The sequence below is a fragment of the Nicotiana tomentosiformis genome, chromosome 12 (assembly GCF_000390325.3).
Source record: "Nicotiana tomentosiformis chromosome 12, ASM39032v3, whole genome shotgun sequence".
Taxonomy (NCBI): domain Eukaryota; kingdom Viridiplantae; phylum Streptophyta; class Magnoliopsida; order Solanales; family Solanaceae; genus Nicotiana; species Nicotiana tomentosiformis.
In genome coordinates, this window is record NC_090823.1 from 135,038,497 (window position 1) to 135,326,854 (window position 288,358).

A 288,358-nucleotide genomic window follows, 5' to 3' on the forward strand; every position below is an offset into this window, starting at 1 on the left:
AGTGAAAATATCCTTCCTTCAAACTTAATTTACTAAAATCATTATCATGATCCTATCGTTCATTCATTCATATCTTATCATAATATACTAAAAGTGGAAACATCCTTAGTTCCAACTTAATTTACTAAAATATCCTTTTAAACTTTAAAGAATATTTTAAAATTTAAAGCTACCTTGAACAAAAAAAATGATTACTTTATTACTTTTACTCTATCAGTTTTTTAAGTTTGATTATATTAATTATTCAGCCATGGTTGTGTGTTTCTTTATCTTTCACGGATCATTACTTCCATAAGTTTTTTAAGTTTAATTATCTAAATTATTCAGCCTTAATTGCTTGTTTCTTTATCTTCCATCAGTTTTGTGAGTCTCTCTTGTTCCATGTAAATGAGTAGGTATATCAATATATTTGATTTGTTAGGATGAATATTTTCACAAATTCATCAGATGGTGGAGACAGTCACATCCACAAGAACAAAGTCATGCATTTCTTTTTTATTGGACAATGTTTTCGATGGATTTATACTGTATTAGTTTTTTTTTTTTGGTAATTAGAAACTTTATTAATTACCAAGTAAATATTCACAAAACCATAGCTAAATCAAACAAATCTAGCAATCTGAACTATCTACTAGCAACGACGAAACTCTGTGATTTAACTCCTGGCTTGAATATATTGGCTTTCTTTAGTTCACACGTATTTTGAAATTTTAAGTTTAAATAATATTTTATCTTTTATATGTAATATTAGAAATAAAAAAATATATTTTTAGATAATTTTTATCTATAGCAGTAAAATAATATTTAATCATCAAGTTCTGTTATAAACGTATAACAGTCATTCACAATAAAAGTCAAAAAATATTAAAAACAAACGATATTATTATATAAATGTTTGATTGTACGTATCCATAAACTAGTACTCCTAGATATTGGCTTAAGAAAAATTTCTTTTCGCAAATATGCTTTCTCTAATTTGACATTGTTGAATAGACAGATTAAAAAGTATTGCATTAAAACCATCAGCGACTAATTATAAGAAGTTTTAAGAACGTGCATATTTATATGGTCAGAGATGTCCCAATATTATTGGTCATTCTGGTTATTATATTGTAGTCTATCAGCAATTGAGAACTATCAAATTTCTCTTTTAGAGTCCATATGCTTGAGATTTGACATTTGGAAATTGGAACTAAATAAACTATGTTAGTCCTATGTATTTTAGTTCTGTGGCGATGACAAAATATTTGCTAAGGAGATCAAAAAAAAAAATATATGAAGAAGTCAAGGGATTCAACATATATATAACAAAATATTTGACCTTATTTTCACAATGTAATTTTCTAAACCCCTCGCTTCACCCCTAAATCAATCTAAAAGTTTTTTTTTTTTTTTTTTTTGTCTACACTACATCTTTTAAAAATATACAAAAGTCCAAAGAGACTGTAAGAGTCTATAATTAGTGGGTTCACCTCTTGTTTACATAGCATATCTCACTAGTCCTTTCTCCTATCCACTTATAGACTCTCGTAGATAGGAGAGTTCACTGAATTGAAAACTCGAACCAAATCAAAAATTAAATCAAAACGGAAATTGATGAATTTTGTTTGATATGATTTTTAATTTTAATTTTAAAAACAAATAAAATTTGATTTGATTTTGATTTTAAACAAAAATATTGAAAAAAGTAACCGACTATATAAATATCTAATTTTAAAAATTACGGTTACACACACGTGTGTATATATATAAAATCTTATGATACATATATATTAATCTTTTTAACTCTTGGTAATTTGTAGGTCTTTACCTTTACAATATTTTAGTTCGTCGTCTTTACATTTTAGTTTGATTTGTTCTTTATTTTAGAAATTTAAAAATCTATTTCATGTTAAAAATATCTTGTTTGGCAGTGTATGTCCCATATCTTAAAAAACGATGGAAAATACGAAAAACTGACAAAAATCGAAGCGATAAGAAACCAACTTTAGTTTAATTGGATTTAATTCCAATATTTATAAACCAACTCATTTGATTTGTTTTTTTTATAGGAAAAATCGACTCAAACCAAACTATGAACACCCACTTATAGATGCAATATGTCATCTCTCCACCTCTTTAGTTTATTATAAGGTCTACTAAGTGTAATTTCTAAACCCCTCGCTTCACCCCTTAAATCAGTCTAAAAGTTTTTTTTAGTCTACATGTCACGACCCAGTTTCTCCTATAGGTCGTGATGGCGACTAACGTCGCCGCTAGGCAAGCCTACGATGAATTTACTACGTGATTACTTCTTTAAACATGCTTACTTCTTTTAACATGCTTAGAGGTAATTAAGTTCCATTTATTTAGGAATTTGAGAACTAGATAGTCAAAAGAATAAAATGAAAGAATCCGAATGCAAGCATAAATATGCAAATACTCAAAAACCATAAAGTCTACTAAAGTGTGTGCCAAGATCTGGTGTCACAAGTGTATGAGCATTAGTAGAATATACAAAACTCTAACTACTGTCTGAAATAACATAGATAGAAAAATAAGTACAAAAGAAAGGCTCCATGTGCTGCAGAACGACTCAGGATGCAGCTCACCACTAGGCCTCCGGGTAACGGAGGTGCGCGCCGGTATATTTACCAGATGCACCTGCCTCAGATCCTGCACGGTTAGTGATGAAGTGTAAAGTGAGTACATAAACAACATATACCCAATAAGTATCAAGTCTAACCTCGAAGAAGTAGTGACGAGGGGTCGACATCGACACTTACTATGGGCTATCAATAAAAGTACAGAAGTTAAAAATAAGCATGGGTTATGTAATCAAAATAATAACTAAATAACAAGCAGAACCTAAAGAATTCTTTCACACATGATAGGTCCCAAATTTATTCTATCATGTATACTTTTAACCTCTCAAGCCATGAAATAATACCAAATATATAATTAAACCCTGAGTATTAACACGCACGATTATGCTGAGGTCGTACGGCCCAATTTAGAATAATGTTTCCACTGTCAAGGGTCGAGCGACGCGAACCATAGATGCATCTATCTACTACCGAGGCGTTCGTCCCGCTCCACAAGAAGAGAGGATACTTTATAAGCATTTGACTTAAACGTTATTAACCGTTAGCACACAATATAGTACAATTTTCATTAACGGTCTTTCACAATTTCTCTAACAAGTTCTAATATAATTTAGGCACTTTAATTAATAAATAGGATGCGACATTTTAAATAATTCATGATTTGGGTCCTAAACTACCCGGACATAGCATAAATAGTAGCTACGCACAGACTTTAGTCACCTCGTACGTACGTAGCCCCCACAATTAGAGGCAAACATTAATAAATATCACCTATGGGTAAAATTCCCTCTTGCAAGGTTAGACAAGAGACTTACCTCGTCTCAAAGCTCACTTTTCAGCCTCAAATTCACTCCAAAGCCTCAACTCGGTGCCGAACAATCCGAAACTAGTCAAATATTGTATAAATCGATTAATATATGTTCAAAAGTTCATATTCTAACTATTAGAGTGATTACCCAACCCCAATTGATGAATCCCTAAAATTCATCACCGGTCCCACGTGCCCGGATTCCGAATATTTTCAAAGAAAGTTGTTACCCATAATCTCAAGAACTCAAATATATAGTTTTAACTCAATCCCATAACCATTTTTGTGGTTAAATTTTATTTTTATCAAAATCTAGGGTTATTCATCTAAACCCATAATTTTCGTAAATTTTCATGTTAAAATATACCCATAATCTATGTATTAAACTCACATTACATAGAAATTACTTACCCCAATTAGTTAGGTGGAAATCCCCTTCTTTAAAGCTCCAAAATCACCCGAGTGTGTAATAAATGAACTCAAAATAGCCTAAGTCCTGTTTTAAAAGGACCACTCTGCCTCCAGCGATTTCACTCCTGCGGTCACTGAGCCGCATCTGCGGCACCGCTTCTGCATAAGTGCCTTAGGCTGGCTGGCTTCGCTTCTGCAGACGGGATCCCGCTTTTGCGTTCCCGCTTCTGCGCTTGCTTCCTCGCTTCTGCGGGACACTGGCCAAATGCTCAAAGCCACTTTTGCGGCCACAAGCTCGCATCTGTGGCCGCCTTGTCCGCATATGCGGTTTAAGGCTTCCCATGCGGGACCGCTTCTACGGCTATTGGCTCACTTCTGTGAGCTCGCACCTGTTGTTGACCCTCCGCATGTGCAGTTACACCAGAAGCTGGGTGCTTCAGTTGATCACCTATGGCTAGGCGACCTCCGCGCATCGTCCGAATAGCATCCGAGGCCCCGCCCAAACATGCCAACAAGTTTGAAATCATAAAACGGACTCACGCGTACCCTCGAAATGCGGAAAACAACATCAAAACTAAGATTCACACCCCAAACCAAATTGAATCAACTTATGAACTTCAAGTTCTTTCAATTTACTCTGAACACGCCGAAACATACTTAAACTACTTGGAAGGACACCAAATTTTGCGTGCAAGTCTTAAATTACCATACAGAACTATTCCTCGACTCGGAATCCCAAATGGACCTCGATAATACCAAAATCTACTCCAAACCAAAGTTAAGGAATTTTTAACCCTTCAATAAGCAAACTTTCAACCTTAAGCGCCGATACGCTCCCGGGTCATCCAAAACCTGATCCGAACATATGCCCAAGTCCAAAATTATCATACAAACCTATTGGAACTATCAAATACTTGTCCCAAGGTCTCTTACTCAAAATGTTAACCAAAGTCAAACTTAGCCATTTAAAAGCCAACTAAGGAACTCAGCGTTACGATTTCAACCCAAACACCTCCAAATCCCGAACTAACCATCCCCGCAAGTCATAAAACAGTAAAAGCACATAAGGGGAGTCTTATTTAGGGGAACGGGGACCTAGAAAGCAAAATGACCGATCAGGTCATTACATTCTCCACCTCTTAAACAAACGTTCATCCTAGAAAGGGTCTAGAATCACACCTGAAGTGCCGAATAAGTGTGGATATCTTCTTCGCATGTCCTCCTCGGCCTCCCAAGTCGCCTCCTTGACTAGTTGGCCCCTCTACTGAACATTTATCACAAAAATCTTCTTGGACCTCAACTAGCGAACCTGCCTATCAACAATGGCAACTGCTCCTCCTCAAAACCCAGGCTCTCATCTAACTGTACCGTGTTGTAGTCCAACACATACATCCTATCGACATGATACCTCTAGAGCATAGACACGTGGAAAATCGGATGAACTCCCGATAGACTGGGAGGCAAAGAAAGCTCATAAGAAACCTTTCCAACTCGTCTCAACACCTTGGGCTCAACTTGCCCTTCTTTTCGAACCTCATGATCCCCTTCATCGGCGAGACTTTAAAGAGAACCTTCTCGCCCACCATAAACGATAAATCACGTGGCTTTTAATCCGCGTTACTCTTCTGCCTAGACTGTGCTGTGCGAAGCCGCTCCTAAATCAACTTTACCTTTTTCAAGGCATCCCTCACCAAATCAGTACCATATAACTTAGCCTCGCCGGGATCAAACCATCCGATGGGAGAACGACATCGTCGGCCATATAAAGCCTCAAATGGAGTCATCTCGATGTTGGACTAATAACTATTGTTGTAAGCAAACTCGACCAAAGACAAGAATCGATCCCACTGCCCTCCGAAGTCAATCACACATGCTCGGAGCATATCCTCCAAGATCTGAATTGTCTGCTCTGACTGACGTCGGTTTGCAGATGAAAGGTTATGCTGAGCTCTACCTGGGTCCCTAACTCACTCTGTACTGATCTCCGGAAATGCGAAGTAAACTGATGGCCTCTATCTGATATAATGGAGACAGGCACACCATGCAACCGAACAATCTCCTGAATATAAATTTGGGCTAACCTCTCTAAAGAATACGTGGTCACAACCGGAATGAAATGTGCCGACTTGGTCAACCTGTCGACAATTACCCAAACTGCATCAAACTTCTACAAGGTCCGCGGCAACCCAACTACGAAGTCCATAGTAATGCGCTCCCATTAACAATAAGATATTGTCATCTGCTGAAGTAGGGCACCTGGCCTCTGATGCTCGTACTTGACCTGCTGGCAATTTAGGCACCTAGCCACATACTCGACTATGTCATTCTTCATCCGCCGCCACTAATAATGCTGCCTCAGGTCGCGATACATCTTCGTGGTACCTAGATGAATAGAATACCGAGAACTGTGTGCCTCCTCTAGGATCTTTTCCCTTAAGCCATCAATATTGGGAACACATAGGTGACCCTGGAGTCGCAGAACACCATCCTCACCGATAGTAACTTCCTTGGCACCACCCTATAGTACTGTCTCTATGAGAACTGACAAGTGCGTATCATCAAACTGGTGAGCCCTGATCTACTCGGATAGTAAAAAATGCGCAACGACGCATGCAAGAACTCGGCTGGGCTCTGAAATATCCAACATCACAAGTCTGTTAGCCAAGGACTGAATGTCCAAAGCTAGTGGCCTCTCCTCTGCTGAAATGAAGTTCAAACTACCTATACTCTCCGCCTTTCTACTCAAGGCATCCGCAACTGCATTCGCCTTACCCGAATGATAAAGGATGGTGATATCATAGTCTTTTAGAAACTCAAGCCACCTGCACTGCCTCAAATTGAGATCCCTCTATTTGAACAAATGCTACAAGCTGCGGTGATCGGTGTAGACCTCACAAGACACCCCATAAAGATAATGCCACCAGATCTTAAGAGCATGAACAATCACAACTAACTCCAAATCATGTACAGGGTAATTCTTCTCATGGGGCTTCTACTGACATGAAACATATGCAATAACTCGCCCCTCCTGCATAAATACACAACCCAAGCCAACGCGTGAAGCGTCATAATACAGAGTATACATCCTTGAACCGGAAGGCAACACTAACACTGGTGTTGAAGTCAATGCGGTCTTGAGCTTCTCAAAGCTCGCCTCGCAATCTTCAGACCATCGGAACGGAGCACCCTTCTCGGTCAATCTAGTCAAAGGTGCTGCAATAGATGAGAAGCCCTCCACAAACCGACGATAATAACCTGCTAACCCTAGGAACCTCCTGTTCTCAATCGCTGTGGTAGGACGAGGCCAACTATGAACTACCTCGATCTTCTTGGGGTCTACTTTAATACCCTTGCCTAATACAACATGACCCAAGAATTCCAAAGACTCCAACCAGAACTCACACTTGGAGAACTTAGTATATAGCTTCTGTTCCCGCAAGGTCTGAAGCACCACTCTCAAATGTTGCTCGTGCTCCTCCCTGCTACGTGAGTAGATCAAAATGTCATCAATGAAGACAATGACAAACGAATTAATATATGGCCTGAACACCCGATTAATCAAATCCATAAATGCCGCCGAGGCATTAATCAGACCGAAGGACATCACTAGAAACTCATAATGCCCATATCTAGTCTGGAAAGCAGTATTCTGGACATCTGAATCCCGAACCTTCAACTGATGGTACCCTGATCTCATGTCGATCTTAGAGAACACCTTGGCACCTTGCAATTGGTCAAATAAATCATCAATACGCGGCAACGGGTACTTATTCTTGATAGTAACCTTGTTCAACTGGCAATAATTAATGCACAACCGCATAGTCCCATATTTATTCTTCACAAATAACACCGATGCACCCCAAGGCGATACACTCGGCCTAATGAACCCTTTTACTAGCAACTCCTCAAGCTGATCCTTCAACTCTTTCGGAGCAATATGGTACGGTGGGATAGATATAGGCTGGGTACCTGGAGCCAAATCAATACAAAAATCGATATCACGATATGGTGGCATGCCTGGAAGATCAGAAGGAAACACATCGGAGAACTCCTGGACTACGGGCGCTGAATCAATCACTGGAGTCTCTGTGGTAGTATCCCAAACATAGGCTAGATAATCCAAGCAACCCTTCTCGACCATGTGTCGAGCCTTCAGAAAAGAAATAACCCAACTAGGTTTACTGACAGACGAACCTTCCACTCCAATCTAGGCAACTCTGGCATCGCCAAGGTAACAGTCTTGGCATGGCAATCAAGGATGGCGTGATATGGAGATAACAAGTCCATGCCCAGGATGACCTCAAAGTCGGTCATATCAAGCAATAAAAGACCCGCTCTAGTCTCATAACCATAGAATATAACAATGCAGGACTGGTAGATCCGATCCACAATGACAGAATCGCTCACTGGAGTAGACACACAAACAGGAATACCCAAGGACTCACGAGAAACACCCAAGAAATGAACAAACAGAGATGAAACATATGAATACGTAGACCCTGGGTCAAATAGTACTGAAGCATCCCTACCACAAATAGAAATAATACCTGTGAATACGGTATCCGAGGCCACTGCATTTGGTCTGGTCGGAAAAGCATAGAACCTAGCTGGAGTGCCACCTGACTAGACCCTACCCGACTGGTCTCCACCTCTAGGGCGACCCCTACCCACCTTCCCTTTGCCTCTGGGCAGTCGGACGACTAGCGGGATAGTTGGTGCTAGAATAATAGGATGCTGACCCTACTGTACTACCTTATCCCGAAGTCTGAAGAAGAATCTCCGCACATGACTGAGATCCCCACACTCAAAACAACCTCTCGGTATGGTGGACTACTGACCTAAAGTCTGAACCTGATGGCATGAATACCCACTGGAGGAACTCTGGATAGCTGGTGGGCGATAAGAACTCTATGGCATGGCACTCAAATAAGGTTGCACTAGAGCACCCTGAGGAGGTGGCGGTACTAGATATGTGGGCCTGCTAGATTGAACCCTCACGAACTGACCCCTGCCTCCAGCCGGGGTACCACTAAACTCTCCAGAATATCGAAACCACTTATCCCTCGTTTCTTGCTCTCGGCTCCGCTGACGAACACCCTCGATCCTTCGATCTATCTCCACAACCAACCCGTAAGAAGTCCCCATCTCCACGTCTCGAGCCATGGTGGCCTGGATACTAGAGTGCAACCAGGCAACAAACCTCCACACTCTCTCTGCATCGGTAGGAAGTATCATAAGTGCATGGCGAGACAACTTAGAGAATCTCGCCTCATAGTCGGACACCGACATTTGACCCTGAGCATGGTCCATCTGTCTAATAGCTTATGCGGATGGCCGGCTGCAGCTGGTCTGAGCTCAGGTATAGCTACTACAACTGGCTGAGCTCAACCCATAGATAGCATGCCCGGGGTCCGATACACGATAGGTCCATACCCTAGAGCTTGAGCGGTAGGGGTCTATGCTGCCCCTCCCTCCTGCGATATGCCTAGGTCTGCCGGAAATAGGCCAACCTGAGTCATATAATCCATGAACTACATCATACGGTGCATGACCTCCTGGAATACCGGAGCGGACATGAAATCTACCGGGGTTGGTTCTACTGCAGGCACCTTGCCCTTCTCCTCAATAATAGTATCCTCCACTGGATCCACTGGTGGCATAGCTGGAGCAAATCTAGGATGTCCTCGTCCCCTACCACAGGCTGGAGCCCTCCCTTGACCTCTGCCTCTAGCAACAGGGGGTGCTCCCCATGGTTTGGAATATCCATTGTGCGTGTTCTCACCATCTGTGAGAGAATAAGAGAGAGATACTTAGTACCACATCAACTGCACGATAGGAGATGAAGAAATAGTAGTTTCCTAACACCCTATAGCCTCTCGAAGATAAGTACGGACGCCTCCGCACCGATCCGTAAGACTCTATTAGGTCTGCTCATAACTTGTGAGATCTACGTGAACCTAGTACTCTGATACCATATTTTCACAACCCAATTTCTCTTATAGGCTATGATGGCGCCTAACATCGCCGCTAGGCAAGCCTACGATAAATTTACTGCGTGATTACTTCTTTTAACAGGATTACAAGTAATTAAGTTGCATTTTATTTAGGAATTTGAGAAATAGAGAGTCAAATGAATAAAATAAAAGCATCTGAATGCAAGCATAAATATGCAAATACTCCAAAATCATAAAATCTACTAAAGTGTGTACCAAGATCTGGTGTCACAAGTGTATGAGCACTATTAGAATATATAGAACTCTAACTACTATCTGAAATAACATAGAAAGATTAATAAGTACAAAATAATGGCTCTAGGTGCTGCAGAACGACTCAGGATGAAGCTCGCAACTAGGCCTCCGGGTAACCGGGGGGTGCATCGGTATACCCACCAGATGAACCTGCCTCAGATCCTGCACGGTTCGTGAAGAAGTGTAGCGTGAGTGCATAAACACATTTACCCAGTAAGTATCAAGTCTAACATTAAATAAGTAGTGATGAGGGGTCGACATCGACACTTACTATTGGCTACCAATAAAAGTACAGAAGTTCTAAATAAGCATGGGTTATGTAATCAAAATAATAACTAAATAACAAGGAGGAATTAAGGAATTCTTTCACACATGGTAAGTCCCAAATTAATTCGATCGTGTATACTTTTAACCTCTCAAGCCATGAAATGATACCAAATATATAATTAAACTCTGAGTATTAACATGCACGATTATGCTGAGGTCGTACGGCCCGATTTAGAATAATGTGTACGCTGCCGAGAGTCGAGCGGCACGAACAATAGATGCATTTATCTACTGCCGAGGTATTCGTCTCGCTCCACAAGAAGAGAGGATACTTTATTAGTATTTTACATAAACGTTATTAATGGCTAACACACAATGTAGTACAATTTCCATTAACGGTCTTTCACAATTCCTCTAACAAGTTCTAATATAATTTAGGTATTTTAATTAACAAATAGGGTGCGACATTTCAAATAATTCATGATTTGGTTCCTAAACTACCCGGACATAGCATAAATAGTCACTACGCACGGACCCTCGTCACCTCGTACGTACGTAGCCCTCACAATTAGAGGCAAACATTAATCTAAATCACCTATGGGGTAAAATTCCCTCTTATAAGGGTAGACAAGTGACTTACCTCGTCTCAAAGATCACTTTCTGGCCTCAAATTTACTCCAAAGCCTGAACTCGGTACCGAACAATCCGAAACTAGTCAAATATTGTATAAATCGATCAATATATATTCCAAAGTTCATATTCTAACTATTATAGTGATTACCCAACCCCAATTGAAGGATCCCTTAAATTCATCCTCGGGCGCACGTGCCCGATTCCGAAAAATTCGAAATAAGTTGTTACCCATAACCTCGCGAACTCAAATATATAGTTTTCACTCAATTCCATAATCATTTTTGTGGTTAAATCCCGTTTTTATAAAAACCTAGGGTTATTCATCTAAACCCATAATTTTCATAAATTTTCTTGTTAAAATCTACCCATGATCTATGTATTAAGCTCACATTGCATGGAAATTACTTAAATCGCCCAAGTGTGTAATAAAAGGACCACTTTGCCTCCAGCGATTTCGCACCTGCAGTCATTGGGCCGCATCTGCAGACTAATCTGCGGAAGTGCCTTAGGCTGGCTAGCTTCGCTTCTGTGGAGGAGATCCCACTTTTGCGCTTGCTTCCTCGCTTCTGCGGGCCACTGGCCAAATGCCCAAAGCCGCTTCTGCGGCTACAAGCTCTCATCTGCATCTTCGCATCTGCAGTCGCCTTATCTACATTTGCGGTTTATGGCTGCCCATGCTGGGCCGCTTCTGCTGCTGTTGGCTCGCTTCTGCGAGCTCACACCTGTTGTTGGGACTCCGCAGGTACGGTTACACCAGAAGCTGGGTGCTTCAGCTGTTCACCCGTGGCTAAGCGACCTCTGTGCATCGTCCGAATAGCATCCGGGGCTACCGAGGCCCCGTCCAAATACGCCAATAAGTTTGAAATAATAAAACGGACTTGCTCGCACCCTCGGAATGCGGAAAACAACATCAAAACTAAGATTCACACCCAAACCAAATTGAATTAACTTATGAAGTTCAAGTTCTTCCAATTTACTCCGAACGTGCCGAAACATACTTAAACTACTTGGAATGACACCAAATTTTGCGTGCAAGTCTTAAATCACCATACGGAACTATTCCCCATCCGAAATTCCAAACGGACCTCGATAACACCCAAATCTACTCCAAACCAATTTAAGGAACTTTTAACCCTTCAATAACCTTAAGCGCCGAAACGCTTCCAGATCATCCAAAACCCGATCCGAACATATGCCCAAGTCCAAGATCATCATACGAACCTATTGGAACCATCAAATCTCGGTTCCGAGGTCGTTTACTCAAAATGTTGACCAAAGTCTAACTTATCCTTTTAAAAGCCAACTAAGGAACTGAGCGTCCCGATTTCAACCCGAACCCCTCCAAATCCCGAACTAACCATCTCCGCATGCATAAAATTGTAAAAACACATACGGGGAGTCTTATTTAGGGTAACGGGGACCTAAAAAATAAAACAGACGGTCAGGTCGTTACACTACACTACATCTTTTAAAAATATACAAATTCCAAAGAGACTGTAAGAGTCTATAATTAGTGGGTTCACCTCTTGTTTACATAGCATATCTCCCTAGTCTTTTCTCCTATCCACTTATAGATTCTCGTAGATAGGAGAGTTCACTGAATCGAAAACTCGAACCAAATCAAAAATTAAATCAAAACGGAAATTGATGATATTTTTTGTTTGATTTGATTTTGATTTTTAATTTTGAAAACAAACAGAATTTGATTTGATTTTAAACAAAATAATAGAAAAAAAATTAACCGACTATATAAATATCTAAAATTTTGATAGGTGTTTGTGTAAGTAACTATATAAATTTTTTAAAATCTTATGGTACATATATATTAATCTTTTTTCACTCTTGGTATGTAGCTATTTTACCTTTACAATATTTTAATTCGTTGTCTTTACATTTTAGTTTGATTTTTTCTTCATTTTATAAATTTAGGAATTTATTTCATGTTAAAAATATCTTATTTGGTAGTGTATGTCGCATATCTTAAAAAACGATAAAAAATACGAAAAACTGACAAAAATCGAACCGATAAAAAATCGACTTAATTAGTTTAATTGGATTTGGTTCTAATATTTAAAAACCAATTCACTTGATTTGATTTGTTTTTTGGCAAAAACCGGCTACTTTAAACACCCACTTGTAGATATGCAATATGTCATCTATCCTCCTCTTTAATTTATTATAATATCTACTAATTAACTCTATGACTAATTAGGCCAACTCTTACCTCGTATTAATAGTAACCTAGATTTGTTCATATCACCAAAGATAGTGACATCATTAACAAAATTAAGACTATAAATAATATAGCCTATTTTGGTTCATCAAGTAAATTCTAAATTCATTTTCGTTAACAAAATTACTTCTTTGGCTTCTTAATATTATTGACTAAACCATTTATATGAATCAATAAGATTGTTATCTTTATTTTGAAAATAAGACACCTTTTTCACAATTCCCCTTTGATTAGTACTTATGAATTTTGGCAAGATATAGGATAATCTAGTAGAGTGTATCTTAGCCTGGACCATTTAATTTGATGTAAACATCAAAATGTTAGTCCAATTTTCTTAAATACCTCAGACAATTAAACATGTGACGAAATAATAACTGAACTGTCTTTCACCTCCTTTTTTCAATCTCTAGATGCTACTGATTAAGGTTTAATTTTCTTAAGGGTCCACCGTACCTATTCCTTAATCAAAATTTAATTTGCTTCACTTAATAGGCTGCTTAATTTGACTTATTTAAAAAAATGCTTACTTTTTCCTTGATATTTCCTTTTCAATGAATAGTGAGACATTGACTTCGAAGTTCATCTAAAACCAAAATACAACAACAACCCAATAAAATCACATAAGTAGAGTCCGGGGAGGGTAGTGTATACGCATACCTCACCCCTACCCGAGGGGGTAAAGAGAATGTTTCCGATAGACTTTCGGCTCAAGACGACGAAAAGGAACACTATATCAGTACCGTCAACAGAAAATCAAGAAATAATGATAGCATCATAAGAACCAGAAAAGAGATGAAAAGCAATAACAATAACCAGTAAATAACGCCCGGCATAATGAAAACGGAGAATAGTATAAAAACAACATTAACCACTAGCAGTCAGAGACAAAACCTTATCAAACAAGCCTCACATCAGTACAAAGTAGAAATAAAATAAATGTTCAACTACCTCCTAACCTACAACCCTAATGCACGACCTCCACACCTTGCTATCAAAGGCCATGTCTCGGAAATCTAAAGTCACGCCATCTCATGTCTGATCACCTCTCCCCAATACTTCTTAGGCCGCCCTCTACCTCTTCTCGTACCCGCCAAAACCAAGCGCTCACACCTCCTTAACGATGCATCCGGACTTCTCCTCCGTACGTGTCCGAACCATCTAAGCCTCGCTTCCCGCATCTTGGCATCCATAGGAGCCAAACCCACCTTCTCCCGATTATCTTCATTCTGAATCTTATTCATCCTAGCTAGTGTGCTCGCACATCCACCTCAATATCCTCATTTCTTCTACTTTTATCTTCTGGGTATGTGAGTTCTTAACTGGCCAACACTCAGCCCCACACAACATGGCTGGTCTAACCACTACTCTATAAAACTTAGCTTTGAGTATCGGTTGCACTTTCCTGTCACATAGGACTCCAGATGCAAATCTTCATTTCATCCACCACACTCCTATACGGTGTGTGATATACTCGTCGATCTACCCGTCCCCTGGATAACCGATCCAAGGTACTTGAAACTGTCTCTTTTGGGGATGTCCTGTGATTCAAGCCTCACTTCTATACATGCTTCGCTCGGAATCATTTAGCGATGATGATGGTTTCCAAAATAATATTTGCTTTGCTTGAGTTTTTCACTCTCTAATACCTCTTTACAGTTACTTTTGTAAACCAGAATAATATCTTATTGGCTTCATGGACACTGAGTTCTAGGGTTGTTCATAGTCCTATTTGAGTAAATTTTTGGTTAAATCAAAACCAAATTAATTTAATTATTTTTTTCATTATTAAAATCAAAGTGAACCAAATATAATGCACATTTGTTGATTTGGTTACGTTGTTATTCGTTTTTGTCTGTTTGTTTTGCTTTTTCAATTTTTGACAAATCTAAAGATATTTCTCTTCTTTTTTTCCTGCAATCAGAAAATAATTCTTCTCTTTTACCAACTTATAATCCTTTATTACCCTTGTGTTGTGGTGGTTATAATTTTCTTGTATTATGGAATGTTTTGAGATCTATAAGCTTTAATCAGGTGAATAAAGTTTATAAAATATACAAAATAAGTTAAGGTAAAAATCAAAAGAAATGCCTGGCGTAGCCACATTTTGAGATGAGTATTAGAGTTTAGCCGGTATTTAAAATATAATATTTAAGATGGATCAAATATAGATAAGATTCATATTATCCGCTTAAAAAATAGATAACTTATGAGTTTAACTTTGACATTTGCAAAGACTCAAATTGTAGGTTTTCTCAAGTTTAGGAGACTAGGAATTCTCCCAAAACTGATCATATTAAAAAAACTATGGATAATATGTATATCCATATTATCCGCCTGTTAACCCATTTTCTATCTATATTAAATATGGGTCGGGTCGGATATTTTATTCGTTTTTGCATTATCCGTTTTCAATCAACCCATTCAAGAAACTACCTAATGAATAATAGTCATTACTTCACCATGAGTGTTCCTCATTTTTTATCGTTTTAGGGTCATAAACAAAGAATTCAGGATGATTTTTAATTTTTTGTGTTTTCGTGTCCATGCCATCTTCATGAATTCAGACGATGGGCTCCAAATCTCCTAAACTTTTGTGGTCCCATCAGTAATGACCTAATGAACAATAGTTGGGTTTTAGGGCCATAAAACATGAATTCAGGATGATTACCAATTTTTCGTGTGTTAATGTCCACGATATCTACATGAACTCGGGCGCTAGTCTCCGAATTGCCTAAAATTTTATTGGCCCATCAGACGCGACCTAATGAATAATAGTCATTGCTTTGCCTTGGATGTTCCTCGTTTTTAGCATTATAGGGCCATAGGAATTTAAGACGATTTTTAATTTTCTGTGTGCTAATGTCCACACCGTCTTCATGAATTTCGACGACACAAATCACCTAAAATTTTGTGGGCCTATTAGAAACGACCTAATGAACAATAGTCATCACTTTGCCATAGTTGTTCCTCATATTTTGGCATTTTAGGGTCATAAAACAGGAATTTAGGATGGTTTTAGATTTTTTCGTGTGCAGTCCACACCATCTTTATGAATTCAGACAATGGGCTTCGATTCACCTAAAATTTTGTGGGTCCATCAGAAACGACTTGATAAATAGTAGTCATTATTTCGCCATGACTGTTCCTCGTCTTTTGGCGCCTTAGGGCCATGTTCCTCGTCTTTTGGCGCCTTAGGGCCATACAATAAGAATTCAGAATGATTTCTAATTTTTCGTGTGCTAATGTTTACGCCATTTTCATGAACTCGGGGCGAAGGGCTCTTAATCGCCTAAAATTTTGTTGGCCCATCAGAAACGACCTAATGAATAATAAAAATCGCCTCGCCATAACAGGTCTGATCGAACGAGAAGTACGAAGATGGAGACAAGGTTCAACACGAAATCATAAAAGTTTGAGGACCGTTACTCTTTTTTTGAAATTTTAGGGCCATAAAACTGGAATTCTGCCCGATTTCCAAATTTTGTATGCTATAGCCGACGCCTTCTGCATGGGCTCGGGGCACCGGACCCGGATCGTTTAAAATTTTTTCGGCCCATCAAATACTACCTAAGGAACAATAGTTATTGCCTCGCCATAACCGTTGCTCTTTTTTATCATTTTAGGGCCCTAAAATAGGAATTCCGCCCAATTCTCAGATTTTCGTGTGCTACAACCCACGCCTTCAACATGGGCCCGGGCCATCGGACTCGGATCTCTTAAAATTTGGCTGGCCCATTAAAAACAACCTGAGGAACAATTGTCATTGCCTCGCCATACCCGTTACTCATTTTTGGCATTTTAGGGCCATAAAACTTGAATTTCGCTCGATTCTCAGATTTTCGTGTGCTATAGCCCACGCCTTCTGCATGGGCCCGAGCTACCGGACACGATTCACCTAAAAATTTGTCGGCCCATCAAAAATAACCTAAGGAATAATAGTCACCACCTCACCATGACCGTTACTCAATTTTTGGTGTTTTAGGGCCATAAAACTGGAAATTCGCCGGATTCCCATATGTTCGTGTACTTTAGCCCACGCTTTCTGCATAGCCAGGGCAACTGGACCCGGATCACCTAAAATTTTGCTGGCCCATCAAAAGCAACCTAAAAACAATATTCACCACATCCCCATAACCGTTACTCGCTTTTGGCATTTTAGGGCCATAAAACTGGAATTCCGCCCAATTCCTAGATTTTCTTGTGCTATAGCCCACGCTTTCTATATGGGCTCAAAATACCAGAACCGAATCGCCTAAAAAATTTTTGGCCCATCAAAAACAAACTAAGGAACAATAGTTACTGCCTAGCCATGACCGTTTCTCGGTTTTTGGTATTTTAGGGCCATAAAACTGGAATTTCACCTGATTCCCAGATTTTCGTGTGCTATAGCCCACACATTCTGTGTAGGTTCGGGCCATTGGACTCGAATAGCCTAAAATTTTGTCGGCCCATCAAAAATGTCCTAACAAATAATAGTCACCACCTCGCAATGACCGTTACTCATTTGTTAGCGTTTTAGGGTTATAAATCTGGAATTTCGCCCAATTCTCAGATTTTCGTGTGCTATAGCCCATGTCGGTGGAATGGGCCCGGGCGACCGGAACCGAATCACCTAAAATTTTACCGGCCCATCCATAACAACCTAAGGAACATTAGTCATCGCCTCGCCATGATTGTTACTCCTTTTTTTGGCATTTTAGGGCCATAAAATAGGAATTTCGCCAGATCCCAGATTTTCGTGTGCTATAGCCCACGCCTTCTGCATGGGCTCGAGCCACTGGACCCGGATCACCTGAAATTTTGCTGGCCCATCCAAAATGACCCAAGGAAAAGTATTCCCCGCCTTGCCATGACCGTTACTCATTTTGTTGCGTTTTAGGGTCATAAAAGTGAAATTCCCCCCGATTCTCAGATTTTCATGTGTTATAGCCCACACTGATGGAATGGGCTTGGGCCACCGGACCTGGATTGCCTAAACGTTTTTCGGCCCATCCAAAACAACTTAAGAAAAAATAGTCATCGCCTCGCTATGACTGTTACTCATGTTTTGGCATTTTAGGGCTATAAAACTGGAATTCCGCCAATTTTTAAATTTTTGTGTGCATAGCCCACACCTTCTACATATGCCCGAGCCACCGGATCTGAATCGCCTAAAATTTTATTGGCTCATAAAAAATGACCTAAGGAACAATAGTCACCGCCTCACCATTATCATCACTCATGTTTTGGTGTTTTAGGGCCATAAAACTGGAATTGCGCCGGATTCCCAGATGTTCGTGTGTTATAGCCCACGCCTTCTGCATGGGCCAGGGCAACTAGACACGGATCACCTAAAATATTGCTGGCCCATAAAAAATGATATAAGAAACAATAGTCACCGCCTCTCCATGACCGCTACTCATTTATGGCATTTTAGGGTCATAAAATTAGAATTTCGCCCGATTCCGAAATTTTCGTGTACTATAGCCCACGCCTTCTGTATAGGCTCGAGCCACTGGACCCCGACAACCTAAAATTTTCTCGGCCCATAAAAAATGACCTAAGGAACAATAGTCACCACCTTGCCATGATCGTGACTCATTTTTTGACGTTTTAGAGCCGTAAAACTAGAATTTCACCCGATTCCAGGGGCATATCTAAGTCTTAGGGTATGGGTTCACGTGAACCCATACTCCTCACCCTAAAACATGTATAATAATGTTATATTTCTTGAAAAGTACTTAATTATATGTGCGTGAACCCATGCTCAAAGACTCCTATGGTTCAATAATCTTTGGGTGCACCTCTGTGAGTGAAATTGGTGGTTCAAATCCACTCCGGACAGTCTTATTTTCGGCACAGAGTATAGATATATATGTGAAAATCACTAAAATTTTAAAAATAATATAATTTTGAACCTATAATTTCAAAAGTATAGTGGGTACATTGTAGATACTAAAGTTAAACTCGTCAGATGTAAATTCTAAATCTGCATCTTCATAATAGTGCACCCATCCTCCTGAAATCCTGGATCCGCCTCCGTATGTCGGCCATAAAAATGACCTAAGGAACAATTGTCACCACCTCTCCATGATCGTTACTCATTTTTTGGCATTTTAGGTCCATAAAATTTGAACTCCACTCGACTCTTACATTTTTGTGTGCTATAGCCCATGCCTTCTGCATGAGCACAGGTCACTAGACCCGGAATGCCAAAATTTTTCTGACCTATAAACAATGACCAAAGGAACAATAGTCACTACCTCGGCATGACCGTTACTAATTGTTTGGTGCTTTAGGGCCATAAAACTAGAATTTCTCCTGATTCTCAGATTTTCGTGTTCTACAGCCCTCACCGGTGGCATGGGCCCGGGCCACCAGACCCGGATCGCCCAAAATTTTGCCATCCCATATAAAATGACCTAAGGAACAATAGTTACCACCTCGCCATGAACGTTACACGTTTTTGGTGTTTTAGGGCCATAAAATTAGAATTTCTCCGATTTCTTGATTTACGTGTGCTATAGCCCATGGTGGCATGGGCCCAGGCCACCGAACTCCGATCGCTTAAAATTTTGCCGGCCCACAAAAATAACCTAATGAACAATAGTCGCAGCCTCGCCATGACCATTACTAATATTTTGGTGTTTTAGGGCCATGAAACAGGAACTCCGCCCAATTCCCAGATTTTCATGTGCTATACCCCACGCCTTTTGTATGGGCCCAGGCTACCGGAGCCGGATCGCCTAAAATTTTGTTGGCCCATAAACAAACGTCCTAAGGAATAATAGTTACCATCTCGCCATGACAGTTACTCAATTTTTGGTATTTTATGGCCATAAGACTGAAATTCCGTGCGATATTTTCAGATTTTCATTTGCTATAGCCCACACCTTCTGCGTAGGCCCGGGCCACCGGACCCGGATCGCCTAATATTTTGTCAGTTCATCAAATACGATCTAAGGAACAATACCCACCGCCTCGCCATGATTGTTACTCCTTTTTTGGGGTTTTAGGGCCATAAAATTTTAATTCCACACGATTTTTAAATTTTTGGTGCTACAGCCCACGCCTTCCGTATGGGTTTGGGCCACAAGACCCGGATCATCTACATTATGCTTGCCCATAAACAATGATCGAAGAAACAATACTCACCTCCTCGCCATGACCGTTACTCATTATTTGGCATTTTAGGGCCATAAAATTGGAAGTCCACTTGATTCCTAAATTTTCGTGTACTATAGCTCATGTCGGTGGCATAGGCCAGAGCCACTGGGACCGGATCGCTTAAAATTTTGCTGGCCCATCAAAAATGACATATGTAACAATAGTCACCGTCTCCACATTTTTGGCAATTTAGGGCTATAAAGCAGGAATTCTGTCCGATTTCCAGATTTTTGTTTGTTATACCCCACGACTTCTGCATAGGCCCCGGATAGCCTAAAATTTGGTCGGGCCATCAAAAACAACCCAAGGAACAGTAGTTGATGAGTGATGATTTTACCATTTACTCTAGTCTCTTTTCTTTAGTTTTTGCACCTGTTAATTATAATATGAGGTTGTTTATGATGTGTATTGCTAGATTTTCAGGTAAATTATGTCTTGGAGAGAGTTGAGATCAAATGAAGTGAAATTGTGCAAAAAGAGTAAAAGAAGTGAAAATATTTTCAGTGGAATCACATATGCGCAGAATGGTCTGTATCTGCGAAAAAAGGACCGCATCTGCGGAAGAAGGCATGCGAGGTAGAAAACGCATTTGCGATTGATTAACCACATCTGCGGCCGCGCTTCTGTGCTAGAAGACCGCTTATGCGGATGTCACGGCCCAATTTAACCTAAAGGTCGTGATGGCGCCCAACACTACAACTAGCCAAGCCAATTAATAAATTAAACGTATATCAATCATCCTTTAAAACTTTTCCAAATAATTTTATTATTTTTCCTAGCAATATTAATGGAAATAGAAAAGATACTGATAATTTACATCCAAGATAATAATACAAATTCAAATTCTACCAGTATGTGTGTCAAGACCTGGTGTCACAAGTGTATGAGCATCTAGTAGATTATACAAAAATTTCAAACACTGTCTGAAATAAAATAGACAAAATGCAAATGAAAGAAGAGGCACTGGTAGCTGCAGAACGGCTCAGAAAGTCAGCTCACCACTACGCCTCTGGATAACGTGGATGTGCGCTGATAGATCCTCCACTAGTTCATGTCTCAGATCCTGCACAAAAAGTACAGTAAGTGTAGTATGAGTACGTAAACAACATGTACCCAGTAAGTATCAAGACTAATCTCGAAGTGGTAGAGACGAGATGGCTAACTTTGACACTCACTAAGGGTCAATAATAATAATTGAAGAAAAAAAAAAGAATATCCAAATCAACATGATTCAAAGAGTTAACAATAATTTTATTTAACCAACAAAAATAATTAAATTCCTTAAAATGCAATAATTTTCCTATTAATTAAATCCATAAGCTGCAATTAAAAATCAAAGTCTCGTGTAATTATTATTATTATTAGGCACGATTACTGCCGAGGTCGTACGGCCTGTTCTAGAGTGTCATGTATACTACCGAGGGACGTGCGACGCGATCCATAGATGCATCTATCCTGCCGAGGCGTTCGGCCCGCTCCATAAGAAAGGATGACATTTTCTTATGTACCTCCGGAAGGAGAGTATATTTATTATAAGATCAATTCGAGAGGATGCACAATTTCTTTTAAAAATTAATTAATTTAAACGGGAAATTAAGCATATGAGATTTTCATCTTTTAGTATTTTTCCTTAACAATTCACAATATATATATATATATATATATATATATATATATATATATCAAATAATTTTTAATTAAACAAAGAATATAATTTACATAAGTAATTCATGATTTGAGTCCTAAACTACCCGGACTTTTAGCATAAATAGTAGCTACGCACGGACTCTCGTCACCTCGTGCGTACGTAGCCCCCGCAATTAGCACAATTATTTAATTTAATCACCTATGGGGTAAATTCCCCCTCACAAGATTAGACAAGAGACTTACCTTGTCTCAAAGTCCACTTTCCGATTACCACGTCGCGTTAAATTCTCAATTCGATGCCGAAAAATCCGAAACTATCCAAATGTTATACAAAATAATTAATACATGTTCAATAAATTCGAATTTAGGCTATTAAATAAATTACCCAACCCAAAATGGTAAAATTCTTTAAATTCACCCCGGGCCCACGTGCCCGGATTTCAAAATTTTTCAGATTAAATGTTACCCATAATCTCAAGAACTCAAATCTATAATTTCTATCCAATTCCATAACCATTTTCGTGGTTAAAATCTCATTTTTATACAGATATAGGTTTTTCCTCTAACCCTTGATTTCCAAGATTTACAAGTTATAATCTACCCATAATCTATGTATTTAACTCAAAGTGTGTAGAATTAACTTACCTTCAAGTTGCTAGTTGAAATCCCCTCTCAAAAAGCTCCAAAATCGCCCAAGGATGGAAGAAATGAGGTTAAAAATGGTGGAAATCCCGTTTTTAAGACATTCTGTCCGGAACAGTAGGCTCCTTCTTCGCGAACGCAGTCAGGGCTTCGCATTCGCGAAGGCCAATTTCCTCAACATCAAAATTACCCTTCGCGAACGCGAAGGCTCCTGGCTTACCCTTTCGCGAATGCGTGACCTCCTTCGCGAACGCGTAATGAAATCTCATCCGGTCCCAGTCCCTTTTCGCGAACACGTCGCCTGCCTCGCGAACGCGAAGGGAAAAAATCCAAGGCTTCGCGAATGCGTCGCCTTTCACGCGAACGCGAAGGGCAATTGCCCAGTCCCATTTTCCTTCATCATGAACGCGAGGGAACTCACGCGTTCGTGAAGAAGGAAACCAGAGCTGGAATTTTCTGTTTTTTCCGACTTAGCTCCGGATGGTTCAAAACTCACCCGAGGCTCTCGGGACCCCGTCCAAAGGCACCAACAGTCTGAAATCATAATACGGACCTAATCGAAACATCGAAAAGCATAAAACAACAACAAATCCAAGAATCACACCCCAAAACCAAATTGGATCAAACTTTGAACTTCAAGTTTTCCAAATTCTCCGAATGCGCCGGATCATACTTAGACTACTCGGAATGACACTAATTTTTGCGTGCAAGTCTTAAATCACTGTACGGAGCTATTCCCAGATTCAGAATTCCAAACGGATCTCAATTACTCCAAAACCTACTCCAAACCAAATTTAAAGAACATTAAACCTTCAAATAGTTGATTTTTACTATTAAGCGCCGAAACGCTCCCGGGTTGTCCAAAATTCGATCCGAACATACGCCCAAGTCCAAAATCATCGTACAAACCTATTGGAACCATCAAATCCCGATTCCGGGGCCGTTTTTGAAAAATGTTGACCGAAGTCAAACTTGGCCCTTTAAAGCCAACTCAAGGAACCAAGTGTTCCAATTTCAACCCGAACACTTCCAAATCCCGAACCAACCATCCCCGCAAGTCATAAATCAATAAAAGCATATACGGGGAGTTTTATTTAAGGGAACAAGTTTCTAAAAGTTAAAATGACCGGTTGGGTCATTATAGCGGACATGCTTCTGCGTCTTTTTGTCCGCTTTTGCGGATTAGCCATTTTCCATAAAAAATCGCTTCTGCGAGCAGGTATCCGCATCTGTGGAACCGCACCTGCGAGGACTTTTCCGCACGTGCAGCCAACAGGCTTCAGACCTGGGCAACTTAGGCATTTCACATTTTTTCTATTCCAAACCCACAAATACACGACCTAACTTATTGGAAACACATCATTGGCCGATCTTTGGACATCTTTGGCATATCTTGACGGGAGAACACAAGTTGTGGAGCTAGGATTTTTGTACACACACTTGGGTCTTGAAGATTTGAAGCTTTTTGTTGAGAATTTCTTACCCATTGATGTTCATTTCTTCATTTCCTTGCTTTGTATTGAATATCTAAGTGTGTAGTAGTTTTTCCAACACCTGAATCTTGTTTATGGGAATATTCATATTCAATGTGTGGATTAAATATCTTGTTATGCTTATGTATTGAATGATTTTTATTTATTATGAAGTGATTTATTGTTTCTTTAATTATTCTTGTTCTTTAATGTTTCCAAAGGGATTAGCTAACCCTAAGACTCGCCCATTAACTTCGAATTAAATTTGGAAAAGATACTTTGGGGTTGGGAAAGATTAATTTACAAGAACTTGAGGAGTTAACCCTCACTTTATAGATTCTACCTAGGGATAGGATTGAACTACTTGTAGCCATATTTGGGTGTGCTTAATCACTTAATTATTTTAGGGATAATTCAATTAGGAAGTCTTGTTAGTCTTCGGAATAAGCTAATAAATAATTATTACCCGAGGCTAATTAACATAAACTCGCTCATATTTGTAAAATCATGAAATACATTAGATCGTTACTTGACTGTATATTAGCCATTGATCATTGTACTTGCTTTCTAAGTTAGTTTACATTTTCGCAATTATTTATAAATATTCTCTCAAAACTTTTCTAAGTGTTTGGCTTAACATAATAAGTGATAATTCTCTTACACGCCTAATTGCCTATATATTATTCTCTATGGGATTCGTCCCCGACTCATAGTTGGGTATATTATATTGCATGCGACCGTGTCCATTTACTTTTTAGTAGTGGATTTGGTCATTATCAAAATTGGCGCCGTTGTTGGGGAATAATTTGGCGTATTTACGTTGTTTGATAAATAAACATACGTGCTTTGGTCGAAAATTGTGATTATTTGTATAATTATTTTCTTATCTTTGTTTATTTTCTTGTTTATTTCTTGTTTATTTTTTTAGCTTTGAAAAATGGCATCACATAATGAAAATTGGTCGGATGGTAGTTATTCATACTTTGATGACCCTTGTGCTTATTGTGGAGGACCACATTCTTGGAAAAATTATTTAAATTCTCCTGGGGGCGGATTGTGCGCACAATCTCAAACCCATGAGTGGAGTATTTGTGATAAGTGTGGTGGTCAAAATGGCTATTGGGATAATTGCGCTTATTTGTCCTTCCCTTCCCCGAACCCCCACTATGATGATTCTACTTTTTGTGATGACAAGTATAGGAATGTGGAAGTGGAAGAAATTGAGCATGGTCAAAAATGGAGAGTTCAAACACATGATGGAATGCCTACTTGAAGGAGGAAGCAAAGAGCAAAATGCCTTGGAGGAGCTTTTGAAAAATAGTCTCCAAAATTATTTGGCGCTTGCAAGGTTGAACTCACAAATGGGAGAAATTCTTGAAGCTTTAGAGGTCCAAAAAGCCTCGGAAGTGAATGATAGCCAAGAATCTTCCTTAGAGGTTGAAGCCAAAAATCCTTCTTTGGCACTTGATCAAAACCAAGAAGAACTCTCAAATGCTCAAAATGAGAGAATGATGCTCATGTTGGAGACCATTCTTCAAAATGAGGATAAGCAAAACTTGGGACTCGAGGACTTAAAACTTAAGCCCAAAACCTTTGAAATATGGCTGCCTTTCAACTCTTTCACAACAAGACTTGGGAAAAAGTGAGAGTTATGAGAGAAATCCACACACCTTGAGAATGAATAGTGAATATTGCAATGGGATTAAAGAATGAAGAGTTAGGGATGATTTTTAGGGGTTAGAGGAGTGGGAAGAGTCGTTTCTTTGTTTGGGAAAAACTGGGTGTCTTTTTTGATTTCTAGTGATTAAATGTTCAGAACACTTACTTGTTAATCGCTATCATGTTTCAAAACCCGCGTTTGGGGAGAACAAACTTACCAAATAGATGCGACCACTTTTGCATTTATGTAACCACATAGAGATAGGAAAGTTTTTGTTCTACGCAGACGCAGGGAATTTTATACGATCGCGAAGTTCAACAGTTTTCTTCAGCTACTGGTTTTTGGCTGTCCGGGCACTCCGGTTGCTCAAATCAACTCCAAATGATGAGAGAACACAAGTACTAACTCAAAATGATGAGAACATCCGTACCTTAGAAGATCAAATGAATAAATTGGTTGAAGCTCATTATGCCCACCAACTTGAGAGTGTGGAAAGAGTTCAAAAAAGTCCAACTTCAAGGAAAAAAGTGAGCTTTATTTTGAGGAATCAAGAATTGAACATCTGCCAACCGACTCCATGCTTGTTGGTGATTCCAAGAAAAAAATGGAATTAGAGTCAACCTGTGTAGTTCAAAAGATGGTTGAATTTTACTCTAGTTTGGGGGACCAAGAGGATGTCAAAACCCGGAAAGAATTACAATTTGGAGGCTTGATGTAACATTCCAAGAATTTCTCAACATTGGAATCATGTGGTGATATGGGAATTGAACTACACGAGTCAATGAGGGATTGCAAAGATGAGAGTCAAGGGCCATACATCTTACAATTTGAAGGTACAAGAATGTCGTGACGACACCTAGTCTTTACGACTAGGTAAGCCTAATATTACGAAAAATGTAAAGAAAACACAATATTTTAAAGATAAACAGCATATTGTGAATAACCAAAAGTAGTACCACTCGGCGTATACAAAATAATTTTCCAAGACCAGGAATATCACTAAGTCATAAGTTGTTATAATCTATGCAGCTCTATACAAAAGTCTGAAGATAATAAAGAAAGTCTCTAGGCGAGGGAGTAGAAGGGGACTCCGAGGATCTGCGGATGCAAGTAGAAGTACCTTGAAGTCTCCTAGAATCAGCAGCATACACTAACCCCGAGGCTGATAGCTCGTACCTGGATCTGCACACGAAAACATGTGCAGGAAAGGGCATAAGTACACCACAATGGTACCCAGTAAGTGCCAAGCCTAACCTCGGTCGAGTAGTGACGAGGTCAGGTCAAGGCCCTATCGGAGTAAATATAATAAATTAAAAAGTAAAAAATATAAGTAAAGTTTACGGTAAAAACACAGTTAAAGAAATTCTCAAAAATTTAACAGTTAAGGGAGCCCTCGGCTCAGAACAAGGTAAACACAATTGGGAATCTCCCGGGATACCGTCCCGAAGTTTCGAATAATTATGCAGTATAGTGGAATATCCCGGAATACGTCCGTAGTCCCAAAAGTAAATATGCAGTGCTGGAGGATCTCCCGGAATACGTCCGTAATCCCAAAATAAATATGCAAGGCAGGGGGATCTCCCGGAATACGTCCGTAGTCCCAATTTAAATATGCAACGTAAGATAATATGATGGGTATGGCATCGAGTTATACAATTTAGACTAACACAGATAAGGAAAATAGGGGTCTAACTAAGCATGACGCACAGAATGGCAAATAGGCAGTTAAAACACGTAAGCATGCTTCCCTAATCTAAACTAAATAATTTAAACGTATTAGTGCAATTTAAAAGGGAAAGCAATTTTATGACTTAGAAATAAAAACAGGATTTTTCTTTTGCAATAAATGCCTGTGTACGTAATCGTCACCTCACGTACACAGCGCCCACACATCAATTAATATCAAACATTCTAAGGGAAAGTTCCACAACACAAGTTTAGGCAAGCCACTTACCGCGACCGCTCAAATCAACTTGATATCACGTTCTTGCCATGAGTATCCAACTCCAAATGGCTCGAATCTATTCAAATTAATTTCATAATATAAATATAACTACAAGTAACTAATTTAACTAATTAATTCGAAGCTAAAGCATGAAATTAGGAAAAATGCCCAAAAAGTCTCCCTGGGCCCACGTCTCAAAATCTGGTAAAATCACAAATTATGAACACCCATTCACTCACGAGTTCACTCGTCCAAAAATTATCCAATTCCGACACCTAGAACTCGATCAAAACCCAAACTCGATCAAAACCCAAAATCCAATTCCCCCCAAATTCCCACTCTTTCACTTAAATCCCTTGATTAAATGAGGAAAATTGCTATAGATTAATGAAATATACACGAATTAGAGTTAAGAATTGTTACCCACTGATTTCCTCTTCAAAACCCTTGCAAAAATCGCCTTCTCCCGAGCTAAAATTTGAATTGGTGAAAAATGAGGAATGTACCCTCGAATCTGCCTCTTCAACCCAGCGATTTCCGCGCTTGTGGACCTAGGACCGCACTTGCGGTCACGCACCTGCGGACAAACCAATCGCAAGTGTGAAGTCCACTTACTTGGGCTGGGTCCGCACCTGCGACCCCTGGGCCACATCTGCGGACAACCATCCGCACCTGTGAACCCAACTTGACAAGCCCATTTCCGCATATGCAAGCTTCCCATGTGCACCTGCGGACCTCCCCTCCGCAGGTGCGAAACACCAGAACCAGCAATGCACCAGATTTTTCCTAAGTCTCATTTCCTTCCGTTAAGCATCTGAAACACTCCCGAGGCGCCCAGGGCCTCAACCAAACCTACCGACCCTTCCTAAAACATCATTCAAACTTATTCGAGCCATCAAACCACATCGAACAGCACCAAATACATGAATTAAGCACGGATTCAAGCCTAAGAACTTAGAATTTTTCGAATTCTACAAACGAGGCCGAACCACGTCAAATCTAGTTCGAATGACCTAAAATTTTACACATAGGTCACAAATGACTACGAACCTACAGCCACTTTCGGAAATCCATTTCTAGTTGGATATAAAAAATTCCACTATCGCCCGAAATCACCGAAAATCTAACTTTCGCCAATTCAAGCCTAAATCTACTACAGACCTCCAAAACACATTCCGGACGCGCTCCTAAGCTCAAAATCTCTCAACGGAGCTAACAGAGTCGACAGAATTCCATTTCAGATCCGTCTTCACACAAGTTCGACTACAGTCTAATTTCTAAGGCTAAAACTCACAACTAGGGACTAAGTGTCCCAAAACTCCCCGAATTCCATAACCAATCACTCCAAAAAATCCCAAAGGTAGAAACAAATGTGGGGAAAGAAGATATTAGGGGATCAGGGCTCTAATTCTCAAAATGACCGGCCGGGTCATTACATCCTCATAAGGTGTCGTGATGGCACCTTGTCTTTACGACTAGGTAAGCCTAATATTACGAAAAATATAAAGAAAATACAACATTTTAAAGATAAAAAGTATATTGTGAATTACCAAAAGTAGTACCACTCGGCATTTTCCAAGATCCAGAATATCACTAAGTCACAAGCTACTATAATCTATGTAGCTCTATACAAAAGTCTGAAGATAATAAATAAAGTCTCTAGGCGAGGGAGTAGAAGGGGACTCCGAGGATCTGCGGACGCAAGCAGAAGTATGTTGAAGTATCCCAGAATCAGCAGCACACACAAACCCCGAGGCTGATAGCTCGTACCTGGATCTGCACATGAAAACATGTGCAGGAAAGGGCATGAGTACACCACAATGGTACCCAGTAAGTGCCAAGCCTAACCCCGGTCGAGGAGGCGACTTGGGAGATCGAGCAGGATATGCGCAGCCAGTACCCTCATCTTTTCACTGTTTTAGGTATGTCTTTATACCCGTTCGAGGACGAACGATTGTTTTAAGAGAGAGATGATGTAACGACCCGGCCAATTATTTTGAAAATTAGAGTCCTGATACCCTAATATCTGCTTTACCCACATTTGTTTCTACTTTTGGGATTTGCCGGAGTGATTTGTTATGGAATTCGGGGAGTTTTGGGACACTTAGTCCCTAGTTGTGAGTTTAAGCCTTAGAAATTGGACCGTAGTCAGAACTGTGTGAAGACGGATCCGAAATGGAATTCCGCCGACTCTGTTAGCTCCGTTGAGTGATTTTGAGCTTAGAGTGCATCCGGAATATGTTTTGGAGGTCTATAGTAGATTTAGGCTTGAATTGGCAAAAGTTAGATTTTCGGCGATTTCGACCGATAGTGGAATTTTTGATATCAAGCTCGGAATGGATATCTGAAAGTGGCTGTAGGTTTGTTGTAATGACCCAACCGGTCGTTTTGACTTTTAAAATCCCGTTCTCCTAAATAAAACTCCCCAAATGTATTTTTAATAATTTATGACTTGCGGGGATGGTTGGTTCGGGATTTTGATGTGTTTGGGTTGAAATCGGAACGCTTGGTTCCTTAAGTTAACCATAAAAGACCAAGTTTGACTTCGGTCAACATTTTGAGAAAAGGACCCTGGAATCGAGATTTGACGGTTCCAATAGGTTCGTATGATGATTTTGGACTTAGGCGTATGTCCGAATCAGGTTTTGGATAACCCGGGAGCGTTTTGACGCTTAATAGTAAAAACAAAAATCAACTATTTGAAGGTTTAAAATTCTTTAAATTTGGTTTGGAGTAGATTTTGAGTAATTAAAGTCCGTTTGGAATTCCGAGTTTGGGAATAGTTCCGTATAGTGATTTAAGACTTGCACGCAAATTTTCGTGTCATTCTGAGTAGTTTAAGTATATTTCGGCACATTGGAAGTAAATTGAAGAACTTGAAAATCTTAAGTTTGAATCAATTTGGTTTAGGGTATGATTCTTAGATTTGATGTTGTTTTAACCGTTCTGAGAGTTCGAGCGAGTCCGTTTCATGATATTAAACCTGTTGGTATGTTCGGGCGGGGCTATGGGGGTCCCGAGTGTTAACCAGACGAGACTCAGACAAGTTTTGGGAAATTGAGCAAGGACTGAACCTCCCAGCTACTGTCATAATCGCACCTGCGCTTGGACAGCCATAGGTGCGAGCTCGCAGGTGGGAGCCACCAATTGCATGTGCGAACGAGAGAAGCCTGCCCAGCCATCGCAGATGCGAAGCATTTGGCGCACCTGCGAATGCGCAGGTGCGATGGCCTTGTGCGCAGAAGCGGAAAAATGTGCAGGTGCGAAGGGATGGGCGCACCTGCGCTTGCGCAGAAGCGAGCATTTCTTCCGCTGGTGCAGAACCAGGAAAAGAAGGAAAATGCGCACCTGCGAGGAATTTTCGCAGGTGCGAAAGCCGCATGTGCGGTACCTCTTCCGCAGGTGCGAAAAACCTGGCTGGGCAGAACCTTAAAACGGACGAAGACTCAGTCCATTTCTTTCTATTTTTCATCCATTGTTGGGCGATTTCAGCGCTCTTTGTGAGGAGTTTTTAACTATCAACTTGGAGGTAAGTTAATTCTACACCCTTTGAGTTAAATACATAGATTATGGGTAGATTATAACTAGTAAATCTTAGAAATCAAGGGTTTAGGTGAAAAACCTAGATTTTTATAAAAATGAGATTTTGACCACGAAAATAGTTATGGAATTGGGTAGAAATTATATATTTAAGTTCTTGAGATTATGGGTAACGTTTTCATCCTAAAATTTCCAAAATCCGAGCACGTGGGCCCGGGGTGAATTTTAGGAATTTTACCATTTTGTATAAGGTAATTTATTTAATAGATAAATTTCGAATCATTTAGCATATATTAATTATTTTGTATAATATTTGGATAGTTTCAGATTTTTCGGCGTCGAATCGAGAATTCAACGCGACGTGCTAATCGGAAAGTGGACCTTGAGACGAGGTAAGTCTCTTATCTAATCTTATGAGGGGAAAATTACCCCATAGGGATTAAATTAAATAATTGTTGCTAATTGCGGGGGCTACGTACGCACGAGGTGACGAGAGTCCGTGCGTAGCTACTATTAATGCTAATGTCCGGGTAGTTTAGGACTCAAAGCATGAATTACTTGTGTAAATTGTATTCTTTATTTAATTAATATTAATCGATATGTATATATGAATATATTGTGAATTGTTAGATAAAGATATTAAAGGATGGAAATCTCATATGCTTGATTTTTTGTTTAAATTAATTAATTGTCAAAAGAAATTGTTCTTCCTCCCGAATTTATCCTATAATAAATATACTCTCCTTACGGAGGTACATAAGAAAATGTCCTCCTTTCTTGTGGAGCGGTCTGAATGCCTCGGCATGATAGATGCATCTATGGATCATGCCGCACGTCCCTCGGCAGTGTACACGATACTCTGGATCGGGCCGTACGTCCTCGGCAAAAATCGTGCTTAATAATAATAATTACACGATACCTTAATAGTTTATTTTAGCTTGCGAAGCTAATTGATAAATTGGAAATCTTTGAAATTTAATGAATTATTATTCCTGCTTGTTAAGGAATTAATGTTATTCCTGTAAATGAGACTAATTGATAAATTAAAAATTTATTGAAATTGAATTGCAGCTTGTAAAGCTATTTGATAAATTGAAAGTTTATTGAAATTGCATGATTTAATTAATAAATTGGAAAATTGTTGCATTTGTTGGATTCTTATTATTTCTGCTAATTGAATAAAATTATTGTTAACTATGTGAACCATGCTGGTTTGAATAATTATAATTTATTCCAATTATTATTATTGACCCATAGTGAGTGTTAAAGTCGGCTATCTTGTCTCTACCACTTCGAGATTAGGCTTGATACTTACTGGGTGCACGTTGTTTTCGTACTCATACTGCATTTGCTGCACATTTTATTGTGCAGATACATATATGTATAGCGGCCTTGTGGGCGCAGAGGTGTGGTTAATAATTGTGGGGACATGGGTGAGCTGCATTCTATATTACGATCCGCAGCTAACAGAGTCTCTTTCAGAGTTATTATATTTTCCTGTCTAATTTGTATCCTGGACAGATGCTGTATTTTATTTTTAATTCCCTAGTAAATGCTCATGCACTTATGACACCGGTTTTGGGAATGGTTGTGAATTGTTTAGAAATTTAGCTGCAAAAATATTTATCATTTACTCTATGAGTTTTATCTCTATAATATTATTAAAGAAATTTTTATTTCAAAAATACTAAAATGGGTAATTAAGTTAATTGATTATGGTTGGCTTGCCTGACAGTGGTGTCCGGCGCCATCACGGCCTTTTTGGATTTTGGGTCGTGACAACATGGTATCAGAGCACTAGGTTCACTTAGGTCTCACGATTCATGAGCGAGTCTAGTAGAGTCTTGCGGATCGGTACGGAGACGTCTGCGCTTATCTTCGAAAGGCTACAGGGCTGTTAGGAATACTTCCCTTCTTGATTCCTCATCGTGCGATTCGATTCCTTTGAGGCTTATGCCTACATTTCCTTCCTATTCAATCTTATGCGACGTGAAGCGCTTGTTATACATTGACGATCGAGGAAATTTTTAATGGTACTACAGATGTAGTGCAGGATGCTTCTCCCTGTGTAATTAATTGGGCTATTGCCATCGCCTTGCGGAAGGACGCTCTGTCGTTTCAAGTTAAGCATCAGTACTACCTAAGGTTTTGAAATTTGGCATAGATTGTTACGACGATTCGTGCGTTGTTATCGCACAGTGTTTATGAAATGGTAAAATACCCGTCTATGTGTCAGGGCAGTAAATGACTTGAAAGAAGGTTTTCTCAGTACATGATTCATAGGTTCCATGTTTTAATTTCAGCAGAGAAAAGGCAATCAGACTATGAATGTTCAGGTTTGGGGTTGATGGAGTAACGAAGTTTGATATTTTTGAGTGTGGTAGAGTTCTCAATTTTGATGTGGTGTCGTCGCCTTGTAAAATGCGTTAAGGTTCGCTGGTGTTATGGTTTTCTTCAACTCGCCTTCACGACGGGGTGTTAGGAATTGGTATAGGGGAAGCAGTCGTTAGAGATCGCGGTGCACAGTGATTCAGGATCGAAGCAGCATTTCTAGTATTGATGTCTCGAGAAGGATGATCGTCAGAAAGGTTTAAAGTTGGTAACGAGCTATTGGTTCAAGTGCTACAAAGACAGATTTTGAGTTAAGGCAACAACTGGGCAGCGAAGGATGAGGAAGGGCATGTGGAAGGTGCCTTGCGGTGGTTAGGTTCCGAGAAGGCCAAGTGTAAGAAAACAGAAGCGAGTAGTTGCTTAAAGGAGAAGGGTATGATCAAAGTGGGAGAGTGGCAAAGTAGCATATGGGTTACATGGTAGGATGATTACAAATCTTGAAGAAACGTTTGGAGTGATTTGGGATATAGAATGGATAGTGACTAGGTCTATGGACTTAAGTTGTAATATTAGCCGCTATATTGAGGAAGATTAGATACAACAGGAGGGAGTTGCTTGATATGAAGAAGGATACAACATGACTTTGGATTGGAATGTATTGTCACACCTTTAGCTGATGTCCATGAGGAGTGAACAGACTGATGCAGCTAGTGAATGAGCTTTGACTCAGGATGATCTACTGATTTCGTAGTAATTGCACCCAGTGTAGCGACATTGGATTATGTCAGCTTGTAATTTCCACAGGTGGGTTATCTCTTGTGAGCAGGTTAGCGGTTGCGTGGTATTGACAAAGCTTCTGCGAAGAATTCTACTGGCTACCCGGTAAGAGATTTAATATGTAAATGTGGTTAGTGGTTCGGAGTGTTTATTAAAGGTTAATAGAAGGATTCTGAGAAAATTTGGCGAGTTGCGTGTGCAGGATCATGTCAACGATGAAGAAAGAATCTCGGTGGATTCCAAAATTTTGTAATTGTAGCTTCAAGCTAAGTGGGAGAGCCCCACCGTCTATGATTGGATTGCGTAGTGTCAACTTGTGCGGTTTCTGGTTATCGGTGTATTGGTGGGTCATTGCAACTAAGGAAAGAAAATATCAGTGGTAATTTGAGCAATGTATTTGAGGAATGTGCGCCATATTTGGCCTTATTAATTCATATTCAGGTTTTTGGAAGACTCAGAGTTTATGCTTCATGTAGATGTAATGCACAGGAAAGTGAAATAGTCGGATGTTTCCTTGATAAAGTGTCCATGTGCTAGCAGGGCCTTGGTATTGATCATGTTTGGGAACAAGTCAGAGAAAGTGACTCTCAATAACGGTCCTAGTGGATTCAAAAATTTTGTTTTACGGCCAAAAAACTAAAATTCCAACCGATTACCATATTTTCGTGTGCCGCCTTCCGAGTGGGTCGGACCCCTCCGGACTTGGATTGCCTTAAATGTTTTCGGAATATTAAATACGACCTAAGGAACTATAGTCACCGTCCCGCCATGACCAAGTGTGGTGTCAAAGGATCTCGAGTCTATAGTATGGTTGAGTATCAAACTTTTGCAGCAGATTATGAAACGGGGCTTGGAGTACTCTACGTTATCTTCGGGTTGTGGTGTAGCATTGGAAAAATGGAAGAAAATAACTTCGGATTCACAAAAGATGTATCAGAATGTGTGTACCAGTTGAAGATGTAAAAAGTGCACACAAGAAAGGATATGAGATAATTAGTAGGTTTTGAAATAGCGTGGTCTCGTGAAATAAGGTCACTTGGGATGAGTGCGGATTTGAGTTCATGATGTAATGAATGGAGCTATTATTATTTCTAAGGCAAGTTGAGAGTAAATTGAGAAAAGACTGATCGGCTAACAATGGTTGAATCGGCACGATGGTGGCAATGATCAGTTTCTTCAGCGCATTGAATTATGCATGTGATTTGTGGCGGTACGTGCGAGGCTTGACGGCTGCCTTAATTGATTTTATTTAGAGGAATTCAAGTATTATGACATGTTATGTGTAGAGGGATCCCAGAAGAGTTATGGTGGTTTAAACCCCTACCTGAGGCCGGTATTTTCTATGGATATGGGAATTCAGTCACGTGTTGCAATGGTTCTCTTGAAATGAGTTAAGAAGAAGGTTTCTATATGATGAAGTGTTTACCCTATTAGTGGTTTGGGAGTTATGATGAAATTCTTGTACTCCTACGCATTGGCATGGTTAAGTGCACTAATTAGCATGGGATTCGAAAGTTGAGGATTTAAGATTTCGGTTCGGTGTTGACAAGGATGTCATGAGCTCGGATGAGCAGGAAAGGGATTTAGATGTTTAAAGTAATATGGTATTGTTTTTGGCATCATCTAAGGTCGATGTCAGGTGTAAGAGACCTTGTGTATTGGTTTGTGGATTCTTGATATGCTTTACAACATTAGTGTAAACGGTAACATGGATGTGCAGACTTGTTACCTGGTGCGGAAGATCGTGCAAGCATGTCTCACGGAAAGATTGTGTAAGAGTGACATGTAGTCACTTGATTGAGTGAAGATTGAAACCAAGTATGAAGATTGTGGTAATATCGCTGATTCGAGAATTTATGCCTGGAGGGCGCTCGGTTCATTTGGTTGTCGACTGTGGAAGTATTGTTCCGGTTATGATGGCTATTCTTGTATGTTATGGGAAAAAAGGGTTATTATGGATACTTGAAAGGTTATTAGCCTAGTACGATGCGATCAGAATCGACTTGAGGTTTGTGGATGGATTTGAATATGAATATGGGCTCTATATCAGGCCGAATGTGTTCATTTCAGCATAGCATCTCCCTATGGAGGAATATTCAGACGTTGGATGTCGTCTCGTCGTCGGTTATTTCATGTAATACTATATTGTGCCGCGTGAGTTGTGAAACGGCTTGATAATTTTCTTATGTGTTGAGGTTCCGCATAGCGATGATGTTATGTGAGCAGGATGGCTCTCGAGATTCAGATCATATATCGGACCTTAGTTGTGCTTGAGTTTGGTAGCGTATGGCATTGTCGGTCCTTCCGAGGATGGTATTATGCACTTAGCGTGCTTGTGTCCGATGTTCGGATATTTTGTAAGTAATGAGCATTCTAGCTCGGTAAGTATTTTCTTATAGATTCTTTTTGTGCGGATCGGGTTGCACGCTGCAACAGTGTGATGTTGAGTACAGTTCCCTATATTCTATTTTGTGTGTTTTGTGTCCCATTTTCTGAGGAAGGTTCATGATACCTTTTCAGTTGTTTAATTAGTCACGCGAGTTGAGTAATCCTTTCCATAGTCTGTTTTGGGTCGTGACACTGTAGTGTTTTTAGTTCAGGGTGGCTTTAGGAAGTATATTTTATTTATACATTGATGCTTGACTTGTGCCCTTGCCGGGCTTATACTTTTGTACGGATATTTGTGCCCTTGCCGGGCTTGTTTTACCATTATTTATCATGTGCTCTTGCCGGGCGTAGTTTGTGATTGGTGATATATTTGCGAATTAGTCACTTTTGTTATTGTATTTTATTTATATTTATTTATTTATTTATTTTCTTTAGTAGTTTTTAGTTTATATTATTTTAATCTCTTTAGTAGTAATATACTTTTCAATAAAAATTTTTGGGTTTTCTTTTATGCTACGGTTCTTTTCCGAGGAATATTTTTATGTTGAACTGGGTGACTTTCCCCTATGATGGATTGCATGACAACTTTCATAAGGGAATTAGTCTTGTTTTGTTATGTGGAGATTGTTGGACTGTTTGGTACTAATAAAATAAGTCTCTTGTATGTGAAGTGTGAATTACGAATACCCCTCCGAATTTTGGTTGTAAATTGAAAGAAGTAAGTTGCATGGGGAAGAATAATTTGTGTGATAATGTTTTGGCTCATTTTGTGACTCTTTGCTCACTAGTTGGCATGATATTGCTCTAATTATTCTTATTAAGAAGTGAAATTGATCCGTCTTGATTAGTTCATGTGCCATGTGTGTTAGATTTTGTTAAAAATAATTTTTGTTTTTACTATTATCATCTAGAACTTGCCAGGTTGGTCTTTCAATGCTAATGTTAATTACGTTTGGTTGGAGGGATGACTTTAGGCATTATTTGTGATCTTTGAAAAAGCTTGTTTAGCCTTTTGAGCCTACCATTGCATAAATACTAGTATTAGCACCCGCGCGGATGCGCGGACACTAATCATGTCAAATATTTAAGTTATTTGAATTATATGTAAATAATATTAAAATTTAAACTTTCTCTGTAAATATATATAATCATTGGATATTAATAATAAATACTACATGAAAACAATTAACCATTTCTTCTATTTTTCTTTTTTGATACCATTCTCGTCGGTGTCATTGGATCCTAAAAATAGCCAGGAAGCAAAATAATAACTCATATTTATGGCAAAATAATCAAATATTGAGATTATGAATGACTCTTTGGATACGACTTGACTCTTTTACTACTATTTGAACTCTTATTTTGTGTGTTGATATCTCTTAAAAAATATTTATTTTTTAAAATTTCAGTTTCTAAAATATTATTTTTCAATAATAATTATTTTTATAATAATATAAGTTAAAATATTATCCTTAATTCAAAACTCATTTTAGTTGGCTATCTACAAATTTAAAAAATTCTGTAGCCAGTGAATTGTTTTTCCAGTATGACTCTATTTTGATATTTAACATTAACCATGTTAAATATCTGAGTTATTTGAATTATATGTAAATAACCTTAAAATTTAAGCCTTCTAAATAATTATAGATAATAGTTAGATATTAATTAAGAAACACTACATAAAAAAAAAAACTAACATTTTCTCAAATTTAGTAGTGATAATTTTATTTTTACACTATTCTCATTTGTGTCATTGGAACCTAAAAATAGCTACAAAGCGAAATAATAACTCATATTTATGGCAAAGCACAAAAGTTGACACAATATAAACTATTCTTTGGCTACGACATGACTCTTTTACTACGACTTGAACTCTTATTTGGTGTGATATTATCTTTCAAAAAATATTTCTATTTTGAAATTCCAATTTCTAAAACTTTATATATATATATTTTAATAATGATTATCTTTATAATGATGCAAGTGAAGATATTATCCTTAATTTAAAATTAACTTTAATCGGCTATCTAAAAATTTATATGATTCTTTAGCCGGAAAAACTTTATTTCAGTATGACTCCATTTTAAGTTTATCATTATCTCTAGCCACAGACTTTGAATTTTTAATACCCTATATATACAAAAAATTTGTTCTTTGAATCATTAAATGTTAAATTAATTAATTGTTATTATATAACATTGCATATATTGTCTTAACATTGCCAAGTAGTTTATTTTTCGATACCATACTTAGCTTAACCTCAATGCAAACTACTCAAATTGCATTTAAATTCAAATTTGACTATCATATCAGTTTATTAGTAATAGTGATTTTTTAAAAACGACACACAATGTAAATAAAAAATAATATTCTAACATATCCTTATCTTATAATCTATGTATTTGAGTTGAAAAGAATATTTGAAATCGATGAGATTAGCTTCCAAAATTTTTATATTCAACAAAGATGAAATATAAGAAGAAATTCGTTGTCATCTCTTATTTATGGTTTTTGGATCTTTCATACATTTGTTTTCAATATTTATTTTCTTTTATCTTATTTTTTATGTCATTCTTTCTTTTGTTACAAAAAATTAATTTATTTCACTATAAAAGGATGAGTTTTAATAGAAATTGTCTACGTAAGAACTTTCTTTATATTTTTAATCTTTGGTTGAAATTCTTTCATATTTTTCTTTTGGCTTTATCTAATCAGCCTAAATAGGTGCATACCCGACCACTTAAATTAAAAAATTGAAGAATATGTAATTTATATATAATCCATATATAATATGTGTATAATCGTGTGTTGTCGGTATATCATCTATTTATATTAGCTATAAAAAGTAAACAATAAATCTGGTCGGATATTTATGTAAATATTTCATAAGATTTTGGTTTTTTGAGTTTATCCATGATATGACTTCTATTATAATAATTTTAAAAACTCTCTACTAATATTCAAAAATATCTTATCTTTTTATTATCTTTGAAGTAGAAAAAAGTAAAGAGTTCTTTCGAAATAATTTGTTTACATTTAAAAAAAATTCACGCCATACCAATTTGTTTTTAAAAATATACTCTCTGTTACACTTGAAAATTGCTATAGAAACTATCAATTAGAAACCAATATCTTTCTTGTTGAGTTCGAGAAAAAAAAACCTTTCACATAATCTAATGATTCAAAACTAATATTCTTCAACGAAAAAAAATATTATACCCTTGCAATATTGGCTTGACTGTAGCTAAATGAAGGGGTTTCAACTTATACCCTTCAATTCCTAGAATGTGCTAAATTGAAATTAATGATAGCAATTGTATAGCCAAAGTTTCGTTATTTGTTTATACAAATTGACTCTTCAAACAAATATTCTTCAAAAAAAAAAAAGAAAAAAACAATTTTTTTTTAATATTGACTGATTTTTGTGATGTTTCTTTCTCTAGCATGTATGTTTGCTTCATTATATATGTAAGTAAACTTTTATTCTATTTTTAAACTCTTTTTTGTTATTTGGATAAACATAGACGTGTACCCTATATATTATATTTATTTTAAAAGAAATTCGCTTTATTCAAATCTAGCTACAGTTTTTTAAAGAACTATAATTATAGGGTTTTAAATGTGAAAGAGTTTTATAGTTATAAGGAGTATTTTTGTTTTTGCCAGAGGCGAAGTAGTATTTAAATAATTAGAAAAGATAATAAAAGTTCCTAACATGATTGCATATGATCACTAACCGAATTAAGTATGATAACATGATAAAAAAAGATAAATTTTTATTTTTAATTAAAATTCGAATTTTAAAACTTAATCTATAAATTCAAAATTATCTTTTAATTCAAATTCTGTTTATATATATATATATATATATATATATATATATATATATATATATATATATATATATATATATATTATCACTTGTTAACCCCATTTGAGCTTTTAATCTTTTCTTTGTCTAAGACGTTACCAACCTTTACCCTTTTGTAAAATAATTCCCTCTTTTGAACCCGTCCCTCCTTGAATATTAAGAATGAGGCTAAAAGCCTAAGTTGGGGGTGTTGGTATTAATTGGGAAATGGTGAAGATGTACATTGTGTGTAGAAGCATATACCTCAAAGTTGTTTATATGAATATACTCAAGCTCCACTAGAAAAGCAAAAGAAAATATTGTCACGACCCGAAATTTCCACTTTCGGACCGTGATGGCACCTAACATTTCACTTTCTAGGCAAGCCAATGTTAGAATAACATTATCCATTTTTAAAATATTTTTTAAATTTATTAATAACAAGGAAGCAAATGTGAAAGCAATTTTGAAATAATCCATAATAATAACGGTGTCTAAATACCATCCCAGAATTAGTGTCACAAGTGCATGAGCTTCTAGAATAAATACAATTAAAGGTCTGAATAAAATAAAGCTGTCTAAAAATAAACACACAGCTGGAGTACAATAGACGGGGACTTCAGAACTGCGGACACCATGCAGTTATACCTCAAGTCTCCTCTGATAGCTGAAATCCGAGCAAGTCTATGGTACGCCGTTGGGACCAACTCCAAAATCTGCACAAGAAGTGCAGAGTGTAGTATCAGTACAACCGACCCCATGTACTGGTAAGTGCTGAGCCTAACCTCGACGAAGTAGTGACGAGGCTAAGGCGGTTCACTTACATTATCATGTACGCAATATTAGTAACAACAACAATAATAAAAATAAATCAGGTAATTCATTTATAATAATTGAAGGCAACTCAGCAGTCATAACCAATTATCATTTCCATTAATTCTATTGCAGCGTGCAACCCGCTATCACAATATATTCATATTTAATTCTGTTGCAGCGTGCACCCCGCTCTCATAATATATTCACATTCAGTTCTGTTGCGGTGTGCAACCCGCTCCTCCAATATATTTATTTTTAATCAAGTCTGTTATATATTTATTTCAATCAAGTATATATATAGACTTTTAAATAAGTCTCTTGCGGCGTGCAACCCGATCCTCCAATATTAACTTTTTTAACAAGTCTGTTGCGGCGTGCAACCCGATCCTCCAATATTGACTTTTTAATACGTTTGTTGCGGCGTGCAACCCGATCCTCTAATATAGACTTTTTAATAAGTCTGTTGAAGCGTGTAACCCGATCCTCCAATATGGACTTTTTAATAAATCTGTTACGACGTGCAACCCGATCCTCCAATATAGACTTTTTAATAAGTTTGTTGTGGCGTGCAACCCGATCCTCCAATATTTACTTTTTAATAAGTCTGTTGCGGCGTGCAACCCGATCCTCCAATATATATCCATTTCAATCAATTCTTATAGAAGAAATTCCCCAATAAACGCAACAATTAGTATAAAATCATAAGACAACAAGCATACAACAATTATAATTTAATTATGAAACAAACAATGACAATTAACAATTTATTATAGAAATCAGGGAGAAAATAGGCAGTTTAATATTTGATATGCTAAATGTCAACTAACAATTAAAACACATAATTCAAATAGCATGTAACAATTAATGCAGGAATTCAAGAATTAATATTTTGACAAAGAATAAGAGAGAAATAATTATTATAGTAATTAATTTATGATTAAAAATAATTTATAATTTTTTAAGTAAGCAGGCAAACAATTAATTTGACGACGTATAGACACTCTTCACCTCGCCTATACGTCGTTTACATGCAATTCACATAACAAACAATTTAAGGGTTCTATTCCCTCAAGTCAAGATTAACCCCGACACTTATCTCGCTTTGCAAATTCCAATCAATTATTCAACCACAGCTTTTCCTTTTACATTTTCCTTCGAAAGCATCAAATCTATTCACAAACAATTCAATATATTCAATACTAATCATAGAAATTAATTCCATATGAATTAATAAATTTTTCGGATAAAAATCAAAAATTTATTAAAATATTCGACAGTGGGACCCACATTTCAAATTCCGGAAAAACTCACGAAAACCGAACACCCGTTCCGATACGAGTTCAACCATACCACATTTGTCCAATTCCGATATCAAATGGACCTTCAAATCTTAATTTTTCGTTTTCGAAAAGTTTTACAAAAATTCCAATTTCTTCCATCTAAATCCGAAATAAATGATGAATATAGATAAGGATTTGTGAAATACAATCACTATATGATAAAGAACACTTACCCAGTCCGAAATACGGACCCGAGGTCAATAAATCCAACATCAGTAATTTCTTAAAAATCATTAAGCTTTCAAGCTTTTAATATTTCATCAAAATTCCATAACTCGGGCTAGGGACCTCGGAATTCTATTCCGGGCATACGCCCAAGTCCCAAATCATGATACGGACTTACCAAAATTTTCAAAACACTGATCCGGGTCTGTTTGCTCAAAATATTGACCAAAGTCAACTTAGTTGAGTTTTAAAGCTATATTTCCCATTTTAATCCATTTTTCACATAAAAACTTTCCGAAAAATTATACCGACTGCACACGCAAGTCGAGGAATGATAAATGGTGCTTTTCGAGGTCTTAGAACACAGAATTACTTATTAAATTTAAAGATGACATTTTGGGTCATCACAAATATATGTATAAAGAAAAATAGAGTCTTGAGAAGATTAGAGAGGTACTTTAAGGTGGTTCTATGTTTGTAACTAGATGTCAATAAGGTCTATGTGGTTTAAAAAGAAGCAAAGTGCAAAACGATAGATAAATATGAGTAGAGTTCAAGGAGGGTATAGTCACTTGTATCCCAAATGCTTATCCTACACTTCCCTAAGCCTACGTTACAAGATTAAGAAGTCTTTATGGGATCTCCAACCAATCGTTCTTAAATAGGCAGCGAATAAAAATAAGGGCAAGCTTATGGCATGATATTTTGTAACTTTTGAAATTTTTTGTTGAGAGTGAGTGTCTTTGTGCATTTGTCCCTTGTGTTGTTATTGTAAATATGGTGATTTAGGGACTTTCTTTCCTGTGAGGGCACATGGATTATGATGTATTGGTGACATTGATATATTTTGAATTGAGTAAATTGAGCATATGTAGTAGACTAGTGCTTTTGAGTCACTTCTTGAGGCTTGGTTGTTGTCACTTGATAAATTTGAAACTCCACTCTTGAGTTTGAGTTTTAAATGAGGGAGTTATTTGGTTGAGTCACATGCTTGAGCCTAATTATTAGTACCAACCAAAGCCATAAGTTTTATACTTAATTAAAAATGTAATTTGGAAATGATAGCGATGCTAATTGTGCTTTGAATGGTAGAGCCTCGTTGAATTTTTGGTTTTGATTTGCTTGAGGACAAGCATGTCACGGCCCAAAATTCAAAAGGGTCGTATAGCGCCGGGCACCACTGTCAGGCAAGCCAACCATAATCAATAACTTAATTACCCATTTTAGTATTTTTGAAATACAAATTTCTTCAATAAATAGTAAAGATAAAACTCATAGAGTAGATGATAAATAATTTTAGCAACTAAATTTCTAAACAATTCACAACCATTCCCAAAATCCGGTGTCACAAGTGCATGAGCATTTACTAGGGAATTAAAAATAAAATACAGCATCTGTCCAGAATACAAATTAGATAGGAAAATATAATAACACTGAAAGAGACTCTGTTAGCTGCGGATCGTAATATAGAATACAGCTCACCTATGTCCCCCATAATTATTAACCACACCTCTGTGCCCACAAGGCTGCTATACATATATGTACCTGCACAAGAAAATATGCAGCAAGTGCAGTATGAGTACAAAAATAACGTGTGCCCAGTAAGTATCAAGCCTAATCTCAAAGTGGTAGAGACGAGATGACCGACTTTGACACTCATTATGGGTCAATAAAATTAAATAATCATGAAATAGAATTATTTATATCAACGTGATTCACAGAGTTAACAGTAATTTTATTGACCAGTAGAAATAATTAAGAATCCTTCAAATGCAACAATTACCAATCTATTAATTAAATCATTCAATTTCAATAAAACTTTCAATTTATCAAATAGTTTTACAAGCTGCAATTCAATTTCAATAAATTTTCAATTTATCAATTAGTCTTATTTACAGGAATAACAATAATTCCTTAACAAGCAGGAATAATAATTCATTAAAATCCAACGATTTTTAATTTATGAATTAGCTTCGCAAGCTGAAATAAACTATTAAGGTATCGTGTGATTATTATTATTAAGCACGATTTCTGCCGAGGACGTATGGCCCGATCCAAAGTGTCGTGTATACTGCCGAGGGACGTGCGGCACGATCCACAGATGCATCTATCCTGCCGAGGCGTTCGGCCCGCTCCACAAGAAAGGATGACATTTTTCTTATGTACCTCCGGGAATGAGAATATGTTTATTATAAATAAATTCGAGAGGATGAACAATTTCTTTTAACAATTAATTAATTTAAACAGAAAATCAAGCATATGAGATTTTCATCCTTTAATATCTTTATCTAACAATTCATAATATAATCATATATATATCCATTAATATTAATTAAACAAAGAATACAATGTACATAAGTAATTCATGCTTTGAGTCCTAAACTACCCGGACTTTAGCATTAATAGTAGCTACGCACGGACTCTCGTCACCTCGTGCGTACGTAGCCCCCGCAATTAGCAACAATTATTTAATTTAATCCCTATGGGGTAATTTTTCCCTCACAAGATTAGACAAGAGACTTACCTCGTCTCACAGTCCACTTTTCGATTATCGCGTCGCGTAAAATTCTCGATTCGATACCAAAAAATCCGAAACTATCCAAAAGTTATATAAAATATTTAATATATGTTCAATAATTTAAAATTCATCTATTAAATAAATTACCCTATCCAAAATGGTAAATATTCCTAAAATTCACCCCGGGCACACGTGCTCGAATTCTGGAAATTTTCGGATGAAAACGTTACCCGTAATCTCAAGAACTTGAATATATCATTTCTATCCAATTCCATAACCATTTTCGTGGTGAAAAATCAAAAATACCAATTTCTAGGTTTTTCTTTTAAAACTCCAAATTTTTTACAAATTTTCATGTCTAAATCCATGTATAAACCTTGTATATAACTCACAACTAGTAGGAATCACTTACCTCATGGTTGATGGTGGAAATGGTGCTCAAATATCGTCCCCAAAATCGGCTCCCTTGAAGAAATGGAGTGGAAATGAGTCCAACCCCCGTCTTTAATAGAACACTGCCCAGAACCGTTCTTCTTCGCGTTCGCGACAAATGCCTCGCGTTCGCGAAGGCCAAATGTTCCTGCCCCAGTATTTCCACTTCGCGTTCGCGTAACCAGTATCGCGTTTGCGAAGGCCTGTCCATGCAAGGAGTCGCGTTCGTGTTCAAGCCATCGCGTTCGCGTAGGCCAAATAGCCTTAGGCTCGTCTCCTCCTTTCTTCTACGCGTTCGCGATTGACCCTTCCCATTCGCGTAGTTTCCTCAGTCAATCCCTCCGCGTTCGCGAACTACACCTCGCGTTCGTGAAGGCAAAAACCCAGCGGCCTCAAAAATCCTCTTCGCGTTCGCGACCCACTGATCGCTTTCGCAAAGCACAAGATAGCAACCACCATTTTCCTTCTTCGCGGACACGGGAGTCCCTTCGCGTTCGCGAAGAACAAAACCAGAACCAGCAAACCAACAGCAACTTCTCATCCAAATTCGATTCGAAACCACCCCGAAACTCACCCGAGCCCCTCGGGACCTCAACCAATTATACCAACAAGTCCTAAAATATCATACGAACTTAGTCTGAACCTCAAATCACATCAAACAATGCTAAAACCACGAATCATCCTTCAATTCAAGCTTAATGAAACTTAAATTTTCCAATATCTACATTCGGTACCGTAACCTATCAAATCAAGTCCGATTGACCTCAAATTTTGCATACAAGTCTTAAATGACATAATAGAGCTATGAAAATTTTCGGAACTGGATTCCGACCCTGATATCAAAAATTCAACTTCCGGTCAAACTTCTCAAAAAAACCTTCAAATTTCTAGCTTTAGCCAAATGACTCCAAAATAACCTACGGACCTCTGAATCCACTTCCGGACGCGCTCCCAATTCCAGAATCACCATACGGAGCTATACCCATACTCGGAATCACAAACGGACATCGATAACCTTGAAATACACTTCAACCCAAATTTATGGAATTCTTCCAAAATGTTAACGTCCACAATAGGTACCGAAACACTCACGGGTTATCCAAAACCCCATACGAACATACGCCCAAGTCCGAAATCATCATACGAACTTGTTAGAACCTTCAAATCCCGATTCTGATATCGTTTACTCAAAAATCCAACTTTAGTCAATTCTTCCAACTTAAAGCTTCTGAAATGAGAATTGTCTTTCTAGATCAACTCTGAACTTCCCGAAATTTAGTTCCGACCACACGTACAAGTCATAACACCTGAAATGAAGCTACCCAATGCCTCGAACCGCTGAATGATGTGCTAGGGATCAAAATGACCGGTCGGGTCGTTACATTCTTTCCCACTTAAATATACGTTCGTCCTCAAACGTGCTAAGGAGTGTTCCGGAGTTATCCAAAATTACTGTTTAACACCTCGTGCACCTACCCGTGCTACCACACCTAGTTGAGCACATTAACTAGAGCCAATCTGAAAATTCTCCCCTTTATTTAGGCAAATAAGCCTTAGAGCCCAATTCTAACATCCAGAATTCTCCACCATGCCTGTTTCCAACCTTTGAATGTCGTATCAATCAATACACGATGTACCAATATAGGATTGCATACCTTTGTTGAATTTAAACCATGCACCGCATCATTCACATGACTATAATAACATCCTCCGATAACACTAGCCAAAATTCCACGAATGTGATGTTCACAACACACCTCATGATATCTATAATTCCTGTTCCAACTCTTGAATTGCTTCCACGATGGAAGAAATGTGTAGAAATTCATAACCAACTACTGAGTCAACAAATTATTGAGTTTCTCCTTCTGACAAGAACCATTGCCTCATTATGGACCAAATAATGGTATTTGCTCTTTATTATGCTTCATATAATACGATCGTACTAATCCCGAATCCAATAACCCCGTCTCACTTAGTATAAGCTGCTCAGGCAATAAGCCACCTCAGACATGACTAAAAGTCTCATATGACGCCACAATGAGCTAATAAGCTACGGACTCGATTGCGATACATAAGGAAAACAGACTATGGGAAGGATTACCCAACCCACGTGATAAATTAGGCAACCGAAAAGGTGTCATGAACCTTCCTCAGAAAATGGGACACAAAACACACAAAATAGAATATAGGTGACTGTACTCGGCATCCCACTATTGTGGCGTGCAACCCGATCCACACATGATACCCGTGGCGGCGTGCCACCAGATCTGCACAAAAAGAATCTATAAGAAAATACTTACCGAGCTAGAATGCTCATTACTACAAAATATCCGAATATCGGACACAAGCACGCTAAGTGCATAATACCATCCCTGGAAGGACCGACAACGCCATACGCTACAAAACTCAAGCACAACTAAGGTGTGATATATGATCTAAATCTCGAGAGCCATCCTGCTCACATAACACCATAGCTACGCGGAACCTCAACACATAAGAAATTTATCAAGCCGTTTCACAACTCATACGGAACAATATAGTATTATATGAAATAACCGACGACGAAATGACATCTAACGTCCGAATACTCCTCCATAGGGAGCTTTTATGCTGAAATGAACACATCCAGCCTGATATAGAGCCCGTATTCATGTCTAAATCCATCCACAGACCTCAATCCGATTCTGATCGCATCGTACTAGGCTAATAACCTTTCAAGGATCCATAATAACCCTTTTCCCATAACACACAAGAATAGCCATCATAATCGGAACAAACTTTCACAGTCCACAACCAAATGAACCGAGCGCCCTCCAGGCATAAATTCTCGAATCAGTGATATTACCACAATATTCATACTTGGTTTCAATCTTCACTCAATCAAGTGACTATATGTCACTCTTACACAATCTTTCCGTGAGACGCGCTCCCACGACCTTCCGCACCAGGTAACAAGTCTGCACATCCATGCTACCGGTTACACTAATGCTGTAAAGCATATCAAGAATCCATAAATCAATACACAAGGTCTCTTACACCTGACATCGACCTTAGATGATGCCAAAAACAATACCATCTTACTTTAAACATCTAAATCCCTTTCCTGCTCATCCGAGCTCATGACATCCTTGTCAAACCAAAATCTTAAATCCTCAACTTTCGAATCCCATGCTACTTAGTGCACTTAACCACGCTAATGCGCAGGAGTATACGAATTCCGTCATAACTCCTGAACCACTATTAGGGTAAACACTTCATCATATAGAAACCTTCTTCTTAACTCATTTCAAGAGAACCATTGCAACCCGTGACTGAATTCCCATATCTGTAGAAAATACCGTCCTCAGGTAGTGGTCTAAACCACCATAACTCTTCTGGGATCCCTCTACACATAACATGTCATAATACTTGAATTCCTCCAAATAAAATCAATTACGGTGGCCGTCAAGCCTCACACATACCGCCACAAATCACATGCATAATTCAATGCGCTGAAGGAACTGATCATTGCCACCATCGTGCCAATTTCACCATTGTTCGCCGACCCGTCTTTTCTTAATTTACTCTCAACTTGCCTTAGAAATAATAATAGCTCCATTCATTACATCACGAACTCAAATCCTCACTCATCCCAAGTGACCTTATTTCACGAGACCACGTTGATTCAAAATCCACGAATCTCATAGTCTTCCTTGTACGCATTTTTACATCTTAAACTGGTACACCCATTCTGATACTTCTTTTATGAATCCGAAGTTATTTTCTTCTGTTTCTCTAATGCTACACCACAACCTGAAGATACGCAAAGTACTCCAAGCCCCGTTTCATAATTTGCTGCAAAAGATCGATACTCAACCATACTACAGACTCGAGATCCTTAGACACCACACTTTAATTTTTTTTTTGAATTCACTAGGATCGTTATTGAGAGTCACTTGCTCTGACTTGTTCCAAACATGATAAATTCCAAGGCCCTGCTAGCACATGGACACTTTATTAAGGAAACATTCGACTGTTTCACTAACCTGTGCATTACATCTACACGAAGCATAAACTCTGAGTCTTCCAAAAACCTGAATATGAATTGATAAGGCCAAATATGGCACACATTCCCCAAATACTTTGCTCAAATTACCACTGATGTTTTCTTTCCTTAGTTGCAATGACCCACCGATAACCAGAAACCGCATAAGTTGACACTACGCAATCCAATCATAGACGGTGGGGCTCTCCCACTTAGCTTGAAGCTACAATTACAAAATTCTGGAATCCACCGAGATTCTTTCTTCATCGTTGACATGATCCTGCACACGCAACTCGCCAAATTTCTCGAAATTCTTCTATTAACCTTTAATAAACACTACGAACCACTAGCCACATTTACATATTAAATCTCTTACCTGGTAGCCAGTAAAATTCTTCGCAGAAGCTTCATCAACACCACGCGACCGCTAACCTTCTCACATGAGATAACGCTCCTGTGGAAATTACATGCCGACATATTCCAACGCCGCTGCACTGGGTGCAAATACTACAAAATCGGTAGATCATCCTGAGTCCGAGCTTATTCACCAGCTGCACCAGTTCATTCACTCCTCATGGACATCAACTAAAGGTGCGACAATACATTCCAATCCAAAGTCATGTTGTATCCTTCTTCATATCAAGCAACTCCATCCTATTGTATCCAATCTTCCTCAATATAGCAGCTAATATTACAACAAGTCCGTAGACCTAGTCACTATCTATTTTACATCCCAAATCACTCCAAACGTTCCTCAAGACGTGTAATCATCCTACCACGTAACCCATGTGCTACCTTGCCACTCTCCCACTTTGGTCAACCATCTCCTTTAAGTAACTACTCTGCTTTTGTTTTCTTACACTTGGCCTTTTCGGAACCTAACCACCGCAAGGCACCTTCCACATGTCCTTCCTCATCCTTCGCTGCCCAGTTGTTGCCTTAACTCAAAATCCGTCTCTGTAGCACTTGAACCAATAGCTCGTTACCAACTTTAAACCTTTCTGACGATCATCCTTCTCGAGACATCAATACTAGAAACACTGCTTCGATCCTGAATCATTGCACACCGCGATCTCTAACGACTGCTTCCCCTATACCAATTCCTAACACGCCGTCGTAAAGGTGAGTTGAGGAAAACCATAACACCGGCGAACCTTAATGCATTTTACAAGGTGATGATACCATATCAAAATTGAGAATTCTACCACACCCTAAAATATCAAGCTTCATTACTCCATCAACCCCAAACCTGAACATTCATAGTCCGATTGCCGTTTCTCTACTGGAATTAAAACATGGAATCTCTGAATCATGTACTGAGAAAACCTTCTTTCAAGTCGTTTACTGCCCTGACACATAGACAGGCATTCTACCATTACATAAACACTATGTGAAAACAACGCATGAATCGTCATAACAATCAATGCCAAATCTCAAAACCTTAGGTAGTACTAATACTTAATTTGAAATGACAGAGCGGGCTTTCACAAGGCAACCAAAATAGCCCAATTAATTACACAGGGAGAAGCATCCCGCACTACATCTGTAGTACCATTAAAATTTCCTTGATCTCCAATTTATAACAAGCGCTTCACGTCGCATAAGATTGAATAGGAAGGAAATATAGGCATAAGTCTAAAAGGAATCGAATCGCACGATGAGGAATCAAAAAGGGAAGTATTCCTATCAGCCCTGTAGCCTCTCGAAGATAAGCACATACGTCTCTGTACCGATCCGTAAGACTCTACTAGACTCGCTCATGACTCGTGAGACCTAAGTGAACCTAGTGCTCTGATACCATGTTGTCAAGACCCAAAATCCAAAGAGGCCGTGATGGCACCGGACACCACTGTCAGGTAAGCCAACCATAATCAATAACTTAATTACCCATTTTAGTATTATTGAAATAAAAATTTCTTCAATGAAATAGTAAAGATAAAACTCATAGAGTAAATGATAAATAATTTTAGCAACTAAATTTCTAAACAATTCACAACCATTCCCAAAATCCGGTGTCACAAGTGCATGAGCATTTACTAGGGAATTAAAAATAAAATACATCATCTGTCCAGAATACAAATTAGACAGAAAAATATAATAACACTGAAGGAAACTCTGTTGGCTGCGGATTGTAATATAGAATGCAGCTCACCTATGTCCCCACAATTATTAACCACACCTCTGCGCCCACAAGGCTGCTATACATATATGTTCCTGCACAATAAAATGTGCAGCAAGTGCAGTATGAGTACGAAAACAACGTGTACCCAAAAAGTATCAAGCCTAATCTCGAAGTGGCAGAGACGAGATGACCGACTTTGACACTCACTATGGGTCAATAATATTAAATAATCATGAAATAGAATTATTTATATCAACGTGATTCACAGAGTTAACAATAATCTTATTGACCAATAGAAATAATTAAGAATCCTTCAAATGCAACAATTTCCAATCTAATAATTAAATCATTCAATTTCAATAAAACATCCAATTTATCAAATAGCTTTACAAGCTGCAATTCAATTTCAATAAATTTTCAATTTATCAATTAGTCTCATTTACAAGAATAATAATAATTCCTTAACAAGCAAGAATAATAATTCATTAAATTCCAACGATTTTCAATTTATCAATTAGCTTTGCAAGTTGAAATAAACTATTAAGGTATCGTGTGATTATTATTATTAAGCACGATTTCTGCCGAGGATGTACGACCCGATCCAGAGTGTCGTGTACACTGCCGAGGGACGTGCGGCACGATCCATAGATGCATCTATCCTGCCGAGGCGTTCGGCCCGCTCCACAAGAAAGGAGGACATTTTTCTTATGTACCTCCGGGAATGAGAGTATGTTTATTATAAGATAAATTCGAGAGGATGAACAATTTCTTTTAACAATTAATTAATTTAAACAGAAAATCAAGCATATGAGATTTTCATCCTTTAATATCTTTATCTAACAATTCACAATATAATCATATTTATATCCATTAATATTAATTAAACAAAGAATATAATGTACACAAGTAATTCATGCTTTGAGTCCTAAACTACCCGTACTTTAGCATTAATAGTAGCTATGCACGGACTCTCATCAATTTGTACGTACGTAGCCCCCACAATTAGCAACAATTATTCAATTTAATCCCTATGGGGTAATTTTCCCCTCACAAGATTAGACAAGAGACTTACCTCGTCTCAAAGTACACTTTCCGATTATCGTATCGCGTAAAATTCTCGATTTGATGCCGAAAAATCCGAAACTATCCAAAAGTTATATAAAATAATTAATATATGTTCAATAATTCGAAATTCATCTATTAAATAAATTACCCTATCCAAAAAGGTAAAAATTCCTAAAATTCACCCCGGGCCCACGTGCTCGGATTCTGGAAATTTTCGGATGAAAACGTTACCCATAATCTCAAGAATTGAATATATCATTTCTATCCAATTCCATAACCATTTTCGTTGTGAAAAATCAAAAATACCAATTTCTAGGTTTTTCTTCAAAACTCCAAATTGTTTACAAATTTTCATGTCTAAATCCATGTATAAACCTTGTATTTAGCTCATAACTAGTAGGAATCACTTACCTCATGGTTGATGGTGGAAATGGTGCTCAAACATCGTCCCCAAAATTGGCTCCCTTGAAGAAATGGAGTGGAAATGAGTCCAACCCCCGTCTTTAACAGAACAGTGCCCAGAACCGTTCTTCTTCACGTTCACGACAAATGCCTCGCATTCGCGAAGGCCAAATGTTCCTGACCCAGTATTTTCCCTTCGCGTTTGCGTGACCAGTGTCGCATTCGCGAAGGCCTGTCCATGCAAGGCATCACATTCGCGTTCAAGCCATCGCGTTCGTGTAGGCCATATAGCCTTAGGCCCGTCTCCTCCTTTCTTCTATGCGTTCGCGATTAACCCTTCGCGTTCGCGTAGTTTCCTCAGTCAATCCCTCCACGTTCATGAACTACACCTCGTGTTCGCGAAGGCCAAAACCCAGTGGCCTCAAAACTCCTCTTCGCATTCGTGAGCCACTGATCGCGTTCGTGAAGCACAAGATAGCAACCACCATTTTCCTTCTTCGCGGACACGGGAGTCCCTTCGCGTTCGCGAAGAACAAAACCAGAACCAGCAAACCAGCAGCAACTTTTCATCCAAATTCGATCCGAAACCACCCCGAAACTCACCCGAGCCCCTCGGGACCTCAACCAATTATACCAACAAGTCCTAAAACATCATACGAACTTAGTCTGAACCTCAAATAACATCAAACAACGCTAAAACCATGAATCATCCTCCAATTCAAGCTTAATGAAACTTAAATTTTTCAACTTCTACATTCGGTACCGAAACCTATAAAATCAAGTCCGATTGACCTCAAATTTTGCACACAAGTCTTAAATAACATAACAGAGCTATGAAAATTTTCGGAACTGGATTCCGACCCCGATATCAAAAAATTAACTTCTGGTCAAACTTCTCAAAAAAACCTTCAAATTTCTAGCTTTAGCCAAATGACTCCAAAATGACTTACAGACCTTCGAATCCACTTTCGGACGCGCTCCCAATTCCAGAATCACCATACGAAGCTATACCCATACTCGGAATCCCAAACGGACATCGATAACCTTGAAATGCACTTCAACCCAAATTTATGGAATTTTTCCAAAATGCTAACTTCCACAACAGGTGCCAAAACACTCACGGGTTATCCAAAACCCCATACGGACATATGCCCAAGTCCGAAATCATCATACGAATCTGTTAGAACCTTCAAATCCCGATTCTGATATCGTTTACTCAAAAATCCAACTTTAGTCAATTCTTCCAACTTAAAGCTTCTGAAATGAGAACTTTCTTTCTAGATCAACTTTGAACTTCCCGAAATTTAATTCCGACCATATGTACAAGTCATAACATCTTAAATGAAGCTACTCAATGCCTCGAACCGCTGAATGACACGCTAGGGCTCAAAACGACCGATCGGATCGTTACAAAGCAAATGCTTTAAGTTGTGGGTGTTGATGAGTGGTGATTTTACCATTTACTCTAGTCTCTTTGCTTTAGTTTTTGCATATTGAAATTTGTATTTAAAAGTTAAAAATTGTTGAAATATACTGTGAATTCGAAAATCATTAATCCTTTCTATAATTTTCTGGTTTTTGCTTTAGTAAAGGTTCAGAACCCATTAATTATTGATGTATTTTAATTTTTGTATTAATAAAGGTTCAAAATTGCTGAAGTATAATATGAATTTGAAAACCAAGAATCGTTCATGAATTCTACACTAGTAAAAATTCAAAAACCAAGAATTATTCATAAATTTTGATAATCCAGCAATTCTTTGAATTACAACATAATTTATTGGGGTTCTACTTGCCAAAGATTCGAACTCCGATACCGATTGCTGGAATTGTGTGTTCGTATTTTTTGTTGGGGGTCGGGTGGGGGGAGTAAAAATACTAATTTCAGTGCATTATAGCCTGTTTGATTTGATTAAGCTTTTTTGGGGCCATTTTTTTTTTTTATGCCAAAAAATTGAAGTGTTTGGTCAAGCTTTTAGATGAAAAAGAAATGCTTTTGAGGAGAAGTAGAAGTAGTTTTTGAGAAGCAAAAAAAAAATAGGCTCTATCCAAAAGCACTTTTCTGAGAAGCACTTTTGAAAAAAATATACGTAGAAGCAGTTTTCACAAGAGACAACCTCTTGGTTGGAAGTGCATGGTATTCACCACTAGAGCAACTTACTCGTGTCAAAAGTGTTTCTCGTAGTAAGGTGAAGTTCTTGGAGGAAGGGAACCGAAGGTCTATCGGAAACAACATCTCAATCTCAAGGTAGGGATAAGGTTTGCGTACACACTACCCTTTCTAGACCCACTAGTGGGATTATACTGAGTTGTTATTATTATATATTATAAGTAATTTTTAAAAATTTGGTCAAACACTAATTACTACTCAAGAGTGCTTTTCTGAAAAATGGATGCGCCGACTAGTTAACACGAATTTTCAAGTTATATATAAAATGGACCAAACCGGATAAAATGTAAAAATATAGGCCAAATTTGATAGGAATATTGTTGAAAAAATGAAACAATATAACTACTCTTAAAATAATAGCCTATAAAATATAGTACATTTTTTTTATACATTCTATATGTTATATACAAAAATTATACAAATTTTATACATATTTTTCGGCTACCGAACATAAACAGTTAATGACACGGCTAAAAATGAAAAAGCCCAATATTGTCCCAACTGATAGATTCCTAATTAAATAATATATACAATCAAGTACCTCTATAATAATCTCGTTTATTTTAAATACATAGAAAAAACTGGATATAATTAAAAATAACAGAGGTAAAATCGACTACCTGTGAGTTTATAACCAATATTATCCATTATCTTCGAGAGTAGGTTTATTTTTGTCTCTCGAATATAACCTTTAGCATATTTAGTCCCTTAAGTATACTAAAGTGGAGCACATTTAGTCTCACTGACACAATATGTTAAAAAACTAACGGTGTTACTAGGGGTGGACGTTCAGTCAATTTAGTTCGATTTGAAAATAATCGATTTGGTTTTCGGTTTTGTAAAAGTAGTAACTAAAACCGAATTGAAATAAGTTCGGTTCAGTTCGGTTTTTTAATTTCGGTTCGATTTATTTCTAAACGGTTTTCGGTTTGAACATTATCATATTGGGCTCTCTCTATGTAATAATTGGACTGACGAATTTGTTGGTTTTCTTTCAAAATTTCGGTAAGTTATAATAAAATGGTAAGTTTGGATTAGGTCTTTGATGGACTTCAATATTGGCTTATATTATTACCTATAAGCTTAGCCTATATATAACTTAAAGAATCTATATGCTAATAATTCGTTTTTTCGGTTAACCGAACCAAATAAATTAATAATCGAAAACCGAACCGAAAAGCTAAAATTTTAAAATTTTAAACTGAAACCGAACGAAAAAACTGAATAGTCGATATCGAAATAAAAATATGTTCGGTTCGGTCGATTTTTTCGGTTCGAACCGAAATATGCCCACCCCTAAGTGTTACCCAACTCTGATTCATGAAGCAAATCTTCTGCTTTAAAGCAAAATATTTTCTCTCGTTTTATTAGATAATGCAAATTATCACTTTAATTTCTCATTCTTAGATAATGTCTTCTAAAATTTTGACCTTGAAAATATCCCTTTCTGCGCCAGTTTTCAATGAGAAAATGACACTGTATAGTTGCTGTAAAAATAATAGCGAAAAAAATATATAAAATTTGTATATTTTTTTTTATATATATACATGTAAAAATTTAGGTTGATTTTTTTTAAAAAAAGTTAAAATTTTTAAAAAAATAGAGATGTCAAGATCACTTCTAAGCATATTATTGAAGGAAACGAATAACGAGGTTGTATTATCACTTTTAGCCCATGCGAGAAACTATTTACATATGGTAGCGGGAAAAGTATATAAATTTTGTATAATTTTTATATATTAACATACAAAATGTATATGTATATATATATTATTTTTACAACGGTTATACAATGTCATTTTTTCATTGAAAATTGACAGAGAAGGGGATATTTTCAAGGTCAAAATTTTAGAAGATATTACCTAAAAATAAGGAATTAAAATGATAATTTGCGTTATCCACTAAAGGAGAGGAAACGTTTTGATTCACTTAAGTATATTTAATCATACTTAAGTGATTAAATATGCTCAATATTATATTTGAAGGATCAAAATAGACCTACGTTCAAAGATAAGGGACAATATTGGCCAAAAACTTATTAACGGTTGCAAATCATACCAAAGAATTGCCCGACCCGAAAGTCCTTCTAGCGGACTGGTCCATATAGAACAACTCAAATTGCGATTATCTCCAGCCTCAAACTATGCTCCAGCTTCTTTTATTCCATAGCTGCCAGCTCTCCTCAAGCTTTCTATCTGCAGCTTAACCAATTTGTATGTTCTCTTTTTCTTTCTCATCAAGATAGTTCCTTTCTCTTTATCTCTAATTTAGACACATATTCCCTTTTATCCCTTCTTCACCTTTTATTGTTAAAACACGAAGTTCAGTAAATTGGAATGCATATTTTTTTTTGGTATACATATAAATTGTTGAATCTGTTTGATAGCTAAGTGTTCTCAGTCACAGTGCAAGTTTACATTATTTAAAATCCCCTTGTTACATTTTATATACATAGTTAATTATCTCCCAATTATGTATTTATACATTAAGTTTGAACTTACTATCAGAAGGAATGCACTACTGACTTAAAATCTTAGATATATCCTTGTTTTTTGTGACTTTTACATGTTAATACAAGTTAATATTTGCTTCCTATATGATGTTAGCTCAAATTTGTGATGGTGTACCTAGGGGCGGAGCCAGGATTTCAAGCTTATGGGTTCGGAATTCTAATCGTTTTAAGTTACTGGGTTCTAAATTAATAATTTATACATATTCAATGGATTTTTTAAGCCAAATACAGGGTTCGAACCAAAGCTACTGGGTTCGGCCGAACCCGCTGGCTACACTCTAGCTCCGCCCGTGTACCACGAGTATTGAGATTTATTAGTTTCCCTGAGATCTAAGTATTAATTGCAAAAAATGGGTTTTCCACTGGATGTATATATGAAGTTGTGTGTTGAATCTGTTTCTGTTTCCCATATTAGAAGAATTGAAGTGTAATTTTCTTCGCATATTAGTATTGAGAAATCTACTTACTTTGGGTCCAGTGTTTGCTAAGAGTGTCTAGCTGTCTTTAGTCTGGCAAAAGAATTCTATGTCAATAAATGGAACTTCTAGTGTTAGATAACCCCTAGTTTCCTCGAAGGACGAATTATTTACTAATATTGGGATGAAATAGGTCTTAGTGAAGTGGAATAGCCAGTAGATATAAGGATTTGCATGGTCTACCCCTGACTAGTTTGGGATTGAGGATTGTTTGATTGATTATTGTTGAGAAATGCATGAATAGAAAAGTATGCTTGAATTATTTCTCCTGTAAGTATCATCAAATTATTTAGCTTTCTTTTATGGAGTTGATCACTAAGTTATCACATTGGATATATAACTTCTGCTGTTAAGTAATGCGGATACATAACTATTGAAGTTGACTATCAACCGCCATGGTGGATAGATAACTTTATGTTCTTTGATTTAAAGCACTCTGTGATGGCTGCGGGATGAAGCAGGGTGGCTTCTTGGACATGCCTCAGCTTTTACAAGTGCAAGTGATGACAAGTCTAAAGAAGTCAACGGTGGAAATGAGATTTAAAATTTCTTGTTCCATAGTACGAATTGCTGTTAAAGTTCATGGCAGATTAGAATATACGTCGCCACCAACGTGTAAATGGCGTTTTGCATCTAACGAGATAGTTTCCAATGGAGTAATATGAGGGGACTTTTGAATAGAGTAATGAATTATATTACAAATTTACAGTACATATTATGGACAGCTAAATTTGCTAAACTACCCATGGCCTTGTCAGTTTCCTCGTAGCAATTCTGTAATACGATCCTTGATAGCTGGTGAATCTTTTCAGCCCCGATTGTTAAGCCCAAGGAGTAGAGTATGTACCATACAACAGGGTACTTTGAAACTTTGGGCAGCTTCAGTTTAAATGTTGTTATATCCTACTAATTTGATGGAACATTGTTCCAAGATCTGAGTGAGAGAAGATCAAGGTTTTAGTTTGGTTCCTAATTTGGTGCCATGATGTAACAACTCATTTTGGTTTCCAGCACAACCTTTGTGCTGATGTCTTTATATATATATATGGAAAATGTTACATTATCAAAAAAGATCTGAATGAGAGAAATATAAACCGCAACTTCGGAATTTCTGGCCTCACTGTTGCCTCCAGACCAGCTTTATAAGTATCTCTATATGCTTTATCTATACATTATTAATTCCTCGAATTGACAGTATCAAGTAGATATTGCTTCATAACTCAAGTACCGACGGTTGGAAGGAAACAATACTTGACATTTGCATGGGGTGGACAGAATCAGATATGTTAAAAGAGAGAGCAACTGAAAGAATATGAGAGACAAGGTAGGCTGGCCGAACTTGATTAGCATTTAATAGCTGGCATACAATACACGGTCATGATGAACAGTGCTCCCAGTAAACCAACAACCTAATTCTATCAGCTTTCCATGTCAAAACATTTTCATCATAGCACAAGCCATTAAACTTGCAGCTTTTGCATACAATTATCAGTTTATTCAATTCCCTGCAGTTTGTGTCATCTTGCATGACACTATCCAAATGTCCATGTTGCAGATGTATTTATTGGTTTTTGTTTCTTTTCTTCAGGACCCAACATTGAGGACGTACAAAACATCCTCAATGACAACACCAGAACGACTGCCCTCAGAGGTGCCATCAACCAACCTCGAAGAATACTCAGCATTAAAGACTCTGATTCCGTTTGACCAACCTGTGCCTCTACTGCGAGGTCCCATCAGGGCTGGTTCACAAGAAGAAACAGTTGGCAGATTCATCCTCGCATTTAAAGACCCTTTCTCCTGGGCCTCTGCATACAAGGCTTGTGAATCTCAAGTCACTCAACAATGTGAATCCGGAGCTAGGATTGGTTGCTCAATTGCAGCCTCAGACAAATGTAAAACCCCTTGGTGGAAATCGATCACTGGTACTGCTTCCACTCAGGACTTTGCAGAGAGAGCAAGATGCGAAGAACGCGAAATGGAGGCTTGCCTAGAAGCAGCAAAGGGGAAATGCCATGAATTTGCAAAACAGAAGTGCTTCCCAGCATTTCGTGATGCAAGGATTGCTGTGAAAGGTTTGAGTCCCAAAGTGAACAAAAAAGAGGTATCCAGGCTAATTTCTTGGGTGAACTTAGGGGAGAAGTGTCAGATAGCTGATCTTTGGAGATTAGAGAGACGTTGGCTTGAGTTTAAGGCTCAACTTGAAGTGACTCATTGCAAAGGGAGTGATATATTAGGTTCAGATGACACAGAAATTAATGAATATTTGAGAACTAATTTTCAAAAATAGTACATTGAGTAGTTTGATTAGTAACTCAAGTTTTATCAGATGGAGCATGTTCTTGATCCATGCTTAAGAAATCTTTCTTTTGCTTCTTGTTTTCTAATTTGCCGAAGTACAATTATATACTGCCACGAATGTAGAGAAATTTGTGTCTTTGACCAAGTAACATGCGTGGCTTATTAGCTCCATGGCTTAGATTTACAACACATTAAGAGTTTGATTCGATCCTGTTGGATCATGATGTATATTCTCTAACCAACTAATTAAATACATGAACTATGTCAATATGATTACTGTGTAGTGAAGTGACAATAGATCAACAAGTTTAAATCAAGGAAAAGGTTTTGGATCTGCTTTCAGCATCAAATGGAATGAACTCTGAGAATATAAGTGAAGGAGTTCGCTTCCAGACCAAGAATGGGCTAGAACATAGAGACCATAAGTCATATTAAATCCTTAAGGACTGCACCACGCATTTGGGAGTACCAGATGAGGAAAGCATTTAGCATTTAGGTTGTCACACCTATCCTTTTCCAAGTTCAAGAATTTCCTCTTTTTCAACTCCACCACAATAGTAATCTGTACCTACTTTATGAGCATTTTCATGTTCCATTTGCATATTGCTCATATTTTGTCGTTCTAACCACCCAGAATCGTTTGTGGGTTCCTTGTAGCTATAATAGCTGAATCTTACAAACAAACAAGAAATAACAGATGCTTTGGTCATGGACTTGACAACATCCATGTATTGTCTTGCTTCTCGTGGGATTTCGCAACACTGCCGTGCAAAAATGGGATATGCACAGTTCATATACAGGAATTGGCCTTTCACTTCCCCTGAGCAGCCTAACAGAGCACCTGCGAAATTTTAATATGGCTTTTTCACCATGTTGCAACGGGAAACTTTATGTTTTAGAAGCAATATTCTCGCACCTACAGTTTGTTCGTCATTCTGTCCTCTCTGGAGATATTGACATCAACCTTTCCATTAGAACTACTGTACAATACATATAAGCAAATCTACCGATAATTTAGTACATGTAAACTGGAAATAAAATGGTTTCAAACTTATGGATAAGTTTGGTGTACAACTAACAGGGCAGTCTAATTCAGAATGGCTTCTTCAAATGCTGCAGCAGTTTATGTTTTGGATACTCCAGCTCAACGGCAGCTGCTTCCTTAACCACAAGGAGTGAGTTTCTTGTTGCCAGCACCACGGGGATTATCATCTTTCCAGTAATCCCATGCTCTTGCCTTGTCTTGAGCAGCGTCATCATCTTCTTCGTCATCTTCACCTGGCCTTGACTTTGGGCCATCCTTGTGCCATGAAGAATTTGCTTCTTCCATGAGTTTCATGTTCCTCTCTTGCCATTCGTTCATCATGTTCATCTCCGTTAGCCCAGCTTCCTCTATGCTCATCGTTGGTAATCTAGTGTTTGAAAAGAAGATGTTATGATTAAGTTCCTCGAAGCTTATTTCTTTATCTTGCTACTTAAGATCATTGGGCGTCTTAGTTATTGGTTAAAAGAAAGTACCTATAATGAGGCTGAAAAACCTGTGCTGCTATTTTTTCTCGTTCGGTTGTTGGATTCCTACCAACAAGACTTGCTGGTCCAAAAATTAACGGTTGGTGTTTATGTTCGTGTGCCTGTGAAACCGTGGCCCTTCCCTCTATGACATCTTGAGCGAAAGTAGCACAGGTGATCGGTGCTGCAGGTTTTGTGTAGTGAGCTCGAGCAGCAGCATCACGATGCCAAGTTTCTGCTTTTTTGGTGCGTTCATCAAGTACAATCTGAGAAAATTCTTTCTCCCCATCCTGCATAAGTAGTATACCATGATGCAAAAATATAAGAGACAAGAATACTAGAGTTCTGTCCTAAAATGGCACTATATAAGCCAGAAAGTTCAGAGTTGGAAAAGAACAGTGTTGCAGTAAATGTTATTTCGAGCTGAAAACGCGGATTGAACACATAAAGAACAGAGACTAACACAACATAAATACAAACAGACCCTAAGAAGAATGCCAATCAACTTAAGTTCAATAATACCTGAAGCTGCCTTTCCTTAATAGCAGATAGCATTTCTTCCTCTTTGTTCAGCATTTCAAGCAGATCAAAAGCCTGTAGGGCAGTAATTAAAGGATGGTAAAGATAAGGTAACAGGCATACAAGGAAATAAAAAGTAAATGCACTGCCAGAAACTCAGAATATGTGGGCTAACCTTACCGAGGGCCAAGGAGATGGTTGTAAGCCATGCCTGCGAATGGAAGTAGTTCCCATTAATCAGACACTTTATGGAAGTGGTGACCAAAATTTGAGTATAAAAACAATCAAAAGAAGGCAACAGCAAAATTTGCATCACAAACTGGAAATATGTATTTTAGGGGTGAATTTAACATATTAAATGATATCTAAAGGGTAAATCATGATTCCTTAGAGATATCAAATACAAAATGTGGAAGGTTACATCATGGATTTTTCAGCACATCCTATTGAGGATATTCGAATCAAAGGTTGATCTTAGATTGTTCTCACAGACAAACCCAAAAAGCAGCGACAAATGCCTATGCAAATGCAGATCCATGAATGCTGAATCAGCAAACACCAGTATATGTCATGTGCATGAGCATGAACAATATGGATGACTTGGCATAAAAGTGCAGTCGACGTGATAGAAGTTGCAACATAGAATAAAACAAAAAATATAAGGAAGAAGAAGCTCGCAACAGTGATCATGCTCATACACAGAACATAAATAGGGATGTTTACTAACCTCTCGTTCTTCTTCGCCATCATCATCCGACACATCATCTTCTCCAGTCTCAACAGGAGTAGACAACGCAGCTGCTTTAGTTGATCGCCCACGACGCTCCTTCTGCTCCTTCAAATCAAGCAGCTTTGACTCAGCAGCTCTTTGGCGTTTGAACCGAGCAATCTTTCATAAACATGATGCGCTTAGTAACTCAAATAACCCATCTAAACATGAGAATAAAAAGAAAGAAACCCTTTTTTTTAAAACAAAGAAACCTAATAGTAATCTTCACAGAACGTTAACTCCCATCTACCTTCTTAGCTCTACGATCTGCAAAAGAATTAGCTCCACCTTGTGTAGATGTCTCTATCTCCTCTTCTGGAACAAGCTCCAACAAAATGAAATGAATTCCTAGAGATATTGCCAAAATATAGTGCTGAGATGTCAATTCAACATCAATGCTAACCTTTTGGCATAAACATAAATGTATGGCATGTTACAGCTTACAACAATTTACCTTTAGCTTGGCTTGTGAAACCTTGAGTACTTTTATCCTATTATCTTCTGCAATTTTTTCTGTTAGCTCTGCAAGATAGTATGGCACCTGAAACGATGGAACATTAGCTTCTATATATATATATATCAAGTTTCTCTTCAATTGATAGATATCCATGCGTCATGAGTTTTCAAGGTTCACTCCTCCTTATTGACAAAGTCAATTTTTCTAGTTATTCCCCAAAATCATAGATGTGCTTGACACTACTTGATGCTAGTTACTACACATATCTAGCGTGCTCGTTACATTTTCTTTCCATGTTTGAACACCATAAAACTACCTGAAATGAGATTCAATTTCGTATAAACATCTCTAGCATGCTCAAATATCAAATTCCTTCTTTGTTTGCAATGACAAAAATCTGATAAGATGAGATGAGGGGAAAGATCTGCAGTAGCACAAATATAGCAGAACAAAATAAAGAAACCACAAATATGATGCTTGACACTAAGACATTCAAATGGTTGCTCACGATCAAAACCAATTATCGTTAGGCCTTTTATAAGGTTGCATTTAGATTGGAGAATAATTTTGTTCCAGGTTTGGTCTTGAAAAAACGATAAAATGTAGACCCTCTAGTGCAAAAAAAAACTGTAGTTTGTCTTAATAAGAATATTTGGATGAAACAAGTCCAAATAGAGTGGATTGGAGATTGAGGGTTCACATAGCCGAACCTAACACATGAAGTATGTGACCATCTCATCTAAAAGCTTAAGCTATTAGAGAGAACAACAACAATAACTATGCCTCGATCAGTGACATGTGCCATGATATCGTCAGGGGACCCATTTCATTCCAATACTCAATTATTTGACTTCTAGGATTTACTTACCAAGAAAATGATTAAAAATTAGGAGCTTTTTGAAGCTTAAGGTTTTCTAAAACTCACACTTATACCTACAATACCTATACTACCAAAGAATGAAACAAAATAGAATAAAACGAATTCATGCACTAAATGACGACAATAACAATAATTGGATAACAATTTAGCTTTCATAACTCCACCCAAAAGTGAACACATGCACACCAGTTCATCAAGTTTTATAATAAATAGAAACAATTGCCAGAAAGGAGAATTAGTAGCTCCTTCTTTGAATTAGAATAAAAGAAATTAGGGAAGGTGAATCCCAACTTTCCCATCCAACCTCTTAGGAACCAAACAAAACTAATAAGATAAATTATCATTACAAGAGAAAATTTTACTTATGAAAACTACTTACCAGGATATATTTCAGATTAGCAGTGCTAATATCATCTTTTGTCTCATTGAGCGAGAACAATCCTAATTTAGTGACCATCTCCTCGCATTGTATTAAGAGCTCGCAACCTTTCTCGACAACATCCTAACAATCCACAACCGGCAAATACAAATTACAGGTGGACTCATAATTCGAATCAAGTATGTGCACAACCTACTAGATAGTATATACACATATATCTCTAAAATTTTTATTAATTTATATAGTCCAAGCTCGAGAGAGGAAATGCGTTCGCCTCTATGCTGATACAAATACATTAAATCCTACACATACATTATTTTGAGTCACAAAACTTGAGAGCAACTACACAGTCTAATACATATGCATATATCTCAAAAGAATCTGCCAGTTTTTATATCAATGCATATATAGCCCGCACTCGCACTAGTAAGCTGGATCCACCTCTGATACAAATACAATAAATCATGCACAAAAAACAAATTTTTTGATTCACAAAATTTGAAAGCATGTGCACAGTCTAATACATCCACATATATCTCAAAAAAATCTGATAGCTTTTATATCGATGCATATACAGCTCGAGCTCGCACCTGTGAGCTGGATTCGCCTCTGATACAAATACATTAAATCAGACACAAAATTCATTCTTTAGACACACACAGACAGTATTTGTATAGAAATATATAATTCAAGCTCGAGACAGCGTGTGCAAGTGCCATTACTGTTTGTATGCTGAATCCGCCTATAATATTACAAATACTATAAAATCATATGGAAAAAATTAACATTCTTTAAGTACTATTCCGCTATGAAAAAACAAAAATACAAACTTTTACCTGATCAACAGTGGATTCAGATGCAATTGAATGAATTTTTCGAGCCTGCTCGAATAAAGCTGGCAGCGACATCTCTTGCATCTTCAGTTCCCCCATTTCTGGGTTTATTAGCTTCCAAACCGCAATAAGATGTGTGCGATAGGATTCTGGAACATGAAAGTGCTGCTTCGTATGTTGTTTTGATGTGAATTCCGATTTAGGATATCGAGAGATGGATGCAACAAAATCGCGTATATTATATGCGATTTATAAGTCGCTTCTGAAATTAAGTCACATTCTGAAATCAGGATTTATAAGTCGCTTCTGAAATTAAGTCACATTCTGAAATCAGGATTTATAAGTCTCGTCTGAAATTGCGATTTACAAGTTTTTTATTCGTGTTCCGTGATTTATAAGTCACATTCCACTATTGCTATTGCAATTTAAATCTAATTAATTGTGATTTATAAGTCTGCATTTTGAAGTTGCATTGTTAGTCGCATTTTTTTGGATTTACTGAATTTATAAGGATCGCATTTAGTGTCACGAGTTATAGCATGCACAAATAGCGTCACGTTTAATGATTGCGATTATAAATTGCATTTAGTTATTGCGATTTATAAGTCGTATTTGACAATCGTAATTTATAAGACACATTCAATTAGGCGATTTATAAGTCGCGATTTGTAACTCACATTCCGTAACTTATATAGCTATGTAGTTTATCATAATACTAAGTTCTAACTTTTGGTAGAAGCTTAATATAAATATTTTGATAGTTAAATGTGATAGTCTTAAGGTGTGTTTGGTATGAAAGAAAATATTTTTCAAATTTTCAATGTTTGGTTAGCTTAAGTGTTGTTGAAAAATATTTTACTCATTAACTCATTTTTCCTATCAAGATAATGGAAAATATTTTTCAAAACTCTTTTTCAACCTTCCCTACCCAATTCTTATCGCCACCAACCCGCCCCTATACCCCTACCTACCTACCCCACCACACCCCCTCACACCCGCTCTAAATAAAAATATTATTAATAGTACATTCTTTTCATGTTATAGATAGAATTTCTTTTTCATTTCAACAAATAAGTATTTTCTTTTCATGATATAAAAAGTAATTCTTTTATTTTAACAAAAAAATACTTTCTTTTCATGATATAGAAAAAATAATTTCTTTCATTTTAACAAAATGACGCAGCAAAAAGTATTTTCTTTCATTTCAAAAAAAAAAAATCATGATGCAGAAAAAGTATTTTCTTTCATTTCAACAAAATGAGTATTTTCTTTTCATGATGTAGAAAAAGTATTTTCTTTCATTTCAACAAAATGAGTATTTTCTTTTCATGATATAGAAAAAAGTATTTTTTTTATTTTAATAAAATGAGTACTTTGTTTTCATGTTGTATAAAGAGTACTTTTCTTTCCAACCCAAAAAATAGTATTTTCTTTTTAATTACGGAGCACAAATTTTAACGTTGTTTTTGTGTAAAAAAAGTAAAGCAACACATTAGTTCATTTGGGTTTATGTGAATTTTTAGAAGAATAATTAAATTATTGAAGAAGATAAAGTCCTTAAAATGTTGTGTATTTGTTGGGGGTGGGGGGGGAGGAAGCATAAGGACTTCGGGGAGGAGAGTGTCACGATCCAAAACTCACTATAGGTCGTGATGGCGTCCAATGCCGCCTTTAGGTAAACTAATGGTGAACTATCAAGTTAATTATTTATTTTATTACTTTCGAAATCATGGATCTTATTAAGTAAGGAAATTTACGCCTTTAAAATCACAGATACATACATAATTAGTAATGCATAAAAGTAAAAGGTGATAATAATATGCAAACGCGTAATCATCAACTAGAATATCCCAACCCCCGGTGTCACAAATGCATGAGCATTTATTAAGGAGTACAATAATAATACAGTATCTGTCTCGAATGTAAACAAGATAGGATAAAGTAAATAGTACGATGGAGACTTGGTGGGATGCGATACGTAGCTTGGAATGCAGCTCACTATAAAGTCTCCTCAGTAGCTGCGCCAACGTGCCAATATGACCATCAAATGAAACTGTGAGATCCTGAACATTTAGTGCAAAAGTGTAGCATGAGTACATAAATCAACGCGTATCCAGTAAGTATCTAGTATAACCCCCGAGAATTAGTGACGAGTGGTCGGCATCGTCACTTACTAGAGGTCCAATAAAGCAGTACGATAAATCCTAAACAAATATGAAACACAACAACAGTAGTGATGTAAAAACTATAACTAACATAATCTTTCAAATTTTATTTTAACGATATAAATTTCTCAATCTCGTATCCTATCTCAACAACTCGAAAAATATCAAGTGCCAATATCAAATGGATAAGGAATACCATATAAAATGCCAGGCATCAGTAAAAGGATCTGATAATCTTGTGAATATTCGGACTGCTAACGATATAATGCACGATTATGTCGAGATCGTACGACCCGGTCCATAGTGGTGTGTACACTGCCGAGGGTCGACCGGCACGAATCGGAGATGTATCTCAATATACCGCCGAGGCGTTCGGCCTATTCCACAAGAAAAAAGGAACTTATAGAATTATGAGACACGTGCTTACAATACATGTATAGGGGCATAAAGTGAATATAACCTTTACCGCTTCTCAAATAATTTGCCAACAACTCAAGATGATAAGGCTCGCTTAATATATATTCGTAAATCGATTCCAATTATATTTTCAATTATTTAAGCTAGCAAATGGAGTTCAAATTATTCAAATATTACATGATGCAATTCTGAGTCTACCCGGATATAAACATGCTTTAGCTACGTACGAACTCTCGTCGCCTCGGGCGTACGTAGCACACACAACTAGTAGCACATAACAATTACATTACCTAGGGGTAATTTCCCCTTCACAAGATTAGACATGAGACTTGCCTTGCTCTAAAGTTCCATACCCGGCTCCAATGCATCTCTAACACCTCAAACCGATGCCTATCGATCCGAAATTGGTCAAGCAATTAGGAAAACCACTAAATACATAGTTCAACATCATAATTAATTAATTCATAACAATTCTCAACTCTGCTTGAAAAGTCAATAAAGTCAACCCTCGAGCCCACATATCCGGATTCCGAAAATTTCCGAAGATGAACATTACCCATTACACCAAGAACTCAAACATATAATTTATTCTTAATTCTATTTCCAAAATGGTGGTCCAAAACCAAAATTACCAATTTATAGTTTTTTTCCAAATCTCACATTTTCTATAATTTTCATGTTTAAATCCATACGTAACTCATGCATTTTATCTTATAACAAGTGGGAATAGCTTACCTCATAATATATGTTGAAAATCCTCATTCCAAGGACTCCAAAAATCGCTCAACCAAGAGAAAATGAGAGAAAGTGAGCCAAAACTCGTACTTAACAAATCATTATGCCCATCGATATTCGCACATGCGGCCAAACAGTCGCACCTGCGGAACAATTCATCGCAGGTGCAGTACCCTCTAAGGCCAGCCAGACCCGCTCATGCGGAAAAAGTGTTCGCTTATGCGAGCCTTCGCTAGCTTGCCAAGCTCTGCTTATGCGGAAGATTTGGTCGCACATGCGTTTAAGCCTCTGCATATGCGGAAGGCCATGCCTCTTCACCTTTCGCTTCTACGCTCCATTTCCCGCATCTGCGAGCTCGCATGTGCGGTGAATTCCTCACACTTCCGCACTAAACCAGCCTTAATCTCATCTGCTTCAGCTACTCTTAGCCGCTCCTGCGGTCTCACACCTGCGGCCAAAACCTCGTAGGTGCGATCACACTAGAAGCCTTATGCTTCAACAATTCTTTAAGTCCAAACTCGATCCGATTCCAATCCGATTCGCACCTGAGGCCCCTGGGACCCCGTCCAACCATACTGACGCATCTTAAAATATGATACGAACTTAGTCGAAACCTCAAATCATGTCAAACAACATCAAAGCTATGAATCGACGATCGAAACCTTTTTTTAAACTTTCAAATTTTTAAATTTCGCCGAGCGCGTCCAAATTATACTTAAACATCACGGAAATGACGCCAAACTTTACGTGCAAGTCATAAATTACAATACGAACTTATTCCGAGGCTCGAAATCTCAAACGGATATCGATAACGCCAAAGTCCACTTCAAATTGCCAGCTTTCCATATTAAGCGCCGAAATGCTCCCGGACCACCCGACACTCAACCCGAACACACGCCCGAGTCCGAAATTATCATACGAACCTATTGGAACCTTCAAATCCCGATTTCGATGTCGTTTACTCAAAAGTCGAACCTTAATTAACTCTTCTAACTTAAAGCTTCCAAATTGAGAATTTTACATCCGAATCAACTTAGAATTTCCCGAAATTCAATTCCGACCACACATACAAGTCATGACACATGAAGTGAAGCTAGTGAAGGCCACAAACCACCGAATGACGAGTTAGAGCTCAAAACGACCGATCGGATCGTTACAGAGAGTAGCATACAAAAATATTTTTTACTCTCTGACCAAACACTAAAAAATATTTTATGAAAAAAGGTTTTCCACTCACCAATAAAACAAGGAAAAATAAGTGATAAAACTATTTATTTTTCATGAAAATATTTTATAGAAAAATATTTTCCTTCTTACCAAACACACCCTTAATATAAATCTTTTCTCCTTTCATATATATATATATATATATATATATATATATATATATATATATATATATATATAAGGGGATAAAAAGTTTGTAGTTTCGTGATCCTCGATTAAAATTCAATTGAATATAGAAATCGAATTAAAATAGTTCATACAAAAATATGCATTATACTCCACTGACAAAGTCATTTTCCTTGGGCCCACTTCTTTCCCCAACCCCGGATGAAGAAATACTCATTTAAGAAACTAATTACTCTTATTTCCTCCCATTTCAGAATTGAAAAAGAGAAAACAAATAAGCCAAAAAAAAGAATGAATACGCGCCTCTCTCTATGCATCAAAGTACGTTTCATATCAATTTTCACCCAAAACTCCCTTACACTTTTGGTATTTCTTTGGGTATAATTTCTTCATCAAACCCTAGCATAAAATTCCCCTGCACTTCACTCAAACTCAATTTTGTTCCTTTTTTCATTTTTGCTGAGTTGTTTCGAACTCAGTTTATTTACTATCTCTATTTGCATGGATAGTAAAGAATTGCCAGTAGTAGCTGCTCAAAAACCAGCAGCGAAAAACAGAGTTTGAAGAGGGAAGAATAGAGGGAGAAGAGGAAATGGGGGATGAGAGTGGTGGGTTGAGTGCTAATAATAACAAAGGAACTGGACATGAAGATGAGGGTAACTCCTCCCCTTTCCCTGACAAGGTGGATTTTTTTACGTATTTTCAATTTCATTGCTCTTTTTTTCCGGAGTCATAATTTTTATCAAGGGTGTCAAAATATATAAAAGTAAACATACCATAAATTTTAGAAGAGTCAACACATAGTATATATACATACTACAATATAATTTTTTTTTACCTCTACACAGTGTATTTTTGTTGCGAAAACACCCCTTCATGTAAGGTGGCTCCGCCACTCCCCCCCCCCCCCCCCCCAATTGTATACATGCTTGCATTAACTATAGTGTTTGAGCCAACTTGCCTACTAACAGAGGCGGACCCAAAAGTTTTACGGGACGGGCACATTATTCTGCTCAACCAGTGCCCCCTAAATGATTTTAGTGTTCAGGGTGCCAACTGCTTTAAATTAACCATTTTCAAAGTATATACGTATATATATACATACAGGATTTCGGCCGAAGTTTACGGGGTCCGGTGACCCCTCACCCATACATATGGGTCCGCCTCTGCCTACTAAACTAACAACCATAGGTACACTGTAAAATTCTTTTGCTTTTTTCATACGCATCAAAACGTACACATGCTCGTATTTAGGTATTATTATTATTAAACTATTTCATTTGTACCTGCTAACTTCCACCAACTAAGGTATGTATAACTCTGCCCGCTAAGGCTTAGTCATGATAAGAAATCACCTAGCATTTTTTGTATATGCTAGGATTTGAACCTTCCATATATATGATATCTACTAGTAGTTGAGAATATGTTTTAGTCTTAGAGAAATCCTAATATTATTTTTATTTTTACTATTATTTATATGTATTTAACTTATTTTTACTTTTGTTTTATTTGATATTGATGATAACATGAGTTGAGCTTAAATGGAGATGTGATGATTCATATAGCTGACCCGACTTGTTTGGGACGAAGACATTGTTGTTGTTGTTGTTGTTGCTGGGATTAGACCTTGATCTCCAAAGTTTTCACTCACTTCGTTGACCGCTTTGCTACACACTTTGGTGCAAATTATTCTTAACGTTGTGGTCTGTGATATAGCCTGTCAAAAATTTAATAATCTTATCAATACAAATTAATTAATTATTCCTCATTCCATAATTAGCCGGGGTCAACTAATGAATCATTTATATCCGCTCTGCTTATTAGGGACATTCTATTGGATTCAATGTTTAGAGGGTTCATTTAAGCTTGACTTTTTTATGATAGCGGTCAACCTATTGTAACCCTCCTATATGTGAATCTCAAATAGCCCGATTAATTATTTTATTGAGTATGCTCTTTTATATGATTAAATGTTTTATGTCATTCTCGTATGGCCTGTTCTGATTATAATAGTCACTTTAGATTAGTTACAAGCCTGTGATTCCAGGCCTGGATTAAGTGGATACCTGTATTGGTAGCTCATTATTTGGGGCGGCGATTCCAGTTAGTTTTGTGATTATGATAAACTAAAGGGGTCGAAGATACTAGCATCATATTTTTATGAAAGGCACTTATGAATTGAATTGCTTGCACTTACTTTGTGTTTCTGGTTGGATTTGACTTTCAGGTGCAAGTAGGAGGGTCGCCAGTTTATAAGGTTGAAGGGAATTTAGGTAAAGGTGGTTTTGGTCATGTATTTTTGGGTCGTCGTCTTACTAGTGGAAATGAACGTTCAATTGGTCAAGGGGCTGTGGAGGTATGCACTTGTTTTCTCCTTTTCCCTCTCAGTTTTCATGCTAGATAATTTGTTCTCCTCAAGTAATAGAAGGGTTTAACACTCACTGATTTATCCTTTTTTTCAGGTTGCACTGAAATTTGAGCATACAAATAGCAAAGGCTGTAACCATGGTCCTCCATACGAGTGGCAAGTTTACAAGTACGGATATGGATCTCTTTTGAAGTGAATGGGTGCTCATGTTGGAATATGATTTTGACTGGACTAAACTTGTTTTGTGAGCAGTACTCTTGGAGGCAGCCATGGGGTGCCTAGGGTGCATTATAAAGGGATAAAAGGAGACTATTATGTAATGGTACGTGTAGTAAAGTTATGCATTTTCCCACTATATGTGTAGTAGAGTATGCTTTTTCCATTTATATTAATTGACATAACCATTAAGATTGGCAAACTACAACTTTAAAAGGTTTAGTTGGCTTGAGTCAGAAAGTCAAACTAACTGTTGACGGTTACAAGTCATGGAAGGTTTCTGCGGTGAAATGTTGAACAAGAGGGGAGTTCTTTTGAATTATGACCTTCTGCATGGGAGGTTGATGTAATTGGCCCATATTATTTTTATTTCATTGGAGGCCTTCAGGTGCTCGTTTTTACTGAGGGTTCTTTTCACTAGTGACTAGTAAAGACTGATTTCTTAAACTGTGATTGGGTGGTTTCTTTGCTATGTGAGGGCATAGTCTCTTGGAGTCGACTGGTTCCTTTCTTCTTTCTCTTTTAATAAATATTTTTGACTAAGATATTCGATGTGGATTGAGCCTTCGGTTTGCCTGCAGTGAGTGCTGCTACTGCGATTATTTTGAATAAAATGGATACTGGTTTATGTATTATTTGTTTTGGGTTCATGTAAGGATGCCCCTATTGACCTCATTAGTTATATGCAGGTTATGGACATTCTAGGGCCTAGCTTATGGGATGTGTGGGATTCCTCTGGGCAGGCGTAAGTAGCTAATGCTTATTTGCTCAGTAGCCTTTATTTTTCCTCCAATATCATGCATGTCATTCATCCTGCTGTTATTCGTACTTGTTGCAATTACCTTTTCTTTTTCTGTCGTTCTCTAGCCGAGGGTCTATCGGAAACAACCTCTCTGCCCTTCCAGGGGTAGGGGTAAGGCTGCGTACATCTTACCCTCCCCAGACCCCACTTGTGGGAAACTACTGGGTTTGTTGTTGTTGTTGGTGTTGTTATCATGCATGTCATTAGCTTTTCTTTGTATAGCGAATATTCAGATGTAAAGTTGGACTTCAAGCAGTAGAATATAAGAGCCTCGCTTAGCTTTTCTACAATTGCACGATGTCTTCAGAAATGGTGGCATGTATTGCAGTTGAGTCTTTGTCAATTTTGGAAAAACTGCATGCTAAAGGGTATAAGATGCTCCCTCCTTTATTTATGTCCATCTAGTTGTCCAGCTGTTGGTTTCATATTTTATGTTACTGACTTTTGAACTTTACTGCTGGATCCAAGTATTTTTTCTTGAATTCTTTCTAGTGATTGTTGTTCTTGACCTCAGTTACATTCATGGAGATGTAAAGCCAGAGAACTTTTTGCTTGGTCAGCCATCAACACCGCAGGAGAAGAAGTTGTTCCTTGTTGACTTGGGACTAGGTAAAAGAATTTAATTTACTGTAATATCTTAACAACTGTAGATTCAGTATTCCATGTAATACTTTTCGAACAACCAAATTACAGCAACAAAGTGGAGAGACAATGCGAAAGGTCTGCATGTGGTATATGATCAGAGACCTGACATGTTTAGGTAAGTTATATGTGGTGTTATCCTTGGGCATAATTGTGATCCCTGCCGCTCATTCTGTTTATCAACTTTCTGTGAATGAATTTCTAGGGGGACTGTTCGGTATGCAAGTGCGCATGCGTACTTGGGAAGGACTGCCAGTAGAAGAGATGATCTGGAATCACTTGCATATTCACTCATTTTTCTTCACCGAGGCAGGTTGCCATGGCAAGGATTTCAGGTATCTGCACCAGCTTTTCTCGAGTCGTATGAACTGCATGCAAGTTGTTCCACTCAACTTCCAGCTCATCCTATTTTCCCAAGTTTATCTTCTGACTATCTTAGGGCGATAACAAATCGTTTTTGGACTGCAAAAAGAAGATGGAAACATCTCCGGAAACGCTTTGCTGCTTCTGTCCAGCGCCTCTGAGAGAGTTTCTCGATATAGTAATAAATATGAAATTTGATGAAGAGCCTAATTATTCGAAGTTAATCTCTTTATTTGGGAGCTTACTTGGACCTGATCCTGCTATAAGACCAATTAACACTGAGTTGGCCCAAAAGGTGGTATTTTACATGTGACCAACTTTGCTTATTTATTTTTGCTTACATTATTGTAACTATATATGACCTTATCATGTTATCATTATAGATTATTCAAGTTGGCCAAAAGCGAGGGAGATTAAATCTAGAGGAGGAAGAAGAGCAGCCTAGAAAGAAGGTTCACATGGGAGTTCCTGCAACACAGTGAATTTCGATTTACAATGCCAGAAAGCCCATGAAACAGAGGTGGAAATTTCATTTCATATATTAAATGAGTATCATGGTCAACTAGGATTCATCTAGCCGACCCGAACTTGTTTGGGATTGAGGCCTAGTTGTTGTATTATGTATTTTTTCCATGCAAAGCAATTGAATTGTGGTTTATGTGCTGCACTCACACGATTATTCGGTGGATACTATATTTTTGTTCTGTTAGTGGTTATTACCTTTTACTATTTAAAATAAATTGTATGTTCCATTGGTGGTAAAATGTTCAATTGCGCTTCTTTGAGAAATTTTCTTGATTTCCTTTTTCCCGCAAATTATGGGTAGGGTGGGTTGTCATTTGTCAAGCCTCATGGGTGATGTAGAATAAAAACGTTTTGGGATTTTGCTATTGCTAGTTTTATTTAGGCTGATGATGCTGTGATGAAGGAGACACTTCGTGTTCTGAATTAAGACTTCAATTAGGGCATTGCTTTTGGATTTGCAGATTAGATGATAATGCATTTTTTTGGTAACTAAATTATTTTATTAATCACCAAGAGAGAATTACAAAACTTTAGCTGAACACATCTCAGTCTACTGCTACCTGTAAACAATCACATAACCTTACACTAATTCTACTACTATCTGCCTTTATGAGATTAATTTAAGAAGCCTACCTCCTAGGGAGAGTTTCTTCCTAATCCCATATCTATATACAATTGGAAACCCTATGTCAACAGAAACTCTATCATCAGTTAATCTAAAAGTGTAACCTCTGCAACAATCCTCTAATTACAGCATTAGCTCTAACATTACTTATACAAGCTATCTCCCCTGCTAGGCTTTCAACAGTCCTCTCCTCATTCTCAAAAACTCTAGCATTTCTTTCACACCAAATGGAAGGCACGCTTTCAGCATATATCATCCTAAGCAGGTGTGCTTGTTTGGTCCTCCCTTTGGCTTTGATCAGTATCCAGTGCAACTGTTGTGACCAGGTATAGGATGGGTTATGATCCCGCTGAAGCCAATGCATTAGTCTTCCCCATAATCTTCTTGCATACATACATTTAGTAAATAAATGTGGATGATATTGCATATTGTTTCAACAAGTCGTTTGATTCTGTTTTGTTATTTGGAAAAATCATTGAGACTTTGATACATGAGTTTTTCTGTACTTGGAACTGAAATTTTACATTCTTCAGGTTCTCTGGTTTAAATGTAGTTATTCAGCGGAGATGCGACTAGGAATACAATTTGTCTTTACTTTTTTTTACATCCTGCTCTTGTCTCTGGCCATATATGTTAAGTAATTGAGGCAGATTTCTATTAGTTCAGAGTTTATATTTTCTATGTCACTGGATTCTTGGGTGGTTTGTGCTGTGTAAAGTCGTAGGATGGTTTTCTATTTCAGAAATTAAGTTAGTTTTATTAGGAAATTTGGTAGATTCTCCACAATCATGGAACCACTATTGCTTTTGGTGTCAATTATCCAGGAGTTCTGTTATTGACTTGCAAGAACTTGTATAAACCTAGATAATTTAGTTGGTGTTTCGGGGCTCAATCTTTTTCCACCCGTGATTGAGTGTAATATTTTGAGAATGTCTTCTTCCTCTATCTGTTCTTGCCTTGTTGTGATGACTTTCATTCAGCTTTTATGTGGAGTACCACGCCTTCTCATCTTAAGATCTACTTTGCAGAAAGTATCTCCGTGATATTTTTTGTTTACATAGCTTTTGGAAAAAGATAGGGGAGTTTGTCTTTTTGATTCGTTTAGGAATGTCTTTCTATGGTCGTTGCGGAGAAGCTTGATGATTTTCTGCTGCATTTGTTGGTACATAAACTGGAGTAATATAGCTAATTTTGCTACTTTTATCTACGATTTGCCCAAGAAGCGTGAAGCGACATGATTAGGAAGAAATATATAACTTCTTGGGCTTTCTAGACCACATGAAACTTTAAATTATATGATAAGAGAGTAAGGAGTGAATTAGCTGCCACTATACAGTTCTAAGAGCCTAGATATGGTTACTAGAAAATATTGTAGCTTCCTTAAAGGCTTTATATCTTGGTGAGTTCACATAACATGTTTGTTCGGTAATAATGCATGGCTTTGTCCTTTATCTTGTGACTGGCAGGAGCTGTCAAATTAGACTTTTTTCAAGGATGATATCTTGTGGTTATGCTCCTTGCTTTCTGGAGAGAGCCCTTTTTGGTTCAGTATGTGGTGGTAATTATGGATAAGATATTTTCTGTACACAAGTCCCCTACTTAATGCGATGTAGCTTGTTTTTAGGTACCATTATAATGTTGAAGATACAAGGCTGACACAGCATGTGGAGAAAGGGAATGAAGAAGGTTTATTTATAAGTTGTGTGGCATCTTGTTCCGGCTTGTGGGCTGTTATCCTGGATGCTGGAAATAATTTCACGAGCCAAGTTTATGAGCTATCACCATTATTCTTGCTCAAGGTAAATTGTGAATTCTATTTATTCCACTATGTTACATGAGTCCTCATTTGCCATGATGTACACGTGTCGAATGGTGTGACATTAGTATATCGTACTTGTGTATATTCTTACGCTAAAACTTAGCCAAAAACGGCACGTATCCCTACCAAATACTTCCACACACCCATGTAATGTGTGTATTGGAGCTGAGTCCATGTAACGTAGCTCTTAATACAATTCACAGCTCTTCAACCTGATATTTAATCTATGTTAGGTCTTGTTGTACATTGTTACAGGAGTGGATAATGGAACAGTGGGAGAAGAACTATTATATTAGTTCTCTTGCTGGTGCCACCAATGGAAGCTCTCTTGTTGTAATGTCAAAAGGTGGGCTCTCTAATTGCTAAATTTTGATTGGTTTTACACTTTACCTGTCTTTAGTGATATTAACGGATATCTTTTCCTGCTTTTCCCTTTAAGATATTAGTAGTTCTTGTAATTTAACGTAGAGATTTAAGAGTTTCCTAATATGTCGACAAGGTGGTTTGGACAAGGCAATTATGACAGGAAGCATCAGCATTGTGCTCCTTTGTCTCAAGATTTGATGTCCCTGGGGCAAGTTTATGCTATGTTTGATTCCATTAAGGGGAGGGAATGGGGTATGTTAGGCGCACGTCACGGGTTTGAATCCTGGTTGAGATTCTCAGTTATTTTTGCCATTCCGGTTTGTAGTTTATTACCAGTTTGGTACCACCAGTTTGGCTTTGAGAGATAATTGATTGTTATTGATACACACACACATGCAACATCTGAGATGCACCCGAGCACACACAGTGCATGTATATTTATATATGTGTATATGTTCAATGTTCACACAATGAGTGACATAGTAACCTGAATGGTTTGAAGGTTAAGCTTTCTAGCTTTCAGTTCTAAGCTCCTCAACTTTCGTAATCTTGATGTTGCAATCATTATTATATATCTGCAGGCACACAGTTCACTCAGCAGTCCTACAAAGTAAGTGAGTCATTTCCGTTCAAGTGGAAAAGCAAGAAGTGGAAAGAAGGGTTCCATGTAACCTCCATGGCAACTGCTGGCAGTAGGTGGGCAGTCGTTATGTCTCGCAATTCAGGATTCAGTAACCAGGTTGTTCCTCTCTTTCTGCCTGCATGTTTGTGTGCTCATTACCTCTTTTCGCCCACTTCATCTTATTTTAATTAGCAATGATAGAAGCCTAGGCTCGAGAGGAGGAGACTCTCCATATCTTAATTTGCTTTTTTTTCTTTCCCTGACAGCTATTGAATGATCGTCAGAATTATAACAGATCTTTTAGCCGATTTTCCTAGAGGAAAAAATTAGTAACATCAAGAAACTTGTATTTAGTACAAGGAAATGAAGGAGTAATTGCATTTACTCAATGTTTAAGAACAAAAGCACAAAGGAGTAGTGGCCTATGGGGCTTTAAGCATAAAGCAAGAAGCGAAGCGCCTAATTTTTCCATACACAAAAGTTATCATACATATTAGCACTTAATTACTTATAAGTTATAACATCAAATAGGAATTAAAATTACCTTTTGATAAGTGAATTAAAATTACTTATTAGCTCCGATTCGGCCTCTCTATCTTCATAAGGCAGGGGTAAGGTCTGCGTACACACTATCCTCAGACCCCACTATGTGGGATTATACTGGGTATGTTGTTGTTGTATAAGTGAATTAATATTACTATTCTTAATACGGAAAAAGGCCAAATATACCCCTGTACTATGAGAAAAAGTTTAAATATACCCCTCGTTATACTTTGGGTCCAAATATACCCTTCCCGTAATACTATTGGTTCAAATGTACCCCTTGTCCGTTAAGTTTGTCCAAGATGGACATCCAATCCTACGTGGTACTGATATTTGATGAGGTATATGCCATGTGGCATGCCACCTCAGCGCCCCAAACCCATTTTACCTTTTTTTGTTTTTTTTGTTTTCCACCCCTAAAAATTCCTTCCGCTCCACCATCATTGCCACCATTACCGCTACCACCATCACTAATATGATTTCCTTAAGTTCAAAGGAAGCCGATCGGATACATATAGGTTCCTCTAGTCACTTCACAGACGAAATCAATCATCACAAGTTCTGGCGAAAAGAAATTTCTTTTTGTGATGGCTGACTGTATTGAAGCTAAAGAAGAATGAATATAAGGAAAGCGATTGTTGAAATCAATCAATAAATGCTTGAATATTACAAAGAGAGAGCAGATTAAGTTTAAATTGATAATGGGGAAAAACAAGAACTAAACTTAATAACTAATGTTTCTAACGATGAGTAATGTGTATTCTTTGTACAGTTCGTTGCTTATTCATACCTATTTAGTTGGATGTTCCGTGGTCATTCGTACCTAGCTAGGCTCATCATCGACAAGGCAAAGAACTTTCGCTCGATCGGTTAATTAGGCAATGTTGACCTTGACGATTCAGATTTCTTTCTCTACTGGACTAGCTATTCGACTGATCTATGTGAAATTTCAGTGAAAGTGTGCGTCTTCTCCAAGTGGCTTTTCATGTGATAGTGGCAATGAAATACAATATCTTTCATGGTGTCGGTAATTGTGGCAATGGTGGTGGAGGGGAAAGAAATTTTAGTGGTGGAAAACAAAAAAATAGAAGAAAGGGTAAAATGGGTTAGGGGCACTGAGGAGGCATGCCACGTGGCATCTACCTCATCAAATATCAGTGCCACGTTGGATTTATTGAATGTACACCTTGGACAAATTTAACGGACGAGGGGTACATTTGAACTAATAATATTACGACAAGAGTATATTTGGACCCAAAGTATAACGAGGGGTATATTTAAACCTTTTCTCATAGTACTGGGGTATATATGGCCTTTTTCCGTTCTTAATATCCAATATACAATAAAGACAATTTCCAGTAACTCAAGTTAAACATCATTAAATATAATTTGAGCAAAGGCAGGAGAAAGATAATTTCAATCGCATAATTTATAATCGAATTTCACTTATTAAACAATAAGAAAAGAATTAGTTGAAAAAAGGATATTTGAAAGTTCTAATGCAGCTATCCAAGTTTATTTTAACTAACCTACTTTTTATTTTACTATATAAGAAGTGCCAGTAAAACAGGTGAAGTAGGCACTTCTTCGTTGACATGCCTGCTTGACCCAAACAAATATATTCACCCCTGATTTAGCATATTATTACGTTAATGCAATCCAACGATTTAGTGAATTAAAGAAAATTTTTGAGGCATTTTCAAGGCCCAAATTGTTAGCCCCATTTCCACTGCATATCAGATGGGCTCCACTTAAATTTGTCATTTCACACCATCACAATTTACAATACATGTTTACTGCACATATTTCAGCTATCAATGACCATGTAGGCCCCACTAAATTTTATCCTCACGCATCTCTCCCTTGTTAACATAGCTATACCAATTTATTTTAAACTCAAGCGTGCAAATAAGTGTCGGTTAAAAGTTAAATAAGAGAAAGGCAATAAACTTTCATTTCATCGTGTGCATTTTTCCAAAGCCATTTCAGTGTTAACTTTATCTGTAGCCTAGGTCCGTTAAAATAACTGCTTGATGAATAAAGAAGGTTTAAGCAATATTTGAGCTGCGTCAAAAAAGGTTGTTAAATCAATTGCTAATATAATAAACTTAGTTTGAATTTCAGGACTCTTTTTGAATAATTAATATAGATAACAAAAGCTCCAGCTAAATAAGAGGGATACATATTATTTGAACATAACTTAAAGTTTTAAAATTTGATCTTCTCCAACTTCTGAATAATTTTGTGTGATTAGTACTAAGGAAGTCTTTATGCTCTATGAATAATGTACGTTACAGAAACTCCAGTTAAAGAAGAGAGATAAATGTTCTCTTCATACATTCGTTTGAATAGAAAATAAAGTTACAAAAATTGATTTTCTTCACTTTGGGAATATTTTAGTATAATTAGTTACTAAGAGGATTTACATAATGATATTTGAATGAACGTAGAGTACTAAGAAAGACTTTTTGTATATACTAACAATACCTTTAGAACTTGGGTCATAAACATGCCGCAATATATTTCTATGGTCAATTAACGTCATTAGAGAAAATTAAAAAAAATTAAATTAAAGAGTTCCTACATATAAAAAATAATATTCTTTTCTTAGAAGAGTAAAAGTGAAAGAGTGTCAAATATAATAACACAAAAAGATATTAGAAAGATTCAACCATCTTTTCCATTATAAACACGGTCAAAGAGTAGTAAAAACGTATCATTCTTTTTGGGAAAGACTAAAGAGTGTCATATAAAATAAAACAAATAAGATAGAAAATATTGAACCGAGTTTTCCAATTTGATCAACCATATACTTAGTTTCGGGAAAAAACACCTGGTTAAAATATTCAGTAACAATTAACGGACTATATTATCGGACTATATTGCCAAAAAATTCCCTTTGACCATTTGTTTTTGCTACATCCCGGCCCTAGCTGTTCCTTTGAATTATTACTTAGCTCTTCCATAAGGGAACTGAAAATTCATGACATCTTACGTCAATGTAGTGCTAATTTTTGTCTAATGTGGATTCATTTATCCTTGTAAATTATCCTGAAGAGCTTTTGTTGCTAACAGTTGTTTCACGATCCGTTTAATGACTTTACATTTTTTGCTTTGTTAAACTTTGACATAGATCGTTCATTTTTCAATCCCACATAATATTCTGATATAAAAATTTATGTCCGAACTGGTATTATAGTATGACAATTAGCTTGTCAATGATTATTAACCGCATAGTTCCAAAAATTAAAATAAAGTTGCCACACTTGAGTTTAGAATAAATATTTTAAATTTAACCGTTTTTCACTGTAAAAGAACATGTCGAGATGATATTAATTTGAGCTTCCTGATGATCATAAAATAAAATTGAGATCAAATTTATTGGTTATCAACGGAAAATAAAATTAGTCGTTAATGATATTGGTTTATGTTAATTTTTTCAATTGAGTTTGGGCCCGTGCGTAGCACGGGTTAACCTTTACCTAGTTTTGTAAGTTTGTACATCTTCTTGATGCCAGAAATGAAATCTATTATTACTTCATCAAAAAAAGAAAAAAAAAAGATTTAGTTGGTCTTTGGACAATATTGGGTTGAAGTTGAAAAAGAATGTTTGGAAGTTTTTCAACATTTAATTTGATAATAATCCCTTTAGTAACTAAGAGTTGGGAGCAATAAGGGGTATCTGGAGTGATCAATGGGTTATAGGAGGGGACTTCAATGTGTGCAGATTTGAGGCCAAGAGATACAATTGCAACAGAAGAACCAAAGCTATGAGAAACTTCTCTGAAATAATTTCGGATCTTCAGCTAATCAATTTATCTTTACTCGTGGCACAATACACATGGTCAAGGGGAGAGAACAATTTACAGGCCTCAAGAATTGACAGGTTCCTTATCTCTACAGAATGGAATGAGAGCTTTAAGTCTATCAAACAGTTGGCAATGCCAAGACCTATTTCAGATCACAAGCCTCTAATGCTAGAAAGTGGTGACTGGTCTTCAACTTTATCTTACTTCAAGTTTGAAAATATGTTGCTCCAGCAAGAGGGATTTATGGACATGGTGAAGGAGTGGTGGCAAGGTTATGTGATTAGTGGCAACCCTGATTTTATACTTGTTCAGAAGCTGGGAAACCTGAAGAAAGACATCTCCAAATGGAACAAGGAAGTCTATGGAAAGCTAGAGACAAGAAGAAGCAGAATTCTAGAGGAGCTTTCAGCTTTAGAACAGAACTCCTACTCAGCCTGAAAAACAAAGTTTTCTTAATATGAAATTGGAGCTAATGGAAATTGCTAAAGCTGAAGAAACTTCATGGAGACAAAAATCAAGATGCTTATGGCTAAAAGAAGGGTACAGGAATACAAGATACTTCCAAACAATGGCCAACTCTCACAGAAGATACAACTCAATTGACAAGCTCAAAATTGATAATGAGATCACATAAGACAAGGAAGTGATCAATGAGGAGATCTTGAATTACTACCAGAATCTCTACAAAGAAAGTGAAGAGTGGAGGCCTACTTCCAGCTTTGAGGAAGTAGCTAGACTCACAGAGGCAGACATGGAGTTGCTAGAAAAAGTGTTTGAAGAAGATGAAGTGCTTAGTGTCATTCAATCATGTGCCCTTGATAAGGCCCCAGGGCCAGATGGTTTCACCATGACATTCTTCCAAAAATCTTGGGTTTCATTAAGGCGGAGGTCATGGGGGCCCTCAACTACTTCCACCAGCATTGCTACATGGTGAGGTCTTGCAATGCATCTTTCATTTCTTTAGTACCTAAAAAGAAGGGTGCTTTTGAACTCAGGGATTACATGCCAATTAGCCTTATTGGAAGTGTTTACAAGATAGTAGCCAAGGTTCTAGCAGGGAGATTGAAGTTGGTCGTTGGCAAACTAGTCTCTAGCTATCAAAATGCCTTTATCAAACAAAGGCAGATAACTGATGCAACCAGTGTTGTTAAAAGCGCTCGCTTCAGCGCTTAAAGCGCGAAGCGAGACCTCGGGCGCTTCTGTGATGTGAAGCGTAGTAGGTTGAATAAAGCGAATGCTTCTGCGCGCTTCTGCAAAAAAAAGCGAAAAGCGTAAAAGCGACATAAGCGAGCGCTTCTACATATTAAGGGCTGCCAACGTTAAAAATTTAAAAAGCTGTATCAAGTTCAAGCCCAGGTATGTGATTTCTTCCTCCATTTTCTTTTTCTTTCACTGTTTCAGTCCCAAAATAGCAGCGAAATGCTGGCAAATGTTTTTTTCCCTTCAGTTCTTCTTCTTCTTCAGTGATAGATTGCAGCAAAATGCTGCCCAATTTTTTTCATTTCAGTTACTGCCAATTTTTTCGTACTTACTGCCATATTTTTCATTTCATTTAATCTCGTAGAAGAATAAGATGCTCATTTTGTGCTTTAATTGATGCTACTCTTTAGTTTTTACATTGAAGTATTGAACATTTGCTTACAGTTACATGTGTTGTCTATGCAATATTTATTTTATTTTATTTTATAAAATTCCGCTTCACTTCAAAAAAGCGAGCGCTTCGCTTCTTGCTTTAAGCGAAAAGGGCCTTGTCGCTTTTCCTCGCTTCACGCTCTTCACAACACTGGATGCAACTCTCATAGCTAATGCGGTTTTGGACTGGAGGATTAAAACTGGAGAACCTGGAGTTATGTGCAAGCTGGATATAGAAAAGGCCTTTGATAAATTGAATTGGTCATATCTAATATCTATCTTGAGGAAGATGAGCTTTGGTGAAAAGTGGATAAGGTATTGCATCTCTACTGTTAAATATTCAATTTTAGTTAACAGATCCCCTATGCGTTTCTTCTCTCCTCAAAAAGGGATCAGACAAGGTGATTCACTCTCCTCCTTGATTTCATATTCGCCATGGAAGGTCTAAGTAAGATGTTGGAAAAGGCCAGACAAATGCGGTGGATTCAGGGTTTCAGAGTTGGCACCAATGCTGGGAATACAATTACTATATCTCATTTACTATATGTTGATGATACTCTGATTTTTTGTGAGGCAGAAAAAGCAAAGCTCCTATACCTGAATGTCACCCTCCTACTCTTTGGCCTTGTCAGGATTACATATCAACAAGCTGAAAAGCACTATTTATCCAGTCAACAATGTGAACAACATAGAAGAGCTGGCAGGAACTATGGGTTGCAGCATTGGGGCACTTCCTATCACCTACCCGGGTCTCCAATTGGAAGCCAAATTCAAGAATTGTGAAATTTGGAATGGTGTTGTAGAAAAATTTATAAAGAGATTGGCCACTTGGCAAATGCAATATTTATCTATGGGAGGTAGATTAACTCTTATCAGCAGTGTACTTGACATCATACCTACCTATTATATGTCTTTGTTCCCTATCCCTAAAAAGGTGTTAAAGCAACTGGATAAAATCAGAAGAGATTTCGTTTGGGAAGGGAATAACAATTCTCACAAATTCCATTTGATAAAATGGGATAGTCATACAGCCGAAAAGCAATGGAGGATTGGGGGTCAACGATTTAGCAATCCACAACAAAAGTATGCTGATGAAGTGGCTATGGAGGTATGGTACAGGTGAGACAAGTCTCTGGAAGAAGGTGATTGATGCAAAACATGGGAAAAGAGACAACTGGAGCACTAAAATTGCAAATGCCCCTTATGGTGTTGGTCCCTGGAAGTTTATTAGCAAATTGAACAATGATTTTTTCCAGAAGATCCACTTCAAACCTGGTAATGGAGAGCACATCAGATTTTGGAAGGACATTTGGCTGAATAACACAGCCCTCATGGATGATTACCCTTACATTTTCCAAATTGCCATGGACAAAAACTCCTCAATTGCTCAGAACAGGAGCAACAACAACTGGGATGTGCATCTGAGAAGGTCTGTCCAAGATTGGGAAATGGAAAGTTTGATGGAAATGCTAGCAAGAGTGGAAAGCTACAACAGTGACGAAGATTTTTCAGACACTATGTGTTGGGGTAGCAAGGGTATCTTCACAGTCAAAGAGTGTTACAAGCAAAACTGCACTCAAAATCAGGTGCTTGATGCCTGGCCATGGAAATTGATATGGAGGACCAAATTACCTATTAAGGTTATATGCTTCAATTGAATTGCATTATATGAAACTTGTCTAATACAAGACAACCTTAACAGGAGAGGATTCCAGCTGGTCAATTGATGCTACCTTTGTAGGAGGAATCAGGAAACTGTCAGTCATTTGTTCCTGCACTGCCCAGTTGCCACTAATATATGGAATATGTTCTGCAGTATTTTTGGTCTGAGCTGGGTTATGCCACAAAATGAGACATGCACACATTAATTGGAGTTGTGGAAAGTTGATAAGACCATCAAGAAAATCTGGTTGATGATTCCTGCAGCTAGTTTTTGGTGTTTATGGATAGAGAGAAATATAAGATGTTTTGATGGCATCTCAACTTCAAATCACTCTCTCAAGGCAAAATGCCTACTTGAACTTTTTTGCTGGACAAAACTGTCCCCTGTAATTAGTACTGGTCATTTTTTGGACTTTGTTAGTACTCTTGTCCTAGATTGACACTTTGTATAGGGCCTAGCTTCTCCTTTTTGTTTTTGCCTTTGTAACTAGGCCTCCTGTAACTATGCATCTTCTTGATGCTTTTTTAATGGAACACCTTACTTCATCAAAAAAGTAGAAAACAAAGAAAGACCCCAAACTGTAATATGCTTAAGGTTAGGCTTACGTCCTTTCCATATCTCATATGGTGTTGTAGAGACTGACTTAGTGGGAACTTTATTTAGTAAGTATGTTGCTGCTTCCAAAGCACAAAGGATATAATTAATATTGTGGACAAGTTAAAGTTTTCTATTTTAAATAAGAAAATTAAATTACATCTCTTGGTTGATATATATATATATAGTTGGTAATTATAATTAATATTTGTGTATATGAATATAAATGTTGATGGTAGGATTGCATATAGATGTTCTTAATGCGCAGCGGAAGACAATAACAATCATAGGCAGAACTTTTCGTGTTTAAAATTTATTTACTTGTCAAAGATCGGATCTAAAACGTACCCGGTGAAGAGAGTCTCGTTTCAAATTTCTTCGATAGTGCGAAGACTCTAATTAAGAATTGGTGATATAGATCTTATACATATTGTAAAGTCACGTAGAAACCAAGTGAGTTATTCTTGGGAAGAAAATTGCTTTGAGAAAGTAATAGTGCAATACAAAGCCAAGATAGAAAATACTAGTATAAGAAAATTATTTCTTGTTCTTCCACCTTCGAGTTGAGATTTTTGAGAAAAATTTCAATACAATATTTTCATTCAATTTGTTCGCGGGGTTTCATTGATCAAAAAGTTGATAGCAAGGATCATTCTCGGTGTGGATACGCATTGATCAAATGAGACTCTCTTCACCAGGTACTTATTAGATCCGATCTTTGACATGTAAATAAATTTTAAACACGAAAAGTTCTGCCTAGAATTGTTATTGTCTTACGCTGCGCGTTAAGAACATGTATATGCAATCCTACATAGAAGTCTATCAGAACTAACATAATTATGTCCAGCTTAAATGTGTTCTTCTAAACAAACGTACCTTCGTGATATTTTTTTTTTTTGAGAAGGTAAAAATTTATCATAACAGTATCAAGATGGTACTTGAGATACAGAGAACATTCCAAAACAACAAACACTCCCTACATCCCACCTAGCAAAAAAATGGATGTGCCTATATGGTGTTATTTGTTTCTGAATTTTGTATCATCTACTTCCACCCAGTACATTCCCCTTTGGTTTTATCATATGCTAATACTAGCTTATGGTAAAATTGCTCTTTTTCCCCCTCTGGATAGGTAGTGGAACTCGATTTTCTTTATCCAAGTGAAGGCATTCATGAACGGTGGAATAGTGGTTATCGTATTACAGCAACAGCTGCTACGTTAGATCAAGCTGCTCTTATCTTGAGCGTGCCTTGACGAAGACCTGGCAATGAGACTCAGGAAACATTGAGAACATCTCAGTTTCCAAGTACACATGTTAAGGTATGGTAACTTGTGATGTGGAATGTGTTAGCATCTGATTTTGCCGAGTACGTCTAGAAGAGCTTTGATGCATATACAGAAAGAAAATTCATGCTTGTGTTTGGTATCTTCAAAAAGCTAAATCTTTTCATGGTTCCATTGTCACTAATATTTGTAGTCCCTATGTCGGAAAACCTTTAGTTTAAACGTTTATAGATGTGACCTACGTAAAACAAAGTTGGTTATTAGATGAAAATGAGTAATTTGCTTTTTAATGCTTCTCTTATTTTCTTCTTCTTTTTGCAGGAAAAGTGGGCAAAAAATCTCTATCTTTCTTGTCTATGCTTTGGCCGAACTGTATCTTGAGAAGTTGCAACATCTTACCCCTCCTTATTGTTCTATTCTCTTTTTCTCTCATTGGCAATTATAAAAAGTGGATGGTAGGTTAAATGGTTCGATTGTTATGCATAGGAAATTTTAGTTATAGTGGCACTTGCTTCATTTAGCTCGTCTGAACAGCGCAGTTTTTGGTGAACTTTCTTATGCGATGTATATACAATTAACTGCACAAATTTCCAAATTTATGGATCCTTTGTATCCTTTGTGCTTAGTGCAAGTCATTTCCCAATATGTAAATCCAGAATGAGCTTAATTTTTCTTCATTATCAGAAAAAGTAAGGAGCTTTCTATAACAAATTTATTTAAATTGCAGTTCAAGAATGACATCACACAAATTACACAGGAGTACCTAGAGTTGATATTCTCCTCACCCTTGACAGGAAATTATCCTGAAAATGATAAAAGCTCCAATAGCTAGGAAAGATGCTTGGGATCTTTCAATAAATCCAGTATGTTGGATAATATGAAGTTAGGAGAAATGTTTTAGACAATATACAAAAATTATCATGCAAATTCCTCAAACATGACCAAGAGTATTTATAGAGGTTCAGGAGCAGCTGAGCTCCCAATCAAAGACCTATTCTTTATATTGAAATTTCTCCTAGTTTGTGTGTTCTACACTTAAGATTCATTGTTGGGCAGCTTGCTGGGGACGGAGTGTTCTGGTTTGTGTTCACATTCAAAATCAAGATGAACAAATGCGCGTTCCACTTCAGGGAGTTTCTCGAGCTTTATTTGTAGAGTCTCTCCGATAATATGTGCTTCTTTCAATGGCAAATCTTCCGGGAGTTCAATATCAACCTATGTTAAAAGAAAGGAAGCAACATTTTGAAATCAGCAGAGATCTGGAAAAGGCTATGCCTTAATAATTCAGTTAGTTCAGACCAAAGATGTTTAGGAAAATGATTTCATGCTATTGGAGACTGACCTCAACAAAGTACAAGACACCAAAGGTGTATGCTCGAACTGTATCAATACGTTTCACTTGAGGATGTCTTATAACAACATATGTTAACTTCTGCATAACTTCAGGAGGAGCTGATTGTCCTACCAGTGACACTGCATCAAGAACCTCATTCAAGTTTTATTTGATGTATTGATATAAATAACACCAAGAAAATATCGGAGTTTTGCATCCCAGGGTGTGGTCTAGTGGTCAATGAAGTGAGAGGAGAACCATGAGGTCTCCAGTTCAAACCCCAGCGGTGGCAAAAAGACACTAGTTAATTTCTTTCCATCTGCCTAAACCTTGATGAGCAGAGTTACTCGATACGTTTACTGGTGAGAGGTAGCAGGTAACCGGTGGAATAGTCGAGCTGCGTGCAAGTTGGCTTGGACAACATATATTATGTGCTCAGACTTGAGGTGTCCAACAAGCATAATTCTTGCAGACATCCTAAAGGGATAATTTTTCTTACAAGGTTAGATTCTAGTCTGCGTTACTAGTTCTGTGTTTGTTGAACGTCGCTGTTAACTTCCATGAATTATTGACGAACTATAAATTCAACAGGAACATGTAAGTATATACCTGCATTCTCTATCACAGTGGCTGACCAATTTGAGATTGTATAAATAGCAAGGATAAGAGCACCAACGGGATCAATCCACCAGTAGAACTTATCACCAAGTACAGCTGCTATTAACCCGACTACGTTAGTAACCACATCAAAATAGTGATCCTGACAAATACATCAACAAATTAGGAAAAGAGATTATCAGGAGAAGATGTGGAAACCAGAAGGTAAGGACACTACACACACCTTTGCATACGCACGAACAATGTTGTTTCCTGAGCTTCTGCAGTAAAGCCAAAGGGCAAGTTTTACTACTGTGGCAGTTAACATGATGGAATATAACCATGCGAGCTGATTCAAAGTCATCTTTTCAGGAGCTTTATTTTCAACTAGTTGTTCTACAGCCTGGATCAGCACCTGAAAGCCTACAAAGAAATGCACATGATTATGCAAATTGAAGAATTTCATATACAAAGAGGTTAGCTCTCATATGAATGGTGCTAATTCCCCTGTTCTCTCTAATCTCATTTGGTTTCGAGAGCCTCCATCTCCCCGTCTCTTACTCGTCTTTTGAAAGCCGTCATCCTGTTTTTTTTTTTTTTTATTTCCAATGCCTCACTCTCACCTGTCCAAACTGACATGTATTCACTAACCCAACAACAACAACAACAACAACCCAATGGAATCCCACAAGTGGGGTATGAGGAGAGTAATGTATACGCAGACCTTACCCCTACCCTGAGGGATAGAGAGGCTATTTCCGAAAGACTCCCGGCTCGAGAGGAAGAATAGGAATAAGGTAATAACAACAAGGCCAGGAAAATGATACTATCAATGTATGAACCGAGAAAACAAACAAATGGAAGAAAGCAATAGCAACAAGCAGTATTACGACAAAGTACTAGAAAACCGAAGCGGAAGATAGTACTGAAAACAACCCTAATACTAGCACTCTAAGAATCGAAGACAATGTACTAGTCAGCTCGCGCTAATAAACCTGGAACATATTAGAAAAACACACTACGACCTATTACCCTTCTACCCTAATCTTCGACCTCCATATCCTCCTGTCAAGGGCCATGTCTTCTGTAAGCTAAAGTCGCTATGTATTCACTAACCCGATAATGGAATTTCAAATGCAAAGTCAAAGCAGATAACATACCAAGTGTAGCCATAATAGCAGCAAAGACGATGATTCCAACAGGCTGCACTCTCAATTTTCCAATAGGATATTTATAGACATTAATATTTTTCATTGAAAGATGAGTAAACCATAGTATGCCACCAGCCATGAGGTCAAGCAATGAATCCAGTGTAGATGCAGCAATAGCTAAAGAACCACTCTTTACTGTGGCATAGATCTGCAAGGCGCGATATGTGTCAATACTGCTATTGTGACAAAAAGGCATAAACCACCATCTTTATCATTTTTCCAGGTCATTCAAACATAAACCAGAATTTCACTTTTACTGCATATATAAAAATGTTGCAGGACAAAGAAATGCATACACATTAATAGATGATTTCTCATTCTCATGTTAATGACGAGTTCAATTAAGTAATTTCTGGTCACCTTGAGAGCAAGCAGTATAATGTTTGCATAATTGGAGATTCTCATTGCTCTCTCATGTTGAGCTTGTTCTTCGAGATCCTCTTCATCAATGCAATCAGAAGCAACTGCAGAATCAACTTCCTCAAATGACTTCAAAGTCTCAAACTGTTTTTCATAGTATTCCTTTTCTCCTATCATCATAAAACTTAGTCAACGGAGCACCGAGGGCAGTGGCGAACCTAAATTTTTTTCCAAAGGTGTTCAAATTTGAATGAAGTAAAAAAAATTCCCGACAAAGGGTGTTCAATATGTGTTGTATACCGCTAAAACGTAATATTTTACCTATATACACAGTGTAATTTTTCGACGAAGGGTGGTCAATTGACCATCCTTATAACCATGTGGCTTCGCCACTGACTGAGGGTGTTAAAGATATCCTTTTCTAGCGGTAGATATTTGAATTTCCCTAGTGTAGTTTCCAGCAAAATTTTGCTTTATTTGCAAATAAAAAAAAAAAAAAAGGAAAGAAAAAATTGATATCCTTTTCTTTTTTTTTTTTTTTTGGTTAAGAGGGAAACCCGCAGCCGCTACACTTGGTGCGCACTGGGTAAACCTCCCCTGTGTAATAGCCTGCAAGCCACACAGGAGAGGTAATCCGCACTAGGCAAGCCATGTGCGACAGACTCAACCCAAAAGGCATTGAGGGGGATTCGATCCCAGGTCATCCTTTTCTAATCTTTAAAAGATGTTAAGGAGTTTAATATGCAGTGTGATTGGATTAACATGATCAAACGATTGTATAACAGCTTCTGTTTGAGTCCTTTAATAGGAGTAATTAATATCAAACAGAACCTAGTCTATACACCAAATTTAGCATAGAAAAGAAAAAGTTTCACTTTTTCTCAAGCCAAGAACATGTTCATGGGAATATATAAGAACATGCATATTAACAATAGCAAGATAAAACTAATTCTTAACTTTACATAATCCATTAATTACAAGCACTATAGTTTTATACAACATATAATAATCTTTATATATATCATAATCAGTTAACCACATATTTAGTCCGGAACCAAACAACCTGAGAGAGAGAGAAGAACCTTTGGTTAAGTCAGAGGATATGGAGAGGTTATTAATGATGTATGAAGCTTCAGAATCAATAACAAAAGAGTTGATCACCTTATCTGGAAGCCTAGACAAGAAATCACGGCGGAGCGACGTAAAAGAGTTATGCCGGCTGAAACGCCGGCTGCTCCGCCGTCCACTTCCGCTAAGCTTCCACCCCTCCAACAATGGCGTTTTAGTTCCATTAATATTGTTAGCCTCTAATTCTCCCTCCATTATCAAGAGTTGTAGGAGTATATATTTTCAGTAATGCAAACTCCAAATCATGTAATTAAGCTTCACACTATTTGCATTGATTAGATATATATAACTTCGAGTATGATCTAACTTTTATTTTAATTAGAAAAAAGACAAAGTCAGATGTTGTACTAATTAAAAATATAAAGAAGATTAAAACGTAGTACGTACTACCAAACCATTAGATAATTTTGTTTCTTTAAAAAAAACTGTCTTTGCGTTGGGTCTCAAACTTTCTGTTTTAAGTTGCTAACTTTGTCTTTTTGCTAATTTATTAATAAATTCTTTCTAACATTCCAAAAATTATTTTGTTTTCGAAAGAGTCAATACAAGATTTTAAATTAGTTAAAACAGAATATTCTTGCCAATTAAACACGCTCTTACGAGAGCATAGGTACATACATAGACAATATATAAAAGCTGAGGCATGGAATAAGCCAACAATTATACTCATTAAGATATTCTCTTTGTTGTAGACTTCTACATATCATAAAAAACTTAATTTTTGTGATTGGCAAGTTTGACTTAGCGGGCATTTGGACATAAGAATGGTAATAATCTGAGTAAAAATTTTGAAAAATAACTTTTTAAAAATTTTTAAATTTTCGAAAAATTCCAAAATTTATCTTCAAGTGAAAACTTGAAAATTTATGGCCAAACACTGATTTCGGAAAAAGTAAAAAAAATTCGAAAAAAGTGAAATTTTTCTTATGTCCAAACGGGCTCTTAGACTTCCTTTTTCCTTTTTGAAATTGTTCATTTTTGAATTATCTATTAGAGCTTAGTTAAGCCGAGGGTCCACCGGAACAACCTCTACTTTCTCCCCAGTCAATTTCTAAGTAAAGGACTGAAGTGATTGATTCAACCAGCCAGAATCATGCCTTAAAGAACTAAAATTGTTGACAAAGAAATAAAAGATTATATATATAGATAAACAATGTTCTATATGTCACTTGATTCTGATTACATAGATTGTCAAAAAGTTAAATGCCTCATAATATTAGATATACAAATAGCATTGGCAGAATGCATGGCCAACAGTTGAAGCTGAATACATTCAACATAAATTGATTGATCCAAAAACCTGAACCTATGTAGAACCATCTACAACCTTTATATTTTTACAAGAAATACAAAAAATAAGCCACCAGCTAATCAGGGATAACTAACTATACTCGTGGCCTCTAGGACGAAATTTACTGTGCTATTTGATGGACATGGCGTGAAATTGATGCTAACTCTGAGGAAGAAGACCGTATTTATACTTTACAATGGTTCTCTCCAAATGCGCCCGGCTACCTTCAGCTTTAGTTCCTTCCTGTCACCACCAGAGAAGAAGAGTGCCATGCTCCTTTGAATGAGCAGCCCGTCTAAACTGTCTCGGACAGTTTTATGACTATCACGGATGCTCCTAGGAACTCCTTGCCATATTAACTTTCTGCCAAATCCACCTACTTCAAGACTATAACTAAACTTTTTCGCATCATCATCATCACCCATAAAACGAAGGAATGCCATGTATACTGGTGCCACACCGACATTGAAGGCCTCAAAGTGCAAGCAGAACTGGTGACCAAAACAGTTGAATACCTAATCCACATAATATAGCAAAAGAAATATTACTTAAACGATCCATGTATCAGATAGTGGTTTTCTCCTAGTAAATAACAAGTTAAAGAACTTCCTGTCTTAGAGCAAAGTGCTAAATATTAACAAATAAGCAACAAAGAACAGAGTTCATTTTTATTTCTCTGCCTTCCTTTTCAAACAAAAAAGAAGACAGGCTGGTTGTAAAAGTAGAAGCAATTTAAGCCACTTAGAGTAACTCGAATGAGAATATGATGAGGAATGATGATACCAAAATGCAATATTACTTCTTCATTTAAGGGAGAGACATAAATTTCAGAAAATTAGTTAATGGCACAATTTCTCCTCCTGTATTTAATAGGAGTTCCACGAAATAACTACTATTTCATCAAAATCCCTTTTTCAAAAACACCTGTAAAGTTCTTATGGAAAAATACCGAGCTTTACCAACGCTACACATGTAATTTAAATCTATGATGTTATTCTTGACTTTCTATTTTTTATGATCCCCAGTCACACTATATCAAGTTACAGTAGGACCTTCTTTGTTCTTTCTTTTCGTTTAAATGCAATATAATATCAAAAGAGTTAGCCGAAAAACAGTGCCAAGATTTTAAGGAAAACCCAGTATTGACAGAGATGAGCCACAATTCTGTGTCTTTTCATGGAAAATGCTTCAGTATTTCAACCTACTACTGCCTTCAACTACAAGGAGATTTGAGTTGGTCGTTTCTTTCAGTCTAGATTTTCCTGGATGGTTCATACGATTACTAACATTGTATTTCAATGTTGGCTTCAAAGGGTCTGTGAATCTTACCAGTATTTTCAGTTCAAGATTCCTCTTTCTTGAAACTCTATTAACTTTGGGTTGTCGGAACTCGAAACAGGTGGAGGAATAAACTGCATGTTTGTACTTCCTTTCTTTCCGGGGCAGGTCTCTTTTTTTATCCGGGGCAGGTCTCTTTACCTTGCTTGTGTCTGTTTTTGGCTTTTTGACTACTACTTAAAGTTGAACTTATCAAAACCATACGTAAAAACTCACAATTCTGGTTAATTCCTGATGATACCACAATTAGAATTGGTAGGGTACAAACTGCGGTGATTTGATCAAAATACTGGTCTCTTGGTTTGAAATTGGTAGGACAATCCTCTCTGTGATAGGAGCTTCCAATCAAGGAGATAAGAATGCCAAGAAGAGTTTGGGTGAGTGCTCACGCTTAAAACATTCTGATTAATATATTCCACCGACATTATCATTAGACTGCAAAGATGCACCGACTATGGTTCTTATTGTCTACTTAAGACATGGCAGAGTTGCACATCTGCACTAGGAAAAGAGCTTTAACAACTTTACTCTCTCAACCCTCATGTAATGCATTTTATCCAAGTCCATTTCATTTCCTGGAGTTAGAACAAAAATCCTTATTACTTAGTTTGATGTCTGCTTTGAGCCTTGAATTGTTAATATGGCATGTGATTCATGAAGTTCTGCAGTTCTATCTTGAAAAAGGCGTGAAAAAACTAGCAAACAGTTGGCCTCTCTAAGCTAAGGAAAAAAGGAAAGGAAGAGAGAGAGAGAGAGAGAGAGAGAGAGAGAGAGAGAGAGAGAGAGAGAGAGAGAGAGAGAGAGAGAGAGAGAACTCACAGTCAACATCCACGTAGCATTCTCAACATCTTGAGGATTAGCTTTGACATAACGATGGTTGAAGGTACAGCCGTCATGCATATCAACCTTGTGATCATTTTTGAGGTGTGCAACAAGGGACTGAATATCACCAGTAACAGTGCATTCAGATCCCGCATAAGGGCAGTTGTATGGACGAAACCTGCAGTTCTGCTCATGCCGAAGCCTACTATGATAAGCGAATATATCTTGACAGCCAAAGATTTGGTATCGGCATGGCAATTCCAGTGACTCTGCAATTTTCTCCAATGCTAGACATCTTATGTTTCCAAGCTCATGGCGGCAAATTGGGCATACATGGACTTTTGTCTTGCACTTCAGGCATAACGTATGACCGTTTGGACACTTCGCACATGGAAGATGTAACAAATTCAGTAGAAAGTGAAATTAATCAAAGGCCAAAAAGATAATGACAACTCAAATAAAGTGAAATAAATACTATAAAATTACTGGATAGAGCTCTTTTTACTTTAACAACAAATGCTCTGTATCTCCAAAACGTGCATGTCCTACATTCCAGTTTTGGTTATATCCGAAATGTTACCCAATTTACAGAAAGCGAACCCCTTTCTTTTGATTAATGATGGAAATTCTCCCCTATACAAGCAGTGTATTAAAAAATAGAGAATCTGCAACAAAATATAAATTTCTACAAACGACACCGATCTTCTATACAAATTGTAACTTCATGGGTGCACCGAAAATAACTAGGAATGAGAGACTATTTCTCAAATACATGGAGTCGTTTGAATAAACGTAATGTAAAAACTAAGTTAGCTCACACTTTGGTATTGTCTCAAGTACAACTTTCCACTTTCAACTATATTAGCTCCCTTATACGCTTATATTTTTACTTTTATCTAATAAACGTAATGTAAAAACTATATTAGCTCACACTTCTACATTTCTCAAGGCCAACTTTTCTACTTTCCTTTCCTGAATAAACACAAAAATATTTTATTTTGGCATTTTCTATACGATATAAAATGAAGCACAATATCAGCTCTTATCACATAATTTCTATTTTAGGGCAATATAGCACTAAGGAATGGGTCAGTCGAGGTCGACTAGGAAGCACCGAGGTTTGTGGTCGAGATGTCAACAACGGGCGAGATCGAACACTATTAGCAGAGTCGTAACGGCTATAGAGTGTGTTAGGGTTAACCGCATTAGGGTTATGTCTCATATATATAGAAAAAGAGACAGTGATATAGGACAGGTGACATTCATTTGATAAGAACCGACTTTTGAGAAAAGATTCTCTCTTTTATAAAGATACAAACACTACCTTTCCATCAAGATTCTTGTTCATATTATTCCACACATTTCCGTCAGATCCGAGAATAATTCGAACGTTGTAGGATTTGTTTGTCACTCATCATTGTCAGGAGAGACAATCATTTAGTTCATCCTTTATTGGGTGAACCACTTCTCCTATTTACTTAAATGCCATTTATTGTTAGTTCTTCCTCCGTTATTGCTCACACTTTTTAGAACAATTAATGTATGTTGTAGTCAACCCACTACCAGATCTGTCTAACGTTATTCACGTTTTCGGAACTCACATCTAGAGATATTATTTTTAACTAGGTTTAACCCATTATTATATAAACTTGACTGTTTTAGCCAAAGTTATATTTTTTGGTCAAACAATTTCTTTGACACATATCGAGCAAGTCTAAACTCTTAAGTGTGCATCAGGTATGTATTGTTTATAGTCTATAACTTGCTATGTTTATGCTGATGCAAGCTAGAATCCCTCTTGGATTTTGACAGTTAGAAGATAGAACATGCATTGAGAAGCAGAAAACTTTCACCAATAAATCCTATTCAAAGAAAAGCTCAAACACCAAGGAAGAGCACTGCAGAACTTGAATTTTATGTCCCAATGACTTGAAAGCTATTCAAAAACAGCCAATGCTCATTGGGAAGAAACATAACACTTCACATGTTCAGTTTGTCAAACTAGAGGAGGCAGAGACATTTCTGGAAAAATTGCATTATCACCTAAATGCCCCACCAGCAGTTTTCTATGTATTTTTTTGGACATCAATCAAAATGAGTGTTACTGTCCTAACATATTAAGCTAGTGTAGTAGAGTGTTTTCATTAGGGCCACCTAGCCAATAGCATCATTACATGAACAAGAAGCCGACTTCTTTTAGCTTACACCTCAGAAATCTCAGTGCCAAAGTAAGCAGAAAATAAAATCTTTTCAGGCTTAAATTTCTATCAGGTCACGGGGTTTCTAAATCCATCACATTTGAATTCGGATTCTTGTCCAATTTCAACCTCAATTTTACTAATCAATGCCCCCTCCTGAATATTTTGGGAGTAAAATAACTTTCAAGAATCTCGCATCACTTTAATTGCAAATCTGACATTCCAAAATAAGCTACATGAGAACCAACCTGATGAATTGGAGGGTACATTAGATTCATACAAACAGGGCATTCGAGTAGCTCATGGACAGCTGTATTAGATCTTGTTCCATGATTCCCACCAATAATATTAACAGCTGTGGATTTTCTAAAAGGGGAGCTTTTGGGTTCAGCATTTTCGGGTGCAATACCATAATCAGCATATGCGCTACGAGAATCACCAATATCCTGGTAACTACTGCCTCCGGGAGCCATGTATTAAACTGCAAAGCCACGAACAAATGTATATCCTAGTCCTGCCAAAGCAAGTGGGGAACATAACTTAGTATTGTATAAAAGGAGAGAAATAGGAAATCTCTTTCCTTTTCAGCATCACACTGAATGTACAACAATTTCCTACACAAGAAGCAAATTCTCCTTGACAACACATTGTTCACAAACTTTTGATGGGACAGAAATGAAAAAGCATAGAATTTAAGCCAAATCTGGAAATGCTCACCTACTAAGCACACAACAATTCCCACAAACATGAGAAACAGAAGAAAAAAAATCAACTTTTTCTTTTCTGAAATCAACCTTTGTAGACACAGACCAAGACAAACATTCCAAGATCCAAACTTTTTTACTTTATTAGTTGTCTGAAGGAGAAAAGATTGAGTCTTTGCCCAAAATATTTCCTTTTCCTCACTTTTTCTTCAAATTCTCATATTTTCAAACAATTCCATAACAGTAAAAACTTCCCAGAAAAGCAAAATGAAATTGATAGTTCATCAAAAAGATCAAAATTCAAAATCAAATGCTACATAAAATCAATACCATCAACAACCCACAAAATTTGAGCTTCTATAGAGAAATCAAAGCCAAAATGTCAACAACAAAAAGATAAAGAAAGTCAGCAAAACTAACCAAGAAAAGCAAGACCCAGGTGAGAAAAAAAGCTTGAATAATCAACCCATTTTGATAGCACCATTAGCTACCTTAAAAATTTGAGCTTTCTAATGAAGAACGCAAAAAAGGTCAAAAGCTAAAGAAAAGAGAGCAAAAATGACCAAGAAAAGGAAGACCCAGATGAGATTTTGTAGCAAAAAAGACCTTGGATTAATCAACCCATTTCAAAGCAGTCAATAATTGGGTCGTTATTAGATTCATCAAGAATCAAGACAAAGCACAAAAAAGAAAATTTAGGATAGAGGAAAAACACATCCCTAGACATCAAAATTAGTTAATTCTATTATAATTTTCATAAGTTATGTTTAATGCAATAAAACAATAACAATCTCAAATAAATTAAGACGCGATATATGAATCTTCACTAGTCTCATTATTATACTTTATTTTATTTAAATTTATCTTGTTCCAATATTATACACATACAAACAAAAGTATTAAACCTATATATATATTAATATTTTAATAAATTCATTAATATATGAATTACTATCATTTAATCTTTTTAATTCAATTTTTCAAGTGTTTTAAAGGATTATTGTCAATTTAATCACAATTTATGTAATAAGGAATTAAAGGTAATATGTATTTATTGTTTTTATTATAAATAGACATGAATGTATACAAAAATTTCGACCAAATAAATCTTTACTGGCAGTCTCCTTAATTTACGTGATAGATGTTTCTAAGCAGGCCATAACAATAAAGAATAATTAAATTATATTATCCAAATCTAGTGAAACAGGAGTCAAAGATGTGGGAAGGGTCACAATCAACCATATCTATAATGGAACATAATTGACATAATTACTTTAGCTTTTTGTTTTGTTTCAAATTATATCAGGTGTGCACATGTGTGCAAGAAAGGAGCTTTTTTTTTTCAAGCACACATGTAACACAGTGATCAATGAAGTAGTCGAAAATTTTGAAAATCAAGATTTCAAGATTTCAAGATTTATTATCATTTATTTATGTTTTAAAAGGGACAATTTATCGGTACTTATATTAGTGTAAGATAACAAATACTTAATAAAATAACTAAAGTACCGACAAGCTGACTAGTACATCATCATTTTAATACTATTTGTTTAGGACACATATCGAGCAAGTCTAAACTCTAAATAGAAGAAGCTTTTTAGGTGTTTGAACGAGTCAAGTGGGATTGATACACTATGTCAGTATTGATATAGTATTTGTTTATGACACAATAAATGGTGATTTTTGTGTGTTTTTCATTGGGGGTAAAACGGTGACAGTTCCAATACGTAACGGTTGAATTATTCAATTCATGTTTGAGGCTCTTATTTATGATTTCCTATAGTTGGTTATTTGAATTATTGAAGTATCAGTGGTCAATTTGTAAGCAAAGGATGTTATATGGTTTTTGAATCATTCCACTTTGTGATACAATTATGATTCAATCAATCAACTAAATCTATGTACTATATAAATCTTTTGTATTACGTAATACGTATAAGTCAATCACATCGCAACCTTTCTACTTTAACAAAATTGTATAGATTATAATTTGCGAAACTCAACATGTATTAATACACATGAATAAATGGATACAATCGTAAATTCGTATTGCATGATCCAAAATACAAAGAAATGAACTCGAAAATTATGCCAAGCGAAAACTATTGGTCACTAGGTCGTTTCCTATGGACCTACAAAATTTCAGGCCAATTGGAGTCCGTTAAAAAGATTCTATAGAATCAACGTTGTTAATACATACGAAAAAATGGATATAATTATAAATTTGTGTTACATGACTCCAAAACACCAAAAAATAAGCACAAAAGTCATGGCAAAGCGATAATCGCTAAGTCGTTTCCTATGAACCTACAAAATTTCAACTCAATCGGAGTCCTTCAAAAAAGTTCTACAAATCAACATACTAATACATACAAAAAAATGAATATAATCATAAATTGGTGTTGCATTACCCTGAAACGCCATAAAATAAACTTGAAAGTTATGTCGAAGTAATAAGTTATTGGCCACTAGGCCATTTCATATGGACTTACGAAATTTTAGGCCAATCAGAGTCCGTCAAAATATTTTTTTTATAAAATTAGCATGTACACACACAAAAAAGTGGATACAATTATAAATTCGTATTGCATGACTTAAACGCTAGAAAATAAACTCGAAAATAATGGCGAAGCAATACGTATCATTTCCAGTGGACCTACAAAATTTATGCCCAATCAAAATACGTCAAAAAACTTCACCATGTACTATTACACATGAAAAAGTGGATATACTCATAAATTCGTATTGCGTGACCTCGAAACACCAGAAAACAAACTCAAAAATCATGGGGAAGCAATGAGTATTGGTCACTAGGTCGTTTCTAATATACCTACAAAACTTCAGGAAAATCAGAGTCCGTCAAAAAATCTGCAAAGTTAACATGTACTAATATATACAAAAAAGTAAATATCATAAATTTGTATTGTATGATCCCAAAATGCCAGAGTAAATCCAAAAGTCATGGCGAAGCTGTGAGTATTGGTTATTAGACATTTTCTTATGGACTTACGAAATTTAAGGCCAATCGGAGTTCGTCAATTGTTTTTTAACAAAATCAACATATGCTAATATACATGAAAAAGTAGCTATAATCATAAATTCGTAATGCAAGATCCCGGAATGCGATAAAATAAATCCGAAAGTCATGATGAACATATGAATATTGGTCACTAGACCTTTTCTCAGGGACCTACAAAATTTAAGGCATATCGGAGTCCATAAAAAAACTTCTATAGAATCAGCATGTACTAATACACCCAAAAAAGTAGATATAATCACAAATTTATATTGCATGACCGTGAAACGTCATAAAATGAATCCGAAATGCCAAAAAACGATGTCAGTCATGACAAAGCAATGTGTATTAGTTACTAGGTTGTTTCCTATAGACTAACGAAATTTCAGGCTGGCCGTAGTTCGCCAAATTGTATTTTACAAAATCAGTATGTACTAATACATAGGAAAAATCAGATATGATCACAACTTCGTATTGCATGACCCCAAAACATCAAAAATAAATTTAAAAGTCATGGTAAAGCGATAAGTATTGTTACTAGGCTGTTTCCTATGGACCTACGAAATTTCAGGCCAATCATAGTCCGTCAAAACAATTAATGAATCAGCATGTACTAATACACATGAAAAAGTAAATATAATCACCAATTCGTATTGCATCTGTCACGACCCAAACCGATGGGCCGCGACGGACACCCGGTACCTTACTCAACCGAGTACCAACGTAACGTATCTTTCTTATTATTTAATCATATACACGTGGCATACGGGCCTAATAGGCCAACATGATCATTTACAAACTCAAAACATAGGCCGACAATGCCGTACAATCTTTCACGTACACCACATATGTCTACAAGCTTCTAAGAGTACATAATTGTCATAAAGGTCGGGACAGAGGCCCGCCATACCAAACCATACACATCTAAATCATACTGACCAAACAAGCAACTCCAGAGCAAATGGAGTGCACCAATATCTTCTGCTGAGCTGATCGCCTACTTGGAGGACTCTCGACCTGTCTATCGAGACATGCGGGCATGAAACGCAGCGTCCCCAGGCAAAAGGGACGTCAGTACAAATAATGTACCGAGTATGTAAGGAATGAAAATCAGTAAATAATAGACATGAGAGAAACATAGAGTAAAAGACTCGACATATACGTCTGCATAGCTCTGTGAATCATTTCATTTTTATAATGTCATACCATGCATTGGTATATGTGTTCATAACATCGTCAAGCCTCTGAGGGCACCCCATCATATCATCTTGGCCACTGTGGGCAAATCATCAACGTATACCAGCTGATCAGGTGGTGATGCGTATATAACGCCATAACCTTTTCCCATATCCCATATACATATAATATACATATATATGCGTATATAACGCTATCTGGTCATGAGTTAATGTATATGTATAAATGCATGAAATGCATAAGAAATACGTTAATAATATTTTCTCGGAATGTCATAAAAATAATATGCCTTAAGAAATACGTTAATAAGATTTTCTCGGAATGTCATAAAAATAATATGCCTGTCGGATAAATTTTATCAAATACGTATTTTTCTGAGACCCATGAACAGAAGATATAATAATAATTCACATGGGGAATCAAGAATATAGTCATCCCTAATATTTCTATGAATAGAGTCGTTTATGGAAACTGTGCGTTTGCTCGTTTCTTTCAGTATCATTTGGGTCATGCCAAAAAGAAAGAAGGGATAGCCTTAGCATACCTGGAGTAGGAAAAAATCCGTATGATATTCTTGGAAAAGGTTGCATCGTACTCTCTTAGAATCACAAAATCTCGCGTTGCTAATGTGCTAAGAAATTTCGTCGAAATTGTTTTGTTGCAAGAATTTTGTTGAAAGGTTGTCGGATGGAGTTCTAGCGTCTGGTTTGGAAATGTCTTGAGTTTGAATTAGAAGGAAATCAAAGTTGGAATGTTTTATGAGACCAACTTGTAAGAATTTCTAACGTTTTTGATTATAGTACTTTTGTATACAAATTCTAAGGAATTAAGTGTCTTTTAACTATCAATTAGGTTGCCACCTAATCAAAAGTGACTAAGAGTCACTTATTTGGAAAGTGGCTTGCTGCCACGTTCCTTTTCCTTGCTTATCTTTAAAGACTTAGTTAATTAGTATTATCTTATTTAACTAATTAATCCCTCATTAATCAATAATTAATCAATTATTCACATAATTAAGAATTATCTCAAATCACTTAAATACTACTCACTTTTAACATACCTTATACACCTCACTATCATGGTCATGTGGTAGCTTGTAGGGTACTAGTCCATAAATACCGGGCATTATAGCTCGGACCGTATTTTATTCCAAAATGCCAAACTTCGACGAAATTCATTTTCTTCGATTTGCTTACCCTCTCACCTTCACTAATTTACTCATCACTTGTTTGAAATAGTATAATATTTGTAACCTAAAAATAATCTTATTCCCGAGCTTGCGTCGATTAACTTACGACGAAACTTTAATGTCCGAAAATGCGGGATGTAACATCCCATTCCCGTGCATTCATTAATTCACTTATGGCATACTTTCATGTACGAAAATATGGGGGGTAACAGCATCCCCCCAAAACACCAAACACTGAACTCGAAAATTGTGGCAAAGCGATAAGTATTGGTCATTAAGCTGTTTTCTAAGGACCTACGAAATTTCAGGTCAATCAAAGTTCGTCATAAAAATTATGCATAATCAACATGTACTAATATCTACGAAAAAGTGGATATAATCATAAATTCGTATAGAATAACCCGGGAACACAATAAAATGAACCCAAAAGTCATGGCAAAGCTATGAGTAATTGTCACTAGGTCGTTTTCTATGGACCTTTCCTCGTTTTTGGCGTTTTAGGGGCATAAAATAGGAATTCATGACGATTCTCGAATTTTTGTGTGTTATAGTCCATGTCATCTGCATGAATTCGGGCAACCGGCCCGAATCTCCTAAAATTTTACGGGCCCTTCATAAGGACCTAATGAGCAATAATCATTGCTTCACAATGACTGTTTCTCATTTTTGACGTTTTAAGGCCATAAAATAGGAATTCATGACGGTTCCCAGATTTTCGTGTACTGCCATCTATATGAATTCGGGAAACCAGCCCCGAATCTCCTAAAATTTTGCGGACCCATAAAAAACGACCTAATGAACAATAGGCATCGTTTACCCATGATCGTCCTTGTTTTTTTTTTTTTGTGGCATTTTTGGCGTTTTAAGGCCATAAAACAAGAATTTAGGATGATTCTCGAATTTTCGTGTGGTATAGTCCACGCTATCTGTATGAATTTGGGTGACCGACCCCGAATCTCCTAAAGTTTCGCGGGCCCATAAAAGGGCCTAATGAACAATAGTCATTGCTTCATCATGACCATTCTTCATTTTTTAGTATTTTAGGGCCATAAAACAGGAACTCGGGACGATTGACGAATTTTTTGTGTGTTAGTCCACGCCATCTGGATGAATTCGGGAAACCGGCTCCGAATCTCCTATTATTTTGCAGGCTCATAAAAAATGACCCGATAAACAATAGTCATCGCTTCGCCATGACCGTTCCTAATATTTTGACATTTTAGGGCCATAAAACAAGAATTCATGACGATTCCCGAATTTTCGCGTGCAATAGTCCACGCCCTCTGCATGAATTTGAGCGACCGGTCCCGAATCTTCTAAAATTTTGCGAACCCATAAAAAATGACCTAATGACTAGTAGTCATCGATTTGCCATGACCGTTCCTCATTTTTTGGTATTTTAGGGCCATAAAACAAGAATTGAGGAAAAAGAATACACGATGATTCATAGATTTTCGTGTACTATAGTCCATGCCATCAGTATAAATCAGGCGACCGGCTAGGAATCTCCTAAAATTTTGCAGGCACATATAATTTAGTGAATAATAGTCGTCCCTTCGCCATGATCGTTCTTTGTTTTTTGGCGTTTTAGGGATGCCATAAAATAGGAATTAAGGACGATTCCCAAATTTTCGTGTGCTATAGTCCACGCTATCTGCAAGAATTCGGGCGATCGGCACCGAATCTCCTAAAATATTGCGAGCCCGCCAAAAACAACCTAATAAACAATAGTCATTGCTTCACCATGCCATTCCTCATTTTTGGCATTTTAGGGTCATAAAACAAGAATTCAGGGCGATTCCAAAATGTTCGTGTGCTATCGTCCACGCCATCTACATGAATTTGGGCGACCGGCCTCGAATATCCTAAAATTTTAAGTGCTCATAAAAAATGACCTAATGAACAATATTTATCGCTTCGCCATGATCGTTTCTCGTTTTTTGGCATATTAGGCCCATAAAACATGAATTTAGGACGATTTCCAAATTTTTGCGTGCTATAGTCCAGGCCATTTGCATGAATTTCGGCGTCTGACCTCGAATTTTCTAATATTTTATGGGTCCATAAAAAACGACCTAATGAACAATAGTCATCGATTCGCCATTGACCGTTCCTCATTTTTAGCGTTTTAGGGCCATAAAATAGAATTCAGGATGATCCCCAAATTTTCGTGTGCTATAGTCCACGTCACTAGGCTGTTTCCTATGAACCTGAGAAATTTTAGGCTAATCGGAATCCATAAAAAAAATTCTACAGTATCAACATGTACATTAACACATGAAAAAGTAAAAATAATCATAAATTCGTATTGCATGACCTCAAAATACCAAATAATGAACCTGAAACTCACGGTGAAATGATAAGTATTAGTCACTAGATTGTTTCTTATGGACCAACAAAATTTTACGGCAATCAGAATCTATCAAAAAAATTCTACAAAATCAGCATGTAGTAATACACACGAAAAAATCAATATAATCACAAATTCATATTGCATGACTCCAAAATACTCAAAAATAAACCTGAAAGTTATGGCGAAAGGATAAATATTGGTCATGAAGCCGTATCATATGTACCTATGAAATTTCAGGCCAATCGAAACCCGTCAAAAAAATTCTACAAAATTAGTATGTACTAATATATACGAAAAAGTGAATATTATCATAAATTCGTGTTGCATGACTCTGAAACACCATAAAATGAACGTGAAAGTCATGGCGAAGCAATGAGTATTGGTTACCAGGTCGTTTCCTATGAACCTACGAAATTTCAGGCCAATTTGAATTCGTCAGATTTTACTTACAGAATTACCGTGTACTAATACACACGAAAAAAGTAAATATAATCATATCTTCGTATAGCATGACCCCAATATACTAAAAAATAAACCTGAAAATCATGGCGAAATGATAATAATTGGTCACTACGCTATTGTTTCTATGAACCTACAAAATTTTAGGCCAATCGGAGTCCGTCAATTTTTTTTATAGAATCAGTATATAATAATACACATAAATAAGTTGATATAATCACAAATTCGTATTGCATGACTCAAAATACCAAAAAATGAACCCGAAAGTCCTGGCAAAGCGATAAGTATTGGTCACTAGGCAGTTTCCTATGGACCTACGAAATATTAGGCCAATCGGAGTCCATCAAAAAAATTCTACAGAATCAACATATATTACTATACATGAAAAAAAATGAATATAATCACAAATTCGTGTTGCATGACCCCAAAACACCAAAAAATGAATCTGGACATCATGGTAAAGCGATAAGTATGGTTACTAGGTCATTTCCTATGGACCTACAAAATTTCAGACCAATCAGAGTCCGTCTAAAAATACTATAGAATCATCATGTACTAATACACACAAAAAAGTGGATATAATCACAAATTCGTATAGCATCACCCAAAAATACCAAAAAATGAATCTGAAAGTCATGGCAAAACGATAAGTATTGGTCAATAGGCTGTCCTACGGACCTATTAAATTTCAGGCCAATCGGAGTCCGTCAAAAAAATTCTACAGAATCAGCATGTACTAATACACACAAAAAAGTGAATATAATCACAAATTCGTGTGCATGACCCCAAAACAAAAAATGAACCCGAAAAGCCAAGAATTTCAGGCCAATCGGAATCCGTCAAAAATATTCTACAAAATCACATAAACATATTTATAGTCAGTTATGAGTATTATATTCAAATGTCGCTTCTCACACAAAATGAAACACAGGAGTAAAAACAACTTGAAAACCAAGCTGTCGCCATCGAATCCAATTCAACGAAAAAATCGTAGCAGTTACTTTCATGCAAGAATAAATGATCTCCTACGATTAATTACAGCAAAAGAAATGATCCTACAAAAATCTTAAGCGTTTTACCTACCAATCTCATGCATTATTTTTTACTGATCTTATGTGAAAGAACACTAGTAATATGTCATAAAACGGATCTCTCCAGCTCAGGGGATTGCTGCATAAAGGTTAACGTCTCTAAATTCTGACCAATGTAGGTTAGTGCTGAACTTAGTAGTGATCTTAATAAAGTCCATAAAGAGGCTACAAATAGTGAACTAAACTAACGACATAATCCTCTTTTGAAAGTCAAAATAGAAATGACATTCAATTAACAAAACATTAGTTTAGCCACAAGATGTAACTTATATACACTAGCAATGTAAGTTTCATTTAACTATCAATGTAATTTAACCTGTTGTAACATGTTACCTGCCTTATTTTTTAGGGTACTACTTCTATTTATTTCAGAGTTACTTGTAGTTATCTTCTATATTACCTAATAGCGTAAAAATTCTTTTATACAACTACTGTATAGAAGTCAAAACTCTTGAAACAATACATGCTTGAAGGTCAATATGTTCATGATGCATAGCAACTCTAGCTTGGAAGTACATAAGTGGGTAGAAAATTCCCCAAAGTGGTGAAACCAATTATAGAAACTTTTAAGGTTGAAAAGAAGCACGATTAATGAGACAGCTAAAAGAATTGTTTATGATACAAGGTTAACTATAGGTGCATTTGAAGAGCTACATGTAAAGAATGTTTCCTATTTTTGGTTTCATGCTTACATTAGAAAAAATCATCAGAAATTGCAGCTTTATTGATGAAAAAATGTAAAATGGAACTTACACATTAGGTACAACATAAATGCCAAAGGCTATTTCAAAGTCTTGGATCTGGACATAACCACATATCCTTTATCCTTACAGAGGTTGGATCATGTGTATCTCCTATCCGGAGTGCTACCTGCACAACAATAGTTAAGCCTATAATCCTGTAAAGCTCTCTTTGGGATAATAAATTAAGGACGAACATAATCTGGCAAAGAAACTAAAGGTTATCCCAATTGAACAAAGTTTAGTACTTCTGTAGACAAATTATATACATTCCAATTATTCACTCCTTATTAGCCTTCAATCTATTAGCTTTCCCTTGTTTCGACACCACCGTTGGATAATGCTAACTTCTGTACAAAGTACAAACATTGGTTCTGGAAAGCCACTGAAGGGATGTGATAAGATTACTGATAATCAGAATGTCACTAGGCTTTTGCAAAGATCATTCCACAGACTAGATAGTTGGTTTTTATCTATGAGGAGATTCATTGTGGATTCACCAGGAAACAAGTTTAGAGGTCAAGAAGCCAGAATGGCTGTGTTTGACTGTTTTCTGATTCCACACTTGTCAAGAGGCAGCTCGAAATAGTCCAGAAGAGGAAAGCACACATTAACTGATCGCTCTCTGTCTAAAGTTCTGAAAAAGTGATTTAAAAATGTCCCGAGCGGGTGATGCCTTTTCTCAAAGTATATCTTCCTGCATTGACTGGTTTACATAGGCAGAGCTGCAGAGTACAGGTAAGTGAAAGAAATTTGATATTACATATATTTGGAGTTTGATCCCTATTAGCATGTCTTCAAGTTTGTGATTGGACTTGGACACGAGATTACAAACAAATTTTGATGAGAAGGTAAAGACCAAGGAGATATAAAATGCCACTTCACATCCTGGCCCCACCTTTTTCTCTTCTGGTTCTCTTGGGAGAAGAGGTTGGGGAAGCCATGTGACTACCTTTTTTTTTTTTTGATAACCGTAGTGTCCGGGCCAGCTTGCGCGCACCACGGGATACCTGCCACCTCCCACCAGCAACAGGTACCAGGTAACTCTATCCACCAAGGCTTGGATAGATGGGGAGAAATCACCTAGTATTTGCCTCCGCTGGGATTTGAACCTGAGACCTCATGGTTCTCACCCACTTCATTGACCACTAGGCCACACCCTTGGGTGCTCACCATGTGACTACTTTAGAACTTAACTTTATATGATTAGTTATTCTTTAAACGGATTCCGTTCTTTAAATAGAGACGAATCAAAGTAAAATCAAAGACTTTCTTCCAGCTTCAATTGTACTCCTGTAAATGCTTCAAGACTGACTCTCAGTGACTTAATTAGTATATTCCTCTTACTAACATCACATGAACACCACTTTTAGAGAGGAGCAATCAAAATATCGTCAATTTTTTGGAAAATTTCCACTGCAATAATCAAACAGTAAATGAAGCAGAACTTGAAACAAAGAGTTCGGACATATAATAATTACAAGAGTTGGCTTACCTGATTACACCAGAAAGTTACAGAACTCCCAATCTTCTTTTGACAGGTCAAAGTACTCAACACTGCCATCTTCAAACATGATCTGTTAGGGGATTGGGAGGACAAAAAAATATCTTCAGCCAAATCTAACCAAGTCCATTACACAACAAAAATTCACAGCTCCCTTACCAAATGTTTCTTGGCGATGGCATCAAACTGTTTTACAATTCCAAAGGACCTGAGAAGCATAGCATATTCAGGAGTCCCTTAAGCAATGGGTCTGGAAAAAGTAAAAATTGAACAAGCAAAAGAAAGAAAACCAAATAATAATGGGCCACTGTAGAAAGAGTTTCCTGTGAGAGTTCCTAGGATTGTAAATTCAACAATAGGGATGGATCTGACTTTGATACCATGTTAAGAAAATGAAATTTGGGCCTAACTTAACATCAAAAGCTAGCTCAACAAGTGAGAATTGTCCAAAATAAGAAGAAAACAACCCACTCCCGAAATCAATATGGAACATTCTAACACCCCTTATACTCTCGTGTAAATTGCAAAATAGTAAAACTCCATGATAAAACAAATATGCAAGAGTAATCACATACCTCCTGTCAAGAGAACGAATTATTCGTATAACTTGACCAATGCAATTATGAGGTCGCCTGATTTTTATGTCAGAATCATAACCCATACATCCTAAATAGGGAGATCCAAGTTAAATAGAAGAAAAGCTAAAATGACTAATTCAGAGATCATATAAGTTGCAAAACACAGAGCAGCCTACCTATTAAAGGAGCTCCAGTTTGATAAACCTGGTACAAAAGTTAAATAATGTTATCAAGTCCTTTATTGGAAAAGCAAATGTTCAATATTCAAGCACATACCATAAAATAATATGTTTTGTATTACATAGATTTGAAGGATTTATTACTTTCCTTTAAAGTTTCCCATTTAGGGAACATAACACATGCAACTCCTTTGATCCTTTTGACATAATGCAAATAACGGGGATACTAGGTAATTTCTTCCAATCTACCTAAGCCTTGGTGGGTAGAGTTATCCGATACCTGCGCTGTTTAGAGGTAGCAGATACCCGGTGGAATAGTCGAGGTGTGCGCAAGTTGGACCAGACACCACCGTCATAGAAAAAAAAAGGGGAGCAAAGTGGAGAGACAAATACAAAGGTAAGAAATAATTAGCTATAACATTTGAAAATACATATATGTATCAAGTATCAAAACAATCTTGTTTCTTTTCATCAATTTCATATATGAGATGACTAGATAACTAAGAGTTAGGGACTGAAAATGCCAAAATCACATCCTGACGGGTGAAGCTGTAGATCGTGGTTCCCAAGAATCTGTCTCCCTACATCATCTAATCTTGTACCGCTGAGCCACATATCTACAATCTTAACTCAGTAATGGCTCATAAATCCGAGTCTACCGAGAATACTGACCTCTACAAGCAAAACGAGACCATGCAGATCATCCAACTCAGAACACACTTCCTGAAACATCCCCCCCCCCCCCCAAATCACAGACAAATACATTCAGCCCTCATGATCCTAGCTTTCCTCCTAGAATAAGTATTTTTGACATTTCAATATATCATAATAAATCTTGTCATATGGATGGGAAGTTTGATATCCATGGCTTCATTATTAGGCATCAAGAGTAGGGTTCTTCCACGGGTCTGTTCAACTGGCCAAAGAGATTGAAGGGCGATACTTCTTTTAGATAGTAATTTAGGATAACTTGTCCTCTACTTTCGATCAAAACACAGAAATTAAAGGATGGTAAATGGATATATAAAACTACATTAGCCATCTCTGTTTTGAACCAAAGGAAACCAGCAAAGATAAGTTATCATACATGGAATTAAGTATCTAGTCATGAAATTCCCGAAGTAATTTTTTTAAAAAAAAATTAGCAGAACTTTCCAAGCCAAATTACTGAAACTCATCAAGAACAACACAAATGTTTCCATATCTTTCAAGCTATAGATATAGTAAGAGGTACATACATGATTCGTGCATAGAAGCGCTTTCAGTTTTGGAGAGGTGGCAGCCACCTGACGTGCCACTATCTTTAATGCAGCATCTGAAGCAGGGTGTTTTGGCTTGTTAGGTTTAATACCCAGCTTTCGCCTACATCCTGCAGCACCACAGTGGCAATCTTGATCTGCACCAAATTGAACGAACCTGCTACAATTGTTAGATTCAAATAGGCAATTCACATTCTGAGAAGGTTTTCTTTTTGTAAGTATTTAAACTGTCAGAAGAATAACACACTGCAGTCCTCACAGGTGGAAGAAAAATAAGTAAAATCAAAGTGCAGCCTCATACTGGTAATCGTAGGTCAGATGCTCGCCCCTTTTAATGTCCCGTGCTGCAAATATGCCAATTCTTGTTTCACCATCATTCATCCTAAAAGCGCCGGGCATGGAAATGAAATGCAATATAGAGTTGAATCTCTAGGAATGGGGGTTGAGAATACACAAGTATGATTAATTACTAAGCTATTTCTGTACCATTTCTGCATCTCAGTATTTGGACTACAACTATGATTAATGTATCGGGATTTGTTGCCCTTGTAAGTGGCATCAATCACCATATCCCGGTTGATTTCACACAAGTAAAAGTTTGTTTCCCCACTGTGCTTCATTTTCCAAAGTCTCTCTTCACATGTTTTGTCATCAATAACTGCAGTAGCAAGCATATTTCCTTGCTAAATGAAGTTCAGAATGCACAAAACATAAATTGTTCTTCAGTAAAATACAGGCAAAAAGTGAAAGAACTTCACCTTCTCCAACATACTCTATGACAAACTCTCCTCGCTTGATATCTTCATCTGCCACAATCCCAGAGCCACATTTCTCAGTCTGCAAGTTACATGTCAACAAACTTGACCCACCATTTATATAATGACCACAAATTGAGTAAGACTAAGATCGTTCTGCGGTTTTCAAAAGAATGTAAAGTAAAAAAAGTGAAATGTCTCTAATCTCTTTCAAATAAGCGATAATATAAGCAACACTTGATATGCCTCCTCTGGACGTCCTTTCTTTTCTCTCTTTCTTTTTAAATGTAAGAACTCTAAGACTGCTCAACAGAAATTCTCTAGAAATCATCACACAATACTAGTGCATCTATGCAGGGCTTAACATTGATTTATTCACTCTATGATTAGGGTCCCAGTTCGGGAGACCAGGTTGAAATGGTATTTACTGCTTAAGTCAAAGAAAGTTGTGGAATGATTGGCAGAATACTAATGACAGGAAAGCTGTAACTCTCTTGGCAACTAATTTTAGGTAGTATTTCTCTGGTCATAAAAATGACAGTAGACAAACTTAAGAAAAGAAAAAACTAGACGAAGGAATAACGGAAACGAGGATAATTCAGCAATCCTTAACCAAATAAACCACAACCAAGAATATTGGTGAAACTTCTAGTCATTCTTCCTTCACTACTAGCCAGAAAACACTTGATGAAAACCGAAATGGGGAACTGAAGAGCTTCTTTACTTGGTGAAGCAGCTAACAAGAAAGGAATAGAAAGAGACTAGGCATGATGAAGGATTTACAAGACTTAATAGACTATAAGTACTCCGAACACATGATTGAGCAACTATGCAGCATGACTCACCAGGATGATTATTTATAGTCCATAATATTTTTAATACTCCGGTAATATATCATACAGTTTTGATAATAGAAAAACTTTACGTATGCTAATACCAGTCATTAGATGTTAAAAGAAACATCATTCTCAAAATAGATGTGAAAGAAACATATTTCAATGAGTACGGATTTTCCTCCCAACGCTATAATCTTTTTACCTTATTCCATTCTATTTTTGCCAACAAAAGTAGAATTTATCTGCCAGTGTCAAATTGACAAATACATATTGAGTTTGACACACTACAATCAACATATAACCACATCAGCCAAGTATCATTTAGGAATAATCACATATGACAAAGATTGAATGAAAAAATACAAGGAGTAAGAAGTCTAGGTCAAAACCACAGCTCAAGGTCAACAAATGTATAGACTCTTGAAAAATGGCAAAATATCAAGGCTCTATTGAAAGTTTTTCAGTCTCAGTTTTCTAAAGATGATATATGACTCTTCCACAGAAGTTAAAAACAACTAAGCAGTCAACATGCATCCTTTAAGTGATATTTGTTCAAATATCTGAAGCTACTCGAAGTTCTTCAGTGTCTACCTTCACTAATTTCATCTTCTTCACAGGACGTTGATGGAATAACTTATTCAGACAAGAACTCCCACATTTACAACCCGAGGAGCAGCTAGACATCAGCATGCTGTAAGATTAAAGAAAAGTCTGAAAACCACACTTCTCTAAAGCTGTTTCAAATGTCACAAAAATGCTGAAATAAAATCTTTAAGCCACTCATCCTTCCAATTAATCAAACATATCAATCATCTAGAATAAAAACTGCCAAAGAGATATAGAACGATACAAAAGTTAAACCAAAAATAAATTAAAAAACATAAGAATCTAAACGTAAGAATATTTATGGTAGACTAGCCACATGAGCTAAACTAAACAACCTAACCGGGATCGGAGTTACAGAGCAGTGGTTGCAACACTTAGGTGCATGGTTCCAATCCCATCAAAAGTCCTCCCCTTTTCCACTTTCCCCTTAGCCACTATTTAATGGTCCACTCCCCTTCAAAAAATGTAAGAAGATAAACCAAAAAAAAAAAAAAGAACAACCTAACCTTTTTCCGTTGCTTCCTTTAAGTATGCTGAATAGAAATTACACCACAGAAATCATGGACAAACAAAAGAGTACCACAAGAATATCAGCAGAAAATTTCACTAGTTTACATGCCAAAAATGCTAAGAGTCTAAAACATTGCTATATACACTATATTCACAAAGATTTAAACGGAAAAAAAAAATGCATGTAACAGCAGGAGGCTGTCAGCTAAAGAACCATTGAGAACTCTAATTAAAGAATTTATGAACCAAGTCATCGAGCCGATTATTTCCACAAATATAGATAACACTGTTCCAATTTCCTGACTGCAAGCGGAGCTTAATCTAAATCATCCTCACCCACAGAGACAATCCTTGCCACACACAGCAGAAGATTCTGCCGTTGAGCTGCAGGAACAAAATATACCATCATCTTCCACACGTCGCTTTACCTTCTTAGTAAGGTATATATCTTCAAGTAGTTAATACCAACAGAAGGAGAAAAGGAGGAGGATTCAAGCAAGATCACAAAGATAACGGACTATGCAGGTCAAATAGAAAACATAAGTTAAAAAACAAATGAGATGAAGCACAAAGATCTTATCCAAGATATGTAGAAGTGAACAGCGTACGTTTAGGAAGTAAACTATCACAATATGAAAGATAATTTAATACATCGGTGAAGAATATCTAGGCAACAAATATTAAGACCATCAAATGGAAGGATACTGCGCTTTATAAAGGTATAGGGCATTGATTGCCATTTATTTAACCAATCTGGAAGTTCAAAGTCAACAGGATCTCCAATCTCCTTTGTTAGTTTGCTGAATACGTGCCCAATGCCACCATGAACAGCAGTCTGGCCAGAACAAGGGGAAAAATGGGAATATTAACAAGAAAATATATTTGCATTCAAAAGTAATCTCTTCCCATCAATTGATTGAGATGATTGGAATTAGCAACAGCGTTCTCCATTTTCTAATGTATGTCAATAAATAAGGAGCTGAAGAACTATATCATAGAAAACCACTTTTTTCTAAAAGATAACCCAACATGCAAAAAAAAAAAAAAAAAAAAAAAAAAAAGGGGTTGAGGGGCATCTAACTACAACAAGAGAATCTTTCTGGCTGCAATATGTTATTAAAGAATAACAAAAATAACAATCAAATAAAACTAAAATAAAATTTTAACCCAAAAAACGGTTCCATCAACCACTGTCGACATTACGGGGCAAATATCTCTCACTATCACTGAAAATGTAACACCCCGGAAAATTTTGAAGAACTTAAGTGTAAAATTTGCAAAGAAAATAATGTTTCATGGTGCCGGACTAGGCTCATGTGTTTGAGGATTGTAGAAAGGCTCGGACTTTTTGGGTCGAACGATGCACAGAAAAGTAAAAGAAAATTTTTGGCGGAAAAGTGCATTTCTGCAGTCCATTATGCGACCGCAGAATCACTCTGCGGACTGCATAATGGCCGCAGAGTGAGACAGTTAATTGGGTCAGTTGGAAGCAATTATGCGGTCGACTATGCGACCGCATAAATGTTATGAGGTGCATTATGCGATCGCATAATAGTGTTGCGGACCGCATAGTGACCGCATACACAAACAATTTTTTTTGATCATTTTATCAGCAATTATGCGACCGATATGCGATCCGCACGCATACCTTGTTCCGGAGCTCCATTTTTGGGTTTTTAAAACCCGACCCTATTTCGTTAAATATACTCTTTGGGCCATTTTTGAGACATAATCTGATATTTTAGAGTGAGAGAGAGTGCCCTAGAGTGAGAAGGTGTTCTTCAATAATTTTTCTTCAATTCTTGCTCAAGTTTTGGAAGATTAAGAAAGGAAGCTCACTAGGTCTTCATCCTAGGGGTAAGATTCTACACCCTAAACCCTAATTTCGAAATTTTCTGAAAATGGGTAACTAGCAAGATAATTTTTGGGCATGAGAGTTGTTTATTTTACATGCATGTGTTATCAAAGGGTGTAAGAAGATTGTTGAGCTAAAAATGGTAAAGATTGGGTTGTGGGATGATGGAATCCTTCATAAAAAGGACATTGAAACCTTATGCACACCTAGTGTTTGATAAAATGCCCAAGTGAGCTAGAACCATGATCACCTTCCAAATTTTGATTCAATTTGTTATATTTCTACAATAGATTGAAGTTGCTAAGAGTTCCGGAACGTTTTAGAGTTTAAGGAAGCTCAAGTGAGGTATGTTGGCTAAACTCTTCTCTTAGAATTGAATCCCACGATATTCATGTAAATTATGTAAGTCCCGAGTGATTCATTATGAGACTGGCAATTCCGAGTAAGATTGGGTTGAAAGATATATATTCAACAAGCATCCTAATGCTTTATTCATGTTATGTTACCAATTGAGGATGTGTTAAAATACGAGTTGTGCATTAATAATGTTTCGACTTTAAGTCAAGTTCAAATGAAGGCTATTATGCCAAATTTTGTGGAATATCTCTATGTGCCTTAGACTCTAAATAGCTCAAATGTGTACTACACACCTTGATTTGAACTGTATTTGTTGTTGATGATGATAATGATATTTGAAATTGATAAGGTGAGCATGAAATACTGAATATGGCCAACGTGCCAAGAATGATCTTATAATGATGGCCATTAGTGCCAATGAAATGAAAAGATGTGAAAGTAATACGAAATGCGACGATTGCTATAAAAAGGTTGATGTCTCAAATAAGACGGCCTAGCCGGTCGGGTCGTGATCGGACACCATGCTGCACACATAGTGGTGATTGTGCTGGAAATTTGTAATTGAAATGGTAATTGTGGTTGATGTCCCTAATGAGATGGCCTAGCCGATCGGGTCGTGATCGGACTCCGTGCTAAAGACGGTGGTATTGATATTGAGAGAAATTGTGGTTGATGTCTCTAATGAGATGGCCTAGCCGATCGGGTCATGATCGGACTCCGTGCTAAGAGTACGGTGGTACCGGTTTTGTGAATAATGGTATTGTGGACAATGATATATCGATACTAAAAATCTCTCAATGTGAGATATGGAAATTAATTTGAACACTGTCTTGATCCTAAATTGAGGTTTGATGTTAATTAAGGCTTTCATTGATATTATGATAATCTTGTTTATATTATTTGTCATTCTATTGAGAGGCTGTTTAGTTATACATACTAGTGCTATTCGACGGTACTAACGTCCCTTTTGCCGGGGGCGCTGCATCTTTAAATGGATGCAGGTGGTTCCACAGCAGGAGATATTGATCAGTGATAGCAGTACACCTTCTTCCCAGCTATCTTGGTGAGCCCCACTTCATCCCGGGGTCATGTATCTTTTGTACTTTGTGTATTCGGTTTGAGGTATAGCCGGGGCCTTGTTACCGGCATTATCATTGTACTCTTCTTTATCTATAGAGACTCCGTAGACATAGTGTGGGTTGTGTATTGGTGCTGGGGAAAAACAAACTATGTCATGTTGTGGTTGTATTACTTGTCCATTTGAGACTTTAAAAATGATGAAACTATTGGAAATGAATTGGTATTGTAGACGTGAACATATTTTCGTCTAATTAATGAAAATATGTATATCTCTATTCGTGGATGAGTTTGGGTAGAATAAAATCTAACAGGCTTGCTCGGTCGGGTTCACTCGGTTGAGCGCCGGTCGCGCTCCTAGGTTTTGGGGCGTGACAGAAAAGACTTGAGCCAGGGCACATGCCATATAACAAATGGGAAGAGGTCATCCAGTTTTGCCTCCACTCGGATTTGAACCTGAGACTTCATGGTTCTCCTACCACACCTTTGATTGCATCTTAGGTCAATATTATATGCACGGAGCTTGCACTAAATAAATGGGACAAAACAGATAGAACCATTACACAGGACCGGAAGGATGTGGTGCATGGATTGAAGTCAAGGAAAACAAGTCCACTATGTTTGCCTAGATTAGCTAGTGATGCAAATAACATAAAAGCCTAGAGGTCACAATTCCCTTTATATTCAAATTGAAAAGAATTAATAACATCAAACTCACTTCTTCACATTTTGCAAACATGGAATAAGGAATGTGGAGACAAAAGTAAATGCCTAAATCGGAAGACCAGCTTGCAGAATAAAAACATAAAGTTCCAAAAGCTACTGAATCACCAACTCACATGTAATTCAATTAATTTGAAAATGCTTCAGACCAGTGGCGGAGGCAGGATTTCCGCTAAGGGGGTTCAAAAAAGAAAAAAATTAAAAAATTAAAAGAGAATGTAGCTAGTGGGAATTGAAACAATAACCTCTCAAAGGTTTTGAACCCCCTTGACCACTAAGCTAAGCTTTTGGGCTGTGTCAAGGGGATTCAAAACATAATATATAGAGGTAAAAAATAGATTTTGCCTTATATATACAGTGTAATTTTTCGGCGAAGGAGGTTCGGGTGAGCCCCCTTCTGCCCCCCTAAATCCACCCCTGCTTCAGACTTCTTGACTTGGAGTAAAACCGCAACGAAAATATATTGCACTGGAAACACTAATTAGCTTTAGAATAAAGTTATGTTTCCTAGATTATCCACTAGGAATACTTCTACAACAATGCTTCCAAAATAAAAGATTTCCTGTTTTCTTTATGAAGTAAAAGATGTTATTCTCAATAGGAACTGAACTCAGACTTAAATGCAAGCCACTAGCTAGACTTTTGGCTTTACTGGAGTTGCTAAAGCAGCTGTCAATTTACTATTTTTTGAGAATGGCAGCTGTAGATTTACTATTGATTTCGTAAGATATCAGATCGGGCCGACTTCCCCGAATGCCTCCCACCAACCCTTCTCCTTTAGAGATCTGGATATTTCGCTTCATTGATAAAAAGAAAGATGAAGAGAGCAGAAATGGTTAAGATTCAAACATGTACAACCAAAACCGTAACTTGTATAGCACACAATATAATTCGTTTTCTTTGATAAGTATATAGCATGGGATATTAATATCACACAATATGATATCTTTGCAGATTAAAATGACATTGACAACATGTAGAAAGAAGAGTATGAAATGGAAGAAATTAGTATCTGAACCTTCATAGCAGGCATCGCTTCAATTGTTGACCATTTATAACACTGATTGACTATAACCTAATAATGGTAAAACAATGAATCAATTAATGTGCGAAGAAGCTGATATACAAAGTGGAAAATTGGAGATTAAGATTTATTAAATACCACACCATATATTAGAGAATCCCGTAGTTGCTTTAACCTGATTGTATTGTTTGAGACTTTGAGTGGTTCACAGGTTTCAACTATTACCTTTTATTGCCTGAAATATGATTCTTCAGATTCATATATAGCTACAAAATGAAAATTTGGATAACCACTAAGCGTAAGGCTATAATCTTTCGATCCTAGTCTATATAGCTTTAAACTTTAACAAGCAACATGTAGCAGCTTAGCTACCATAGATAACAAAAGCCCACATAACAGAAGTGTTTCCAGCTGTGAAGGACATTTATTTTGTAATGGATGCAACAAGAGAATGTTCACAGGAACGGCGATTTTATCATGATGAATGCTGATTAAATGGAAGTTCATGAAAATAAACACACAAACTAAGGAATTCAACAATTTTATTTATGTCATTGCTGGGTCAATGAAATGTCTGATAATGCCTCCACAGAATTCCCACTTCCTTTTACATCTTACTCTCATTTAATTGATAATCCTAAGACCAGTTTTAGATTTAGACCATCCCGTTTTCTCTACCACATGTTATCCGCCACTTTATCCGCATTCATAATATTTCTTCAGTGTACCTGAAAAGCTGATCTGAGCTAATGACCATTAACCTTGACCTAGACAGCATCAAGAAAATAGGACAAAGTCACTTATCAAACTACAGAAAGTACAGAAAGGAAAAATAAGAGAAGTACCAGATGCAAAATAATCAACAAAAGATGGGCAAAAAATTGGAGAATAGGCAAAAAAGGAATCAAATATTAGAGTGAGAGAACCGCATCACAATTTCAAGGTCGATGTACACTCGAAAGCTAAGCTAATAAGTTAGTGATTTGAACCCATTTTGAAGAATTGTTACTTTAAGCAGAATTGGGAATTGGAAATATATCAGAAACTTATAGAGTGTGTTCTTAGAACACATTTACATCAAAGTAGGTGATGGTAAAAAACATTATTTTGGAAAGGGGGATGGTTAGGCCAGACACCCCTCAAAGATTTAGTTCCCCACCATTTTCAGCATACTAAATAATCACATGCATGGTATATGGCTGTAAGGGGAGAGTCTCCCTTATTTACTTTTGCTAGGTTCTATTGTTCAATGGGGGGAGTCCTCCCATATTAGATACTTGCTATCGGTATTTTAAAAGGCATTTCTGAGACTCGCCCCTGGGCGGAGCACTTGCAAAACGCCCTGGGGCTCATGTATGGGGCTTAGTTCTGTGAGGCTTACGCCCCAAGCGCCCGACCGTGCGCCCTAAACACGCGTAACGCCCAACGTTCGGGGATCGCCTAACAGTTCCAACGCAAATCACGTGTCGAATTTCCTAATTAATATAATTGACCTTCAAAATTGTTTAACAAATTAATGATAAAAGTTCTATTCATCGATAGAAATATGAAGATTGAGCATAACTCTAATAATGAGACATAGTATTGCGAATTTATATATTCACTTGTTATTGGTCGTGTCTTAGTTCATTTGTCCCTCCTTGTTATACACTTTTATTAATTTGATATCTTAAACTAATTTGTATTTACTCATGAAAGAGTAATATTTTAATTATCGTACTAATAAGATTTTATTCATTATTTACTTTTAGGAAGGTAGAATGTGGAGTTTGATCATTCTTTTTAAAGAAATTGTAAGTTTTTAATTATTTGAAAGTTAAAAACGTTATACGTGATTTGTATGCATTAGTTATACTTAAGAATCATGCTAGATATTTTTTTTTCTATGAGTTCCTTAAATTTTCTTTTAATTTTTAACTTTTAATTTATATTTTATATTTTTTTTGTATTAATTTATAAATTAAAATTTTTAAAGATCCATGGGACTTACACCCCCCCTCATCCAGGCTTACGCCTCGCCTCATATCAAGTAAAACGTCCCGCCTCACACCCCCGCCTTTTAAAACATTGCTTGTAAGTAGCGTATAATAGATTGTTTGACTAGTTTTTTGTGGGGATGGATATATATATATATATATATATATATATATATATATATATATATATATATGAGAGAGAGAGAGAGAGAGAGAGTTTTCTTCAATTTTTATGCAATTTTACCTGTTTATAAATATTTACTGTCATTATATTATTTTATAAAATATTAAAAATTAAATACCTATGGGGCTTATGCCCCGTGCCTCGGGGCTTACGCCTCGCTGAAGCATATGTAAAACGCCTCGCCTTACGCTCACGCCTTTTAAAACACTGCTTGCTATCTAGGTAGTCTACTGTCTATCTTAGATTATGGTTTCTGGATTACAACTTTTAGTAAGGATGTGAACTAGAGAGCCAGCTTAGGACTTGGAGGTTAGATTTATGTCCTCCTCCACTGTAACTTCCTTTTGTGTTAATATACAAGGTAGGGGTCATGGCCAAACCCCCCACCACCACATGAGGTGAAGCCTGGGTGAATGCATTTAGATTTAAAAATATATATATATATATATATATGCTAAAGTGGAAGATTACTGGCCTAGTCATGGATGGAATATTTCTCTTAGAAGAAGGTGCACTGATGGGGAAGAAGATGAATTAATTGGGAAATGGAGGAAATGAACAGCTTTGTGTAGATGATAGATAGCTTTTAAGCTCAACAATTATTACCAAATAGGATAATAGGAAGGAATGTAAGAATGGCCTTTTCTCAGCGAAGTCAACGTATTAAGTTTTGTCCAAAATAGATGACAAGTATGGCCATGGTAATTGATACGGAGAAACAGAGCACCTTTAAAAGCAGAGTGTTTTTCATGGCTAGTGGCTGCAGAGACGGATCCATGATTTGAAACATTATCGGTTTGAATTTAGGATTCTAAGAGAACGTATTTGATATACTGGGCTCGGACAAAATTTGTACTTATTTAGTGGATTTTATAACACGTATACAGTCGCCGGAAGATCTTTACTTGACCAAACACAGTCTACAAAGAAAGAGGCATGACTGTTTGCATAATTACATATAATGTGGAGGAGATTATGAAGACGCGAATCACTTGTTCATCTACTGCAAATTCACAAACCAGATCTGGTATATTATTTTGAATTTGCTTGAAGTTTAAATGGTGCGTGCCAGAATATGCAATTGAAACCCATTTTCAATACTAAATAACTTTTTTTTAAAAATGTAATTCTTGTAATCTAAACAAACAATTCAACCATAATTAACAGCAGAATTCACCAGTTAAATTCTTTAACAAAGAGAAGTCAGAAAAACAATGAAAGAACTAAGTAATTTTAAAAAACAAATCCAAAACTAAAATTGATTTTCGTTTAAACCCTAGTTAAAACCACGAACTTGGGGAAAAGCAATTAAAGTGTTTAGTTAATTCACGAAAAAGAATGAAGGAGAAAATAAGAAATGAAAGAAAAGGAAAAAGACTAAAGCCGAAATAGGAAAGATTAAGAGAAGAAGCAAACCAATTTCAGACGGAATATCGTCGGCGGCGAGCTTTGACAAGTGAAAATGTTCGTCGGAGCACAGTTGAATGTACGAGTACGCGGGACGGGAGGTTACATTAGATCGTTGGATATGTAACTTATTGGCCAAAATGACAAAAATGGTCCCCTATGTTTTTTATTTTCTGGAATGGTCCCTTATGTTTAATTCTCTAACCATTAGATTTGAGAGGAACCATAAAAAGAAAAAATTGAAAAATCTCGCATTTGAAGGTGAAGTTTATGCATTTTTTTGTTATTTTTGGTTTATTTGTTGGGGTAGAATTTTACCTATTTTTGATCTGCTATTATAGTTGGCGCAATTTTTAATGTTGTAGTTTTTGGATTTAATGTGACTTTAATGATTCTCTATATAAATCTTTGTTCACGGTTCCTATTAAATCTAATAGTTAAATCTTGTTATATGTTTTAAATAGATAAAAAGTACTTTACTTTTGACGAATTTAAAGGATTCAAACTACTCTATAGTTTTATAGAATTTTAAGCACTTCTCAACATAAGGGTCATTTTTGTTATTTTTCTAATATATTACTTGTATTTCTTTTATTAATAAGAAGAGCCCTTAACTTTTAAAAATATGTGTGAGTTTAATATGATCTTAATTTTGCTTTTAATGTGGAGAATATTTGCTCAATTATGAGTGCGGGGCATGATTTCCTTTCCTTTCTATATAAAGTTTGTATAGGGTCGAAACCGATTTCGGCCTTCGTACGACTGGTCGAGATGGGAACATAATGGACCGAAAAGCGTCTTCATAATTTCGGGATAAAATTCGAAGTCGGGTTACCTAGCTTTGAGTTTCAGGAACCGACCAATACCGAGCCCGAATCAATATCGGGCCCCGAGTCAAAATCGAGCTCGATTCAGTATCGAGCTCAAGTCAATATCGAACCTATAGACAAGAGCCGTTACAGCCGCACTAAAGAAGAGAATCTCGACAGAAAAACAGGGAAAGTTAATTTATTATGGTTCTCCACTATATATTTTTAATTATACCTAAAGTAGGATCCCCCACTATAAAAGGGATGGCTATTATCTCTGTAAGGGGGCATTGAGACATGAAGAAGCCATAACTCAGATACTGTGCATATGCTCCATATTAAGAAATTATCATTTTGAGCTTTATACATTATTTTCATCTTGCTCATTCATAAATCATCATCCCTTCAACCTTGTTTGTATTTTCATTCTTGATAGTCAATATTCGATGTTTCCGCTTATATAATTTGCGTCAAGTTATACCGCGTACCCTTAGAACTACGTATAAATTCAACTCTATCCGTGTTTCGGGTAAACAGTTTAGCGCCCACCGTGGGGCTAAGGATAACAGTGGTTATTTGACACAAATCTGCAAAACATACCATTTTAAGCTTGTTGTTGAAAGTGTCTTGATTTCGGATTAGCAACAACAAACTCTCAATTAATGGCCTTACCCATGGACAATGAAGCTGGCCTTACCCATGGACAATGAAGCTGGCCTTCAAGGTGAGAACAACAACTTGACGTCCAGGGCCGAAAGGTCGCTTGTCGATGCCGTTGGGGCCCGAATCGAAGTACCATTAGATGTTAATTCGCATGTGGCTATTGAGGCAAACCAACGTTCTGAACCTAAAAATTGCATTCATGGTAGTACTCGATCTGCAGCTCGAGACACCCATAATGTTGAAGAAAACGGAATCAGCTTGCGTATGGTTTTCAAAATGTTGCAAGCTCAACAAGTAGCGATAGCTCTATTGCAGAGTCAAACCCATATACCGAGCAGACCAGAGCCCAGTCCACCCCGATAAATCACCCACAGAACGGAGCCAGCTATAGTAAGGTCAAATGAGCAAGAATCGGGGACTAATCCCGAAATTGTTAACATACTCGAGGAACTCACAAAACAGATCGAAACAAACGATAAAAAAATGAAAACATATAACTCAAGAGTCGATCAGATCCCAGGGGCACCACCAGTGTTGAAAGAGTTGGATTCCAAAATATTCATGCAAAATCCTTTTCCCCCGAGTGCAGCTCCAAAACCGATCCCCAAAAAATTCCGCATGCCCGAGATTCCTAAATATAATGGGACAATCGACCCTAACGAACACATCACCTCTTACACGTGTTCCATAAAGGGTAACGATGTAGAAGATGACGAAATCGAATCTGTGCTGTTGAAAAAATTCGGAGAGACCCTTTCGAAGGGAGCAATGATTTGGTATCACAACCTGCCACCAAATTCCATCGACTCATTCACCATGTGAGCATATTCTTTCGTAAAAGCACACGCATGGTCCATAAAGGTCGCAACGAGAAAATTAGACCTTTTCAAGGTAAGACAAAGGGATAATGAAATACTGAGGGAGTTCGTGTCCCGATTTCAAATAGAACGCATGGAATTGCCACCGGTCACAGATGATTGAGTCGTTCAAGCTTTCACCCAAGGGTTGAATGAGCAGAGTTCAATAGCATCACGTCAGTTGAAACAAAGTTTGATCGAGTATCCGGCCGTGACCTGGGTAGATGTGCATAATCGATATCAATCGAAGATCATGGTCGAAGACGACCAACTAAGAGCCCTTTCCGATTCAGTACATCCAAAGAGGTCGGTAGTTAAGAACCAGAGGGACATCGACAGGGATCCAATGTCGAACAGAGACTGATATCAACCATATACCACAGATTGAAGGAATAATGGTTCAGGATGCAATTCCACCGGGAACAATCGAAGAAGTGATCGAGGACAGAGTTCTCGGGGACTTATGAGCAGGAGTGATTTTGACAAGTATGCCGATCCCACAGAGGCACCTCGGTTATCGAAATATAATTTTAGCATCAACGCATCGGGCAATGTATCAGCAATCGAAAGGATCAAAGATACTAGGTGGCCCAGACCCATACAGACCGATCCTTCCCAAAGAAATCCGAATTTGATGTACAAGTACCATGGCACGCATGGTTACAAGACCGAGGATTGTAGACAATTAAGAGAAGAGGTGGCCCGTCTATTCAACGAGGGCCACCTTTGAGAGTTCCTCAGCAATCGAGCCAAGAATCATTTTAGAGAAAGGGGCACCGACATAAAAAATGAACAGGAGGAACCCCCACATGTCATTCATATGATCGTCGGCGGGGTCGACATTCCACAGGGACCCATGTTCAAACACACTAAGGTATCGACCACTAGGGTAAAATGAACCCGAGATTATGCGCCCGAAGGCACGTTGTCATTCAACAACGAAGAAGCAGAAGGCATTTCTCAGCCCCACAACGACGCTCTCGTAATTTCTATCCTATTAAATAAAGTTCAAGTTAAGCGTGTTTTAGTGGATCCAAGTAGTTCGGCGAATATCATCCGATCGAGGGTCGTGGAACAACTCAGCCTACAGAATCAAATCGTGCCCGTAGCTCGGGTTTTAAACGGCTTCAATATGGCCAGTGAAACAACTAAAGAGGAGATTATTCTACCGGTGAACGTGGCAGGAACAATTCAAGACACCAAGTTCCACGTAATCGAGGGTGACATGAGGTACAATGCCCTGCTCGGAAGGCCTTGGATCCATAATATGAGGGCAGTCCCTTCGACCCTCCACCAAGTGATGAAATTCCCGACGTCGGACGGTGTAAAAATAGTATACGGGGAGTAGCATGCTGCGAAGGAAATGTTTGCAGTCGATGAGGTAACACCAATATCGACACTGTCAACCTCAGAGAGGTCTAACATCAAAGGTGAAGAGGAAGTCAAATATCAATCACAGCCATCAGCCTCGACCGAATCAGGGAAGCAGGAGATAGAAGAAGAAGAGGATTTTCTGACCCCTCGAACTTTTATTGTTCCCGAAGGTTCCGACGCCACCAAATCAACGGTCGAAGTGCTGGAACAGGTTATATTGATCGAGTACCTGCCCGAGCGAACAGTATACCTGGGAACGAGATTAACCCCCGAACTCAGGAAAAGGCTTATCCAATTTCTTATTGATAACATAAATTATTTTGCTTGGTCTCATTTAGACATGACAAGGATCCCACCGGAGATAACGACGCATCGCCTAATCCTGGACCCCGGGTTCAAAATGGTGAAGCAAAAGAGGAGACCCCAGTCCAAGATAAAGTATGCATTCATAAAGGATGGGGTAACTAAACTTCTCAAAATAGGGTCCATTCGGGAGGTGAAATATCACGAATGGTTAGCCAATGTAGTTGTAGTGCCTAAAAAAGGGAACAGACTTAGAATATGTGTAGATTATAAGGATTTAAACAAGGCATTCCCCAAAGATTCTTTCCTACTGCCTAATATCGATCGTATGATCGATGCCACATCTGGCCACGAGATCCTTATTTTTCTCGATGCCTATTCCAGATACAATCAAATCCAAATGAACCCGGAGGACCGAGAAAATACTTCATTTATCACCAAGTATGGAACCTATTGTTATAATGTAATGTCCTTCAGGGTAAAAAATGAAGGAGCTACTTACCAACGCCTAGTAAATAAAATGTTTGAAGAATAAATAGGTAAATCAATGGAAGTTTATATTGATGACATGCTAGTTAAGCCCCTGTGCGCAGAGGACCATTTGGTTCATTTGCAGGAAACGTTCGAGATTTTAAGGAAATACAACATAAAGCTCAACCCCGAGAAATGTGCTTTCGGTGTCGGTTCGGGCAAGTTCCTTGCCTTCAGGTATCGAATCGGGGACTTGAGATCAACCCCGATAAAATCAAGGCCATTGAAGACATCACCATCGTGGACAGTGTAAAAGCCATACAAAAGCTAACCGGACGGATAGCTGCCTTAGGACGATTCATTTCGAGGTCGTCCAATCAAATCCACTAATTTTTCTCTCTACTCAAAAAGAAGAACGATTTCGCCTGAACCCTAGAATGCCAACATGAATTAGGGGATTTGAAGCGATACCTATCGAGCCCACCGTTGCTTCACACTCCGAAGGCAGATAAGAAACTTTGCTTATACTTGGCAGTATCAAAAATAGTGGTAAGCGGTGTCCTAGTTCGAGAGGAGCAAGGTAAATTTTCCGTTTATTATATAAGCCGAACCTTAGGGGAAGCAGAAACTAGATATCCGCACTTAGAGAAATTGGCACTTGCACTGATAAGCGCCTCTAGAAAGTTAAGACCATACTTTCAATGTCACCCCATATGCGTATTAATCACTTACCCACTTAGTAATATTTTGCACAAGCCCGAACTATCGGTCCGATTGGCCAAATGGGTCGTCGAACTCAGTGGGTACGATATCGAATATCATCCCCGGACGACCATCAAGTCTCAAATTTTAGCGGATTTCGTGGCCGATTTTATGCCAACCCTCGTACCCGAAGTTGAAAAGGAACTCTTGTTAAGATTGGGTACATCATCATGGGTATGGACCCTCTTCCCAGACAGTGCTTCAAATGTGAAGGGCTCCGAGCTAGGCATCATTTTGAAGCCGCCCACGGGTAAAACTATTAGGCAATCTATCAAAACTTCTAGGTTGACTAGCAATGAGGCCGAGTACGAGGCCATGATTACAAGTCTCTAACTAGCCAAAAGCTTGGGATAGGAAGTCATTGAAGCCAAGTGTGACTCTTTACTAGTGGTAAACCAAGTAAACAAAACCTTTGAAGTTTGAGAGGATAGAATGCAAAGGTATTTGGACGAACTACAGGTAACTTTGCACCGTTTCAAAGAATGGACTTTACAGCATGTACCTCAAGAACAAAACAATGAGGCCGATGCACTTGAAAATTTGGGGTAGACGGTCGAGGAAGACGAGATCAGCTTGGGGACTGTCATTCAACTCTCGAAATCCGTGATAGAGGAAGGTCATGCCGAGATAAACTCTACAAGCTTAACCTGGGATTGGAGGAATAAATATATTGAATACTTGAAGAATGAAAAGCTCCCATCGGACCCTAAAGAGTCGAGGACCCTGCAAACCAAAGCTGCTCGATTGACATTGGCTGAAGATGGAACGTTATGCAAAAGGACATTCGATGGACCGTTGGCAGTATGCTTAGGACCAAAAGATACCGATTACGTTTTACGAGAGGTCCATGAAGGCACTTGTGGGAACCACTCTAGCGCCGAATCACTGGTTCACAAAATCATTAGAGCAGGGTACTACTGGGATAGAATGGAAAAAGACACTAAAGAGTTTGTTCGAAAATGTGATAAATACCAAAGGTTTGCACCGATGATCCATCGGCCCGAAGAACAACTTCATTCAGTCCTATCCCCATGGCCATTCATGAAATGGGGGATGGACATCATCGGCGCTCTACCGTCGGCCCCAGGTAAAGCTAAGTTCATTTTATTTATGACTGACTATTTCTCTAAATGGGTTGAAACACAGGCGTTCGAGAAAGTAAGAGAGAAAGAGGTTATAGACTTCATCTGGGATCACATCGTGTGTCGATTTGGGATACCCGCTGAAATAGTGTGTGATAATGGAAAATAATTTATCGGCAGTAAGGTGATGAAATTCCTCGAATACCATAAAATAAAAAGGATATTAATAACCCCGTACTACCCTAGTAGGAACGGACAGGCAGAATTGACGAACAAGACTATCATTCAAAACATAAAGAAAAGGTTGAACGGCGCTAAGGGGAAATGGAGAGAAATTTTACCCGAAGTCCTTTGGGCATATCGAACAATATCAAAGTCCAGTACGGGGGCAACCCCGTTCTCCTTAGTATATGGTTCCGAGGCCTTGATTACAGTTGAAGTCGGGGAACCCAGTGTGAGGTTTCGACATACAACGGAAGAGTCAAATCACGAGGCTATGAATACTAGCCTCGAATTATTGGATGAAAAGCGAGAAGCCGCTCTCGTCCGATTAGCCGCCCAAAAACAGCGGATCGAAAGATACTATAATCGAAGAACCAATCTTCGCCATTTTAAAACCGGGGACTTAATGCTAAGGAAAGTCACCTTCAGCACCCGAAATCCAAATGAAGGAAAACTGGGTCCAAACTGGGAAGGGCCGTATCGGGTGCTCGAAATCGTCGGTAAAGGATCCTACAAGCTCGATATTATAAACGGCAAACAACTACCAAGCAATTGGAACGTGTCGCACCTAAAACGATACTACTGCTAAGGTATGACCCTCCCATGTTAGTTTATATTTCGAAATTAACCTTTGCAGGAGTTCGACCAAGAACATGAATGGGCTATTCAACACAAAGCCTTAGGCCTGAAAGCATGTGTTGCACTCTTTTTCCCTTAGAACGGTTTTATCCAAAATGGTTTTTTCGGCAAGGTTTTTAATGAGGCAACCATCGATCGTGCTAACTTAGAATAATTCAACATTATCCGAGGCCTCTGTTGCGACCAAACACACTCACGCAAGTATACGCGGTCGTCAAGTAATAAAGTGACTCAAAGTCGGATGTCGAACCCACGAGGACTTATGATTAACTATTAACTGAATTAGCCTATCTTAATTATCTAAACAAGAATTAAATCTAAAAATATTTTATTCCAACTAATTAAATAAGAAAAATATAAATAATAGACTTTGAACAGAGAAAGAGCAGATTTTAATGATATCAATGTAATGAAAACGATCTAGGGTTATGGGCTATCTAACAATCCTATTGTTTTCTTCAATTGAATTGACCGACTAATTTATCTAGCTTATTGGTTGATAGGGTTAATATTGCTCATAAGAATCTGTCGAGTTCTTACTCGCCTATTCAAGCTAACCTAACGCCTATATGTCTATGGAGTTAGAATCAACAAGAACGCATTTATAATTCCTGTAAATCAACCAAGCAAGGTAATTAGGTATATGTCTATCCTAACCACGAATCCGTTCCCCGATGCCCGAGTTCAAGAACTTGCCCTACTCAATCCTATATGCAATATAGAATTCCCACTTTCAAGTTCAATTCTAGATTCGTAGATAATATTCAATTGGTGATCAAGCAATTAAATAATTAAGCGCAAGATTGAATAAATAAACTAATATGATAAATCAAGAAGTCAAAATCAATATCCGAATAACAATAGTCATGAAAGAACCACAACCCTAGAACGTGAAGTTTAGCTCCACATAGACATGGTAGCCAAACAACAAATCATATAAAGAAACATAAAAATTACTAAGTTTGGTGGGAGAAAGATGAAACTTGATGAATTCCGGCCTCCACAGCTTTGTCGTGGCTTTTTCCTCTTCCCAATCTGTTAGATAACCTAAAAGAGGCGTTTTTAGCTTATATATTGCGTACAAAAGTCGTGGGCCAAAGCTCTCCCATTCCTAGTCCAATTCGGCTTCAGGGATTGATGCTAAGGTGGATGCGTCGCATCCACCTCGTCCTCCATTTCAATTTTTTGCCTGCGAAGGTGGATGCGACGCATCCACCTTGTCCTCTATTTCTCAGCTTGCATGCGATGGTGGACGCGACGCATCCAGCTTCACTCCTACTTCCCAGTTTCGCATGCGATGGCAGACGCGATGGCCCAACTTCACTGCTAAGGTTGCATGCATGATGATGTTTTCCTAGGTTGGATGCGACGCATCCAACCCTTCTTCCTCTAGCTAAACCACCTTTTCTTCATATTTTGCACTCCGAACACCTTAAATCGTCACACATAACTTAATTAGTCATCAAACCAATAATTACACCATGTTGGGTGTTTTAAAGATTAAATAACATCAAAAAGTGGTTAAAGCATGGGCAAAGTAACATCAACACATATCGAAATATGCCAAACATCACTACCCCACACTTAAACCTTTGTTCGTCCTCGAACAAACCATCATATAGTAGACGAAACAAAATTAAACTCTTATCATTCAAAGCACACTGCACCTATGACCGTGGTTATTTGCTACAATTAGGCTCTAGACTATGCATCAACACACTTCCCTTTTCTTATGCCCTTCTTTAAACATATTCGAACAAAGACAACATGCTCACAACAATCCTAACCTCAAAAACCGACTCAATGTCACAATGCACTCATGGCTTGAACAACCAACATCATAGAGAAGTCTAATAACGTTACCTATCCCTCGTGAAACCATGTGCCCTCACAACAAAAGCAAAGAGAGTAGAATTAATCCACACATTCATGCTCACAAAGAAAATCGCTCACTCTCACAAAAGAAGTCGCATGCATGCAGTTAGTACCATAGGCTTGCCCTTAATGTAAATCTCTACTAATGTAAGCTCGCTCGATCTAAAATCAATTAGGACTTTTTCATGGTTGTAATGTGGGCTAAGGGACGGGTAGGATATATTTAAGGAATAGTGATTCACCCTCCTAAGCACTTTAACACATCATCAAATAACTTAAGCGCAAATTCTTCAACACCACTTCAATTTCACAAATAATATCACCCCAACAATATTTCCTCTTTCTTTAAGCACTACTTTAATTCATACCCACTAGCAAGAACAAGACAACAATTTATTCATTTATATTTTTCTTTCTTTCAATTTTCGCTAGTAGTATATTATTTTACAAAACAAGTGCACCTTTCTTCCTTTTATTGGTTCCACTCAAAAGCCACCCCACACTTAGTCCCTTCTTACTTCTTTTAGCGCTCAACTAACACTTAAAGTGCTTTAAGAGGTAAAAGGATCAAAACAATGTCAATTAAGAATAAAAAGGGTATAGGCTTGTAATGTGGGTACCAAATAAAAGGTCTACAGGCTCAAAAGGGTTAACTAGGGATAGATTCTATTTGTGATAAGCAATAAGCTCAAAAAGATCAAAGAAAGCCTAAAATCATTTTTCAAACCGAGCATCACCTAAAATTTCGCTTCAACTCACATACCGGGCAAGTTCTAGACACAAGTACATTACATGGACTACACAAAAACCTCACCACACATGGCACATGACTCGCTAAGGACGGTCACATTCCGACTCTCAAACAATGCAAGTATTCACGGAGCAACGAGATATTAAGCATTAAGCGCAAAGTGAACACAAGTCAAGAAAATGAGAAATAGGTGCCACAAAACATGCTATCCGTTTTAACAAGGCATCATCAATAATTTCAGAGTGAGAAGGGAAGATATTACATATGTAAAAGCTTAAATATGCCAGTATCAACCAAGTCAAGGTCACCTAGGTTCATCATTCTTCCTCCTTTTATTCCCTACATTCCTACTCTACTCTCGGAAAGAAAAAAAACTACCCGGTTCAAACTACATCCCATGGAAAAGAACCGAGGCACAAAGAAAAACCACAGGGGATTATTACTACCTAAAGAAAGCTAAAAGATATATTTTGGATTTTTGTTTAGACTTTAATCCCTCAAGAAAACTGTCTAGGAGATCAATCGTCGGGAAAAGTCCAATTTTTCTAATTTTTCATTTTTTTTTCCTTCACAAAAGCTACTACACTTAAGAATGAGTACTACAACTAAGCTAAAATAGCACAGAAACTTATCCAAACGATCTCCTCACCCCACACTTAAAATTTTGCAATGTCCTCAATGCACATTATAAATAATAAGAGGGTAAACGAGACTCCCTGGTAGGCCAAAGGCCGAAGCAATAGCGGCTCACGAGGTACTCAGACTTCCCCCAGGCATCGTCCTTTGTGTGGGCACCCCACACTTAGTCCTCACCATCAAGCTCGCTTTTGCACTCTTCTAATGGCTTTGCTTCCTATGCTCATAATCCTACAAAACAAAAATAAATACTACAAAATAATAAAAATAAAATAAAATAAAAAGCAAAAATAAAAGAAAGCAGTAACGCTGGGTTGCCTCCCAACAAGCGCCTGATTTAACGTAGCGGCACGACGTGAACCACTTTTTGCCTCCACCTCGAACTTATGAATTGAGCCCCTAACATGGCATCCAGTTTGTGGCTATGCTCCAGTGGTGGGGCTACAAAGATAACCAGGCCAAGTAATAAATTTTTCACTCTACACTTCTCGGCCTTTAGATGAGGAATGTATTTTTTGCTTTTTGGCATGACAAATTCAAAAATATAGGCATCATCTTCCTCTTCCATTGACTCCTCCAAAGGCTTAGATGACTCGATTTCCATGTCATCATCCAAATACAATGTCGAAAAATGTTTAGAATGAGGACCAACACGCCCCAACTTTAGAATTGTATTACTATTTATATCCTCATATGTGCACACATTAGAGTCTTCAAATATAACATTATCTGCTACCTCGCATGGCTCTAGTGTACTTTTCTCAACATGGGCATCATCAACAGAAATATGCTCGAATGATTGGCTCTCCACTTTTAGCTCCTCAATTTGGCGTATAAGCTCCTTTTCAGCTTCTGACAACTCATTACTATTTTGTTGGGCGATAGACGCAACAACCTTTGCATTTAATTTATCTTGCAAGTCGTGAATAGTAGTGACAAATTTATAGATCCCTTGTCCCAGTTTAGATCTTCCCTCTATAAAGTGTCTCATCCCATCAGTAAGTTCCTCATGTTGAGCTTCATATATTTCTAACTTTTCAGCCTGTTCTGCCAGCCAAGTTTGGCTCAAAATCTCCTCTTTTTCAAAAATTTTCTCTTGCTGGCACTCGCTCTCTTCATTCAATTCTTCCATATTGGCCTTCATTCTTGTGATTGCTGCCCTCATTCTTTTCATATCTTTTTTGAGTTCATCCTGTTGCTCTGCTACTTGCCTCAGAATATCCCTAATATATGCATCAGGCTCCATATCCTGCACTTCATTGCCCCTATCAAACTCAGAAATATCATTAGAAAGATCATAATAAGGGCTCAGAGAAGGATGAACAAAATTAGGACAACCATCCCAATGGCCATCTTGACCACCACACATATTACAAATATTCCACTCAAAGGATTGAGATTGTGCGCACAACTCGCTCCTGGGAACATTCTGACAATTTTTCCACCAGTGGGGTCCTCCACAATATGGACAAGGATCATCAAAATAAGAATAACCATCATTCGAACAATTTTTATTCCAAGATGCCATGCTAAAATAAATAAAAAATACTAACTAAAATAAAATAAAATAAAAAAACATGAATAGATAAAAAAAATGTCTAATCTAGAAAAATAGCAAATTTCTAAGTCCCCGGCAACGGCGCCAAAAACTTGTTGCGACCAAACACACTCACGCAAGTATACGCGGTCGTCAAGTAATAAAGTGACTCAAAGTCGGATGTCGAACCCACGAGGACTTATGATTAACTATTAACTAAATTAGCCTATCTTAATTATCTAAACAAGAATTAAATCTAAAAATATTTTATTCCAACTAATTAAATAAGAAAAATATAAATAATAGACTTTGAACAGAGAAAGAGCAGATTTTAATGATATCAATGTAATGAAAACGATCTAGGGTTATGGGCTATCTAACAATCCTATTGTTTTCTTCAATTGAATTGACCGACTAATTTATCTAGCTTATTGGTTGATAGGGTTAATATTGCTCATAAGAATCTGTCGAGTTCTTACTCGCCTATTCAAGCTAACCTAACGCCTATATGTCTATGGAGTTAGAATCAACAAGAACGCATTTATAATTCCTGTAAATCAACCAAGCAAGGTAATTAGGTATATGTCTATCCTAACCACGAATCCGTTCCCCGATGCCCGAGTTCAAGAACTTGCCCTACTCAATCCTATATGCAATATAGAATTCCCACTTTCGAGTTCAATTCTAGATTCGTAGATAATATTCAATTGGTGATCAAGCAATTAAATAATTAAGCGCAAGATTGAATAAATAAACTAATATGATAAATCAAGAAGTCAAAATCAATATCCGAATAACAATAGTCATGAAAGAACCACAACCCTAGAACGTGAAGTTTAGCTCCACATAGACATGGTAGCCAAACAACAAATCATATAAAGAAACATAAAAATTACTAAGTTTGGTGGGAGAAAGATGAAACTTGATGAATTCCGGCCTCCACAGCTTTGTCGTGGCTTTTTCCCTCTTCCCAATCTGTTAGATAACCTAAAAGAGGCGTTTTTAGCTTATATATTGCGTACAAAAGTCGTGGGCCAAAGCTCTCCCATTCCTAGTCCAATTCGGCTTCAGGGATTGATGCTAAGGTGGATGCGTCGCATCCACCTCGTCCTCCATTTCAATTTTTTGCCTGCGAAGGTGGATGCGACGCATCCACCTTGTCCTCTATTTCTCAGCTTGCATGCGATGGTGGACGCGACGCATCCAGCTTCACTCCTACTTCCCAGTTTCGCATGCGATGGCAGACGCGATGGCCCAACTTCACTGCTAAGGTTGCATGCATGATGATGTTTTCCTAGGTTGGATGCGACGCATCCAACCCTTCTTCCTCTAGCTAAACCACCTTTTCTTCATATTTTGCACTCCGAACACCTTAAATCGTCACACATAACTTAATTAGTCATCAAACCAATAATTACACCATGTTGGGTGTTTTAAAGATTAAATAACATCAAAAAGTGGTTAAAGCATGGGCAAAGTAACATCAACACATATCGAAATATGCCAAACATCAGCCTCTTTACAATCAACCTCGAATACTGGGGGGCATTACCCTCAAATATATCAAGTAAGTTCGATTATCAAGTTTGATGCCAGAAAGTTACTTCATAACAATAGGGTTTCGATAGGAAAAATTGTAAGAGCCAAATGGTCAATACGAACCATGCTCGTGTAGTTTGATCGATCCCTGGTACAAAACATGAACACATGTATAATGGCATAAAGAGAAACTTCTTCTTTGCCGATATCTCATGTCTCAAAAACCATCCTCTATTCCATGAACTATTATGCAAACAGGTTCTAGGATCGACCATTACCCTATTAATCGGGGACTGGCAACCGAAAAATCAACGAGGCCAGGCTCGACCATTAAGCCTACGGGCTACATTACTTCGAGTTCGAGCAATCAACTCACTCGACTATTAAACTTGTGGGCTACATTACTTCGAGTTCAAGCAATCAACTCACTTGACCATTAAGCCTATGGGTTACATTACTTCGAGTTCGAGCAATCAACTCACTCGACCATTAAGCCTACAGGTTACATTATGTCACGACCCAAAATCCCAACCTGTCGTGATGGCGCCTATCATGTTACTAGGCCAACCGACTCTTTACCAAAAATAACGCAATATTTCATTACAAAAATAACCTTCAAGCTATTTAACGATAAATCTTTCGTCGGTAATTTAAATCAAAGAAAAGTGCAGAAATAAAAGCCCGACATCGGGTGTCACTAGTCATGAGCATCTACAGTATCTGTCTGATAATACCAAGACCAATACAATCTGGAAAACAACTAAAAACATCTATAGGAAGACAGGAAGGAGAAGAGCAGGGCTGCGATCGCCATGCAGCTACCTTGCTAACTCCAATAGATCCGCGATGGGATGAAATCAACACTTGCTAGCACGTCCAGTAACACCTGAATCTGCACACAAGGTGCAGGGAGTAACGTGATTACACCAACTCAGTAAGTAACAACAATAAATAAAGACTGAGCAGTAGTGACGAGCAATAAAGCATATAAAGTTCATATCACAAAAATTCAGTAAAGTACAACATGCTTTAAAAATCAGTGTTTGAATCAAATCATCTCGTTTAAACACGGTACCAGTAAAAATCATTTAAAGATATTTTTTAACAGTTTTTTAAACAAAGGCTCAATGCAAAGGTGAGCAAAAATGATGAAATCATATACAGCCCCTCGGGCAAACCTCAAGTCACTCGTGCCACTCGGGCATACCTCACAATCACTCATGCCTCAAAATCACTCAGCACTCGGCACTCGAACTCAGTAGGTACCTACGCTCACTAGGGGCGTGTACAAACTTCAGAGGGGCTTCTTCAGCCTAAGCGCTATATCAAGCCAAATCATGGCATAAATCACTCAGGCCCTCGGCCTATATCAAACATACTGCGGCGTGCAGCCTGATCCCATAAATATCCTCACAAATCAGTCCCTCTGCCTCACTCAGTCATAAACCTCTCAAGCCACTCGGGCATTTCAGTATAAACATGGAATTCAGCCCAAAACAATATTTATATGCATCAAAACAGAGTAATAAAACTGAGTTATGCAGTAACTAGGTATGACCATGATTAAGTATAGATTTTCAATCTAAAACAGTGAGAGGATAGTAAGAAAAGGCCCCTGAGGGTCCAAGCAGTATTGGCACAAGGCCCAAACATGGCATTCAGCCCAATTTACAGAAACTCTTTCTAAAACACATAAGTATTATACAGTTTCAACAAAGTATGTAACTCTACAGTTGCTACGGGATGGACCAAGTCACAATCCTCAATGGTTCACGCCTACACGCCCGTCACCTAGCATGTGCGTCACCTCAAAATAGTAAAAACGATACAAAAATCCGGGATTTCATATCCTCAGGACAAGATTTACAGTCATTACTTACCTCAAACCGTGTAATTCTTTATTCCGCTATGCCCTTGCCACGAGAATTTGTCTCCGAAAGCCTCGTATCTAGCCACAATTAATTCGATTCAGTCAATACCAATTATTATAATTAATTCCATAAGGAAATACTAATTTTCCAATAAAATTCGAAATTAAATCAAAAATCTCTTGCGGGGCCCATGCCTCGGAACCCGACAAAAGTTACAAAGTATGAGCGCTCATCCAACCATGAGTCTAACCGTACAAATTTCACTAAATTCCGATATCAACTCGACCCTCAAATCTTTAATTAAAGTCAATGAAGATTTCTACCATTTTCAACCCAATTTTTATCCATTTGAACTTAACAATCTTTCCACAACCTAATTGGTATGTATACATAATACTCTTACACCAAAGAATCATACTATTATTCACCCATCTTTACTCCAAACCCGAAATTGAAGAATTAGGGAAAGAAATTCTTACCTCTTTGAAGCCCTAACAAGATCTTTGTGAAATCTTCAAACCTTGAACAAGAATTGATGGATAAATGAATAAGTTTTTACTTTCTCTCTCTAAAATGCTCTCACCTCCCTCTAAAATGTCAAATTTTGGCTAAAAATAAGCTCCAAGGGCTATAAATCGAAGTTGGGTCGGGTCAAAATTTAGAAAGAATGGAAGCTCCGACGCAGTTATGCGATCGCATGACAGGTATGCGGTCCGTATACCGGCCGCATAATTTGGCCTCCAAAGCTGGGTGTCACTGACCCGGTCTACGGTCATTATGCGGCCTACATACTTGTTATGCGGTCGCATAATGCACCACAAAATAGGTCTGCAGTCGCATAGTGCACCACAGAGTTTCCTCAAATCTTGCCCCTCTCCAAATCCAATTTGCGACCATTATGCGGTCCGCAGAGTGAAATGACCCTTTTTTTTCCGACAAAATTTTCCTTTACACATCGGTGCATTGTTCAACCCAAAAAGTCCGAGCCGCGGCGAGCTCATTTCTATAATCTTTGTACTAATTGATCTACCTCAGCACCACCAAATCTTAATTTCCTTAGCAAAAATTTCTTCGGGGTCGTTACACATAAGTTAACATCCAGTTAACCTTTTCAACTTAAATTCTAAACATTGGAACTAAGTGCTCCAAATCATTTCAAAACCTCACCGGACCCTAACCAATTAAGCCGGCAAGCCAAATAACAACTTTAATTCACAATTTGAGCAGTAAATGGGGGAACGAGATTGCAATAGTCAAAACGACCGGCGGGTCGTTACATTCTCCCCCTCTTAAACAAACGTTCGTCCTCGAATGGCTTAGAATCATTCATGGAGTCTCAAATAGATGTGGATATTTGCTTCGCATCTCCTGCTCAATCTCCCAAGTAGCTTCTCCGACTGGCTGGCCTCTCCACTGCACCTTCACCGAAGCTATGTTCTTTGATCTCAACTTTCGAACCTGCCGGTCTAAAATGGCCACCGGCTCCACCTCAAAAGTCAAATTACCGTCCAGCTGCACTGTACTAAAATCCAAAATATGAGACAGATCCCCGACATACTTTCGGAGCATGGATACATGAAACACTGTATGAACACCTGATAGACTGGGTGGCAAAGCAAGTTCATAAGCCACTTCTCCAATTTTCTTAAGTATCTCAAAAGGCCCAATATACCGAGGGCTCAACTTGACCTTCTTCCCGAACCTCAACACACCCTTCATTAGTGAAATTTTGAGCAGAACCTTCTCCCCAACCATATAAGCAATATCACGGACCTTCCTGTCGGCATAACTCTTCTGTCTAGACTGCGCCGTGCGAAGCCGCTCCTGAATCACTTTAACCTTCTCCAAAGCATCCTGAACCAAGTCAGTACCCAAGAGCCTAGCCTCACCTGGCTCAAACCAACCAACCGGAGATCGGCACCATCTCCCATATAATGCCTCATACGAAGCCATTTGTATACTTGACTGGTAGCTGTTATTGTAAGCAAACTCCGCAAGTGGCAGAAATTTATCCCAAGAACCTCCAAAATAAATGACACAAGTGCGTAGCATATCCTCCAATATCTGAATAGTGCGCTAGGACTGTCCATCTGTCTGAGTGTGAAACGATGTGCTCAATTGAACCTGTGTGCCCAATTCTCGCTGCACTGCTCTCCAAAACTGTGATGTAAACTGCGTGCCCCGATCTGAAATGATGGACATTGGTACACCATGTTGGCGAACAATCTCGCGAATATAAATCTCAGCCAACCACTCCGAAGAATAATTAGTACCAACCGGAATAAAATGCACGGATTTGGTCAACCGATCCACAATCACCCAAACCGCATCAAACTTCCTCAATGTCCGTGGAAGCCCAACTACGAAGTCTATGGTAATGCGTTCCCATTTCCACTCCGGCATTTCAAGTCTCTGAAGTAATCCTCCCGGTCTCTGATGCTCATACTTTACTTGTTGACAATTTAAACACCGAGCTACAAACCCAACTATATCTTTCTTCATTCGCCTCCACCAATAATGCTGCCTCAAATCCTGGTACATCTTCGCGACACCTGGATGAATGGAGTACCGCGAACTGTGAGCTTCCTGGAGAATCAACTCACGCAAACCATCTACATTAGGCACACATAGCCTACCCTGCATCCGTAATACACCGTCATCTGCAATAGTGACTTCCTTGGCATCGCCGTGCTGAACAATGTCCTTAAGGACAAGCAAATGGGGATCATCATACTGGCGCTCTCTGATGCGATCATATAAAGAAGACCGAGAAACCACACAAGCCAAAACTCGATTCGGCTCGGAAACATCCAATCTAACAAACTGGTTGGCCAAGGCCTGAACATCCAAGGCTAAAGGCCTCTCTGTTACTGGTAAATATGCTAAGCTGCCCAAACTCTCCCCCTTATGACTCAAGGCATCCGCTACCACATTACCCTTTTCGGGATGATAAAGAATGGTGACATCATAATCCTTAAGTAACTCCAACCACCTTCGCTGCCGCAAATTAAGATCTTTCTGTTTAAACAGATATTATAGACTCTGGTGATCGGTATAAACCTCACAATGGACACCGTACAAGTAATGCCGCCAAAATTTCAAAGCATGAACAATAACTGCTAAGTCAAGGTCATGGACTGGATAATTCTTCTCATGTACCTTTAATTGTCTGGACGCATAGGCAATCACCCTACTGTCTTGCATCAGTACTACGCCGAGACCAATATGCGACGCGTCATAATACACAGCATAAGACCCTGAATCTGTAGGCAACACCAATACTGGAGCTGTAGTCAAAGCTGTCTTGAGCTTCTGAAAGCTCTCTTCACATTCATCTGACCACCTGAACGGAGCACCTTTGGCGATGCAATAGATGAGAAACCCTCTACGAAGCGACGATAATAACCGGCCAAGCCTAGAAAACTCTAAATCTCAATAACCGAAGATGGCCTGGGCCAACTCTTAACTGCCTCTATTTTCTTTGGATCCACCTTAATCCCTTCACTGGACACTGTGTGTCCCACGAATGCTACCGAACTAAGCCAGAACTCACACTTAGAGAATTTGGCATAAAGTTTCTCTTCTCTCAGCCTCTGTAGTACAATACTCAAGTGTCATGCATGCTCCTCCTGGCTACGTGAGTACACCGGGATATCATCAATACGCGGCAAATGATACTTATTCTTGATTGTAACTTTGTTCAACTGCCTGTACACATCCGCATAATTCCATCTTTATTTTTCACAAACAGAACCGGTGCCCCCAAGGCGACACACTAGGCCTAATAAACCCCTTATCAAGAAGTTCCTGAAGTTGCTCTTTCAATTTTTTAACTCAGCTGGTGCCATAAAATACGGAGGAATAGAAATGGCCTGAGTGACCTGGACCAAGTCAATACCGAAATTAATATCCCTGTCGGGTTGCATAACCGACAGGTCTGCAGGAAATACATCAAGAAAGTCTCTCACTACCGGCACTGAATCAATAGTAGGAGTATCTGCATCAATATCTCTCACAAAAGCCAAGTATGACAGCCACCCCTTCCCAACCATACGTTGGGCTTTCAAATAAGAAATTACCTTGCTAGGAACATAATCTAGAGAACCTCTCCACTTAACCTTTGGCAACCCCGGTATGGTCAACATCACGGCTTTTTTGCGTGACAGTCCAGAATAGCATGACATAGAGACAACCAATCCATACCCAGAATTACATCAAAATCAACCATATTGAGCAATAGAAGATCAACTCTAGTCTCCAATCCCCCAATAGTTACCACACATGACCGATACACATGGTCCACAATAATAGCTTCGCCCACCGGCGTAGATACACGAACAAGTGAAACTAAGGGCTCACGGGGCATATCCAGATAATGAGTAAAGTACAATGACACATATGAATAAGTAGAACCAGGGTCAAATAATATAGAAGCCTCACTATGGCACACTGAGACAATACTTGTGATCACTGCATCTGAAGCAATAGCATCTGGTCTGGTAGGAAAAGCATAGAATCGGGCCTGACCGCCCCCTGATCGGCCTCCCCCTCTTGGGAGACCCCTAGCTACCTGAACCCTACCCCGAGCTGGCTGGGCGGGTGGTGAAGTAACTGGTGCTGAAGTCGTAGTCTGACTTCTCTGCTGCACTGGACCTTTCGAGCGACGAGGACATTGTCTCCACATATGTCCAAATTCACCGCACTCAAAGCAGCTCCCCGGTACTGGTGGTGGTGCTGACTGAATCGAGCCCCGAGAATCAGAATAACTGCTAGAAGCACCCGGTGCAAATGACCCTGAACTGAAGGGGCACAGGAGGAACTCTAGGCTGGAAGGGCGCCGAGGGATGGATGACCCTGATGAGAACTGTATGAACCATGGCTGGATGATGCACCATGGTGAACTGGACGACCCATTTGAGCGTGTCTGTAAGGCCGACCCCTACCACGGTAAAACTGTCCCCCTGAAGGAACACCACTGAAATCACTTGGACCACGAGGCCTCTTGGCCTCACTCTCTCCACATTCCTGAATATGGACCACTTCTATCTGCCGAGCAATGTCAACTACCTCATCAAAAGTAGCACCCGATACTCTCTCCCGAGTCATGAGTAACCGCAACTGATAAGTGAGACCATAAATGAACCTTCTTATCCTCTCCTTATCAGTGGGAACCAACCAAACTGCGTGATGAGCCAATTCATAAAACCTCATCTCGTACTGGGTCACAGACATGCCATCATGCCGAAGCTGCTCAAACTGTCTGCGCAGCTCCTCCCTACGAGACTGTGGCACGAACTTCTCCAAAAAGATAACCGAGAACTCCTGCCATGTAAGTGGTACTGCACCGACCGGCCTGACCGGCCTGCACCTCTCATAAGTCTCCCACCATATGAAGGCAGCTCCAGAAAACTAAAAAGTAGTGAATGAGACCCCACTAGTCTCCAAAATACCCGTTGTCCGAAGCATCCACTGACACTTATCCAGAAAACCCTGAGCATCCTCTGACTCAGCACCGCTAAATGATGGAGGTCGAAGCCTTCCAAACCTCTCAAGTCTCCTATGCTCATCATCTGCCATAACTGGGACTACCGGGGCTCGAGCAGCTGCAGCCGACTAGGCTGGTAGTGCCCCTGGTATCTGATGTCCCTGCACTACCTGCTCTGGATCGCGGGAAACAGGGGTATAAGAACCTCCCCCGGCCTGAGAAGTGGCTGGTGCGGCCTGAACCAAAACCACCTGAGCAAGGCCAGTGCAAACTATCAATATCTGAGTCAAAGCCTCATGTAGGCCTGGAATCTCAATGGGCACAGCTGGTGCCTGAGCGAGTCCCGCCGGCTCAACTACATTTGGAATCTGCTCCTGAGCTGGAGCAACTAGTGGTGCTACATGTGCCTCTCCAACTGCTGTACAAGCGACACCTCGACCTCTACCTCGGCCCGGACCTCTACCACAGCCCCGACCTCTCATGGCCCTAACTGGTGGCTCACCGTCCGATCTGGTAGTACGTGTTCTCACCATCTGTGAAAGAATAGAATAACAAAATTTTAGTTTTTCGGAATCAACAAGTTCGCACGATAGATTACAAGAAAGTGAAATTTTCCTAAAGGTTCGGCAGCCTCTCGAAGATAAGTACAGACGTCTCCGTACCGATCCGTAAGACTCTACTAAACCTGCTCATGACTCGTGAGACCTATGTAACCTAGGCTCTGATACCAACTTGTCACGGCCCAAAATCTCAACCTGTCGTGATGGCGCCTATCATGGTACTAGGACAGACGACTCTTTACCAAAAATAACGCAATATTTCATTTCAAAAATAACCTTCAAGCTATTTAACAATAAATCTTTCATCAATAATTTAAATCAAAGAAAAGTGCGGAAATAAAGGCCCGACATCGGGTGTCACTAGTCATGAGCATCTACAATATCTGTCTGATAATACCAAGACCAATATAGTCTGAAAAAAAACTAAAAAACATCTATAAGAAGACAGGAGGGAGAAGAGCACGACTGTGATCGTCATGCAGCTACCTTGCTAACTCCAATAGATCCGCGAAGGGATGAAATCAACACTCGCTAGCACGTCCAGTAACACCTAGATCTGCACACAAGGTGCAGGGAGTAACGCGAGTACACCAACTCAGTAAGTAACAACAATAAATAAAGACTGAGCAGTAGAGATGAGCAATAAAGCATATCAAGTTCATATCACAAAAATTCAGTAAAGTACAACATGTTTTAAAAATCAGTGTTTGAATCAAATCATCTCGTTTAAACACGATTCCAGTAAAAATCATTTAAAGATATTTTTCAACAGTTTTTTAAACAAAGGCTCAATGCAAAGGTGAGCAAAAATGATGAAATCATAAACAACCCCTGATTTGAGCAGTAAATGGGGGAACGACTTTAATTCACAATTTGAGCAGTAAATGGGAGAACGAGATTGCAATAGTCAAAACGACCGGCTGGGTCTTTACACATTACTTCGAGTTCGAGCAATCAACTCACTCGACCATTAAGCCTACGGGCTACATTACTTCCAGTTCGAGCAATCAACTCACTCGACTATTAAGCCTACGGGCTACCTTACTTCGAGTTCGAGCAATCACTCACTCGACTATTAAGCCTACGGGCTATATTACTTCGAGTTCGAGCAATAAACTCACTCGACCATTAAGCCTACGGCCTACATTACTTCGAGTTCGAGCAATCAACTCACTCGACCATTAAGCCTACAAGCTACATTACTTCGAGTTCGAGCAATCAACTCACTCAACCATTAAGCCTACGAGCTACATTACTTCGAGTTCGAGCAATCAACTCACTCGACCATTAAGCCTACGTGCTACATTACTTCGAGTTCGAGAAATCAACTCACTCGATTATTAAGCCTACGGGCTACCTTATTTCGAGTTCGAGCAATCACTCACTCGTCTATTAAGCCTACGGGCTACATTACTTCGAGTTCGAGCAATCAATTCACTCGACCATTAAATGTAAGGGCTACCCTTACTTTGAGTTCGAGCAAGCACTCACTCGGTTATAAAGACTACAAAGTCTGAATTCGATCAAATTACCTAAAGCCTCGAACTTATGAAAACTTTCATAAGGCATGAATGAAACAAGACCTTCACAAGACAGAAAATAAGACAGAGACAAATCAGGAAAGGAAAAGATCTTTATTTATATACAAAAGTGTTTACAACGTCCAAACATGACCCTACACAAAAAATAGAAAGAACTCTAAGTCTCCTGGTTATCTCCGGGGGCGGTCTCTTCTCTATCGGGATCCTCCCCGCTCTCAGACCCACTCTTTCTCCCGTCATCATCATCGTCATCATCGGAAGCCAATGCTTCAGCATCGACTTCGAGCTCTTTGGCCCTTTTTATCTCTTCGGTGAGATCGAAGCCTCGAGAATGGATCTCCTCGAGGGTCTCCCTCTGAGATCGGCATTTGGAAAGTTCAACAACCCAATGTGCTCGAGCTTTAGCGATCTCAGCTGCCTCTCTTGCTTGTACCTGAGCGGCTTCAGCATCGACCCGATAGATGGCCACGAATGCATCCGCATTGGCCTTTGTTTTTCAACGTCAGATTTGGCCTTAGCAAGTTCGGAGGCCAACCGAGCCTCGAGCTCCTCTATTTTTCTTGCTTGGACCGAGCTCTTCTCCTTCATGCCTTGAAGTTGGTTTTCGGCTTAAGATAATTAGGCTCGAGCAACTTCTTTTTCTGTGGCGAAATAGTCCATACCATCTTTCCATCCTTAAGGTCTTCGCCCTTATCATATCGACCTCCTCACGAAGCTTCCCAATCACCTCAAGCTTTTGCTGCAGCTGTGAGATCGAAATATTTGCCACAGTTCCAGAAGCGAGCCCATGGGTTTTTAAGATTATCATTACCTGCTCGGTCAGTTCGGTCTGGTCTTGATAAGCCTTTGCCAACTCAGCTTGGAGGTCCTTGATTTCTTCTTCCCTTTTCCTGAAGAGGAGTCTAAGGGCGTTCCTCTCTTCCGTGACCCGTCAGAGGTCTGCTTCGTACAGGCGTAGCTCAACTCGAGATCGAGAACACGCTTCTCAATGAACCGCTGTGGCCTACAAATAAAGAAGAAAAAAAGTTAGAAAAGAAAAACAAACACGAAAGTGGTACCAACAAAGTGAGTTAAGGCTTACCCGGGTTAGAGCCTGCTACACTTCGTGGAAAAGACCCAATGCATCACTAGGGCCGACATCATCCTCGATACCGATAAACAGATCACGAAAGGGGTCCTCTCCCTCGTGAGGACTGTCTACCTCGAGGGCCCCCAAAGCTTAGGCCTCTCAAATCGACCATTCGAAAAAGGTGGGGAGAGTAGGTGAGTCTCCGATTACTATTGTCCCAAGCGAGTTGCTTGGGGCGTTCTCCTCGGTTCAGAGAGCTTCAGGATCGGCCCTTTTGGATATACCCACCGATTGTCGCTTCGGTGGGAGGCATCCTCGACCTCCATTAACTCGGGGACTTTGCCCGAATCCTTCTCCGATACCACCTCAGTTCAAGGCGGAGATACATAAACCACCATCGATCCAGCTGCCTTTGAGGCATCAATGGTTTTCTTCACTCGGACCACCAGTATGGACCCGTCGTCTTCTTCTTCTTCCTCGTCTTCATCCCTTAGACGCCGAACTGATTCTTCGGTCAAAGGGATGGTATTCTTCCTCGGCTTACGAGCAGTCCTCATCTTCAGTTTTGGATATTCGAAAGTAGAGGCCCTTTTTCTCTTATTATCCTTCACCGATTTTGGAACAAAGGCCGAAGCCTCTTTCTCACCAGACATGGGCCTCAAAACCGCATCTTTGCCCAGTCCTACACATAAAAGAATTTAAGTGTATGGAAAACACTTAGTTCGAACTATCAAAGATACGAGAAAGAGGCTTACCACAATTTTTGGACTCCTATCGGCCCTTTGACAAATCACGCCATGAGCGCTCGGCGTATGTAGAGGTCGAAGCCAGGTCCCGTACCCAATTATTGAGGTTAGGAACTGCACCGGGCATCCAAGGAACCGCTGCATCACAAAAAGAGGATATCAGTGAGAAATAAACGAAGGGTCAAAACAATAGGAGATAACAACGGAGTTACACTTACGCTTCATGTTCAACTCCTCGGGAAATGGCATCTTCTCGGCCGGTATTAGGTCCGAAGTCTTCACTCGAACGAACCTACTGATAATCAGCTTAATGTATGCATATTTTGATATATACCGCCTCACATTTTGCTCATGTCTCGACGATTTGAGGTGTTTAATATGATTGTTTGTGCTAAATTTTGGTATTTCTATGTGTAGGAATTATTCGGATGCAATTTGGGACGAAAGGGCGCGAATTGGAGCGAAATCGGAACAAAATTGCAGAAATGGAAGTTGAGCGCCACAGCCAGCGTGGGGCGCTCGCTGTGGCACACTTTACAGAAGCAAAGAAGTTTGAGCGCTAGGTCCAGCGCCCCACGCTGGCCTGGACGCTCACAACGGGAATTCTCCTTTTTTGACTAGGACTCGATTATTTTGACCCCTAGACGCCCCCAACTCATATAAAAGCCAACCTAAACCTATTTTTGAAGGGGAAAACGGATCTAAAGGAGGAGGAGAGGCACAAAACACTAAAAAGCGAGGATTTGATCAATTCTTCCATCCCTTTCCTAGTATTCATTGATTTTATGTTTGAAAATACAATTTTTGGATGATTGTATGAACATGAGTGGCTAAGAACCCTATTGTTCTAGGGTCATGGGTATACATGAATGTTGATGTTTGAAGTTTAAATTGACGAAGTTGATTTTATCATATTGGGTTATTTATTTAATTCTGTTTTAAATTATTTTGCTGAGTAGCTAACAGTGAAATACTATCTACGAATCTAGAGTTGAACTCGAAAGTGGGAGCTATAGATTGTATATAGAATTAAATAGAGTAAGTTCTTAAACCCGGGCATCGGGGAATGCATTCGCAATTAGGATAGACATATACCTAATTGCCTTACTCGGTTGCAATACAGGAATTGTAAATGCGTTCTTGTTAAACTTAATTCCATAGACATATAGGTATTAAGTTAGCTTGAATAGGCGAGTAAGGACTCGACAGATGCTTACGAGCAATATCAACCCTGTGAATCAACAATCCAGATAAATCAATTAGTTACTTTAACTTAAGAATGCAACATGATTGTTAGATAACCCGTGACCCTGGAATATTATATCCTATTGATTTTTATTCAAAACTATTTAAGTGTTGTGTTTGATTCTTAGCAATTCATTACTTGATAGCCTTTAGGTAGTAATTTAGAAAATTATATATTTTGTCAGAAATATTTTGAATCGATAAGCTATTCGAGTTTGAATTAGTCAAAAGTTAATCATAAGTCTTTGTGGGAACGATACTTTATTCACTACTTTATTACTTGACGACCACGTATACTTGCGTGAGTGTGTTTGGACCCGACAAGTTTTTGGCGCCGTTGCCGGGGACTTAGAAATTAGCTACTTGACTAAGTTAAGCTTTTATTAGCTATTTGTTCAAGTTTTAATTTTCAGTTTGCCTTGTTTGTGTTAACGCAGGATCTTCTCTTGAATGCGGAGGAGTAGAAGTGCAAACAACCTCATTCCTCTTGATCCAGAAATCGAACGAACACTACATAGAGTGAGAAAGGAACTCGAAGCTAGAACGAGAGTAGAAAGAGAGTTGGACATCATAGTTCAACCACAGCCAATAGAGATGGAAGGTAATGAAGAGCGTCCGGTGATTGAAGCCGCAAGGCCCAATCTTGCGAATATGACTCAGGCTATTGTGAAGCCTGATATCACTGGGCATTTTGAACTCAAACAGTACATGTACAGCTGATTCAGTCCACAAGACAATATGTGGGTCTATCTCATGAGGACCCGCAGAGGCACATTCAGAACTTCTTGGAAATTACGGACACTTACAATTATCCGAACGTTTCCAAGGACTATGTCAGGCTGACACTATTTCCCTTTTCACTGTTGGGGGAAGCTAAGGAATGGTTGCAAAAGGAGCCCGCAAACTCAATCCACACTTCGGATGATCTAGCAAGGAAATTCTTAATCAAGTTTTTCCCAACTAAGAAGACAAAGTCCCTGAGGAGCCAAATTCTTGGGTTCCAACAACGGGATGGTGAGACACTTCGTCAAGCTTGGGAAAGATACAAGAAGCTACTCAGAGACTGCCCGCATCATTGTCAGACTGATGAGGTATTGGGTCACACTTTTGTTGATGGGTTAGATGAAACATCAAAAATGAATCTTGACTCAGCTTGTGGGGGTAGTTGCATGGCGAGGCCGTCTAGTGAAATACAACTCTTGCTAAATAACTTCACTGCCAATGACCATAATTGGCAAGGAGAGGGGGATTCAAGAAGGGCAATTAAACAGAAGGCAGCCGGGTTAATTGAGCTTGATGATTTCTCCGCCATGAGAGCCGATATAGCAAAATTGGCAAATCAGATGAATAGAATGACAACGCAACAAACACAACAAATGCAACATGTACATCATATGTCTATTTGTTGCGAGACATGTGCCCCACGAATCCCGAGTCTATATACTATGTGGGACAACAGAGCAGGGGTCCAATGAATCAGCATGTGCAATATGGGAATACCTACAATCCAAATTGGAAGAATCATCCTAACTTCTCATGGGAGGAAATCAATAGAATCAGAACCAGTATAGGCCCCAAGGAAATTTCAATCAACCTCAGAGACCACCCCTACAAACAGAAGAGAGTACGAATGACTTGCTGAAGAAGTTGTTGCTTGATAATCAACAACTTAGGACCGATTTCAGAAATTTTGAGAGGAAAATGAGACAATTAGCAGCAACTCAAAATACTAGACCTACAGGCGCGCTTCCCAGTGATACAGAGAAGAACCCTCAAGTTAATGCAGTTACACTCAGAAACGGGAAGGAACTAGAAGAAGTGCCAAAGAAGAGAAAGAACAGTCCTATACCTGAGAGGGAACTAATCCCTAAGGCAATACACGAGTCAAAGAAAAATGATGCAAGTTCAGAGCCAGTGGAGGCTGCAAGGCCACCACCACCTTTCCCTCAGAGATTGCAGAAAAAGAATGATGATCGCATGTTCAATAAATTTCTCTCCATGTTAAGCCAAGTGCAATTGAATATTCCGTTGGTGGATGTACTTCGTGAAATCCCAAAATATGCTAAGTACATAAAAGATATAGTGGCTCACAAGAGGAAATTGACTGAGTTCGAAACAGTTGCACTTACTGAGGAGTGCACTTCAAGGGTCCAAAACAAGCTTCCTCAAAAGCTTAAGGATCCTGGCAGCTTCACCATCCCTGTACAAATAGGTAATATTAACGTGGGTCGTGCCCTTTGTGATTTGGGGGCAAGCATAAATTTAATGCCCTTGTCATTATTTAAGCAATTGGGTCTGGGAGCTCCAAGACCAACCACTGTGATGTTGCAATTAGCTGATAGGTCCATAGCCTACCCTGAAGGAGTAATTGAAGATGTATTGCTGCAAATTGGGAAATTTATCTTCCCAGCTGACTTCATTATTCTTGATTTTGAGGCTGATGAACAAGTTCCAATCATATTGGGACGACCTCTCTTGGCTACTGGTGATGCAATAATTAAAGTGCGAGAGGGAAAAATGATTATGAGGGTGGACAACGAGGAAGCAGTTTTTAATGTATACAAAGCGATCCAACTTCCCCGCCACTATGAGGAGCTCTCTATGATATCTGTTGTAGAGGTGGATGAGAAACTTCTTGACATGATTATATATCTAGACGATTCTCTAGAAAAAGCAATCATGATGTTTGATAGCTTGGAGATTGATGATGAGGTTGAGGAGATGATGCATATTCTAGATGCACCATGTGCTTACATGCAAGGAATAAACCCGTTCGAGCCCCTGAATAGGCCAAGTGGCCCCCCTCCAAAGTCGTCAATTGAAGAAGCTCCAAAATTGGAGCTTAAACCCCTACCCCCTCACCTTCAATATGCTTATTTGGGAAGTTCTGACACTTTACCTGATATTGTTTCTTCTGACTTGTCTAAATTGCAGGAAGAAAAGTTGTTGAGAGTGCTACGTGAGCACAAGCGAGCAATTGGGTGGACGATGTCTGACATCAAAGGTATTAGTCCAGCTTTCTGCATGCATAAAATCCTCATGGAGGATGGACACAAGCAAAGTGTAGAGCAACAACGCCGCCTAAATCCAATCATGAAAGAGGTGGTAAGAAAAGAAGTGATTAAGTGGGTTGATGCAGGTATTGTATTCTCAATCTCTAATAGCAAATGGGTAAGCCCCGTTCAATGTGTGCCAAAGAAAGGGGGGATGACTGTAGTGGTTAATGAAAATAATAACTTAATTCCTACAAGAACTGTCACTGGGTGGAGAATTTGCATAGATTATAGAAAATTGAACAAAGCCACCCGAAAGGACCACTTCCCCCTCCCCTTTATTGACCAAATGCTTGATAGGTTAGCAGGACAGGAATACTAATGTTTCCTAGATGGTTATTTGGGGTATAATCAGATTGCTATAGCCCCAGAGGACCAAGAGAAAACCACATTTACATGTCCCTATGGCACGTATGTGTTCAAGAGAATGCCCTTTGGTCTCTGTAATGCACCTGTGACTTTTCAAAGGTGTATGATGGCTATTTTTACTGACATGGTTGAAAGATTTGTAGAAGTATTCATGGATGATTTTTCTGTGTTTGGATGTTCTTTTGATAATTGTTTAACGAACCTTGATAAAGTGCTAGCTAGGTGTGAAGAGACAAACCTGGTACTCAACTGGGAAAAGTGCCATTTCATGGTACGTGAAGGTATAGTTTTGGGGCACAAGGTGTCAAAAGATGGTTTATAGGTGGACAAAGCAAAGGTGGAGGCAATTGAAAAATTGCCCCCACCGACATCCATCAAAGGCATTCGCAGTTTCTTGGGCCATGCAGGTTTTTATCGTCGATTCATTAAAGATTTTTCAAAAATTTCTTCTCCATTATGCAGGCTTCTAGAGAAAGATGTCACCTTCAAGTTTGATGATGCATGTCTGAAAGCATTTGAGGAGCTGAAGGAGAGGTTGGTGACTGTACCAATTATCATCGCCCCAGATTGAGGACTGCCATATGAGTTGATGTGCGATGCAAGTGACATAGCAATCGGAGCTGTTTTGGGGCAAAGAAGGGATAAAATATTTCACTCCATTTATTATGCAAGCAAAACTATGAATCCAGCTCAGATGAATTATACAGTTACTGAAAAAGAGTTGCTTGCAGTGGTATGGGCGTTTGACAAGTTCAGATCTTATCTAGTGTGAACCAAAGTTGTCGTCTACACAGATCATTCAGCTATCAGGTACTTGTTTGAAAAGAAAGATGCCAAGCCAAGGCTGATTCGTTGGGTCCTCCTCTTGCAAGAATTTGACTTAGAGATCCGAGATCGAAAAGGGACAGAAAATCAAGTGGCTGATCACTTGTCCAGATTAGAAAGTCGGAACCATATAGCTGAAGGAGAGTCAATCAAAGAAACATTTCCTGATGAGCAGCTATTAGCAGTCACCTCAGGTGAAGCCCCATGGTATGCAGATTATGTAAATTTTATTGCAAGTGGGGTGACACCACTAGAATTAACACCTGATAATAGAAGAAGATTCTTACATGATGTGAGGCTCTACATATGGGATGAGCCATTCTTATATAGGCAATGCGTAGATCAGTTGGTGCGAAGGTGTATTCCTGAAGAAGAGATGAATGCAATATTGCATGGCTGTCATGCTTCGCCATATGGAGGTCATCACGGTGGGGATAGAACCACCCAAAAAGTACTACAATCAGGTTTCTATTGGCCAAAATTATTTAAGGATGCACATGCCTTTGTTAAAAATTATGACAGATGCCAAAGAACCAGAACTATCACAAGGAAGCACGAGATGCCCTTGCAAAATATTCTGACAGTAGAGCTTTTTGATGTTTGGGGGATTGATTTCATGGGACCGTTCCCATACTCTAATGGTCACAGGTACATTTTGGTGGCGGTCGACTATGTTTCTAAGTGGGTGGAGGCCATTGCTCTGCCTACTAATGACGCAAAGGTAGTGGTAAGTTTTGTAAAGAAGCACATCTTCACGCGCTTTGGGACTCCAAGAGTGTTGATAAGCAACGGAGGAACTCACTTTTGCAACAAATTGCTGAATAATGTTCTTGCAAAATATGGAGTTAAGCACAAAGTTTCCACTGCCTATCACCCCCAAACGAGTGGTCAAGTAGAAGTTTCAAATAGAGAGGTAAAGCAGATTCTGGAGAAAACAGTAAGTGGAAATAGAAAAGACTGGGCAGGAAAGCTGGACGATGCATTATGGGCATATCGAACTGCATACAAGACTCCCATAGGTACTTCTACGTACAAGTTAGTTTATGGGAAAGCATGTCACTTGCCAGTCGAGCTTGAACATAAAGCTTATTGGGCGATCAAAAAGCTAAATATGGATATGGACTCAGCTGGTGAGAATAGGCTGCTGCAACTCAACGAGCTTGATGAGTTTCGATTGCATGCATATGAAAATGCCAAATTATATAAAGAAAAGACGAAGAGGTGGCATGACAAACACATTCAACATCGAGAGTTTGAGCCGGGTCAAGAAGTTCTTTTGTTCAATTCAAGGTTGAAGCTATTCCCTGGAAAGCTTAAGTCCCGTTGGGCAGGTCCTTTTGTTGTGGTAAGTGTGAGGCCTCACGGAGCGGTGGAATTACGTGATAAGAGCTCAAGTGGTACCTTCTTGGTAAATGGCCAGAGAATAAAACATTATTGGGGTGGTGACATTGCACGTCACAAGACCTCAGTGAACTTAGCTGATGCTTAAACATGTGTTGAGTCGTGCCGCGACGTTAAATTAGGCGCTCGTTGGGAGGCAACCCAATTTTTTACCGCTTTCGCAGCATAGTTTTTTTTTTTTTAAAAATAAAATTAAAAAAAATAAAATAAAAAATAATTCGCCGAAGTGAGCGCCCAGGCCAGCGCCCCACGCTGCCTGGGGCGCACTTTACAGTGTCCTCAATGCTCCAGCGCCAGCCCCAGCGTAGGGCGCTGGGCTGGCGGTCCAGGTAAATTTTATTTTATTTTATTTTTCGTTTTCTTTATTTAATTAAAAATACCCTACCCAATTACCCAATTACCCATATACACTAACATCCCAACCCATACCCAATAACCCAAACCCACTCCCCCACCTAAATACACACTCACAACCGAAAAACAAACCCCATTCTTCAACACTCACGCTTTCACCTTCTTCTTCCCCTTTTCTCTCAAAATTTCAATATTCTTCAATAAATCTTGCTCAATTCCATCTCAAGAATCTAAGGTATGTTCTTCTTCTTATCTCTTTTCTTGTATTTTGGAAGTTCTTAGAGTAGTGTAGTCTTATCTCTTTCCCCCCTTTCTTCCAACACCCTATGTTCTTAAACATATTTGGATGGTATGGTGGGTGGAATGATTATACACGAAAAATTGGTGCAAAACTTTGGTTGAGCATTTGTGATTGAAGTAGTAAACTATAATTCCCTCTACTTCATGTAAATTTGGGAGGCCCACCTTCTCCCACCATTGTTGAAATAGAAGAGCAAAAATTGATGCCCACAAGGTGTTTGTTAAAATGCTTAAGAGAGTAAATTTGAACACCGGTGAAGTCTAAGTAGCCGAGTGTAGTTATATATGAGTTTGGGTGAAGTGTGGGGTGTTGTGGGGGTATTGTCTCTTGTTGTAAACTTTTGTAAGTGTAGTTAGTGTAGTAATGTAGATTTTAACTTTGTTATGTTTGCACTATAGTTAAGTTACGGCCATGATAGGCTAATTGAATTTTATGGCATAGGGAAGTCTAAGTACCTATAGCCTTGTGATGACACATTGGTGCACATTGGATCAATATTATGATTCGCTTATACATAACCTTCGGTTTTAAGTGTGGGGTCATCTTGCCTCTCACGATGACCTTAGGCAACGTCTCTTGATTCATTCTCATCTTTGTGTTTATCATGTGTAGGTTGCTATGGCTCGTGATGATGCCGCTAAAGGAAAAGGGGTGGGGAAATCCTCCACTACTGCTCCCCCTCAAAAGAAACGCAGGCAAGGTGAGAGCTCCTCCCGACAAGCTAAAGGAAAGCAACAGGCTAGTGGGTCTGAAAGGCCACCACGGCCTCGAGTGGAACTTGTTCGGGAGGACGCCATCAAATGGCATGATACTTTTGTTCCATATGGGCGATATGTATCTGAAATGGGGATAAATGTGAAAGCTTTAGAACGGAACTTCCCAGATATACTTGCTACATTGATTGCAAAGAAGATGGATAAGCTCCTCGAATGTCCGGGCCCGGCAAATCTCAGCATGGTAAGAGAGTTGTATGCTAACTGGAACGAGAAAAATGACATATCGTGGGTCAGAGGTCAGGAAATTCCAATGGATAGGGAAGCCTTATGTCAATTTTTGGGAGTGGATAGTCCTAATCCACGAAGGCTTCGAAAGTTCGTCAAAAGTCCAAACTACCAAGCAATACGTCACACTCTTTGTGGCGTTGATTCTAATGCAAGATGGACGCGAACTAAGGGCAATATTCACCTTGAAATGCTCCGTTTCGACTTCAACAAAACGGCCAAGGTTTGGCAAAATTTTGTGCAAGCTAGATTAATGCCCGTTGAACATAATACTGAGTGCACTCGAGCTCGAGTGTGTGTGATTTACTTTTTGATGACCGGGCGCCCCATAAATGTGGGTGAGCTCATGCTTAGGGAAATGGCCCGCACCCGTTTTGGAGGAAGGATAAAAAGGTTTTTCTTCGGCAACACCTTAACACAATACATGCTCTCTCGTGGGGTGCCAGAGTACCCTGGCTATGATGAGGTAGTGGAGGCACCCACAACATTGTTATAGACATCACATCCATGCTATAACCCACATCCAAGCTCACCCAAGCTGCTAGGAATGAGAGGGACGAAAATTTCAACAGGTATCTTTACAAATCCCTCAATGTTATTATGAGCAAGCTTGGGGTGTCAGATGGGGAGCGCGCGCAGATGCGAAGTGATCTCTCCAGTTCTTCCAAGGAGATGTTGGGCATAGCACCAGGCAGTCCCGTTCATCCATCTGAGGATGAAAACACTGACGAAGAATCTGATAATGCGGATGATGATGACGATATGGGACCAATGGCTTTGGTACCCTTTGGGGATGATGATGCGCACATTGCCGCCACTGGTTGGCATCCTGATGAGGCAGACTCCGACTAGCAGGGAGTTCTTTCTTTCCACCTTACTTTATTTTTGAATTTATTTAGCATTGGGGACTATGCTTTTTTTTAAGTGTGGGGTGGAAGATTCTCTATTCTTTCTATAGTATTATATTAGTATATTGTTAGTTTCTTATCTTTTTATAGTTAGCTAGCTTCTTATTTTTAATAGCATAGTTAGTAGAATTAATGGTGTAGATAGTAGTAGTAGTAATTAAAAATAAAAAATAAAAAAACAGAAAAAAATTGAGAAAAAAAATTGAAATTTTGTTTTGGACTTTTCCCGACGATGGATCTGTTGGACAATTTTCTTGAGGGATTAAAGTCCGACTAAAAATACAAAAAAAAGATTTTCTTTTGTTTTATTTTTTGATAGTTAGGTAGTATCCCTTGGTTTTTCTTTGGACGCCGGTTCTTTTCCAAGGGTGTAGATCGAACCGGGTGTTTTGTTTTATTTCTTTTTAGAAGTAGGATAAGGGAGAAAACTGAGATTGATCTGAGGTACCTGTTGACATCTTTGGTGTTGGTAAATTAAGTTAGGGCATGCGCTCTATCTTCCTGCGTATATGATTTGAATTGTAATGCCCAAGTAAATTAAAGTAGCTTACTCTTTGACGCCGTTTTCTCAGTTGATTGACTTGTATACCACCTAGCGCAGTGTTGCTTAAAGATCCTCAACTTGATATGCTTGCTTGACTTGAGAGTCGCACAAAACCGTCTTGAGTGAGTCAAGTGCCATGTGTGTGTAAGGATTGTTAATATTCTGTGCTACCCTGTGTAGTCTAGAACTTGCCCCGTGTGTTAATCAACACGAAATCATTAAGTTGTGCTAATCTAGGAAATGACATAGGCATTTCTTGCTTGACCATAAAAGTTCTTGTCACTGACAGATAAAATTTTCCCATTGCTAGCCCCTTTGAGCCTATAGACCATTTTCTTGGCAACCACATTACAAGCCGTAATCCTAATTGTTCTTAAGGTGATATTGTTGAACCTTAACCTCCTAAGGCACTTAGTCGCTAAAAGTAGTAAGGTGAGAGATTAGGAAGTGGCTTCCGAATGGAACCATGAAAGGGTCCCTAAGGTGCACTAAAATTGTGAATAAAGGTCACTAGTTTATGAACTTCAATGTATGGAGTGTGTCATTTAAATCAAAAAAAAAAAAGGATTCAAATAATGAAGAAAGATACACACCTCCTAATCTCTCTCACTAGTGCTAGTGAATCTATAGAGATGCCTGATGGAAAAGAGGCTATGTTATTTATGGTGTATGACAAGTGAATGGGTTGAGAAGATATGGCGCTTGAATTATGAGTATAGTGTATTAAAGTGCTTAGGAGGGTTAGTCACTACTCCCAAATGTATCCTACCCGTCCCTTAGCCTACATTACAACCTTAAAGTCCTAATTGATCCTAGAGTTAGCTAACTTAGATTAGTAGAGATGTACACTACGGGCAAGCTTATGGTACGACCACGGGATGCACATGAATTCTTTGGGAGAGTGAGTGAATGTTGTTCAATTGTGTGATGTCCTTAATTTATGTTCAATGACATATTTAAATTTGTGGACTACTTTGATATTCACTATTTTGCTTGTGGTGAGGGCACTTGATCTCATGACGGATTGGTGATATTGTACACTTTCTTGTGTTGGGTGAGTGCGTGAGTTGAGGATGCTTAGTGGTAACGATTCGTCTCTTGAGGTAAGGTGGTTGTGGAGAGGTTGCTTGAGTTGATTGAGTTGGTTGAAAAATATTGAGTATATTTGGGCTATTTAAAAACGGGAAGAATGTAAAATTTGTGTGTTCATGCTTAATTGCCGACATCGATCATAGTCAAAAGGTAGAGTGTTTGATTGAGTTAATTGTGAGGTCCTCTTTCATAGTGCTAAGTACGTTTTAGGGGTGCTAATATAGTTCCATTGCTCGAGGACGAGCAAGAGTCTAAGTGTGGGGTGTTGATAATCGGCTTAATGTATGCATATTTTGATATATACCGCCTCACATTTTGATCATGTCTCGACGATTTGAGGTGTTTAATATGATTGTTTGTGCTAAATTTTGGTATTTCTATGTGTAGGAATCATTCGGATGCAATTTGGGAGGAAAGGGCGCGAATTGGAGCGAAATCGGAACAAAATTGCAGAAATGGAAGTTGAGCGCCACAGCTAGCGTGGGGCGCTCGCTGTGGCGCACTTTACAGAAGCAAAGAAGTTTGAGCGCCAGGTCCAGCGCCCCACGCTGGCCTGGACGCTCACAACGGGAATTCTCCTTTTTGACTAGGACTCGGTTATTTCGACCCCTAGACGCCCCCAACTCATATAAAAGCCAACCTAAACCTATTTTTGAAGAGAGGAACGGATTTAAAAGAAGAGGAGAGGCACAAAACACTAAAAAGCAAGGATTTGATCAATTCTTCCATCCCTTTCCTAGTATTCATTGATTTTATGTTTGAAAATACAATTTTTGGATGATTGTATGAACATGAGTGGCTAAGAACCCTATTGTTCTAGGGTCATGGGTATACATGAATGTTGATGTTTGAAGTTTAAATTGACGAAGTTGATTTTATCATATTGGGTTGTTTATTTAATTCTGTTTTAAATTATTTTGCTGAGTAGCTAACAGTGAAATACTATCTACGAATCTAGAGTTGAACTCGAAAGTGGGAACTCTAGATTGCATACAGAATTAAATAGAGTAAGTTCTTAAATCCGGGCATCGGGGAATGGATTCGCAATTAGGATAGACATATACCTAATTGCCTTACTCGGTTGCAATACAGGAATTGTAAATGCGTTCTTGTTAAACTTAATTCCATAGACATATAGGTATTAAGTTAGCTTGAATAGGCGAGTAAGGACTCGACAGATGCTTACGAGCAATATCAACCCTGTGAATCAACAATCCAGATAAATCAATTAGTTACTTTAACTTAATAATGCAACATGATTGTTAGATAACCCGTGACCCTAGAATATTATACCCTATTGATTTTTATTCAAAACTATTTAAGTGTTGTGTTTGATTCTTAGCAATTCATTACTTGATAGCCTTTAGGTAGTAATTTAGAAAATTATATATTTTGTCAGAAATAATTTGAATCGATAAGCTATTCGAGTTTGAATTAGTCAAAAAGTTAATCATAAGTTTTCGTGAGAATGATACTTTATTCACTACTTTATTACTTGACGACCACATATACTTGCGTGAGTGTGTTTGGACCCGTCACCTACCCATCAACCTCGATCCTTGTCCTCGTCTATGCTCGAGAACAAAACCTTGGTAGCCCGGCGCTGAAGTTTTATTAACCCGCCTCGAAAGAGGCGGGGGCTGTACAATCGAATGAGGTGGTCGAGGGTGAAAGATCAAAATAAACAGATCAAAATAACGATCTGCCTAGAAGAAGGATTAATTTGGCCTAGGGTTATTTGGTATTGACGGCAAAAATCAATACTAATAGGGTCGAGAGGACCTAACGTGAAAGGGTAAGTATACACACTTAAAAACCCTTTCACCTGAGTCGTAATATCTTCTTCGGGAGACGGGATTACCACTTCTTTGTTCTCATAGTTGCTATCTTTCCTTATTTGTTCGAGATGCCCCTCGGTTATCGAACACAGATACCTCGATACTGGCTCGCATCGGCCGAGAACCGACGAGCCTTTGTCGACCTTAAAATCGGAGGTAAGAACACACGCCTCGAGAACACACTCCTTAGGCTATGGCTCCATCGGTGTTTTGTCGGCGACAGACTGTAAAGAAGAATCTTTTTCTTTTTGAGGAACGGTTTTTGATGTTTTCACCATTTTGGTTTTGAAGATCGAGAATAGAAATAGATGACAAAGATGTGGTATTTTGAAGAAAGGTTTTGCAGTGAAAACCACAGAAGGAAGATTTTGCAATAAAAATCATAGGCTTGCAGATAAACTCAGAAGATGCGAGAAAGAACTTAGAAAATTTGGAAAGTGGAGATGTAAAAGTGATAAATAGTAAAAAGAGAAGCTATTTATAGATTGGGGAATGACGAATCAATATCAGCAGTGGCCGACCACCATCTGACACGCATTTAATGCCTTAGTAAATGGAACCGACGGGACAACTATCACGTACGTCATGGTCGGATTCGATGCAAACATCAGTATATATATGATCGAGCCATTGGGAAATCATATCGTTTCTCGCCACATCCTTCCCGAGAAACGAGGGGACTATCTGTATACGGTCGAAACCGATTTTAGCCTTCGTACGACTGGTCGAGATGGGAACATAATGGACCGAAGAGCGTCTTCATAATTTTGGGATAAGATCCGAAGCCAGGTTACCTAGCTTCGAGTTTCAGGGACCGATCAATACTGAGCCCGAAGTCATTATCAAGCTCGAATCCAAATCGAACTATGATGCGAAGCAACGTTATCGAACTCGAGAGCCAAAGACCGACCAATGCTGAGACCGACCAATGCTGAGCCCGAGTCAATATCGGGCCCCGAGTCAAAATCGAGCTCGATTCAGTATCGAGCTCAAGTCAATATCGAGGCTATAGACAAGAGCCGTTACAGCCGCACCAAAGGAGAGAATCTCGGCAGGAAAAAGGGGAAAGTTGATTTATTATGGTTCTCCACTATGTATTTTTAATTATATCTAAAGTAGGATCCCCCACTATAAGAGGGATGGCTATTATCTGTGTAAGGGGGCATTGAGACATGAAGAAACCATAACTCAGATACTGTGCATAGGCTCCATATTAAGAAATTATCATTTTGAGCTTTATACATTATTTTCATCTTGCTCATTCATAAATCATCCTCCCTTCAACCTTGTTTGTATTTTCATTCTTGATAGTCAATATTCGATATTTTCGCTTATACGATTTGCGTCAAGTTATACCGCGTACCCTTAGAATTACGTATAAATTCAACTCTATCCTTTTTTCGAGTAAACAAAGTTCTAGAGAGTAACTATTTGATTTTGATTGAAAGTATAAATTTGTTTTACATCTAGGTTCGCATTTCAAACATGTTAAAAAAAGATTTAATTTCGATACTCTATGACCTGAATTAAACGAATGTGTACCTTCCCCCACATTCTTTTTCTTTTTCGATCTCTCACTATATTCTATTTTTTTCACCTTTTTTAGCATATTGCTTCATATTCCTTCTTTTTTATTTATTACTTGAAAAGATATATATTATTGATCTAATTTGATTATTTATATTTCGTTTTCAATCTCTTTCTCTTCTATCCTCTCCTAAGCAAAGGCAATTTTCTAATGTCACTATCTCTAGTTTCTTCAAATAGAAATTTTTTCTTATCAATGAAAAATATATTAAATAAACATCGAGAGATATCTTGCGTAATTCTTTCGCCTATTAGACAATTATTCAGCATTTTCAAGATTGACAGATTCCAACTACTGGGTGTGCTTCATTAAATCAATGTTTCTATAACAAAATCCCGATCGATCAAGTTGATGTAATATGAATTTAATGAAAACGATCAAAAAGTACCATTCGAGAGAGACAGATTATTGTTCGTTAACATTCCAGCAACAAACATAGTGTCAAACATTAATTACTATGGTTATTAATGGCCCACTCCAATATCCTTATGCTTTTCCCAAATGACGAAATAGACTGGCTGGCACCAAGGAATATGGAAAACAATATAAGTTAAAACAAAGGCACATATACAAAGAAAGTTGCAAACAATTGCTGATAATTCATCACTCTATGCTAATAAACTCACTTCAAAATTCTTATGTAGTAACCATAACAAGAAAGCAACAAATTAAATGATCTAATATGAAAAATTCATGAGCATCAACTATCAAACATAGGAAAAGGTAAGCATAAAGTGAAATAGTAAGAACTCTAGTTCATAATGAGAATTCAACAAGACTAACAGAAGTATATATATATTGAATATTCGGCAAAAAGGGCTAAGATATTAAAAGGGAGGGGTAAAACGGGTTAGGAGCGCTGGGGTAGCAAACCATGTGGCATCTACCTGATCAAATATTAGTGCCACATAAGATTAGATGTCCACTTTGGACAAACTTAAACGGAAAAGGGTATATTTGAACCAATAGTATAATGAAAGAGGTATATTTGGACTCAAAATATAACGAAGAGTATATTTAAACCTTTTCTGATAGTACAAGGGTATATTTGACGTTTTCCGTTGAATATTAATTTATCTTCTTTTTCCTTTTTGAACTTGTCATGACTCCAGAATTTGTGGATGTGATGTGATGGTATTCACATAGACACCAATACTCCCAATGAAAGTATCATGTTTGGTGCCGTGGAATCCACCAAAAGAACGATCATCTCCTATTTCAAACTTGAACTCTTTGTAAGGGATTGATGGATGGATCCTAGTGCTGCCATATGGTCCATAGGAACCTTTGTTGGTGCCAAATATTATTGATCTTAAACCAGTTGAATAATTGGTACCACTAATCCAAGTAAGATATTCTGATGGATAATCCAATACAACCTTCAATGAAATATGGGTGATCATTAAATTTATTAGAATAATATTTAGTACTATTCTTCTTACCACCGATGGATGTTGTGGGGTAGTAAGTACCACTGCATCCGATAACTTATCTCATATTTGAGTCCTAAGAACGAATTCATCTTTAATAGGGATACTTTACCGTCCAAGTGGGACAATGCCGAACATAGGATGGAAAAACCAAAAATACTGAAAAATAAGTGTGCATAAACAGAATTCGTATCCATCATTATAAACAAATTGTGAGTGCAAAACTTATAAAAGTCGACCCGATATTCCGCTACACGCGAGGTCCGAAAAAGGACCGGACCATAGAAAAAGTAAAAGAGAGAGGATAGAAACTTACTGTAGTGAAGTTTGTAGTATAGCTGTAGTTGTAATCAGGACCATGTCTGTCCGACAAAACAGAGTGGCCATTCTCAACGAACAGGAATTGAAGTGAATGAATATAATCTGTGTCAGTAGGATTGCTGGAAAGAAAAATCTTGGCTATTTCACCTCTTCCCTTTTCATCCCAAACAGTTCCCTTCTTTCCTCCCACTGGCCCAAACTTGATCATATCAATTTTCTTATTAATTCTTGTTTGTGAAACGTAGTACTCTAGTTAGTTTACAGATGAAGTGTGTGTGTGTGTGTGCTAATTGTTATTTATTGCCGTTTTCTGTTGGATACAAAAACTGCCGTGGGCTATAAAGGAAAAGTTAGGTTTAGGATTCAATAGAATTATAATCACCTAATTAGGTTTAGGATTTTCTTACCTAGGATTCAATAGAATTTTAATCACTTTAGGTTTAGGATTCCTTTACCAATTAATGTTACTTATGTTGATTTTCTAGATTTTAAAACCAAAACTATTTAGAATAAAAAGAGGAGTTGAACACTTATATAAAACAAAGTAACAATGAGGCCGAGTACGAGGCCATGATTACAAGTCTCGAACTAGCCAAAAGCTTGGGATCGGAAGTCATTGAAGCCAAGTATGACTCTTTACTGGTGGTAAACCAAGTAAACAAAACCTTCGAAATTCGAGAGGATAGAATGCAAAGGTATTTGGACGAACTGCAGGTAACTTTGCACCGTTTCAAAGAATGGACTTTACAGCATGTACCTCGAGAACAAAACAATGAGGCCGATGCACTTGCAAATATGGGGTCGATGGTCGAGGAAGACGAGATCATCTTGGGGACTGTCGCTCAACTCTTGAAATCCGTGATCGAGAAAGGTCATGCCGAGATAAACTCTACAAGCTTAACCTAGGATTGGAGGAATAAATATATTGAATACTTGAAGAACGGAAAGCTCCCATCGGACCCTAAAGAGTCGAGGACCCTGCAAACCAAAGCTGCTCGATTGACATTGGCTGAAGATGGAACGTTATGCAAAAGGACATTCGATGGACCGTAGGCAGTATGCTTAGGACCAAGAGATACCGATTATGTTTTACGAGAGGTCCATGAAGGCACTTGTGGGAACCACTCTAGCGCCGAATCGCTGGTTCACAAAATCATTAGAGCAGGGTACTACTGGGATAGCATGAAAAAAGACACTAAAGAGTTTGTTCGAAAATGTGATAAATGCCAAAGGTTTGCACCGATGATCCATTGGCCCGAAGAACAACTTCATTCAGTCCTATCCCCATGGCCATTCATGAAATGGGGGATGGACATCATCGGCCCTCTACCGTCGGCCCCAGGTAAAGCTAAGTTCATTTTATTTATGACTGACTATTTCTCTAAATGGGTTGAAACACAGACGTTCGAGAAAGTGAGAGAGAAAGAGGTTATAGACTTCATCTGGGATCACATCGTGTGTCGATTTGGGATACCCGCTGAAATAGTGTGTGACAATGGAAAATAATTTATCGGCAACAAGGTGACGAAATTCCTCGAAGACCATAAAATAAAAAGGATATTAATAACGTTGTACTACCCTAGTGGAAACGGACAAGCAGAATCGACGAACAAGACTATCATTCAAAACATAAAGAAAAGGTTGAACGACGCTAAGGGGAAATGGAGAGAAATTTTACCCGAAGTCCTTTGGGCATATCGAACAACATCAAAGTCCAGTACGGAGGCAACCCCGTTCTCCTTAGTAAATGGTTCCGAGGCCTTGATTCCAGTCGAAGTCGGGAAACCCAGTGTGAGTTTTGACATACAACGGAAGAGTCAAATCACGAGGCTATTAATACTAGCCTCGAATAATTGGATGAAAAGCGAGAAGTCGCTCTCGTCCGATTGGCCGCCCAAAAACAGCGGATTGAAAGATACTATAATCGAAGAACCAATCTTCGCCATTTTAAAATTGGGGACTTAATGCTAAGGAAAGTCACCTTCAACACCCGAAATCCAAATGAAGGAAAGCTGGGTCCAAACTGGGAAGGGCCGTATCGGGTGCTCGAAATCATCTGTAAAGGATCCTACAAGCTCGATATTACAAACGGCAAACAACTACCAAGCAATTGGAACGTGTCGCACCTAAAACGATACTACTGATAAGGTATGACCCTCCCATGTTCGTTTATATTTTGAAATTAACCCTTGCAGGAGTTCGACCAAGTACATGAATGGGCTATTCAACACAAAGCCTTAGGCCTGAAAGCATGCGTTGCACTCTTTTTTTCTTAAAACGGTTTTATCCCAAATGGTTTTTTCGGCAAGGTTTTTAATGAGACAACCATCGATCGTGCTAACTTAGAATAATTCAACAGTATCCGAGGCCTCTTTATAATCAACCTCAAATACTGGGGGGCATTACCCTCAAATATATCAAGTAAGTTTGATTATCAAGTTTGATGCCAGAAAGTTACTTCATAACAACATGGTTTCGATAGGAAAAATTGTAAGAGCCAAATGGTCAATACGAACCATGCTCGTGTAGTTTGATCGATCCCTGGTACAAAACATGAACACATGTATAGTAGCATAAAGAGAAACTTCTTCTTTGCCGATATCTCAAGTCTCAAAAACCATTCTCTATTCCATGAACTATTATGCAAACAGGTTCTAGGATCGACCATTACCCTAATAATCGGGGACTAGCAACCCAAAAATCAACGAGGCCAGGCTCGACCATTAAGCCTACGGGCTACATTATTTTGAGTTCGAGCAATCAACTCACTCGACTATTAAACTTATGGGCTACATTACTTCGAGTTCAAGCAATCAACTCACTCGACCATTAAGCCTATGGGTTACATTACATCGAGTTCAAGTAATCAACTCACTCGACCATTAAGCCTACGGGTTACATTATGTCACGACCCAAAATCCCAACCAGTCATGATGGCGCCTATCATGGTACTAGGCCAACCGACTCTTTACAAAAAATAACGCAATATTTCATTTCAAAAATAACCTTCAAGCTATTTAACGATAAATCTTTCATCAGTAATTTAAATCAAAGAAAAGTGCGGAAATAAAGGCCCGACATCGGGTGTCACTAGTCATGAGCATCTACAATATCTGTCTGATAATACCAAGACCAATACAGTTTGGAAAACAACTAAAAAACATCTATAGGAAGACAGGAGGGAGAAGAGCAGGGCTGCGATCGCCATGCAGCTACCTTGCTAACTCCAATAGATCCGCGATGGGATGAAATCAACACTCGCTAGCACGTCCAGTAACACCTGGACTGCACACAAGGTGCAGGGAGTAACGTGAGTACACCAACTCAGTAAGTAACAACAATAAATAAAGACTAAGCAGTAGTGACAAGCAATAAAGCATATCAAGTTCATATCACAAAAATTCAGTAAAGTACAACATGCTTTAAAAATCATTGTTTGAATCAAATCATCTCGTTTAAATACGGTTCCAATAAAAATCATTTAAAGATATTTTTCAACAGTTTTTTAAACAAAGGCTCAATGCAAAGGTGAGCAAAAAATGATGAAATCATAAATAGCCCCTCGGGTAAAGCATCACTCATATACAGCCTCTCGGGTAAACCTCACAGTCACTCGTGCCACTCGGGCATACCTCACAATCACTCTTGCCACTCGGGCATACCTCACAATCACTCTTGCCACTCGGACATACCTCACCATCACTCTTGCCACTCGGGCATACCTCACAATCACTCATGCCTCACAATCACTCAGCACTCGGCACTCGAACTCAGTAGGTACCTGCGCTCACTGGGGGTGTGTACAAACTTCGGAGGGGCTCCTTCAGCCTAAGCGCTATATCAAGCCAAATCATGGCATAAATCACTCAGGCCCTCGGCCTATATCAAACATGCTATGACGTGCAGCCCGATCCCATAAATATCCTCACAAATCAGTCCCTCGGCCTTACTCAGTCATAAACCTCTCAAGCTACTCGGGCATTTAAGTAAAAACAGGGAACTCAGCCCAAAACAACATTTATATGCATCAAAACAGAGTAATAAAACTGAGTTATGCAGTAAACATGTATGACTATGACTGAGTATAGATTTTCAATCTAAAACAGTGAGAGGATAGTAAGAAAAGGCCCCTGAGGGTCCAAGCAGTACTGGCACAAGGCCCAGACATGGCATTCAACCCAATTTATAGAAACTCTTTCTAAAATACATAAGTATTATACAGTTTCAACAAAGTATGCAACTCTACATTTGTACGGGACGGACCAAGTCACAATCCCCAACGGTGCACGCCCACACGCTCGTCACCTAGCATGTGCGTCACCTCAAAATAGTAAAAACGATACGAAAATTCGGGGTTTCATACCCTCAGGACAAGATTTACAGTCTTTACTTACCTCAAACCGTGTAATTCTTTATTCCGCTATGCCCTTGCCATGAGAATTTGTCTCAAAAAGCCTCGTATCTAGCCATAATTAATTCGATTCAGTCAATACCAATTATTGTAATTAATTCCATAAGGAAATACTAATTTTCCAATAAAATTCAAAATTAAATGAAATATTGCTTGCGGGGCCCACGCCTCTGAACCTGACAAAAGTTACAAAGTATGAACGCTCATCCAACCACGAGTCTAACCGTACAAATTTCACTAAATTCCGATATCAACTCGACCCTCAAATTTTTAATTAAAATCTATGAAGATTTCTACCATTTTCAACCTAATCTTTACCCATTTGAACTTAACAATCTTTCCACAATCTTATTGGTATGTATACATAATACTCTTATACCCAAGAATTATACTATTATTCACCCATCTTTACTCCAAACCCGAAATTGAAGAATTAGGGAAAGAAATTCTTACCTCTTTGAAGCCCTAACAAGATCCTTGTGAAATCTTCAAACCTTGAACAAGAATTGATGGATAAATGACTAAGTCTTCACTTTCTCTCTCTAAAATGCTCTCACCTCCCTCTAAAATGATAGATTTTGGCTAAAAAATAAGCTTCAAGGGCTATAAATAGAAGTTGGGTCGGGTCAAAATTTAGAAAGAATGGAAGCTCCGACGTAGTTATGCGATCGCATGACAGGTATGTGGTCCGCATACCGGCCGCATAATTTGGCCTCCAAAGCTGGGCGTCACTGACCCGGTCTGCGGTCATTATGCGGCCCACATACTTGTTCTGCGGTCGCATAATGCACCGTAAAATAGGTCTACGGTTGCATAGTGCACCGCAGAGTTTCCTCAAATCTTGCCCCTCTCCAGATCCACTTTGCGACCATTATGCGGTCCGCAGAGTGAAATGACAAAAATTTTTCCGACAAAATTTTCCTTTGTCGGATTGGGGAATGATGGTTCAATATTAGCAGTGGCCGACCACCATCTGACATGCATTTAATGCCTTAGTAAATGGAACCGACGGTACAACTATCACGTACGTCATGGTCAGATTCGATGCAAACGTCAGTATATATATGATCGAGCCATTGGGAAATTATATCGTTTCTCGCCATATCCTTCCCGAGAAACGAGGAGACTATCTGTATACGGTCGAAACCGATTTTAGACTTCGTACGACTGGTCGAGATGGGAACATAATGGACCGAAGAGCGTCTTCATAATTTTGGGATAAGATCCGAAGCCGGGTTACCTAGCTTCGAGTTTCAGGGACCGATCAATACAGAGCCCGAAGTCATTATCGAGCTCGAATCCAAATCGAACCATGATGCGAAGCAACATTATCGAGCTCGAGAGCCAAAGACCGACCAATGCTGAGCGCGAATCAATATCGGGCCCCGAGTCAAAATCGAGCTCGAATCAATATCGAGCTCGCTTCAGTATCGAGCTCAAGTCAATATCAAGCTTATAGACAAGAGTCGTTACCGCCGCACTAAAGGAGAGAATCTCTACAGGAAAAAGGGGAAAGTTGATTTATCATGGTTCCCCACTATGTATTTTTAATTATATCTAAAGTAGGATCCCCACTATAAGAGGGATGGCTATTATCTTTTTAAGGGGGCATTGAGACATGAAGAAACCATAACTCAGATACTGTTCATATGCTCCGTATTAAGAGATTATCATTTTGAGCTATATACATTATTTTTCATCTTGCTTATTCATAAATCATCATCTCTTCAACCTTGTTTGTATTTTCATTCTTGATAATCAATATTTGATATTTCCTCTTATATGATTTGCGTCAAGTTATACCGCGTACCCTTAGAACTACGTATAAATTCAACTCTATCCATTTTTCGGGTAAACAAAGTTCTAGAGAGTAACTATTCGATTATGATTGAAAGTATAAATTTGTTTTACATCTAGGTTCGCATTTCAAACATGTTAAAAAAAGATTTAATTTCGATACTCTATGACCTGAATTAAACGAATGTTTACCTTCCCCCACATTCTTCTTCTTTTTCGATCTCTCACTATATTCTATTTTTTTCACCTTCTTTAGCATATTGCTTCATATTCCTTCTTTTTTATTTATTACTTGAAAAGATATATATTATTGTTCTAATTTGATTATTTATATTTCGTTTTCAATCTCTTTCCCTTCTATCCTCTCCTAAGCAAAGGCAATTTTCTAATGTCACTATCTCTAGTTTCTTCAAATAGAAAATTTGTTTTATCAATAAAAAATATATTAAAAAAATATCGAGAGATATCTTGCGTAATTCTTTCGCCTATTAGACAATTATTCAGCATTTTCAAGATTGACAGATTCCAACTACTGGGTGTGCTTCATTAAATCAATGTTTCTATAACAAAATCCCGATCGATCAAGTTGATGTAATATGAATTTAATGAAAACGATCAAAAAGTACCATTCGAGAGAGACAGATTATTGTTCGTTAACATTCCAGCAACAAACATAGTGTCAAACATTAATTACTATGGTTATTAATGGCCCACTCCAATATCCTTATGCTTTTCCCAAATGACGAAATAGACTGGCTGGCACCAAGGAATATGGAAAACAATATAAGTTAAAACAAAGGCACATATACAAAGAAAGTTGCAAACAATTGCTGATAATTCATCACTCTATGCTAATAAACTCACTTCAAAATTCTTATGTAGTAACCATAACAAGAAAGCAACAAATTAAATGATATAATATGAAAAATTCATGAGCATCAACTATCAAACATAGGAAAAGGTAAGCATAAAGTGAAATAGTAAGAACTCTAGTTCATATGAGAATTCAACAAGACTAACAGAAGTATATATATATTGAATATTCGGCAAAAAGGGCTAAGATATTAAAAGGGAAGGGTAAAACGGGTTAGGAGCGCTGGGGTAGCAAACCATGTGGCATCTACCTGATCAAATATTAGTGCCACATAAGATTAGATGTCCACTTTGGACAAACTTAAACGGAAAAGGGTATATTTGAACCAATAGTATAATGAAAGAGGTATATTTGGACTCAAAATATAACAAAGAGTATATTTAAATCTTTTCTGATAGTACAAGGGTATATTTGACGTTTTTCGTTGAATATTAATTTATCTTCTTTTTCCTTTTTGAACTTGTCATGACTCCAGAATTTGTGGATGTGATGTGATGGTATTCACATAGACACCAATACTCCCAATGAAAGTATCATGTTTGGTGCCGTGGAATCCACCAAAAGAACGATCATCTCCTATTTCAAACTTGAACTCTTTGTAAGGGATTGATGGATGGATCCTAGTGCTGCCATATGGTCCATAGGAACCTTTGTTGGTGCCAAATATTATTGATCTTAAACCAGTTGAATAATTGGTACCACTAATCCAAGTAAGATATTCTGATGGATAATCCAATACAACCTTCAATGAAATATGGGTGATCATTAAATTTATTAGAATAATATTTAGTACTATTCTTCTTACCACCGATGGATGTTGTGGGGTAGTAAGTACCACTGCATCCGATAACTTATCTCATATTTGAGTCCTAAGAACGAATTCATCTTTAATAGGGATACTTTACCGTCCAAGTGGGACAATGCCGAACATAGGATGGAAAAACCAAAAATACTGAAAAATAAGTGTGCATAAACAGAATTCGTATCCATCATTATAAACAAATTGTGAGTGCAAAACTTATAAAAGTCGACCCGATATTCCGCTACACGCGAGGTCCGAAAAAGGACCGGACCATAGAAAAAGTAAAAGAGAGAGGATAGAAACTTACTGTAGTGAAGTTCGAAATTCGAGAGGATAGAATGCAAAGGTATTTGGAGGAACTGCAGGTAACTTTGCACCGTTTCAAAGAATGGACTTTACAGTATGTACCTCGAGAACAAAACAATGAGGCCGATGCACTTGCAAATATGGGGTCGATGGTCGAGGAAGACGAGATCAGCTTGAGGACTGTCGCTTAATTGTGCTTGTATGTAACGTATAATAGATTGTTTTGATTAGTTTTTTGTGGGGATGGAGCACACATATACATAGTTTTCTTCAATTTTTATGCAATTTTACCTGTTTATAAATATTAACTGTCATTATATTATTTTATAAAATATTAAAAATTAAATACCTATGTGGCTTACGCCCCACTGAGGCATATGTAAAACGCGCCGCCTTACGCCCACGCCTTTTAAAACACTGGCGCTAAGTGATATTTTTGTTACCAAAAATAGTTTAGTGCCTTTGGTGTAATAAAATAAAAATTCAGTGACCATCCATAAAATTAACAATAAAAGTACAATATTCCACATTTTTTATCAAACTAAAGTAACAAAAGTGTAAATTTGTTCTGGATTTCAACCGGGAGAAAGGGCCAATAAACTTGACGCCGAATTGGTAGGGATCAGTTCCTCTCATAATTCAACTCAATGAAAGCAAAAAAGTTAATTTTGAAATATATTACCTAACGCCTATATTATATACATATTTTTGTACTAATTAAGTGAGACATTAACAAGAGATAAAATGTAATTTAAAGAGAGATAAATAGTAATTTATTATACAAACAATATAATTTAAGCTATTAAATGTTTTCCAGCATACAAAAACATTAAAAGCATGAGCTGTGACTTTGTTGAAGCTAGAATTAACATTTGTAGCTATAATATTTAAATATATTTATTGTAGTCCAATGTTAGGAGTTTATTTTATTTAGGAGATTGTAATACAATTAGGAGAGTTGTACTGGGTATACAGTCTTTTACCTTTACACTACAAGAAAATACTTATTTTGTGGGGGTTATTTTGATAATTTGTGGCGGTTTCCGACCCCAACAAAATGAATTGTGACAGTTTTTAAAAATGCCACAATTATGATTGCCACGAGCAATATTGCGACGGTTGTTTAAAACCTTCACGACAACCCCCACAAATTGAATTTGAATTTGTGACAGTTTTCAAAGACAATTAGTAGCAGTTTATAATTTGCACAATATGATCCCAATGTTCTAAACAAATCATTTGTGGGGGTCTATAACCCCCGTAATATGATATTATTATTTAAAAAAAATAGTGGACTATAGCATTAAAAAAACTATTTTATTGAATAACTTATAACACAAAAATAAAATTCCATTACAAATAACCATAATACTAAGCATAAGAAGCTCACATCTTTATCAAACTAAACTAATAATAACTCATGTAAGGTAACTCAAAAATTTTACTAAACGGAATGGTAACTTAAACATTATCAAATCTAAAGTGCTTTTACAATTTATAAATAGATAAAAAGTACTATCTATTTGCTTTGTGATTTGTATTGATGCCACCCGATGATCCTCTTATTCCGTAAGTGAAGTAAACTCACCATCAAGCTGAAATAATGAAATAAAAATATTTGATGAGAAACTTATAAACCACAAGCATTTCAATAACAAAATAGGACTAGTAAACTAATACTAATTAGTTAAAGGCACCATATTAGTAATGAGAAAGTTCTCAATTCACACGAGCCATTCAAGGGTGGTTCTACTATATTAATGTAACGACCCGACCGATCGTTTTGAGTATTACAACCTCGTTTCCCCATTTACTACTCAAATTGAGCTTTACAGTTGTTGTGTGACTTGCCGGGGTAATTGGTTCGGGTCCGGTGAGGTTTTGAAATGAATTGGAATACTTAGTTCCAAGGTTTAAAGCTTAAGTTAAAATAGTGACCGGATATCGACTTATGTGTAAACGACCTCAGAATTTAATTCTGATGATTCCAATACCTCTGTATGGTAAATTTGGACTTAGTAGCGTGTCCGAAAAATTATTTGGAAGTCCGTAGTGGAATTAGGCTTGAAATGCCGAAAGTTGAATTTCTGGGAAGTTTGACCGGGGGGTTGACTTTTTGATATTGGGGTCGGAATCCGATTCTGAAAATTTGAATACCTCCGTTATGTCATTTATGACTTGTGTGAAAAATTTGAGGTCAATCGGATGTGAATTGATAAGTTCCGGAGTCATTTGTAGAAACTAGAAATTTCAAAGTTCATTAGGCTTGAATTGGGGTGTAATTCATGGTTTTAGCATTGTTTGAGATGATTTGAGGGTTCGACTAAGTTCGTATGATGATTTAGGACTTGTCGGTATATTTGGTTGAGGTCCCGAGGTGCTCGGGTGAATTTCGGGGGGTTAACGGATCATTTTTGGCCTTGGTGAGATTGCTGATATCTGTTGCTGCACTTTTCTGATTTTCTCTTTCGCGTTCGCGAGTGGGCCCTCACGTTCGCGAAGAGTGTTTTCTGAGTGTGAGGTTTTGTTCTTCGCGTTCGTGAAGGGGAGGACGCGAATGCGAAGGTATGGTCTGTGTGTGCATCGCGAACGCGTGAGAGGTGTCGTGTTCGCGAAGAGGAGTGAGGCGATTGGGGACCCCGGGTTCTTGTTCTACGCGTTCGCAAAGTGGCGTTCGCGTTCGCGAAGAGGAGTGAGGCGATTGGGGACCCCAGATTCTTGTTCTACGCGTTCGCGAAGGTCTGAGCTGGTAAAGCTTTGCGTTCGCGAAGCCGTGGTCGCGTTTGTGAAGGGTAGGATTTGTGAAGCTTCGCGTGCGCGAAGCCACGGTCGCGTTCGCGAAGAGTTAAATTTGTGGGCAGTCGAGTTGTGCTTCGCGAACGCGAGGGACCTGTCGCGTTCGCGAAGAAGAGAGGCCTGTACAGAAAGTTTAAGTTCAGAAAATGAGATTTTTAACGATTTGGAGTTCGGATTGAGGCGAAGTTTGGGCGATTTTCAGAGGAAACAACGGGGTAAGTGTTCTTAACTCAATATTGGTTAAATTACCCGAATCCATGGTTTTTTTTTAATTTAATTGGTGAATTAAGTTGGAAAAGTTTGAAAACCCTCTTAGTTTAAATTGAGGATTTGAAGGCCGAGTTTTGGCCGGATTTGAGTAATTTTGATATGGTTGGACTCGTGGTTGAATGGGGGTTCAAATTTTGTGATTTTTACCGGATTCCGAGACGTGGGCCCCACATGAATTTTTGGGGCACAATTTCAGTTTTTTAAAAAATATTAGTATTTTGATATGGAATTAATTCCTATAATTTCTATGGGCTGAATCAAATTATTTTGACTAGATTCGAGCCGTTTGGAAGTTGATACGCGCATAATGGGATTTCTAGAGCATTGTTTAGCTTTCACGACATTGAATTTGGCTTGTTCGATGTAAGTAACTTTTCTAATCTTGGAGTTGAGGGTATGAACCCTGAATATATGTATTTCGTGAATTGTTGGGTGGTGACGCACATGTTAGGTGATGGGCGTGTGGGCGTGCACTATATAAATTGTGACATAATTGTTTCTGTGAAAGTTTGAAGTTAAATGATCTTTGGACTTTTCCATGCGATTTTATGAGTTAAAGAAATTGAGTTGAAAAGCATATTAAAAATCATGTTGAGGCTATGTGCCAGTATTATTGGGACCCACATAGGTCATATTATTGTGAAATATTTATTTTTAAAATGAAAATTTATACTCAGCCATATTCATTTCATTGCATATCATATCTCAGTCTCTGTTGTTATTTATTGATACATCATATCATCATTTTTGGGCTATTCTCATGACATTGTGAGCCCATGAAAGAGAGACTAGTGAGATTGATGACTGAGGGAGGCCGAGGGCCTGATTGTGAGGATATTTTTGGGATCGATCTACACGCCGCAGCAGGCCATGTTGGCTTTATATATATTATACTATTGCACGTGAGTTGGCTGTGCGGATCTATATATTATACTATTGCACGTGAGTTGGCCGTGCAACACGTGAGTTGGCCGTGCAACACGTGAGTTGGTCATGCGAATCCAGATATTATTATAGCATGTGAATTGGCCGTGCGGATCCAGATATTATTATAGCATGTGAGTTGTCCGTGCGGATCCAGATATGATATTATATCATGTGAATTGTCTGTGTAGCACGTGAGTTGTCCGTGCTTATAGAGCTTGGGCTGTAGGAGCCCCTCATGAGTCTGTACACCCCAGTGAGCGCAGTCGACTATAAACAGGGATCGGGCTGCACGCCGCAGTAGGTATTGTATAGCGTTGAGTGATTGAGTGTGGTGAGCACAGTGAAAGAGAATGCGAGACAATGAGATTGAGTACTCTGAGACTGTGAGTACATGAGTGCAATCTCTGAGATACATTGCATTGACATGCACATGGCATATATGCATAGAGGTGTGTTTTTCTCATGCTGTACGGTATCATATTATTCACGATTTTTCACACATGTTGACAGATGTGCATAGTGATGCATTTGTTTTACATTGGTTATCTGAGAAATAAAATGAGATATTTTATTTACTATTGAAATCATTTTTGGAAGAATTACTGTTCTCAAATTATTCATATTTTTGGCAACTTCGGCAAACGATTTGGGTTTTCACTGATGTATTTGAAAGGAAGAACTATTATTTTTGAAATCATGTTTCGGCTGAGCATTTTTATCTCTGTGTTTCTTCTGGTACTATTTGCTTTATGTTGTTATAGACTGTTGTGGACAAGTGGTTTTGGACCCGACTTTGGTAGAAGCTCGTCACTACTTTCAACCTACAGCTAGGTTTGTTACTTACTCAGTACATGGGTCCGGTTGTACTGATACTACACTTTTGCACATTGCGTGCAGATATTGGCTCCCGTTGTTGTTGTGCTCGATGGTTGTGGGATCTGAAGATGTACCTGTGTTCCTGTTGTAGCTGCCTCTTATTCAGGGTAGCCTTAGATTTATAAAAGTCCTGTTTATGTATTATTCAAACAGACTATGCATTTATTTCATTTCCACTTTGTACACTCTATTCTTAGAAGGTCATGATTTGTACTACCAGTTCTTGGGGAGATGTATTGGTTTTAGATATTTTCTTTTAATTAATTTCATTGGAATTGGATAGATGAAAATTGACTTACCTAACGGGTTGGGTTAGGTGCCATCACGACTAGTGGGATTTTGGGTCGTGACAAGGTGGTATCAGAGATCTAGGTTCATAGGTTCTACAAATCATGAGCAAGTGTCTATTAGAGTCTTGCAGATCGGTATGATGACGTCCATATTTATCTTCGAGAGGCTGCAGGGCATTTAGGATATATACTTCCCATCTTTCTTTCCTTATCGTGCGGGATTGATTCAGCTTGGGACATAACTCTTTGAATTCCTTCCACGTATTCTTATGCACACATGAATGCTCGGTATCAGTTGTGTATCGCCGACTTGTGATTTCAGGGATGATGTGCGAGATGTGAATTCTATGTTTTGGTGATGGGCCAGTCTAGAGGACTTGAGGCCATGGTTAGACCGTAGTTTAAGCTCGACAACTTCAGTTATAACTTGTACAATTGGACTCATATGTCCGATAATGACCCTACAGTGGAATTTATGGCTCGATGAGCGGTGGAATGGCGGTATGATGGGTATGATGTGACCGCGGGATATGTTAAGACGATTTGAATGTGACGAGAAGTGTTTCCTTGAAATGTAAAGAAATGGCCATTGGGTACTTGATTTTCGTTTTAATGTGACGTAAAGTCTCGAGTATGAATGTTTTGAAGGATCCTTCATATTGTTAAATTTTGGGGTAAATTAAATTCTCATGTTTGGGCAATGATTTGGACTCAGATTGACTAAGTGATTGCATAGTAATTGTGACTGCGAAAAGATATAACAAGATGCCAATTTGAGGCTAGGGAGGTGGGTTATCTCCTAGAGAGTAATCTACATAGGTGTGTTCCTTATATGTGAGTGGAGAGTTACTTTTCTGCTAGTAGGGCGTATGTGTGGAGATTTGAATTTGAATCTGGCTGAGAAAGTTGACTTGAGTGTCAAGAGAATGATTGCGAGCTTAGCAGATGATTTGGGGTATTTTTATGGTTCGCATTGTATGAGCTTGAGAAGAATTTTTTGTTGAAATGACGGAAGTATTAGGGCAGTAGTAAAGTATAGATATTGTGAGTTATGACGTGTTTAAATTTATGGCTTTGAGCCAAGTGGGCGAGCCTGCTGCAGACGACTTAATTTCATGGTTATATATTAAATTTTAGTTTTGGTCTGAAGCATACTTATGGATTAGTTATGACTTGCAGAGATGGAGTTCGAGAATGACTTGAGTAAATGAATTCTTGGATACGGGTTATATTGTACTTTATGAGTATATGAAAATCGTGGGACGAGTGAGTTGTTATGGGTGAATGATGTAGTGCGCACGGAGTATGAATTTGATAGGTGGTGTTAACGTAGAGTTACTTCTTTGAGTGTTGTTGTGCTAATGGGGCACGTGTCTTTTGGCCCATTTGGGCGGTGCAATTAAATTTGAGCAAAGTGGGTGACTCCCGAGAAAATTCTAGTGGGTATGAGAATTATATATAGCAATTGAGAAAGTTTCTGGACTTGCGTATGGTTAAAATCTGAGATTTTCATTTGATGGTGCCTGGACTTGCGGGAATTTTGTATGACTATGGATTCTACACTTTTATATAAGGAAGGTAAGAAGAACAATTTCAAATTCACATAAGGTATTCTCAGAGTAAGGGTTACAGTTGTAGTAGTTTTGAAGGTGCTTAAGAAGAGTACAGTTGCTTATGGGCCATAGGGCATTGTGGTTCTATGCTAAGGTTGTAGGGTAAGTTGTGGTTAAAGATCATGGTATTTTAGCAAGAAGAAGTATCAATCTGAAGACAAATTCGGAAGGTACTCGGAGAAAATAGGACAACTGGGTAGTAGGTTGGACCAGTATGGTAATGGATATGATCGGTTCTTTGGGTGCTTATAATGTGGGGGTTTTCTACAGGTGCTTTGTGGAAATACACCTGGACTTGGCGACCTGCGTGGCTTGGTCGAGTTAGAGGAATTTAGTTTTAAGGGCTTGATTATGTGCAAATGGATTCCAAAGTATTCTTGATGGTTTCTACCGGTGTGGAGAACGTGTTGTGTATTGTGATTTCCTCCTGGAAAGAAGAAAGAGAAAGGTTTCTAACTAAAATGGTATGTAAATTATTGGTGTTGTATGAGAAACGAGCGGACTTCAGAAGGCGCATTGTATTTTGACTTACAGATGTATAAATTAGTATTGCGGTACTCACATGGTTGATAGACTGTGATATTCAAATTTTGTCAAGTGACACGGAAGAACTTTTAAATTATTTCTCGTGGGATGATCGTGTATGAGAGAGGTGTTAGGCATTCAGGCGATGGAGATGGAATCAAATATGGTGATTTACGTGTTCTATGAATTTGGAATTTGGGAGTTTCAGGAGCAGATTGTACATGGTTGCGGACTGTGAAGTCGTGGCCGAAGCTAGTTAGATGATAGGATGTATTATGAATTAGTCGCGGTGAAATTTTAGAGGGTTATTTATCTACTCTAGGTGACCAGAGTTGATTTGGGGGTCCATTGATAGGCCCAATTAAGATGTGTATTCTACACCGAACTGGAATGGTTGGTTCCATACTGCTATTTTTGAGGGATGTGTCATTCGGTTGATGTTGAACTTATTCGTGTTCTCAAATGATCTGTGAGTTATTCCTTTATTCTACGAGGAGTTGTGATTCATTGGTTATGTGCACAGATGGTGCGGTTCTATTTGAGCTTTTTAGCGGAATTTGAGTGTGATGAGTATTTGGGTATTACGTGATCAATAACGTAATGGTTATGTCCTTTCAGGTTTTGTGTGGTATTTTTGTCAGTTGCCTCTCCATCGTTATTAATTTGGAGCAGGGTGTCTCGGGGTATATAATATGAGCCTCGTGTTAGAATCGAGTGATGGTTCTACGGTGTATGATGAAGTTTTAGCGTTTCGTTGCAGAGGTACTTGTTAATCTGGCGGGGCAGTTCTCTCATTTGAGTCATTTTCCATGACTGGGTACATTTGAATTGTTGCGTATTAGTGCACGGATGGCACGAGTTGTGGCTTCTAGTTATATTGGTGCGGTATGTCTGTGGAACAATTATGTTTAGTAATATAAGGTCATTAGACCTGGAATGGGTACTATCAGGTTTAATTTCGTATATTCGGGAGTATAATATTGAAAGTCGGCTCAGAATGTGATTATGGTTCCGGTTGAGGCGAGAGATCTCCATGACTTGTTGGTCTGATAAGGGGTTACGAGATTCTGCATGTTTCTTTTATTATCAACAGTGTACGAAGGTTTTGGGATAAAGTTTGGTTCGATATGGGTTTAATACTAGTATGTGGGTGGTTTTGGAGTAGTCACTGCGATCCGGAATGGTGCTACGAGCATGCGAGTTGTGTAATATGTTGGTTGATTATATCCGGGGTTATAGTTATAGCTCGATGCAACTTGTTCGGACTTATACGGTGTGTAAATGTAAGATTTGTATCTTAAAAGAAATTCTAAAGGTTGGAAATTAAACTCCAAGGTTTATGGGTTAAGGTTAAATTAATGATTTTCAGTTGTATTGTGTAGTCAAGCCTCTGTGGAATAGGGTGACGTGGGTTCACCCCCGAGTACGTGTGTGGTAAGATGGAACAATGATTTGATGGCTTGGAAATAACTCTTGGCACGTTCGAGGACGAACTATGTTTAAGTGGGGGAGAATGTAACGACCCGACCGGTCGTTTTGAGTACTACAACCTCGTTCCTCCATTTACTACTCAAATTGGGCTTTACAATTGTTGTGTGACTTGCCGGGGCAATTGGTTCGGGTCCGGTGAGGTTTTGGAATGAATTGGAACACTTAGTTCCAAGGTTTAAAGCTTAAGTTAAAATAGTGACCGGATGGCGACTTATGTGTAAACGGCCTCGGAATTTAATTCTGATAATTCGAATACCTCCGTATGGTGATTTTGGACTTAGGAGCATGTTCGGAAAATTATTTGGAGATCCGTAGTGGAATTAGGCTTGAAATATCGAAAGTTAAATTTTTGGAAAGTTTGACAGGGGGTTAACTTTTCGATATCAGGGTCGGTATCCGATTCTGAAAATTTGAATACCTACGCTATGTCATTTATGACTTGTATGCAAAATTTGAGGTCAATCGGACGTGAATTGGTAGGTTCCGGAGTCGTTTGTAGAAACTAGAAATTTTAAAGTTCATTAGGCTTCAATTGAGGTATAATTCATGATTTTAGCATTTTTTGAGGTGATTTGAGAGTTCCGACTAAGTCCGTATGATATTTTAGGACTTGTCGGTATATTTGGTTGAGGTCCAGAGGGGCTCGGGTGAGTTCCGGGAGGTTAACAGATCATTTTTGGCCTTGGTGAGATTGCTCATATCTGTTGCTGCATTTTTCTGATTTTCTCTTTCGCGTTCGTGAGTGGGCCCTCGCGTTCACGATGAGTGTTTTCTGAGTGTGAGATTTTGTTCTTCGCATTCGCGAAGGGGAGCACGCGAACGCGAAGGTATGGTCTGTGTGTGCATCGCGAATGCGTGAGAGGTGTCACGTTCGCGAAGAGGAGTGAGGCGATTGGGGACCCCAGGTTCTTGTTCTACGCGTTCGCGAAATGGCGTTCGCGTTCGCGAAGGTCTGAGCTGGTAAAGCTTCGCGTTTGCGAAGCCGTGGTCGCGTTCGCGAAGGGTAAGATTTGTAAAGCTTCACGTTCGCGAAGCCACGGTCGCGTTCGCGAAGAGTTAAATTTGTGGGCAGTCGAGTTGTGCTTCGCAAACGCGAGGGACCTGTCGCGTTCGCGAAGAAGAGAGGCTTGGACAGAAAGTTTAAGTTTAGAAAATGGGATTTTTAACGATTCGGAGCTCGGTTTGAGGCGATTTTCAGAGGAAACAATGGATAAGTGTTCTTAACTCAATATTGGTTAAATTACCCGAATCCATGGTTGTTTTTATCATTTAATTGGTGAATTAAGTTGGAAAAATTTGAAAACCCTCTTAGTTTAAATTGAGGATTTGAAGGCCGAGTTGTGGTCAGATTTGAGTAATTTTGGTATGGTTGGACTCGTGGTTGAATGAGGATTTGGATTTTATAATTTTTACCGGATTCCGAGACGTGGGCCCCACAGGTTATTTTTGGGGCGCAATTTCGAATTTTTGGAAAATATTAGTATTTTGATATGGAATTAATTCCTATAATTTTTATGGGTTGAATCAAATTATTTTGACTAGATTCGAGCCATTTAGAAGTTGATACGCGCATAATGGAATTTCTGGAGCATTGTTTAGCTTGCTCAACATTGGATTTGGCTTGTTCGAGGTAAGTAACTCTTCTAATCTTGGAGTTGAGGGTATGAACCTTGAATATATGTATTTCGTGAATTGTTGGGAGGTGACACACATGCTAGGTGATGGGCGTGCATTGTAGAAATTATGAAATAATTGTTTATGTGGAAGTTTGTAGTTAAATGATCTTGGCATTTTCCATGCGATTTTATGAGTTAAAGAAATTGAGCTGAAAAGTATATTAAAAATCATGTTGAGGCTATCTGCCAGTATTATTGGGACCCACAGAGGTCATATTGTTGTGAAATATTTATTTTTAAAATGAAAATTTATACTTAGTCATATTCATTTCATTGCATATCATATCTCAGTCTCTGTTGTTATTTATTGATACATCATATCATCAATTTTGGGCTATTCTCATGACAGTGTGAGCCGATAAAAGAGAGACTGGAGAGATTGATGACTGAGGGAGGCCGAGGGCCTGATTGTGAGGATATTTTTGGGATCGGGCTGCACCCCGCAGCAGGCCATGTTGGCTTTAAATATATTATACTATTGCACGTGAGTTGGCGTGCGAATCTATATATTATACTATTGCACGTGAGTTGGCCGTGCAGATCTATATATTATACTATTGCACGTGAGTTGGCCGTGCAGCATCTGAGTTGGCTGTGCAGATCCAGATATTATTATAGCACGTGAGTTGGCCTTGTGGATCCAGATATTATTATATTACGTGAGTTGTCCGTGAACAACTAATGTTTTACCACACCCAAATTCAATACTATTTTAGTGTAAATATATCTTTTAGGTCTAGTCTTAATATTTAAATTTTTGTGTTTACTTTTAATAGATTTTATTTGAGAAAAATTAATAATTACAAAAAGAAAAGTATATATTCACATACTTATAGTACAAACTTTGTTTCAATTTATAAAGAGAAAAAGAATTTTTTCAAAAAACAAATATATTTGCTTTCTTTTAATTAGTATTTTTATTAAGCAAGCTATAGAATCTTTCTTAGTATCATTTAAAGTACATGTAAATATTTAATTTTCTTATATTGTAAGAATTGTTGGTTATTCTTCTTATCTTCATAATTTAATTAGTTTTTAAAATAAAATACAAAAATAAAATCAAAAATGAAGTAAAATCACGTTAAAGTGATAAAGTTTGTTATCAAACTTTATTTAAAATATTTTTACTTTAAAAATAAAATACCATAATCCCCATTTTCCCACATATCCCTCACGTAACCCCACATATCCACCAAAAATAGTTTAGTGACTTTGGTGTAATAAAATAAAAATTCAGTGACCATCCATAAAATTAACAATAAAAGTACAATATTCCACATTTTTTATCAAACTAAAGTAACAAAAGTGTAAATTTGTTCTGGATTTCAACCGGGAGAAAGGGCCAATAAACTTGACGCCGAATTGGTAGGGATCAGTTCCTCTCATAATTCAACTCAATGAAAGCAAAAAAGTTAATTTTGAAATATATTACCTAACGCCTATATTATATACATATTTTTGTACTAATTAAGTGAGACATTAACGAGAGATAAAATGTAATTTAAAGAGAGATAAATAGTAATTTATTATACAAACAATATAATTTAAGCTATTAAATGTTTTCCAGCATACAAAAACATTAAAAGCATGAGCTGTGACTTTGTTGAAGCTAGAATTAACATTTGTAGCTATAATATTTAAATATATTTATTGTAGTCCAATGTTAGGAGTTTATTTTATTTAGGAGATTGTAATACAATTAGGAGAGTTGTACTGGGTATACAGTCTTTTACCTTTACACTATAAGAAAATACTTATTTTGTGGGGGTTATTTTGATAATTTGTGGCGGTTTCCGACCCCAACAAAATGAATTGTGACAATTTTTAAAAATGCCACAATTATGATTGCCACGAGCAATATTGCAACGGTTGTTTAAAACCTCCACGACAACCCCCACAAATTGAATTTGAATTTGTGACAGTTTTCAAAGACAATTAGTAGCAGTTTATAATTTGCACAATATGATCCCAATGTTCTAAACAAATCATTTGTGGGGGTCTATAACCCCCGTAATATGATATTATTATTTTAAAAAAATAGTGGATTATAGCATTAAAAAAACTATTTTATTGAATAACTTATAACACAAAAATAAAATTCCATTACAAATAACCATAAATACTAAGCATAAGAAGCTCAAATCTTTATCAAACTAAACTAATAATAACTCATGTAAGGTAACTCAAAAATTTTACTAAACGGAATGGTAACTTAAACATTATCAAATCTAAAGTACTTCTACAATTTATAAATAGATAAAAAGTACTATCTATTTGCTTTGTGATTTGTATTGATGCCACCCGATGATCCTCTTATTCCGTAAGTGAAGTAAACTCACCATCAAGCTGAAATAATGAAATAAAAATATTTGATGAGAAACTTATAAACCACAAGCATTTCAATAACAAAATAGGACTAGTAAACTAATACTAATTAGTTAAAGGCAGCATATTAGTAATGAGAAAGTTCTCAATTCACACGAGCCATTCAAGGGTGGTTCTACTACATCAATGTAACGACCTGACCGGTCGTTTTGAGTACTACAACCACATTTTCCCATTTACTACTCAAATTGGGCTTTACAGTTATTGTGTGACTTGCCAGGGAAATTGGTTCGGGTACGGTGAGGTTTTGGAATGAATTGGAACATTTAGTTCCAAGGTTTAAAGCTTAAGTTAAAATAGTGACCGGATGTCGACTTATGTGTAAACGACCTCAGAATTTAATTCTGATGATTCCAATACCTCTGTATGGTAAGTTTGGACTTAGGAGCGTGTTCGAAAAATTATTTGGAGGTCCGTAGTGGAATCCGATTCTGAAAATTTGAATACCTCCGTTATGTTATTTATAACTTGTGTGCAAAATTCGAGGTCAATCGGACGTGAATTGATAGGTTCCGAAGTTGTTTGTAGAAACTAAAAATTTTAAAGTTCATTATGCTTGAATTGGGGTGTAATTCATGGTTTTAGCATTGTTTGAGGTGATTTGAGGTTCGACTAAGTCCGTATGATATTTTAGGACTTGTCGGTATATTTGGTTGAGGTCCCAAGGGGCTCGGGTGAGTTTCGGGGGGTTAACAGATCATTTTTGACCTTGGTGAGATTGCTGATATCTGTTGCTGCATTTTTATGATTTTCTCTTTCGCGTTCGCGAGTGGGCCCTCGCGTTCGCGAAGAGTGTTTTCTGAGTGTGAGGTTTTGTTCTTCGCGTTCGCGAAGGGGAGGACGCGAACGCGAAGGTATGGTCTGTGTGTGCATCGCGAACGCGTGAGAGGTGTCGCGTTCGCGAAGAAGAGTGAGGCGATTGGGGACCCCGAGTTCTTGTTCTACGTGTTCGCATTCCCGAAGAGGAGTGAGGCGATTGGGGACCCCGAGTTCTTGCTCTACGCGTTCGCGAAGGTCTGCGATGGTAAAGCTTTGCGTTCGCGAAGCCGTTGTCGCGTTTGTGAAGGGTAAGATTTGCAAAGCTTCGCGTGCGCGAAGCCACGGTCGCGTTCGCGAAGAGTTAAATTTGTGGGTAGTCGAGTTGTGCTTCGCGAACGCGAGGGACCTGTCACGTTTGCGAAGAAGAGAGGCCTCGACAGAAAGTTAAAGTTCAGAAAATGGGATTTTTAATGATTTGGGGTTCGGATTGAGGCGAAGTTTGGGCGATTTTCAGAGGAAACAACGGTGTAAGTGTTCTTAACTCCATATTGGTTAAATTACCCGAATCCATGGTTATTCTTTTCATTTAATTGGTGAATTAAGTTAGAAAAGTTTGAAAACCCTATTAGTTTAAATTGAGGATTTGAAGGCCGAGTTGTGGTTGGATTTGAGTAATTTTGGTATGGTTGGACTCGTGGTTGAATAGGAGTTCGGATTTTGTGATTTTTACCGGATTTTGAGACGTGGGCCCCATAGGTGATTTTTGGGGCACAATTTTTAATTTTTGGAAAATATTAGTATTTTGATATGGAATTAATTCCTATAATTTCTATGGGCTGAATCAAATTATTTTGACTAGATTCGAGCCGTTTGGTAGTTGATACACGCATAGTGGGATTTCTGGAGCATTGTTTAGCTTGCTCGGCATTGGATTTAGCTTGTTCGAGGTAAGTAACTCTTCTAATCTTGGAGTTGAGGGTATGAACCTTGAATATATGTATTTCGTGAATTGTTGGGAGGTGTTGCACATGCTAGGTGACGGGCGTGTGGGCGTGCACTATAGAAATTGTGACATAATTGTTTATGTGAAAGTTTGTAGTTAAATGATCTTGGCATTTTCCATGCGATTTTATGAGTTAAAGAAATTGAGCTGAAAAGCATATTAAAAATCATGTTGAGGCTATGTGCCAGTATTATTGGGACCCACAGAGGTCATATTGTTGTGGAATATTTAATTTTAAAATGAAAATTTATACTCAGTCATATTCATTTCATTGCATATCATATCTCAGTCTCTGTTGTTATTTATTGATACATCATATCATCATTTTTGGGCTATTCTCATGATATTGTGAGCCCATGAAAGAGAGACTGGAGAGATTAATGAGTGAGGGATGCCGAGGGCCTGATTGTGAGGATATTTTTAGGATCGGGCTGAACGCCGCAACAAGCTATGTTGGCTTTATATATATTATACTATTGCACGTGAGTTGGCCGTGCGGATCTATATATTATACTATTGCACGTGTGCTGGCCGTGCAGATCTATATATTATACTATTGAACGTGAGTTGACCGTGCAGCACGTGAGTTGGCCATGCGAATCCAGATATTATTATAGCACGTGAGTTGGCAGTGCGGATCCAGATATTATTATAGCACGTGAGTTGTCCGTGCGGATCCAGATATGATATTATAGCATGTGAGTTGTCCGTGTAGCACTTGAGTTGGCCGTGCTTATAGCGCTTGGGCTGTAGGAGCCCCTCATGAGTCTGTACACCCTAGTGAGCACAGTCGACTATAAACAAGGATCGGGCTGCATGCCGCAGCAAGTATTGTATGCTGTGTGATTGAGTGTGGCGAGCATTGTGAGAGAGAATGCGAGACAATGAGATTGAGTACTCTGAGACTGTGAGTACATGAGTGCAATCTCTGAGATACATTGCATTGACATGCACACATGACATATATGCATAGAGGTGTGTTTTCCTCATGCTGTACGGTATCATATTATTCATGATTTTTCACACATGTTGACATATGTGCATAGTGATGCATTTGTTTTACACTAGTTATCTAGGAAAGAAAATGAGATATTTTATTTACTATTGAAATCATTTTTGGAAGAATTATTGTTCTCAAATTATTCATATTTTTGGCAACTTCGGCAAACGATTTGGGTTTTCACTGATGTATTTGAAATGAAGAACTATTATTTTTGAAATCATGTTTCGGCTGAGTATTTTTATCTCTGTGTTTCTTCTAGTACTATTTGCTTTATGTTGTTATAGACTGTTGTGGACTAGTGGTTTTGGACACGACCTTGGTAGAAGCTCGTCACTACTTTCAACCTACGACTAGGTTTGTTACTTACTCAGTACATGGGGCAGGTTATACTGATACTACACTTCTGCACATTGCGTGCAGATATTGGCTGTCGTTGTTGCTGTGCTCGATGGTTGCAGGATCTGAAGATGTACCTGCGTTCCTGTTGTAGCTGCCTCTTGTTCAGGGTAGCCTTAGATTTATAAAATCCCTGTTTATGCATTATTCAAACAGACTATGTATTTATTTCATTTCCACTTTGTACACTCTATTCTTAGAAGGTCATGATTTGTACGACCAGTTCTTGGGGAGATGTATTGGTTTTAGATATTTTCTTTTAATTAAATTAATTGGAATTGGATAGATGGAAATTGGCTTACCTAATGGGTTGGGTTAGGTGCCAGCACGACTAGTGGGATTTTGGGTCGTGACAAGGTGGTATCAGAGCTCTAGGTTCATAGGTTCTACATATCATGATCAAGTGTCTAGTAGAGTCTTGCGGATCGGTATGATGACGTCCATACTTATCTTCGAGAGGCTACCGGGCATTTAGGATATATACTTCCCATCTTTCTTTCCTTATCGTGCGGGATTGATTCAGCTTGGGACATAACTCTTTGAATTCCTTCCACGTATTCGTATGCGCACATGAGCGCTCGGTATCAGTTGTGTATCAACGGCTTGTGATTTCAGGGATGATGTGCGAGATGTGAATTCTATGTTTTGGTGATGGGCCAGTCTAGAGGACTTGAGGCCATGGTTAGACCGCAGTTTAAGCTCGGCAACTTCAGTTATAACTTGTACAATTGGACTCATATGTCTGATACTGACCCTACAGTGGAATTTATGGCTCGATGAGTGGTGGAATGGCAGTATGATGGGTATGATGTGACCGCGGGATGTGTTAAGACGATTTGAATGTGACGAGAAGTGTTTCCTTGAAATGTAAAGAAATGGCCATTGGGTGCTTGATTTTCGTTTTAATGTGACGTACAGTCTCGAGTATGAATGTTTTGAAGGATCTTTCATATTGTTAAATTTTGGGGTAAATTAAATTCTCATTTCTGGGTAATGAGTTGGAGTCAGATTGACTAAGTGATTGCATAGTAATTGTGACTGCGAAAAGATATAACAAGATGCCAATTTGAGGCTAGGGAGGTGGGTTATCTCCTCGAGAGTAATCTATGTAGGGGTGTTCCTTATATGTTAGTGGAGAGTTACTTTTCTGCCAGTAGGGCGTATGTGTGGAGATTTGAATTTAAATCTGGCTGAGAAAGTTGACTTGAGTGTCAAGAGAATGATTGCGAGCTTAGCAGATGATTTGGGGTATTTTTATGGTTGGCATTGTATTAGTGCAATAGTAGTGTATGATTATTGTGAGTTATGGAGTGTTTAAATTTATGGCTTTGAGCCAAGTGGGGGAGCCTGCTGCAGACGGCTTAATTTCATGGTTATATATTAAATTTTAGTTTTGGTCTGAGACATACTTGTGGATTAGTTATGACTTGCAGAGATGGAGTTCGAGAATGACTTGAGTAAACGAATTCTTGGATACGGGTTATATTGTACTTTATGAGTATATGAAAATCGTGGGATGAGTGAGTTGTTATGGGTGAATGATGTAGTGTGCACGAAGTATGAATTTGATAGGTGGTGTTAAAGTAGAGTTACTTCTTTGAGTGTTGTTATGCTAATGGGGCACGTGTCTTTTGGCACATTTGGGCGGTGCAATTAAATTTGAGCAAAGTGGGTGACTCCCGAGAAAAATCTAGTGGATATGAGAATTATATATAGCAATTGAGAAAGTTTCCAGACTTGCGTATGGTTAAAATCTGAGATTTTCGTTTGATGGTGCCTGGACTTGCGGGAATTCTGTATGACTATGGATTCTACACTTTTATATAAGGAAGGTAAGAAGAAAAATTTCAAATTCACATAATGTATTTCTCAGAGTAAGGGTTACAGTTGTAGTAGTTTTGAAGGTGCTTAAGAAGAGTACAGTTGCTTATGGGCCGTAGGGCGTTGTGGTTATATGCTAAGGTTTGTAGGGTAAGTTGTGGTAAGATCATGGTATTTTAGCAAGAAGAAGTATCAATCTGAAGACAAATTCGGAAGGGACTCGGAGAAAATAGGACAACTGGGTAGTAGGTTGGATCAGTATGGTAATGGATATGATCGGTTCTTTAGGTACTTATAATGTGGGAGTTTTCTACAGGTGTTTGTGGCAATACACCTGGACTTGGCGACCTGCGTGGCTAGGTCGAGTTAGAGGAATTTAGTTTTAAGGGCTTGATTATGTGCAAATGGATTCCAAAGTATTCTTGATGGTTTCTACCGGTGTGGAGAACGTGTTGTGTATTGTGATTTCCTCCTGGAAAGAAGCAAGAGAAAGGTTTCTAACTAAAATGGTATGTAAATTATTGGTGTTGTATGAGAAAGGAGCGGACTTCAGAAGGCGCATTGTATTTTGACTTACAGATGTATAAATTAGTATTGCGGTACTCACATGGTTGATAGATTGTGATATTCAAATTTTGTCAAGTGGCACGGAAGAACTTTTAAAGTATTTCCCGTGGGATGATCGTGTATGAGAGAGGTGTTAGGCATTCAGGCGATGGAGATGGAATCAAATATGGTGATTTACGTATTCTATGAATTTGGAATTTGGGAGTTGCAGGAGAAGATTGTACATGGTTGCGGGCTGTGAAGTCGTGGCCGAAGCTAGTCAGATGATAAGATGTATTATGAATTAGTCGCGGTAAAATTTCGGAGGGTTATTTATCAACTGTAGGTGACCAGAGTTGATTTGGGGGTCCATTGATAGGCCCAATTAAGATGTGTATTTTACACCGAGCCGGAATAGTTTGGTTTCATATTGCTATTATTGAGGGATGTGTCATTCGGTTGATGTTGAACTTATTCGTGTTCTCAAATGATCTGTGAGTTACTCCTTTATTCTACGAGGAGTTGTGATTCATTGGTTATGTGCACAGATGGTGCGGTTCTATTTGAGATTTATAGCGGAATTTGAGTGTGATGAGTATTTGGGTATTACGTGATCGATAACGTAATGGTTATGTCCTTTCAGGTTTTGTGTGGTATTTTTGTCAATTGCCTCTCCGTCGTTATTAATTTGGAGCAGGGTGTCTCGGGGTATATAATATGAGCCTCGTGTTATAATCGGGTGATGGTTCTACGGTGTATGATGAATTTTCAGTGTTTTGTTGGAGAGGTACTTGTTAATCTGGCGGGGCAGTTCTCTCATTTGAGTCATTTTCCATGACTGGGTACATTTGAATTGTTGCGTATTAGTGCACGGATGGCACGAGTTGTGGTTCCGAGTTATATTGGTGCGGTATGTCTGTGGAACAATTATGTTTAGTAATATAAGGTCATTGGACTTGGAATGGGTACTATCAGGTTTAATTTCGGTATATTCGGTAGTATAATATTGAAAGTTGGCTCAGAAAGTGATTATGGTTCCGGTTGGGGCGAGAGATCTCCATGACTTGTTGGTCTAATAAGGGGTTACGAGATTCTACGTGTTTCTTTTATTATCAACAGTGTACGAAGGTTTTGGGATAAGGTTTGGTTCGATATGGGTTTAATACTAGTATGTTGGTGGTTTTGGAGTAGTCACTGCGATCAGGAATGGTGCTATGAGCATGCTAGTTGTGTAATATGTTGGTTGATTATATCTGGGGTTATAGTTATAGCTCGATGCAACTTGTTCAGACTTATACGGTATGTAAATGTAAGATTTGTATCTTAAAAGAAATTCTAAAGGTTAGAAATTAAACTCCAAGGTTTATGGGTTAAGGTTAAATTAATGATTTTCAGTTGTATTATGTAGTCAAGCCTCTGTGGAATAGGGTGACGTGGGTTCACCCCCGAGTACGTGTGTGGTAAGATGGAACAATGATTTGATGGCTTGGAAACAACTCTTGGCACGTTCGAGGACGAACGTATGTTTAAGTGGGGGAGAATATAATGACTCGACCGGTCATTTTGAGTACTACAACCCCGTTCCTCCATTTACGACTCAAATTGGGCTTTACAGTTGTTGTGTGACTTGCCAGGGCAATTGGTTCGGTTCCGGTGAGGTTTTGGAATGAATTGAAACACTTACATCCAAGGTTTAAAGCTTAAGTTAAAATAGTGACCGAATGTCGACTTATGTGTAAACGACCTCGGAATTTAATTCTGATGATTCCAATACCTCTGTATGGTGATTTGGACTTAGGAGCGTGTCCGGAAAATTATTTGGAGGTCCGTAGTGGAATTAGGCTTGAAATGCCGAAAGTTGAATTTTTGGGAAGCTTGACAGGGGGGTTGACTTTTTGATATTAGGGTCGGTATCCGATTCTGCAAATTTGAATACCTCCGTTATGTCATTTATGACTTGTGTGCAAAATTTGAGGTCAATCGGATGTGAATTGGTAGGTTCCGGAGTCATTTGTAGAAACTAAAAATTTCAAAGTTTATTAGGCTTGAATTGGGGTGTAATTCATGGTTTTAGCATTTTTTGAGGTGATTTAAGGGTTCGACTAAGTTCGTATCATGTTTTAGGACTTGTCGGTATATTTGGTTGAGGTCCGGGGGGGTTAATGGATCATTTTTGGCCTTGGTGAGATTGCTCATATCTCTTGTTGCATTTTTCTGATTTTCTCTTTCGCGTTCGCGAGTGGGCCCTCGCGTTCGCGAAGAGTGTTTTCTGAGTGTGAGGTTTTGTTCTTCGCATTCGTGAAGGGGAGGACGCGAACACGAAGGTATGGTCTGTGTGTGCATCGCGAACGCGTGAGAGGTGTCGCATTCGCGAAGAGGAGTGAGGTGATTGCGGACCCCAGGTTCTTGTTCTATGCGTTCGCGAAGTGGCGGTCGCGTTCCCGAAGCCGTGGTCGCGTTCGCGAAGAGTTAAATTTGTGGGCAGTCGAGTTGTGCTTCGCGAATGTGAGGGACCTGTCACGTTCGCGAAGAAGAGAGGCCTGGACAGAAAGTTGAAGTTCAGAAAATTGGAGTTTTAACGATTTGGAGCTCGGATTTAGGCGATGTTTGGGCGATTTTCCCGAATCCATGGTATGTTTTTCATTTAATTGGTGAATTAAGTTGAAAAAGTTTGAAAACCCTCTTAGTTTAAATTGAGGATTTGAAGGCCGAGTTGTGGTCGAATTTGAGTAATTTTGATATGGTTGGACTCGTGGTTGAATGGGGGTTTGGATTTTGTGATTATTACCGGATTCCGAGACATGGGCCCCACATGTGATTTTTGGGGCGCAATTTAGGATTTTTGGAAAATATTAGTATTTTGATATGGAATTAATTCCTATAATTTTTATGGGTTGAATCAAATTATTTTGACTAGATTCGAGCCGTTTGGTAGTTAATACGCGCATAATGGGATTTCTGGAGCATTGTTTAGCTTGCTCGGCATTGGATTTGGCTTGTTCGAGGTAAGTAACTCTTCTAATCTTTGAGTTGAGGGTATGAACCTTGAATATATGTATTTCGTGAATTGTTGGGAGGTGACACACATACTAGGTGACGGGCGTGTGGGCGGGCACTATAGAAATTATGACATAATTGTTTCTGTGGAAGTTTGTAGTTAAATGATCTTGGCATTTTCCATGCGATTTTATGAGTTAAAGAAATTGAGCTGAAAAGCATATTAAAAATCATGTTGAGGCTATGTGCCAGTATGATTGGGACCCACAGAGGTCATATTGTTGTAGAATATTTATTTTTAAAATGAAAATTTATACTCAGTCATATTCATTTCATTGCATATCATATCTCAGTCTCTATTGTTATTTATTGATACATCATATCATCATTTTTGGGCTATTCTCATGACTTTGTGAGCCCATGAAAGAGAGACTAGAGAGATTGATGAGTGAGGGAGGCCGAGGGCTTGATTGTGAGGATATTTTTGGGATCGGGCTGAACGCCGCAGCATGCCATGTTGGCTTTATATATATTATACTATTGCACGTGAGTTGGCCGTGCGGATCTATATATTATACTATTGCACGTGAGTTGGCCATGCGGATCTATATAATATACTATTGCACGTGAGTTGGCCGTACGGATTTATATATTATACTATTGCACGTGAGTTGGCCGTGCGAATTTATATATTATACTATTGCACGTGAGTTGGCCGTGCAACATGTGAGTTGGCCGTGCGAATCCAGATATTATTATAGCATGTGAGTTGGCCGTGCGGATCCAGATATTATTATATCACGTGAGTTGTCCGTGAATAACTAATGTTTTACCACACCCAAATTCAATACTATTTTAGTGTAAATATATCTTTTAGGTCTAGTCTTAATATTTAAATTTTTGTTTTACTTTTAATAGATTTTATTTGAGAAACTTTGTTTCTATTTATAAAGAGAAAAAGGAATGTTTTTCAAAAAACAAATATATTTGCTTTCTTTTAATTAATATTTTTATTAAGCAAGCTATAGAATCTTTCTTAGTATCATTTAAAGTACATGTAAATATTTAATTTTCTTATATTGTAAGAATTGTTGGTTATTCTTCTTATCTTCATAATTTAATTAGTTTTTAAAATAAAAGACAAAAATAAAATCAAAAATGAAGTAAAATCACGTTAAAGTGATAAAGTTTGTTATCAAACTTTATTTAAAATCTGATTTTTACTTTAAAAATAAAATATCATAATCCCCATTTTCCCACATATCCCTCACGTATCCCCACATATCCACCCTCACTTCCCATTTCTCCCATTCTTCTCACCATTCCTCACATCAGTTATACAACATACACATCTGTATAACACACTTCAGAAGAAAAAAGAAAAGGACGAAAATTGAGAGAAAACATAAAGAAAAAAGTATGACTTTCTTCTTCGGATGAAGCTCTAGTTCAAAAAGAAAGACACCACCTCTGTTTTCCTTTTATCAAAACAAACAAAAATTCTATCTTTGTGGTCCGAGTTCGAAAGATTGCGGGTTTGCTCAAGTTTATCGCCGTTGAGGTTCGTGTTTTGGTCGTGGTTTGCCTTTATTGATCTAATTTAGTCGCCGAAAGTTGTTGTATTCCAGATTCTTTCTATATATACTAAAATCTCCTTAAGGTCCGTTCTTCCCCACTTTCCTTTTGCTAATAATATCTGACGATGATGAATGAGATAATTATTTTGAACATCTCTTGTTCCTCCTTGAATGATTTGTTGTGAAGTTTCCTTTTGATTTGATATGTTTCACTAAATTAGTTCAAAGAATATCTAAGCTATTTAGATGTGTGTATTTCTATGCATAATATACGAGGGAATAGGATGATTCAATAGAATAGACTAACGGAGATAATAATAATATGTAAAACTTTCCTAAGTTACTTTCTGAGTTTTCTCATATGAATCAATATACTAGGAGTGGTAGTCTCCCTTTAGTCATACTTTGTGAATTATTTAAAGATCTTAATTTGTCAATTCTTACCCCATTTGTTAGGTTCGTTAGTTTTGTTTTTAGCAGTTTAAGTCTTAGACATTACTAAATTCGTGATCAAGTGCAGTACATCATATCTATCAACTTTGTGTTTGGTTGAGGTAATTATACTTTGTTAGGTTGTTCTTTACTATATATTTCAACTCATCTTAGTCTTAAATGAATAATCTCATTGTATAGATATGTTCTCATTAAGTAAGTTTGGCTTCGTTAATTTTGTTCAAGATGAAAATGATAATATTTTTAAGCTTGTTTATGAGGTGCTAAATCCCTACGACCTAAGTCGAGATTTGAGTAAACAATTTTAGGAGGAATGGCCATTTGGTAAACCTATATAAAAGTTGGGTGAATTGAGTTCGGCACACTGTCCAGTTTAGTGTAGCGCAAAGTCAAGACGAATTTTTTAAAATTTTGTTATTTATGTGTATTTAGATCCACTTGTTTCATTAGATTGTAGCCTTTGAAGACAATTTAAGGAAATAAAAGTCACAAAAAAAAGTCCACTTCTATCTCACTTTATTATATCTCATTTTGTGTTGTGATGGAACCTTGCTCGTTATTAAGAGAGCTATTAGCTTTATTGATAAATAGATGTGAAAAATTGTTTGGATATGACTGAGATGAGAGTTGGGAATAAGAATATTTTTATTGCTTTTGGTATATTGTCTCCGTTCTCTTTTAATCTGCCAAATTCGCTAGGAACAAGTTAGTCACAATTTTATTTTTATTTTATAACTTAGTAGTATAATCGACCTTGTAAATAATTTATCAAAAAGTTTTCATATTCCTTCCATAACCATATATCCAAAAAATCATGGGCTCAAAATAATCTCAAACTTAGGAAAGAAACAAATCATGAATACGCTAGAAACATTTTAGACGCACTTTAAATATTAGATTGATATGCTTAAATAATAAAAGGATCATGTGCGCATTCCGCGTCTCGATACCTTTAAATTTAAAATAATTATGTTATAACCACGTGTACATTCCGTACCTTGGTTTAACATTTAATTTCAAAGAAGTACCTTGTGTGCGTACCACATCTTGGTGAACACAATTAATAAAATATAATAATTAATTAAGTAATAATAGGCAAACCATAATCAATAAAAATACAAGAATATCCAAGAATTGATTTTAGCCGGACATAAGTCAATAAAAATGACCGTGCTAGAATCATGGGACTCGAGGGGTGCCTCACACCTTCTCCTCGGTCAATAGAATTCCTTACTCAGTCTTCTGTTTTCGTAGACCATAAATAAGGAGTCAAATCTTCCGTTTGATGAGGGATTCAAATAAAAGGTGACTTGAAACACCAAAACTCAATTCCAAGTGGCGACTCCAAATAATAAATAAACACTTTTCAAATCGTCACTTTAATTGGAAAAACTCCTCTAACTCAACCTCGTAATAAGGTTTGTATGGCAAAAAAGAGGTGTGACAGCTCTGGCGACTCCACTGGGGAACAATTAATAAGAATTCGAGCTTTGTATATTGATTCTTATTTGGCTTTTATCATGTTTTGGATATTATTGTGTTTGGGAGCCTAATGTTCTATTTGTCGTTTATTTACCGCTTTAATAATTATGTGAACTGTGATATAAATTGTATCCTCTCTCGCACCCCTCTGAGTCTTCTGATAGGTAGTTATGTTGTGTTTGCCTACCAGCTTCCGGTGAAGAATTTAGTCACACATGTTTAGGCGGGAGAGCAGTTAGCTAGCCAGTGCTGTTCTACTACTGGTGACGCTTGACGCTCCTCGGCTCGGGTCGTCCACCCGGGTAAGCCAGATCTAGATACCATCTTCTTTAGGATTTGAAAACTTAGAAGAACAAGCCACCAGTAATGAATATCCCTAGTAGGCTACGCTTTATTTGCATCATGTGTATTGGACTTAGCGGGACTCGGCACAGGGGCCGGGCCCGTCTAGGACGAGTACCAATTTTTTAGGCCAACACGTTCATTTTTCTGTGCTACATGTAATATTATTTGGTAGGCTTTACTGAAATGTTGACCGACTTTAGGACAGATTAATTGAATAGGGAAGAGAGAAAGAGAAAATTTCCTCAAAACTTTCATAAAAACCTCATTTTTGTTTTTTAAAAAATAAAATTTTGAAGGGTTCTAACGTGTAAAATCACAATTTTCAAAATGGTTATTTATTTATTTATTTAAACCAAACTACACGGGTTTGATTCTCACCGGATGTGAGATACGTAGGCAACCTTCATTAGGTTCAACCCCATTAAAAATGAATTAATTAAAATAAAAACAAATATAATTTGTCTATGGACTATTATTTTTTTTCAAATAATAATAATAATAATATAGTCACTTTGTTAGTTTTATCTCTTTTGACTAGTTTTGTCCATGTGTCCGGTCCTTTTGTCAAAATAGCTTTGAAACCTTCCTTAGAAATGCGAAATGGTCGTTTTAACAAAAGAGGCCAGTTTTTTTCTGTTCACTTGTTTTTACGAAAAAATAGTCAGTTTGAGCCCAAGAAATCAGATGTTTTGTGTCAGTAATATATTTGATTAAAGCCTAACCTCGTGTCTGGGTAAACAGGTACACCATGAGTGGAGAAAGAGGTAAATCTGAAAAGAGGCCCAAATCAGAAGGGATACCGGATTTTCTAATTGTCGATCAGATACCACAGTTGTTGTGGGATTGGTGGAGAGTCTTTAAGGAAGATGAGCGAAACCAAATAAAGAATTACTTGGGAAATTTGGTTCACATGATGACAATCAAGCCCATGAGGGATGTGATCGAAGCTTTGATTCCGTACTAGGATCCTGAAAACAATGTGTTCCGTTTTACCGACTGTGAAATGACTCCGACCTTGGAGAAAATCGCCCATTTTCAAGGGTGGGGCCGCAATCTTCGCCGCCAAAGGCCCATAGTACCAAAAAATGTGAATGTGGGTAAGTTTCTGAAGCTCCTGAACATAAATTACGGACAATATGAAGGTTTAGGAGGCAAGTGGGTTAAGTTGGGATTTCTGTTTTACTTGTATGGCCTAGAATGCAATTTCGAAAGGAATGTGGGAAAATTGAAATAAAAGGAAAATAAGGAAACATGGAAGGTTCACGACTTGAAAAGGCAATTGGTTTAGTCAGAAGAGTTGAGGCGAACAAAAATGCTGAAATACATAAGCTGCAAGAAGACTTGAGTATTATTGAAGAGGACGCGAACCAAAAACAATTGGAGTTTGATCAGTAGAAAGAGCAGTTTGAAAGAGAAAGGGCCCACTGGATACGCTCAAAGGGTCAGCTTCATGCACAATTAGAATAAATAAAAAGGCAGAAGAGGGGTCATCAACATGCAGATTTCGAGGCAGAGCGGCGTCAGTGAATGATTGAGAGAGGTGTGCTAAACCGTCGCATTGAAGAATATGAGGGGCGGGAGGCTCAAATGGGGCACCCCCTCAACACTACCCAGATGTGGTTGCAGAATTATCACGTTAATATGGGGCAAGCAAGAGAGCAAGTACTTCGATTCGCAGAAAAAATAACATATATTCATGATGATCATCGCAATCTAAACAATGAGAAAGTTGGTCAACAGGCACGTGCCCTCGTCCCACAGTTGCCAGTGGTGTTTCAAAATTTGTACGAGACTTTGGGGGGAGAATGGAGGCCAAGAGATGCAGATAATTGATGATATCAATTTAAGCAAGAAGACCATTGAAGACTAAAGTTTTAGTGCAATCAATTAGCTCTTAGTTTCATTTTCGTTTGTCGCATTTTAATTTTATATCTGGAGTCTTTTATTCTTATCAATGTTTATTTTATTCTAGTCATGTTCATGTCTTTAGAGTCAGTAGAGTCAGTTTCTATATATTTCCTTTTCTCTCATTGTATATAAAAACTTGGTTGAAAATGAATGAAAAATATTTTAGTCTGTTCTATTTTACCTTTTTAAAAAAAAAATCAAAAAATCAAAATTGTTATTATTTCTCCCCTGAACTACATAATGGTCTGATACATGCAGCGTCATGATACGTAGGCAATTCTCACCGGATGCGATCATAGCCATAATTAATCTAAAAAAGAAATGAAAAAAAAAGAGGAAAGAAAAGAAAAGAGCGTTAAATTCATGAGAAAATAAACCAATAAGCCGGGATGAAGCATGAAGCCATCCAAGATCATTTTAAAAATGAAAATGGCACTAGGTGCATGATATACTATGTGTGATTAATATCTGCAAAATGCCTAACTCTAACACGTTTGTTGTTTGTCATTTTAAAAGATAGAGTTAAACAGAGGTGGTTGGTTTATGGTTTAAACTGGCGACTCACCCTTACAACACGAGATCAAAAGGAAAAAGTAGAATGGCAAACAATAGTGAGAATGAGTCAGATAATGATGATGTCCATGGACAATTGGTCGAACAAGGTACAAGACTGGTTGAAGAAGTAAGAGTATTGAAACAACAATTGGCAGAGATGTACCAAGCTTGGGTGAATGGATAGGCACCGCCCTCACTACCTATAGGGCCTTCAGATAATATTCATAATGTGTCAGTTGCAAATCAAGTGCCCATCTCCATAACAAGTAACCCATTGTACCAACCTGGATTTAGTCTGAGCATTAACCTTCCCACTATCTCCAGTACCTCCATTCCACGTCCTCCAACCGCACCCCTCAGAAATGACCCACCTACTGTACCCATTGTCCCTACTTTCACTGTTTCTCAACCGAATCTTGCTCAAAAGTCCAACAATGAGCAACAACTAAATGCTCATGATTCCCAACATTACTCTCCAAAACTGGCTTTCAAGATTCCAGATTCATACAAGCATACTCCTCAGAACGTGTTCCCAATCGTGATCGAAAAGCCCGACAAAAATATGTAACAAAAGGAAATGACCAGAAAAATGAAGAGCCTGGAACATACCATGATATACATATAGGGTTTGGGAGGCCACAAGAGTATTTTGTTTAACGATCTATGCATGTTCCCCATGTTCATTTGCCACCCGGCTTCAAGACCCCCAAGTTTGACAAGTATGATGGGCATGGTGATCCCGTTGCCCATTTGAAGAGGTATTGTAACCAATTAAGGGGAGAAGGAGGCAAAGAAGAATTACTCATGGCTTATTTTGGGGAAAGTTTGACAAGAATTGCTTCAGAGCGGTTCATAGATCAAGACATATCTCACTGGCATGTTTGGAACGATATGGCTCAAGATTTTGTCCAATAGTTTCAGTACAATATTGATATAGTTCCAGACCACTCCTCTCTCGTTAACATAAAGAAGAAACCAATAGAAAGCTTCAGAGATTATGCAATCAAATGGAAAGAGCAGGTTGCTAAGGTCAAACCACCAATGAAAGAGGCAGAAATGATTGACTATTTTCTCCAATTTCAGGATCCTGATTACCTCCATTACATGTTGGCTGCCATTGGTAAACCTTTCGCTGAGGCGATTAAGATTGGTGAAAGAGTTGAGAATGGCATGAAGTCAGGCAAAATTGTGAGTCAGGCAGCCCTTAAGGAGACCATGCAAGCAATTCAAAGAGGGTCAGGCTGTTTCGGAAATCAAAAAAAGAAAGAGGAAGGATCCATGATGGCATCTAGGTTTGGGGGCGTTCAAAGAGGAATAGCTCCTTCTTATGTGCAATTCCAACAAGGACAATCCAATTCTCCTAAACATTACTATCCACCTCAGGGTCCCCGGTACTCAGTTCCCCCGCAATAATACACAGTGTTTAATGCTCAGGCTTATGCTAGGCCTCCCAATCACCAGCAATGGCGGGCACCGATTCCACAAGGCTCCCGTCAACTCCGGCCAAATTTTTAGGCGCCAGATAATCCTCGTCCCCGATAGGAATATGTAAGAGAACAAGAGCCAAAGAAATAGTTCACCCCAATTGGGGAATCGTATACAAGCCTATATCGAAAGTTGATGCAGTTGAAGTTGATTGAACCTATCATGCCACATTATGTGAAGTTGATTGACTCCAATGCAAGATGTGAGTATCACTCTAACACCCAAGGTCATAGTACCAAAATTTGTTGGACATTAAAGAAAACCATTGAAAATTTGATTGAAGCAAAGGCAATTGTGGTAACAAACAATGAGGATACTCCTAATATCATAAACAATCCGCTCCCAGCTTATGATAATACACATTTTATTGGGAAAATTTTTGATGATCGGGTTTATAAGCAGTCTAGCAAGACATAGATGGATGTTGGAAGCATAGGGCAAGAACAAAAAGTGATAGTGAGCCCATCGCAATTGTCACCATTGATTGTGAAAGGTGCGAATTCTAGTTTGAACTTGGCAGGTTCTGAAACAACGATTCTCTATGTCCCTGGAAGCACGAAATATCTTGAGGTTCAATTGGGTGGGCCAAAACTTTACATCCCTTGGGTCATTCAAAAGATCGTTCCGAATAATAGTTTAAAAAATATAACAGAGCCAGTTGTGATCCGACTTGTTGCACAAGTACCAGTGATAAACACAAAAGCTATTCCCTGGAATTATAACAAGACTGTCATGACATACAGAGGAAAAATGATAGTTGAAGAAACAGATTAAATGTGGGGGTTTGACCCGCTCTGGAAGGTACTACTCACCAGAGGAATTGAGAAAAGCTAAGCAAGTCAGGGAAAGTCACTTGCCAGTGAAAGAACCCGTTGCAGAAAAAGAAGCGGAGGAATTCCTTAAGAAGATGAAAATGCAAGACTACTCAATCATTGACCAACTAAGGAAAACCCCTGGTCAGATATCTTTGTTATCTCTGCTTTTGCACTCGGAAGAGCATCGCCGTGTGTTGATCAAAACTCTGAACGAGGCATATGTCTCAGAAAAGACAACAGTGAATCAGCTAGAAAAAATGGCTAAAAGATTCTTTGAAGTAAATAGAATTACTTTCAACGATGATGATTTGCCTGAGGAAGGGCTGGGCACAATAGAGCTTTGCATCTTATGGTGAAATGTGAAGGGCACTACGTAAAACGAGTTATGATTGACGGAGGTTCAAGTGTAGATGTATGCCCTTTTTCTACTCTACAACAACTGAACATTGACACTAACAAAATTCAGACTAGTAATGTCAGCATCAGAGCTTTTGATGGTTCAAGAAAAGACACTATTGGGGAAATCGAACTCACCATAACAATCGGCCCGGTCAATTTTTACATTGTCTTTCAAGTGTTGGATATGGAAACTTCCTATAATTTTCTTATAGGAAGGCCGTGGATCCATATGGCCAGAGTTGTACCATCCACCCTACATCAAATGGTCAAATTCGAGTATGACAGGCAAGAAGTTGTTGTTCATGAGGAGGATGGATCATCTGTCTATAAAGACCCGTCCCTTCCATGTATCGAGGCCAAGGAAGGGTGTGAATCTATCATATATCAAGCTTTTCAGGTGATTGAGTTTGACCAAGTGGAAGAAGGAAAACCAATTCTGCATCCCCGTCTTTCAGCCACATCCATGATGGTAGCTGCGCTGATGTTGAGGAACGACTATGAACCAGGAAAAGGATTAGGATCCTCTCTGCAGAGAATTGTGACCCTATTGCTCCTTTTTTGAAGAAAGATACCTTTGGATTAGGTTTTAAACCAACATCAGCTGACATAGATAGAGCCAAGGCCCGTAAAAAGAATAGTTGGAATTTGTCCAAACCAATCCCTCACATTGCCTACTTTTTTGTCAAGCAATAATTTGAAGAAGTCCAAAATTCTGTTATTCAGGAAAACATTGATGAAGCTTGACAGGGTCTCAAGGATATGTTCTATGAGATCAATATGGTTCAAGTTGGTGAGGGCCCTAGCCGTGCAAGTATTCAATTGGTTGGTCCAGATACCTCGCTCAACAACTGGGTCCAAATAAAAAGAGAATTGGATCAATTTGAGAATAAGCCTAAGCCTAACTTAAATGAAATTGAGGCAATTAACCTGGGAAGTCCTGAAGAAACTAGAGAAATAAAAATAAGCATTCATACTGAACAAAAGACTAGAGATGCTATAATTCAAGTTTTGTTCGAGTACAGAGATGTATTTGCTTGGTCGTATGATGATATGCCGGGTTTGAGTGCCGATTTAGTGGTTCATAAGCTTCCCACATACCCTAATTTTCCACCAATCCAACAAAAACAAAGGAAGTTTAAGACAGACATGAGTGATAAGATTAAAGAAGAAATCACATAGCAACTAAGTGCAAATGTGATCAGGGTCGTCTGATATACTATATGGTTAGCAAATGTTGTGTCGGTTCCAAAGAAGGATGGAAAAATCAGAGTTTGTGTTGACTATAGGCATTTAAACAAAGCAAGTCCAAAGGACAACTTTCCCTTACCCAACATTCATATCCTTGTTGACAATTGTGCTAAACATGAGATCCAATCTTTTGTGGATTGTTATGCCGGGTATCACCAAATTCTGATGGATGAAGAAGATACAGAAAATACAGCCTTCACCACTCCATGGGGAACTTATTGTTATAGAGTCATGCCATTTGGTTTGTAGAACGCAGGGTCAACTTACATGAGGGTCATGACTACCATATTCCATGACATGATGCACAAAAAGATTGAAGTGTATGTTGATGATGTGATCATTAAGTCCAGAACACAAGCTGACCATGTGCAAGACTTGAAAAAGTTCTTTGAAAGGCTACGAAGGTACAATCTCAAACTCAATCCAGCCAAAAGATAAAGACCATTCGAGAGCTGCCTCCCCCGAGGAACAAAACAGAAGTCATGAGTTTACTCGGTAGGTTGAACTACATCAGCAGGTTCATCGCGTAACTTACAACCACATGTGAGCCCATTTTCACGTTGTTGAAAAAGAACGCCGCTATCAAGTGGACAAATGAGTGCCAAGAAGCGTTTAATAAGATCAAGGAATATTTGTCAAATCCCCCTGTCTTGGCCCCACCAGAACCTGGTAGGCCTCTGTTTTTATATCTATTAGTAATGGATAGTTCTTTTGGTTGTGTTCTGGGTCAACATGATGCCACAGGCAAAAAGGATCAAGCAATATATTATTTGAGCAAAAGGTTCACCACTTATGAGGCCAAATACACGCTTTTAGAAAGAACATGTTGCGCCTTAACCTGGGTCGCCCAGAAGCTTAGGCATTATCTTTTGGCCTATACAACTTACCTCATATCCCGAATGGATCCCCTAAAGTACATCTTTCAGAAGCCGATGCCAACTGGAAGATTGGCAAAGTGGCAAATCTTGCTCATAGAGTTTGATATTATTTATGTCACTCGCACTGCCATAAAGGCACAAGCTTTGGCTGATCATCTGGCAGAAAACCTGGTTGATGATGAGTATGAATCTTTGAACACATATTTCCCAGATGAAGAGGTTAATTTAGTTAAAGAAGTAGTCCAAGATGTGAAATTTGGAAACTATACTTTGATGGGGCTGGCAACATCAAAGGCGTAGGGATTGGGGCAATTCTTGTATCACCTACTGGAAAACATTACCCTGCCACGGCACGACTTTGTTTCTTTTGTACAAACAACACGGCAGAATATAAAGCTTGTATCATGGGTCTAAACATGGCAATAAACCTAAATGTGCATGAACTGTTGGTGATGGGAGATTTATATTTGCTTATTCGGCAGGCTCAAGGTGATTAGGAGACTCGAGAAAGCTCATTCCATATAGAAAATGTGTGGAGGATCTTAGCAAAAGGTTCAAGTCCATCGAGTTCAGGTACATTTCTAGGTTTCACAATGAATTAGCTGATACCTTGGAGACCCTGGCCTCAATGCTTCCATATCCGGGTAATACTCATATTGACCCATTAGAAATTCAAATTCGGGATCAACATGGTTATTGCAATACAATTGATGTAGAACCAGATGGTGAACCATAGTACCGTGATATTAAACAGTTTCTAAAAATAAGAGAATATCTGGAACATGCTAATAGGAATAAAATGAGAACTATTAGGCGTCTCTCTAATGGTTTCTTTTTGAGTGGGAAAATCCTATACAAAAGAACTCCAGATTTGAATTTGTTGAGATGTGTGGATGCCAAAGAAGCTGAAATGATTATGAATGAGGTGCATTTGGGAGTTTGTGGTCCGCACATGAATGGATATGTTCTAGCAAAGAAAATCCTTCGGGCAGGATATTATTGGCTTACTATGGAGCGAGATTGCTTTCATTTTGTTCGCAAGTGCCACCAGTGTCAGATTCATAGTGACTTGATTCACTCACCGCCTTCAGAGTTGTATCCTATGTCGGCTCCTTGGCCTTTTGTTGCTTGGGAAATGGACGTCATTGGCCCAATTGAGCCAAAAGCTTCAAATGGGCACAGATTCATCTTGGTTGCAATTGATTACTTCACCAAATGGGTGGAAGCTATTACATTGAAAGTAGTTACCAAGAAAGTAGTAGTAGACTTTGTTCACTCCAACATCATCTGTTGTTTCGGTATTCCAAAAACCATTATTACAGATAATGCTGCTAATTTGAATAGTCATCTGATGAAGGAGGTATGTGAACAATTTAAAATTGAGCATCACAATTCTACTCCTTACCATCCCAAAGCTAATTGAGCTGTTGAAGCTGTGAATAAGAACATCAAGAAGATTCTTAGGAAGATGATCCAAGGGTCTAGACAATGGCATGAGAAACTGTCTTTTGCTCTGTTGGGATACAGGACAACTGTCCGTACATCAGTTGGCGCAACGCCCTACTTATTGGTTTATGGAACTGAAGCGGTCATACCTGCTGAAATTGAGATTCACTCTCTCCAAATCATTGTTGAAGCAGGGATTGAGGACACTGAATGGGTGAAGTCCCGATTTGAACAGTTGAGTTTGATTGATGAAAAGTGTTTGGCGGCAGTTTGTTTTGGTCAGTTATACTAACAAAGAATGGCACACGCTTACAATAAGAAAGTGCGCCCAAGACAATTTCGAGGTAGGACAACTTGTTTTGAAACGTATCTTTCCACACCAGGAAGAAGCAAAAGGAAAGTTCGCCCCGAATTGGCAAGGTCCTTACCTCGTCAAGAAAGTATTGTCAAAAGGAGCTCTACACTTGGCAGATATAGAAGGAAAGGTGACTGATATATCCGTCAATGCAGATGCGGTCAAGAGATACTATGTCTGACATGGCTCTGTTAGGGCATTCTTATATTTAGCATTCTTAGGTTGGGATGACGAAAGGCTATCATTCTCGCTACCCAAACACTGGTCAACCCTAGTTATCCCTTTGAAGCCTTGTTCATATTTCTTTGTTTTCCCCTATTTTGGAACCAATGTACTTAAAAAAAATCAAAACAAGTTCATGTTAATTGAACTAAGTCCGACCTGATTCCGAAAGGATATGTAGGCAGCCTCACTTTGGGGTTCGATCATACCAAAACAAAAATCCACATTTCCCGGTATTCAAAAAACAAACTGGGGCATGAATTTATTTTATTTTCGATGGTTGATCCATCAAAATGGTTTCAAAAGTTGTAATTCAGTTGAATAGTTCTTTTTACCTTTCCCTGCTAAGACCTTCTGATCAACTTTCGAGAATGCTAAGTCAGTATATTACGGGTGATGCCTCAACCATTGTAAAGAGAGAAAAATAAATGAGAGAGTCTTATTGGTGAAAACCTTCATGGGCACTATAAGGCAATGGTGAGTTGAGAGAAAACAAATGAGAGAGGTTAAATGGTGAAAACCCACAAAGGGCATCATTGATGATTTAAGGCTTCGTACATCCTGACACAAGCATGGTCAAGACAAAGAACTCAGTTTCAAAGTTAAGTTTACAACAAATTTTGAGAATTAGACGGTTCAAACGGATCGTGCATCCAGTCCAAAGGGCATGTCATGTTCATTGAAGTCCTTTCTTATTCTTTCCTCTGAAAGGGATACTTCTTGATTAAGTTGTAATACCTACTAGTTTACCTTCTTATTTTCTTTCACATTAAAATTTTGAGTCCCTTTCAGTATAATCTTGTCAAAGCAAACCAAACAAAAGGCCGCAAAATTGGTTACAGTTTTCCCGTTATATAAAGCAAAGATTGCTGGGCATAAACCGTATGGGCAAAGGCATAAAGCCATCTGTGATTTTCCTTGACGAGCAAAAGGCTGGAAGGACTGAACAATGTTCTAAGGGTCAATAGAAGTTACTCAGTTAAAAAAATTTGGGAGCAAGGTTGTTTGCACCATAAACACAAATGGTGATAGGCACAAAATAGTCAGGTTTCGATGCTGAGAAAGAAAATCTCCAGAAAGTAAGGATAGAATCTCCCGGCAATTTGTACGACCATCGGCGAAGTTAGTTTTTCTAACAAGTGTAATGGACGCAAGGTCAAGTCACCCAAGAAATCAAGGCCACAAACTGACCACCATTTTAAAACTAACGAATGTTTCTTTGTTCAAAGCAGGAATTGAACAGTTTTAGGAAACAGTTCGTGAAGGGACGAACCCCACCAAGTGAAGTTCTCAAAATCCTTGATTTTCTTCCAATATACATATAATCATGCTATTTTTAGTTTAATTTTAGGGAATCAATACTCTATCTTCAATACAGGGTACTACATTCCCTAGTTACATTTCTCATTGCCAACATAGGGTACAACATTCCCTAGTAGCATCTCAGAGTGCCACGAGCCTCATCTTATTGCCAACATAGGGTACTACATCCCCTGGTTACATTTCTCATTGCTAACATAGGGCACGTCATTCCCTAGTAGCATCTCAGAGTGCCACGAGCCTCATCTTATCGCTAACACATGGTACTACATACCCATGTTACATTTCTCATTACCAACATAGAGTACGACATTTCCTAGTAGCATCTCAGAGTGCCACGAGCCTCATCTTATTGCCAACACAGGGTACTACATCCCCTGGTTACATTTCTCATTGCTAACATATGGCATGATATTCCCTAATAGCATCTTAGAGTGCCACGAGCCTCATCTTATTGCCAACACAGGGTATTACATCCTCTGGTTGCATTTCTTGTTGCAAACATAGGGTACAACATTCCCTAGTAGAATCCCAAAAGTGCCTCGAGCCTCATCGTATCGCTAACATAGGGCACTACATCCCCTGGTTGCATTTCTTATTGCAAACATAGGGTACAACATTCCCTAGTAGAATCGCAAAGTGCCTCGAGCCTTATCTTATTGCCAACACAGGGTATTACATGCCCTGGTTGCATTTCTTGTTGCAAACATAGGGTACGACATTCCCTAGTAGCATCCTAGACTACCACAAGCCTCATCTTATTGTCAACACAGGATACTACATCCCCTGGTTGCCTTCCTTCTTGTTAATATAGGGTACGGCAATCCCTATTATAAAATATTATTAAAAAAATCTCTCATTTTTTTTCAATTCTTTATTTTGCAATGGAAAGATAGTTTATTGTATTTTCAATAACTCACAAAATATTTCTAGTGAAAGCTGGGGAAGAAATGTTTTGTTCGTTTTGTTTGTTTCTGATGGTTTGTAGGTTTTTCTGCAAAGTACAGATTGGTTGTGCAAAAATAAGATTCTAGCTCTCGTCAGAAAAAATAAAACGTTTGATCTCAACACCAGCCGCAACCAGTTTTGACATAATGCATGTGGAGACATAGGATCTCAAGATCCATCTTCTCATCATCTAATCAAGAAACAAGCTTGTGAGAATATTTCATAGTTTGTTGCATCGAGAGCATCAAGTTTCAGTCTAAAGTCAATGGGGGAAGCAAGTCAAGAATCAAGACAAGAGTCCAGATGGAATTTAGATAGGAATTTTGTAACTCTTAGATTTCAAGAGTATGTAATTTTATTTTCATTTTTGATGTAATAGTAGGAACCGCGGATCGGAACTTCTCTCGGCTCTCCATCTAAGCATACTCTAGCAGTCATTTTTTATTTGAACTACATGTGACCTGATTCCCTTATAACCGGGATATGTAGGCTGCCTAAAACCAAGCCTCTGTCACATATCTTTCTTTTATCTTCTTTTCCTTTTTAAATAATAGTCAGGTCAAAAATCAATCACCTTGCTCATTTTTTTTGCCTGAAAACTCTTCATGTTTCCAAGCAAAGAGGGGCATACTGTGAACAACTAATTTTTTACCACACCCAAATTCAATACTATTTTAGTGTAAATATATCTTTTAGGTCTAGTCTTAATATTTAAATTTTTGTCTTACATTTAATAGATTTTTTTTGAGAAAAATTAATAATTACAAAAAAAGTATATATTCACATACTTATAGTACAAACTTTGTTTCTATTTATAGAGAGAAAAAGAAATTTTACAAAAAACAAATATATTTGCTTTCTTTTAATTAGTATTTTTATTAAGTAGCTATAGAATCTTTCTTAGTATCATTTAAAGTACATGTAAATATTTAATTTTCTTATATTGTAAGAATTGTTGGTTATTCTTCTTATCTTCATAATTTAATTAGTTTTTAAAATAAAAGACAAAAATAAAATCAAAAATGAAGTAAAATCACGTTAAAGTGATAAAGTTTGTTATCAAACTTTATTTAAAATATGATTTTTACTTTAAAAATAAAATACCATAATCCCCATTTTCCCACATATCCCTCACGTATCCCCACATATCCTGTAATGACCCAACCGGTCATTTTAACTTTTAGAACCCTGTTCCCTAAAATAAAACTTTCCGTAGGTGCTTGTAATGATTTATGACTTGCAGGGATGGTTGGTTCGGGATTTGGAAGTGTTTGAGGTGAAACCAGAACACTTAGTTCCTTAAGTTGGCCTTAAAGAGCTAAGTTTGACTTCGGTCAACATTTTTAGAAAACGACCCCAGAATAGAATTTTAATGATTTCAACAGCTCCGTATGGTGATTTTGGATTTAGGAGCGTGATCGAAATTTTATTTGGAAGTCCGTAGTGAATTTAGGCTTGAAATGGCTAAAATAGGAATTTAAAGTTTGAAAGTTTGACCGATGAGTTGACTTTTTGATACCGCAGTCGGAATCCAGTTCCAAAAATTTTTATAGCTCCATTATGTAATTTAGGACTTGTGTGTAAAATTTGAGGTCAATCGGAGTTGATTTGATAGGTTCCAACATTAAATGTAAAAGTTGAAAACTCTTAGTTTCATTAAGCTTGAATTGGGGTATCATTCATGGTTTTAGCATTGTTTGATGTGATTTAGAGGTTCGACTAAGTTCTTATAAAAATTAAATAATTGTTGCTAATTGTGGAGGGCTACGTACGCACGTGGTGACGAGAGTCCGTGCGTAGCTACTATTAATGCTAAAGTCCGGGTAGTTTAGGACTCAAAGCATGCCTTACTTGTGTAAATTGTATTCTTTGATTTATTTATATTAATTGATATCTATATGAATATATTGTGAATTGTTAGATAAAGATATTAAAGGATGGAAAGCTCATAGGCTTGATTGTCTGTTTAAATCAATTAATTGTTAAAAGAAATTGTACTCCTCCCAAATTCATTTTATAATGAATATACTCTCCTTTCGGAGGCACATAAGAAAATGTCCTCCTTTCTTGTGGAGCGGGCCGAATGCCTCGGCAGGATAGATGCATCTATGGATCGCGCCGCACGTCTCTCGGCAGTGTACACGACACTCTGGATCGGACCGTACGTCCTCGGCAGAAATCGTGCTTAATAATAATAATTACACGTTACTTTAATAATTTATTTCAGCTTGAGAAGCTAATTAATAAATTGGAAAATTCTTGGAATTTAATGAATTATTATTCTTGCTTGTTTATGGAATTAATTGTTACTCCTGTAAATGAGATTTAAATTGATAAATTGGAATTTTTCTAAATTGAAGGAATTTAATTAATATATTGAGAATTGTTACATTTAAAGGAATTTGATTATCTCTGCTGATTAAAAAAATTATTGTAAATTCTGTAAATCATGCTTATTTAAATATTCTAGTTATATTTCAGTTATTATTATTGACCCATAGTGAGTGTCAAAGTCGGCCATCTCGTCTCTACCACTTCGAGATTAGGCTTGATACTTACTGGGTACACGTTGTTTACGTACTCATACTACACTTGCTGCACTTTTTGTGCAGGATCTGAGACAGGTACTGGTGGAGGACCTATCATCACATAACCACGTCATCCCGAGGCATAGTGGTGAGCTGCCTTTCTGCGCCGTTCTGCAGCTACCAGTGTCTCTTATGATATTTATAGTCTGTCTATTTTATTTCAGACAGTATTTGGATTTTTGTATAATCTACTAGATGCTCATTCACTTGTAATACCAGGTCTTGGCACACACATTGGTAGAGTTTGGGTTTATATTTTCTTGGTTTTAAATTTTATCAATATATGCTTAATTTATTAGTTGGCTTGCCTAGCTGTAGTGTTGCGCGCCATCACGACCTACAAGTGAAATTGGTTCGTGACAACATGATATCAGAGCACTAGGTTCACGTAGGTCTCACAAGTTATGAGCAGACCTAATAGAGTCTTGCGGATCGGTACGGAGAGGTCTGTACTTATCTTCGAGAGGCTATATGGTGTTAGGAAACTACGTTTCTTCATATTCCATCGTGCAATTGATGTAGTACTAAATATCCTTCTCTTATTCTCTTATAGATGGTGAGAACACACTCTAATGAGATTCCAGACCAGGGAAGAGCTACTCCCCCAGTTGCTAGAGGCCGAGGGAGGGCTCTAGCCCGTGGTAGAGGGCGAGGACGTCCCAGGACTATTCCGGTTATGCCGCCAGTGGATCCAGCAGAGAATCCCATTATTGAGGAGCAGGGTGAGGTGCCTGTGGCAGAGCCAGCTCCGGTGGACTTCACATCTGCACCGGGATTTCAGGATGTCATGGGTCGTATGCTGCGATTCATGGACAATATGACTCAGGCCGGTTTATTTCCGGCAGACCCAGCCACATCTCAGGCGGGCGGGAGAGCACAGACCCCTACAGCGCAGGCTCATGGATAGGTAGCTGCTGTATATCAGACCCAGGGTGCACTACCCGTGGGTGGAGTTCAGCCAGTGGCATCAGCTACACCTGAGCCCAGGCCAGCTGTAGCCGCCGATCCTCAGAAACTATTGGATAGATGGACTAGACTACATCCTCCTGTCTTCGGGGGTGAGCGACATGAGGATCCACATGATTTCATTGATCGTTGCAAGGATAGACTATACAACATGAGGATATTGGAATCCCATGGGGTTGATTTTGCTACTTTTCAGCTAGAGGGTATAGCCCGTAGATGGTGGCAGTCTTATGCTTTGGGAAGACCAGCAGATTCTCCTCCCATGACTTGGGACAGGTTCACCCGTATCTTCTTGGACAGGTTTATTCCACCCTCCCAGAGGGAAGAGTTGCGGTTTCAGTTTGAGCAGCTCCAGCAGGGTCAGATGTCAGTGACTGATTATGAGGCGACGTTTTCTGAATTATCTCGCCATGCACTAATGATACTCCCTACTGAGGCGGAGAGAGTGCAAAGGTTTGTAGCCGGTTTACATACTGGTATTCAGGCTACTATGGCTCGAGAGGTTGAGATGGGTACTTCTTATGAGCGAGTTGTGGAGATAGCCCGGAGGATTGGGGGTGTACGTCAGCGGAGCCGAGAGCAGATTATGAGAGATAAGCGGTTCAGGTACTGTGGAGAGTTCAGAGGTGCTCCGTCCGGGGGCAGAGGTCAGTTCGTGAGGGGACAGTCCAGCAAACCCCCATATCCAGCACCACCACCTCCTCGAGGTGCTCCAGTGCGACCTTATCTCAGTGCTATCCTAGAGAGTTCTTACCGCCCACCAGCTATTCAGGGCCCTCCCAGTGGGTATTCAGGTCCCCAGGGCCAGACACTTAGTCAGCAGCCCATCGCATGAAGAGTTGTTATGAGTGCGGGAATCCCAGTCACATGCGGAGGTTTTACCCCAAGCTTCGAGGTAGACCAGTACAGTAGGGTCAACAACCTATGCTTACCGGACCAGTTGCTCCACCAGTAGTCCGACCACCCAGAGGTGGAGGACAGGTGGGTAGGGGCCGTCCTAGAGGTGGAGGTCAGCCAGGCAAAGGCCTGACAGTTGGCGCTCCAGCTCGGTTTTATGCTTTTCCGGCTAGACCAGATGTAGAGGCCTTAGATGCTGTGATTACAGGTATTATTTCTGTTTGTGGCAAAGATGCCTCAGTATTATTTGATCCAGGATCTACGTATTCATATGTGTCATCTCTATTTGCTCCATTCCTGGGTGTTTCTCGTGAGTCCTTGAGTACTCCTGTTTATGTGTCCACTCCTGTGGGCGATTCTGTTGTTGTGAACCGGATTTACCGGTCCTGTATTATTACATTCTGTGGTTATGAAACTAGAGCAGATCTCTTATTGCTTGAGATGACTGATTTTGAAATTATTCTGGGCATGGACTGGTTATCTCCATATCATGCTATTCTAGATTATCATGCCAAGACTGTTACCTTGGCTATTCCAGCATTGCCTAAGCTGGAGTGGAAGGGTTCGCCTGTTAGTTCATTTAATCGAGTTATTTATTTTATAAAGGCTCAACACATGGTTGAGAAGGGTTGTTTGGCTTATCTAGCCTATGTTCGGGATACTACTGCAGAGACTCCGACTATTGATTCAGTGCCTGTAGTTTGGGAGTTCCCCGATGTATTTTCGTCAAATCTTCTAGGTATGCCACCTGATCATGATATTGATTTCTTTATTGACTTGGCTTCAGATACCCAGCCTATATCTATCCCACCGTATCGCATGGCTCCGAAAGAATTGAAAGAATTCTTTCGGTGCCTGTAGTTTGGGAGTTCCCCGATGTATTTTCGTCAAATCTTCTAGGTATGTCACCTGATCGTGATATTAATTTCTGTATTGACTTGGCTTTAGATACCCAGCCTATATCTATCCCACCGTATCGCATGGCTCCGAAAGAATTGAAAGAATTGAAAGAACAACTTGAAGAGTTACTAGCCAAGGGGTTTGTCAGACCGAGTGTATCGCCTTGGGGTGCACCAGTATTATTTATGAAAAAGAAGGATGGAACAATGCGGATGTGTATTTATTATCGCCAATTGAACAAAGTCACTATTAAGAACAAGTACCCGTTGCCGCGTATTGATGATCTATTTGACCAGTTGCAGGGTACTAGGGTATTCTCTAAGATCGACTTGAGGTCGGGGTACCATCAGTTGAAGATTCGGGATTCGGATGTTCCGAAGACTGCTTTCCGTACTAGATATGGTCATTATGAGTTTCTGGTAATGTCTTTTGGTTTAACTAATCCCCCAGCAGTGTTTATGGATCTGATGAACAAGGTATTCAGGCCATATATTGACTCATTTGTCATTGTCTTCATTGATGACATTTTGATCTACTCACGTAGTAAGGAGGAGCATGAGCAGCATATGAGAGTAGTGCTTCAGACATTGCGGGAACAAAAGCTATATGCTAAGTTCTCTAAATGTGAGTTTTGGCTAGAGTCTGTAGCATTTTTGGGACATATTGTGTCGGGCGAAGGTATTAAAGTTGATCCCAAAAAGATTGAGGCAGTTCAAAATTGGCATCGTCCCACTTCGGCGACTGAGATCAGGAGTTTTCTAGGTTCCTCAGGTTATTATCGTCGGTTCGTGGAAGATTTTTCATCTATTGCAGCACCTTTGACCAAATTAACCCAGAAGGGTGCTCCATTCCGATGGTCCAATGATTGTGAGGTGAGCTTTCAGAAGCTCAAGACATCATTGACTACAGCACCAGTGTTTGTGTTGCCTTCCGGTTCGGGGATGTATACAGTGTATTGCGATGCTTCGCACATTGGATTGGGTTGTGTATTGATGCAGGAAGGGCAAGTTATTGCATATGCTTCACGTCAACTGAAGCCCCACGAAAAGAATTATCCGGTACATGATTTGGAGTTAGCTGCGATTGTTCACGCTCTTAAGATTTGGAGGCATTATCTTTATGGGGTGTCTTGTGAAGTTTACACTGATCATCGCAGTTTGCAGCATTTGTTCAAGCAGAGGGACCTAAATTTGAGACAGCGCAGAAGGCTTGAGTTACTAAAAGATTATGATATTACTATCTTGTATCATCCAGGCAAAGCAAATGTGGTTGCAGATGCCTTGAGCAGAAAGGCGGAGAGTATGGGTAGTTTGGCTTTCATTTCAGCAGAGGAAATGCCATTAGCCTCAGATATTCAATCCTTGGCTAACAGACTTGTGAGGCTGGATATTTCAGAGCCCAGCCGAGTTCTTGCATGTGTTGTGGCCCGGTCTTCACTATTTGAACAGATCAAGGCTCGCCAGTATGATGACCCACACCTGGTGGTTCTTCATGAAACGGTACTACAAGGTGGTGCCAAGGAAGTCACTATTGGTGCAGATGGTGTTCTATGACTCCAGGATCGTCTGTGTGTTCCTAATGTGGATGAACTGAGGAAACCGATCCTGGAGGAGGCACATAGTTCTCGATATTCTATTCATCCAGGTGCTACGAAGATGTATCGTGACTTGAGGCAACATTATTGGTGGCGACGAATGAAAAAGGACATAGTTGAGTATGTATCTCGGTGTCTAAATTGCCAGCAAGTTAAATATGAGCACCAGAGGCCAGGTGGCCTACTTCAGCAGATGACCATACCAAAGTGGAATGGGAATGAATTACTATGGATTTTGTAGTTGGGTTGCCGCGGACCTTGAGGAAGTTTGATGTAGTTTGGGTGATTGTTGACAGGTTAACTAAGTCAGCACATTTTATTCCTGTTGTGACTACGTATACTTCAGAGAGGTTGGCCCAGATTTATATTCAGGAGATAGTTCGGTTGCACGGTGTTTTAATTTCCATCATATCAGATAGAGGTCCTCAGTTTACTTCACATTTCTGGAGAGCAGTACAGAGTGAGTTGTGGACCCGTGTAGAGCTCAGCACAGCCTTTCATCCGCAGACCGATGGACTGTCAGAGAGGACAATTTAGATTTTGGAGGATATGCTCAGGGCATGTGTGATTGACTTTGAAGGTCAGTGGGATCGTTTCCTTCCTTTGGCTGAGTTTGCTTATAATGACAGTTACCAATCCAGCATCGAGATGGCTCCATTTGAGGCGTTATATGGTCGGCGATGTCGTTCACCTATCGGATGGTTTGACCCAGGTGAGGCTAAGTTATATGGTACTTATTTGGTAAGGGATGCCTTGGAAAAGGTAAAGTTGATTCAGGAGCGACTTCGTACAGCACAGTCCAGACAAAAGAGTTACGCGGATCAGAAAGCGTGTGATATATCATTTATGGTAGGTGAAAAGGTTCTCTAGAAGGTTTCGTCGATGAAGGGAATTATGAGATTCGGGAAGAAGGGAAAGTTGAGCCCAAGGTTTATAGGCCCATTTGAGGTGTTGAAACGAGTTGGGGAGGTTGCTTATGAGCTTGCCTTGCCTCCCAGCCTATCGGGAGTTCATCCGGTTTTTCATGTATCTATGCTCCGGAAGTATCATGCCGACCTATCACATGTGTTAGACTTCAGCATAGTTCAGCTAGATAATAGCTTGGGTTATGAAAAGGAGCCAATTGCCATTGTTGATAAACAGGTTTGCAAGTTGAGATCTAAGAGGATTTCTGCAGTAAAAGTCCAGTGGAGGGGCCAACCAGTAAAGAAAGCGACTTGGGAGACCGAGGAAAACATGCGGAGAAGATATCCAGACTTATTCAGCACTTCAGGTATAATTCTAAACCCGTTCGAGGACGAACGTTTGTTTAAGAGGTGGAGAATGTAATGACCCAACCGGTCATTTTAACTTTAGAACCACGTTCCCTAAAATAAAACTTTCCGTAGGTGCTTGTAATGATTTATGACTTGCAGGGATGGTTGGTTCGGGATTTGGAAGTGTTTGAGATGAAACCGGAACACTTGGTTCCTTAAGTTGGCCTTAAAGAGCTAAGTTTGACTTCGGTCAACATTTTTAGAAAATGACCCCGGAATAGAATTTTGATGATTCCAACAGCTCCGTATGGTGATTTTGGACTTAGGAGCGTGATCAGAATTTTATTTGGAAGTCCGTAGTGAATTTAGGCTTGAAATGGATAAAATAGGAATTTAAAGTTTGGAAGTTTGACCGATGAGTTGACTTTTCGATACCGGAGTCGGAATCTAGTTCCGAAAATTTTCATAGCTCCATTATGTAATTTATGACTTGTGTGTAAAATTTGAGGTCAATCAGAGTTGATTTGATAAGTTCTAACATTGAATGTAGAAGTTGAAAACTCTTATTTTCATTAAGCTTGAATTGGGGTATGATTCATGATTTTAGCGTTGTTTGATATGATTTAGAGGTTCGACTAAGTTCGTATGATGTTTTAGGACTTGTTGGTATATTTGGTTGAGGTCCCGAGGTCCTCGGGTGAGTTTCGGATGGTTAACGGATCAAAAATTTGAGTTTAAAAGCTGCTGCAATTGTTCCTCTTCTGTTGGACATTCTGGGCTGTGATCGAACCCAGATACCGAGCCAGATATCGATCCCAGGGTTGACGAGGTACATGCTCGAGCTAGAGTATCGAAGCCATGATCGAAGGTCCAGCTCGAGGGCCATGATCGAAGGCAAGGCTCGAGGGCCAGGATCGAGACCCAAGATCGAGGGGTCACAATCGAAGGCTCAAGCTCGATGCCATGATTGAGGCTATGATCGAAGGCCCAACCTCGATACCCTGATCGAGGCCATGACCGAGGTCCAGGCTCGAGCCTGTGATCGAAGCCGCGATCGAAGGCAAGGCTCGAGGACATGATCGAAGGTATGGCTCGGGGGCTAGGATCGAGACCCAAGCTCGATGCCCTGATCGAAGGTACAACCTTGATGCCCTGATCGAGGGGACATGTTCGATGTCGTGATCGAGGACCCGTTCGAGGACCAGTTCCGAAGGCTGCTGGGCAGTTTTATAAAAAGAGGGCATTCGTCCCATTTGCAATTTTTAACGAACTTGAGCTTGAGCATAGACGATTTTTGGCAGATTTTCAAGGGAAAAATATTGGGAGTAAGTGATTCTAACTCGTATTTGGTCAACATATACAAGTGTATCATTGTTTTTCACAATTTAATTAGTGTTTTGAGATTTGAGATTTGGAAAAGTTTAGAAATCTCATAGAAATGAAATTTTGAGATTTCGGTATCGATTCGGAGTAGGAATTGAGTGAAACTGGTATGGTTGGACTCGTAATTGAATGGGTTGTCAGATTTCATAACTTTCGCCAGATTCCGAGATGTGGGCCCCGCGGGCACATTTTTAATTAATTTCGGATCTTTTCTTTAAAATGTAGTATTTTCTTATAGAATTGATTCCTATAATATTTAGTGATTGTATCGAATTATTTTGGCTAGATTCGAGCTAGACAAAGTTGGATATCGTGGAGAAGGCCTTATAGTGGATTAAATTGGAGCAAGACGAGGTAAGTCTCTTGTCTAATTTTGTGAGGGGGAAATTACCTCATAGGTGATTAAGATTAAATAAAATTGTTGCTAATTGTGGTGGGAGCTACGTACGCACGTGGTGACGAGAGTCTGTGCGTAGCTACTATTAATGCTAAAGTCCGGGTAGTTTAGGTCTCAAAGCATGCCTTACTTGTGTAAATTGTATTCTTTGATTTATTTATATTAATTGATATCTATATGAATATATTGTGAATTGTTAGATAAAAATATTAAAGGATGAAAAGCTCATAGGCTTGATTGTCTGTTTAAATCAATTAATTGTTAAAAAAAATTGTTCTCCTCCCAAATTCATCTTATAATGAATATACTCTCCTTCCGGAGGCACGTAAGAAAATGTCCTCCTTTCTTGTGGAGCGGGCCGAACGCCTCGGCAGGATAGATGCATCTATGGATCGCGCCGCACGTCCCTCGGCAGTGTACACGACACTCTGGATCGGGTCGTACGTCCTCGGCAGAAATCGTGCTTAATAATAATAATTACACGATACTTTAATAATTTATTTCAACTTGAGAAGCTAATTAATAAATTAGAAAATCCTTGGAATTTAATGAATTATTATTTTTGCTTGTTTATAGAATTAATTGTTACTCCTGTAAATGAGATTTAAATTGATAAATTGGAATTTTTCTGAATTGAAGGAATTTAATTAATATATTGAGAATTGTTACATTTAAAGGAATTTGATTATCTCTGCTGATTAAACAAATTATTGTAAATTCTGTAAATCATGCTGATTTAAATATTCTAATTATATTTCAGTTATTATTATTGACCCATAGTGAGTGTCAAAGTCGGCCATCTCGTCTCTACCACTTCGAGATTAGGCTTGATACTTACTGGGTATACGTTGTTTACGTACTCATACTACACTTGCTGCACTTTTTGTGCAGGATCTGAGACAGGTACTGGTGGAGGACCTATCATCACATACCCATGTCATCCCGAGGCATAGTGGTGAGCTGCCTTTCTGCGCCGTTCTGCAGCTACCAGTGTCTCTTCTGATATTTATATTCTGTCTATTTTATTTCAGACAGTATTTGGAGTTTTGTATAATCTACTAGATGCTCATTCACTTGTAACACCAGGTCTTGGCACACACATTGGTAGAGTTTGGGTTTATATTTTCTTGGTTTTAAATATTATCAATGTATGCTTAATTTATTAGTTGGCTTGCCTAGCTGTAGTGTTGGGCGCTTTCACGATCTACAGGTGAAATTGGGTCGTGACATATCCACCCCTCACTTCCCATTTCTCCCACTCTTCTCACCACTTCCTCACATTAGTTATACAACATACACATCTATATAACACACTTCAGAAGAAAAAAGAAAAGGACGAAAATTGAGAGAAAACATAAAGGAAAAAGTATGACTTTCTTCTTCGGATGAAGCTCTAGTTCAAAAAGAAAGACACCACCTATGTTTTCCTTTTATCAAATGAAACAAAAATTCTATCTTTGTGGTCCGAGTTCGAAAGATTGCGGGTTTGCTCGAGTTTATCACCGTTGAGGTTCGTGTTTTGGTCGTGGTTCGCTTTTATTGATCTAATTCAGTCGCCGGAAGTTGTTGTATTCCAGATCTTTATATATATACTAAAATCTCCTTAAGGTCCGTTCTTCCCCACTTTCTTTTTGCTAATAATACCTGACGATGATGAATGAGATAATTATTTTGAACATCTCTTGTTCCTCCTTGAATGATTTGTTGTGAAGTTTCCTTTTGATTTAATATGTTTCACTAAATTAGTTCAAAGAATATCTAAGCTATTTAGATGTGTGTATTTCTATGCATAATATACGAGGGAATCAGATGATTCAATAGAATAGACTAACGGAGATAATAATAATATGTAAAAATTTCCTAAGTTACTTTCTGGGTTTTCTCATATGAATCAATATACTAGGAGTGGTAGTCTTCCTTTAGTCATACTTTGTGAATTATTTAAAGATCTTAATTTTGCAATTCTTATCTCATTTGTTAGGTTCGTTAGTTTTGTTTTTAGCAGTTTAAGTCTTAGACATTACCAAATTCGTGATCAAGTTCAGTACATCATGTCTATCAACTTTGTGTTTGGTTGAGGTAATTATACTTTGTTAGGTTGTTCTTTACTATATATTTCAACTCATCTTAGTCTTAAATGAATAATCTCATTGTATAGATATGTTCTCATTAAGTAAGTTCGGCTTCGTTAATTTTGTTCAAGATGAAAATGATAATATTTTTAAGCTTGTTTATGAGGTGATAAATCCCTACGGCCTAAGTCGAGATTTGAGTAAATAATTTTAGGAGGAATGGCCATTTGGTAAACCTATATAAAAGTTGGGTGAATTGAGTTCGGCACACTGTCCAGTTTAGTGTAGCGCAAAGTCAAGACGATTTTTTTAAAATTTTGTTATTTATGTGTATTTAGATCCACTTGTTTCATTAGACTGTAGCCTTTGAAGACAATTTAAGGAAATAAAAGTCACAAAAAAAGTCCACTTCTATCTCACTTTATTATATCTCATTTTGTGTTATTGATCTACATGTTATTAGCCATTTTCTATGTATCTAGGTGTTTGTTACCGTATCTCATTTTTGTGTTGTGATAGAACCTTGCTCGTTATTAAGAGACCTATTAGCTTTATTGATAAATAGATATGAAAAATTGTTTGGATATGACTGAGATGAGAGTTGGGAATAAGAATATTTTTATTGCTTTTGCTATATTGTCTCCGTTCTCTTTTAATCTGCCAAATTCGCTAGGAACAAGTTAGTCACAATTTTATTTTTATTTTATAACTTAGTGGTATAATCGACCTTGTAAATAATTTAGCAAAAAGATTTCATATTCCTTCCATAACCATATATCCATAAATCATGGCCTCAAAATAATCTCAAACTTAGGAAAGAAACAAATCATGAATACGCTAGAAATATTTTAGGCATCAACATGCAGATTTTGAGGCAGAGCAACGTCAGTGGATGATTGAGAGAGCTATGCCAAACAGCCGTATTGAAGAATATGAGGGACGTGAGACTCAGATGGGGAACACCCTCAACACTACCCAGATATGGTTGTAGAATTGTAACGTGAATATAGGGCAAGCCAGAGAGCAAGTACTTCAATTGGCAGAGAAAGCATCATATATTCATGACGATCATCGTCATCTAAACAATGAGAAAGTTGGTCAACAGGCACGTACCCTCGTTCCACAGTTACCGACAGTGTTTCAGAATTTGTACAAGATTTTGGGGGGAGAGTGGAGGCCAAGGAATGTAGACCATTGATGATATCAGTTGAAGCAAGAATGCCATTAAAGATTAAAGTTTTAGTGCAGTCAATTATTTTTTAGTTTCATTTTTCATTTATCGCATTTTTAATTTTACATTTGTCGCATTTTCAGTCATACTTATGTCTTTAGAGTCAATTTGAATAATAATAATAATAATAATAATAAATCAAAATTGTTATTATTTCCTCCTGAACTACGTAATGATCTGATTCATGCGGCGACATGATACGTAGGCAACCCACAAAAGGTTCGATCAAAATATTTTTTTCAATGATTCTAAGATGAGGGATGAAATGAGGCGTGAGTAAAAAGGAAAAAAAGGAGAGAAGAAGATAAGATCATCAATGAGAAGCAACCTAATAAGCCGGAATGAAACATGAAGCCTCCAAAAACATGTTAGAAATAGTGACAATGATATGAGCATGGCATATTACGTGTGATTCATATTTATAAAATGCTTAACCTTAACACGTTTGTTGTCTCTTATATAGTAAGCTTTAGGTGGTTGGTTTGTGGTGAAATTGGCAACACACCATTACTTCACCAGATCTAAGGGAACAGTAGTAATGGCCAACGATGATGAGATCGAACTGGTCAGTGACGACCCCCAGGGTCAGTAAGTTGAAAAAGAGTCGGAGGAAATAAGAAAATTGAGACAACAATTGTCCGATGCATATCAAGCTTGGGTGTTTGGTCAGCCTCCACCCCGGGGTCCCTCAGAGGGAACTTCCACCGTACCCCTGGCTACTCAACCACCGCTCCCTGCAACGAGCGACCACATTCTACCACCAGGGTATGTGAAAAACTATAGCCTCCACGTTGCTCCTGGTACCTCTAATATGTGACCTCTAGTCCAACCGGTCAGGAACACTTCTCTAGTCGTGTCTGGCGCACCGAAATACACAATCCCGCATCCACCTCCTGTGACGAGGCCAATCAACGAGCCACCATCTCATGCTTATGATGGCCAATACTACACTCCAAATATGGCTTTCAGGGTCTCGGCTCCATAAAATCAGACTCCTTAGTACGAGTCACCAGTGGAAAATGAAAAGACTGCCAAGACGGTTGAGCCGGATGAGATGGCCAGGAAAATGAAAAGTCTTGAACAGAACATAAAGAACATACAGGGACTAGGTGGTCACAAATGTGTTTCGTTCAGTGATTTATGCATGTTCCCTCACATCCATTTGCCACCAGGGTTCAAGACCCCAAAATTTGAGAAGTATGATGGACACGGCGACCCTATCGCCCATTTGAACAGGTACTGCAACCAGCTGAGGGGTGCAGGTGGAAAAAAAGAATTACTGATGGTTTATTTTGGGGAAAGTCTTTCGGGGGTAGCCTTCGAATGGTTCATTGACCAAGATATCTCTCATTGGCATGTCTGGGACGACATGGCCCAAGCCTTCATCAAACAATTTCAATACAACATTGATATTGCGCCGGATCGCAATTCCCTATCCAATATGAAGAAAAGCCGACTGAAAGCTTTAGGGAGTATGCAATCAAGTGAAGGGAGCAAGCGGATAGAGTTAAGCCACCCATGGATAACCACGAGTTGATCACTGTTTTTCTGGAGGCCCAAGAGCCTGATTACTTTCAGAACATGATGTCCGCAATGGGTAGACCTTTTACGGAAGCGATCAAAATAGGAGAAATGGTCGAAAATGGGCTCAAGACTGGCAGAATTGCAAGTCAAGCTACTCTCAAAGTCACCACCCAAGCTATCCAAAATGGGTCGGGAAGTTTGGAAAATAGAAAGAAGAGAGATGAAGGGTCCATGATGACTTCGGGATCCAGGGAAGTTCAAAGAGGGGCATCACACCCTTATGTGCAAGTTCAGTAGGGGCAATCCATCTACCCTCAACATTAATATCTCCCGCCAATTCCTCAGTACTCTGTGGGCCCGCTACAGTATACAGTGTTTAATGCTCAATCCTATGCTCAGCCTCCCAATCAACAGGTTCGGACACCCAACAATGCTCGTCCTAGGCAGGATTATGGTTGAGAGCAGAGGCCAGTGGAAATATTTACTCCATTGGGTGAATCATACTCTAGTCTGTTCCAGAAGTTGAAGCAGATGGGCATGATTGGACCCATCGCTCCTCACCATATGCATCCCGATTCACATGGATTTCAAGCAAATGTTAGATGTGAATATCATTCAGGTGCTCCGGGGCATAGCATTGATGACTGTTGGACCCTGAAAAGAGCCATGGAAAGACTCATTGCTGAAAAATTTATTGTAGTCACGAATGACGAGGACCCTCCTAATGTGACCAATAACCCTTTGCCGGTACACAATGATGTTCATTTTGTGGGAGTGATTGGCCGAGATCGTGAATACAAGCCGGTTGGTCAAGCAAAAATGATAGTGGGAACGATTTAAGAGGAAACCAAACTGGAAGTAAGTCTAAGTCGAGATGCGTCGTTGATTGTGAAAGGCGCCCATAGCTCAGAGAGGGCAACTTCATTTGTTCTAAAAATCTCGAGGTTGGAAGTTTGCTCCAATGTTCCAAGCCCAATGTTATATGTCCTTGGAGGTCACCCCATCACAAAGCAGAATCATGGAGGTACGACGGGTATAACCGAGCCGATCATAATCAAGCCTGCCACACAACCCCGTGTAACAAATACGAAAACCATCCCTTGGAACTACAACAAAACTGTACTAACCTACAAAGGCAAGGAAATCATAGAAGAAGTGGGGGAAACTGGACGTTTGACTCGATCGGGGAGGTGTTACTCTCTAGAAGAGTTGAGGAAGGCTAAGCAAATCAGAGAAGGACAAATGCCAATAAAGAAACCGATCACTGAAGAAGAGGCAGAGGAGTTTTTAAAAATGATGAAAGTTCAGGATTACTCAATCATTGACCAGCTGAGAAAGACTCCTACCCAAATCTCTTTGTTATCTATTCTCATACACTCATAAGAGCATGCCCGTGTACTAATCAAAATCCTGAACGAGGCACATGTCTCAGAGAAGATCACCGTGAATCAGTTAGAGAAGATGGCTAATAGATTTTTTGAGGTGAACATAATTTCCTTTACTGATGATGAACTTCCTGAGGAGGGAGCCGGTCAAAAAAAGGCTTTGCACCTGATTGTCAAATGTGAGGGGCATTATGTGAAGCGAGCCATGGTTGATGGAGGCTCGAGTGCAGATGTATGCCCTCTCTCTACCTTGCAAAGCATGAAGATTAATACAGACAGAATCCGACCCAGCAATGTTTGCATCCGGGCTTTTGATGGCTCAGTAAGAGATACCATTGGGGAGATCAACCTCACTATGACGATTGGGCCTGTTGATTTTGAAATTGTCTTCCAAGTAGTGGACATGGAAACTTCTTATAACTTTCTTCTTGGAAAGCCATGGATCCATACGACCCGAGTTGTGCCATCCACCTTGTATCATATGCTTAAATTCGAGCACGACAGGCAAGAAATTATTGTTCACAGAGAAGACGAGTCATCCATTTATAAAGACCCGTTAATCCCATGTATTGAGGCCAAGGAAGGATGTGAGTCTATTGTCTATAAGTCTTTCGAAGTTGTTGTTGTGGACCATGTTGAGGAAGGAAAGCCCATTCTGCATCCTCGTCTCTTCGCCATATCTATAATGGTGGCTGCACTTATGATGAGACAAGGTTATGAGCCAGAAAAGGCTTGTGGGCATCATTGCAAGGAATTTCAGAACCTATTTATCCGTTCAGTAACATAGGTACTTTTGATTTAGGCTTCAGGCCCACACAAGCAGACGAAGACAAAGCCAAGCACCACAAAAAGCATGGGTGGGTCTTGCAGCAACCTATCCCTCACAATTTCTACACTTTTGTCAAGCCATGACTCAAAGAGGGTCAAAATTCCTCAGCGCAGGCAAACATTGATGAAATTTGCCATGACCCCAGCCAGATGTTTTCTGAAGTGAATATGATCCAGGCTGGTGAAGGCACTAGTCGTGCCGATATGCAACTAATTGGCCCGGACACCATGCTCAACAACTGGGAAGCAACTCCTCTCCCCACAAGGAAGGAGTCTTGGTAGTTTGCTTTTGCAGCTTCTTTCTTTTGTACTTTGGGTTACTTTCAGGGTTGTAATCCAAACATCTTAGTATGATTATTTAATTTGATGTTAACCCTTCTATCCTTTCAAATTCAATGAAATGCAGTTCAGTTTCGTATTAAGTTTTGTATCTTTTCATTTTCCTAATTCCTACAATTTTATTTCCATTTCAGTTTTGTTAATGCCGACTTTAATAACATGACATGCATGCGAAATTCATGCCCAGATCTCAAAAAGCTGTCTAATTTCGAAATAATGCATCAAGAGGTCAAATATGATGAAGATAAGGTTTTTGAGGAAATAAAAAGAGAGTTGGAACAATTTGAAAACAAGCCTAGGCCCAACCTCAATGAAACTGAGCCAATTAATATTGGAGGTCATGAAGAAGTCAGTGAAACAAAGATAAGCATTCACACTGAACAAAAAACCAGAGATGCCTTGATTCAACTTTTATTTGAGTACAGAGATGTGTTTACTTAGTCTTATGATGATATACTGGGTTTAAGCGCCGATTTAGTCGTTCATAAGCTTCCCACGTATCCTGATTTTCCACCAGTCCAATAGAAGCAACGAAAATTTAAAACGGACATGAATGATAAAATCAAAGAGGAAATAAGGTAGCAATTGAGTGCCAACGTAGTCAGAGTCGTACGATACACCACCTAGGTGGCAAATGTTGTGCATGTGCCAAAGCAGGACGGAAAAACCAAAGTCTATGTTGACTACAGGGACCTGAACAAAGCAAGCCCAAATTATAATTTTCCTTTACCAAACATCCAGATACTTGTAGATAATTGTGCTAAGCATGAGATACAATATTTTATGGATTGCTATGCCGGATACCACCAGATTCTAATGGATGAGGGTGATGTAGGAAAGACCACTTTCACCACTCCGTGGGGTACGTATTATTACAGGGTCATGCCATTCAGTTTAAAGAATGTAGGGGCAACTTACATGAGGGCCATGACCACCAGTTTTCACGATATGATGCACAAAGAGATTGAAGTATATGTCGATGATGTCATCATAAAATCAAAGACACATGCTGATCACGTGCACGATTTGGAAAAGTTCTTCGAACGGCTTCGAAGGTATGACCTTAAGCTCAATCCAGCCAAGTGTGCATTTGGGGTTCCATCTGGGAAACTCCTCAGTTTTATAGTAAGTCGGAGAGGAATCGAATTGGATCCATCTAAGATAAAGTCCATTCGAGATCTGCCACCCCCGAAGAACAAAAAGGAAGTCATGAGTTTGCTCGGGAGGTTGAACTACATCAGTAGGTTCATTGCTCAGCTAACAACCACGTGCGAGCCCATGTTTAAGTTGCTGAAAAAGGATGCTGATATCAAGTGGACGGACGATTGCCAAAATGCCTTTGATAGGATCAAAGATTATCTATCAAAACCCCCTGTACTAGTCCCACCTGAACCTTGTAGGCCTTTGTTTTTATATCTATCGGTGATGGATAATTCCTTTGGATGCATTCTGGGGAAACATGATGCAACAGGCAAAAAGGAACAAGCAATATATTATTTGAGCAAGAAGTTCACCAATTATGAGGTTAAGTACACCCTTTTAGAAAGGACATGTTATGCCTTGACTTGGATCGCTCAAAAGTTGAGACATTATCTTTTGGCCTATACTACTTACCTCATATCCAGAATGGATCCTCTGAAGTATATCTTCCAAAAGCCAATGCCCACTGGCAGGCTGCAAAATGGCAAATCCTGCTCACAGAGTTCAACATCGTCTATGTCACTCGCACCACGATGAAAGTACAGGCTTTGGCCGATCATTTGGCAGAGAATCCAGTTGATGATGAGTACAAGCCACTTACCACATACTTCCAAGATGAAGAGGTCAACTTAATAGAGGAAGTAGTTCCAGACGACAACCATGTATGGAAAATGTATTTTCATGGAGCTGTTAATATCAAAGGAGTCGGGATCGGGGCAATCCTCATCTCACCTATTTGATAGTATTACCCTGCAACGTCCCGACTTTGATTTTTCTGTACCAATAATACGGTAGAATGCGAAGCCTGTATCATGCGTTTCAAAATGGCCCTCGATCTGGATGTGCATGAACTATTGGTTATGGGAGATTCTGACTTGCTTATCCGGCAAGCCCAAGGCGAATGGGAGACTCGAGACATCAAGCTTATTTAATACAAACAATGTGTACAAGATTTGAGCAAAAGATTCAAATCCATTGAGTTCAGGTACATTCCTAGGTTTCACAATGAGCTAGCCGATGCTTTGGCTACTTTAGCGCCGATGCTCCCTTATCCGGGAAACACTCATATAGATCCACTAGAAATGCTTGATATATACCCATTGTGGAACTTTCACGCATGATTTTCTTAGATCGAGATGACGAAGGATACCACTGCTCGCTATTCCAAATAAGTGTCACCCTTTTGCTACCCCTTTTAAGCTGTATTTGTCTTCCTGGTTTTCCACTTTTTTGGAACCTGTGCACTTACAAAAGCAAAAAATGAGAAACAAAAGAAAAGTCAAACAACAAATTTTCTGAGTCATTGAACTACGTCCGACCTGATTCCGAAAGGATACGTAGGCAGCTTTACCCTAGGTTTGGTCCCATCCCAACAAAAAATCCATATTCCCAATACTCCAAAACTAGGGCAGAAGTTTGTTTTATCTTATGGTTTTTTCTGTAGAAACGGTTCCAAAAGTTGTAATTCAGTTCAAGGTTCTTTTTCGCCTTTTCCTGTTAAGAACTTCTGATCAATCTTTGAGAATACTTGAAGTCCCCATGCCAGGGGCATTGGGTAACCTTCCGCATGTCGTGTCTTAGTTAAAAAAATAAGATTAGAAGAAATGAGAGAGTCTTATCGGTGAAAACCCTTATGGGCACTGTAAGGCGACAGTGAGTAGAGAAATGAGAGTCTTATTGGTGAAAACCAGATAGGCACCATAAGGCGACAGTGATTAGAGAAATGAGAGAGGCTAGTTAGCAAAAATCCGCAAATGGCGCTACTAGCCGAATGAGGGTCTTCGATTCTCCAGCATGAGCACAATCAAGATAGTTTCAAGATGAATATTTGCGATGTATTTTGAGAATTAGACAGCTTAGACGGATCATGCGTCCAGTCCAAAATGCATGTCATGATTCATTGAAGTCGGCACATATCTCCAGATAAGTCTTCTTATTTCTCTCCCCGAAAGGGACACCTTTTATTTAGACACAATTACTTTTTCACTTCCAATTGCTCTTCTATTCTTTTCCATAATTATTCTTTGATTCCCCTTCAATCTAATCTTGCATCAAAAGAAAAGAAAAATGGCTGCAAAACTAGCTACAATTTCCCTGTAATACCGAGCACCATTTGGAGCATATACAACATTGACGAAGGCAGGAATCCATCTGTGATCTCTTTTGATAAGGCGGACAATGTGTCTCAAAGAAACTGAAAAGGCCGCCTAAGCAAGTCTTGCTTCATGGGAAAAGTTGATAAACACTACAGACACAAAATGGTTCTCGGTGCAAGACAACTAAGTTTGATTTTAAAAGAAAATTGCCTTGCCTTAGGAACAAGGATTAGCGGTACCATGGACATCCGGGTATGAAACATCTAGGGGAAACGTCAGAAAGATAATGTGTCCAGAAAGCGATACATAGTATCCAGGCACCTCGGTACAACACTGACAAAATCAGTTCTTCGACAGTGGAGTGGTGAATTCAAACTACTCAGGGCATCAAGGACACAAATCGACCACCACTTTAAAAACTCACAAATTTTTCATCGTTTGAAGCAGGATCAAAGCAGTGCAGAATGGCGATTCTCAAAAGACGAATGTCACGAAAGGTAAGTTTCCTCAAAATCTCCACTTTTCTTTATTTGCAGCATGCATCACTACTGTTCATACCTCCCATTTTTGTAGAATAACCCAGGTAGAACCTTTTCACCTAGGGGGATTCAGCTCATAGTTCCGGGTCGAAGTACTCTTCGCTCAGATGTTTTACAGTAGCTTAACCCAGGTAGAACCTTTTTTGCCTAGGGGGATCCAGCTCATATTTCCGAGTAGAAGTACTCTTCGCCCATGCTTGTTTTTCATAGCTTAACCCAGGTAGAACATTTTCGCCTAGGGGGATCCAACTCATAGTTTCCGGGTAGAAGTACTCTTCGCTCAGGCTGTTTTTCGTAGTTTAACCTAGGTAGAACCTTTTCGCCTAGGGGGATTCAACTCATAGTTTCCGATAGAAGTACTCTTTGCTCAGATGTTTTACAGTATCTTAACTCAGATAGAACCATTTCGCCTAAGGGGATCCGGCTCATATTTTCGGGTAGAAGTACTCTTCGCTCAGGTTGTTATACGTAGCTTAACCCAGGTAGAACTATTTCTCCTAGGGGGTTCCAGCTCATGTTTCCGGGTAGAAGTACTCTTCGCCCAAGTTTGCTTTTCGTAGTTTAAACTAGGTAGAACCTTTTCTCCCAGGGGATTCATCATCTTTCTATAATACAGGGTACCAACCCCTGGTTACACTCCTTTCTTTAATACATGGTGCCAGCCCGTGGTTACGCTCCTTTCAGTAATACAGGGTACCAACCCCTAGTTACACTCTTTTCAATAATACAGGGTGTCAACCCCTGGTCACACTCCTTTCTGTAATACAGGGTACCAACCCTTGGTTACACTCCTTTCGGTAATATAGGTTACCAACCCTTGGTTACACTCTTTTCAGTAATACAGGGTGCCAACCCTTGGTTACATTCCAAAAGTTGTAATTCAGTTCAAGGTTCTTTTTCGCCTTTTCCTGTTAAGAACTTCTGATCGATCTTTGAGAATACTTGAAGTCCCCATGCCAGGGGCATTGGGTAACCTTTCGCATGTCGTATCTTAGTTAAAAAAATAAGATTAGAAGAAATGAGAGAGTCTTATCGGTGAAAACCCTTATGGGCACTGTAAGGCGACAGTGAGTAGAGAAATGAGAGTCTTATTGGTGAAAACCAGATAGGCACCATAAGGCGACAGTGATTAGAGAAATGAGAGAGGCTAGTTAGCAAAAATCCGCAAATGGCGCTACTAGCCGAATGAGGGTCTTCGATTCTCCAGCATGAGCACAATCAAGATAGTTTCAAGATGAATATTTGCGATGTATTTTGAGAATTAGACAGCTTAGACGGATCATGCGTCCAGTCCAAAATGCATGTCATGATTCATTGAAGTCGGCACATATCTCCAGATAAGTCTTCTTATTTCTCTCCCCGAAAGGGACACCTTTTATTTAGACACAATTACTTTTTCACTTCCAATTGCTCTTCTATTCTTTTCCATAATTATTCTTTGATTCCCCTTCAATCTAATCTTGCATCAAAAGAAAAGAAAAATGGCTGCAAAACTAGCTACAATTTCCCTGTAATACCGAGCACCATTTGGAGCATATACAACATTGACGAAGGCAGGAATCCATCTGTGATCTCTTTTGATAAGGCGGACAATGTGTCTCAAAGAAACTGAAAAGGCCGCCTAAGCAAGTCTTGCTTCATGGGAAAAGTTGATAAACACTACAGACACAAAATGGTTCTCGGTGCAAGACAACTAAGTTTGATTTTAAAAGAAAATTGCCTTGCCTTAGGAACAAGGATTAGCGGTACCATGGACATCCGGGTATGAAACATCTAGGGGAAACGTCAGAAAGATAATGTGTCCAGAAAGCGATACATAGTATCCAGGCACCTCGGTACAACACTGACAAAATCAGTTCTTCGACAGTGGAGTGGTGAATTCAAACTACTCAGGGCATCAAGGACACAAATCGACCACCACTTTAAAAACTCACAAATTTTTCATCGTTTGAAGCAGGATCAAAGCAGTGCAGAATGGCGATTCTCAAAAGACGAATGTCACGAAAGGTAAGTTTCCTCAAAATCTCCACTTTTCTTTATTTGCAGCATGCATCACTACTGTTCATACCTCCCATTTTTGTAGAATAACCCAGGTAGAACCTTTTCACCTAGGGGGATTCAGCTCATAGTTCCGGGTCGAAGTACTCTTCGCTCAGATGTTTTACAGTAGCTTAACCCAGGTAGAACCTTTTTTGCCTAGGGGGATCCAGCTCATATTTCCGAGTAGAAGTACTCTTCGCCCATGCTTGTTTTTCATAGCTTAACCCAGGTAGAACATTTTCGCCTAGGGGGATCCAACTCATAGTTTCCGGGTAGAAGTACTCTTCGCTCAGGCTGTTTTTCGTAGTTTAACCTAGGTAGAACCTTTTCGCCTAGGGGGATTCAACTCATAGTTTCCGATAGAAGTACTCTTTGCTCAGATGTTTTACAGTATCTTAACTCAGATAGAACCATTTCGCCTAAGGGGATCCGGCTCATATTTTCGGGTAGAAGTACTCTTCGCTCAGGTTGTTATACGTAGCTTAACCCAGGTAGAACTATTTCTCCTAGGGGGTTCCAGCTCATGTTTCCGGGTAGAAGTACTCTTCGCCCAAGTTTGCTTTTCGTAGTTTAAACTAGGTAGAACCTTTTCTCCCAGGGGATTCATCATCTTTCTATAATACAGGGTACCAACCCCTGGTTACACTCCTTTCTTTAATACATGGTGCCAGCCCGTGGTTACGCTCCTTTCAGTAATACAGGGTACCAACCCCTAGTTACACTCTTTTCAATAATACAGGGTGTCAACCCCTGGTCACACTCCTTTCTGTAATACAGGGTACCAACCCTTGGTTACACTCCTTTCGGTAATATAGGTTACCAACCCTTGGTTACACTCTTTTCAGTAATACAGGGTGCCAACCCTTGGTTACATTCCAAAAGTTGTAATTCAGTTCAAGGTTCTTTTTCGCCTTTTCCTGTTAAGAACTTCTGATCGATCTTTGAGAATACTTGAAGTCCCCATGCCAGGGGCATTGGGTAACCTTTCGCATGTCGTATCTTAGTTAAAAAAATAAGATTAGAAGAAATGAGAGAGTCTTATCGGTGAAAACCCTTATGGGCACTGTAAGGCGACAGTGAGTAGAGAAATGAGAGTCTTATTGGTGAAAACCAGATAGGCACCATAAGGCGACAGTGATTAGAGAAATGAGAGAGGCTAGTTAGCAAAAATCCGCAAATGGCGCTACTAGCCGAATGAGGGTCTTCGATTCTCCAGCATGAGCACAATCAAGATAGTTTCAAGATGAATATTTGCGATGTATTTTGAGAATTAGACAGCTTAGACGGATCATGCGTCCAGTCCAAAATGCATGTCATGATTCATTGAAGTCGGCACATATCTCCAGATAAGTCTTCTTATTTCTCTCCCCGAAAGGGACACCTTTTATTTAGACACAATTACTTTTTCACTTCCAATTGCTCTTCTATTCTTTTCCATAATTATTCTTTGATTCCCCTTCAATCTAATCTTGCATCAAAAGAAAAGAAAAATGGCTGCAAAACTAGCTACAATTTCCCTGTAATACCGAGCACCATTTGGAGCATATACAACATTGACGAAGGCAGGAATCCATCTGTGATCTCTTTTGATAAGGCGGACAATGTGTCTCAAAGAAACTGAAAAGGCCGCCTAAGCAAGTCTTGCTTCATGGGAAAAGTTGATAAACACTACAGACACAAAATGGTTCTCGGTGCAAGACAACTAAGTTTGATTTTAAAAGAAAATTGCCTTGCCTTAGGAACAAGGATTAGCGGTACCATGGACATCCGGGTATGAAACATCTAGGGGAAACGTCAGAAAGATAATGTGTCCAGAAAGCGATACATAGTATCCAGGCACCTCGGTACAACACTGACAAAATCAGTTCTTCGACAGTGGAGTGGTGAATTCAAACTACTCAGGGCATCAAGGACACAAATCGACCACCACTTTAAAAACTCACAAATTTTTCATCGTTTGAAGCAGGATCAAAGCAGTGCAGAATGGCGATTCTCAAAAGACGAATGTCACGAAAGGTAAGTTTCCTCAAAATCTCCACTTTTCTTTATTTGCAGCATGCATCACTACTGTTCATACCTCCCATTTTTGTAGAATAACCCAGGTAGAACCTTTTCACCTAGGGGGATTCAGCTCATAGTTCCGGGTCGAAGTACTCTTCGCTCAGATGTTTTACAGTAGCTTAACCCAGGTAGAACCTTTTTTGCCTAGGGGGATCCAGCTCATATTTCCGAGTAGAAGTACTCTTCGCCCATGCTTGTTTTTCATAGCTTAACCCAGGTAGAACATTTTCGCCTAGGGGGATCCAACTCATAGTTTTCGGGTAGAAGTACTCTTCGCTCAGGATGGTTTTTGTAGTTTAACCTAGGTAGAACCTTTTCGCCTAGGGGTATTCAGCTCATAGTTCCCGATAGAAGTACTCTTTGCTCAGATGTTTTACAGTATCTTAACTCAGATAGAACCATTTCGCCTAAGGGGATCTGGCTCATATTTTCGGGTAGAAGTACTCTTCGCTCAGGTTGTTATACGTAGCTTAACCCAGGTAGAACTATTTCTCCTAGGGGGTTCCAGCTCATGTTTCCGGGTAGAAGTACTCTTCGCCCAAGTTTGCTTTTCGTAGTTTAAACTAGGTAGAACCTTTTCTCTCAGGGGATTCATCATCTTTCTATTATACAGGGTACCAACCCCTGGTTACACTCCTTTCTGTAATACAGGGTACCAACCCCTCTTTCAATAATACAGGGTGTCAACCCCTGGTTACACTCCTTTATGTAATACAGGGTACCAACCCCTGGTTACACTCCTTTCGGTAATACAGGGTACCAACCCCTAGTTACATTCCTTTCGGTAATACAGGATACCAACCCCTGGTTACACTCTTTTCAGTAATACAGGTTGCCAACCCCTGGTTACACTCCTTTCTGTAATACAGGGTACCAACCCCCGATTACACTTCTTTCGGTAATACAGGGTACCAACCCCTGGTTACACTCATTTCGGTAATACAGGGTACCAACCCCTGGTTACACTCTTTTCGATAATATAGGGTATCAACCCCTAGTTACATTCCTTTCGATAATACAGGGTACCAATCCCTGGTTACATTCCTTCCTGGTGATACAGGGTCCCCGACCCCTGGTTATGTTCCCTCTTTGTAATATAGGGTGCCAACCCCTGGTTACGTTCCCTTTCAGTAATATAGGGTACCATCCTCTAATTCCATTTCCTTTGGTAACAAAAGTTACTTCCTCTCGTGGTTGCATATCCTTATATAGTTAGTTTATACTACTCTCGTTGTCTTCATTTCAACCAAATTAGATACTTTATAGCTTTCTCTAACTCACAAAATTTTCCTAGTGCCAAACTGGGACAGAAAAATTTGTTCGTTTTGTTCATCTTTGATGGCTTTGTAGTCCCCGCCGCATAGCACAAGTGACGATTAAAGCTTGTTGTTTCATTTTCTCGAATTCTGGTCTGGAAAGCAAAAATAATCGAGAATGAGCCATGATTGTTTCCTCAAAGAGCATCAAAATACAATCTAAGGTCAACACAAGCGAGCAGGTCAAGAATCAAGATTTGACTCCACAAGACACATAGATTAGGAATTTTGTAACTCTTAGTTTGCATACATATGTAGTTCTCTTCTCTTTTACTTTTGATGTAAGCATCAAGTAACAATAACAACAACAACATGAACATTAGTCTTAAATCTAGTGTCTGATAGTCCTAGCTACCAAGTTTTCCCAGAACTACACTGACCTGATTCCACTAAACAAGGATGTGTAGGCAACCTCGGAAGCAGGGTTCAATCACCATTTTTTTAAAAAATCTTTCATTGGAGTGATATGTGAGCAAAAATTAGCCATGACATTCACTTTTCTTTGCATGAAAATTCTTCATGTTCTCGAGCAAAGAGGGGCAACTGTGAATACCTAATTTTTATACTGTTTTAACACCTCCTAAAGTCATTAGTGTTTTGTTACTTTAATTATTTTTCCCAATTTTTGTGTCTTTGATTGTATATTTCCTATCATAAAAATACCAAAAAATAGTTCTTTCTTTATTTGTGCATTTTAGGAATTAACTAACTATTCAATTGGTGAATTAATCTAGTTAATTAATCATTTGAATACGTTACTTAATTAATTTATTTGTTTGTGTAAATTTAATTAAATAAGTAGGATTAAGAAAGAAATTGGGCCAAATTTGAAAGAGAAAGTGGCCAAAAGTGCAAGATAAGGGGCTGCCCTTGAAAGGGTCTGAAACGACGTAAGTGACCCAATATCAAATCTCACCCATTGATCACCTATTCATCTAATGGTCCATATTTGATCTCTCAAGAGGTATTTAAAGCCTCAAAAACTTGAAAAATTCCCTCATTTCCCCCATAACTCTTTCTCTCTTCTCTCCGCCGCCGGAAATCACCCACCGGCGGCGGACCACCTCCAAACACCTCCAAATTATCACCATATAATCCCCACAACCTCCTCTTCCCATATATCCAAATCAATTCCTTCAAAACTCCCTCAAACTCCTTGAATTTTAGATCTAGGAAACTTTAGCCGCCACTTTTTGGCTCAAATTCTTGAAGCTCCGGCCAATACCACCCTACAACACATACATGAATGGAAAGAGCTCCACAAGAACTATCTTTTTCTACCCATTTCACCCCCAAAATACCCATCGCCGCCGGCCCGCTGCCCACTGCCCGCCGTCGCTCAGACTGCCTCACCACCACCAAAATGCCCCGATCCCCTATTTTAGCTATTGTTTGACTCAAAGACACCTGCCTTTTTTGGGAGATGCTGAAACTCATTTCGTTCTTAGCATCTACCCAAAATAAACATGTGTTTTGGAGTCGGACAACTACCTCTTGGCATCCCTGGAGTTCTCTCCTGCCTCACCCAGTTTCAAGCATACTCGTTAGGTATAATTGTCATCTCTTTAATTAATTTCTAATTTTTTATATTAGTAGATTAGTTTCTGATTTTTGATTTTTCTCTTTTGGTTGTTTCTTGTTAATTATATTTTCAAGTTAAGTTTATTTAATTAGTTATCTCTATTTAGTTTAGTGGTTTGTTAGATTGTTATTGATTTAAACATGATCTTTAGTGTATTAGCTAAATCGTTCACTTAGTTTGTTGATTATTTAGTTGTTTTTAGTCGTTTTCCGATTATTAACGATGCTCGTTCTAGTTTGAGCATTTAGTTTGTGAATTTAGTTGCTTGTTTAGTAATTAGTTTGCAAAAATCGAATTCATTCCAATCAAGTTGGTTTGAATACTTGGTTCAATTACGTTTTTAGTCTCGTTTATGCTTTGTCAGTTCATTGTTGTTCAAGTTTGATTTGTGTTGAGCAAGTAGTTTGTTGTTGATGGTTAAAATCTGAAGTTTAGGTTATTTTATCACAAAATAGGGTAATAGTAGCCTACTATTACTAGTAGGGTGGCTGAAATGACATTTGTTTTTCTCCTTGCTTCTGACACAACAGATTTTCAGGCTGTCCTTTCACCTATAGGACAGATCTTGAATAGTGTTTAGCACACAAAGTCAGTCTTTTGGACAGAGGGGACTTTATTTGCCTATTTAAGGGGCTGCTATTTTCTCACTTCAGGGACTCTATCTTATACTTGCACAGATCTTGAGAGTTGCTTGAGCACACATATGGTTGCACAAAAAATAGCAGCTGAATATTTTAGTAAGCTAAAAAATTTTGCGCTTTGTGAGTGAATCTTAGAGTGCAAACTTTTAGAAAAGTAGAAATCTTCTTTAGAGTTAGTTCTGGATTTCTTCTCTAAAGTTTTTAGGCTGTTTAAACATGATTTGCTGCTGGATTTCTGCTGATTTTGCTGTTGTTCTCTGTTGTTTTCTGTTGCTGAGCTTCAATTCCTCCCGTGTTTTATTTATTTTCAGCTCTTCAGGTAACCTTCTAAATATTTGTAATGCATGCTCTTTTTCTTTAATAACAGATGATGAAAAGTTGAGCATATTTAGATTATATGTGCATCTTCAATATGGACGGATGTCAAAGTGTAACCTTGAAATCGAATCTGGTGGTTTAAGTATTAAATCCATGACTTTGTTTAATTCCTTTTTTTTATTTTTTATTTAGCTTAATAGCTTTCCCTATGTTAGTTTTCAAGTAGTGTTTCCCAAATGAATTCATTTCAGCCGGCCCATTTTGTATACAAAAATTGCAGCAGCCCAATACCAATAAAATTCAAGAGTTTACCCATTTTCTTTTAATAACAAAGCTGACCTATTTTCTTCAACCAATCATTCAACTGGTCCAACACCATAAAATTACAACAAACACGAGTTTGTCTACATTTGATATCATATTTAGTTAGATAATTTCAATGTCACATCCTTGCCTCTTGAATAGATAATTTAGTAACTCAATCACTTCTAATAAAATAATCAAATGCTAGGCAATTTTAGGTGTGCTCTAAATATTGACCATGTGCTCATACACGATCCTTGGTCCATGTAATTAATAAAATATGGTCGCGTGTGCATTCTCGCTCCTTGACCTTTGTTTAATAAATTATGCTCTTCGGTGATTAATTACATTTAAACCATGTGTATCGATACGTATCTTGATTTAGTATATATAATTAAATAAATACCTTGTGTGATTACACGCTCCAAGGCAAAATTAATAAAATTTAATTATTAATTTTTAAGCGGCATTTGACGATAGTAATTCAAGGCTAATAAAATACACTTTATCAAAAATTAATTCAAGCCAACTTTAGTCAATAAAAGCGACTATGCTAGAACCACGGGACTCGGGGAATGCCTTACACCTTCTCCCTGGTCAACAGAAATTCGTACCCGGACTTTGTTTTTGCAGACCAATAATAATAGAGTCAAATCATCCTATGACTAGGGATTCAAATAAAAGGTGACTTGGAACACCAACAAAATCAATTCCAAGTGGCGACTCTGTAAATAAAATAATCTCTACTCAATTTTGTCACTTTAATTGGAAAAACCCTTTAATCCACAAATTATTTTGCGGGTAGAAAAGGGGTGTGACAATAAGTCTTCTGAAACTTGATCTTGAGTTTTGACCGGTTCTTCATGCGGACTCTGATCAAAACCTTGACGCTCGCTATCTGTAGGTTCTAGTTCATTGTTCTATAGCTTCTTCTAATCAAAACAGGACTCCAATGCTCGTGGCTTCAGTCATGTCTTGAGCATTCCATATCTTTTCAACTGCTTTTGCATTTTGGATTCACCTATTTTTTCTTTTCTTTTATTCTGAATTGAGACTTCTTCTTTTGGTAATCTCGAACCCTGTTCCTCGAGCTAAAACCTACTCACACACCAAAACAAACAAACGAACGAAATTTTTCTGCCCTAGTTTCCACTAGGAAAATTTCGTGAGTTATTGTAACAAAATTCTAAACTACTTCTTTATTGAAAGAAATAAAGGGTCGGGAATGGTGTACCGCGAAAAAAACAGATACAAGGGAATGGAGATCCTATGTCTAAAAAAAAGAAACTAGGGAGTGGAGACCCTATATTGGAAAAACGACTAGGGATTGGTGTACCCTGATACTAGTAAGGAAATATAACCAGGGGTTGGTACCTTGTATTACGGAAAAAGAATGTAATCAGAGGTTGGTACCCTCTAGTACTAAAAAGAATGTAGTCATGGGATGACGTCCTGTATTACTGAAAGGAAATGTAACCACGGATGACACCCTATATTATGGAAAAGAAATGTAACCAGGGGTTGGTGCCCTGTATTACTGAAATGAAAATGAATCCCCCCGGCGAAAAAGTTCTACCTGGGTTAAACTGCGAAATGCGAGTATGGGCGAAAAGTAATTCTACCGGAATATGAGCTGGATTCCCCTAGGTAAAAAGTTACTACTTGGGTTAAGCTACGAAAAATAGCCTAGGCGAAGAGTACTTCTACCCGAAACTATGAGCTGGATCCCCCTATGTGAAAAGCTTCTACCTGGGTTAAGCTACAAAAAATAAGCCTGAGCGAAGAGTACTTCTACCCAGAACTATGAGCTGGATCCCCCTAGGAAAAAATATTCTACCTGGGTTAAGCTACGAAAGACAACGTGAGCGAAGAGTACTTCTTCCCGGAACTATGAGCTGGATCCCCCTCGGCGAAAAGGTTCTATCTGGGTTAAGCTACGAAAAATAACCTGAGCGAAGAGTACTTCTACCCGGAAACTATGAGCTGGATCCCCCTAGGTGAAAAGGTTCTACCTGGGTTAAACTACGTAAAACATCCTGGGCGAAGAGTACTTCTACTCGGAACTATGAGATGGATCCCCCTAGGCGAAAAGGTTCTACCTGGGTTAAACTACGTAAAACAAGCCTGGGCGAAGAGTACTTCTACCTGGAACTATGAGCTGGATCCCCCTAGGCGAAAAAGTTCTACCTGGGTTAAGCTACAAAAAACAACCCGAGCGAAGAGTACTTCTACTTAGAACTATGAGCTGGATCCGCCTAGGCAAAAAGGATCTACCTGGGTTAAGCTATGTAAAACAACCTGGGAGAAGAGTAATTCTACCCGAAACTATGAGCTGGATCCCCTTAGGCGAAAAGGTTTTACCTGGGTTAAGCTACGTAAAACAAATTGGGCGAAGAGTACTTCTACCCGAAACTATGAGCTGGATCCCCCTAGGCGAAAAGGTTTTACCTGGGTTAAGCAACGTAAACATCTTGAGCGAAGAGTACTTCTATCCGAAACTATGAGTTGGATCCCCCTAGGCAAAAAGGTTCTACCTGGGTTAAGCTACGTAAAACAACTTGAGCTAAGAGTACTTCTACCCGAAAACTATGAGCTAGATCACCCTAGGCGAAAAGGTTCTAATTGGGTTAAGCTACGAAAAACATCATGAGCGAAGAGTACTTCTACCCGAAACTATGAGCTGGATCCACCTAGACGAAAAGGTTCTACCTGGGTTAAACTACAAAATACAACTTGAGCGAAGAGTACTTCTACCTAGAACTATGAGCTGGATCCGCCTAGGCGAAAAGGATCTTCCTGGGTTAAGCTACGTAAAACAGCCTGGGCGACGACTAATTCTACCCGGAACTATGAGCTGGATCCCCTTAGGCGAAAAGGTTCTACCTGGGTTAAGCTACATAAAACAAATTGGGCGAAGAGTACTTCTACCCGAAACTATGAGCTGGATCCCCCTAGGCGAAAAGGTTTTACCTGGGTTAAGCAATGTAAACATCTTGAGCGAAGAGTACTTCTACCCGAAACTATGAGTTGGATCCCCCTAGGCAAAAAAGTTCTACCTGGGTTAAGCTACGTAAAACAACTTGAGCTAAGAGTACTTCTACCCGAAAACTATGAGCTAGATCATCCTAGGCGAAAAGGTTCTACTTGGGTTAAGCTACGAAAAACATCATGAGCGAAGAGTACTTCTACCCGAAACTAGGAGTTGGATCCCCCTAGGAGAAAAGGTTCTACCTAGGTTAAGCTATGCAAAATAGCCTGGGCGAAGAGTACTTCTACCCAAACTATAAGCTGGATCCCCTAGGCGAAAAGGTTCTGCCTGGGTTAAGCTATATAAATCAATCTGAGAGAAGAGTACTTCAACCCGAAAACTATGAGCTGGATCCCCCTAGGCGAAAAGGTTCTACCTAGGTTAAGCAACTTAAAACAGCCTGGGCGAAGAGTACTTCTACCCGAAACTATGAGCTGGATCCCCCTAGGCGAGAAGGTTCTACCTGGGTTAAGCAACAAAAAATAGCCTGGGCGGAGAGTACTTCTACCCATAACTATGAGCTGGATCCCCCTAGGCGAAAAGGTTCTACCTGAGTTAAGCTACGAAAAACAACTTGAGCGAAGAGAACTTCTACCTGGAACTATGAGCTGGATCCGCCTAGGCGAAAATGATCTACCTGGGTTAAGCTACGTAAAACAATTAGGGCGACGAGTAATTCTACCCGGCACTATGAGCTGGATCCCCTTAGGCGAAAAGGTTCTACCTGGGTTAAGCTACGTAAAACAAATTGGGCGAAGAGTACTTCTACCCGAAACTATAAGTTGGATCCCCGTAGGCGAAAAGGTTCTACCTGGGTTAAGCTATGTAAAACAACTTGAGCTAAGAGTACTTCTACCCGCAAACTATGAGCTGGATCACCCTAGGCGAAAAGGTTCTACTTGAGTTAAGCTACGAAAAACATCATGAGTGAAGAGTACTTCTACCCGAAACTATGAGTTGGATCCCCCTAGGAGAAAAGGTTCTACCTAGATTAAGCTACGAAAAATAGCCTGGGCGAATTGTACTTCTACCCGAAACTATGAGTTGTATCCCCCTAGGCGAAAAGGTTCTACCTGAGTTAAGCTACATAAATCAATCTGAGCGAAGAGTACTTCTACCCGAAAACTATGAGCTGGATCCCCCTAGGCGAATAGGTTCTACCTGGGTTAAGCAATGAAAAGCAGCCTGGGCGAAAAGTACTTCTACCCGGAACTATGAGCTGGATCCCCCTAGGCGAAAGGGTTCTACCTGGGTTAAGCTACGAAAAATAGCCTGGGCGGAGAGTACTTCTACCCAGAACTATGAGCTGGATCCCCCTAGGCGAAAAGGTTCTACCTAGTTTAAGCTACGAAAAACAACCTGAGAGAAGAGTACTTCTACCTGGAATTATGAGCTGGATCCGCCTAGACGAAAATTATCTACCTGGGTTAAGCTATGTAAAACATCTTGAGCGAAGAGTACTTCTACCCGGAACTATGTGCTGGATCCCGTTAGGCGAAAAGGTTCTACCTGGGTTAAGCTACGTAAAACAATTTAGGCGAAGAGTACTTCTACCCGAAACTATTAGCTGGATCCCCCTAGGCAAAAAGGTTCTACTTGGGTTAAGCTACGAAAAACATCATGAGCGAAGAGTACTTCTACCCAAAACTATCAGTTGGATCCCCCTATATGAAAAGGTTCTACAGAGGTTAAGCTACGAAAAACAGCCTGGGCGAAGAGTACTTCTACCCGAAACTATGAGCTGGAATTCCCTAGGCGAAAAGGTTTTTCCTGGGTTAAGCTACGTAAATCAATCTGAGCGAAGAGTACTTCTACTCGGAAACTATGAGCTGGATCCCCCTAGGCGAAAAGGTTCTACCTGGGTTAAGCTACGAAAAATAGCTTGGACGAAGAGTACTTCTACCCGAAACTATGCGCTGGATCCCCCTAGGCAAAAAGGTTCTACCTGGGTTAAGCAACGAAAAACAGCCCGGGCGAAGAGTACTTCTACCCGGAACTCTGAGCTGGATCCCCCTAGGTGAAAAGGTTCTACCTGGGTTGAGCTACGTAAAACATCCTGAGAGAAGAGTACTTCTACTCGGAACTATGAGATGGATCCCCCTAGGCGAAAAGCTTCTACCTGGGTTAAACTACGTAAAGCAAGCCTGGGCGAAGAGTACTTCTACCCGGAACTATGAGTTGGATCCCCCTAGATGAAAAGGTTCTACCTGGGTTAAGCTACCAAAAACAACCTGAGCGAAGAGTACTTCTACCTAGAACTATGAGCTGGATCCGCCAAGGCGAAAAGGATCTACCTGGGTTAAGCTACATAAAACAACCTGGGCGAAGAGTAATTCTACCCGGAAATATGAGCTGGATCCCCTTAGGCGAAAAGGTTCTACCTGGGTTAAGCTACGTAAAACAAATTGGGCGAAGAGTACTTCTACCCGAAACTATGAGCTGGATCCCGCTAAGCGAAAAGGTTTTACCTGGGTTAAGCTACGTAAACATTTTGAGCGAAGAGTACTTCTAGGCGAAACTATGAGTTGGTCCCCTAGGCAAAAAGGTTCTACCTTGGTTAAGCTCCATAAAACAACTTGAGCTAAGAGTACTTCTACCCGGAAACTATGAGTTGGATCCCCCTAGGCGAAAGGGAACTACTTAGGTTAAGCTACAAAAAACATCATGAGCGATGAATACTTCTAGCCGAAACTTTGAGTTGGATCCCCTAGGAGAAAAGGTTCTACCTAGGTTAAGCTATGAAAAATAGTCTGGGCGAATAGTACTTCTACCCGAAACTATGAGCTGCATCCCCCTAGGCGAAAAGGTTCTGCCTGGGTTAAGCTATATAAATCAATCTGAGAGAAGAGTACTTCTACCCGAAAACTATGAGCTGGATCCCCCTAGGCGAAAAGGTTCTACCTGGGTTAAGCAACGAAAAACAGCCTGGGCGAAGAGTACTTGTACCCAGAACTTTGAGCTGGATCCCCCTAGGCAAAAAGGTTCTACCTGGGTTAAGCTACGAAAATAGCCTGGCCGGAGAGTACTTCTACCCAGAACTATGAGCTGGATCCCCCTAGGCGAAAAGGTTCTACCTGGGTTAAGCTACGAAAAACAACCTGAGAGAAGAGTACTTCTACCTGGAACTATGAGCTGGATCCGCCTAGGCGAAAATGATCTACCTGGGTTAAGCTACGTAAAACAACCTGGGCGAATAGTAATTCTACCCGGAGCTATGAGTTGGATCCCCTTAGGCAAAAAGGTTTTACCTGGGTTAAGCTACGTAATAATATTTGGGCGAAGAGTACTTCTACCCGAATTTATGAGCTGGATCCCCCTAAGCGAAAAGGTTTTACCTAGGTTAAGCTACGTAAAACATCTTGAGCGAAGAGTACTTCTACCCGAAACTATAAGCTGGATCCCCCTAGGCGAAAAGGTTCTACCTGGGTTAAGCTACGTAAAACAACCTGAGCTAAGAGTACTTCTACCCGGAAACTATGAGCCGGATCCCCCTAGGCGAAAAGGTTCTACTTGGGTTAAGCTACAAAAAACATCATGAGCGAAGAGTACTTCTACCCGAAACTATCAGTTGGATCCCCCTAGAATAAAAGGTTCTACCTAGGTTAAGCTACGAAAAACAGCCTGGGCGAAGAGTACTTCTACCCGAAACTATGAGCTAGATCCCCCTAGGCGAAAAGGTTCTGCCTAGGTTAAGCTACGTAAATCAATCTGATCGAAGAGTACTTCTACTCGAAAACTATGAACTGGATCCCCCTAGGCGAAAAGGTTCTACCTGGGTTAAGCTACATAAAACAACCTGGGCGAAGAGTACTTCTACCCGAAACTATGATCTGAATCTCCCTAGGCGAAAAGGTTCTACCTGGGTTAAGCTACGAAAAACAGCCTGGGCAGAGAGTACTTCTAACCAGAACTATGAGCTGGATCCCCTAGGAGAAAAGGTTCTACCTGGGTTAAGCTACGTAAATAATTTGTAATAGTGATGTATATTTAAAATAAAAGAAAATAGAGATTTTGCGAAACTCACCTTTGTTGACATTCGTTCTTTAGGAATAGCCATTCTGCACTACTTTGTTCCTTCTTTAAACAAAGAAAAATTTTGAGTTTTAAAAGTGGTGGTCGGTTTGTGGCCTTGATGTCTTTGGCAACTTGACTTTGTGCTCATATTCTTTTTATGATGATTTCAACCTACCACTAGATGTTTCCTGAATACCACTTGCATTTCTGGCTCCGAAGAGCCTTTGACTTTTCAAACTTTTACATGACGGTTGGTCGCCTGGGACTTAAACTTTCCAACTTTATTTTACCTTTGTGGAATTTCACTTTCGACTTCTTTCTTCCAAAACTTTCAATTTCATAGTATTGGGGAATTTTTGGCTTTTCAAACTTTGCCAAAACGGTTAGCCACTTGGGACTTAACCTTTCAACTTCATTTTGCCCTTGTAGGAAATTTAATTTGATTTCCTCCTTTCGAGAGTTTTTGATTTCAAAGTATCAGCCACCATGGCACCTGCCGAGGGTAGGTGCCTCTTTTTTACAAATTAGCTTATATCAAACGAGAGCCTTGTAAACCAGTCTTACCATCCCTCTTTGTATTAGTTTCGGAACAGAGTTAGACTGAAAGGGATTCAAAGAAAAACAAATAATGTAATGAACAAATGAATTTAGACAAGAGGTATCCATTTCGGGGAAAGGAAAGAAGGACTTATCTGGAGTACATGCGGATTTCAATGAACATGACATGCCTTTTGGACTGGATTCCTGATCTATGTAAACCGTCCAACTCTCAGAAATCATCACAACTTTTGCCTCAAAATCGAGAAACCTTGCCCAGGACTATGTCGATGCCAATGGCTATGAGGATCCTCTTTTAGATTAGTGGCGCCCTTTGTGGGTTTTCACTAGTTCACCTCTCTCTTCTCACCATCGCCTTATAGTGCTCCTTGCGAGTTTTCACTAAAAAAGACTCTCTCATTTTAGTTTCTTTACTCACCATTGCCTGACGGTGCCCATGAGGGTTTTCATCAATAAGACTCTCATTTTATTTCTCTCATTTTGGTTTCACAAGATCCAAGTGACTGTATCCTCCAATTTTGAACATTCTCGTTGATTGATCGGAAGGATTCGAAAAGGATTTGGGTAAAAGGGATTTAGATTGAATTACAACTTTGGAACCTTTAAGGCTAAACCATCGTCGAACCATTGTAACATCTACCCCAGTTTCAGTTTTTTTTTTTTTTTTGGAAATATGGATATTTATTTTGGTGTGACTGAACCCAAAGAGAGGCTTCCTACGTATCCTTTCGGAATCAAGTCGAACGTAGTTCAAGGAAACATGAACTTCTTTGGATTTTTGTTTTCTTTTCTTTTTCTCTCTTTTTTTTTCTTTGTCTTTTCTATTTTTTTTTCCTTTTTTAAATAATAACTTCCAGGTTCCAAAGAGGGTAATAAAAAAAAAAGAGCTGGCTCAAAGGGTTTACAAAGGGTTCAATATTTGGATAGTGAGAAAAAAGTCTTCTTCATCCAAACCGGAGAACATTAATGATATATAGAGGAACTAACATAGTATCTTTTGACTACACTTGCGTTGACAGTTGTTGCAAGGACATTTCTTTCGATGTTTCCCAGGTACAACGCTCTCTTTTGGCAGTACTCTCATTACCATGTATGGACCTTTCCAATTTTGAGCCAATTTTCCTTTAGCTTCTTCATGAGGTGGGAGGAAACGTCTCATAATGAGTTGTTCTATTTCAAATTTCCTAGGCCGCACTTTCTTGTTGTAGACACGGGCCATTCTTTGTTGGAATAACTGCCTGTGGCAAATTGCGACCAATTATTCAGTGTCAATTATTCAAATCGGTTCTTGACCCAATCTTTATCCTCAATCTCGGCTTCAACAATGATCCGAAGAGAGGGAATCTCAACTTCGTTCCAATTTTTTATTTATTTTCTTATAAGCCTTGTCTTCAAAACATTCTGCTTCTTGATTCCTTATTTCGGGGTCTGACAGCATTTTGGGATCCGGACATGAAGTCCGCAAGCATGTCATGTTATTAAAATCTGCATTAAGAAAAGAGACATTCTTGGACAATGAAATATTAATTTCATTTGATTTTTTTTAATTTTGTTTTTGAACTTTAAAGATAGAAAGGTTACATCGGAAAGTAAAACAATAAAGTAAAACATCTGGATCACACTCTGAGATAATCCGAACGCAGAAAGGATAGCAAGACTAGCTACCGAAACTCCCGTTTGATGGGGAACTTTTAGGCTTGGCGACCGTTTTTCGGCTTTTCTTCTGTCTTGACAATGGCTGCAATGACCTTCAATGCCAGATCAAATTCCTCATCTCTCCAATTTCTGTTTATCAAACCCTCTGAAGGGTGTGTGATGTGGCATTAAAGGCAACATGACTCCAGATTCGGCCCGTTTTTAAACCATTTTCGACCATATCCCCAATTGTGATAGCCTCGGCGAATGGTCTACCCATAGCAGACATTATGTTCTGCAAGTAGTCCGCCTCTTGAGCCTGTAGGAAAACCATAGCCATATATGCTTTATCCATTTGAGGCTTTACCCTGGCGGCTTGCTCACATCATTTGACATCATATTCACAAAAATATTCCGCGATTTTCTAGACACAAAGTTCTCTTTTTAGATTTTTCACTCTTGCTTTTTTTTTTTGTCACTCTTTTCTTTTCTTTTCTTTTTTCTCACTCAGTTTATTTAATGGCTATGATCGAATCAGATGGGGATTGCCTACGTATCATAACGCCGCATGAATCAGATCTTGCGTAGTTCGTGAGAAGATCAGGAATAGTAAATAAACTAACTCTTTTCTTTTACTCATATACAAAACAGACCACGAAAGCTTCTAACAAGGAAAATATTTTTGAATTTTGAATTATTTAATTATTTTTTTGTTAAATTTTTAAAAGAAAAACTTCTTTAAGAATAAAGAAAATATTTTTGGATTTTGATTTTTTTAATATATATTTTTATTTTTTTTGTTTTTGCTAATTTTTAAAAGAAAATATTTTTTTTTGGATTTTGATTTTTTTTAAAAAAATCTTTTTAAAAGAAAGACTTCTAAAGAAGAAAGAATTTACTTCAGCCAGCCTCTTCTTCAGCCTCTCAGTCTCAGCATCCTTAGCCCTACTCTCTTGTACCAATGATCTTACGTTGTTGTTCACATGCACCTTCTTGGATGAACCAGGTTCTTTAACAGCAGCTTGGACTTCATAGTCACAAGCAGTCAAGGTGTTTGCTCCAAGGTAACCTTGCTTGTACTAACATCCCATTTCTTTAAGGGAACCTTGAAGTGATCCAATATGGTGGTGAGAATGAAACCATAGGGTATGGCGTGAGTTTTGGTTCCATTTAGAACACTATCAAGGAGCTGGATAATAAATCCAGGCCAATTAATCTCCCTCCCACTATCCAGGAATTTCATAAGGACCAGGTCTATTTTTATTTTTATTTTTTCGAAGAAAGACTTCTAAAGAAGGAATAAAAACATATTTTTGAATTTTGATTTTATTTTCCTTTTCGAATGAAAGACTTCTAAAAAGAAAGAAAATATTTTATTTTTTTGGGATTTTCTAAGGAAAGACTTCTAAAGAAAATATTTTGTTTTTAAAATTGGGGCCGAAACCGATGAGGCTTGCGTACGTATCTCACATCCGGTGAGAATCAGACCCGCGTAGTTCAGTCAGTTTTGACACAAAAGGGAAAACATGATTTTTTGACTCATTTTGAAATGACCTTTATTTTTCTCTTTTTGTTTTTCAAAATTTCGGCAGAGTTTAAGAATCTTTCAAATAACTCGGTTTTTTAGAACCGGGTGAATTTTCCTTTTTCCTACCCCGCTCTTGGTTTTTCTTGATTTTTCTCCCCTATACTAGAAGTCGATCAATATGCAAGCCGAAACAAATAAATGCACAAATAGCACGTAGGATGCATCAGGATAGTCTTTTATTTTTTGGGTACACCTGTCCTAGACGGACCCAACCCCTATGTTGAGTCCCCAAAGTCCAATGCACATGATGCAAACAAACGTTCCTACTAGGGATCCGACATGATGCTATGTTATTGTATGTTTAAAATCCTAGGGGAGTGTTTTAGACCTGGCTTACCCAAGCGGACAGCTCGAGCCGAAGTGGGGGCAACATACTGGAGCACGAAAGTCTACCAGGCCTAGTTGCCGATCCAGCCTCGTTCTATTTGGTATGACCTATAACAGAAAGTGGGCCACGCGCACGTATGCACCATAAATTCAGATGACTCTGAAGAAAGGCATAAGAAGGTAGGTTATATAGTTCAAATAATATCAAAGCGGTAAATGAGCGGCAATTAACACAATAGGCCCACAAAAACAGTAATATCAACAATCAAGAAATCCAAGTATAGATCATATTACAAGCTCAAATTCTGAACCCTGAACCAGAGGTTCTGGGTTCTTTTCCCCAGCAGAGTCGCCAGAGCTATCACACCTCCTTTTTACCCCCCAAATGATATGTATTATGGATTATTATGGGTTAAAGAGGTTTTTCAATTAAAGTGACAATTTGAATAGGGATTATTTTATTTACAGAGTCGCCATCTGGAATTGATTTTTTGGGTGTTCCAAGTCACCTTTTATTTGAATCCTAGTCAAAGGAAGGTTTGACTCTATTATTATTGGTTTGCGAAAACAAAGTCCGGGTAAGGAATTTTGTTGAACGGGGAGAAGGTGTAAGGCATTCCCCGAGTCCCGTGGTTCTAGCACGGTCACTTTATTGACTACAACTTGGTTTGAATTAATTTTAGATAAACTGTGATTTATTGGTTTTCGTGTTTTATCTATCCGTTTTTATATTAAAATATGGAATTATCGTTGAAATGAATCACGTGTGTGAATCCGTTTTGTTTATTGTGCCAAAATCATGTCACATGTATGTCCACGTAATTAATAGCATTTTTATTATATTTAAGGTTGTTTCGCCCAAAGTTACGCGAATGCACACCTTGATATTAGTTTTGGGAATCGTAATATGTCACGCGTTCGTATACATAATCACGATGATTCAATTAATTAAGAGTACGCCTAAAGCATTCTAGCGCATTCATGATTTGTTTCATTCCTAAGTTTGAAATTATTGTGAAGGCCATGACTTATGGAATTACCTTTAATGCAAAATTTCCAATAAAATGAGTTTCCAAGAACATGTACAATAACTTAGACGAACGTCGAACAAGCATAAACGACGAATAACATCAAACCTAGTGAACGGAGCTCCAACGAAATCCTCGACCTCGACTATTGACTCCACTTTTTGGCGTGTAAAAAGGGATGTTATGAAGTATTTTTGTTGGGTTTTGGGTGATGACTTGCTAGATTTTTCGAAAGAAAGACGAATAAAGAATGACACGAGTAGAAATTTCCTTAGCGTAGATGAAGAAAAATAATTTCTCTCAATTTCCTCCTCTCTTTTTTCTTTTGTCACTCTTTTCTTTTTCACTTAAATTATTTTTTTGTTCTTTCTTTGTTTCGGTTTATTTTTTCACTCAATTTATTTATGGATTTGATCGAATCCGATGAGGATTGCCTACGTATCATGGCGCCGCATGAATCAGGTTATTACGTAGTTCAGAAAGATTTGGAATAAAGTAAATAAACTAAACTCATTTTGTTTTTTTGGATTTTGATTTTTTTTAATTTCCGAAAGAAAGACGTATAAAGAAAATATTTTTGGATTTCGATTTTTTCTTTCTTTTTGAGAATTTTTGAAAATAAAGACTTCTAAAGAAGAAAGAGATTTTTTTTAATTGTTTTTTCGAAGAAAACAAATATATATATATTTGGATTTTGATTTTATCTTCTTTTCGAATGACAGACTTCTATAAAGAAAGAAAATATTTTGGTTTTATTTTTTTTATTTGGGATTTTCTAAATAAAGAATTAAAGGAAAATATTTTTGAATTTTTGAAAATTGGAGGCCGAAACCGATGAGGTTTGCCTACGTATCTCACATCCGGTGAGAATCAGACTCGCGTAGTTCGGTAAAACCGAGTATTTTTCTCTTTTGATTTTTATGAAAATTAATCTTTACACTTCACGCTAGACTATTACAAATTCTTAGTAAAAACGGATTATGTGTCCTAAACTAGGAGAATGAACTTTCTTTTTAATATTCCACTCAACTAATTTTCTAAAACCAGTCAACAATGCAAGAAATCCTTCCAAATGATGTAACAAGTAGCACATAAGTGAACATGATGGTCTCAAAGAGGATACCTGTCTTATATGGACCCGACCTTTGTGCCGAGCCTCGCTAAGTCAAATGCATGTGATGCAAATAAAGCGAACATACTAGGAATATCCGGCATGAGGTTTGTTCTTCTAGGTTTAAATCCTATTGGAGAAGGTATCTAGACTAGCTTACTCGAGCGGACGACTCGAGCCGAGGAGGGTCAGCGTACCAGTAGCATTGCTTTCCGGCTTAGCTGGTGGTGATCCCCGCCTAAAACATGTGTGACTAAAAATCCTTCACCGGGGGCAAGCACCTCGGCTATCTCAAAGAAAGCGGGCTATGTCAAGCAATTTATATGTACAATTCAACAATATCAAAGCGGTAAAAGCGAACAAATAGCACATTAGGCCCAAATAAATCACAGTATATACAAAAATTAATAAAGCCAAATAAAGTCAATGTACAAGTTCGAATTCTTGAGAATCCCCAGCAAAGTCGCCATAGCTGTCACACCCATTTTCTACCCCACAAAATATATGTGTTATGGATTGTTTTGGGTTAAAGAGTTTTTCCAATTAAAGTGATATTTTTGAAGTAGGAATTATTTTATTATTCAGAGTCGCCACTTGGAATTTAATTTTTGGGTGTTCCAAGTCACCTTTTATTTGAATCCATATTCAAAGGAAGATTTGACTCTTTTATTATTGGTCTGCGAAAATAAAGTCCGGGTAAGGAATTATGTTGACCGGGGAGAAGGCGTAAGGCATTCCCCTAGTCTAGTGGTTCTAGCACGGTCACTTTATTGACTTAAACTTGGCTTAATTATATGATTTATTACATGTTTAAAAACCTATAGTGCATTTAATCGTTTACCGCTTTTAATTAATTAACCACTTTTAGTGTTTATGGAATTTATTTGAACGAGTCGCGATGTTGCGCACTCGTTATTTTTGTACATATTGTGAATCGCGTCACGTGAAAAGCGCCCGCGATTTTCAACATATTTATTTTTTATTATTATTATTTGAAGTTATGATCGGGTCACATGAAATGCACACCCGAATTGAGGTTACATATCATGACTATGCCACGAAACCGTACCCATAGTCACGATGATTTATTTAATCTCACATTACTAGTAATAAAGTAGACAACGACCTTGTTTACATATTTAACAACGATTATAGCTACAATTATTTAATCATTTCATTAATGAAACAATTCATCAATTTCTCTAAAGCAATACATAAAAGGTCTGCAGCTTTTCATTTAATCACTTTGTTTAATAACCGAAATTCATGCTTCAAGTAATTGCTAATTAACAAACCCAACTATTTCCTTACTGGGCCAAATCCCCTTTTAGTATATTACCTATTTAAAACAACTGAAAATCAAAACTTTTTATTCTAATTAAACTCAAAACTTAAATGTTGTCCAAATTCATTCACAATGAGGCATCATGAATTCATCAAGAATGCAATAACATAACCCAAACAAAACACATGGAAAAGATTCATGAACAAACAAAAGTTTTAGGAAAGGTAAGAATGAACCTTTATACTCAGCAAATAAATTTCTTCAATAGATCAAAATGCAAAGATTCCAACGTAATCAAAATATATGAATCACAGGTGATTTTGATAAAAGAAAGGAAACTGGGTTCCGTTCACTTGATTTTTGGACTGTTTCATGGAGGCTTCAGGCAGGTTTCATGGCTGCATACGGAGATCAATTTTTGGAGTTCGGTTCATGGTTGTTTTTTGGCAAAGTTTGGGGCAGGTTTCATGGCAGGTTTCAGCGTTTTTTGGGCTGGATTTTGCTGCTTTTTGGACTGATTTCGTGGCTTCTAAATAACTGATTTTTCAGCAGCTATGGTGTTTTATTGGGATGGTTTATGGACTGGTTTTGAGAGCTGGTTTGGAGGTATTTTGGGGGTTACTTTCAGCTTATTTTTCATACTGATTTGGCGTGATTTTGGGGGAAGTTCAGGATGGTTTTAATGGCTGATTCATGAAGGGGTTTAGAGGGGGTTACGTTGTGGCATTTTGGGTTGTTCGGAAATATTTTAGGGGTGATTTGAGGGCAGTTTTTGGAGCTGTTTATACTGGGTTTTGGGGGGGATTTTTAGGATGGTTTAATGCTAATTTTTTTTTGGGTGAAGAATATGAGCTTTGTATAGCTATCAAAATGGCTGAAGGTGCTGAAGTTGTGGCTGATTTTGGGTATGGGGTTTGTGAGTGGGGACAAGCATGGGGAACAAAGAAAAGTGGAGTGGGGACAAAGTGTGGGGAGATGTGAGCGGGAAAGATGGAGTGAGAAGTGAGGTATTGATAAGATGAGTGGGGAAACAAATTCAAACAGGGTCAAAAATTAGGTGCTCACAGCATGCCCCTCTTTCTTGGAAACATGAAGAGTTTTTGGGCAAAGAAAAGATGAGCGATATGACAAATATTTGGCCATACCATTATTCAAAAGGGAAAAAAATAAAAGATAGGGTGCAACCGAGTCCTCGTTTAGACAGCCTACATATCCCGGGTTATAGGGGAATCAGGTCGCATGTAGTACAAGTAAAGTAATGGAATGATGAGTTGGAGAGTCGAGTGAGGTTCTGTCGAGGCTCTGTGGTCCTGCTATTACATCAAAATCGAAAGAAACTAAACAAGCCTATCAACTACCCTATACTGGTAAGGAGATCAGGGATTGGTGTACCCTATACTAGTAAGGAAATGTAATCAGGGGATGGCGCCTTGTATTACTGATAAAAAAATGTAACCAGGGGTTGGCGCCCTATATTACTGAAAAAGAAATGTAACCAGGGGTTGGTGCCCTGTATTACTGATATGAAATGTAACCAGGGGTTGGCTCCCTGTATTACTGAAAAGAAAATGTAACCAGGGGTTAGTGCCACGTATTACCGAAATGAAAATGAATCCCCTGGGCAAAAAGGTCCTACCTAGGTTAAAATGCGAAAACGAGCATGGGCGAAGAATACTTCGACTCGAAATATGATCTGGATTCCCTTAGGCGAAAAGTTTCTACCTCGGTTAAGCTTCGTAAAATAATATGAGTGAAGAGTACTTCTACCCGAAATTATGAGCTGGATCCCCCCTAAGCGAAAAGGTTCTACCTGGGTTAAGCTACGTAAAACAACCTGAGCGAAGAGTACTTTTACCTGGAACTATGAGCTGGATCCCTTAGGCGAAAAGGTTCTACCTAGGTTAAGCTACGAAAAACAAGCTTCGCTGAAGAGTACTTCTACTCGGAAATATGAGCTGGATCCCCCTAGGTGAAAAGGTTATACTTGGGTTAAGCTACGTAAGCCATCCTAAGCGAAGAGTACTTCTACTTGGAACTATGAGTTGGATCCCCCTAGGCGAAAATGTTGTACCTGGATTAAGCTACATAAAACATCCCGAGCAAAGAGTACTTTTACCCAAAACTATGAGTTGGATCCCTCTAGGCGACAAGGTTCTACCTGGGTTAAGCTACGTAAAACAACATGAGCGAAGTATACTTCTACCCGGAACTATGAGTAGGATCCCCCTAGGCGAAAAGGTTCTACCTGGGTTAAAATGCGAAAACGAGCATGGACGAAGAGTACTTCTACCCAAAATATGAGCTGGATCCCCTTAGGCGAAAAGTTTCTACCTCGGTTAGGCTTCGTAAAACAATTTGAGCGAAGAGTACTTCTACCCAAAACTATGAGCTGGATCTCCCTAAGCGAAAAGGTTCTACCTGAGTTAAGCTACGTAAAACAACCTGAGAGAAGAGTACTTCTACCTGGAACTATGAGCTGGATCCCCTAGGAGGAAAGGTTCTACCTGGGTTAAGCTACGAAAAACAAGTTTTGCTGAAGAGTACTTCTACCCGGAAATATGAGCTGGATCCCCCTAGGTGAAAAGGTTCTACATGGGTTAAGCTACGTAAGAAATCCTAAGCGAAAAGTACTTCTACCTTGAATTATGACCTGGATCCCCCTAGGCGAAAATGTTCTGCCTGGGTTACGCTACGTAAAACATCTCGAGCGAAGAGTACTTCTACCCGGAACTATGAGCTGGATCCCTCTAGGCGACAACGTTCTACATGGGTTAAGCTACGTAAAACAGCCTGAGCGAAGTGTACTTCTACCCGGAACTATGAGTTGGATCCCCCTAGGCGAAAAGGTTCTACCTGAGTTAAAATGCGAAAATGAGCATGGGCAAAGATTACTTCTACCCAAAATATGAGCTGGATCCCCTTAGGCGAAAAGTTTCTACCTCAGTTAGGCTTTATAAAACAATCTGAGCGAAGAGTACTTTTACTCGAAACTATGAGCTGCATCTCCCTAAGCGAAAAGGTTCTACCTGGGTTAAGCTACGTAAAACAACCTGAGCGAAGAGTACTTCTACCTGGAACTATGTGCTGGATCCCCTAGGCGAAACGGTTCTACCTGGGTTAAGCTACGAAAAACAAGCTTCGCTGAAGAGTACTTCTACCCAAAAATATGAGCTGGATCCCCCTAAGTGAAAAGGTTCTACATGGGTTAAGCTACGTAAGACATCCTAAGCGAAGAGTACTTCTACCTTGAACTATGAGATGGATCCCCCTAGGGAAAAATGTTCTACCTAGGTTAAGCTACGTAAAACATCTCAAGCAAAGAGTACTTCTAACCGGAACTATGAGCTGGATTCCTCTAGGCAACAACGTTCTACCTGGGTTAAGCTACGTAAAATAGCCTGAGCGAAGTGTACTTCTACCCGTAACTATGAGTTGGATCCCCCTAGGTGAAAATGTTCTACCTGAGTTAAGCTATGTAAAACATCCTGAGCGAAGAGTACTTATACCCGAAACTATAAGCTAGATCCCCCTAGGCGAAAAGGTTCTACTTGGGTTAAGCAACGTAAAACATCCTGAGTGAAGAGTACATTTTCCCGAAACTATGAGCTGGATCCCCCTAGGCGAAAAGGTTCTACATGGGTTAAGCTATGAAAACCAAACTTGAGCGAAGAGTACTTCTACCCGGAACTATGAGCTAGATCCCCTAGGCGAAAAAGGTTCTACCTGGATTAAGCTACGAAAGCCATCTTGAGCGAAGATTACTTCTACCCGGAACTATGAGCTGGATCCCCCTAGGCGAAAAGCTTCTACCTGGGATAAGCTAAGTAAATCATCCTGAGTGAAGAGTACTTCTACCCGGAACTATGAGCTATACCCCACTAGGCGAAAAGGCTCTACTGGGTTAAGCTACGTAAAACACGTTGAGCGAAGAGTACTTCTACCCAGAACTATGAGCTGGATCCCCCGAGGCGACAAGGTTCTACCTGGGTTAAGCTACGTAAAACATCATGAGCTAAGTGTACTTCTACCTGAAACTATGAGTTGGATCCCCCTAAGCGAAAATGTTCTACCTGGTATAAGATACATAAAACAAACCTCGACGAATAGTACTTCTACCCTAAAATATGAGCTGGATCCCCTAGGCAAAAGGTTCTACTCGAGTTAAGCTACGTAAAACAACCTGAGCGAAGAGTACTTCTATCTGAAACTATGAGCTGGATCCCCCTAGGCAAAAAGGTTCTACCTGAGTTAAGCTACGTAAAATATCCTGAGCGAAGAGTACTTCTCCCCAAAACTATAAATTAGATCTCCTTACGCGAAAAGGTTCTACCTGGGTTAATCTACGTAAAACATCCTGAGCGAAGAGTACTTCTACCCGGAACTATGAGCTGGATCCCCTTAGGCTAAAAGGTTCTACCTAGGTTAAGCTATGTAAAACAAACTTGGGCGAAGAGTACTTCTACCTGAAACTATAAGCTAGATCCCCTAGGCAAAAATGGTTCTACCTTGGTTAAGCTACGAAAATGAGAGGTATGAACATTAGCGATGCATGCTATTAATAAAGGAAAGTGGAGATTTTGAGGAAACTTACCTTTGGTGTCATTCATCCTTTAGGAATCGCCATTCTGCACTCTTTTATTCCTACTCCAAACAAAGAAAAAATGTGAGTTTTAAAAGTGGTGGTCGGTTTGTGGCCTTGATATCTTTGGCAGTTTGGCTTTGTGCCCATCTTAATTTGATGTTGATTTCAACCTGCCACTAGATGTTTCGTGAAAACCACTTGTATTTCTGGCCGCGGAGAGCCTTTGACTTTTCAAACTTTTACATGACGGTTGGTCGCGTGGGACTTAACCTTTTCAACTTTATTTTTCCTTTGTGGCATTTCACTTTCGATTTCTTTCCTCCAAAACTTTCAATCTCAGAGCAGTGGAGAACCTTTGGCTTATCAAACTTTGCCAAAACGGTTAGCCATGTGGTACTTAACCTATTAAACTTCATTTTGCCTTATAGGAACTTTCAATTTGATTTTCTCCTTTTGAGAGTTTTTTATTTCAAAGCATCAGCCACCATAGAAAATCGGGGTTGACTTGATGCCCCTCCTGAGCCTGGGTGCCTCTTGAATATTAGCTTGTATCAAACAAAAGCCTGGTAAATCAGTCTTTGGTTACTATTAGAACAAAAGCCGGCCCGCGTTAGAGGGGAAGATTAACAAAGCGGGAAAAGAACTTCGCCTAAGTTTTGGAACAAAGTTAGACCGAAAGGGATTCAAAGAACAACAAACAATGGAATGGATAATGAATTTAGACAAGAGGTATCCCTTTTGGGGAAAGGAAAGAAATCAAAATTGTTTTTTCGAAATCGAGAAACCTTACCCAGGACTGTGTCGATGCCAATGACTGTGAGGATCCTTTTTTTGATTAGTGGCGCCCTTTGTGGGTTTTCACCAGTTGACCTCTCTCTTCTCACCATCGCCTTATAGTGCTCCTTGCGCGTTTTCACTAAAAAGACTCTCATTTTAGTTTCTTTACTCACCATTGCCTTACGGTGCCCCTGAGGGTTTTCACCAATAAGATTCTCTCATTTTGGTTGCACCAGATCCAGGTGACTGTATCCTCCAATTTTTAACATTCTCTTTGATTGATCGGAAGGACTTGAAAAGGAATTGGGTAAAAAAAGTTTGGATTGACTTACAACTTTGGAACCTCTCAGGCGAGACAATCGCCGAACCATTGTAACATTTGCCCTAGTTTCAACGTTTGGGGGATGTGGATTTTGTTTTTGTGTGATTGAACCCCAGAGAGAGGCTGCCTAAGTATCCTTTCGGAATCAAGTCGAACGTAGTTCAATGTAACTACTTTTTAATTTTCTTTTGTCATTTCTTTCTTTCTTTCTTTTTTCTTCTACCATTTTTTGTCTTCTTTGTTTTGGTTTTCTTCTCTTTTTTTAAGTAACATCTTCAGGTTCCAAAGAGGGTAATCAAAGAAAGGTAATCGGCTCAAAGGGTAGGCAAAATGGTTAATGGTGTTTGGGTAGCGAGAATGAAAGCCTTCGTCATCCTAATCAGAGAGCATTAAAGATGCGTAAAAGGGTCAAACATAATACCTTTTGACCGTGTCTATTTAGACAGTTGTCTCAGAGACATTTTCTTCAATATCTCTCAAATACAACGCTCCTTTTTTGGTAGTAATCTTGTTACAATGTATAGACCTTTCAAATCTGGAGCCAATTTTCCTTTGGCTTCTTCATGATGCGAGAGTATACGTCTTAGGACGAGTTTCCCCACTTCGAACTTTCTGGGCCGCACTTTCTTGTTCTAGGCACGGGCCATTCTTTGTTGGTACAGCTGCCTGTGGTAAACTGCGGCCATATGTTTTTCATCAATCATAGTCAATTGTTCCAAACCGGTTCTTGACCCAATATTTATCCTCAATCTCAGCTTCAACAATGATTCAAAGAGAGGGAATTTCAACTTCTTCCGATTTCATTTGGATCTTGGCTTAGGCCTAGTGTTCCAATTCTTTACTTATTTTCTCACAAGCCTTTTATTCAACACATTCTACTTCTTGATTCATTATTTCGAGGTCTGATGGTGTTTTAGGATCTGGGCATGAAGTCTGCAAGCATGTCATGTTATTAAAATCTGCATTAACAGAACTCAAAAAGAGAATAAGAAAGATGACAAGATTAAGAAAAGAGACATTCGGAAAGTAAAACAATAATGTAAAACATCCAGATTACACCCTGAAATAATTTGCACGCAGAAAGGATAGCAAGACTGGCTACCGAGTCTCCCGTCTGATGGGGGACTTTCAGGTTTGGCGACCATTTTTTTTGCTTTTCTTCTGTCTCAGTAAGGGATGAAATGGCCTTCAGTGCCGGATCAAATTCCTCATCTTCACGGGTCATTCCGACTACTGGCCCATTGGTGTGAACATGCAAAGGATTGTTCATCATATTATGGGCATCTTCATCCCTATGCATTATTGCCTTGACCTCGATGAGGTCTTCCACTGCTCTCTTAAGAATCCAACAATATTTCGTATCATGTCCCACTACTCCAGAGTGGTATTCACATCTAGCATTAGCCCTGTGCGAGGGGGACTCAGGGTTTGGCCGGTTCGGGGCTACTAGCTGCAATAGACCTAGCTTGACTAGATTTTGGAACATGCTCGAGTATGATTCACCGACAGGGATAAACTGAATCCTTCTAGGAGGCTCTTTTTTTTTCCCCTTCATTTTTGAAATATTTTTTTTCTTTTTTTTTTCCTTTTTTTTGAAATATTTTTTTTTGATTTTTTTCTCTTTTGTTGTTTTTCGCTCTTTGTTTTTCTCTATTATTTTTTTGTCACTCTTTTATTTTTCACTCAAATTATTTTTTTGTTCTTTCTTTGTTTCGGTTTATTTTTTCACTCAATTTATTTATGGCTTTGATCGAATCTGATGAGAATTGCCTGCGTATCATGGCGCCGCATGAATCAGATCATTACATAGTTCAGGAAGATTAAGAATAAAGTAAATAAACTAAACTCATTTTCTTTTTTTGGTTTTTGATTTCTTTTTCTTTTTTTTTTAATTTTCGAAAGAAAGACTTATAAAGAAAAAAATTTGGATTTCGAATTTTTTTTTCTTTTTGAGAATATTTGAAAATAAAGACTTCTAAAGAAGAAAGAGAATTGTTTTTATTTTGTTTTTCGAAGAAAGAATTCTAAAGAAGAAAAAAATATATATATATATATATATATATATATATATATATATATATATATATATATTTATATATATATATATATATATATATATATATATATATATATATATATATATATATATATATTTGGATTTTGATTTGAATTTCTTTTCGAATGAAAGACTTCTAAAAAGAAAGAAAATATTTTGGTTTTATTTTTTTTAATTTGGGATTTTCTAAATAAAGAATTAAAGAAAATTATTTTCGGATTTTTGAATATTGGGGGCCGAAACCGATGAGGTTTGCCTACGTATCTCACATCCGGTGAGAATCAGACCCGCGTAGTTCGGTAAAATTGAGTATTTTCCTCTTTTGATTTTTATGAAAATTAATCTTTACACCTCACGCTAGACTATTACAAAATCTTAGTAAAAAAGGATTATGTGTCCTAAACTAGGAGAATGATCTTTTTTTTTAATAATTCCGCTCAACTAATTTTCTAAAGCCAGTCAACAATGCAAGAAATCCTTCCAAATGATGTAACAAGTAGCACATAAGTGAACATGATGGTCTCAAAGAGGATACCTGTCTTATACGGACCCGACCTTTGTGCCAAGCTTTGCTAAGTCAAATGCATGTGATGCAAATAAAGCGAACATACTAGGGATATCTGGTATGAGGTTTGTTCTTCTAGGTTTAAATCCTATTGGAGAAGGTATCTAGACTAGCTTACTCGAGCAGACGACTCGAGCCGAGGAGGGTCAGCGTACCGGTAGCATTGCTTTACGGCTTAGCTGGTGGTGATCCCCGCCTAAAACATGTGTGACTAAAAATCCTTCACCGGGAGACAAGCACCTCGGCTATCTCAAAGAAAGTAGGCTATGTCAAGCAAATGCCCAATTTTTATTTTCAAGAAAACTCAGAGGGGGTGCATGAGAAGACAGTTTATATGTACAATTCAACAATATCAAAGCGGTAAAATCGAACAAATAGCACATTAGGCCCAAATAAATCATAGTGTATACAAATATTAATAAAGCCAAATAAAGTCAATGTACAAGTTTGAATTCTTGAGAATCCCCAGCAGAGTCGCCATAGCTGTCACACCCCTTTTCTACCCCACAAAATATATGTGTTATGGATTGTTGTGGGTTAAAGAGTTTTTCCAATTAAAGTGACATTTTTGAAGTAAGAATTATTTTATTATTCAGAGTCGCCACTTGGAATTTGATTTTTGGGTGTTCCAAGTCACCTTTTATTTGAATCCATATTCAAAGGAAGATTTGACTCTTTTATTATTGGTCTGTGAAAATAAAGTCCGGGTAAGGAATTCTGTTGATCGGGGAGAAGGTGTAAGGCATTCCCCGAGTCCAGTGGTTCTAGCACGGTCGCTTTATTGATTTAAACTTGGATTAATTATATGATTTATTACATGTGTTAAAAACCTATAGTGTATTTAATCATTTACCGCTTTTAATTAAGTAACCGCTTTTAGTATTTATGAAATTTATTTGAACGAGTCGCGATGTCGCGCACTCGTTATTTTTATACATATTGTGAATCGCGTCACGTGAAACGCGCCCGCGATTTACAACATGTTTATTTTTTATTATTATTATTTGAAGTTATGATCGGGTTACATGAAATGCACACCCGAATTGGGGTTACATATCATGACTATGTCACGGGAACCGTACCCATAGTCACGATAATTTATTTAATCTCACATTACTAGTAATAAAGTAGATAATGACCTTGTTTACATATTTAACAACGATTATAGCTATAATTTTTTAATCATTTCAGTAATGAAACAATTCATCCATTTCTCTAAAGCAATACATAAAAGGTCTGCAACTTTTTATTTAATCACTTTGTTTAATAACCAAAATTCATGCTTCAAGTAATTGCTAATTAACAAACCCAACTATTTCCTTACTGGGCCAAATCCCCTTTTAGTATATTACCTATTTAATACAACTGAAAATCAAAACTTTTTATTCTAATTAAACTCAGAACTTAAATGTTGTCCAAATTCATTCACAATGAGGCATCATGAATTCATCAAGAATGCATTAACATAACCCAAACAAAACACATGGAAAAGATTCATGAACAAACAAAAGTTTTAGGAAAGGTAAGAATGAACCTTTATACTCAGCAAATAAACTTCTTCAATAGATCAAAATGCAGAGATTCCAACGTAATCAAAATATATGAATCCCAAGATTACAACCCGGATAAAGAACTCGAACAAGACCCGCGGCAGGAGCACTCGAACGGCGACCTCCACGATTTTGATAAAAGAAAGGAAACTGGGTTCCGTTCATGTGATTTTTGGACTGTTTCATGGAGGCTTCAGGCAGGTTTCATGGCTGCATACGGAGATCGATTTTTGGAGCTCGGTTCATGGTTGTTTTTTGGCAAAGTTTGGGGCAGGTTTCATGGCAAGTTTCAGCGTTTTTTGGGCTGGATTTTGCTGCTTTTTGGACTGATTCCGTGGCTTCTAAATAGCTGATTTTGCAGCAGCTATGGTGTTTTATTGGGATGGTTTATGGACTAGTTTTGAGAGCTGGTTTGGAGGTATTTTTGGGGTTACTTTCAGCTGATTTTTCATGCTGATTTGGCGTGATTTTGGGGCAAGTTCAGGATGGTTTTAAGGGCTAATTCATGAAGGGGTTTAGAGAGGGTTACGCTGTGGCATTTTGGGTTGTTCGGAAATGTTTTGGGGGTGGTTTGAGGGCAGTTTTTGGAGTTGTTTAAAGCTGGGTTTTGGGGGGGATTTTTAGGATGGTTTAATGCTGATTTTTTTTTGGGTGAAGAATATGAGCTTTGTATAGCTATCAAAATGTAGTTGTGGCTGATTTTGGGTATGGGGTTTGTGAGTGTGGGACAAGCATGGGGAACAAGGGAAAGTGGAGTGAGGACAAAGTGTTGGGAGATGTGAGCGGGAAAGATGGAGTGAGAAGTGAGGTATTGATAAGATGAGTGGGGAAAAAAATTCAAACATGGTAAAAAATTAAATACTCACGCAAAGTACTTTTCAAGACTAGGGAATGACATTTCAATATTCACAGGCATAAACAAAATGCTAATCTTGACCAATAACATCAAAGCATCAACATTCTTTCAGTTAACGAACAATGTAAAGAAGATTGCAAAATAGATAGATGTACAGGTTGATCGAATTAATTACTATTATAGTTCTAATTTTTCTCTTTGGGCTGACCATCACCTAGTAACTCGCTAAGTGAAAGGCGAGGATACATAACTATCAACACTCATGGGATTTTCTTTTCCTCAAATTCTTCAATCCAAACACCCATCACAAATTTAAACATATATCATTCTTTCACATAATACCCCTGTAACACTTCTCCATATCAGTCATCTGATTGTAATTATTCTATAAGTAGCATATTATCTATCATTCCATCATCTTGAAACAACGAGCCAAAATATCGAAATAGTTTGTATTTTGACACTGCAATCCTGTTTTGTCTCAATTCAACTTTGATCTCCTCACTAAACTTATAGTGCATGTATTCAGCTTTAATTACTTATACTTATCGTAAAACGCATACTCTCTTATGTGTTTTTCCATAGTTCAAGTTTTTGATTGTAGCCAAAATTGTAACGGTTATTAACCGCCACAAATTGCAGTGAAAACCTCCACTATTTGATGCAATTTGCGAAGGTTATCAAAAACCTCCACAATAAAATCGCCACAAAAAGAATTATATACTGAGGGTTAAAAGAAATGCCATAAAATGATCTTACAGTAGGGGTTCTTATAACCCCACAAATAAGCCTCCACAATTTAACTTATTTCTTGTAGTGTTACTTGGCAACACCAATAATTACAATCTCCTAACCAAATAGTCTAATATGAAAGAATCATGAACATCGAATATACATATTTGAAAATTGAATTCTGCGTAATAAGTGAATGATACCTTAACGCTGCCATATGGTCCATAGAAACCTTTGTTCGTGCCAAATATTATTGATCTCACACCGTTTGAATAGTAGGTACCTCTTATTGAAGTAAGGAATTCCGATGGATAATCCAACACAACCTTCAATATAATATAGACGATCATGAAAATTTATTGGACAAATATTTCGTGCTACTGTTCGTACCATCAATAGATGTCCTTAACCAAAGATCTGATGAGGCCGAGCTAGGGTCATGCATAATTTGGTAAATATCGAATTACCGTACCGAAGCCGAAAATTTTGGTATGTGGTATTCAATATTTTGGTATTGATATGGTATTTGGTTTAAGTTTTTTTAAAAAAAAATTGGTATTAGGTATGGTATTTGTTATTTACAAAAATAATACTGATTCCGCACCGAAATATATAATAAGTTACACAATACACATATTATTGATTATAACATATTAAGCTACATAATACTTTTCTTTGATATGCATGTTTAGGGCGTTCCTTCTCGTGTATTGAATTGCATCTGTTGGATTAGTCCTTGTTGTATTTTCTAACTTCAGCAATTAGCTCTAAGCAAGTAACAAGATAACTTTAATAATTAAATTTATTCTTTTATGAACATTTTTTCTCTCTATAGGTTGATACTTGTAGGTTTTGGACAAAAAATTTGTCAATAGTCATATGAGCGTAGAACGTTTTTATTTTTATATTTGTGAGTACTTAATTAAGAAACTTACTGTCTATGCCTCTATGCACTAGTTAATTATATTGAAACCGCACAAATCGAATTTACCATTCCGAATAAACTGAAACCGAAACCGAAAGAAGAAAAGCGGAACCATACCGAATATAATTAGGTATGGTATTGGTATAGCATATTAAGAAATCGAATACTGAAAATACCGAACCGAAATGTCTAAATCCGTACCGTATTGACCGAGAAACACCCCTAGGCTGAGCTCTAGGTGTCATCACGATGCTTGTGGTGGGATTTTGGGTCGTGACAAGTTGGTATCAGAGCTCTAGGTTCATAGGTTCTACGAGTCATGAATGAGTCTAGTAGAGTCTTAATCGGTATGGAGACGTCTGTACTTATCTCCGAGAGGCTACATAACTGTTAGGAAATTTCTATTTCTTTTATTCCTATCGTGCGGATTTGTTGATTGTAGAATTTGAGCCTTTATATCCCTATTCTCTCACAGATGGTGAGGACACGTGCTACCGGGTTAGCTGAGCAGGCATCCGCACATACTACTAGGGCTGCAAAAGGCGGGGGGCCGAGGTAGAGGCTGAGGCAGAGGTCGAGGAAAGGCACATGCCGCGACTAGAGCACATGTCAGAACAACAGTTGAGGAGCCTCCAGTAGCTCCAGTTGGGGGACAGGTACCAGAAGCACCTGTTGTTACCCCGACCTTCAGGAGACTTTAGCATAGTTCCTGAGTATGTTGTGGAAGTGAACGGAGTTGTCTTTACTACATTTCAACTGTCAGGCACAACGTATCAGTTGTGGCAAATCTATGAAGAAGGAAGACCAGCCGATGCAACACCACCGACTTGGGCTCAATTTTAGGAAATGTTCTTGAAAGAATTTGTTCCCTAGACTCTCCGAGATGCGTGGCGCACAGAGTTTGAATGGTTTTACCAGGGCACTGTGACAGTGTCAGAATATGTTATCAGGTTCAGTGAGTTAGCCCGTCATGCATCTATCTTGGTTCCTACAGTTAGAGAACGGGTCCGCAGATTCATTAAGGGGCCCGATTATGATATTAAAATATGCATGGCTCGAGAGTTGCAAACTGATACTCCATTTCAACAAGTAGTGGAGATTGCAAGGAAGATTGAGGGTGTTTTAGGCGAGGAAAGGGAGTCTAAGAAGGCCAAACGGTCTCGAAGATCTGGAGGGTTCGGTGGATTTTACTCTTCAGCTAGGACCCATTATAGCGGAGGCTCGAGCAGTCGGCCAGCTCAGTCCGCACATCAGATTACTCGGAGTGCTCCAGTAAGTTCTTATAATGCACCACCGGCACGAGATTCCTATAATGATTATTTCAGTTATCCGGCACAAACTCAGTACGAGCAGCCGCGACCTCAGAGGGGTTGTTATGAGTGTGGTGATGCTAGGCACATCATGAGAGATTGTTCCAGATTTGGGAGGAGTGGATTTCATCAGAGCACTCAAGCTACAACCTTTATTCCAATTAATACTCCACGTGCACAGTCAGCTAGAGGTGGAGGACAGGCGAGTAGTGGGCGCCTAAGAGGTGGATGCCCGACCCGTTGATATAATCTCTATAATTTGGCTGAGGCCAATATAACATATGGTGTCGTTACAGGTACGATCCCGATTTGTTATAAAAGAATATTTCCCCTTAGTTGGGTTCAGATCTGAATATTGAGGCGAGTCCTCCTATTATGCTCCGGTTATGGGTGAGCTTCGTAAGTTTGTGACTTACTTATATGTTTATCCCTGTTGGGAGATTTAAAGATGTGAGCCCGTGTCTGTCATTTTATTTGATATACCATTGAGGACTATAAGTCCAAAAGTAATGTTTATTATTCACTACAGTGGGTTTAATGTGTTTCGGAATAATTGATTCCAATTTTTATGAATTATATGCCATACCGGTATGAAGGTTCGTTATGAGTTATGACAAAAAAATTATTTACAAAATTTATTGAAAAGAAAGAAAGAAAGAAAAAAAGGAAATTGAAAATTTCAGTTGGCACAATGTGCAAAATACTTGTGATACGGAGTTGAGGACGAGATCCTCGCATTGAATCTTATATGATGTGAAATATTTAAACTGGGCTACAAGTCACAGTGGAAGTTATATAAGGAAGAGGTCCTTGTGGTGAAATATTTATGAGTTTAAAAATTCTCCCTTAGTGAATTTTATTTGCACAATAGTATTAATAGGGAGTCATGCCTGTTAGGCTTATTTGATAATTCTTGTATATTTTTTATGCATATTCATCCATTTTCGTGCTGTAAACATTGAGTTTTAGCCTATGAGATGAGTGCCCAGGTGGCGTTAAATGTGACTCATTAATCCGAGTAAGTAACCATGAGGTTTTCATGCCTCACATTTTGTTGTCAGTGTTGTGAAAATTCGAAATGAGGTGGTGGTTAATATGAGATTTATTGATGACGCTGGAATTAATTATGAACAGCTTTTAAGACCAGGGATGTGGTGATGGGCATATATATGATGTGCTTCATGTCCTGATATCATTATGATAATTCAGTGCTTGTAATGCTGAGATTAGTATTATTGATATATACCTTGTGGTGTTTTGTTGGGTTGTGGACGTGTTGTTAGGAGTTGTTTTGGTATTACTCTGGCAGGCGGATATGCACAATTACATGAGAGACTCTGCAGAAATTTCTGAAAAATTTGGGAGTTAGTAAAAATTTGGGGGATTGAGACGTGCAAAAGAAGAGATAAATTATGTTATGTGTTTGAGGGAGAATGATCCTAAGCGGGAAAGAATGTAATACCCCAGAAAAGTTTTGAAGTACTTCAACACTATCAAGAAAGTTGATGTGTGCGTAGGCACGAGTTACTATAGCCAGTTTAGACAATAACCGTGCGCTGTTGTGAAAATCAGGCCATTTAAAAATGTTTGGAGTGTAAGAAATTGGTCTTAAAGATTACAAATATGGATAAAAGAAATAATCTCAATTGAGATGGTGTTGACGGTCTTATCTCAAACGCGGTAACGTGGGATCAACCGTGAGTATATGTGTAAAAGTAAAATCATCAATTTGGTAACCTTATAATAATTCTTAGCATGTTCGAGGATGAACGTTTGTTTAAGAGGTGGAGAATGTAACGACCCGACTTGTCATTTTAAGAATTAATGCCCCGTTCAGTAATTTAAGATCTCGAGCAACTTTGTAATAAGTATTATGACCCGCGGGTGTGGTCTAGTTTGATTTTCGGAAGATTCGGAATTTAATTAAAAGAACAATTCTTATTTAGAAGCTTAAATGGAAAGAGTTGACCGGAGAGTTGACTTTTGAGAAAATGACCGGAATGGAATTTCAATGATGGGAATAGCTCCATTACGTCAATTATGACTTGTGTGTAAAATTTGAAGTTATTCCGGATTGATTTGATACGTTTCAGCGCAAAATATAGAAGTTGGAAGATCCGAAAATGCATAATTCGATTCGAGACATGATTCGTAATTCAGACATTTGTTTGACGTGATTTGAAGCCTCCACTAAGTTTGTATTGTATTTTGGAACGTGTTGGTATATTTGGTTGAGGTCCCGAGGGACTTGGGTATATATTTTGGTTCATTGGTTGAATGATTAGTAAAGTTAAGAAATTTCGGAGTTTGACCATAATCAATATCGGGTCAAGACGACCTCTTTTAAGTGTTTTGAGTGCGCGAGCAGGTCCGTAGCGTGTTTTATGATTGCAATTCATATATGGTTTGTGTTCGGGAGGTTTCGGATGAGTTTTGAGAGTGCTGAGGCAAAAAGGGAAGTGCGGACCTCAGGGGAGTTGTGCGGACCGCACAATTTTGTGTGCGGCCGCACTCAGGAATCTCAGATTCGATGTCCGACTTCAGAAGCTTATAACTTTTGATCCACAAGGAATATTGAGATGATTCAAAAACGAAGGTTGTAGTCCTTTGTGTCTAGTTTCTAGAAAGCTAAAGAGGTCATCATTTGGACATCTGTAGAGAAAGTTATGTCCAACATACTAAATCCTAGCAGTGTAGTCACCAAGAGTGTGTGTGATAACCCAAAAGGTAATCTTATATTTTAGAACTCGAATCTGCTCTCTTAAGAATTAAAAATCTCATTTTACCCTCCTTGATTTATGTGTATAGTCTGGGCAGGTTTTCGAAAAGTTTTTATGTATAAAATTGATGAAAATAAGAATTTAAGCCTTAAAAGTTAATTTTAGTTTACTGTGATCAACATTTTTGGTAAATGGATGCGGATCCATGTTTTGATGGTCCCGGTGGGTCCGTATCGAATTATAGGACCTGGGCGTATGTCCGGAATCGAATTCGGAGGTCCCTAGCTCAAGTTATGAATTTTTGATGAAAATTAAAAGTCTGAAAAATTAATTGTTTTTAAGAATTGTTTGATGTTTGGCATTGTTAGTGCCGGGTCCGTATTTTGGCTTCGGAGCCCGGTACAGGTTCATTATGATATTTAAGCCTTGTCTGTGAAATTTGGTGAGAAATGGAGTTGATTTGACGTGATTCGGACGTCCAGTTGTGAAAATAGAAATTTTTAAGTGTTCTTGAGAATTTCATTTGATTTGGTACTAAATTCGGAGTTCTAGTTATTATTTTGGTGATCTGATCATGCGAGCAGGTCCGTATGATATTTTTAGACTTGTGTGTACCTTTGGTTTAGAATTCCAAGGGCTCGGGTGAGTTTCAGATAGGCTACATAGTGAATTGAACATAGAAATCATAGCTGGTATGCTTCAGGTCTGCAGACTTCGCAATTGCGAGGTCTGGCTCGCAAATGCGAGCATCGGATTTGCGAAGAAGCTTTGCATTTGCGAGCAGTGTGGTTGGAAGGGGACCTTCGCATTTGCGAAGTTAAGGATCGCAATTGCGATCATCACTGGCAGCATTTGAGAAGATGGGCTGGGAATGGTATTCTCGCATTTGCGAGATTTTCATCGCATTTGCGATGGTTCAATGTTAGCAATTGCGAACAAATGGTTTGCATTTGCGAAGGCAGAAGAGGTGCGAGGATTTTGCATTTGTGATATTTTTCTCGTATTTGCGGGCGATTGTCGCAAATGCGACATCTGCAGCTGATCAAAATGACTTTTGGACGGGATTTTTGATTCATTTCCCAAATCTTCAAAACCTAAAACACAAGAGGCAATTTTTCAAAAACCATTCCTTCCCCAAATCATAGGTAACTGATTCTAAACTAGTCTCTTTCAATCTTTTACATCTTATAACAAGATTTCAACCTAGAATCTAGAAATTTTATGGTGAAATTAGGATTTTTGGGTAGAACTTAGGAATTTCAAAATTTGGGGATTTAGACCTCGAATTGAGGTTGGATTCCAAAACCAATTGTATATCCGGACTCATTGCGGAATAGGTGTTCGGATTTAGTAATTTTTTTTGAGATTTGAGACGTGGGTCTCACTGCCGAATATTTTAATAAATTTCGGATTTTATTCGGAAAATTAGTAAATTCATATGGAATTAATTCCTATGATTCGTATTTAGTATATACGAGAAAGAGGCTTACCATGATTTCTGGCCTCCCATCGGCCCTTTGACAAATCACGCCATGAGCGCTCGGCGTATGTAGAGGTCGAAGCCAGGTCCCGTATCCAGTTCTTGAGGTTAGGAACTGCACCGGGCATCCAAGGAACTGCTGCATCACAAAAAGGGGATATCAGTGAGAAAGAAACGAAGGGGCAAAACAATAGGAGATAACAGAGGAGTTACACTTACACTTCATGTTCAACTCCTCGGGAAATGGCATCTTCTCGGCCGGTATTAGGTCCGAAGTCTTCACTTAAACGAACCTACCCATCCAACCTTGATCCTTGTCCTCGTCTATGCTCGAGAACAGAACCTTGGTAGCCCGGCGCTGAAGTTTTATTAACCCGCCACAAAAGAGGCGGGGGCTGTACAATCGAATGAGGTGGTCGAGGGTGAAAGATATCCCCTCGATTTTGTTCACAAAGAAACGGATCAAAATAACGATCCGCCAAGAAGAAGGATTAATTTGGCCTAGGGTTATTTGGTATTGATGGAAAAAATCAATACTAACAGGATCGAGAGGACCTAACGTGAAAGGGTAAGTATACACACTTAAAAACCCTTTCACATGAGTCGTAATATCTTTTTCTGGAGACGAGATTACCAATTCTTTGTTCTCCCAGTTGCTATCTTTTCTTATTTGTTCGATATGCCCCTCGGTTATCGAACACAGATACCTCGATATTGGCTCGCATCGTCTGAGAACTGATGAGCCTTTGTTGACCTTAAAATCGGAGGTAAGAACACACGCCTCAGGAACACACTCCTTAGGCTATGGCACCACCCGTATTTTGTCGGCGGCAAGCTATGAAGAAGAAGCTTTTTCTTTTTGAGGAACGGTTTTTTTATGTTTTCACCATTTTGGTTTTGAAGATCGAGAATAGAAATAGATGACAAAGATGTGGTATTTTGAAGAAAGGTTTTGCAGTGAAAACCACAGAAGAAAGATTTTGCAATAAAAATCATAGGCTTGCAGATAAACTCAGAAGATGCGAGAAAGAACTTAGAAAATTTGGAAAGTGGAGATGTAAAAGTGATAAATGGTAAAAAGAGAAGCTATTTATCGATTGGGGAATGACGGTTCAATATCAGCAGTCGCCGACCACCATCTGACACGCATTTAATGCCTTAGTAAATGGAACCGACGGGACAACTATCACGTATGTCATGGTCGGATTCGATGCAAATATCAGTATATATCTGATCGAGCCATTGGAAAATCATATCGTTTCTCGCCACATCCTTTCCGAGAAACGAGGGGACTATCTGTATATGGTCAAAACTGATTTCAGCCTTCGTACGACTGGTTGAGATGGCAACATAATGGACCGAAGAGCGTCTTTATAATTTCGGGATAATATCCGAAGCCGGGTTACCTAGCTTCGAGTTTCAGGGACCGATTAATACTGAGCCCGAAGTCATTATCGAGCTCGAATCCAAATCGAACCATGATGTAAAGCAACGTTATCGAGCTTGAGAGCCAAAGACCGACCAATGCTGAGCCCGAATCAATATCGGGCCCCGAGTCAAAATCGAGCTCGAATCAATATCGAGCTCGATTCAGTATCGAGCTCAGGTCAATATCCAGCCTGTAGACAAGAGTCGTTACAACCGCACTAAAGGAGAGAATCTCGGCAGGAAAAAGGGGAAAGTTGATTTATTATGGTTCTCCACTATGTATTTTTAATTATATCTAAAATACGATCCCCCACTATAAGAGGGATGGCTATTATCTCTGTAAGGGGGCATTGAGACATGAAGAAACCATAACTCAGATACTGTGCATATGCTCCATATTAAGAAATTATCATTTTGAGCTTTATACATTATTTTCATCTTGCTCATTCATAAATCATCCTCCCTTCAACCTTGTTTGTATTTTCATTCTTGATAGTCAATATTCGATATTTCCGCTTATACGATTTGCGTCAAGTTATACCGTGTACCCTTAGAATTATGTATAAATTCAACTCTATTCTTTTTTCGAGTAAACAAAGTTCTAGAGAGTAACTATTTGATTTTGATTGAAAGTATAAATTTGTTTTACATCTAGGTTCGCATTTCAAACATGTTAAAAAAAGATTTACTTTCGATACTCTATGACCTGAATTAAACGAATGTGTACCTTCCCCCACATTCTTTTTCTTTTTCGATCTCTCACTATATTCTATTTTTTTCACCTTTTTTAGCATATTGCTTCATATTCCTTCTTTTTTATTTATTACTTAAAAAGATATATATTATTGATCTAATTTGATTATTTATATTTCGTTTTCAATCTCTTTCCCTTCTATCCTCTCCTAAGCAAAGGCAATTTTCTAATGTCACTATCTCTAGTTTCTTCAAATAGAAATTTTTTCTTATCAATGAAAAATATATTAAATAAACATCGAGAGATATCTTGCGTAATTCTTTCGCCTATTAGACAATTATTCAGCATTTTCAAGATTGACAGATTCCAACTATTGGGTGTGCTTCATTAAATCAATGTTTCTATAACAAAATCTTGATCGATCAAGTTGATGTAATATGAATTTAATGAAAACGATCAAGAAGTACCATTCGAGAGAGACAGATTATTGTTCGTTAACATTCCAGCAACAAACATAGTGTCAAACATTAATTACTATGGTTATTAATGGCCCACTCCAATATCCTTATGCTTTTCCCAAATGACGAAATAGACTGGCTGGCACCAAGGAATGTGGAAAAAAATATAAATTAAAACACAGGCACATATTCAAAGAAAGTTGCAAACAATTGCTGATAATTCATCACTCTATGCTAATAAACTCACTTCAAAATTCTTATGTAGTAACCATAACAAGAAAGCAACAAATTAAATGATCTAATATGAGAAAAAATTTAAATATACCATTCGTTATACTTTGTATTTAAATATACCCCTGGCGTAATACTATTGATTCAAATATACCCATCTTCTGTTAAGTTTGTCTAAGGTGGACATCCAATCTTACATCCATATATAAAAGACTAAAATTTGAAATATAATATTTTTCATGGTAGCTATAATGGTGGCAATAGTGGAGGAGGGGAAGGAATTTTTAGTGGTGGAAAAAAAAAATTAGAAGGGAGGAGTAAAACGGGTTAGGGGCGCTGGGGTAGCAAACCATGTGGCCTTTTCCGTTTGGACTCAAAATATAACGAGAGATACATTTAAACCTTTTCTGATAGTACATGATATATTTGGCCTTTTCCGTTGAATATTAATTGATCTTCTTTTTCCTTTTTGACCTTATCATGACTGCAGAATTTGTGGATGTGATGTGATGGTCTTCACATAGACACCAATACTCCCAATGAAAGTATCATGTTTGGTGCCGTGGAATCCACCAAAAGAACGATCATCTCCTATTTCAAACTTGAACTCTTTGTAAGGGATTGATGGATGGATCCTAGTGCTGCCATATGGTCCATAGGAACCTTTGTTGGTGCCAAATATTATTGATCTTAAACCAGTTGAATAATTGGTACCACTAATCCAAGTAAGATATTCTGATGGATAATCCAATACAACCTTCAATGAAATATGGGTGATCATTAAATTTATTAGAATAATATTTAGTACTATTCTTCTTACCACTGCATCCGATAACTTATCTCATATTTGAGTCCTAAGAACGAATTCATCTTTAATAGGGATACTTTACCGTCCAAGTGGGACAATGCCGAACATAGGATGGAAAAACCAAAAATACTGAAAAATAAGTGTGCATAAACAGAATTCGTATCCATCATTATAAACAAATTGTGAGTGCAAAACTTATAAAAGTCGACCCGATATTCCGCTACACGCGAGGTCCGAAAAAGGACCGGACCATAGAAAAAGTAAAAGAGAGAGGATAGAAACTTACTGTAGTGAAGTTCGAAATTCGAGAGGATAGAATGCAAAGGTATTTGGAGGAACTGCAGGTAACTTTGCACCGTTTCAAAGAATGGACTTTACAGTATGTACCTCGAGAACAAAACAATGAGGCCGATGCACTTGCAAATATGGAGTCGATGGTCGAGGAAGACGAGATCAGCTTGAGGACTGTCGCTTAATTGTGCTTGTATGTAACGTATAATAGATTGTTTTGATTAGTTTTTTGTGGGGATGGAGCACACATATACATAGTTTTCTTTAATTTTTATGCAATTTTACATGTTTATAAATATTAACTGTCATTATATTATTTTATAAAATATTAAAAATTAAATACATATGTGGCTTGCGTCCCGCGCCTCGGGGCTTACGCCCCACTGAGGCATATGTAAAATGCCCCGCCTTACGCCCACGCCTTTTAAAACACTGGCGCAAAATGATATTTTTGTTACCAAAAATAGTTTAGTGACTTTGGTGTAATAAAATAAAAATTCATTGACCATCCATAAAATTAACAATAAAAGTACAATATTCCACATTCTTTATCAAACTAAAGTAACAAAAGTGTAAATTTGTTCTGGATTTCAACCGGGAGAAAGGGCCAATAAACTTGACGCCGAATTGGTAGGGATTAGTTCCTCTCATAATTCAACTCAATGAAAGCAAAAAAGTTAATTTTGAAATATATTACCTAACGCCTATATTATATACATATTTTTGTACTAATTAAGTGAGACATTAACGAGAGATAAAATGTAATTTAAAGAGAGATAATTAGTAATTTATTATACAAACAATATAATTTAAGCTATTAAATGTTTTCCAGCATAAGAAAACATTAAAAGCATGAGCTGTGACTTTGTTGAAGCTAGAATTAACATGTGCAGCTATAATATTTAAATATATTTATTGTAGTCCAATGTTAGGAGTTTATTTTATTTAGGAGATTGTAATACAATTAGGAGAGTTGTACTGTGTATACAGTCTTTTACCTTTACACTACAAGAAAATACTTATTTTGTGGGGGTTATTTTGATAATTTGTGGCGGTTTCTGACCCCAACAAAATGAATTGTGACAGTTTTTAAAAATGCCACAATTATGATTGCCACGAGCAATATTGCGACGATTGTTTAAAACCTCCACGACAACCCCCACAAATTGAATTTGAATTTGTGACAGTTTTCAAATACAATTAGTAGCAGTTTATAATTTGCACAATATGATCCCAATGTTCTAAACAAATCATTTGTGGGGGTCTATAACCCCCGTAATATGATATTATTATTATTTAAAAATAGTGGATTATAGCATTAAAAAAACAATTTTATTGAATAACTTATAACACAAAAATAAAATTCCATTACAAATAACAATAATACTAAGCATAAGAAGCTCAAATCGTTATCAAACTAAACTAATAATAACTCATGTAAGGTAACTCAAAAATTTTACTAAAAGGAATGGTAACTTAAGCATTATCAAATCTAAAGTGCTTTTACAATTTATAAATAGATAAAAAGTACTGTCTATTTGCTTTGTGATTTGTATTGATGCCACCCGATGATCCTCTTATTCCGTAAGTGAAGTAAACTCACCATCAAGCTGAAATAATGAAATGAAAATATTGATGAGAAACATATAAACCACAAGCATTTCAATAACAAAATAGGACTAGTAAACTAATACTAATTAATTAAATGCAGCATATTAGTAATGAGAAAGTTCTCAATTCACACGAGCCATTCAAGGGTGGTTCGACTACATCAATGTAACGACCCGACCGATTGTTTTGAGTACTACAACCCCGTTTCCCCATTTACTACTCAAATTGGGCTTTACAGTTATTGTGTGACTTTTCGGCGTAATTGGTTCGGGTCCGGTGATGTTTTGGAATGAATTGAAACACTTAGTTCCAAGGTTTAAAGCTTAAGTTAAAATAATGACCGGATGTCGACTTATGTGTAAATGACCTTAAAATTTAATTCTGATGATTCCAATACCTCTGTATGATAAATTTGGACTTAGGAGCGTGTCCGAAAAATTATTTGGAGGTCCGTAGTGGAATTAGGCTTGAAATGCCGAAAGTTGAATTTCTGGGAAGTTTGACCGTGGGGTTGACTTTTTGATATCGGGGTCGAAATCTGATTCTGAAAATTTGAATACCTCCGTTATGTCATTTATGACTTGTGTGAAAAATTTGAGGTCAATCGGACGTGAATTGATAGGTTCCGGAGTCATTTGTAGAAACTAGAAATTTCAAAGTTCATTAGGCTTGAATTGGGGTGTAATTCATCGTTTTAGCATTGTTTGAGATGATTTGAGGGTTCGACTAAGTTCGTATGATGTTTTAGGACTTGTCGGTATATTTGGTTGAGGTCCCGAGGGGCTCGGGTGAGTTCCGGAGGGTTAACGGATCATTTTTGGCCTTGGTGAGATTGCTGATATCTGTTGCTGCATTTTTTTGATTTTCTCTTTCGCGTTAGCGAGTGGGCTCTTGCGTTCGCGAAGAGTGTTTTCTCAGTGTGAGATTTTGTTCTTCGCGTTCGTGAAGGGGAGGACGCGAACGCGAACGCGAAGGTATGGTTTGTGTGTGCATCGCGAACGCGTGAGAGGTTTCGCGTTCCCGAAGTGGAGTGAGGCGATTGGGGACCCCGGGTTCTTGTTCTACGCATTCGCAAAATGGCGTTCGCGTTCGCGAAGAGGAGTGAGGCGATTGGGGACCCCAGGCTCTTGTTCTACGCGTTCGCGAAGGTCTGAGCTGGTAAAGCTTTGCGTTCGCGAAGCCGTGGTCGCGTTTGTGAAGGGTAAGATTTGCGAAGCTTCGCGTGCGCGAAGCCACGGTCGCATTCGCGAAGAGTTAAATTTGGGGGCAGTCGAGTTGTGCTTCGCGAACGCGAGGGACCTATCGCGTTCGCGAAGAAGAGACGCCTGTATAGAAAGTTTAAGTTCAGAAAATGGGATTTTTAACGATTTGGAGCTCGGATTGAGGCGAAGTTTGGGCGATTTTCATAGGAAACAATGGGGTAAGTGTTCTTAACTCAATATTGGTTAAATTACCCGAATCCATGGTTATTTTTTTCATTTAATTGGTGAATTAAGTTGGAAAAATTTGAAAACCCTCTTAGTTTAAATTGAGGATTTGAAGGCAGAGTTGTGGTCAGATTTGAGTAATTTTGGTATGGTTGGACTCGTGGTTGAATGGGGATATGGATTTTGTAATTTTTACCGGATTCCGAGACGTGGGCCTTACAGGTTATTTTTGGGGCGCAATTTCGGATTTTTGGAAAATATTTGTATTTTGATATGAAATTAATTCCTATAATTTTTATGGGCTGAATCAAATTATTTTGACTAGATTCGAGCCGTTTGGAAGTTGATACGCGCATAATGGGATTTCTAGAGCATTGTTTAGCTTTCTCGACATTGAATTTGGCTTGTTCGAGGTAAGTAACTTTTCTAATCTTGGAGTTGAGGGTATGAACCCTGAATATATGTATTTCGTGAATTGTTGGGAGGTGACGCACATGCTAGGTGATGGGCGTGTGGGCGTGCACTATAGAAATTGTGACATAATTGTTTCTGTGAAAGTTTGTAGTTAAATGATCTTTGGCATTTTCCATGCGATTTTATGAGTTAAAGAAATTGAGCTGAAAAGCATATTAAAAATCATGTTGAGGCTATGTGCCAGTATTATTGGGACCCACAGAGGTCATATTGTTGTGAAATATTTATTTTTAAAATGAAAATTTATACTCAGTCATATTCATTTCATTGCACATCATATCTCAGTCTCTGTTGTTATTTATTGATATATCATATCATCATTTTTGGGCTATTCTCATGACATTGTGAGCCCATGAAAGAGATACTGGAGAGATTGATGACTGAGGGAGGCCGAGGGCCTGATTGTGAGGATATTTTTGGGATCAGGCTACACGCCGCAGCAGGCCATGTTGGCTTTATATATATTATACTATTGCACGTGAGTTGGCCGTGCGGATCTATATATTATACTATTGCACGTGAGTTGGCCGTGCGGATCTATATATTATACTATTGCACGTGAGTTGGCCGTGCAGCACGTGAGTTGGTCGTGTGAATCCAGATATTATTATAGCATGTGAGTTGGCCGCGTGAATCCAGATATTATTATAGCACGTGAGTTGTCCTTGCAGCACGTGAGTTGTCCGTGCGGATCCAGATATGATATTATATCATGTGAATTGTCCGTGTAGCACGTGAGTTGTCCGTGCTTATAGCGCTTGGGCTGTAGGAGCCCCTCATGAGTCTGTACACCCTAGTGAGCGCAGTCGACTATAAACAGGGATCAGGCTGCACGCCGCAGCAGGTATTGTATAGCGCTGAGTGATTGAGTGTGGTGAGCACAGTGAGAGAAAATGTGAGACAATGAGATTGCGTACTCTGAGACTGTGAGTACATGAGTGCAATCTCTGAGATACATTGCATTGACATGCACACATGGCATATATGCATAGAGGTGTCTTTTCCTCATGTTGTACGGTATCACATTATTCATGATTTTTCACACATATTTACAGATGTGCATAGTGATGCATTTGTTTTACATTGGTTATCTGAGAAAGAAAATGAGATATTTTATTTACTATTGAAATCATTTTTGGAAGAATTACTGTTCTCAAATTATTCATATTTTTGGCAACTTCGGCAAACGATTTGGGTTTTCACTGATGTATTTGAAAGAAAGAACTATTATTTTTGAAATCATGTTTCGGCTGAGCATTTTTATCTCTGTGTTTCTTCTGGTACTATTTGCTTTATGTTGTTATAGACTGTTGTGGATAAGTGGTTTTGGACCCGACCTTGGTAGAAGCTCGTCACTACTTTCAACCTACGGCTAGGTTTATTACTTACTCAGTACATGTGGCCGGTTGTACTGATACTACACTTCTGCACATTGCGTGTAGATATTGACTCCCGTTGTTGCTATGCTCGATGGTTGCGGGATCTGAAGATGTACCTGTATTCCTGTTGTAGCTGCCTCTTATTCAGGGTAGCCTTAGATTTATAAAAGCCTTGTTTATGTATTATTCAAAAAGACTATGTATTTATTTCATTTCCACTTTGTACACTCTATTCTTAGAAGGTCATGATTTGTACTACCAGTTCTTGGGGAGATGTATTGGTTTTAGATATTTTCTTTTAATTAATTTCATTGGAATTAGATAGATGGAAATTGGCTTAACTAACGGGTTGGGTTAGGTGCCATCACGACTAGTGGGATTTTGGGTCGTGACAAGGTGGTATCAGAGATCTAGGTTCATAGGTTCTACAAATGATGAGCAAGTGTCTAGTAGAGTCTTGTGGATAGGTATGATGACGTCCATACTTATCTTCGAGAGGCTGCAGGGCATTTAGGATATATACTTCACATCTTTCTTTCCTTATCGTGCGGGATTGATTCAGCTTGGGACATAACTCTTTGAATTCCTTCCACGTATTCGTATGCGCACATAAGTGCTCGGTATCAGTTGTGTATCGCCGGTTTGTGATCTTAGGGATGATGTGCGAGATGTGAATTCTATGTTTTGGTGATGGGCCAGTCTGGAGGACTTGAGGCCATGGTTAGACCGTAGTTTAAGCTCGAGAGCTTCAGTTATAACTTGTACAATTGGATTCATATGTCCGATAATGACCCTACAGTGGAATTTGTGGCTCGATGAGCGGTGGAATAGCGGTATGATGGGTATGATGTGACCGCGGGATTTGTTAAGATGATTTGAATGTGACGAGAAGTGTTTCCTTGAAATGTAAAGAAATGGCCATTTGGTGCTTGATTTTCGTTTTAATGTGACGTATAGTCTCGAGTATGAATGTTTTGAAGGATCTTTCATATTATTAAATTTTGGGGTAAGTTAAATTCTCATGTCTGGGCAATGATTTGGACTCAGATTGACTAAGTGATTGCATAGTAATTGTGATTGCGAAAAGATATAACAAGATGCCAATTTGATGCTAGGGAGGTGGGTTATCTCCTCGAGAGTATCTATGTAGGTGTGTTCCTTATATGTGAGTGGAGAGTTACTTTTCTGCCAGTAGGGCGTATGTGTTTAGATTTGAATTTAAATCTGGCAGAGAAAGTTGACTTGAGTATCAAGAGAATGATTGCGAGCTTAGCACATGATTTGGGGTATTTTTATGGTTCGCATTGTATGAGCTTGAGGAGAATTTTTTGTTGAACTGACGGAAGTATTAGGGCAGTAGTAGAGTATGGATATTGTGAGTTATGGAGTGTTTAAATTTATGGCTTTGAGCCAAGTGGGGGAGCCTGCTGCAGACGGCTTAATTTCATGGTTATATATTAAATTTTAGTTTTGGTCTGAGGAATACTTATGGATTAGTTATGACTTGTAGAGATGGAGTTCGAGAATGACTTGAGTAAACGAATTCTTGGATACGGGTTATATTGTACTTTATGAGTATATGAAAATCGTGGGATGAGTGAGTTGTTATGGGTGAATGATGTAGTGCGCACGGAGTATGAATTTGATAGGTGGTGTTAAAGTAGAGTTACTTCTTTGAGTGTTGTTGTGCTAATGGGGCACGTGTCTTTTGGCCCATTTGGGCGGTGCAATTAAATTTATGCAAAGAGGGTGACTCCCGAGAAAATTCTAGTGGGTATGAGAATTATATATAACAATTGAGAAAGTTTCTGGACTTGCGTATGGTTAAAATCTGAGATTTTCATTTGATGGTGCCTGGACTTGCGGGAATTTTGTATGACTATGGATTCTACACTTTTATATAAGGAAGGTAAGAAGAACAATTTCAAATTCACATAAGGTATTCTCAGAGTAAGAGTTACAGTTGTAGTAGTTTTGAAGGTGCTTAAGAAGAGTACAGTTGCTTATGGGTCGTAGGGCATTGTGGTTCTATGCTAAGGTTTGTAGGGTAAGTTGTGGTTAAAGATCATGGTATTTTAGCAAGAAGAAGTATCAATCTGAAGACAAATTCGGAAGGGACTCGGAGAAAATAAGACAACTGGTAGTAGGTTGGACCAGTATGATAATGGATATGATCGGTTCTTTGGGTGCTTATAATGTGGGGGTTTTTTACAAGTGCTTTGTGGCAATACACCTGGACTTGGTGACCTGCGTGGCTTGGTCGAGTTAGTCGAATTTAGTTTTAAGGGCTTGATTATGTGCAAAGGGATTCTAAAGTATTCTTGATGGTTTCTACCGGTGTGGAGAACGTGTTGTGTATTGTGATTTCCTCCTGGAAAGAAGCAAGAGAAAGGTTTCTAACTAAAATGGTATGTAAATTATTGGTGTTGTATGAGAAAGGAGCGGACTTCAAAAGGCGCATTGTATTTTGACTTACAGATGTATAAATTAGTATTGCGGTACTCACATGGTTGATAGACTGTGATATTCAAATTTTGTCAAGTGGCACGGAAGAACTTTTAAAGCATTTCTCGTGGGATGATCGTGTATGAGAGAGGTGTTAGGCATTCAGGCGATGGAGATGGAATCAAATGTGGTGATTTGCGTGTTCTATGAATTTGGAATTTGGGAGTTTCAGGAGCAGATTGTACATGGTTCCGGATTGTGAAGTCGTGGCCGAAGCTAGTCAGATGATAGGATGTATTATGAATTAGTCGCGGTGAAATTTTGGAGGGTTATTTATCTATTGTGGGTAACCAGAGTTGATTTGGGGATCCATTGATAGGCCCAATTAAGATGTGTATTCTACACCGAGCCGGAATGGTTGGTTCCATACTGCTATTATTGAGGGATGTGTCATTCGGTTGATGTTGAACTTATTCGTGTTCTCAAATGATCTTTGAGTTACTCCTTTATTCTACGAGGAGTATTGATTCATTGGTTATGTGCACAGATGGTGCAGTTCTATTTGAGCTTTTTAGCGGAATTTGAGTGTGATGAGTATTTGGGTATTACGTGATCGATAACGTAATGGTTATGTCCTTTCAGATTTTGTGTGGTATTTTTGTCAATTGCCTCTCCGTAGTTATTAATTTGGAGCAGGGTGTCTCGGGGTATATAATATGAGCCTCGTGTTAGAATCGGGTGATGGTTCTACGGTGTATGATGAATTTTTTGCATTTCGTTGCAGAGGCACTTGTTAATCTGGCGGGGCAGTTCTCTCATTTGAGTCATTTTCCATGACTGGGTACATTTGAATTGTTGCGTATTAGTGCACGGATGGCACGAGTTGTGGCTCCGAGTTATATTGGTGCGGTATGTCTGTGGAACAATTATGTTTAGTAATATAAGGTCATTGGACCTAGAATGGGTACTATCAGGTTTAATTTCGGTATATTCAGGAGTATAATATTGAAAGTCGGCTCAGAAAGTGATTATGGTTCCGGTTGGGGCGAGAGATCTCCATGACTTGTTGGTCTGATAAGGGGTTATGAGATTCTGCGTGTTTCTTTTATTATCAACAGTGTACGAAGGTTTTGGGATAAAGTTTGGTTCGATATGGGTTTAATACTAGTATGCAGGTTGTTTTGGAGTAGTCACTGCGATCAGGAATGGTGCTACGAGCATGCGAGTTATGTAATATGTTGGTTGATTATATCCGGGGGTTATAGTTATAGCTCGATGCAACTTGTTCGGACTTATACGGTGTGTAAATGGAAGATTTGTATCTTAAAAGAAATTCTAAAGGTTGGAAATTAAACGCCAAGGTTTATGGGTTAAGGTTAAATTAATGATTTTCAGTTGTATTGTGTAGTCAAGCCTCTGTGGAATAGGGTGACGTGGGTTCACCCCCGAGTACGTGTGTGGTAAGATGGAACAATGATTTCATGGCTTGGAAACAACTCTTGGCACGTTCGAGGAAGAACTATGTTTAAGTGGGGGAGAATGTAATGACCCGACCGGTCGTTTTGAGTACTACAACCTCGTTCCTCCATTTACTACTCAAATTGGGATTTACAATTGTTGTGTGACTTGCCGGGGCAATTGGTTCGGGTCTGGTGAGGTTTCGGAATGAATTGGAACACTTAGTTCCAAGGTTTAAAGCTTAAGTTAAAATAGTGACCGGATGTCGACTTATGTGTAAACGACCTCGGAATTTAATTCTGATAATTCCAGTACCTCTGTATGGTGATTTTGGACTTGGGAGCGTGTCCGAAAAATTATTTGGAGATCCGTAGTGGAATTAGGCTTGAAATGCCGAAAGTTAAATTTTTGATATCAGGGTCGGTATCTGATTCTGAAAATTTGAATAACTCCGTTATGTCATTTATGACTTGTATGCAAAATTTAAGGTCAATCGGATGTGAACTGGTAGGTTCCGGAGTCGTTTGTAGAAACTAGAAATTTCAAAGTTCGTTAGGCTTGAATTGGGGTATAATTCATGGTTTTAGCATTTTTTGAGGTGATTTGATAGTTCGACTAAGTCCGTATGATGTTTTAGGACTTGTCGGTATATTTGGTTGAGTTCCCGAGGGGCTCGGGTGAGTTCCGGAGGGTTAACGGATCATTTTTGGCCTTGGTGAGATTGCTCATATTTGTTGCTGCATTTTTCTAATTTTCTCTTTCGCGTTCGCGAGTGGGCCCTCACGTTCGCGAAGACTGTTTTCTGAGTGTGAGATTTTGTACTTCGCATTCGCGAAGGAGAGGACGCGAACGCAAAGGTATGGTCTGTGTGTGCATCGCGAACGCGTGAGAAGTGTCACGTTCACAAAGAGGAGTGAGGCGATTGGGGACCCCAGGTTCTTGTTCTACGCATTCGCGAAGTGGTGTTCGCGTTCGCGAAGGGTAAGATTTGTAAAGCTTCGCATTCGCGAAGCCACGGCCGCGTTCGCGAAGAGTTAAATTTGTGGGCAGTCGAGTTGTGCTTCGCGAACGCGAGGGACCTGTCGCGTTTGCGAAGAAAAGAGGCATGGACAGAAAGTTTAAGTTTAGAAAATGGGATTTTTAACGATTTGGAGCTCGGATTGAGGCGATTTTCAGAGGAAATAATGGGGTAAGTGTTCTTAACTCAATTGGTTAAATTACCCGAATCCATGGTTGTTTTTATCATTTAATTGGTGAATTAAGTTGGAAAAGTTTGAAAACCCTCTTAGTTTAAATTGAAGATTTGAAGGCCGAGTTGTGGTCGGATTTGAGTAATTTTGGTATGGTTGGACTCGTGGTTGAATGAGGATATGGATTTTGTAATTTTTACCGGATTCCGAGACGTGGGCCTTACAGGTTATTTTTGGGGCGCAATTTCGGATTTTTGGAAAATATTTGTATTTTGATATGAAATTAATTCCTATAATTTTTATGGGCTGAATCAAATTATTTTGACTAGATTCGAGCTGTTTGGAAGTTGATACGCACATAATGGGATTTCTGGAGCATCGTTTAGCTTGCTCGGCATTGGATTTGGCTTGTTCGAGGTAAGTAACTCTTCTAATCTTGGAGTTGAGGGTATGAACCTTGAATATATGTATTTCGTAAATTTTTGGGAGGTGACACACATGCTAGGTGACGGGCGTGCACTGTAGAAATTATGACATAATTGTTTATGTGGAAGTTTGTAGTTAAATGATCTTTGGCATTTTCCATGCGATTTTATGAGTTAAAGAAATTGAGCTGAAAAGTATATTAAAAATCATGTTGAGGCTATCTACCAGTATTATTGGGACCCACAGAGGTCATATTGTTGTGAAATATTTATTTTTAAAATGAAAATTTATACTCAGTCATATTCATTTCATTGCATATCATATCTCAGTCTCTATTGTTATTTATTGATACATCATATCATCAATTTTGGGCTATTCTCATGACAGTGTGGGCCGATAAAAGAGAGACTGGAGAGATTGATGACTAAGGGAGGCCGGGGGCCTGATTGTGAGGATATTTTTGGGATCGGGCTGCACGCCGCAACATGCCATGTTGGCTTTAAATATATTATACTATTGCACGTGAGTTGGCCGTGCGGATTTATATATTATACTATTGCACGTGAGTTGGCCGTGCAGCATATGAGTTGGCCGTGCAGATCCAGATATTATTATAGCACGTGAATTGGCCTTGCGGATCCAGATATTATTATATTACGTGAGTTGTCCGTGAACAACTAATGTTTTACCACACCCAAATTTAATACTATTTTAGTGTAAATATAACTTTTAGGTCTAGTCTTAATATTTAAATTTTTGTGTTTACTTTTAATAGATTTTATTTGAGAAAAATTAATAATTACAAAAAGAAAAGTATATATTCACATACTTATAGTACCAACTTTGTTTCTATTTATAAAGAGAAAAAGAATTTTTCCAAAAAACAAATATATTTGCTTTCTTTTAATTAGTATTTTTATTAAGCAAGCTATAGAATCTTTCTTAGTATCATTTAAAGTACATGTAAATATTTAATTTTCTTATATTGTAAGAATAGTTGGTTATTCTTCTTATCTTCATAATTTAATTAGTTTTTAAAATAAAAGACAAAAATAAAATAAAAAATGAAGTAAAATCACGTTAAAGTGATAAAGTTTGTTATCAAACTTTATTTAAAATCTGATTTTTACTTTAAAAATAAAATACCATAATCCCCATTTTCCCACATATCCCTCACGTAACCCCACATATCCACCCCTCACTTCCCATTTCTCCTACTCATCTCACCATTCCTCACCTCAGTTATACAACATACACATCTATATAACACACTTCAGAAGAAAAAAGAAAAGGACGAAAATTGAGAAAAAACATAAAGAAAAAAGTATGACTTTCTTCTTCGGATGAAGCTATAGTTCAAAAAGAAGGACACCACCTTTGTTTTCCTTTTATCAA

At 38.4% G+C, this 288,358-nt stretch overlaps 5 protein-coding genes, 2 long non-coding RNA genes and 2 pseudogenes across 21 annotated transcripts; 3 read left to right on the forward strand and 6 right to left on the reverse strand.

The window, feature by feature from the left end:
- The first annotated feature begins 57,738 nt into the window (after positions 1-57,738).
- LOC104105670 (uncharacterized) lies at positions 57,739-61,002 on the forward strand. Of its 3 annotated transcripts, XM_009614038.4 has the most exons (3): positions 57,739-57,853; positions 59,824-59,952; positions 60,217-61,002. In XM_009614038.4, the coding sequence occupies exons 2-3, from the start codon at positions 59,941-59,943 to the stop codon at positions 60,916-60,918; spliced, it is 714 nt and encodes a 237-aa protein (XP_009612333.1). In that variant the 5' UTR covers positions 57,739-57,853; positions 59,824-59,940; the 3' UTR covers positions 60,919-61,002. The 3 variants fall into 3 exon arrangements, with proteins under 3 accessions (XP_009612333.1, XP_009612335.1, XP_009612332.1); XM_009614040.4 differs by lacking the exon at positions 59,824-59,952 and having other exon boundaries at positions 57,753-57,853; XM_009614037.2 differs by lacking the exon at positions 57,739-57,853 and having other exon boundaries at positions 59,799-59,952.
- Positions 61,003-61,882: 880 nt separating this feature from the next.
- LOC104105669 (PP2A regulatory subunit TAP46-like) lies at positions 61,883-66,520 on the reverse strand (annotated as a pseudogene).
- Positions 66,521-71,175: 4,655 nt separating this feature from the next.
- Positions 71,176-89,444, forward strand: LOC104105667 (casein kinase 1-like protein HD16; annotated as a pseudogene).
- A 204-nt stretch (positions 89,445-89,648) lies between these two features.
- Positions 89,649-93,709, reverse strand: LOC104105668 (metal tolerance protein 4-like). Of its 2 annotated transcripts, none has more exons than XM_009614036.4 (7): positions 93,403-93,709; positions 92,321-92,424; positions 91,910-92,108; positions 90,994-91,172; positions 90,762-90,912; positions 90,162-90,292; positions 89,649-90,034 (listed from the first exon to the last, which is right to left on the reverse strand). In XM_009614036.4, the coding sequence occupies exons 1-7, from the start codon at positions 93,641-93,643 to the stop codon at positions 89,855-89,857; spliced, it is 1,185 nt and encodes a 394-aa protein (XP_009612331.1). In that variant the 5' UTR covers positions 93,644-93,709; the 3' UTR covers positions 89,649-89,854. The 2 variants fall into 2 exon arrangements, with proteins under 2 accessions (XP_009612331.1, XP_009612330.1); XM_009614035.4 differs by having other exon boundaries at positions 92,321-92,490.
- An 851-nt stretch (positions 93,710-94,560) lies between these two features.
- LOC104105666 (E3 ubiquitin-protein ligase SINAT2-like) lies at positions 94,561-100,624 on the reverse strand. Of its 3 annotated transcripts, none has more exons than XM_009614032.4 (4): positions 100,222-100,624; positions 99,346-99,611; positions 96,897-97,280; positions 94,561-95,254 (listed from the first exon to the last, which is right to left on the reverse strand). In XM_009614032.4, exons 2-4 carry the CDS (start codon positions 99,568-99,570, stop codon positions 94,931-94,933), a joined length of 933 nt encoding a protein of 310 aa, XP_009612327.1. In that variant the 5' UTR covers positions 99,571-99,611; positions 100,222-100,624; the 3' UTR covers positions 94,561-94,930. The 3 variants fall into 3 exon arrangements, with proteins under 3 accessions (XP_009612327.1, XP_009612329.1, XP_009612328.1); XM_009614034.4 differs by having other exon boundaries at positions 100,408-100,545; XM_009614033.4 differs by lacking the exon at positions 100,222-100,624 and adding an exon at positions 99,815-100,191.
- Positions 100,625-103,454: 2,830 nt separating this feature from the next.
- On the reverse strand, positions 103,455-105,434 carry LOC138903556 (uncharacterized). Its single transcript, XR_011412814.1, has 2 exons — positions 104,559-105,434; positions 103,455-103,838 (listed from the first exon to the last, which is right to left on the reverse strand). It is a non-coding gene; the product is annotated as an uncharacterized lncRNA (long non-coding RNA).
- A 4,214-nt stretch (positions 105,435-109,648) lies between these two features.
- LOC104105664 (histone-lysine N-methyltransferase ASHH3-like) lies at positions 109,649-166,022 on the reverse strand. Of its 10 annotated transcripts, none has more exons than XM_070189983.1 (16): positions 124,686-124,840; positions 121,838-121,876; positions 121,253-121,344; positions 121,104-121,160; positions 116,779-116,908; positions 116,410-116,521; positions 115,549-115,648; positions 114,125-114,203; positions 113,853-114,024; positions 113,668-113,748; positions 113,346-113,526; positions 112,105-112,132; positions 111,926-112,016; positions 111,510-111,558; positions 111,342-111,423; positions 109,649-109,976 (listed from the first exon to the last, which is right to left on the reverse strand). In XM_070189983.1, the coding sequence occupies exons 3-15, from the start codon at positions 121,253-121,255 to the stop codon at positions 111,346-111,348; spliced, it is 1,161 nt and encodes a 386-aa protein (XP_070046084.1). In that variant the 5' UTR covers positions 121,256-121,344; positions 121,838-121,876; positions 124,686-124,840; the 3' UTR covers positions 109,649-109,976; positions 111,342-111,345. The 10 variants fall into 10 exon arrangements, with proteins under 10 accessions (XP_070046084.1, XP_070046087.1, XP_070046086.1 ...); XM_070189986.1 differs by having other exon boundaries at positions 121,248-121,344; XM_070189985.1 differs by lacking the exon at positions 121,253-121,344.
- A 41,527-nt stretch (positions 166,023-207,549) lies between these two features.
- Positions 207,550-208,185, forward strand: LOC138903446 (uncharacterized). The gene is made up of 2 exons (XM_070191417.1): positions 207,550-207,807; positions 207,904-208,185. Exons 1-2 carry the CDS (start codon positions 207,550-207,552, stop codon positions 208,183-208,185), a joined length of 540 nt encoding a protein of 179 aa, XP_070047518.1.
- A 56,240-nt stretch (positions 208,186-264,425) lies between these two features.
- On the reverse strand, positions 264,426-272,909 carry LOC138903571 (uncharacterized). Its single transcript, XR_011412850.1, has 2 exons — positions 272,654-272,909; positions 264,426-266,534 (listed from the first exon to the last, which is right to left on the reverse strand). It is a non-coding gene; the product is annotated as an uncharacterized lncRNA (long non-coding RNA).
- Between the last annotated feature and the right edge of the window lie 15,449 nt (positions 272,910-288,358).

Bases quoted from the DNA above. Each gene is read 5' to 3' on its own strand.
- LOC104105668 (XM_009614035.4), bottom strand. From the start codon at position 93,643: ATGGAGGGAGAATTAGAGGCTAACAATATTAATGGAACTAAAACGCCA. The intron at 91,173-91,909 runs GTATGTTATCTG...ATTTCTTTGTAG, and splicing joins TGCTATTATGGCTACACTTG to GCTTTCAGGTGCTGATCCAG. The intron at 90,293-90,761 runs GTATATACTTAC...TTCTTGATGCAG, and splicing joins CACTGTGATAGAGAATGCAG to TGTCACTGGTAGGACAATCA.
- LOC104105666 (XM_009614032.4), bottom strand. From the start codon at position 99,570: ATGGCTCCCGGAGGCAGTAGTTACCAGGATATTGGTGATTCTCGTAGC. The intron at 97,281-99,345 runs GTTGGTTCTCAT...CCATGTGCGAAG, and splicing joins TGTACCCTCCAATTCATCAG to TGTCCAAACGGTCATACGTT. The intron at 95,255-96,896 runs GTGAGTTCTCTC...TATGTGGATTAG, and splicing joins ATGCTACGTGGATGTTGACT to GTATTCAACTGTTTTGGTCA.
- LOC104105664 (XM_070189981.1), bottom strand. From the start codon at position 165,946: ATGATCAAGTTTGGGCCAGTGGGAGGAAAGAAGGGAACTGTTTGGGAT. The intron at 113,749-113,852 runs GTACAGAAATAG...CGGCGCTTTTAG, and splicing joins AATACTGAGATGCAGAAATG to GATGAATGATGGTGAAACAA. The intron at 111,559-111,925 runs GTATGTGATTAC...TATGCTTCTCAG, and splicing joins ATTCGTTCTCTTGACAGGAG to GTCCTTTGGAATTGTAAAAC.
- LOC138903446 (XM_070191417.1), top strand. From the start codon at position 207,550: ATGTCGGCTCCTTGGCCTTTTGTTGCTTGGGAAATGGACGTCATTGGC. The intron at 207,808-207,903 runs GTATGTGAACAA...AACATCAAGAAG, and splicing joins ATAGTCATCTGATGAAGGAG to ATTCTTAGGAAGATGATCCA.